Below are 244389 nucleotides of genomic sequence, written 5' to 3'. Positions count from 1 at the left end.
CCTGTATTATACCTGTGTTATACCTGTGTTATACCTGTGTTATACTTGTGTTATACCTGTATTATACCTGTATTATACCTGTATTATACCCATGTTATACCCGTATTATACCTGTGTTATACCTGTGTTATACCTGTGTTATACTTGTGTTATACTTGTGTTATACCTGTATTATACCTGTATTATACCTGTATTATACCTGTATTATACCTGTGTTATACTTGTATTATACTTGTATTATACCTGTATTATACCTGTATTATACCTGTGTTATACTTGTATTATACTTGTATTATACCTGTATTATACCTGTATTATACCTGTATTATACCTGTGTTATACCTGTGTTATACTTGTATTATACCTGTATTATACCTGTATTATACCTGTATTATACCCGTGTTGTACTTGTATTATACCTGTGTTATACCTGTGTTATACCTGTATTATACCTGTGTTATACCTGTGTTATACCTGTGTTATACTTGTGTTATACCTGTATTATACCTGTATTATACCTGTATTATACCCATGCTATACCTGTATTATACCTGTGTTATACCTGTGTTATACTTGTGTTATACTTGTGTTATACCTGTATTATACCTGTATTATACCTGTATTATACCTGTGTTATACCTGTGTTATACCTGTGTTATACTTGTGTTATACTTGTGTTATACCTGTATTATACCTGTATTATACCTGTGTTATACCTGTATTATACCTGTATTATACCTGTGTTATACCTGTGTTATACTTGTGTTATACTTGTGTTATACCTGTATTATACCTGTGTTATACCTGTATTATACCTGTATTATACCTGTGTTATACCTGTATTATACCTGTATTATACCTGTGTTATACCTGTGTTATACCTGTGTTATACTTATGTTATACTTGTATTATACCTGTATTATACCTGTATTATACCTGTATTATACCTGTGTTATACTTGTATTATACTTGTATTATACCTGTATTATACCTGTATTATACCTGTATTATACCTGTGTTATACCTGTGTTATACTTGTATTATACCTGTATTATACCTGTATTATACCCGTGTTGTACTTGTATTATACCTGTGTTATACCTGTGTTATACCTGTGTTATACTTGTGTTATACCTGTATTATACCTGTATTATACCTGTATTATACCCATGTTATACCTGTATTATACCTGTGTTATACCTGTGTTATACTTGTGTTATACTTGTGTTATACCTGTATTATACCTGTATTATACCTGTATTATACCTGTGTTATACCTGTGTTATACCTGTGTTATACTTGTGTTATACTTGTGTTATACCTGTATTATACCTGTATTATACCTGTGTTATACCTGTATTATACCTGTATTATACCTGTGTTATACCCGTGTTATACCTGTGTTATACTTGTGTTATACTTGTATTATACCTGTGTTATACCTGTGTTATACTTGTGTTATACTTGTGTTATACCTGTATTATACCTGTATTATACCTGTATTATACCTGTGTTATACTTGTGTTATACCTGTATTATACCTGTATTATACCTGTATTATACCCATGTTATACCCATGTTATACCCGTGTTATACCCGTGTTATACCTGTGTTATACCTGTGTTATACTTGTGTTATACCTGTATTATACCCATGTTATACCCATGTTATACCCGTGTTATACCCGTGTTATACCCGTGTTATACTTGTGTTATACTTGTGTTATACCTGTATTATACCCATGTTATACCCATGTTATACCCATGTTATACCCGTGTTATACCTGTGTTATACCTGTGTTATACTTGTGTTATACCTGTGTTATACCTGTATTATACCTGTGTTATACCTGTATTATACCTGTATTATACCTGTGTTATACCTGTATTATACCTGTATTATACCCATGTTATACCCGTGTTATACCCGTGTTATACCTGTGTTATACCTGTGTTATACCTGTGTTATACTTGTGTTATACCTGTATTATACCTGTGTTATACCTGTATTATACCTGTGTTACTTTATTTGTAAAGCAGCTTTAATATAGAGCGTTCTTCACATTACATGAAAACATTTAAGGCCATTCAGGAGACAAACACAAAGAAATAAAATAAAACTCAGTAAAATGATAAATTTCAGTGAAAATATGAAATAATATTAATGAAAGTGAGAAGCTGAAACCTGCTTTCATGCAAACAACAAACTGAAAAGTTTAGTCAGGATCATTTAAACCTTTATTTGTGTTTTACTGTTAAACTGCTGCAGTTTCAGAGTTAATGATGATGAAAAGAATCAAATCTGACAAATGAACACAAACATGTTTGTTGTTACTTCACTGTAACATGAACATGACGTGTTTGTTTCCACACAACATTCACAGACTGTAACTGACAACGTCCTCAGTCTGTCTCACACTGACTAAAGTTCATATACATGAAAAGTATAACTTCATGGTTTTTGTCCAGAATGTCTCTATGGCGACTGATTCATGCTGACAGGATTAATGCACATGTATACAAACATCACTCTCTGAAGGACAGCTGCAAGTTAGTGTATGTGTGTGTGTGTGTGTGTGTGTGTGTGTGTGTGTGTGTGGGGGGGGGGGGGGGGGGGGGGTAGGGGGGTAGGAGTTTTCCTGGTTTCCCACAGAGCGTGACACAGGTGAACTTCCTGTTGTGTTTACTGAACATGTCAGAATAAAAGCAGAAAGATGACAGTCAACAAGCAGCAGAAAGAAACCAAAAACAGGAGATTAACACACACACACACACACACACACACACACACACACACACCGTGGGAAACACACACATGCTGTTTAGAGGATTTTGAGGTAAACACAGCTGTGGACAATCAGCTTCTGAAACGTTATTTTTAGACTTTTGATGAAAAGATGAGAATATTAATTTATTGTGCTCATTAGTTTATCTACATTTTAACATCAGTGTTCGCTCAGCAGATCATCTGCAACTCTTTGTTCTGACAATCAGACAATTAAACACTTTAAACAAGTGAGAAGTAATCAATAAAAACATAGATTTTAAATATTGTGTAAGCAGCTCAGTGACCAGACAGTCACCATCCATCGTCTGAAACTATGAGATCACAACAGTCTCAGTAGTTTCATAACTCCTAAAACACAATGAACTGTAAATCTGTATCTGTGCGTCTCATTTAACACTCGTATGTCATCGTTTGTACATCAACAGTTTTTAAATGGAAATATGTTTCAATCTATTTGTGTGGATTCTTTTGAGAGCATGTGACTCGTAAAATGTCACATGACTCGTATCTCGTAAAACACAATGCACTGATGAATGCAGAGTGATTGTATCTGTAAAACATCATTTGAATAAATGTAAACTAACTTGAAAATATGCATCAACAGTCATAAATACCTGCCTCTAATTTATAACTCATATATCAACATTTGTACAAATACGTTGTCATATTCCATAAAAATGTGCTTTTAGTCGTGCTGCTGGTTTAATGTGGTCAGGTGATGGCGTTCAGGTCCCAGTCAGGACCAATCTGATCCAACCTTTCTGTCTCGATGCAGGCGGTTTGATCTGCTTTCAGAAATCCCAGTATGTTCATATCATATTTCTGTCTCACCACAAAAGGTGAAAGGTCACTCAAACGTCACAACCAGCCCCCCCGGAGCAGCGCCGGGCTGTAATGACAACATCATGTGATGCTAAAAGACTTTTTCCCCACAGACTCACACTGTGACAGAGACGTCTGTGAATCAGTGGATACAACTCAAAATGACTCGTTTCATCATCAGAATTTGATGCATTTGGTCCGATAACATTTGGAGAATCTAAAAGAGCCGCACGGTTGAATCGTTTTATCCCCGTTCGAGTTAGACGGAGGGCTAACTGGAAGTTAGCGGTCTCGGCTGGCAGAAGTCTCTAGTGAGCATGCTCCATGGGTGCAGTGGCGTATCCGGGGGGGCCATGACATAACGAACCTTAATGAACGGCAGGTGATCAAAATGTGTAAATACAGATGTTCAACGCATCACATTGCTTCAACTTAAACATCGATAAATCATAACAGGTGTTAGCATCCATCGTTTTTACATGATGATACAACATTAAACTAAAAGTGTCATGATGAGCAGCCACAACTAAAGATGTCATTACAGTTTACAACAGCAACATGCAGCCACCGTTCAGTTTTCTGTTCCCTGTACATTAGCTCTTCCATTTCCACCAATCACAGTCTCAGGGAAGCTTGTGCTCACTGTGACCTGACGGCCGGCGCATACTTTGGATTTAGAAACCTGCTTTTTTTCTGACTCATGGTCAAAAGTTGGCTGACTGGAGATCAGCTGACCATCACTACAGTGGTTGGAAATGGTAAACTGGCCGTTTATATATCAGCTGATCAGCTGTCATCATTGATTGACTTGTGTTTGTCCCACCTTACTGTGTTGATGAACTTGACCAATGACTGATCAGAACTGGGGTGGCCAATGACATTTCACCACCTCCCTAAAACCGCCACTGACAGCGTGCTCGGTGTGGTTTCGTCCGGGTCATTTTTCACAATGAGAAGTGATTTTTTTTGCTTCATTCGCCTCCAACGCTGTTTCCGGTTCTCTTGATACATCCGTGGTCACGACTCCTGAACTCAGTCGGCCATCGACTGAGAGTTCAGGAGTTCTCTGGTGGAAACTTCCTGTCTGTGCGAGTTGACGAGGAACCCGTCAGCGACACTGAAGTATCTTTGTTCTTCAGGATGAAATCTGTAAATTTCAATGAGAATGATTAAATGATCCATGATGGAAAAGTAAAACATGTAGATGAGGCTCTATAAGGCTGCATGTTGTATCTGTTAGTTCAGTTTATTTCTACAGAAAGGCTCTGAGTGACTTTTCATAATAAATAAAGTGTGAATTAAAAAAACACATCTTCATGATAAAAATGACATCAGAACAGTAGCAGCTCCCATTCAGAACTCCCATTCCGAATTAGAGCTGCAACGATTAATCAATTAAATCGATTAGTTGAGTGATAGAAGTTAGACAGAAGATAGTGCTGCTCATGGGGGAATTGTTGGGTCTCTGTATATTAAAGAGTACGGTCTTGACCTGCTCTATGTGAAAAGTGCCTTGAGATGACTTCTGTTGTGATATGGCGCTATATAAATAAAAACTGATTGATTGATTGATAGAATATGAATCTGCAGCTAATATTCTCTGCTTACAGCTTCTTCATGTGAGTATTTTCTGGTTTCTTTCGTCTCTACGACAGTAAACTGAAGATCTTTGAGTTGTGGACAAAACAAGACATTTGATGACGTCGTCTTTGGGAAACATTGATCCACATTTTTCACCATTTTCTGTCATTTTATGAACCAAACAACTAATCAATTAATCAAGAAGATAATCATTAGTTGCAGCTTTTATATGTGTCACATATCACAGATTCAGTCACAGACGCTTCAACGTTCATGTTCTTATGAATCAGACAAACGAGTGAAGTTTCATCCAAACGTGTCTCAAGTTTTAACCAAATTTCCAGAAAACGTTCAGTATGAAACGTCCTGAATGTTTGTTTACATCCTGTTGTTGTTGTTGTTGTTGTGTGAATATCAGCAGATAAACAGTCACTGCTGTTAAACCATCGCAGGAGAAGAAGAAACAACGAGCTCAAACGATGGAAAACATGATGGAAATATGACGTTTCTGTTAGTTTCATGTATTGATGTGAGGAAGGTTACAGCCTCCTCATCATCGCTCCTCTTCAGTCACATGATTCATGACGTCATCGTTTATTCACTCGGTCTGTTTATTTACACCTCAGACAGGAAACAGTTGTTTCTGATGATCAACACTGAGTCACATGATCAAACTCTTTTCTCTCAGCAGATACTGCAATTTAATGATGTCATGAGAAAATACTGCAACACACACACACACACACACACACACGTAGTTACACGTAAACATACCTGCACACACACAAGTTAAGCTGTGGGTGTTTTAGATAATTATTGTTGTGCTGACAGGTTAATTAATCACACATAGTTATAAAAGCAGCAGATGGTGCGTTTCTGTGTTTCTGTGTTTCTGTCTCTGCGCTGGACGAGTCAACACACTGACGAGGTATGAACACACACACACACGCACACACACATTGACAAATGAAAGAAAACACTTTAAAGGTCCACTTACTGACTTCTTCATGTGCTTTCAGCAGAGATGAATTGCACCTGTTGTGATAGTTGCAGAACTTTGAGTTTTACAATTTGGATCAAACTAAATCAATAATCTGAGGACGGATCAATCATTTTATCAACCAAACGATTCATCAGTGATTAAAACATTTGTTCGTTACTTTCAACTGTATCACATGGTCTTCATCCGCAGAGTTTGTTCAGCTGTGATCAGACCTCCTGCTGCTACACAAAAACTTCATTAATGATCCCACAATGCATTGCTCCACATCTGATAGATGATGATGATGACACATGACGATGATGATGACACATGACGATGATGATGATGATGATGATGATGATGAGTCTGAAGAGGAGCTTGTTTTTCAGTTTCTTTCTTTGTTGACATATTTAAACAATTACATGTTGTTCTGCCAAAAGATGATCATAAACACAACATTCAATAAAGTAAAAAACAAACAGACTGAGAGTTACAGCTCATAACAAGACTTTTAATAGTTTTACCACCTTTGGATTAAAGGAAAACCAAGAAGTTTGGTTTTTTACCTTTAAATGTGCTTTTATGAATATAAAATTTAGCCAATAAAGTTACATGTAAATGAACTGAACAGGGAGTGATGTCACCAACGTTTGTGGAAAGATCTTTTTAAAAATGTCTTTATAATGAGGCTTAATGATGTATCGATGAGAATATACATACACATGAAAGGCAGACTGTTAAAAAACTAATAATTATAAAAATATAATAATCTTTATAAAATCAAATTTAAAGCCCTTTTAAAATCTGCTGTAAAGGACTTTAAATAACAGTTCCCAGTGTTCCCAGTGTTAAACCAGCAGTCAGGTGTCTGTAATCATTCCTCCTGTTCATACTGGATATTAAAGATCCTTCAAATGTGCTTTCAATGGAAGTGATGGAGGATAAAATCCACAGTGTGTCCACACAGTCATTTAAAGTCTGTGTGAAGCTTCTATTCAGCTTCATCAGTCTGAGTTAGTCATATCAAGTGGATATCTGACACATTTACAGTCTTTTTAGCATCAAATTCCCTCTTTGTGTTTCCTCGGACAGTGTTTCCCTGTTGAGCTGCAGGTGGAAGTATAGTAACAAAAAGAGGAACTTTGGCACTAAAAAGACTGTAACGTTGAAAGATATCTACTTGATTTGACTCATTTGGACGCTGAAGCTTCATATTAGCTTCAGACTGTGGATTTTGTCCTCCATCACTTCCATTGTAAGGTCATTATGAAGGGATCTTCTAATGGTCAGTATGAACAGGAGGAATGATTACAGCAAGAAACACACGTGAAAAACTGTGAACTCGTCCTTTAACGCAGCAGGAGACAGAAGAGTGATGATGCTGACAGGTGAGTTTCAGCATCATCATCACACAGGTGATGATGATGCTGATGCTGAGGATGACGATCAGTGACATCATCAGTCTGTGTGCAGCACTGTGTGTGTGTACTGCCAGGAGGCGGGGCTAACCTTGACTGACAGTTTGGTTGCCATGGTGACCTTCAGCTGATCAGGTTTCTGTAACAGAGAGAGAGTTAGACCTTTTCTCCAGTCTGTCCTCCAACTCCTGTTCTGCCCCCCCCCTCCCTTCTCTCCTCTTTTCTTCTCCTCTTTCTTCCTGTTACCCCCCCTGCACCCCACCACCACCCCACCCCCTCCTGTTCTCTGTGCTGGTTCAGTCTTTGCATTATAATTCCTCTCTTTCAGTGCTGCGAGGACGCTGAGGTAGGCTCCAACTCTCTTCCTGTTTCACACACACACACACACACACACACACACACACACACACACACACACACACACACACACACACACTCTCGCTCTCTCACAGATCAGCTGTTTCCTGCAGAGTCCATGTCAACACTGAGCAGCTAAATCTGAAGAAGCATCATTTCTCTGGTTTATATGTAAATATCACATGATTCTGCAAAATCTGTGTAAATGTCTGAACTGAAACATGTTGGTTAGAGTTACATGTTGGTTAGTTACATGTTGGTTAGAGTTACATGTTGGTTAGTTACATGTTGGTTAGTTACATGTTGGTTAGAGTTACATGTTGGTTAGTTACATGTTGGTTAGAGTTACATGTTGGTTAGTTACATGTTGGTTAGAGTTACATGTTGGTTAGAGTTACATGTTGGTTGGTTACATGTTGGTTAGAGTTACATGTTGGTTAGTTACATGTTGGTTAGTTACATGTTGGTTAGTTACATGCTGGTTAGAGTTACATGTTGGTTAGTTACATGTTGGTTAGTTACATGTTGATTAGTTACATGTTGGTTAGTTACATGTTGGTTAGTTACATGTTGGTTAGTTACATGTTGGTTAGTTACATGCTGGTTAGAGTTACATGTTGGTTAGTTACATGTTGGTTAGTTACATGTTGATTAGTTACATGTTGGTTAGTTACATGTTGGTTAGTTACATGTTGGTTAGTTACATGTTGATTAGTTACATGTTGGTTAGTTACATGTTGGTTAGTTACATGTTGGTTAGTTACATGCTGGTTAGAGTTACATGTTGGTTAGTTACATGTTGGTTAGTTACATGCTGGTTAGAGTTACATGTTGGTTAGTTACATGTTGGTTAGTTACATGTTGGTTAGTTACATGTTGATTAGTTACATGTTGGTTAGTTACATGTTGGTTAGTTACATGTTGGTTAGTTACATGTTGGTTAGTTACATGCTGGTTAGAGTTACATGTTGGTTGGTTACATGTTGGTTAGAGTTACATGTTGGTTAGTTACATGTTGGTTAGTTACATGTTGGTTAGTTACATGCTGGTTAGAGTTACATGTTGGTTAGTTACATGTTGGTTAGAGTTACATGTTGGTTAGTTACATGTTGGTTAGTTACATGTTGGTTAGAGTTACATGTTGGTTAGTTACATGTTGGTTAGAGTTACATGTTGGTTAGTTACATGTTGGTTAGAGTTACATGTTGGTTAGAGTTACATGTTGGTTGGTTACATGTTGGTTAGAGTTACATGTTGGTTAGTTACATGTTGGTTAGTTACATGTTGGTTAGTTACATGCTGGTTAGAGTTACATGTTGGTTAGTTACATGTTGGTTAGAGTTACATGTTGGTTAGTTACATGTTGGTTAGTTACATGTTGGTTAGTTACATGTTGATTAGTTACATGTTGGTTAGTTACATGTTGGTTAGTTACATGTTGGTTAGTTACATGTTGGTTAGTTACATGCTGGTTAGAGTTACATGTTGGTTAGTTACATGTTGGTTAGTTACATGCTGGTTAGAGTTACATGTTGGTTAGTTACATGTTGGTTAGAGTTACATGTTGGTTAGTTACATGTTGGTTAGTTACATGTTGGTTAGTTACATGTTGGTTAGTTACATGCTGGTTAGAGTTACATGTTGGTTAGTTACATGCTGGTTAGAGTTACATGTTGGTTAGTTACATGTTGGTTAGTTACATGCTGGTTAGAGTTACATGTTGGTTAGTTACATGTTGGTTAATTACATGCTGGTTAGAGTTAGATGTTGGTTAGTTACATGTTGATTAGTTACATGTTGGTTAGTTACATGTTGGTTAGTTACATGTTGGTTAGTTACATGCTGGTTAGAGTTAGATGTTGGTTAGTTACATGTTGGTTAGTTACATGCTGGTTAGAGTTACATGTTGGTTGGTTGCATGTTGGTTAGTTACATGTTGGTTAGTTACATGTTGGTTAGTTACATGCTGGTTAGAGTTACATGTTGGTTGGTTACATGTTGGTTAGTTACATGTTGGTTAGTTACATATTGGTTAGAGTTACATGTTGGTTGGTTACATGTTGGCTAGTTACATGTTTGTCAGAGTTACATGTTGGTTGGTTACATGTTTGTCAGAGTTACATGTTGGTTGGTTACATGTTGGTTAGTTACATGTTTGTTAAAGTTACATGTTGGTTAGTTACATGTTTGTTAGAGACAGGTATAGGTTGTGTTAAGAGTGAGGTTGTAGGTCTGTAATGGGACATGAACTGCAGTCCCCAGATGTAGATCTAAACGTTGACATCCATCATGACGTTTGTGCAGAGTCTCTGTAGAACATCTCATCGCTCAGTGTCATCTGTCACCACGGTGGTTCATGTTACATGTTGGTTAGTTACATGTTGATTAGTTACATGCTGGTTAGAGTTACATGCTGGTTAGAGTTACATGTTGGTTAGTTACATGTTGGTTAGTTACATGTTGGTTAGTTACATGTTGGTTAGAGTTACATGTTGGTTAGTTACATGCTGGTTAATTACATGCTGGTTAGAGTTAGATGTTGGTTAGTTACATGTTGATTAGTTACATGTTGGTTAGTTACATGTTGGTTAGTTACATGCTGGTTAGTTACATGCTGGTTAGAGTTAGATGTTGGTTAGTTACATGTTGGTTAGTTACATGCTGGTTAGAGTTACATGTTGGTTAGTTACATGTTGGTTAGTTACATGTTGATTAGTTACATGTTGGTTAGAGTTACATGTTGGTTAGAGTTACATGTTGGTTGGTTACATGTTGGTTAGAGTTACATGTTGGTTAGTTACATGTTGGTTAGTTACATGTTGGTTAGTTACATGCTGGTTAGAGTTACATGTTGGTTAGTTACATGTTGGTTAGTTACATGTTGATTAGTTACATGTTGGTTAGTTACATGTTGGTTAGTTACATGTTGGTTAGTTACATGTTGGTTAGTTACATGCTGGTTAGAGTTACATGTTGGTTAGTTACATGTTGGTTAGTTACATGTTGATTAGTTACATGTTGGTTAGTTACATGTTGGTTAGTTACATGTTGGTTAGTTACATGTTGATTAGTTACATGTTGGTTAGTTACATGTTGGTTAGTTACATGTTGGTTAGTTACATGCTGGTTAGAGTTACATGTTGGTTAGTTACATGTTGGTTAGTTACATGCTGGTTAGAGTTACATGTTGGTTAGTTACATGTTGGTTAGTTACATGTTGGTTAGTTACATGTTGATTAGTTACATGTTGGTTAGTTACATGTTGGTTAGTTACATGTTGGTTAGTTACATGTTGGTTAGTTACATGCTGGTTAGAGTTACATGTTGGTTGGTTACATGTTGGTTAGAGTTACATGTTGGTTAGTTACATGTTGGTTAGTTACATGTTGGTTAGTTACATGCTGGTTAGAGTTACATGTTGGTTAGTTACATGTTGGTTAGAGTTACATGTTGGTTAGTTACATGTTGGTTAGTTACATGTTGGTTAGAGTTACATGTTGGTTAGTTACATGTTGGTTAGAGTTACATGTTGGTTAGTTACATGTTGGTTAGAGTTACATGTTGGTTAGAGTTACATGTTGGTTGGTTACATGTTGGTTAGAGTTACATGTTGGTTAGTTACATGTTGGTTAGTTACATGTTGGTTAGTTACATGCTGGTTAGAGTTACATGTTGGTTAGTTACATGTTGGTTAGAGTTACATGTTGGTTAGTTACATGTTGGTTAGTTACATGTTGGTTAGTTACATGTTGATTAGTTACATGTTGGTTAGTTACATGTTGGTTAGTTACATGTTGGTTAGTTACATGTTGGTTAGTTACATGCTGGTTAGAGTTACATGTTGGTTAGTTACATGTTGGTTAGTTACATGCTGGTTAGAGTTACATGTTGGTTAGTTACATGTTGGTTAGAGTTACATGTTGGTTAGTTACATGTTGGTTAGTTACATGTTGGTTAGTTACATGTTGGTTAGTTACATGCTGGTTAGAGTTACATGTTGGTTAGTTACATGCTGGTTAGAGTTACATGTTGGTTAGTTACATGTTGGTTAGTTACATGCTGGTTAGAGTTACATGTTGGTTAGTTACATGTTGGTTAATTACATGCTGGTTAGAGTTAGATGTTGGTTAGTTACATGTTGATTAGTTACATGTTGGTTAGTTACATGTTGGTTAGTTACATGTTGGTTAGTTACATGCTGGTTAGAGTTAGATGTTGGTTAGTTACATGTTGGTTAGTTACATGCTGGTTAGAGTTACATGTTGGTTGGTTGCATGTTGGTTAGTTACATGTTGGTTAGTTACATGTTGGTTAGTTACATGCTGGTTAGAGTTACATGTTGGTTGGTTACATGTTGGTTAGTTACATGTTGGTTAGTTACATATTGGTTAGAGTTACATGTTGGTTGGTTACATGTTGGCTAGTTACATGTTTGTCAGAGTTACATGTTGGTTGGTTACATGTTTGTCAGAGTTACATGTTGGTTGGTTACATGTTGGTTAGTTACATGTTTGTTAAAGTTACATGTTGGTTAGTTACATGTTTGTTAGAGACAGGTATAGGTTGTGTTAAGAGTGAGGTTGTAGGTCTGTAATGGGACATGAACTGCAGTCCCCAGATGTAGATCTAAACGTTGACATCCATCATGACGTTTGTGCAGAGTCTCTGTAGAACATCTCATCGCTCAGTGTCATCTGTCACCACGGTGGTTCATGTTACATGTTGGTTAGTTACATGTTGATTAGTTACATGCTGGTTAGAGTTACATGCTGGTTAGAGTTACATGTTGGTTAGTTACATGTTGGTTAGTTACATGTTGGTTAGTTACATGTTGGTTAGAGTTACATGTTGGTTAGTTACATGCTGGTTAATTACATGCTGGTTAGAGTTAGATGTTGGTTAGTTACATGTTGATTAGTTACATGTTGGTTAGTTACATGTTGGTTAGTTACATGCTGGTTAGTTACATGCTGGTTAGAGTTAGATGTTGGTTAGTTACATGTTGGTTAGTTACATGCTGGTTAGAGTTACATGTTGGTTGGTTGCATGTTGGTTAGTTACATGTTGGTTAGTTACATGTTGGTTAGAGTTACATGTTGGTTGGTTACATGTTGGTTAGTTACATGTTGGTTAGTTACATATTGGTTAGAGTTACATGTTGGTTGGTTACATGTTGGTTAGTTACATGTTGGTTAGAGTTACATGTTGGTTAGTTACATGCTGGTTAGAGTTACATGTTGGTTAGTTACATGCTGGTTAGAGTTAGATGTTGGTTAGTTACATGCTGGTTAGAGTTAGATGTTGGTTAGAGTTAGATGTTGGTTAGTTACATGTTGGTTAGTTACATGTTGGTTAGTTACATGTTGGTTAGAGTTACATGTTGGTTAGTTACATGCTGGTTAATTACATGCTGGTTAGAGTTACATGTTGGTTAGTTACATGTTGGTTAGTTACATGCTGGTTAGAGTTACATGTTGGTTAGTTACATGTTGGTTAGTTACATGTTGGTTAGAGTTACATGTTGGTTAGTTACATGCTGGTTAATTACATGCTGGTTAGAGTTAGATGTTGGTTAGTTACATGTTGATTAGTTACATGTTGGTTAGTTACATGTTGGTTAGTTACATGTTGGTTAGTTACATGCTGGTTAGAGTTAGATGTTGGTTAGTTACATGTTGGTTAGTTACATGCTGGTTAGAGTTACATGTTGGTTGGTTGCATGTTGGTTAGTTACATGTTGGTTAGTTACATGTTGGTTAGTTACATGCTGGTTAGAGTTACATGTTGGTTGGTTACATGTTGGTTAGTTACATGTTGGTTAGTTACATATTGGTTAGAGTTACATGTTGGTTGGTTACATGTTGGCTAGTTACATGTTTGTCAGAGTTACATGTTGGTTGGTTACATGTTTGTCAGAGTTACATGTTGGTTGGTTACATGTTGGTTAGTTACATGTTTGTTAAAGTTACATGTTGGTTAGTTACATGTTTGTTAGAGACAGGTATAGGTTGTGTTAAGAGTGAGGTTGTAGGTTTGTAATGGGACATGAACTGCAGTCCCCAGATGTAGATCTAAACGTTGACATCCATCATGACGTTTGTGCAGAGTCTCTGTAGAACATCTCATCGCTCAGTGTCATCTGTCACCACGGTGGTTCAGACTGAAATATCTTGTCATGTCCTGACTCTTCACCTGGTCATACTGTTTTCTGTTTTCCTGCAAAACTTTTGTGTTTAGCATGAAGTAGCATGTTAGCATGCTAACATGCTAAACTAATGTGGTGAACACATAGATGTATTAGTGATTTGATACAACACTGCTGCTCAGTCTTACTGCCAGTTTCACCCAGTCTTTGCCTGACTGTCTCTCTCTCTGTCTCTCTACCTGTCTCTCTCTCTCTGTCTGTCTCTCTCTCCCTATAAATAACTCTTCTCCCTCAGTATTGCAGACACCTTATGTGCTGACTCACCTGTCTCTCTCTCTGTCTCTCTCACTGTCTCTGTCTGTCTCTCTCTCTGTCTTTGTCTGTCTCTCTCTCTGTCTCTGTCTGTCTCTCTCTCTGTCTTTGTCTCTCTCTCTCTCTCTGTCTCTGTCTGTCTCTCTCTCTGTCTCTGTCTGTCTCTCTCTCTGTCTCTGTCTGTCTCTCTCTCTCTATAAATAACTCTTCTCTCTCAGTATTACAGACACCTTATGTGCTGACTCAGCTGTCTCATTCTGATCTGCTGACTCACTGTCCTCTGCCTCCACTGTGTGATATGAGCTGTCAGTGTGACCTTTGACCTATTAGTGTTCATGGACAGACACTGACACCTGTCTACCTTTATCTCTGTTTTTAAATGAGTTGTTAACCTCTTACCTCTGGGAGGTCTTTCAGTTTTTATACAATCATGTATGTTGACCTTTGACCTGCAGTGTTTCTTCCTCAGGCTCTGCTGCTGAAACTCCACCTGCTGAACATCCTCTGACCTCTGACCTGTGACTTCTGGAGGAGCTATGAGCCGTCACCAGAGAGATGCTGTCGGTGTGTCTGCAGTGAGTCTGAACATTCTTATTTTAACATCATTCCCTGTCTGCAGACGTCATGTTACCTCCCAGTGAACCAGGTGAGCACAGTCAGACTGCTGTTACCATGGTAACACAGGGCTGTGATGTCATCACTATATCCAGCACCGAGCTGCTCGAGTCCTCTCAGCTGTCTGTGATCTCACAGGCACAGAAATAAAAACAGCTTCCACCTTCATCACATCTGAGCTCCAGAAGTCCGCAGACTGAACAGTTTCAAGTTTAAAGTCAGAAGGAGCCAGGAGCACCTGGCTGCAGCAACATGGCGGAGGACAACAACAATGGTCATCCCTAGACAGGAAGTCATGTGACAACGTCTCAGCATTTCAAAACAAGAGCAGAATTTCACCTCACAAACTTAAATTAAATAACATATGAAGTACAAGTACTTTTACTGCATCGCTGTCATTTATCATTTTAAATCTTAAAATAACATTTAGGATTTACTTAAAATTATTAAACATTAGTTTACTAATAATAGTTTTACATCAGCATTCTACTATACATGAAGATATACTGTAGGACTTGTAGAACTACAATATGAATGGCTATAACTCAAAGTAACAGTATTCCTGTTTACCAGCTGAAGCTCTGAATACCCCACCTGGCCAAAAGTATGTGGACAGCGGAACATATGTGATGGTAATAAGTAATTGTGATAGCATGGACATTAATCTGCTGCTGTAGCAGCCTTCACTTCTCTGGTTTCAGAAACTACAACATGCATGCAACAGTTCCTGTTGTCCTTTTGAGTTCATGTACCTCTGAATCCTGTCACATGACTTCCTGTGTACGGATGACTGTTGTGGTCGTGCTCCCATGTGATTGCTGCCATGTTGCTGCAGCCAGGTTCAGCTTTTAGATTCCTGCCATGTGTTTACTTAAAATTCACACGTAGGGATAAGTGCGTCTTAATAATATGTGAATGTCTTTGTGTACATATCAAATCATACATTAAAATAAAAATGGTATTTTTTAATGTGAAAACAAACAAACAAGCAAACAAACACAATCCAGGTTTCAGTTTAATCAGCTTTTAGAAGCCTGTGAACTGTAATTTAAAGGTTAAAGTTCGAGTAACTTTAATTTATCTCTTCTTCTCTCCTTCAGTCTCTGACTCCACCTCCTCCACGTTGCCATAGTGATGAAGAAGAGGAAGAGGACCTGAACAAGGTGTTTGATGTTCCATGTTTTCAGCAGATCCTTCGCCCTGCAGCTTGCAGCCCACCAGAGAAACACAGAGTCTACAATGAGCAGGACTTTGAAGGTGAGTCAGAACTCACCTGGTCGCAGGATGTCTGAAAGGTTTCCTCGGCTCCTCCAGGAGTCTTTGTCCCAGCACCTGATGGAGGTCGTAGAGGTCCTGCTCGTGGTTCCAGGGCTTCTGGATTTTATATCTGTGATATTTATTGTAATATTTAAAACATAAACTTATATTTTTTGTTGCAGAACATCGTCACTTGTCTCGCCACGTCCATCATCCTCTGTCCAAACCTGCTGCTGACAGCAGGAGGAAAAGGACCAATGAGGGGAGACGAGGCTCTGCCCCCAGCGCCGCAACCACCATAGAAGAAGACCAAGAGGGAGAAGAGGGCAAGGAGGAGTCCTACAGTCAGACTGATGGCGAGGAGGGACGAACAGCCACACCCACCAGGTGAGTTACACACCTTTAAGTGTCTCCGCCCACCCAGGCTCAGCTCCACACTGACAAACACACTGAAACACACCGACGAACACACTAAAACACACTAAAACACACCAACAAACACACTAAAACACACTAAAACATACTACAGCACACTGACAAACACACTAAAACACACTGACAAACACACTGAAACACACCAACAAACACACTAAAACACACTAAAACACACCAACAAACACACTGAAACACACTTAAACACACTGACAAACACACTAAAACACACCAACAAACACACTAAAACACACTAAAACACACTGACAAACACACTAAAACACACTGACAAACACACTAAAACACACTAAAACACACTGACAAACACACTGAAACACACTAAAACACACTGACAAACACACTAAAACACACCAACAAACACACTAAAACACACTAAAACACACTGACAAACACACTGAAACACACTAAAACACACTAAAACACACTAAAACACACTGACAAACACACTAAAACACACTGACAAACACACTAAAACACACTAAAACACACTGACAAACACACTGAAACACACCAACAAACACACTAAAACACACTAAAACACACTGACAAACACACTAAAACACACCAACAAACACACTAAAACACACTAAAACACACTGACAAACACACTAAAACACACTGACAAACACACTAAAACACACTAAAACACACTGACAAACACACTGAAACACACCAACAAACACACTAAAACACACTAAAACACACTGACAAACACACTAAAACACACCAACAAACACACTAAAACACACTAAAACACACTGACAAACACACTAAAACACACTGACAAACACACTAAAACACACTAAAACACACTAAAACACACTGACAAACACACTACAACACACCAACAAACACACTAAAACACACTTAAACACACTGACAAACACACTACAACACACTAAAACACACTAAAACACACTGACAAACACACTAAAACACACCAACAAACACACTAAAACACACTAAAACACACTGACAAACACACTAAAACACACCAACAAACACACTAAAACACACTAAAACACACTGACAAACACACTAAAACACACCAACAAACACACTAAAACACACTAAAACACACCAACAAACACACTAAAACACACTGACAAACACACTAAAACACACCAACAAACACACTAAAACACACTGACAAACACACTAAAACATACTAAAACACACTGACACACAATGACGAACACACTGACACACAATGACGAACACACTAAAACACAATGACGAACACAGTAAAACACAATGACGAACACAGTAAAACACAATGACGAACACACTAAAACACAATGACGAACACAGTAAAACACAATGACGAACACACTGACACACAATGACGAACACACTTACACACAATGACGAACACACTGACACACAATGACGAACACACTAAAACACAATGACGAACACAGTAAAACACAATGACGAACACACTGACACACAATGACGAACACACTTACACACAATGACGAACACACTGACACACAATGACGAACACACTGAAACACAATGACGAACGCACTGAAACACAATGACGAACACACTTAAACACAATGACGAACACACTGACACACAATGACGAACACACTTACACACAATGACGAACGCACTGAAACACAATGACGAACACACTGACACACAATGACGAACACACTAAAACACAATGACGAACACACTGAAACACAATGACGAACACACTAAAACACAATGACGAACACACTAAAACACAATGACGAACACACTAAAACACAATGACGAACACACTAAAACACAATGACGAACACACTAAAACACAATGACGAACACACTAAAACACAATGACGAACACACTAAAACACAATGACGAACACACTAAAACACAATGACGAACACACTGAAACACAATGACGAACACACTGAAACACAATGACGAACACACTAAAACACAATGACGAACACACTAAAACACAATGACGAACACACTAAAACACAATGACGAACACACTAAAACACAATGACGAACACACTAAAACACAATGACGAACACACTGAAACACAATGACGAACACACTAAAACACAATGACGAACGCACTGAAACACAATGACGAACACACTAAAACACAATGACGAACACACTGAAACACAATGACGAACACACTAAAACACAATGACGAACGCACTGAAACACAATGACGAACACACTGAAACACAATGACGAACGCACTGAAACACAATGACGAACACACTGAAACACAATGACGAACACACTAACACACAATGACGAACACACTGAAACACAATGACGAACACACTAAAACACAATGACGAACGCACTGAAACACAATGACGAACACACTGAAACACAATGACGAACACACTAAAACACAATGACGAACGCACTGAAACACAATGACGAACACACTGAAACACAATGACAAACACACTTAAACACAATGACGAACACACTAAAACACAATGACGAACACACTGAAACACAATGACGAACGCACTGACACACAATGACGAACACACTAAAACACAATGACGAACGCACTGAAACACAATGACGAACACACTAAAACACAATGACGAACGCACTGAAACACAATGACGAACACACTAAAACACAATGACGAACGCACTGAAACACAATGACGAACACACTGAAACACAATGACGAACACACTAAAACACAATGACGAACACACTAAAACACAATGACGAACACACTAAAACACAATGACGAACACACTAACACACACCAACGAACACACTAAAACACAATGACGAACACACTGACACACACCAACGAACACACTAAAACACAATGACGAACACACTAACACACACCAACGAACACACTAAAACACAATGACGAACACACTAACACACACCAACGAACACACTAAAACACAATGACGAACACACTGAAACACAATGACGAACACACTGAAACACAATGACGAACACACTAAAACACAATGACGAACGCACTGAAACACAATGACGAACACACTGAAACACAATGACAAACACACTTAAACACAATGACGAACACACTAAAACACAATGACGAACACACTGAAACACAATGACGAACGCACTGACACACAATGACGAACACACTAAAACACAATGACGAACGCACTGAAACACAATGACGAACACACTAAAACACAATGACGAACGCACTGAAACACAATGACGAACACACTAAAACACAATGACGAACGCACTGAAACACAATGACGAACACACTGAAACACAATGACGAACACACTAACACACAATGACGAACACACTGAAACACAATGACGAACACACTAAAACACAATGACGAACGCACTGAAACACAATGACGAACACACTGAAACACAATGACGAACACACTGAAACACAATGACGAACGCACTGAAACACAATGACGAACACACTGAAACACAATGACAAACACACTTAAACACAATGACGAACACACTAAAACACAATGACGAACACACTGAAACACAATGACGAACACACTAAAACACAATGACGAACGCACTGAAACACAATGACGAACACACTGAAACACAATGACAAACACACTGAAACACAATGACGAACACACTAAAACACACCAACGAACACACTAAAACACACCAACGAACACACTAAAACACAATGACGAACACACTAAAACACAATGACGAACGCACTGACACACAATGACGAACGCACTGAAACACAATGACGAACGCACTGAAACACAATGACGAACACACTGAAACACACCGACGAACTCACTAAAACACAATGACGAACACACTGAAACACAATGACGAACACACTAAAACACAATGACGAACACACTAAAACACAATGACGAACACACTGAAACACACCGACGAACACACTGAAACACACCGACGAACACACTGAAACACACCGACGAACACACTAAAACACAATGACGAACACACTAAAACACAATGACGAACACACTAAAACACAATGACGAACACACTGAAACACAATGACGAACACACTAAAACACAATGACGAACACACTAAAACACAATGACGAACACACTGAAACACACCGACGAACACACTGAAACACACCGACGAACACACTAAAACACAATGACGAACACACTAAAACACAATGACGAACACACTAAAACACAATGACGAACACACTAAAACACAATGACGAACACACTAAAACACAATGACGAACACACTGAAACACACCGACGAACACACTGAAACACACCGACGAACACACTAAAACACAATGACGAACACACTGAAACACACCGACGAACACACTAAAACACAATGACGAACGCACTGAAACACAATGACGAACACACTAAAACACAATGACGAACACACTGAAACACAATGACGAACACACTAAAACACAATGACGAACACACTGAAACACAATGACAAACACACTTAAACACAATGACGAACACACTAAAACACAATGACGAACACACTGAAACACACCGACGAACACACTAAAACACACCGACGAACACACTGAAACACACCGACGAACACACTAAAACACACCGACGAACACACTAAAACACAATGACGAACACACTGAAACACACCGACGAACACACTAAAACACACCGACGAACACACTAAAACACAATGACGAACACACTGAAACACACCGACGAACACACTAAAACACAATGACGAACACACTGAAACACACCGACGAACACACTAAAACACACCAACGAACACACTGAAACACACCGACGAACACACTAAAACACACCGACGAACACACTAAAACACAATGACGAACACACTGAAACACACCGACGAACACACTAAAACACACCAACGAACACACTAAAACACAATGACGAACACACTAAAACACAATGACGAACACACTGAAACACACCGACGAACACACTGAAACACAATGACAAACACACTGAAACACACCGACGAACACACTAAAACACACCAACGAACACACTAAAACACAATGACGAACACACTAAAACACAATGACGAACACACTGAAACACACCGACGAACACACTAAAACACAATGACGAACACACTGAAACACACCGACGAACACACTAAAACACAATGACGAACACACTAAAACACAATGACGAACACACTAAAACACAATGACGAACACACTAAAACACAATGACGAACGCACTGACACACACCGACGAACACACTAAAACACACCAACGAACACACTAAAACACAATGACGAACACACTGACACACACCGACGAACACACTAAAACACACCAACGAACACACTAAAACACAATGACGAACACAATGACGAACGCACTGACACACACCGACGAACACACTAAAACACAATGACGAACACACTGACACACACCGACGAACACACTAAAACACACCAACGAACACACTAAAACACAATGACGAACACACTGAAACACACCGACGAACACACTAAAACACACCAACGAACACACTAAAACACAATGACGAACACACTAAAACACAATGACGAACACACTGAAACACAATGACGAACACACTGACACACAATGACGAACACACTGAAACACAATGACGAACACACTTAAACACAATGACGAACACACTAAAACACAATGACGAACGCACTAAAACACAATGACGAACACACTGAAACACAATGACGAACACACTAAAACACAATGACGAACACACTGAAACACAATGACGAACACACTAAAACACAATGACGAACGCACTGAAACACAATGACGAACACACTAAAACACAATGACGAACACACTGAAACACAATGACGAACACACTAAAACACAATGACGAACACACTGAAACACAATGACGAACACACTAAAACACAATGACGAACACACTAACACACAATGACGAACACACTGAAACACAATGACGAACACACTAAAACACAATGACGAACACACTGAAACACAATGACGAACGCACTGAAACACAATGACGAACGCACTGAAACACAATGACGAACACACTAAAACACAATGACGAACGCACTGAAACACAATGACGAACACACTGAAACACAATGACGAACACACTAAAACACAATGACGAACGCACTGAAACACAATGACGAACACACTGAAACACAATGACGAACACACTGAAACACAATGACGAACGCACTGAAACACAATGACGAACACACTAAAACACAATGACGAACGCACTGAAACACAATGACGAACACACTGAAACACAATGACGAACGCACTGAAACACAATGACGAACACACTGAAACACAATGACGAACGCACTGAAACACAATGACGAACGCACTGAAACACAATGACGAACACACTGAAACACAATGACGAACGCACTGAAACACAATGACGAACGCACTGAAACACAATGACGAACACACTAAAACACAATGACGAACGCACTGAAACACAATGACGAACACACTGAAACACAATGACGAACGCACTGAAACACAATGACGAACACACTAAAACACAATGACGAACGCACTGAAACACAATGACGAACACACTGAAACACAATGACGAACGCACTGAAACACAATGACGAACACACTGAAACACAATGACGAACGCACTGAAACACAATGACGAACGCACTGAAACACAATGACGAACACACTAAAACACAATGACGAACACACTGAAACACAATGACGAACACACTAAAACACAATGACGAACGCACTGAAACACAATGACGAACACACTGAAACACAATGACGAACACACTAAAACACAATGACGAACGCACTGAAACACAATGACGAACACACTGAAACACAATGACAAACACACTTAAACACAATGACGAACACACTAAAACACAATGACGAACACACTGAAACACAATGACGAACACACTAAAACACAATGACGAACGCACTGAAACACAATGACGAACACACTGAAACACAATGACAAACACACTGAAACACAATGACGAACACACTAAAACACAATGACGAACACACTGAAACACAATGACGAACACACTAAAACACAATGACGAACGCACTGAAACACAATGACGAACACACTGAAACACAATGACAAACACACTTAAACACAATGACGAACACACTAAAACACAATGACGAACACACTAAAACACAATGACGAACACACTAACACACACCAACGAACACACTAAAACACAATGACGAACACACTAAAACACAATGACGAACGCACTGAAACACAATGACGAACACACTGACACACAATGACGAACGCACTGAAACACAATGACGAACACACTGAAACACAATGACAAACACACTTAAACACAATGACGAACACACTAAAACACAATGACGAACACACTAAAACACAATGACGAACACACTAAAACACAATGACGAACACACTAAAACACAATGACGAACACACTGAAACACACCGACGAACACACTGAAACACACCGACGAACACACTAAAACACAATGACGAACACACTGAAACACACCGACGAACACACTAAAACACAATGACGAACGCACTGAAACACAATGACGAACACACTGAAACACAATGACAAACACACTTAAACACAATGACGAACACACTAAAACACAATGACGAACACACTGAAACACACCGACGAACACACTGAAACACAATGACAAACACACTTAAACACAATGACGAACACACTAAAACACAATGACGAACGCACTGAAACACAATGACGAACACACTAAAACACAATGACGAACACACTGAAACACACCGACGAACACACTGAAACACAATGACAAACACACTTAAACACAATGACAAACACACTTAAACACAATGACGAACACACTAAAACACAATGACGAACACACTAAAACACACCGACGAACACACTGAAACACACCGACGAACACACTAAAACACACCGACGAACACACTAAAACACAATGACGAACACACTGAAACACACCGACGAACACACTAAAACACACCGACGAACACACTAAAACACAATGACGAACACACTGAAACACACCGACGAACACACTAAAACACAATGACGAACACACTGAAACACACCGACGAACACACTAAAACACACCAACGAACACACTGAAACACACCGACGAACACACTAAAACACACCGACGAACACACTAAAACACAATGACGAACACACTGAAACACACCGACGAACACACTAAAACACACCAACGAACACACTAAAACACAATGACGAACACACTAAAACACAATGACGAACACACTGAAACACACCGACGAACACACGAAAACACGACGAACACACTGAAACACACCGACGAACACACTAAAACACACCAACGAACACACTAAAACACAATGACGAACACACTAAAACACAATGACGAACACACTGAAACACACCGACGAACACACTAAAACACAATGACGAACACACTGAAACACACCGACGAACACACTAAAACACAATGACGAACACACTAAAACACAATGACGAACACACTAAAACACAATGACGAACACACTAAAACACAATGACGAACGCACTGACACACACCGACGAACACACTAAAACACACCAACGAACACACTAAAACACAATGACGAACACACTGACACACACCGACGAACACACTAAAACACACCAACGAACACACTAAAACACAATGACGAACACAATGACACACACCGACGAACACACTAAAACACACCAACGAACACACTAAAACACAATGACGAACGCACTGACACACACCGACGAACACACTAAAACACACCAACGAACACACTAAAACACAATGACGAACACACTGACACACACCGACGAACACACTAAAACACACCAACGAACACACTAAAACACAATGACGAACACACTGAAACACACCGACGAACACACTAAAACACACCAACGAACACACTAAAACACAATGACGAACACACTAAAACACAATGACGAACACACTGAAACACACCGACGAACACACTAAAACACAATGACGAACACACTGAAACACACCGACGAACACACTAAAACACAATGACGAACACACTAAAACACAATGACGAACACACTAAAACACAATGACGAACACACTGACACACACCGACGAACACACTAAAACACACCAACGAACACACTAAAACACAATGACGAACACAGTAAAACACAATGACGAACACACTTAAACACAATGACGAACGCACTGAAACACACCGACGAACACACTAAAACACAATGACGAACGCACTGAAACACAATGACGAACACACTGAAACACAATGACGAACACACTGAAACACAATGACGAACACACTGAAACACAATGACGAACACACTGACACACAATGACGAACACACTAAAACACAATGACGAACACACTGACACACAATGACGAACACACTGAAACACAATGACGAACACACTGAAACACAATGACGAACACACTAAAACACAATGACGAACGCACTGAAACACAATGACGAACGCACTGAAACACAATGACGAACACACTGACACACACTGACGAACGCACTGAAACACAATGACGAACACACTGACACACAATGACGAACGCACTGAAACACAATGACGAACACACTGAAACACAATGACAAACACACTTAAACACAATGACGAACACACTAAAACACAATGACGAACACACTAAAACACAATGACGAACACACTAAAACACAATGACGAACACACTGAAACACACCGACGAACACACTGAAACACACCGACGAACACACTAAAACACAATGACGAACACACTGAAACACACCGACGAACACACTAAAACACAATGACGAACGCACTGAAACACAATGACGAACACACTGAAACACAATGACAAACACACTTAAACACAATGACGAACACACTAAAACACAATGACGAACACACTGAAACACACCGACGAACACACTGAAACACAATGACAAACACACTTAAACACAATGACGAACACACTAAAACACAATGACGAACGCACTGAAACACAATGACGAACACACTAAAACACAATGACGAACACACTGAAACACACCGACGAACACACTGAAACACAATGACAAACACACTTAAACACAATGACAAACACACTTAAACACAATGACGAACACACTAAAACACAATGACGAACACACTAAAACACACCGACGAACACACTGAAACACACCGACGAACACACTAAAACACACCGACGAACACACTAAAACACAATGACGAACACACTGAAACACACCGACGAACACACTAAAACACACCGACGAACACACTAAAACACAATGACGAACACACTGAAACACACCGACGAACACACTAAAACACAATGACGAACACACTGAAACACACCGACGAACACACTAAAACACACCAACGAACACACTGAAACACACCGACGAACACACTAAAACACACCGACGAACACACTAAAACACAATGACGAACACACTGAAACACACCGACGAACACACTAAAACACACCAACGAACACACTAAAACACAATGACGAACACACTAAAACACAATGACGAACACACTGAAACACACCGACGAACACACGAAAACACGACGAACACACTGAAACACACCGACGAACACACTAAAACACACCAACGAACACACTAAAACACAATGACGAACACACTAAAACACAATGACGAACACACTGAAACACACCGACGAACACACTAAAACACAATGACGAACACACTGAAACACACCGACGAACACACTAAAACACAATGACGAACACACTAAAACACAATGACGAACACACTAAAACACAATGACGAACACACTAAAACACAATGACGAACGCACTGACACACACCGACGAACACACTAAAACACACCAACGAACACACTAAAACACAATGACGAACACACTGACACACACCGACGAACACACTAAAACACACCAACGAACACACTAAAACACAATGACGAACACAATGACACACACCGACGAACACACTAAAACACACCAACGAACACACTAAAACACAATGACGAACGCACTGACACACACCGACGAACACACTAAAACACACCAACGAACACACTAAAACACAATGACGAACACACTGACACACACCGACGAACACACTAAAACACACCAACGAACACACTAAAACACAATGACGAACACACTGAAACACACCGACGAACACACTAAAACACACCAACGAACACACTAAAACACAATGACGAACACACTAAAACACAATGACGAACACACTGAAACACACCGACGAACACACTAAAACACAATGACGAACACACTGAAACACACCGACGAACACACTAAAACACAATGACGAACACACTAAAACACAATGACGAACACACTAAAACACAATGACGAACACACTGACACACACCGACGAACACACTAAAACACACCAACGAACACACTAAAACACAATGACGAACACAGTAAAACACAATGACGAACACACTTAAACACAATGACGAACGCACTGAAACACACCGACGAACACACTAAAACACAATGACGAACGCACTGAAACACAATGACGAACACACTGAAACACAATGACGAACACACTGAAACACAATGACGAACACACTGAAACACAATGACGAACACACTGACACACAATGACGAACACACTAAAACACAATGACGAACACACTGACACACAATGACGAACACACTGAAACACAATGACGAACACACTGAAACACAATGACGAACACACTAAAACACAATGACGAACGCACTGAAACACAATGACGAACGCACTGAAACACAATGACGAACACACTGACACACACTGACGAACACACTAAAACACACCAACGAACACACTAAAACACAATGACGAACACACTAAAACACAATGACGAACACACTTACACACACCGAAGAACTCACTAAAACACAATGACGAACACACTGACACACACCGACGAACACACTAAAACACACCAACGAACACACTAAAACACAATGACGAACACACTGACACACACCGAAGAACTCACTAAAACACAATGACGAACACACTGACACACACTGAAGAACTCACTAAAACACAATGACGAACACACTGAAACACACCGAAGAACTCACTAAAACACAATGACGAACACAGTAAAACACAATGACGAACGCACTGAAACACAATGACGAACACACTAACACACACCGAAGAACTCACTAAAACACAATGACGAACACACTGACACACACCGACGAACACACTAAAACACAATGACGAACACACTAAAACACACTGAAGAACTCACTAAAACACAATGACAAACACACTGACACACACCGACGAACACACTGACACACACCAACGAACACACTAAAACACAATGACGAACACACTGACACACACCGACGAACACACTGACACACACCAACGAACACACTAAAACACAATGACGAACACACTGAAACACAATGACGAACACACTGACACACACCGAAGAACTCACTAAAACACAATGACGAACACAGTAAAACACAATGACGAACACACTAAAACACAATGACGAACGCACTGAAACACAATGACGAACACACTAAAACACAATGACGAACGCACTGAAACACAATGACGAACACACTGACACACACCGAAGAACTCACTAAAACACAATGACGAACACAGTAAAACACAATGACGAACACACTAAAACACAATGACGAACGCACTGAAACACAATGACGAACACACTAAAACACAATGACGAACGCACTGAAACACAATGACGAACACACTGAAACACAATGACGAACACACTTAAACACAATGACAAACACACTAAAACACACCAACGAACACACTAAAACACAATGACGAACACACTGAAACACAATGACGAACACACTGACACACACCGAAGAACTCACTAAAACACAATGACGAACACACTAAAACACAATGACGAACGCACTGAAACACAATGACGAACGCACTGAAACACAATGACGAACACACTAAAACACAATGACGAACACACTGAAACACACCGACGAACACACTAAAACACAATGACAAACACACTAAAACACAATGACGAACGCACTGAAACACAATGACGAACGCACTGAAACACAATGACGAACACACTAAAACACAATGACGAACACACTAAAACACAATGACGAACACACTGAAACACAATGACGAACACACTAAAACACAATGACGAACACACTGAAACACAATGACGAACACACTGAAACACAATGACGAACACACTAAAACACACCGACGAACACACTAAAACACAATGACGAACACACTAAAACACAATGACGAACACACTAAAACACAATGACGAACACACTGAAACACACCAACGAACACACTAAAACACACCAACGAACACACTGAAACACACCGACGAACACACTGACACACACCAACGAACACACTAAAACACAATGACGAACACACTGACACACACCGACGAACACACTGACACACACCGACGAACACACTGACACACACCAACGAACACACTAAAACACAATGACGAACACACTGAAACACAATGACGAACACACTGACACACACCGAAGAACTCACTAAAACACAATGACGAACACAGTAAAACACAATGACGAACACACTAAAACACAATGACGAACGCACTGAAACACAATGACGAACACACTAAAACACAATGACGAACGCACTGAAACACAATGACGAACACACTGAAACACAATGACGAACACACTTAAACACAATGACAAACACACTAAAACACACCAACGAACACACTAAAACACAATGACGAACACACTGAAACACAATGACGAACACACTGACACACACCGAAGAACTCACTAAAACACAATGACGAACACACTAAAACACAATGACGAACGCACTGAAACACAATGACGAACGCACTGAAACACAATGACGAACACACTAAAACACAATGACGAACACACTGAAACACACCGACGAACACACTAAAACACAATGACAAACACACTAAAACACAATGACGAACGCACTGAAACACAATGACGAACGCACTGAAACACAATGACGAACACACTAAAACACAATGACGAACACACTAAAACACAATGACGAACACACTGAAACACAATGACGAACACACTAAAACACAATGACGAACACACTGAAACACAATGACGAACACACTAAAACACACCGACGAACACACTAAAACACAATGACGAACACACTAAAACACAATGACGAACACACTAAAACACAATGACGAACACACTGAAACACACCAACGAACACACTAAAACACAATGACGAACACACTAAAACACAATGACGAACACACTAAAACACAATGACGAACACACTGAAACACAATGACGAACACACTAAAACACAATGACGAACACACTGAAACACAATGACGAACACACTGAAACACACCGACGAACACACTGAAACACAATGACGAACACACTAAAACACAATGACGAACACACTGAAACACACCGACGAACACACTGAAACACAATGACGAACACACTAAAACACAATGACGAACACACTGAAACACACCGACGAACACACTAAAACACAATGACGAACACACTGAAACACACCGACGAACACACTAAAACACAATGACGAACACACTGAAACACAATGACGAACACACTAAAACACAATGACGAACACACTGAAACACAATGACGAACACACTAAAACACAATGACGAACACACTAAAACACAATGACGAACACACTAAAACACAATGACGAACACACTGAAACACAATGACGAACACACTGAAACACAATGACGAACACACTAAAACACAATGACGAACACACTGAAACACACCGACGAACACACTAAAACACAATGACGAACACAGTAAAACACAATGACGAACACACTAAAACACAATGACGAACGCACTGAAACACAATGACGAACACACTGACACACAATGACGAACACACTGAAACACAATGACGAACACACTAAAACACACCAACGAACACACTAAAACACGCTCACACTGACAAACTGATAAGAGGAAGTAAAGTACAGACGTGTGTGACTCCTCCCCTTCACAGTGACCCGCCCACCAGTTCCACCAATAACAACGGCCTGTCGCCTGGTTGCATCATGACGAGCGTTGCCGCTGATGATGAGGCTGAAACACTGGCGTCTGTCGACCTGGACGGCATCAAGAGTCAGTAATACTACTTCAAAATACACACTTTACATATAGATACACACGTTACATATAGATACACAGTTTACATATAGCTACACACTTAATATATAGATACACACTTAATATATAGATACACACTTTACATATAGATACACACTTAATATATAGATACACACTTTACATATAGATACACACTTTACATATAGATACACACTTTACATATAGATACACACGTTACATATAGATACACAGTTTACATATAGCTACACACTTAATATATAGATACACACTTTACATATACACACTTAATATATAGATACACACTTCACATATAGATACACACTTAATATATAGATACACACTGAGCATATAGATACACACTTTATATATAGATACACACTTTACATATAGATACACACTTAATATATAGATACACACTTTACATATAGATACACACTGAGCGTATAGATACACACTTTATATATAGATACACACTGAGCGTATAGATACACACTTTACATATAGATACACACTTTATATATAGATACACACTTTACATATAGATACACACTTAATATATAGATACACACTTTACATATAGATACACACTTTACATATAGATACACACTTAATATATAGATACACACTTAATATATAGATACACACTGAGCATATAGATACACACGTTACATATAGATACACACGTTACATATAGATACACAGTTTACATATAGCTACACACTTAATATATAGATACACACTTAATATATAGATACACACTTTACATATAGATACACACTTAATATATAGATACACACTTTACATATAGATACACACTTTACATATAGATACACACTTTACATATAGATACACACTTAATATATAGATACACACGTTACATATAGATACACAGTTTACATATAGCTACACACTTAATATATAGATACACACTTAATATATAGATACACTTTACATATAGATACACACTTAATATATAGATACACACTTTACATATAGATACACACTTAATATATAGATACACACTTTACATATAGATACACACTTAATATATAGATACACACTTTACATATAGATACACACTTAATATATAGATACACACTTTACATATAGATACACACTTTACATATAGATACACACTTAATATATAGATACACACTTAATGTAATGGCAATTTTCATTTTTTGATGTCCTTTCTTTTCCTGTTTTTCCAGTTTGCCATTACTACACAGGTAGGTTAAGTTAGGAGTGATCTTACGCAGATTCAAGAACAGATTTTCCAGTCCGTTGGCTGCCGTTTAGTTTGTTGTTTTATTGAAGTCTTTGTACATGACATGAACATACCGGGTTTCTATCCTGCCAGCTGTAGTGTGCGTCTGTTCCCGATCTGTGAAGAACTGTATGTGCCCCACCTGCCTGTGCCTTCCGTTTCCTGTCACCTATGCCCCTAAATATACAACCCTGTGCATCTCATGACCGCCACCCAGTGTCCAAAATAATACTGCAAGTTATAACTAAACAAATGACATGCCAACAATCAACATAAATGGCTCCTACATACCGGCCCCTAATTGTTTTAAGTATATAACAAAACAATTACCAATAAATAATAAAAAAGGTGCCATATCCATTATACATTACATATACAATTTTTCAAAAAATGCATGTACTATGTGTTGGCATTTCTTCTTTACTGATTCTTCAATCTTCTTTTTTTTTTTTCTTTTTTTCTTGCCGTTTAGGTCTCGGCTTCTTGGAGCAGACATATCTTTGTTATTGGTCTTTCCAAGATGCTGCTCTTAGTCTGGAGTCGAACTGTGCGCACAAGTCCTTGTGCATCTGGTTTAGTTTCCAGTATTCTGCCCATTAGCCATGAGCCTCGTGGTGCAGTAGAATCAACCACCACAACAATGTCACCTGGAGCAAAGCTTCTTTTTACCTTTGACCACCGTTGTCGTTCTTGGATAAGAGGTAAGTATTCCTGTGTCCACCGTTTCCAAAAGAGATCTGCCATGTATTGCACTTGTCTCCATCTGCGTTTGATGTACAAGTCTTCTTTTACAAAGAGTCCAGGTGGTAGTATTGGCTTAGGCTTCAACAGAAGAAGATGGTTTGGTGTGAGTGCTTCCAGATCCATTGGATCATTAGCAGAGATTGCAGATTCCAAGTGAGGTTTTCGCCATTCTCTGTCTGGCTTACAGAGAAAATCTGGTCCCTGGATCCATCTTTTGTAGCTCAAGAAGCGGTCTGCTGTTAGTCCTCTTGAGGCTTCATCTGCAGGATTTTCCTTTGTGTTAACATATCTCCATTGTGATACATCAGTAGCATCCCTTATAAAAGAGGTCCTGTTTGCTACAAATGTTTGGAAATGCTGGGTTTCGTTGTTGATGTATTTAAGCACCGTTGTGCTATCGGTCCAGAAGATGGATTTGTCCAGTTGAAGCTGTAATTCCTTTCGCAGCATTGTGTCAACTTTGACAGCTAGGACTGCAGCTGTGAGCTCCATTCGGGGAATCGTTATTTGTTTCAATGGTGCCACTCTGGATTTTCCTATTATGAATGCAACATGCGCTTCTCTGTTATAGTTTTCCAGTCTTATATATGAGGCAGCACCATAGCCACTTTCACTGGCGTCTGAAAAGTGGTGTAGCTGTGCAAATCTGATTTGACCAAAGTTTGTGGGCTTCATGCATCGGTTTACTTTAAACTCTGCCATCTTGTTAAGGTCTGCTAGCCATCCTGTCCACCGATGCAAGAAGGTTTGGGGTATGTTTTCATCCCATCCAAGTTTTCTCTTACAGAGCTCCTGCATAATCAGTTTGGCTGGCAGAGTAAATGGTGCTACAAATCCTAAAGGATCGTATATAGAGCCGACTACGGACAAGATGCCACGCCTGGTGTATGGTCGTTCCTGTGCAGCAATTTTGAACTTGAAGACATCTGTTTCAACATACCAGTGCAATCCCAGGGCTCTTTCCATTGGCAGATTGTCTTTGTCCAAGTCCAACTCCTTAGTCTCTTTGGTTCGGTTTTCTTGGGGAATGGATGCCAATACAGCACGGCTGTTGCTGATCCACTTTGACAGCATGAATCCTCCCATTTTGCAGAGAGCAGTCAGGTCTCTTACCATTTGAACTGCTTCCTGTTCCGAAGGCAGGGATTTCAAACAATCATCTACATAGAAGTTGTTCTTTATTGTGTTTGTTACCTCTGATGGAAAGTGACCTTTGTTGTCATCAGCAGTCTTCCTTAATGCAAAGTTTGCACAACTTGGTGACGACACGGCTCCAAAGAGATGTACTTTCATCCGGTATTCAACAAGATCTTGCTGCACATCACCATCGGGCCACCACAGGAATCGCAGATAGTCAACATGCTTTTCTGATACTCTGACTTGATGAAACATTGCTTTGATGTCAGCCATCAAAGCAACCGGCTCTTGTCTGAATCTGATGAGAACTCCAATGAGTGAGTTGGTAAGGTCTGGACCCTGCAGCAATTGGCAGTTAAGTGATGTTCCTTTAAAGACTGCACCACAGTCAAACACTACCCTTAAGGTTCCTTTCTTTGAGTGATACACTCCGTGATGTGGGATGTACCAGAGTTCTCCATCGCTTCGATTCAGCTGGTCGACTGGTACCACCTCAGCATAACCATTGACAATCATTTCTGTGAGGAAAGATGTATATTCATCATGAAATTTCTTATTCTTGGCAAACTTGCGTTTCAGGCTTTGGATGCGCTGCACTGCAATGCAACGGTTATTTGGCATGCTGGGCTTTTCTTGTGTGAAAGGTAAGTCTAGGCAGTAGTGCCCATCTGTCACTTTTGCTGAGCGATTCACAATGTCCAAGAATTTTACATCTTCCCTAGACATTTCCTCTGTTTCCTTGCTGGTTCCTTCACTGAAGTCATGATTGTACTGTTTGACCAGTAGCTCCTCCAAGTTTACAATGGATATTCGATTGACAGCAGCAGCAGGGCAGCCACTTTCATCCCTTATGCTTTTGTCTCCTCTCAGGGGACCATAGATGACCCACCCCAGTAGGGTCCTCACAGCATATGGTCCATCCCCTTGGCTGTTGACCAGCTCCCAAGGTTCCAATACCTTTGAAGCATTTGTCCCGATGAGTAGGTCAATGCCAGAGTCTATTTCATGAATCTTGATATGCTTCAAGTAAGGCCATTGTGTCAGATCTTCTTGTCTGGGAATGTTGAGCTGGGAAACAGGCATGGTTTTATGTGTGAACACATCAGATATTTGAATGAAATAGTCTTTGTCCAGACTAGATATTTCCAAACCTGAGATATGATGACTGGTCACAGGCTTCACTTGGTTCATGGTACGTAAAAGAATATTGGTCCTTTGCCCTGTTATGTTCAGCCTTCTCATCAAGCTTTCTGTGCAAAAGGTAGATGTACTTCCATGGTCCAAAAATGCATATGTTTGCAACACTGTGTCCCCCTTTTGGCTCTTTACTTGTACTGGTACAATGGAAAAGGTACAGTTTTCATCACCGGCCCCAATATGCCCACATGTATGAGGTGAGAGAACAGCATTACTCCCAGTTGCTTTTTCACTCTGTTCTGTATGTTCTGTTTTTTTTCCTTTGTCCTTTTGTTCAATGTGAAGTATTTCAGGATGATTTTGGTTGCACACATCACAAGTCAAACGACTCTTGCAGTCTTTGCTCATGTGTCCTATTTTTAAACATCCAAAACAGACTCCCTTCTCCTTTAAGAAGTCTATTTTTTCTCTGTGCATCTTCTTCCTGATCTGTGGACACCGCCCCAATGTGTGACCACTCTTGTTGCAGAACAAACAAGAACTTTGAGAATTGGTAGTAGGTACATTTCCTTTCATTCTATGTATTGTCAAATTTTCTTGTACTGATGTTTTTACCGGTGTTACAGCTGTTGCAAAACTGCTTCCTCTAGGTCTTGACTTTTCTCTTGTTTTAGTAGAGCTTTTGACAGTTGCAGCTGGCTTAGCATCCTGAATGTTTCCAAAAAGTGGATCTGATAGTATCTTCACTTGTCTCTCTATGAAGTCTACCAGGTCAGGAAATCTAGCTCGATGTCCACGCTGCTCCTGTAACTGACATGCTCTACTTCTCCACTTGTCTCTGAGCCTGTAAGGCAGTTTCAGAAGGATTGTCTTCATATTGGAAGCAACATTCATTTCCTCCATATAGGTGAGATGTTCCATTGCAGTGCAACAACCTCTCAGGAACAGTGAGAATGCTTGCAGTGCTTCCACATCCTCTGATTTGATCACTGACCAGGCAAATGCTTTGTCCATATATGCAGTGGCAATCTTATGTTCATTACCAAAATGTTCTTTGAGCAGATCTTTTGCTCTTTGATAGCCCTGGGCTGGGGGCAGATGTTGACAGCTGCGGACTAAGTCTTTTGGATGCCCTCTTGTATATTGCTCTAGGAAATGCAAGCAGTCACTGTAGTCATCACACTTTTTTTCAACTCCTCTCTCAAATGTCCTGCGGAAAACTTCGTACTGTAAAGGATCACCATCATAAACAGGAATGACTCTTGGTGGTAAAGTAGAAGAGAGACTTTGTTGAGCCAGGAGAGCAGTGATGTCATTTTGCCTCTGTATTAGGTTACACATATCAACTTGACTGCCATCGTTCAATACAGGGGGTGTAGTGCGAACATACCCCTGCATACGACTCTGTACATTTTGCCTTTGAGGAGAATACTGTATTAGATGGGTTGTATCATGAGGTCGAACAGATGGTCCGTGAGCTGTTTCTTTTGGTCTAACAACCTGTTGCTGGGAAGAAGAGTTAGTTTCAATCAACACATTCTGTCTTTGCTGCACTTGATCTGGTAAATATTCATTTGTGTGTGGATTTAATTTAGCTGATGTTTCATTTTGAGCAGTTCCTTTTCTCAAATAAGAGTTCATCCCATCAGAAACTCTAGAGCTGCTTCTTGATCCCAAGGCCTCAAGTATGTTGATTTTTGCATTGGTTGCTGCCAGTTCAGTTTCTAGTTCCAGTTGCTCTTTCTTTCTTTTCAATTGTTCTTCTTGTGCCTCAAGCTCATGTTTTTTCTTCAGGGCAGCAACACGTTCCATGAGAGCAGCCTTTTCTGCCTGAGCTTTAATGCGAGCAGAGGATGTTGAAGATGCACGTGATGAAGAACTGGATTTGTGCTTTGATTTAGGTTTTGAGGCATTTGAAACGCTGTCATCAGGTCCAATGTCATCTGAATTTACTACACTTTGTAGTATGACACTTTCAGCAATGGAGTGTGCAATTTGCTGTCCAGCCTCAGGTAACCACACCTTTACATTTTGTATACACCCTTTAAAGATTTCCATTTTTCGTTGAAACCACTGATTTTGCTTTTCAAGTTCATCTTCAGGCAGTGGTAAATTCACCAGTGATTCATGGTTTTCCTTGGCTTCATCACAGAGCTTGATTAATTGAAACAAATTAGATTGTACTTCTCTTGCATTTTCCTTTGATTTCATGAGCTCTTTCAGCATTTCCATCAACTTGTTAGCTTGTTTACATTTCCTGTTTCGTGTCTTTTGACAATTTGCAATGAACAATTCCAAGCCTTTGGCAGTGTGTTTGATAACTCTTTTTTCCTTTTCAACATCGTCATCTTGTGACTGAGCATCAGACATATTTGTTCACTGTCCCTTTAAGACTTGTTGACGAAAGCAGTATGCTGCCGGCACAATGTTTCAAACAGCTGATCGATGTGCGATCGTAGCTTTCAGTCTTCAGTCCACCAACTCCATTATAATAGCCGTCTTCCAATACGGCTTCGCATATAGCTTCTCCAATAAAGCTTAATGCGTGCATGTACTCACTCAGTTTGCGGTTTTCAATCACCGTCAGGTAAGCGCAGGTGACGAAGATGTCCACCTGGTTTGGTAATGGCGGCGTCCTCTTTGTTGTTCCGCGAGACAATGCTCAGTCCGTCTGAATGACTCACGAGCTCCAATTTCACTCGAAGAGCGAGTTCTTACTTAGGTGTAATGGCAATTTTCATTTTTTGATGTCCTTTCTTTTCCTGTTTTTCCAGTTTGCCATTACTACACAGGTAGGTTAAGTTAGGAGTGATCTTACGCAGATTCAAGAACAGATTTTCCAGTCCGTTGGCTGCCGTTTAGTTTGTTGTTTTATTGAAGTCTTTGTACATGACATGAACATACCGGGTTTCTATCCTGCCAGCTGTAGTGTGCGTCTGTTCCCGATCTGTGAAGAACTGTATGTGCCCCACCTGCCTGTGCCTTCCGTTTCCTGTCACCTATGCCCCTAAATATACAACCCTGTGCATCTCATGACCGCCACCCAGTGTCCAAAATAATACTGCAAGTTATAACTAAACAAATGACATGCCAACAATCAACATAAATGGCTCCTACACTTAATATATAGATACACACTGAGCATATAGATACACACTTTATATATAGATACACACTGAGCATATAGATACACACTTTATATATAGATACACACTGAGCATATAGATACACACTTTATATATAGATACACACTGAGCGTATAGATACACACTTAATATGTAGATACACACTGAGCATATAGATACACACTTTACATATAGATACACACTTAATATATAGATACACACTTTACATATAGATACACACTTAATATATAGATACACACTTTACATATAATTACACACTTAATATATAGATACACACTTTACATATAGATACACACTTTACATATAGATACACACTTAATATATAGATACACACTGAGCATATAGATACACACTGAGCATATAGATACACACTTTATATATAGATACACACTTTATATATAGATACACACTTTATATATAGATACACACTGAGCGTATAGATACACACTCTACATATAGATGCACACTTTATATATAGATACACACTTTATATATAGATACACACTTTATATATAGATACACACTTTACATATAGATACACACTGAGCGTATAGATACACACTTTACATATAGATACACACTTAATATATAGATACACACTTTACATATAGATACACACTGAGCATATAGATACACACTTTATATATAGATACACACTTTATATATAGATACACACTTTACATATAGATACACACTTTATATATAGATACACACTTTACATATAGATACACACTGAGCATATAGATACACACTTTATATATAGATACACACTTTACATATAGATACACACTTTATATATAGATACACACTTTACATATAGATACACACTGAGCATATAGATACACACTTTATATATAGATACACACTGAGCATATAGATACACACTTTATATATAGATACACACTGAGCATATAGATACACACTTTACATATAGATACACACTTTATATATAGATACACACTGAGCATATAGATACACACTTTATATATAGATACACACTGAGCATATAGATACACACTTTACATATAGATACACACTTTATATATAGATACACACTGAGCATATAGATACATACTTTACATATAGATACACACTTTATATATAGATACACACTTTACATATAGATACACACTTTATATATAGATACACACTGAGCATATAGATACACACTTTATATATAGATACACACTGAGCATATAGATACACACTTTATATATAGATACACACTGAGCATATAGATACACACTTTATATATAGATACACACTGAGCATATAGATACACACTTTACATATAGATACACACTTAATATATAGATACACACTGAGCATATAGATACACACTTTATATATAGATACACACTGAGCATATAGATACACACTTTATATATAGATACACACTGAGCATATAGATACACACTTTATATATAGATACACACTGAGCATATAGATACACACTTTACATATAGATACACACTTTATATATAGATACACACTGAGCATATAGATACACACTTTATATATAGATACACACTTTATATATAGATACACACTGAGCATATAGATACACACTTTATATATAGATACACACTGAGCATATAGATACACACTTTATATATAGATACACACTGAGCATATAGATACACACTTTATATATAGATACACACTGAGCATATAGATACACACTTTACATATAGATACACACTTAATATATAGATACACACTTTATATATAGATACACACTGAGCATATAGATACACACTTTATATATAGATACACACTTTATATATAGATACACACTGAGCATATAGATACACACTTTATATATAGATACACACTGAGCATATAGATACACACTTTATATATAGATACACACTGAGCATATAGATACACACTTTATATATAGATACACACTGAGCATATAGATACACACTTTACATATAGATACACACTTTATATATAGATACACACTGAGCATATAGATACACACTTTATATATAGATACACACTTTATATATAGATACACACTGAGCATATAGATACACACTTTATATATAGATACACACTGAGCATATAGATACACACTTTACATATAGATACACACTTTATATATAGATACACACTGAGCATATAGATACATACTTTACATATAGATACACACTTTATATATAGATACACACTTTACATATAGATACACACTTTATATATAGATACACACTTTATATATAGATACACACTGAGCATATAGATACACACTTTATATATAGATACACACTTTATATATAGATACACACTGAGCATATAGATACACACTTTATATATAGATACACACTGAGCATATAGATACACACTTTATATATAGATACACACTGAGCATATAGATACACACTTTATATATAGATACACACTGAGCATATAGATACACACTTTACATATAGATACACACTTTATATATAGATACACACTGAGCATATAGATACACACTTTATATATAGATACACACTTTATATATAGATACACACTGAGCATATAGATACACACTTTATATATAGATACACACTGAGCATATAGATACACACTTTACATATAGATACACACTTTATATATAGATACACACTGAGCATATAGATACATACTTTACATATAGATACACACTTTATATATAGATACACACTTTACATATAGATACACACTTTATATATAGATACACACTTTATATATAGATACACACTGAGCATATAGATACACACTTTATATATAGATACACACTGAGCATATAGATACACACTTTATATATAGATACACACTTTACATATAGATACACACTTTATATATAGATACACACTTTACATATAGATACATGCATAAATGTGCACGTCGTATTATATATAATAACATATAAATAATATTCTATTACTGTGTTGCCTGTTTCTGTTTTCACAAACATGTTTTAATGAACTGTTAAGCTGTAATATGATCAAGTTTGTGATGCAGCTGCCATGTTGAAAACAGACAAGAGGGACTCAAATGCACTAACATGCACGCTCACACACTCTAACGTGCACGCTCACACACTCTAACGTGCACACTCACACACTCTAACATGCACGCTCACATGCTCTGACATGCACGCTCACATGTGCTAACATGCACGCTCACACGCTCTGACATTCACGCTCACACGCACTAACATGCACGCTCACACACTCTAACATGCATGCTCACACACTCTGACATGCACGCTCACATGTGCTAACATGCACGCTCACACGCACTAACATGCACGCTCACACACTCTAACATGCATGCTCACACACTCTGACATGCACGCTCACATGTGCTAACATGCACGCTCACACGCTCTGACATGCACGCTCACATGTGCTAACATGCACGCTCACACGCTCTGACATTCACGCTCACACGCACTAACATGCACGCTCACACACTCTAACATGCATGCTCACACGCTCTGACATGCACGCTCACATGTGCTAACATGCACGCTCACACGCACTAACATGCACGCTCACACGCTCTGACATGCACGCTCACACGCACTAACATGCACGCTCACACGCTCTGACATGCACGCTCACATGTGCTAACATGCATGCTCACATGTGCTAACATGCATGCTCACATGTGCTAACATGCAAGCTCACGTGCACTAACATGCATGCACGGGCAGGTCAGTTACCAAAACACAGAACAGAGAAGCTCAGTTAACACACACAGAGGAAGTGTGACTTCATTCTCTGCTCAGGACGCCATCAGTCAACTATACAGTTTTTATAGAGCAAATAGTTGTTTACTGACATCTAGTGAGGCTGAGTATCGTTTATTACTTTACAAGTAACTGTACATATAATTCACACTTTAGATTTAAATTACAGTACAACTATAATAAAACAGAGAAAAACTGTTTTCCTCTTTTAAACATCATACGATCAAATTAGAAAACCAAAAAACATTAAAACAACATTCATATATCACCAATATAGGGTTTAATGGCACAGATGAAGACTGATCAGAGTCTGAAACATGTTGCAGCTTTGATGATGATGATGATGATGCTGTGGCCTTCAGGAGATCCTTCATCAGAGTTTTGTTTGCGATGACGGCAGCGTCTCCCAGCATGCACTGGGTGAAAGGCCAGGAATCACACAAACACTGTCCGTCTTCAGGTTTCAGCGACGTGTTTTCAGAACAAACTGAAGGAATTTTCTCCAACATGAAAGAGTTTTCTGTCACTTCTGATCTTCATCATGTGACCTGAAGCTGCTGCTGACCTGAACACAATGTTGTCGTCCTACACACGGAGCCCACTGCCTCATTATCTATTGTTAGTGTGTGTGTGTGTCTGTGTGTGTGTGTGTGTGTGTGTGTGTGTGTGTGTGTGTGTGTGTGTGTGTGTGTCTGTGTGTGTGTGTGTGTGTGTGTGTGTGTGTGTGTGTGTGTGTGTGTGTCTGTGTTCGTCTGTGTGTGTGTGTGTGTGTGTGTGTGTGTGTGTGTGTGTGTGTGTGTGTGTGTCTGTGTGTGTGTGTGTGTTTGTCTGTGTGTGTGTGTGTGTGTGTGTGTGTGTGTGTGTGTGTGTGTGTGTGTGTGTCTGTGTGTGTGTGTGTGTTTGTCTGTGTGTGTGTGTGTGTGTGTGTGTGTGTGTGTGTGTGTGTGTGTGTGTGTGTGTGTGGGGTTCTGGTTCAGATGAACATGAAGTCATTCTCTGCTCTGGTTGGCTGTTTGTTTGACAGACTGAAGGCTGATCTCAGTGAGTATCACATGTTTCTACTCAGTAAAAGATTAAAAGCTGCAACGATTAGTTTATTAATTGATCGACAGAGAATTAACTGTTTTGTTAATTGATTGATGTGTATGAAGTCATTTTTCAGGCTCCTCAGAAGTGAATGTTTTAAGTTTTTCAGTAATGTTTGAACTGTTGATTGTCATTTGAAGACGTCATTGATTATACATTTTATAATTTTATGGTTTTATTATTATATATTATTACATATATAGTTATTATTTATTTTATCATCTTATCATTTATCTTTTATTATCTTAACTACCCATCATTTATTGTTGTCTCACTCAATTAACTCTTTTACTTGTTAATTATTTTGGTGAGCATTAGTCTCCAAATCCATATTTACCATCCTGCATGTTTGTCCGTCACTTGTAAAGCACTTTGAATTGCATTTGATTTGTTTGGAAGGTGCCTTATAAATAAAGATTGATCGATCGATTAAATGACAAGATAGTCGACAAATCAATCAACAAGGAAAATAATATTTTCAGCTGCTTCTTTAGATTTGAGACCTGAAAGTAGAAACTTGATAAAACCTCCGGAGCAGCCTCCACACAGCTCTGAAGGTTATTGATACATTAATATTGATAAATGATTGATTAGATGAGTTTGTCAGTGTTGTTTGTCAGTCACTCAGAGGAGGGCGCCGCTCAGCTGACTGTTTGTGCCGATTGTTTCCTGGAAAAGAAGAAATCATGTGAAAACGTAGTGTTTCACAGAAAATCTCATTTTCTATTTGCTCTTTGCAGCAACCTGAAACTCTGCTCACCTGCTGATCCCTGCAGAGTGAACACACCTGTGTGTGTGTGTGTGTGTGTGTGTGTGTGTGTGTGTGTGTGTGTTTACGCTGATTGGTTTAAAAGCTTCAGTCTGAGTTCACATCTCGTCTTACTGATTCTACACTGAAGTTCAATCGAGCCTGAAACCCTGTTAGACGGTTCCCATGAGAACATTGTGTGTGTGTGTGTGTGTGTGTGTGTGTGTGTGTGTGTGTGTGTGTGTGTGTGTGTGTGTGTACTTGTATTATTCACATTGTACGTAAATCAAAGTCAGGACAGACCTTCAATGTAAAGGGACACATTACTTTTGCCACCAGTTGTTTACGTGCTGAAATGTCCGTGTGGCTCGATGCGGGAAAGATAAAACCACAAGTGAAAGTTTGGAGGCGTCAGCACAGACACACAATGAGTGTTGCTGCATGGACTGAATGAAGAGCTGGACAAGTTCAGTTTAACTGTTTTTATTTAGCTTTGGTTCAATTTGGTGGAAATGAAACTGGAATTTGATTTGTTGTTTGTTCTTAGATTGTTCTTGGATTGATTTGTTTTGATTTAACCACAAGATGGCGCCACAATGTGTAAAGAAAACACAGTTAACAATAGACCGATGGCCTGATGACTGGATGATGTGATTCTGTATAAAAGGTGATTTTCAACCCTGTTTGGCTCCTGATGAAGGTGAAAGCTGAAACATCTGTGCTCTTCCTCACTGCAGATTCACTGTGAATGAAAAGTGCAAAACAAATTAAATGCATTAGTACATTATTACAGCAGCAAACATTTGATAAGGTTGAAGCGCTTCTTCATTGAACACAAAGTCCCGATAATGTCAATCATTAGATTTTAAGGTTTAAGGTTGAAGTGAGTCAATGTAAAGTAGAAGTGATGGAAACATGTCTGTGTGTGGTCTGTTCAAGGTGAGGAAGGTGAGAACAAAAGAAGTCAGGACTGTGTTGTTGGTAGGAACACAGGTTTTAACCTCTGACCCCGTGTCCTGGCCCCACCCGCCTCAGGTCACCGATTGGACGACGTTCCAGCCGTGCGGCGTCACCTGGTGAGACGGAGCTCCAGAGGGCCGATCGTCCACATCACCAAAGATCAGAAAGAGACGCCGAGCAGCCGGACGCAACAACACCTTCAACACCTTCAACACCTTCAACACCTTCAACCGGACCGCACGCCTCATGAGGTCAGGGGGCGGGGCTTATTTACTTAATTATTCTATAATCACAGGCCTTGAATAACTCGTCTCATTCATCTCATTTCATTCAATCAGACTCAACGTTTACTGTGTTTTACATGCAAACTGATGACGACTCAAAACAGCAGATTTTCCAATGGAAGTTCTGAACTGAGTTTTTTGATAAACAAAACGAGCTAGGCTAGCAGTTTCCCCCTACTGCCAGTCTTTGTGCTAAGCTAGGCTAACACATCCTGGACCCTTCTGTGTGTGGGACACACTGAGATGAAACTGATCCATCTGAAACACCTGACTGGAGAAGACAGAGAACAAGATTGTTTACAAAAGTGTTGAAATATTAATTGAATAAAATTTTCCAGATGATTTAAATAGATTTTGACATGTTTCAGCTGCTGGTGGTCTTCTGGTTCAGGTCTGGTTTGATGTGATGTGATTCTTTGCTGAAACTCGACAAAAAAAACTGGAACGTTCAAAATGAAGCTGACAGGAGGGACGAAAGACGAGCCGGGAGTCTGTGCAGGTTAATCCAGGTGGTATTATCACCTGGAGTCTGTCGTAATGAGAGAGAGTCAGACAGGTGGAGTCAGACAGGTGGAGTCAGGTGGAGGGAGGTAAACTCAGAGTTCAGTCTCTCTCTACATTCAGTTTGTTTTCATCTTCAGGATGGTCGGTTTGGACCTGAAGAGTCGACAGCGTAAGGTACAGTCTGATTTGTCCTGGGTCAGGCTGGTTTGGTCTGGCTTGTTTATCCCGGTTAACCCGAGTCAGCCTGAAATCTATTTTCCACCAGATTTAGAGATGTTTGGCTTAATTTACTTAGTCCAGTTTGTTTTGTTTTTACCTGGTTTAACTTATTTGGTCCACATTAGTCAGTGAGACGAGAGTGATATCAGGTTGGGTCTTGTTGGGTCTTGTTGGGTCTCGGGTCAATATGTCCAAGAACCTGGTGGACCCCAGTAGCTCTATCCATGTGGTCCATTGCAATCACTTGAAGGTTCAGTCTTGATCTTAGAAACAGGAGCAGTTTATCAAGTAAATTCTTATCATAAGGTCCACCTTTTTCAGAGCTTTCAGCCACATCTCATGGCCTTCATCAGCAGATGGAGTTCACTAAATTGTCATTTTTGTGTTTCCTGATGAGGGCTGAAAGCAACATCTTATAAGTGGACCTGTGATAAGAGTTCTGCTAAAGTAGAACCAAATCCGACCATTTATGACCCTAAATTTAACCTGAAAACTCGTTTAGCTTGAGTTGGTTTGATTTGGCTGCAGAAGACGAGATAATATGTAATTTCACTGGTTTTTATCTGATTCATATTGATGTTATTTGTTTCTTGTTTAGTTAACTCGGCTGGTTTAGTCTTGTTTAATAATTTAAAACCTAATTGTGGTTGAATTTGTGATTTTGGAAACTGTTCTGGAGCTTTTGATCATATCACATGATGTTCATCGGTAGATGGATTTGTTTAGCTGGAAATATGTAAGTTTAGCCTGGTGTGTGTTTGGTATTGATCTGACCCAGTCTCACCCAGTGGTGTACAAATAACATGAGTCAATATGTGCAATGTGTACGCCACATTTTAACCTTCTCGCCTGTCATTTAACGCTGTTGGTTAGGTTTAGGCACAAAAACCACTCGGTTAGGGTTCAGAGAAAGATCATGGTTTGGGTTAAAACAATAAAATGTGGTAAAAATGACAAAAATGCCCGGCATTACTTCACAAATCTCTGTTAAAATGCCTGCATGTGATGGTAAAAATGTCCGGCTGGTAGTCTCAAACAGGACTCCAGCTGGTTATCTAACCATCCACCCAACACGCCGTCTCCTAATAAGGCAAAAATCACCTTATAAAATAAAAGAAAGCCGCATTATATGACTTCAATTCTCTGGGAAGGATTGGTGATGTGATGATGAAGTCATGTTATTTGTACGCAGATTGAAGAGAACAGTTATGGTTATGGTTATGGCGAGGGTCAGTCTCCAGGAAATGAGTGTAAGTCAAAGAAAAAGCCTCATAATTGAGAGAAACAAGTCTTTGTGTGTTCAGGTGTTTGTGGAGCTGAACGAGCTGGTGATCGACAGGAACCAAGAGCTGCAGTGGAGGGAGACGGCTCGATGGATCAAGTTTGAGGAGGAGGTGGAGGAGGAGACGGAGCGCTGGGGGAGACCGCACATCGCCTCACTGTCCTTCCGCTCCCTGCTGGAGCTCCGAAAAACCATCTCCCACGGTGAGGAGTCCCTCTGCTGACCCCAGTGACAACACAATACTTAATTACTCCTTAATTCACCCCTGAAAACAGCAAACACATTCATGAAAAATGACCCTGTAAATATTGATGGCTGATTTCTCATCATGCAGACAAACTGGACACAGTATAATGAGCTGAATGTGTCATGTTGTGCTGATGTAATAAAAAATAAATTAATAATCAATAAGGTGTATCAGGTCAATCCTGAAACACATTGAGAGCTAGTGCAAAGACACTGAAACATTTGTGATGTAAAACTGAGTGTCATCAGCATACACTAACAACAGATGTCAGGTTTATGGATGATATGCTTCAGGGGGAAGTATGTGTATGGAAAATACTGTGAATTTAGCCTCAAAACTGACCCTTGAGGTACAACATAGTTATTCTGTCAGTGTGTGATGACGTCAATGTGTGATGATGTCAGTGTGTGATGTCATGGCTTTGTGTTTTCAGGGGCGGTGCTCCTGGATCTGAAGCAGAGGACTCTGCCGGGGATCGCTCAGCAGGTGGTGGAGCAGATGGTGATCTCAGATCAGATCAGAGCTGAAGACCGAGCCAACGTCCTGAGAGCTCTGCTGCTCCGACACAGGTTCAGAATACATCATCTGTCCGTCTCCTGTAGACTCATCCTCAGGTGTTGTTTCCACCTGCTGGTACAGTTTGATGTCATCAGAGACGCTGTTGCTCTGCAGAGGAACAAATATGTTTCTTACATTAATATACTTTTGCTAAATATGTGAGCATGACATGAATGGGATTGTTTTTGTCTCGTCAGTCACCCAAGTGATGAGAAAGATCACAGTCTGTTCAGCAAGAACATCTCTGCAGCCAACATGGCCGCCCAGATGGACAGACACAAAAGCCAATCAGAGCCCTCCATTCCTCTGACGAATCACAAAGAGGCTGACGGAGAGAAGAACAAGGTAAAGATAGAGACGAACAGGCAGCCACTCACTTTCCTCTGTACAAAGCCTCCACTTTATTATTAAAATATGTTTTCTACATGACAGACCTGAGAGGTTCTCCATACAGATGCTCTCCCTCTCAATCTGAGTGTCCAGTTAGTATTTTTAAAAACTCACTGGATAATAAAAGTGAGTTGCACTACGCTAAGTGTAGCTTACAGGCCAGCAGATTCATTCAGTCTTCCATGCTTTCTGTTTACTGTGTTTTGTGGAAAAACACCTGGAACCTGCTAAAAAGACATAAAAACAGTACGCTGCCCTTCCAGTTAGGTCCCCGAGACTTTATCAATACATGATATTTCACAGTCATTTAAAAGCTTGTAGCCTGTAGTAAAAAGTCTTTACTTTAGTCAGTATGTGCACAGCAGGTCTGTTCTACAGAAAGGACATCCATGTGCTGCAGGCATCCACTGATGCGTAGGTTCCGGATTTATTATTTTCTATGTGGCACCTGATATAGCTGTACACGCTGAAGACTGACGCTCCATCCCCATGCTGATGTCAGACAAGCTGAGCCACAGCAGAGTTAATGTTGTTTCTTTTATACAAACACCAAATTAAGAATGGAGAAACGTACATAAAGAGGCTTTAATGTGAAATATAAAAGGTTCCTCCAGGAATTTGATCCCCACGTTGTTTGTAAGAGCTTCCAGCTTCACTTACAGCCCAATCTGCAAAAAATCTCACTGTTACATTTGTGATTGTTTGTGTTGTGTGTCTCTTATTCAGCTTATTTCATTTGTACTTGTATGTATTTTTAATTAATTAATTCATGTTTTTATACTACTCATACTACTAATTTGAGGTAAGTCCACTGTTGACCTCTCCACTCTGTTCTGTTAACTGTCTCTTTTTGTAGTTGTGCAAAATAAAAACTTAAAATTAATTTTTAAAATGTCATATTTGAAGAAAGCTTCCACACACAGGAGTCCAGCCTAGAGGATTAGGAGTTATAATATTACAGCGACTAAACTCATCGTTTTGTTTCGTTTTATAGTTTTGGTAATATAAAGGTAATGATTATCCACAGACTGGACTCACTTTCCAGATATTTTAGTCCGCGTCTGGATGGATATTCACAACTGTGTTTAACTTGAGTGTTTAGGTCTGAATCAAACCTTCCTGGCACAAAACATCAGTACAGTCTAAACAGTAGTGATCAGTGTACACATAGGAAACCACTCAGAACGCTTGTGCTGCTCATGATGCTTAACTTAGGAAAACAAAATGATATTGAAGGTGACTGATACAAAGACATGATAGAAAGAAGAAATGATCTTGCAACAGTACAGCCCAGTGGTCCTGCATGTTAATGTTAATGTGTGACTCACATCACAAGTCCCCACAACATCAGTCATTCAAGTTTAGGCTTTTTATGTGTGTATGTTTCCAGAAAGAAGCCCCGCCCCTCTGTCACTCAAGATCTAAACATGAAGTAAAACTGATGGAGAAGATCCCCGAGAGAGCCGAGGCCACCGTCGTCCTCGTGGGTACGCATCACACACACATCAGGTTCTATGGGTCAATGTTCCCCTCGCTTAGTTTCTGCAGGAAGGTTCAGTGGGTTCACTACTTCCCTCTGCTATGTCTGCAGGCAGCGTGGGTTTCCTGGACCAGCCCTCCATGGCGTTCGTGCGGCTGCAGGAGGCGGTCCTGCTGGAGTCCGTGCTGGAGGTTCCCATCCCTGTGAGGTTCCTCTTCCTCTTGCTGGGCCCGCCCACCGCCAACATGGACTACCATCAGATTGGACGCTCCATCTCCACACTGATGTCAGACAAGGTGAAACACAGCAGAGTTAATGTTGTCTGCCACAGCGTCTTTCTTTTATACAATCACACGAGTAAGATTGGAGAAATTCTACATAAAGAAGCTTTAATGTAAAACATAAAAGGTTCCTCCAGGAATTTGAGCCCCATGTTCTTTGCAAGAGCTTCCAGCCTCACTTACAGACGAATCTTCACAAGTTTTCTGCAAAAAATGTTGCTTTGTCATGTGTGATTGACAGCTGATCAATTTATTTTGTGTGTCTCTTAGTCACCTTATTTCATTTGTATTTGTATGTATTTTATTTCATTAATTAAGGTTTTTATACTTATCTATAATACTAATTTTAAGGGAAGTCCACTATTACAGCTTCTTGATCTCTGCAGTATTTTTTTTTTTAACTTTCTTATTGTAGTTGTGCAAAATAGAAACTTAATTTTTTTTAAATGTCAAATTGGAAGAAAGCTGTGTCTGGTTGCATGTCCTGTTGATGTATCAGTGTCCTGAACCTGCTGAGCCCCCTTGAATCTACGTCTGTCTGTCCGTCTACCTCCTCAGAACTTCCACGAGGCGGCGTACCAGGCCGACGACCGCCAGGACCTGCTGACGGCCATCAATCGTTTCCTGGACTGCAGCATCGTCCTCCCTCCCTCGGAGGTTGGTGGCGACGAGCTGCTTCACTCTGTCGCTCGCTTCCAACGAGAAATGCTCAGAAAGAGGGAGGAGGAGCAGAACGGCAAACTGCAGGAGAAACAGACCAGCAGTCAGCAGGATGAAGGTCAGTTCTCAGAGGAAGGCATCGTCTTATGTCAATGAGTATGTTTTGTCCGCAAGTCCCCCGGGTGGACTTGACTGGAGGACGTTGCAAGTGCACAGTTAAGTGTTTTAAACCATGAAACCATGAGAATTGCCCAAAATATTTGTTTTCAGTTTTCCAGAAATCTCTGCAATATTTGCAAGAACTTACAGTTGTGCTAAATTACTGCAACTTTTCCACATGAAATGTCCAAATCAACAGACAGCTTGTGATTTGGACCAATTGTCGTATTTTGTGTTGTGGTAACTTATGTCATCACAGTATAAAGTATTTTCTTTTTTATATAACTTAAAAAAAATATAAAATTAACAAATAAAAAATCTATTAAAAATTAGCACTGAAATATAGTTGTTTCTGTGAAATGCAGTATGCTTTTTATCCAAAGAAGTCATTACATACGACTCTTAATTGGTAGTGGTTAAAAAATTCACATTATTTTCCTTTGGGTTTCCGAATTAACTTCTTCTGTGGACATGCAAGCTGGTGAAATTAAGGTTTGATTGAGCTTGTACTTGATGCCATTCTCTTGAGCGAATGTGCAACAGACATCAGAATAAATCACAAATAGTTTGGGGTCTAAAAGAGGAACCCGAAGTCTGCTTTCTTTGCAAGGTAAATGATCATGTCATCAGCATAACGGTAAATATCTCGTCCATACTGTTTGAAGATATCACACCAAAGGACAGCTTGTAGAAGCCTGATTGACGTGGTGTGAGATCAGTTTTCTTCTCTTTCAGATTCCTTTGTTCCCTCCAAACCCGGCGACGAGCCCCTGAAGCGTTCAGGCCGTTTGTTTGGAGGGCTGATTAAAGACGTGACGCGGCGCTACCCTCAGTACCTCAGTGACATTCGAGATGCTCTCAACCCTCAGTGCATGGCCGCCATCATCTTCATCTACTTTGCTGCACTGTCGCCCGCCATCACCTTCGGTGGACTCCTGGGTAAGTCTGGACTGCAGACACACAGTGACTGGTTTAGCTCCTCTCAAATTAGTGGTGTCTGGATGCTCCTCAAATCAGTATACTAAATGTAGTTTCCAAAGATTTTTAAATGTTAAGGTGTTGCAGCGATCAGTGAATTCACTCACAGGATGAAGTAAATCTGCAAAAAATTTTCATGTGAATATTTCAAGTTCAATTTAGGTGAATTTTGACCGAATAGCAAACCATCTTCACAGAGCTGACCTCGGAGAGAATGGAGAGTCTATAGGCTATAGGAGCTTATTAGCTGTGTTGCTCCATTCACTGTTATTGATGCTTCTCTGTCAGAGTATAAACTGGATTGTAGTGTTTAGTTTTCATGTTGAATGTCTTTGTGTTTCTTTGTCTTTTAACATCTTGGGACAATGTTGGAAATAAGTGTTTTCACTTTAAAATGTTATCCCTGGGAGTTTTGTTTTTGAGTCTGTAATCTATAAATCACATCACATCATAAACTATTCCACAACAGAGCAAAGTGTTTGCAGACAGTTATGAAATAAGAATCAGTGGTACAAATACATCTTAATAATAATAATAATAATAATAATAATTTATATAGCAACTTAAGCAGTGCTTTCCAGATTAAAAAATCAAAATAATTAAACATTAATGACAAACCCATGTGAATTAGGAACATCAGAGCACATATAGCACATACATCAAGCAGCACTGAGCTCATATATACATCAGATGAAAGTTCAAAGTGAAGGAAATATGTTTATATATAAATGTGTAAAATGGAAATAAAGGAAATGAGCTCATATGAAGCAGAAAAAAATTAAGTGAAAGAAATAACCAGATATAAACAAATAAGTCAGTAGTGATAAGTTGCGCTGTGATTGGGCCTCTACAGTGTCGTGGCTGTGTTCTCTGTCCTGGGTCACAGGTGAGAAAACGGAGGGTCTGATTGGTGTGTCTGAGCTGATAGTTGCCACGGCGATGCAGGGCGTGGTGTTCAGCGTGCTGGGCGCTCAGCCTCTGCTGGTGATCGGCTTCTCTGGACCGCTGCTGGTGTTTGAAGAGGCCTTCTACACTGTGAGCTCACCTGACAGAGTTTACACACCTGCATCTAAATACTACATCTGAAAAACAGCAACAGTCACTGTCAGAAATCCACAGAACACACAAGAACTTTTTCTCTCTGTTCTACATTCCTCTACAGTCTCTATCTTCTAGTATTCTCTGAATGGACATTTTTCTCAGCGGTCTCTGAGGATTTAATCACTGTTCTCTCTGTTTGACTCCCCCTCAAACCTGCCTGCTGCTTGTTTGCGTGTAGTTCTGTAAAGACAATGGCATCGAGTACCTGACGGGACGCGTGTGGATCGGTTTCTGGCTAGTGCTCATCGTTCTCCTCACTGTGGCCTTCGAGGGAAGCATCCTGGTCCGCTTCGTCTCCCGTTTCACTCAGGAGATCTTTTCCTTCCTCATCTCCCTAATTTTCATCTACGAGACCTTCGCAAAACTGATCAAGGTGAGGTCAGAAGTCACAGGTGAGAGACTGAGGGACAAGCTGAGCTGGAGCCTGATGAATGAGTTCTTGGATTTATACATAAATGTAATCTCAGAATAATTTTCTGTTTGATTTGTAAAAAAAGAATGTGTAAGATTGTTTTGACAGGTGTCTTTCATCTCGATCATGTGACGTTTGAATGTCAAAATTATTTAAATATGTAGAGATGATCAATTAATTGATTGACAGAAAATTAATCAGCATTGATAATCATTTCATATTTTCAGTCCTTTTTCCAACAAAAAAGCCAAAATTTCACAGATTCCAGCTTCTCAAATTTCATGTGTTTGTATGTCACATATGATAATAAACATGATATAGGTTTTGGGAAATTGCAATGGGCATTATCTTTACTTTCTGTAAAGATGTAATGAATACAAGACTCTCAGAGAAATACACAGTGCAGTGAATGTTCATTTATGTTTCAGGAACCTGCAGCATGCATCATCACCAGTTTCTGTAAACACCATCAAAATATGTGAAGGCTGTTTGTGTTGGTATTCTCTAGATCTTTCAGGAGCATCCTCTCCAAAATTGTTACCATGGAAACAACACAGTATCTCCGTCTTTATGCAACTACACCATGGCCACCGGTAGTTCTGGGAAGGTTGTTGGAGAGCCTAACACAGCGCTGCTGTCTTTCGTGCTCATGGCGGGAACATACTTCATCGCTTTCTACCTGCGCAAGTTCAAGAACAGCTCCTTCTTCCCCGGCAGGGTCAGTAGACACAAGTACAGGTATACAAGTATAGGTACACACAAGTACAGGTACACACAAGTATAGGTACACACAAGTACAGGTACACACGAGTACAGGGAGACACAAGTACAGGTAGACACAAGTACAGGTACACACGAGTACAGGTATACACGAGTACAGGTAAATACGAGTACAGGTAGACACAAGTACAGGTAGACACAAGTACAGGTAGACACAAGTACAGGTACACAAGTACAGGTAGACACAAGTACAGGTACACACAAGTACAGGTAGACACAAGTACAGGTAGACACAAGTACAGGTACACACAAGTACAGGTAGACACGAGTACAGGTACACACGAGTACAGGTACACACGAGTACAGGTAGACACAAGTACAGGTACATACAAGTACAGGCACACACAAGTACAGGTACACACAAGTATAGGTAGACACAAGTACAGGTAGACACAAGTACAGGTACACACAAGTATAGGTAGACACGAGTACAGGTACACACAAGTACAGGTACATACAAGTACAGGTAGACACAAGTACAGGTACACACAAGTACAGGTAGACACAAGTACAGGTAGACACAAGTATAGGTACACACAAGTATAAGTAGACACGAGTACAGGTACACACAAGTACAGGTACATACAAGTACAGGTAGACACAAGTACAGGTACACACAAGTACAGGTAGACACAAGTACAGGTAGACACAAGTACAGGTACACACAAGTACAGGTAGACACGAGTACAGGTACACACGAGTACAGGTACACACGAGTACAGGTAGACACAAGTACAGGTACATACAAGTACAGGCACACACAAGTACAGGTACACACAAGTATAGGTAGACACAAGTACAGGTAGACACAAGTACAGGTACACACAAGTATAGGTAGACACGAGTACAGGTACACACAAGTACAGGTACATACAAGTACAGGTAGACACAAGTACAGGTACACACAAGTACAGGTAGACACAAGTACAGGTAGACACAAGTATAGGTAGACACAAGTACAGGTAGACACAAGTACAGGTAGACACAAGTACAGGTAGACACAAGTTCAGGTACACACAAGTACAGGTACATACAAGTACAGGTAGACACAAGTACAGGTACATACAAGTACAGGTACATACAAGTACAGGTAGACACAAGTACAGGTACACACAAGTACAGGAACACACAAGTACAGGTAGACACAAGTACAGGTACACACAAGTACAGCTACATACAAGTACAGGTAGACACAAGTACAGGTACATACAAGTACAGGTACACACAAGTACAGGTACACACAAGTACAGGTACACACAAGTATAGTTAGACACAAGTACAGGTACACACAAGTACAGGTACATACAAGTACAGGTAGACACAAGTACAGGTACACACAAGTACAGGTACACATGAGTACAGGTATACACGAGTACAGGTAAATACGAGTACAGGTAGACACAAGTACAGGTAGACACAAGTACAGGTACACACAAGTACAGGTACATACAAGTACAGGTAGACACAAGTACAGATACACACAAGTACAGGTACACACAAGTACAGGTAGACTCAAGTACAGGTACACACAAGTATAGGTAGACACAAGTACAGGTACATACAAGTATAGGTAGACACAAGTACAGGTAGACACAAGTACAGGTAGACACAAGTACAGGTAGACAAGTACAGGTAGACACAAGTACAGGTACACACAAGTACAGGTAGACACAAGTACAGGTAGACACAAGTACAGGTACACACAAGTACAGGTAGACACAAGTACAGGTACACACGAGTACAGGTACATACAAGTACAGGCACACACAAGTACAGGTACACACAAGTATAGGTAAAAATAAGTACAGGTAGACACAAGTACAGGTACACACAAGTATAGGTAGACACAAGTACAGGTACACACAAGTACAGGTACATACAAGTACAGGTAGACACAAGTACAGGTACATACAAGTACAGGTACATACAAGTACAGGTAGACACAAGTACAGGTAGACACAAGTACAGGTACACACAAGTACAGGTACATACAAGTACAGGGAGACACAAGTACAGGTACATACAAGTACAGGTACATACAAGTACAGGTAGACACAAGTACAGGTACACACAAGTACAGGTACACACAAGTACAGGTAGACACAAGTACAGGTACATACAAGTACAGGTAGACACAAGTACAGGTACATACAAGTACAGGTACACACAAGTACAGGTACACACAAGTACAGGTACACACAAGTATAGGTAGACACAAGTACAGGTAGACACAAGTACAGGTACACACAAGTACAGGTAGACACAAGTACAGGTAGACACAAGTACAGGCACACACAAGTACAGGTACACACAAGTATAGGTAGACACAAGTACAGGCACACACAAGTACAGGTACATACAAGTACAGGTAGACACAAGTACAGGTAGACACAAGTACAGGTACACACGAGTACAGGTATACACGAGTACAGGTAAATACGAGTACAGGTAGACACAAGTACAGGTAGACACAAGTACAGGTACACACAAGTACAGGTACATACAAGTACAGGTAGACACAAGTACAGGTACACACAAGTACAGGTACACACAAGTACAGGTAGACTCAAGTACAGGTACACACAAGTATAGGTAGACACAAGTACAGGTAGACACAAGTACAGGTACACACAAGTACAGGTAGACACAAGTACAGGTAGACACAAGTACAGGTACACACGAGTACAGGTACATACAAGTACAGGCACACACAAGTACAGGTACACACAAGTACAGATGTGTACAGGTAGACACAAGTACAGGTACACACAAGTATAGGTATACACAAGTACAGGTACACTCAAGTACAGGTACACACAAGTACAGATGTGTACAGGTAGACACAAGTACAAGTAGACGCAAGTACAGGTAGACACAAGTACAGGTGTGTACAGGTAGACACAAGTACAGGTAGACGCAAGTACAGGTACACACAAGTACAGGTACACACAAGTGCAGGTGTGTACAGGTAGATGCAAGTACAAGTAGACGCAAGTACAGATGTGTACAGGTAAACACAAGTACAGGTACACTCAAGTACAGATGTGTACAGGTAGACACAAGTACAGGTACACACAAGTATAGGTACACACAAGTACAGGTACACACAAGTGCAGGTGTGTACAGGTAGATGCAAGTACAAGTAGACGCAAGTACAGGTGTGTACAGGTAGACACAAGTACTGGTACACACAAGTATATGTGCACACAAGTACAGGTACACACAAGTACAGGTGTGTACAGTTAGATGCAAGTACAAGTAGACACAAGTACAGGTAGACACAAGTACAGGTGTGTACACGTAGACACAAGTACAGGTAAACACAAGTACAGATAGACACAAGTACAGGTACACATAAGTACAGGTGTGTACAGGTAGACACAAGTACAAGTAGACGCAAGTACAGGTAGACACAAGTACAGGTGTGTACAGGTAGACACAAGTACAGGTAGACGCAAGTACAGGTACACACAAGTACAGGTACACACAAGTGCAGGTGTGTACAGGTAGATGCAAGTACAAGTAGACGCAAGTACAGATGTGTACAGGTAAACACAAGTACAGGTACACTCAAGTACAGATGTGTACAGGTAGACACAAGTACAGGTACACACAAGTATAGGTACACACAAGTACAGGTACACACAAGTGCAGGTGTGTACAGGTAGATGCAAGTACAAGTAGACGCAAGTACAGGTGTGTACAGGTAGACACAAGTACAGGTACACACAAGTACAGTTGAGTACAGGTAGACACAAGTACTGGTACACACAAGTATATGTGCACACAAGTACAGGTACACACAAGTACAGGTGTGTACAGTTAGATGCAAGTACAAGTAGACACAAGTACAGGTAGACACAAGTACAGGTGTGTACACGTAGACACAAGTACAGGTAAACACAAGTACAGATAGACACAAGTACAGGTACACATAAGTACAGGTGTGTACAGGTAGACACAAGTACAGGTACACACAAGTGCAGGTGTGTACAGGTAGACGCAAGTACAAGTAGATGCAAGTACAGATAGACACAAGTACAGGTACAGAGACAGGTATATGTTTCCAGGTATACAGGTACCCTCACGGTGGGTTTCTACGTGACAATCATTCTTTTGTTATGTACAAAGAAATATATATAAAAACAATAACAACAACAAATACAGCTCCCATGATCCTTAGCTCTAACACCCTGTCAGAGCATCGCTGGAATCAACATTTTGTATCAAAATGTAGCTTCACCTTTATGGATATTTTCCATCCTTGTGTGTGCAGTTTCAAACCAGATTACCGATCAATAATCGGGTGTTTTGTGTATTTCAGCTTCGTAGAATCATCGGAGACTTCGGGGTCCCGATCGCCATCCTCATCATGGTGCTGGTGGACTACAGTGTGAAGGACACCTACACCCAGGTCAGACCGCTTGTACAGAGACTCTCACACAAATAAAAGATTCTGCTTCTGATGTTTGACTGACCCTCTCTTCCTATTGGCTGATAGAAACTGAGCGTGCCCAGTGGCTTCTCGGTATCAACTCCAGAGAAGCGTGGTTGGTTAATTTCCCCCCTGGGGTCAGACGGACAGTTTCCTGTTTGGATGATGGCTGCCAGCATCCTGCCGGCCATCCTCGTCTTCATCCTCATCTTCATGGAGTCCCAGATCACAGCGTACAACTCTTTATTAATAAAAATAAATAATAAAATAATTAACCACGGAATTAAAGTATCCAAGCTCTGTATACATGCAGAGGTGGAAAGTAACGAAGTACTTAAGTACTGCACGTTAGTACAGTTAGAGGTACTTGTACTTTACTTGAGTATTTCCATGTGATGCTACTTTCTATATTTCAGAGGGAAATATTGTACTTTCTACTCCACTACATTTATTTGACAGCTTTAGTTACTTTTCAGATGAAGATTTGACACAATGGATAATATAACAAGCTTTTAAAATACAACACATTGTTAAAGATGAAACCAGTGGTTTCCAACCTTTTTGGCTTTTGACGTCTTACAAAAAGCAGTGTGTAGTCGGGGTCACATTTCACATGTCTATGAGTTGTTAACAGCTCCACCAAATAGTGATTTTTCCCTCTAAACTTCTCACATGCTTTCATTTCAATAAATGTTCAAATGATCCAATATTTCAGCAAAAATCAAAGATTAGAGAAAAAGTCCAAAAACTGAAAACAGATTTGTGTATCAGAACTTTGTTTTTTCTTCTTTCCTCTCCCATTAATCATCTCACCACCCCTCAGATTTATCTGCTGACCCTTTGGAGGGGCCCGACCCCTAGGTTGGGAACCACTGGACTAAACTAGCTAACTGTATATAAAGTAGTGTAAACTAGCTCCACCTCCAGCAGCTACAACAGTAACATGCTGCTCTAACACTGATGCTTCACTATTAATAATCTAATGATGTCATATATAATAATATATCAGTCAGAGGGACCAAACCACTACTTTTACTGCAATACTTTAACTACATCAAGCTCATAATACTTATGTACTTTTACTGCAATACTTTAACTACATCAAGCTCATAATACTTATGTACTTTTACTGCAGTACTTTAACTACATCAAGCTCATAATACTTATGTACTTTTACTGCAATACTTTAACTACATCAAGCTCATAATACTTATGTACTTTTACTGCAGTACTTTAACTACATCAAGCTCATAATACTTATGTACTTTTACTGCAATAGGTTTTTCATGCAGGACTTTTACTTGTAATGCAGTATTTTTACACTGCTGTATTGGTACTTTTACTGCAGTAAAGTATCTGTGTTGTGGTTCGTCAGGCTGATCGTCAGTAAGAAGGAGAGGATGCTGGTGAAGGGAACTGGTTTTCACCTGGACCTCCTCATCATTGTGGTGGTGGGCGGAGTCTCGGCGTTGTTTGGTTTGCCCTGGTTATCGGCCGCCACAGTTCGCTCCGTCACCCACACCAACGCCCTCACTGTCATGAGCAAAGCGGTCGCCCCCGGAGACAAGCCTCGCATCCAGGAGGTCAAGGAGCAGAGGGTGACGGGCTTCCTGGTGGCTGTTTTAGTGGGTATGACTGACAGTGCAGAGTACTACTACTACTACTACTACTACTACTACTACTACTTATACTAGCAGCTATCAGCTAACCCTGCTGTCTGCAGGTCTGTCCATGGTGATCGGGGAGGTTCTGCGTCAGATCCCTCTGGCGGTGCTGTTTGGGATCTTCCTTTACATGGGAGTGATGTCACTGAACGGGATCCAGCTGACTGAACGGCTCATCCTGCTGCTGATGCCCCCGAAGTACCACCCTGACCACACCTACGTCCGCAAGGTTAGCCCCGCCCACTCCCCTGTGTCTCACCTGTCTGTCTGCGTCTCACCTGTCTGTCTGTGTCTCTCCTGTCTGTCTGTGTCTCACCTGTCTCACCTGTCTGTCTGCGTCTCACCTGTCTCTCCTGTCTGTCTGCGTCTCTCCTGTCTGTCTGCGTCTCACCTGTCTGTCTGCGTCTCTCCTGTCTGTCTGCGTCTCTCCTGTCTGTCTGCGTCTCACCTGTCTCACCTGTCTGCTTGCGTCTCACCGGTCTGTCTGTGTCTCACCTGTCTCACCTGTCTGTCTGCGTCTCTCCTGTCTGTATGCGTCTCACCTGTCTGTCTGTGTCTCACCTGTCTCACCTGTCTGTCTGCGTCTCTCCTGTCTGTCTGCGTCTCACCTGTCTGCCTGCGTCTCACCTGTCTCACCTGTCTGCCTGCGTCTCACCTGTCTGCCTGCGTCTCACCTGTCTCACCTGTCTGCCTGCGTCTCTCCTGTCTGCCTGCGTCTCACCTGTCTGTCTGCGTCTCACCTGTCTCACCTGTCTGTATGCGTCTCACCTGTCTGTCTGTGTCTCACCTGTCTCACCTGTCTGTCTGCGTCTCTCCTGTCTGTCTGCGTCTCACCTGTCTGCCTGCGTCTCACCTGTCTCACCTGTCTGCCTGCGTCTCACCTGTCTGCCTGCGTCTCACCTGTCTCACCTGTCCGCCTGTGTCTCACCTGTCTGCCTGCGTCTCACCTGTCTGTCTGCGTCTCACCTGTCTGCCTGCGTCTCACCTGTCTCACCTGTCTCACCTGTCTGCCTGCGTCTCACCTGTCTGTCTGTGTCTCACCTGTCCGCCTGTGTCTCACCTGTCTGCCTGCGTCTCACCTGTCTGCCTGCGTCTCACCTGTCTCACCTGTCTGTCTGTGTCTCACCTGTCTCTCCTGTCTGCCTGTGTCTCACCTGTCTCACCTGTCTGTCTGTGTCTCACCTGTCCGCCTGTGTCTCACCTGTCTCACCTGTCTGTCTGTGTCTCACCTGTCTGTCTGTGTCTCACCGGTCTGTCTGCATCTCTCCTGTCTCACCTGTCCGCCTGTGTCTCACCTGTCTGTCTGCGTCTCACCTGTCTGTCTGCGTCTCACCTGTCTGTCTGCGTCTCACCTGTCTCTCCTGTCTCACAGGTGCGGACTTTAAGGATGCACCTTTTCACGCTCGTCCAGCTGACCTGTCTGTCTCTCCTGTGGGTTGTCATGGCGACGGCAGCGGCGCTGGCATTTCCCTTCATGCTGCTGCTGACCATCCCTGTGAGGAAGCTGCTGCTGCCGCGTCTGTTCACCTGGAGAGAGCTGCAGAGTGTGAGTCACCACATTTACACTGATATTCACTCATTCATTCATTATACAGAGTCGCTCCCTCCAGGACGTCACGATTATTACCACCAGAATGTCACAGAGATTGCGATAAAATTTGCAATGTTTTATTTGCTCTTTTTGTGGTAAAATTGCAGGAACTGGGAAAATAATGTGATTTATTTAAACTGGTACCAGTGAAGAGTCGTATGTAACGACTTCCTGCAGATCACAGAAACAACTATATTTCAGCTGAACATGAGAACCATGAGGACTCAACGTTCTATAAACAGAAAATACTGTACTTGAGTTCCATTTATAACCTTTATTAAATAAACTTTCAGCTCAACATCAGCAGCAAATAAAATCATCAATAATGTTATTAAAATAAATCTAGTTGGATGTTTGAGGCAGATTATGTCTCCTGACTCACTGAATCAAACCTCATCTGGGAACATTTGGGAACATTTAGGAACATTTGGGAACATCTGGGAACATCTGGGAACATTTGGGAACATCTGGGAACATTTAGGAACATTTAGGAACATTTGGGAACATTTGGGAACATCTGGGAACATCTGGGAACATTTAGGAACATTTGGGAACATCTGGGAACATCTGGGAACATTTGGGAACATTTAGGAACATTTGGGAACATCTGGGAACATTTGGGAACATTTGGGAACATTTAGGAACATTTGGGAACATCTGGGAACATCTGGGAACATTTGGGAACATCTGGGAACATTTGGGAACATCTGGGAACATCTGGGAACATTTAGGAACATTTGGGAACATTTAGGAACATTTGGGAACATCTGGGAACATCTGGGAACATTTGGGAACATTTAGGAACATTTGGGAACATCTGGGAACATTTGGGAACATTTGGGAACATTTGGGAACATTTGGGAACATTTAGGAACATTTGGGAACATTTGGGAACATCTGGGAACATTTGGGAACATTTGGGAACATTTAGGAACATCTGGGAACATTTGGGAACATTCGGGAACGTTTGGGAACATTTGGGAATGGTTTTGCTCGTCTATGGCATCGTGTTTGTTGGCAGGTGAGATTTGTCGTCAGTTGCCGCCACACCAAACGCCACGATTGGTCCAAACCACAAGCAGCTGCTGATTCAGACGTTTATGCAGGAAAGTTGCTGTAATTTAACTAAACTGCAGCTCATAAATATTGTGGAGATTTCTTGGATTTGCGTTAATTGGTGCGATCACAAACTATTCTCGCAGCTATTATGTTCCATCTTAAGAAGCTGTGCAGCAGCTGTGATATCAGACCTTATGCTGGTTGACTGTACTAGTCCATGAATGAATGAATCACTTCATTTCCATGTCTGACCATTTACATGACCCCTCCCTCATGGGATTATTCAGACACATTAATCAACAAAAAAACTAAAAATCAGATTATATATACACCCATCATTAGCGTCCCAGTAGATTTCCAGCAATGAGATTTAAATAAATACAAACACAGCCGCACAAAAACAAAGATATGAGCACAATACACAAATATATAAACATCATCCAAACTTAAAGGATCATTCTGCTGATTTTCTATCTTTGTCTTCATGTTTGGATCCAAACCAACAATGAATTGATCTACTAACAAGTGTTGTGTGTGTATCAAAGCTGATATATCTGATTAAAAACACGTTAGTGAGTCACACCGCTGCACATTTTCAGTCTCCAGAGAGTAGTTCTGTGTAAGGCAGATCTTTGAAGTTTTTTCACAAATGTACTACATAGTAAATTTCTCAAAGAACTTCAGTATAAAGTCCAGAGGTTGTGATACATGTCAGACATTATAAATTTACCAAAGAGCTTCAGTCCAAGCAGCAGCAGCAGCAGCAGGCGTCTGTCTGCCGTACACAGAACTACTCTCTGGAGACTGAAAACGTGATGCTGTTATTAGTCTTTGGAGCCGTTTCTAAACAAACTAACGTGACCAAACTCTTCATGATGAAGGATCATGTGACCCAGAGCAGCGGTGTGACTCACTGGCGTGTTTTTAATCAGATATATCAGCTTTGATACACACACAGTACTGGTTAGTAGATCAATTCATTGTTGGTTTGGAAGACAAATATAGAAAATCAGCAGACTGATCCTTTAAAGAAAACGACAGCAGTTCATGTCAAACACATTGACCTCTGACCTCCCCGCAGCTGGATGCTGACGACGCGGAGCCTCACCTGGAGGAGAAGGAGGGGCAGGACGAGTACTCCCAGCTGCAGATGCCCGTGTGACCCAGCCCAGTGTTGTGATTGGCTGAGCCGGTCCACTTCCTCCTCCTTCATTAGCAGATCTGACACGTATCCTGTAGCAGCGCTGGGCGGAGACTGCAAACGCTTCTGGAATCATGTTTTTATAAATCTGTGCTTGTGTGTTGTGTTTTTGGGGAGCGGGTTTGTTTCTGTGTGATGAATGAATGAACTCCGGCTGTCGAGTCCGTCTGTATGAAGCAGTTTGTTTTAAAGATCACACTAACTGAAAAATATCTTTTCTGTGTCGCTACATCTTGACTGTATGTTTGTCTGTCTATCATTAAATGCAAATTATATCTTTAACTTTATCTTATTTTTTCACTGACATATCTTGCACTCATAAAACTTTAATACAAAAACGTATTTGGGCGACAAAACTGAAGAGTTTGATAACAGCGACAGCGATGCTCAAACCTTTAAATCATCTGAAGAACTTCTGAGAGCTGCCTGGTTCCTGTACTGTGTGTGTAAAAGCTAACTGTCTAACAACAACGTGCTTTTATTTAACTTTAACAGCGGGGTAGCACCTGCATGATAAGAAGGCTAACTTCAACGTCCCCTACGCACCTGAGTGTATAATGTACTAACTGAACTGCCAACTTTCACTGGTGGGAAAAGTGTTAAAAAGTGAAATTTATAGCAAACCAGCGTGTGCTCATGTGGCAGCACTGAACTCTCTTTTATCTTGTGTGATGAATGAGGTGAACACTGTCACCATTTATTCTGGTAACAGCAGAGGGGTGTTATGGTGTCATGGTAACAAGCTGCAGAAAAAACACAAACGGAAACGATTGAACTCGCTGCTGGTTAGCAAGCTACACCTGCAGGAGGATTACCAAGCAGAAACCTCCAGAAGCCAACAGGAAGTGCCAAAAACTGCAGTTCCTCCAACGACCACTTGAGGCTCCAAAAGCGAGTCAATCCCCATAGACCTCCATGTTAAAATATCAACTTTACAGCAGAAATAAACATGTTTACAGTCTGGTACAAACAACGGTTTTGGTCTCTGTAGCTAATTTCCTCTTTCATGACAACTGTACGGGGTGAATGTTTTTATAACTCAACCGTTTAAATGTTATTAAGCTGTAAAGTTCTGCATAATGAAGGACATGGCTGCTTTGAGTGACAGGTCCGCCAGCCGCTAGGTGGCTTCTTTCAGCCATTAGGCCCCGCCTCTTTGCCCATTTTTGATTGGCTGGGAGTTAGGCAGAGTCACGCGCTGCCAAGATGGTGACGGCCGGAGCGGCTCGCTCTGAGCTTCAAAACCGCTCTTCAGAAACCAACGAGTGACGTCACGGCAACTACGTCCATATTTTATACAGTCCATGAGGATCACCCACAACGCTAAAACTGAGCTAGCAAAGCTACAGATAACGTGATGCTCTTAACACATTACAACCAGCCATGTTGTCATCTCAACATACAAAGTACAAACATCAACTTTTACATATAAAAACACAGTAACGTAAAGGCAGAATCAGCAGAAAACAACATATAGACTCAAACAGAAATAATCCGTCATCACCTAGTGTGCAGGTGTGAGGACGGGTTACCATGGAGACAGCACACAGCTGACTGGTGGACAGCAGAGGGCACTCATGTTACACACACACACACACACACACACACATAGTAACACACACACACACACACACATAGTAACACACACACACGGTAACACACACACAGACACACACACACACACAGACACACACACACACACACACACACACAGACACACACACACACACACACACACACACATAGTAACACACACACACACGGTAACACACACACAGACACACACACACACACACAGACACACACACACACACACACACACACACACACACACAGACACACACACACACACACACACACAGTAAATAAAGTGGATGTGTGTTGCGATTGTGATGGATTCAGATCTGCAGCTTCGACCTTTAAACAAACAGACTGTCGACTCGTTTCAGGTTTTTGTTGCTGCGGTTCAGAAACACTGAAGAGGAAACGAGTCAGTTTGTCTCCTGAATCTGAATCTATTTATATGTTCAGGTTCGTACGGAGGCTCCGATGATTTAGACTTATTTTGGTCCTTCAGTTATTTTCAGATCTAGATCTCACATGTAGAACTGATGATGTCATTTATCGTTTTTATATTTGTAATTAATTCAGATCCTTGTGATTGAATCTGACTCTAATGTCCTCGCTCGTCTTCCTCCGCAAACAGCTGCCTCATTAAGAAACATTCACTTCCTCGTTTCAGTGACTCATTAGAGCCTCGCCGTCACATCTCCCAGCATCCTCTGGGAGCCGCTCGCATCATCAACACATGACGAAGTGGAGCTGAAGTAGCATCACACGGAAATACTCGAGTAAAGTACAAGTACCTCAAAACTGTACTGAAGTACAGTAAAGGAGTAAATGTACTTAGTTACTTTCCTCCGCTGCTAATCCGCATGTTTCCATCATAGAACGTTACAGGAATGTTGTGGCAGCGCTGTGGGAACGTTCTGTCAACAACGTTCTGTCAACAACGTTCTGTCAACAACGTTCTGTCAACAACGTTCTGTCAACAACGTCTTCATGATAAAAGAACATTTTAGAAGTTTGTCCAAAAAACGTCACAAGAACAACGTGAGCAAAGGAACAAAAGAATCAACAAAATTAAGCCCCGCCCCTTAGTTACTGTTGCTATGCCTGTCAATCATTCTCACACAGCACAAATAGTTTCATTGTAATTTATGAAACAATCAGCGTTCACATGCAGCACGTCTGTTTAAAGGCTTTAAACAACAACGTCACTTCATCTACACAAAGAAATGAAAGATTGATTTGATTTGTTTGTCGGGTGAAACAATAAAACAACAACAAAACAACAACAGAAACATTTTCTCAATAAAAGAAAACTGCATTTGGCAGAAAGAGGAAACGTGTTAAACAGGTTTCACAGAATTCTGATAAAAGATCAATTCTAGACGTTGTGTTTTTTCTCCCTGCCTGGTCTGATAACTGTCTTCATATATTTATATAATTACATATGTTTGTCTGAGCTCAATGTTGATGTCTGGAACATCATTAAATAATATTGATTATAGAAATATTGATCTTACCTTATTGTCTACCATCATTGTTTAACTTCTTCAAATTTAATTCTCATATTGATTCATTTAAAACTCGACGGGTTGATCGTCTTCGTCTTCCAAACATGGCGGCAGATATAACGCTGTGGGACGCCAGAACGCACGTCATCGACAGCTCGTTATCTTTACACGACTTTAAAAGGTTTAAACGTATCATCATGATGTAATTGTTGATTGCACAGTGTGATGGCTGTAGAGTAATGACATCATCAGCGTTTAGAGCCTCGCTGTCACCATGACGTTCAGTCTGCCGGGAAAATAAAGGCGTGATTTACGACACAAAGGAAGCGCGTCAACCAAGAGAGGAAGAGGATGGCGCATTTCTCCCCCGTTGCTATCGGTAGCTATATCTCATAATAACTCGTTAGGTGGCCAACGTCTTCCTGTTGCTTTATGATAAATGTAGAATGTTGCACAACCTGAAGACTCGCTGCAGTGACTAAACTACCTGAATAAACCCGTCGTTAGAGTTCTGGAGGCCTTTCTTCCTGTTAGCTATGGTTGCTACGGTAGCAAATGGGAGCTAATGGGAGCTAACGGGAGCCGAGTCGGCTACTTCCGGTTTAGCCCTTTGGCTAATTTGAACGGGGATAAAACAATTCAATCATGCGGCTCTTCGAGGCTTTTAAATGTGATCGGACCGAACGGATTTAATTCTGATAGTGAGACGAGTCATTTCGCGGGTTGTGATGCTCAGAAAAATGTATCTGCTGATTTACAGACGTCTCTTTCACAATGTAAGTCTGTAGGAAAAAGTCTTTTTGACGTGACGTTGTAACTACACAGCCTGACGCTCTTCCTGTATCCAGTTCTCCTTATACATCCATGGAGCTAACGGGAGCTAACGGGAGCTAACGGGAGCTAACAGGAGCTAACGGGAGCTAACGGGAGCTAACAGGAGCTAACGGGAAGAAAGGCTTAGCTAGCAGCCCTACAGCCACAGAGCGCTGGATCAGGATCCAGTCAGGCTGATCTATATGTTTATATGTTTATATTTTTATATGTTTATATGTTTATATGTTTATGTTTATATGAAAAACAACAGACAGAAAATTTGTCATCAGCGTCTCTGTTGTGTCTTTCATTTAGTAAAAACATAAACATGCTACCAACCCCGTTCACTTTTCCCAACACTTACTAAAGAATTTCTCTGCATGTCTCCATTAAAGACTGAATGGCATCCCTGCCCCCCCACACCAACCCCCAACACCAACCCCCCCCCACACCAACCCCTGCTGCAGTAACTCAAACTCTGTTATGACTCTGTAATGTTCATCTTATCAGCTTTTATCTGTTTCCCAAATTCAGTATAAAATTGTGACGTTCAGCTCTGCAATGAAAACGCTTCTTTCTTCTTCTTCTCTGATCAAACTGGTGTTGATCATTTCTTCATGGATCAAAGCTCTGAGAACAGGAAGTGATCCGGTCGAGGGTTGTTCTTCTTCACTTGTTCTTCTTCACGTCTCTCAGTTTTTATTATCTGGATCTTATGTGTGTGCAAATAAAATAAAATAAAAATAAATAAATGTTTTCTGCATAATTCATGTTGGTTTTAGTGGTTTTGGAGTTTGAGCAGCAGGGGATCAGATGTGTTGTGGTTCATGCAGCTGACGATGAAGATGAAGACGAGTGTGAAGCTTTTCTTCTTCTTCTTCTGTGTCTGTTTATTGAAAACTCAGTGAAACAAACGTCTGGAGACGAGTCTCCGGTCTGCAGACGTCCTGCTGAGTGTTTTCTCTCCTGCAGCAGATGAAGGTCACGGTTGAGCTGAGAAAGGTCACATCATCATCATCATCGTCACCTTCAGCATCACGGAGGCCAGCTGCTGTCTGTTCGGATTCTCAGCTGCTCGACAAAAGTAAAACATCGACTTTAAACACTGAGATGAATCTAAAAACATTTTGTTTCTCATGGCGTTCATTTTCTCCTGGATGATGATGATGATGATGATGATGATGATGATGATGATGGTGATTTTCTCCCACCTTCCTCTCTGGACAGTGTTAAACAGTCACAGACACGATGACAGACGACTGAATGAATGTTTGTAGACATTAATATTAATACATAATAAATATGAAGGTCAGGATATGTGAAGGGAACATTTTGCTCTCCAGGTTTTAACCTGCTGGAGGAAATGAACAAAGACTTTATTTCACTTCATGAAAAACCTTCGTTCTGTGTTTCCTGACAGACTGATATTCAGTGACTCTTATGAAAACATTGAAGGGAGCAGCTGAACTGATGATGAAGAACATTTAATGGGTAAAAATACTCACACTGAGTTATAATCAGGTGCAGGTACGGAAGCCCGACTGGGACACGCTGTGAAAAACGTATTAAGTCTTTGTTCAACTGTTTGTTTTACATTTAAAAGCCCGTCATCCCAGTTTCAAAATGCATAGAAGAAGAAGAAGAAGAAGAAGAAGAAGAAGAAGACGAAGAAGACGAAGAAGAAGAAGAAGAAGAAGAAGACGAAGAAGAAGACGAAGACGAAGACGAAGAAGAAGAAGACGAAGACGAAGAAGAAGACGAAGAAGAAGACGAAGAAGAAGAAGAAGAAGAAGAGTAGCAGATGAGCTAATAAGAATGATCAGTAATCAATACTTTATTAGTTTCAGGAAACCTGATTTGTGGCCAAACTCAGCGAACTGAAAGGAGGACGGAGCGATCATGTGTCAGTTTTAAACATCAATCTTAGTCTCACATTTATATTAATAAAATAAAATAAAGTGTAAATATCTGTTTACAGAGAAAAGATGTGACATCAGCTGATATTTATTCAATAAAGTCAACTTTACTGTCCTGAAGCTGCACCTCACTGACTGACTGACTGACTGACTGACTGACTGACTGACTGACTGACTGACTGACTGCTGTCACACACAGAGACGCCTGGAGTCTGTACTCTCTCTCTATATATATATATATATATTAATATATTTTATTGAACGTTATCTGCAACATTTAAACTGTGTTCTGTGTGTTTCTCTGTTCATACTGTCTATATGTTTATTCCCCCCCCCCCCCCCCCCCCCCCCCCCCACACACACACACACACATATAAAGCGCGGACTCTCTGCTGGACTGTCTCTATGTGACTGAAGACACTGAGCAGCAAACTGATCAGGTAAGAAATGAATCTTTTTAAATATTAATTTATATTCAAACACGTAAAGTAACATCAGGATCTGAAATCATCATTTTATATAAATAAATATAATAAATAAGACAGTTTAACTGTTAAACATCAGTAAATATATTTTATATTTATGTAAAGTAAATATAATCAAACATAATAATATTATATATAATATTATATGAACCAAGTGTTACATATGATAATATAATAAAAACAATAATACAGGTTTTATTAAGACTTTTCTACCTGATCAGTTCAATCAGTTCAATCAGTAAAATGAGACAAAAAGTTATGAAAACAGATAAATTGTGACTTTTATTTATTATCTTTTACTTATTGTTTTAAAATACTGTATTGTTTTTAAATATATATATATATATATATATATATATATATATATATATATATATATATATATATATATATATAACCTCATAGAAACCGATGTGATGTTCATTAGATAATTAATATAATATTAATATAACATAAAGCTGAATGAAAAATGTTTGTATTAAAAATAATAACAACAATAAATAATAACTACCAACGTCGTCTGTTTGATATTTTCTATAGTAAAATAATGAAGATACATTAAAAACTGTAATTTTTTACAGATTATTAGTTTTTCATTCAATACATGAAAAAATACAAAAATCAGTTTATGCGTCTAATGTAAAATAACATTAAATATAGATTAATGTACAACATTTTACATGAGATTATGTAATAAATTCAATTTATAACAGTATATTTCTGTGATTATTTGTATTATAGCAGCACATTTTATAGGAAATGTGTTATTGTTTTGTTTTATAGGTGGAAATATCCTTATTTATCATTAAAAAGCCAAAAAATAGAGCTAAAAAAGCTTTAAACTGTATTTTAATCATTGCTGTATTTTTATGAGCTGAATTGTATTTTATTTTGTTATTTTACAGTATTTCATTGGTGCCAGAATATTACAGTTTTTTTACATATTGTAGAACACGTGTAAGAAGTGTTTCTATATATCATATTTATATTCATATACATTAAATAATGATCATATTTAATCTAGTAGAAGATGCTGATTTATTAGTTTTCTAGCAGTTTATCTCTTTATGTTGTGGACAAAACAACTAATCAATGAATCTAGATAATAATTGACAGATTAATGGATCATGATAATAGTTGTTAGTTGCAGCTCTGGTTCCCAGTGGAAGACGATCGCTCCCCAGTGACACCAGTTAATCAACCAGTCTGCTCAGACCACAACATCAAATAATAACTTTCATTGTACAGAATTTGACTACTGTTTAATTTAATTAAATATTACAAATGACAGAATAATAAAAATATTTTCATCACATACGGAAGTTCGATCAGGACTCCATGACGTCACATTTAAACAGCACTGCGAAGCCCTTTAATGTCATTTTTCAACGTGCTGTACCGTAACAAATCATTTAAAGAACAATAATAGGCGGTGGTTGAGGTCTGGTTAGTGTTCAGGAGATCATAGTTTGGGTTAAACCCGTTAAACGGGACTAAAATGCCCGACGTGATGGTAAAAAATGTCCAGTTAGTGGTCTAAAAGAGGTCCGGTGTGGTGTGGAAGTCTGTTTCCCCTCCTGTTAAAACTATCGGCACATAAAACCAGTCCGGACCAGCAGCCTGTGGACCACCGGGACAGAATCTGGTTCCGTATCAGTACTCAGGACGTTTTTGCACCGGTTCCAACCCGCCTGCGCCAAATATGGAGACTTATCAGCTGATATAGACGTCATCGGTCTCATGGCGTTTATTTCAGATGTTGTGGGAGTTCTATAGAAGGAGTCCTGACCTGTCGACTGACTGATGTATTGATCATTATTAATAGAAGAGTTCAGGGTCTGTTGATGTGAAGCTTCACCAGCTTGTTGTGCTTCAACTTTGTACGACATTATAAATTTACCAAAGAGCTTCAGTCCAAGCAGCAGCAGCAGCAGCAGCAGCAGGCGTCTGTCTGCCGAACACAGAACTACTCTCCTGAGACTGAACACGTGATGCTGTTATTAGTCTGTGGAGCCGTTTCTAAACAAACTAACGTGACCAAACTCTTCATGATGAAGGATCATGTGACCCAGTGCAGCGGTGAGACTCACTGACATGTTTTTAATCAGATATACACGGTACTTGTTAAGAATAAGAATATATCATATTTTCTCAAATAAAAGACGTTAGTTAAAGCTGTGGGTGTAAATAATGAAGATATAATGTTCATGCCAGGTAAGAATAATGTACATTTCCACTACTTTAATTTAATAAATTCAACAATATAATTATGTTGAATTTATTAAATTATAATGTAATCAACACTTTGTTGTTCTGGATTATTGTCCTGTTTCAGTCACTGTGGGCGTTAATGTCTCAGTCAGCTGTAGTGATGTTAAAGGGCCACTAGATGGCAGCAGCTACATGGGAAGTAACAAAGATTTAACAGAGCAAGTGGATCAAAAAACAAGGAGGCTTCCTAAAATATGAGTAAATATACTTAACAAACAGAGAGAATTATAAATAAAGGCCTCTCTCCAGTAGAAGCCTGCTCCCATTAAAGGCTGCTGAGGCAAATAAAGGCTATTAGAGGAAATACGGTAATATAGAAAATCACCAGAATGATCCATTCAACAGACTTTTGTTTTAATTAGTGTTTAATCACCTGTTCAGTTGGTTGTAATCTGCAGTCTCACCACTAGATGTCACTAAATCCTACAAACTGGTCCTTTAGAGACTTCCTGTGGTCTCGTTGAGATAAATAAACTGTTTTAAAGCTTCTTCTTCTTCTTCTTGTTTTCATCAGACTGTCCGGCGCTGGAGATGAAGCTGAATGTGTTGTTGTGGTTCGTGGCTCTGCTCGCTGTCTTCCTCCCTCGCTCTGCTGACAGTCGGCCCGCCGGCGCCCCCACCGGCCGCCTCCTCCTCCCCCGACGAGGTGGATCCTCCTCCTCCTCTGCTGCTGCTGCTCCTGAGCTCCTCTCCTCCTCTTCATGCTCCATCTCCTCCTCTTCCTCGACTCTGCTGCGGCTCACGCAGCGCCTCCTGCGGGAGAAGGAGAAGCGGTCCGACGAGCCTCCCATCTCTCTGGATCTGACGTTCCACCTGCTGCGGGAGGTTCTGGAGATGGCCCGAGCCGAGCAGGTCGCCCAGCAGGCCGACAGCAACCGCAAGATGATGGACAGCTTCGGAAAATGACGAATCCAGACGATTAAAACCCAAAAAAACTTTTCACATCCTGTCGAGTGTTTTTATCATTAACGTTTGATCCTCCAAACATTCAATTCAATCTGATTGAATCTTAAATGACGAGCAGCTACAGAGGAAGAAACACCAGTCATTCATCAATCAATCAATTAAAAATATATTAGTAACTGCATAGAGACAAATAATGTAATATTTTAAATAGTAAAACTGATAAGTAGAAGTTGTAATCAATACATAAATAGATAATCATGTGCATAATTAAATGAATGAAAGTTGGTAAATATATAAATATGCCTTTAATTTATTTCTACTTTATTATTTATTCATGTGTTTCTGTTTTAAAGATGAATCACCAACGTTTCTTTATTAATAAAAACATTCAGACTGTGGAACAAACAAACCAACTGACAGCAGATTTATTTCATTAACATTCACACATATTATGGTTTGTTTTTGTGTTTTTGTGTTTTTGTGTTTTTGTCGTCTGCAGCGTCTGAAGACTGAAATATAAAATAAGAAGCAATGAGTCGGACTGACGGACAGTTTGATGGATCCGTCTAATATCTGAACTCTGTGTTGGTAATAAAACCATCTGAGCATGTGCAGAACCGCCTGAACATTTTATACTTCCAATAAAACTATTTAAAGCTGCTGTTGACACAAATTATTGATCAGCTGCAGAGTGAATGCAGTTGATTTAGACTCACTGGTGAAACACTTGTTGTGAAGTAGAGAATTAAAACCACCAGACTTTAAATCTGGTGTCAGTTTGGTGTTTGAGAGAAACAGAAGTCGACTCAATCAAACCTGATCAATAATAAAACAAACATTTATTTGGCACTTTATAAGAATATGTTTCCACTGATGGCGCCCCCTAGTGTTACATTATTTTCTGCTTACGTATCTGGAGTCCTTCTTTCTAGTAATATAAAACTATTAACAGCACATTGGAACAACATGTAACACGTGTTTGCAGAGAAGGACGATCACATGACTTCAGCTGGACTTTAATGTTGTTGGTTTCAGTTCTGAGACGTCAGACTGACGGAGGAAGAAAAGTCATCTTTAGCATTTTTTAAACGACGACACTCTGCATTTCATGGTTTTGGCCTAAAAAAACATACGAGAATGTAAAAAGTCCTGCAGTTCTATAAAAAGAGCAGAGAAGAAGAAATGTGTCACTTCTGGTTGAGCCAGCTGAAGGAGAAGACGTGTTTGGGTCCGTCTTTGTCCTCCGAGTCGTTCTGTGGATCAGACTGAACCTGCAGAAGAAGAAGATTCTCAGTCACATGATGCAAGTTACTGATGCTTCACTATTAATAATCTAATGATGTCATATATAATAATATATCAGTCAGAGGGACCAAACCACTACTTTTACTGCAATACTTTAACTACATCAAGCTCATAATACTTATGTACTTTTACTGCAATACTTTAACTACATCAAGCTCATAATACTTATGTACTTTTACTGCAATACTTTAACTACATCAAGCTCATAATACTTATGTACTTTTACTGCAATACTTTAACTACATCAAGCTCATAATACTTATGTACTTTTACTGCAATACTTTAACTACATCAAGCTCATAATACTTATGTACTTTTACTGCAATACTTTAACTACATCAAGCTCATAATACTTATGTACTTTTACTGCAATACTTTAACTACATCAAGCTCATAATACTTATGTACTTTTACTGCAGTACTTTAACTACATCAAGCTCATAATACTTATGTACTTTTACTGCAATACTTTAACTACATCAAGCTCATAATACTTATGTACTTTTACCGTAGTAGGAGTCTTCATGCAGGACTTTTAAAGTATTTTTACATTGCTGTATTAGTACTTTTACTGCAGTAAAGGATCTGAGTACTTTTTCAACTGCTGGTCGCAGGTGCCAGTTTTCCAAACAGCTCCTGAATGCAGCGTGAGACGTCATACCTGAGGGGTGGAGCTGGCGGTCGGGAGGGGCAGAGGGGGAGGGGCTTGGTTGGCTGAGGGGGTGGGGCTTTTCGTCTGTGTGGGCGGGGCCTCTGCAGGTCTCTGAGGGGGAGGAGTCTGAGGCGGGACAGACGGAGGACGCTGCTGATTGGCTGAGGGTCCTTCAGCTCCTCCTGCTGTCATCCCTCTGACCTCATCGTTGTTGTCATCATCATCATCGTCGTCGTCGTCGTCATCAACTGAGGGTCAAATAACATGAAGGAAAGAGTAAGGAGTTAGCATGCTAATACTCTAGCATGTTGTTCTTTCCATTTAGTACAAAGCTAAAATGTTAGCATACACTATGCAAAATGGTAGTGGCTCCATGCTCCATGCAAGTAGGTCCATGTAGAAATGGGATCCACATAACACTATTTGTTAGCATGCTAACAGATCAGCATACACTAAGCTGAATGCTACTTACTCTGTGTTAGCATGCTACTAAAACTTGAACATACACTGTGGTCAAAAATAGTAGTTTAACACTAACATGTTAACAAGAATTATATTGAATAATACTAATTTCATGCTAAGACAATAGCATGCTAACATGTTAGCATACTCATTTACAGTGGTTAAACACTATAATACTTCAGTATACTGTTGTTAGCCTCCATGCTAACACTTTCGCACACAAGTATCTTCGTCAGCATAAAACGACCTTAATACATTAAACATAGAGCATGGTAACATGTTAGCGTATGTGTGACTCAGGTGTCTCGTCTCTGATTGGACGGTCAACTGAAGACTTCCTGTGTTTCTTACGTTTGATGAAGTCGACACTGGCCAACGCTCTCCTCTGGCGCTCAAAGTTAGCTGTGAAGTGCTCCATATTCTCGTAGCCAGGCTGAACTTTTTCCAGCCGAGATGTGTCGGTTCCCTCCGCCAGCCTGGAGGACAGGAGGACATGAAGACATGAAGACACGACAAGAAAACAAAATGTCTGACAGATAAAAAAAAAACTCCAGAGATTAAAGATCAGAAACTCACTTCTGCAGCAGCGGTTTGGCCGTCTGTGGGAACAAGAGATGAAATGTTACGTGTTTGTAGATATGAATGTAAAATAAGAATTCAAATTTCAAAGAAGTCGGAAATACAGCTGAGAAACATCCTGAAAGCTCTGAAACAAACAAACAAACACACAAACAAACAAACAGATGTCTGCTGTGATGAAACCTGAATGTGATCATTACTTTAACTGATGATCAGCAGCTCAGAGAGATATCATGACGGACTAGCGTTGGCATGTTACCTGCTGGCTAGCATGTTACCCATCAGCTCAGCTGCTACAGTAAAGCACCAACAGCTGCTTATTTCATGAGGATAAGCGCTTTGGGTCTAATTGATTATTGATGATTTTCCTGGAGATGGTGTTATAGCAACAAGTATACAGTTTATGTATTGATATATTATTAGATAAGAACATAGAATTAGTGTAATTCAATGACTATAGCTGTATGCTTACACTATAGCATACACTATAGTTAGTGATGGTGTTACATTAGCATGTTGAATGATAGCTGCCTCTATCCTAACACTTACAACTACACTACATTTAATGCTTGTAGCTCTGTGCTATCATATTAGCATGCTAATACTGTAGCATACACTATATTTAGTGATGGTAGCACATTAGCATGTTGAATATAAGCCGCCTCGATGCTAACACACATATTAGCATGCTAACACTGACTGATGTGAAGTGTTTTCATGCTAACATAATAGCATGCTAACAATTAGCACACACTGTGCTGAATGACTGTGGCTCACAGCCTGTTGTCATGGTGACATATCTGTGACATGGCTCTCGGCCAATCCTATGACAGCTGTTCCTTGTCGCGGTGCGTTCAGGTTCACCTGTAGGAACACGGCCATCTCGGACTCGTCCATGGTCTGGATGGCGGTCTCCAGCAGCTTGGCGGCGTCCTCCAGGTGCTGGCTGTACTTGCGGCTCAGACCTCGGATGTAGTCCAGCTTCTCCTGCTGCTCAGCGTTGATCTGCAGCGTCAGCTCACCTTTCCTCTCCTCCAGGAGCGCGAACAGGTGGTCAAACCTCTCGCACACCTTTGACTTCTGTCTGCGACCGTTCTCCTGAAAACACAGAGAAGCACATTTACTCTGTACGTCACATAAACCACCAGACACCAGAACAGTTTCTTCCTCCTCGCTGTTACCCTGATGAACAGTTCATTCAGGCACTGTGCAGTAACCCTGTAACACTACAATACCCACCTATAAATTACACATATTTATTTCAGTTTTAAGCATACACATCATTCATTCCTGTATATTTGAGCAGCTCGTATATGAACCATTTATATCCAGTTTACAGGAACAGTTTTCACTTGTATAATCTGGAGACATTGTATGTTGTTGTCCACTTGTTGTATGAATCTACATACATCTACATAATAGTGATATGTTTATGTTTCATTATCTTTGTCCGGCTTGTTGTCTTTGTGTATTTTTCTGAACATTGTGGTGTGTAAGTAAACTGTCCAATCCACCATATGTAAGAGTCTGAGGTACTTGTACTTTAATGAGTATTTCCATTCATGCTATTTTATATTTTTACTCCACTACATTATCTGGCTGCTGAAATTACTTTAGAAAATAATATTTATACATGATGAGTTTATAAAAATATGAATGAATGGTTATAGATCGCTATTGTTGTGTTTTTAAAACATCCTCTTCTCCTTCATGTAAAACTCCAGAATCTGTGAATTTTGTTGATTTAGTTTTCCTGCTGGACACCAGATGTTTCCTCCTTCACTGTAAAGTTCATCCTCACTGTTTGTTCACTGGAGGCTTCAAGCTTCCACATCACACGTGTGTCAGCTGCATACCGGACCACGACTGTCTCCAAACTACTTGTGATGTCATAAATCCTGCTGCAGGTACGTGATCATGACAGCAGCTGTGAGTATGAATGTGTTGGAAATCACATAATAACATACGATTCATACTAAGTATGATGTCAAATTGAGAATGTTGTGCGCTCCGACTGCATAGTATGTGGATTTTGTGTATGCGAGAAATGCTTGGATGTAAACTAGATTAGCAAGAATTTCTGAGTATGTGGCGTGAGCTTACCATAGCCTGTAGAAAATAATGGACCGTGTTTGTGGACTCCTGTTTTGAAGCCTCAGGTTTGGCATTTTGACCTTTGCCATTGTGATATTTTGTAGCCAGCAGTGACCATATTTGGACAAGAGGGTGGAGCTAACCCTAGCGCTAGCTGCTATCTTGGTTAGCATGGTGCATTTACAGTCTGTGGTTAACTGTCATAATGATAATGCAAAGTTTTTCAGCGAAAAATAGGCTTAAAACCATTAAAACAAAATGTAACATGTACTGTAAGTACTGGAGAAACTGAACTGCTGACTCCTTAGAGGGTCTTTAGTGCAAACAAACGCTGAACAAGACTTTTTTAGGACCAAAATGTTACGATGAACTTTTATGAGTTGAAACACTGAAATAGCAACGGCTACGGCTATAAGCTGTGAATCTGGGGTCACACCATGGTTACGTTACCTAACCAACATTCTGCCATGGTAGCGACTTGTTAATCACATTATAGCCCCGCCCTAAAGCATACGCTGCTTTATCGTCTATTTTACTCTTAATGGGACCATAAACTCATCAGGAAAGTGTTTACTGAGGTAATAAATCAAGTGAGAAGTAGGGTCATTTTCTCATAGACTTCCATACAATCAGACCTCTTCTAGAGCCAGTGGAGTCGCCCCCTGCTGGCCGTTAGAGAGAATGCAGGTTTCAGTCACTTCCACACTGGCTTCACTTTTCAGACCTGGAATGTGATCAGATGACTGTCTTGCTTGAGTATATTTCTCTTTCAATGGGGCTGAACTGTCTGCTGGTGGTGGCTTACTTAATGGTTAATTTAGTAGGCGGTACGTTAGTGTGCGATTTTGAACACAGCCTATGAATGTGATGCTTCTTCTTCTTTTGTGGGTGAATAAACTCACATCAACGGCTCTGCAGGTTTCCTCCAGCTGACTGATGATGGCCTGAATCCTCTCATTGTTCCCGACCAGCATGGAGATGCAGTCCGTCAACTCCGTCTGTCCAATCAGAACGCAGGATCAGTCTGAGATGAATTTCATAAGTTACACAGATTCACTCAAAATAAAGACCTGACCAAAGAACCACGTTTCCATGTTAAAAATCAGTGTCACCTGCTGACCAGTGTTTCCATAGTGATGAGCAGCACCAAATGACCAAAAACAGGAAAACACGGCTGATGTTTTGTGGTTTGTTAGCAAGTTGTGGAGTTTTTGAAGAGTTATGAGGCTCAAGTTGTAGATCTATGTGCATATTTACAGATCTATATACTCATGTATCTCAAATCTCTTTTCACTTGAAAATCTGAATACACATTTGGAGATTCTTTCACACATTTACACATCTGATTGTGCACACACGGTGGTGCAGTGTTTGGCACTGTCACCTCACAGTAAGAGGGTTCTGGGTTCAAACCCACCGGCCGGCTGGGGCCTTTCTGTGTGGAGTCTGCATGTTCTCGCTGTGCCTAACTGGTGACTCTAAATTGCCAATAGGTGTGAATGTAAGTGTGAGTGTGAGTGGTTGTCTGTTTCTATGCTATACGTTAGCCCTGTGATTGACTGTCCAGGTGAACTCCACCTCTCGTCCAGTGTCAACTGGGATTAGCTCCAGCTCCCCCGCCACCCTCTAGAGGATTAGTGGTAAAGAAAATGGATGGATGGATTATGCACACACAGATTTACAGTAGATACAGTTACAGAACTGCATCTATCACACAGAGAGTGACCTGGTCTTACCTGTTATGTGTCTGACTGTTTGCACTGATTGGCTGCTTAACATTGTTATTATTAATTGCTTCCATTATACATAATTTGCATGTTGTTTGCCTCACTTTGTTTTTTTTACGGAAGCCCAAAGGAGACTTAACTAAAATGATAATATAAACTTGAAAATGAAAATGTAATTCAGCAAGATGCATTATAATTTTCCACCTCTTTGTATTATTTTAGTAAAACTGAAAATGAAAATGCTTTTTAATTTCCACATACTTTTATGACAATATTAAAATGAAAACAGAAAAGCAGTTTGACATTTAGTTTTTAAAGTCATACCCAGCTGTACAGTGGACAATTAAAATGCAATATCAACAATGTTGCCTAATTTTCCATTTGTGCAAGCAATATTTAAGTCACAATTAAAATTAATATGCAATTTTCTAACAATTTGGAAATGAAAATGAAAACAGCATATGACATTTGATTTTCTTCCCCTGCTGCATTTACATTTACATGTCACCATCCTATGGAGTCATAAAAAAGAATAAGGATAAAAAAATAAATTTGGAAAGATAAAGAAATATAAAGAACATTAAAGAATAAGTAAGTAAATTTAAAAAATAGATTTTCAACCAAATATTTACAACCTCTGCAGTCACATTTGGAAAGTCTAGAAGAGCCGCACGATTGAATCATTTTATCTCCATACAAGTTAGCCAGAAGGCTAAACCGGAAGTCGCTAGTGAGCATGCTCCATGTGCGCATTGGGCCCGTAGAGCGCCACTGAGTGACTTTCATAGGAATGAATGGGGCCCCGCCTAATGACACTGTATCTACTTCTCTATGTATCCATGCAATGGACCCTATTCACGTCACGCTCAGGGTGGGAGGCTGTCAAGTAAAGTTTGTGTGAGAATGACGAGATGGTCGCTTGAACTTCATGTCTTATATGTGAAAGTGAACTGAGAAGCGTTACACTGACCTACAGTTGTAGTGTTCCTAATAATACTGATGTACTTTTACTGCAGTAACGGATCTGAGTTACACTGCTGCTTTGTTCACCTTCTGTTTGTTGAAGACACTGTCCAGCGGAGCGACCTCGCAGTCTTTGTGAGCTCCGAACACCTTACAGAGAGAACAGGTGGGAATGCTGTGGGTGACGCAGTAGATGTTGATCTTCTCGTCTTCATGCTCCTCACACATCGGCTCCACCTTCACCTCCGGAGGCGCTTTAGTGCTGAGAGACAGACAGGTGGATGTTTAACGTTCTGCATTAACTGAAACTGTGACAGTTATAACATCCGACTCTCTGGAGGGTATGGAAGACCAAAATGTCCAATATTAAATAAAAAAATATAATAACACAACATTAAAAATCATATGACAAAATAGAATAAAATATAGAAATAAAACAACAAATTGTAAAATAATCCAACATCTTGTTAAACTCGACTTTACTGTTTCACATTATCCACATTATTAAATTTAACTGGAATTCATTTTATTTATTATTATTTAATTGTTTTTTCTTGGCATTTTCATACTGAAAGTTTTATTTCATAATGTGAGTTTTTATCAATAAATTATACATTTGACTTTTGAAAAAGACACGTTGAAATAAAATAATATAATAAAAATGAATTCCAAAAAAACTATGACATAATAGTTCATACTGATCACTAATCATTGAGTATTTATATACACATATGTCAGAGGATTAACAGGACCTAGAAGTTACAAAGAATAAAATAATGTTTTTTAATCTTTTATCCAGATTTTAAAAATGCTCCCTAAGAATAGAATAAAACAATGTTTTTGTCTTAAATAATAATGTCACAGTATCAGTTGTTTATAATTCACACTGAATAATGATCATTACATGTGAGCACTGACGGACTGAACAAACGGTCTGATTTTTATACTTTACATTCATAAATCTGTTTTATTCATGTGATTATTTAATATTGAACATTTTCTTCTCCCATACTGAGCAGAAACGTGACAGCTGACGTGTCCAGGGTCCCACAAACACCATTTAAAACATGTGTTTAGAGTTTGAGCTGCTTTACTGACCCACTAATAAAAATAGACTCAGTCTGTTACACCTGTTAAAGCTGTCGCCTGTCGTCATGAAGATCACTGTAAACATCCGGTTGAACTAGAGACCAGACATGGTTAGCTGAGCTTAGCATAAACACTGGAAGCAGTGGGAAACTAAGCTAACTGGAACTAGAGGCTAACTCTAAGCTAACTAGTCCTAGAGACCAACTCTAAGCTAACTGGAACTAGAGGCTAACTCTAAGCTAACTAGTCCTAGAGACCAACTCTAAGCTAACTGAAACTAGAGGCTAACTCTAAGCTAACTGGAACTAGAAGCTAAATCTAAGCTAACTGGACCTAGAGGCTAAAGCTAGGCTAACTGGACCTAGAGGCTAAAGCTAGGCTAACTGGACCTAGAGGCTAACTAAGAGTGTTTCTGCTAAACCATGCAAACAGTTTAAAGCTGGAGTACAGGACTTTAGTTTCTCCAGTGAGAGTGCAGTGAGGGTAAAGGGGGGTGACTGGCTGTGATTGCCTGAGTACAAAGACGTTACCAGGATGAGGGGAGGACATTTTTCTTCATTTGATAACGTTAAACGTTAAGTTAGACTTTTCTGTCTGCTTCCTGATTCATTTTAAAAAAGATGAGAGAAAAAGAGAGAGAGCAGCTGTAGTCGAGTGAGCTAGAGAGTGAATGAAGAGAGGGAGCGCTGGTGGAGCTGGTGAATCAGATCAATAAAACATTATTTTATGATTGTTTCACAGTGGTTACGTTCTAGAGTACAAACACGCCCGAACACCTCTGCTCAACCCTGCAGCAACACCTGATCTGGTCTGAAAACAGCCTGACAGGAACACAGAGAGGACCGCTCAAACCAGGCCAACCGTCCCAAAAATGTATTTTTTGATGATCCACTGGGATTTGTCCCAGTATGCCTGATGGCCAGTGCATACTGGCTATAACCTACTGTTGCAGCTGTAAAACGGTGAATAAACCCCCACAAGACGACTCGACACAAGACGGCCAGTGCAGGAATGTGGTGCCTGACATGAGATTTCAACACTCTGTGAAGAACAGAGAGGTTTGCCTGCTGGTGATCAGCTTGTTTGGCTTGAATGTAACGGACATTCATTTATATGTCAAAGTTCCAGACTGCAGGTTTAATTTAGCATGCAGCTAGCTGACAGCTATGCACTTTGACATAGAGGTACAGTTAGCACTCTAAGCTAACATGTTACAGGACAATGATAACCTTTAATTAACCAGTTAACAGGACAATGCTAACCTTTAATTAACCAGTTAACAGGACAATGCTAACCTTTAGTTAACCAGTTAACAGGACAATGATAACCTTTAATTAACCAGTTAACAGGACAATGATAACCTTTAATTAACCAGTTAACAGGACAATGATAACCTTTAATTAACCAGTTAACAGTAACTGCGGTAAATAAAGGATCATATTTTGAAAGGATTATAGTGTCACAGGGCTCTTAATTTGTAATCTTCCTGTCAACTATGATGTCATTCTGTGAATGAAACATAAAACCAGTGAGAACATGTTGTTGTTGTTGTTGTTGTTGTTGTTGTTTGTACAGGTGTGTTACCTGGTGGAGCCCTGTTTGTACATGTCGATGATGTTCTCCACCAGCAGGTTTCTCTGCAGTCCGTAGACGCCGTGGCGATCCAGAACCACCTCATGGCGGCAGGACGGGCAGCGGAAACGACCGCCGGACGTCACTGTGGAGCCGCTCCTGGTCGTCAGGTAGGGGTTGGCCGCCTGCAGGGGGGAGGGGCATCAGACAGGTAGACGGCTTTAAAAAATGATGAACCAATCACATGATGAGATATAAAATAAACCAGTGATCTATAATTAATAATCAGATTAGATAGTGTGTATATTAAATAAATAATGTTTTCATGTCATCATATTAATCTGATAAACGTTTTGACTAAAGAACTAAAGAATCTTCAGATTAAAGTTTTCATTCCTTGAGCTCTTTATTCATTCGTTCCTTTTAGTTTTTGATCAGATTCATGTAAACGCATGTTTATGTTTTGTTGTTCATGTCTCCTGTGCAGAATATATGGAAGCTCAAAAAGGACAATATTAAATAAATAGTTATTAAATAAATAAATAGTTTTTCTTCTTTAATGAATAATATAAAATATCAATAAACTGGAAAATAAATAAACACATTTGAAGTTCTTGAACTTTACTTGAATATTTACAGTTTTTCCTGCAGCACATTTATCTGAACAGCTGCAGTTATTTATTACTTCAGATTCCAAAACATCTTCTGAGTTTATTAAATAGGATTTTTTTTTTTTAATTTTTACTTCTGAAAGATGAAACATTCAGTCTATCAGCTGTGCTGCAGCATCAGTAATAATAATAATAATAATAATAATAATAATAATATTACATATTTAATAGTATCTTAGAGGAGCCAGTCTGCATAATGAGTACTGTCATTTTTGATTATATGCTTTTGTTTTTAGGTGAAATCCTCAAAGTGCCTCAAATAGTTAAATGACAACTGCCAATGAAGACCATGTGATATGGTTGAAAGCACCAGAACAAGCGGGTAACTTTAATCGTTAAACCTGAGAATCATCTTAAAATGTCGTGTTTGACTTTTTATTTGTGTTTTTGTTTTGTTTCTTTATGATTTATTTTGTGTGTGAAACTAATAAATGATTATTGTCGTTATTATCATAAAGTGTGACTGTGTGATGGTGCGTTCAGGGACCGCTGAACAGCATCACACTGACCACTTCTGTTGTTTTTAAATCAAGAGAAGTTTTGAAAAGATTCATGTGAATTTATTGATATTTTTCAGCGACAGCGTTGATGTTACTGATCTGCAGATAATAAATCAATACAAACATGCTTTAGTTATAAATGTGTTATATCAGGATAAAACCCTTTGAGATGTTGGTCCCAAACAAACACTCACAAAACAAACAGTAAAAAACACAATAACACGAACACAACAATGACAAAACAAACAAACAACAAAGTAACAAAAACAGAACAGTTGCAACTTTAGACTAAACAAAAATAATCAATCTATAAAGGAACAGTGATCATATGACTGAAAACAGGTCATTAGTTTGAAGTAATTAGTTGTGAAAGATATTTACAGGCTGAAACATAAAAGAAAACCATGAAGAGCATCTGATCACAGCGTCTTAGTGAATCATTTCACATATAAGGAACAAAAAATAGTTTTAAACAATAAGAAAAGTTCAAGTTAATGCATTTAAAAATAAATTGGTATCAGTGAAACTGTCGTCTCATATCAAGAAGGATCCAGTGTGTCTGTTAGATAAACACTGAAGGGACTGAGATCAGTTTTAGTTTTCTATGAAACTCTTCAGAAGCAGATAAATAAACAGATTTACATCAGAAACTATCTGATCACACAAGAAATCAATAAGATCATCAATCAGAGCCTTTTGACACATTTCAGCCTGAGTGTCAACATGCAGCCCAAACACCCCTGTGTCAGAGTTCAGATATCGGAGTGTCCTTGAACACAACAACAAGGAGACTTTTCAAACAGCCTTAAAACACGACGTCACTGCAGCTCGTTTAACTGGAACCAACAAACCTCCAGAATCCCCAAACCTTCAAGAAACCTCCCTGAAACGTTTCCCAAACCCTCCCCAAACCTTCCCTAAACCTTCCTGAAACCTTCCTGAGACTCTCAGCACAAACAGAGTAAAGAAGCTGGTGTCTTTCAGGCGGGGACGGACGCGGCGTCCTCACCTGGAGGACGTCCTCACCTGGAAGACGTCGTTGGCACACTTGCGGCAGAGGTTGTGCTGGCAGGGCAGGATGACCACCGGCTTGGTGAACACCTCCAGACAGATGGGACAGATGAGCTGCTTCTCCAGGCTCTCCATGGTGCTGAATGACGGCGAGGACACGGGGGGAGACGCCGTCACCCGGACAGGATGGGGGGGCAGCGGGGGGAGGTGTGGGGGGGGGGGGGGTATTCCAGAGATGAAAGAAACAAATAAAATAAAGAAGAAGAAGAAGAAGAAGAAGAAGAGGTAGTGTTAGGGGCCTGAGGGCAGCAGAGTGAGAGCACTCAGGCTGTTTTTAGACAGACAGACGTCAGCCGTTGCCGTGCCGACATGTCCTTATATGTCAAAGGTCACGAGGAGACATGACAGAGCAGAGGAGAGGGGGTTGGGGGGGGGTGGGTTGGGGGGTGAGTAAGCAGGTCACAGTTTGTTAAAGGGACAGTCCACAGCATGAACATGAGCATGAACTGAATGCAGGAAAACATATTTTTATATATTTTGTTGTTTGTGACCATAAACTAGTTTCACTGCATATAAACAATAATGTACAAAAAACCTGCTGCCAGGAATCTGCAGATAAACTCAGACTGTAAGTTTCTGACTGTGTACAACATGTAGCTATAATGTGTTTAATGAGTATATGAGATAGCTGGTAATAATGATCAGTATCAGACCAGACGTCATGTGACTTCAGATCAATTTTCCTTCCTGTGAGAAGTTTGAGTTTCCCGAGAAAAGTCAAACTCAGACGCTCTGCAGATCCAGCAGCTTTAGGAACTCTTAACATGGTAAAACAGCCACTGTAGAGAGGCTCTAATGAAAGACGCCATCCAGGTGCATTATGGGAAATGTAGGATTCATCTCCACGTCCGCTGCTCACGTTTCATCACAGACACTGAATCACTGGAGGATTTAAAGTAGCCGAGGAGAAAATAAACCAAAGAGATTTCAACTTTTTAAAATTAATTTATGAATTTTAGATTAAATTATGGAAGCTCATTTCTGCCACGCAAGGACAAATATAGATGAATAGAAAATAATGTTGTAATAATAAGTCAAAAGTGTGACTTTTTAATGAAAACCTACAAGACAGTAAAGCTAAACACTGATTTATCTCATAATTTTGACATGTCATGAATATATTTTTTAATGTCTAATAAGATGAAAGAAATTTATTTATAGTGTTTTAAATTGATTCATAAATTTAAAGTTTTTCCTTCAGAAGATCAAAAGTATGGAAGCTAAATTCTGCCACACAAAGAAAAAATATAGATTAAATTACAAATAATAATTTTACATTATTATTATTATTATTATTATTATTATTATTATTATTATTATTATTATTATTATTATTATTATTATAAATGATAATAATAATGGTGATGAAATAGCAAGTAAAGCAAAATTATGATTTATTATTTTTATTTATTTTGTTTGTCTGTTTATATTGTCTGTAAGTATTTACAATATAAGGATAATAATGACTTTTTATTATAAATTTAATTCCTATTATTGCAGAAATCTAAAAAAAAAAAGTTCAAAATTCTAATTTATGAATAAAAACTTCCTTTGACATATTTTTGTGTACATTTATTTTAAAACAAAACATTTGAGGGAACATTAGATTTGTTGTACAGATAATCCAATCAGTGAAGAGAACAGCTGTGTTTGGATGAACGTCTCCTTATCAATGATTAATTAATGCTAATCTGAAAAAAAAAACAGGTGTGTGGAATGACATCATCACATCACATGATCACAGGTGTCATCTGCTCATCTCAGGCTTTAGTTCACACTCTGCACGCGCTTCATACACAAATAAATATCAACAACATTATTTACATCGACAGAACAATCAGCTGATCCTGCTGGTTTAAGCTCCGCCTCTCCTTCATCGCTCTGCGTCAACATCCAACAACCAATCAGAGCGTCACTGTAATCAGATATTTGAATTTAAAGGCTCTGGATGGATGCTGCACTGTAATTATAATTTCATCAAAGGAACAGTCTGATATCTGGTGAAATCTATGAAATCTACGGAGCTCCAAAGAATCTTCTGTACACAAGATACAGACATTTATCATTGTTTGTTTTTGTGGATATTAGTCTTGTTAACACCGGTTATTAAACCAGATATTAGTCTTGTTAACACCGGTTATTAAACCAGATATTAGTCTTGTTAACATCAGTTATTAAACCAGATATTAGTCTTGTTAACATCAGTTATTAAACCAGATATTAGTCTTGTTAACACCGGTTATTAAACCAGATATTAGTCTTGTTAACATCAGTTATTAAACCAGATATTAGTCTTGTTAACATCAGTTATTAAACCAGATATTAGTCTTGTTAATGCCAGTTATTAAACCAGATATTAGTCTTGTTAATGCCAGTTATTAAACCAGATATTAGTCTTGTTAACACCGGTTATTAAACCAGATATTAGTCTTGTTAACACCAGTTATTAAACCAGATATTAGTCTTGTTAACATCAGTTATTAAACCAGATATTAGTCTTGTTAACACCGGTTATTAAACCAGATATTAGTCTTGTTAACATCAGTTATTAAACCAGATATTAGTCTTGTTAACATCAGTTATTAAACCAGATATTAGTCTTGTTAACAGCGGTTATTAAACCAGATATTAGTCTTGTTAACATCAGTTATTAAACCAGATATTAGTCTTGTTAACAGCGGTTATTAAACCAGATATTAGTCTTGTTAATGCCAGTTATTAAACCAGATATTAGTCTTGTTAACACCGGTTATTAAACCAGATATTAGTCTTGTTAACACCGGTTATTAAACCAGATATTAGTCTTGTTAACATCAGTTATTAAACCAGATATTAGTCTTGTTAACACCGGTTATTAAACCAGATATTAGTCTTGTTAATGCCAGTTATTAAACCAGATATTAGTCTTGTTAACATCGGTTATTAAACCAGATATTAGTCTTGTTAACATCAGTTATTAAACCAGATATTAGTCTTGTTAACATCAGTTATTAAACCAGATATTAGTCTTGTTAACACCGGTTATTAAACCAGATATTAGTCTTGTTAATGCCAGTTATTAAACCAGATATTAGTCTTGTTAACATCGGTTATTAAACCAGATATTAGTCTTGTTAACATCAGTTATTAAACCAGATATTAGTCTTGTTAACATCAGTTATTAAACCAGATATTAGTCTTGTTAACACCGGTTATTAAACCAGATATTAGTCTTGTTAACACCGGTTATTAAACCAGATATTAGTCTTGTTAACATCAGTTATTAAACCAGATATTAGTCTTGTTAACATCAGTTATTAAACCAGATATTAGTCTTGTTAACATCAGTTATTAAACCAGATATTAGTCTTGTTAATGCCAGTTATTAAACCAGATATTAGTCTTGTTAACACCAGTTATTAAACCAGATATTAGTCTTGTTAACACCGGTTATTAAACCAGATATTAGTCTTGTTAACATCAGTTATTAAACCAGATATTAGTCTTGTTAACACCGGTTATTAAACCAGATATTAGTCTTGTTAACATCAGTTATTAAACCAGATATTAGTCTTGTTAACACCGGTTATTAAACCAGATATTAGTCTTGTTAACATCAGTTATTAAACCAGATATTAGTCTTGTTAACACCGGTTATTAAACCAGATATTAGTCTTGTTAATGCCAGTTATTAAACCAGATATTAGTCTTGTTAACATCAGTTATTAAACCAGATATTAGTCTTGTTAACATCAGTTATTAAACCAGATATTAGTCTTGTTAACACCGGTTATTAAACCAGATATTAGTCTTGTTAACACCGGTTATTAAACCAGATATTAGTCTTGTTAACATCAGTTATTAAACCAGATATTAGTCTTGTTAACACCAGTTATTAAACCAGATATTAGTCTTGTTAACATCGGTTATTAAACCAGATATTAGTCTTGTTAACATCAGTTATTAAACCAGATATTAGTCTTGTTAACATCAGTTATTAAACCAGATATTAGTCTTGTTAACACCGGTTATTAAACCAGATATTAGTCTTGTTAACACCGGTTATTAAACCAGATATTAGTCTTGTTAACATCAGTTATTAAACCAGATATTAGTCTTGTTAACACCGGTTATTAAACCAGATATTAGTCTTGTTAACTCCAGTTATTAAACCAGATATTAGTCTTGTTAACACCGGTTATTAAACCAGATATTAGTCTTGTTAACACCGGTTATTAAACCAGATATTAGTCTTGTTAACACCGGTTATTAAACCAGATATTAGTCTTGTTAATGCCAGTTATTAAACCAGATATTAGTCTTGTTAACATCAGTCATTAAACCAGATATTAGTCTTGTTAACACCGGTTATTAAACCAGATATTAGTCTTGTTAACATCAGTTATTAAACCAGATATTAGTCTTGTTAACACCGGTTATTAAACCAGATATTAGTCTTGTTAACATCAGTTATTAAACCAGATATTAGTCTTGTTAACACCAGTTATTAAACCAGATATTAGTCTTGTTAACATCAGTTATTAAACCAGATATTAGTCTTGTTAACACCAGTTATTAAACCAGATATTAGTCTTGTTAACATCAGTTATTAAACCAGATATTAGTCTTGTTAACACCAGTTATTAAACCAGATATTAGTCTTGTTAACACCAGTTATTAAACCAGATATTAGTCTTGTTAACACCGGTTATTAAACCAGATATTAGTCTTGTTAACACCAGTTATTAAACCAGATATTAGTCTTGTTAACACCAGTTATTAAACCAGATATTAGTCTTGTTAACATCAGTTATTAAACCAGATATTAGTCTTGTTAACACCGGTTATTAAACCAGATATTAGTCTTGTTAACACCAGTTATTAAACCAGATATTAGTCTTGTTAATGCCAGTTATTAAACCAGATATTAGTCTTGTTAACATCAGTCATTAAACCAGATATTAGTCTTGTTAACATCAGTTATTAAACCAGATATTAGTCTTGTTAACACCAGTTATTAAACCAGATATTAGTCTTGTTAACATCAGTTATTAAACCAGATATTAGTCTTGTTAACATCAGTTATTAAACCAGATATTAGTCTTGTTAACATCAGTTATTAAACCAGATATTAGTCTTGTTAACACCAGTTATTAAACCAGATATTAGTCTTGTTAACACCAGTTATTAAACCAGATATTAGTCTTGTTAACATCAGTTATTAAACCAGATATTAGTCTTGTTAACATCAGTTATTAAACCAGATATTAGTCTTGTTAACACCGGTTATTAAACCAGATATTAGTCTTGTTAACATCAGTTATTAAACCAGATATTAGTCTTGTTAACATCAGTTATTAAACCAGATATTAGTCTTGTTAACACCAGTTATTAAACCAGATATTAGTCTTGTTAACATCAGTTATTAAACCCGATATTAGTCTTGTTAACACCGGTTATTAAACCAGATATTAGTCTTGTTAACACCGGTTATTAAACCAGATATTAGTCTTGTTAACATCAGTTATTAAACCAGATATTAGTCTTGTTAACACCGGTTATTAAACCAGATATTAGTCTTGTTAACATCAGTTATTAAACCAGATATTAGTCTTGTTAACATCAGTTATTAAACCAGATATTAGTCTTGTTAACGCCAGTTATTAAACCAGATATTAGTCTTGTTAACATCAGTTATTAAACCAGATATTAGTCTTGTTAACATCAGTTATTAAACCAGATATTAGTCTTGTTAACATCAGTTATTAAACCAGATATTAGTCTTGTTAACACCGGTTATTAAACCAGATATTAGTCTTGTTAACATCAGTTATTAAACCAGATATTAGTCTTGTTAACATCAGTTATTAAACCAGATATTAGTCTTGTTAACACCAGTTATTAAACCAGATATTAGTCTTGTTAACACCGGTTATTAAACCAGATATTAGTCTTGTTAACATCAGTTATTAAACCAGATATTAGTCTTGTTAACATCAGTTATTAAACCAGATATTAGTCTTGTTAACATCAGTTATTAAACCAGATATTAGTCTTGTTAACACCGGTTATTAAACCAGATATTAGTCTTGTTAACACCGGTTATTAAACCAGATATTTATATTGTTTGCATAAGATACTATATTTTTTCTGTCCATCTTCTTATCAGACTCTGGAGAAAACAAAGAACAGGAATTCACTAAATTTCAAACTGTTTCAAGAAGAATTGACTCAAATTCAGTTTTGAAATGAAACTTTAATATTATTTATATTCATAACACTTTTAAAACAGTCGTAGTGATTCTGGTGCAGAGCTGTTTGTTGGTGTCAGGTTCAGGACTCAGCTGATAGATGTTGTTTCTGGGTTGAATGACTGATGGACAATTGAAGCAGTGATGCGTTTCCTGTCAGCTTCATGTGTAGGTGTCTCCGTATCTGCGGTTGCCGTCAGTGATCAGCTGAGTTTTCTCGCTGGCGTTGGTCGGCTGGTGAACGATCGGAGCTTCAACGTCTGCGGGACAACAAGCAGAAATACATTTCTGAGGACAAAGTCCACCATCGATCTTCAGACGTAAATGATTTTACTCTTTTCAGTTATGTCTTGTGTAGATGTTTACAGGCCTTGTTCTGTTTCAGTGATCACTTGATTGACTTGGGGGGGGGGGGGGGGGGGGGTGAGGTAAATCCACACAAATCTTTTGGTGAACTTTGACCTCCAAATTGACCAATAGCAAGCCATCCTGTCAGAGCGACCTTGGAGGGGACAGAGAGCCCAGGAGAGTCCAAAGTGGAGGAAGTTATCGTAGCTTATTAGCTGTGTTGCTAAGATCCCATTTTATTTATTAACTAGTCACTCCCTCAAGGAAACTGTGATTTTTCGATCGCAATAATTACACAAATTCAACAAATCAAAATCAAGAAATATTTATGAGAGCTGCAGTTTAGTTAAATTACAGCAACTTTTCTGCATGAAACGTCCAAACCAGCAGCTGCTTGTGGTTTGGACCAATCGCGACGTTTGGTGTGGTAGTAACTGACATCATTCAGGTGGAAGATGGACGAATCTCACCTGCCAACAAACACGATGCCATAGACGAGCAAAACAAAACAGGAAGCTTTTTATCCAATGAACTGATTACATATGACTCTTCATTGGTAGTAGTTTTTAAAAAATTATTATTTTCCTTTGCTTGGAGTTTCTCCTAATTCACGCAATTTCACCGCAAAAAGACACATAAAACATTGCAAACTGTATCACAATTTTTGAGAGAAGCTGCTGCAAAATCAAACATTTTGGCCTCAATAATCACAAAGAAACTCTGTGAAATCCTGGAGACACACCAGCAATACAATAATGAGTTTGCAACAAACTGGGTCCCGTCAGCTAATTAGTTTTCTAAATGACAGTTTTTCTCTTCTTTAGTGACTCTTTATGGAAATAATGATGAACAATCCTGAGAACAAACTGTCGGGCGATACTTTCACCAGTCGGAACATTTCAACAATCTATAAATGGACGATCTGATATTTTGTGTATCTTACAACAGATATACGTTACTTAACAACATTTCCTCAGTGTGTTTATAGAAGGCGTAACCATGGAGACCTTACGTTTTCTTCATGATGTTGCAAAGTAGTTGTATATAAACCTAATTTCTGGGCTGTTGTGAGTCTGAGAGGAAGTTGTGTGAGTTTGAGGTGACGAGTCGAAGAGAAACTGTGTTTGTATGTTTTCAGTTACGTCCTGCTGACGGACAGCCGGAGGAACAACAGACTGTCAAAATGAAAGCTTCCTTCTCACCATCATCGGGGTCATTGCGTATCTCTTCTTCCAGGTCGTCGGGGGAGACGTAGTCTGGCTCCGCCCCCTCGCCGGTGGGCGACGGCTTGAGTTTCCCACAGCAGCAGTTACAGCAGCAGCAGAGACAGCAGCAGCAGTAACATCCAGTCAGGATCCCACAGACCGCAAACAGACCCTGAGACACAAAGACAGACACCACATCACTTCCCGTCACCTGACGACAGAGGCACAGGTTCACAGGCATTGTAAGCCCCGCCCACCTTGGCCCACCATGTGGACAGCATGAAATATGTGTTGACGTTGTCCTCTCCGAACTGCTGGGCGACGTAGAGTCCCAGCGAGCCGTACGAGTCGTAGATGTTCCTCTTGGTGAGGTCGGACAGGACGGCGTGAGCACTGTTCAGCTCCTTAAACTTCTCCGCCGCCTCCGGGTTGTCCGGGTTCTTGTCAGGATGGTAGCGCAACGCCAGCTTCCTGACAACACACACGTTCTCTGTTAGTATAATCAGATGTGCAGGTCAGTGGGCGGGGCTCCGGTCGTCTTACCTGTAGGACTTCTTGATGTTGTCATGGCTGCAGCCTTTCTCTAGACCCAGCACCTGATACAGAGACTCTCCAGAGGTGGACAAAGTTCGCTGCCTCCCTTCAGACATCCTGCCAGCATTACCTGCCGCAGGTGGACAAACGTCAAAGGGACAAATGTCAGAGGGACAAACATCAGACGGACAAACTCTGAGGGACAAATGTCAGAGAGACAAACTCAGAGAGACAAACGTCAGAGGGACAAACATCAGAGGGACAAACTTCAGAGAGACAAACTCAGAGAGACAAACGTCAGAGGGACAAACATCAGAGGGACAAACTCAGAGGGACAAACTCAGAGGGACAAACTCAGAGAGACAAACTCAGAGGGACAAACACAGAGGGACAAACATCAGAGGGACAAACTTCAGAGAGACAAACTCAGAGAGACAAACGTCAGAGGGACAAACATCAGAGGGACAAACTCTGAGGGACAAATGTCAGAGAGACAAACGTCAGAGGGACAAACATCAGAGGGACAAACTCTGAGGGACAAATGTCAGAGAGACAAACGTCAGAGGGACAAACATCAGAGAGACAAACATCAGAGGGACAAACTCTGAGGGACAAATGTCAAAGAGACAAACGTCAGAGGGACAAACATCAGAGAGACAAACATCAGAGGGACAAACTCAGAGAGACAAACTCTGAGGGACAAATGTCAGAGGGACAAACTCAGAGGGACAAACTCAGAGGGACAAACATCAGAGGGACAAACTTCAGAGGGACAAACTCAGAGGGACAAACATCAGAGGGACAAACTCAGAGGGACAAACTCAGAGGGACAAACATCAGAGGGACAAACTTCAGAGGGACAAACTTCAGAGGGACAAACTCTGAGGGACAAACGTCAGAGAGACAAACTCTGAGGGACAAATGTCAGAGGGACAAACTCAGAGGGACAAACTCAGAGGGACAAACATCAGAGGGACAAACTTCAGAGGGACAAACTTCAGAGGGACAAACTCAGAGGGACAAACTTCAGAGGGACAAACTCTGAGGGACAAACTCAGAGAGACAAACTCTGAGGGACAAATGTCAGAGGGACAAACTCAGAGGGACAAATGTCAGAGGGACAAACTCAGAGAGACAAACTCTGAGGGACAAATGTCAGAGGGACAAACTCAGAGGGACAAATGTCAGAGGGACAAACTCAGAGGGACAAATGTCAGAGGGACAAACTTTGAGGGACAAACGTCAGAGGGACAAACGTCAGAGGGACAAACTCAGAGGGACAAACTTCAGAGAGACAAACATCAGAGGGACAAACGTCAGAGGGACAAACTCAGAGGGACAAACGTCAGAGGGACAAACTCAGAGGGACAAACTCAGAGGGACAAACGTCAGAGGGACAAACTCAGAGGGACAAACTCAGAGGGACAAACGTCAGAGGGACAAACTTCAGAGGGACAAACTCAGAGGGACAAACGTCAGAGGGACAAACTCTGAGGGACAAACTCAGAGGGACAAACGTCAGAGGGACAAACGTCAGAGGGACAAACTCAGAGGGACAAATGTCAGAGGGACAAACTCAGAGGGACAAACTCAGAGGGACAAACGTCAGAGGGACAAACTTCAGAGGGACAAACTCAGAGGGACAAACGTCAGAGGGACAAACTCTGAGGGACAAACTCAGAGGGACAAACGTCAGAGGGACAAACGTCAGAGGGACAAACATCAGAGGGACAAACTTCAGAGGGACAAACTCAGAGGGACAAACGTCAGAGGGACAAACTCAGAGGGACAAAGTCTGAGGGACAAATGTCAGAGGGACAAACGTCAGAGGGACAAACTCAGAGAGACAAACTCTGAGGGACAAATGTCAGAGGGACAAACGTCAGAGGGACAAACTCAGAGGGACAAACGTCAGAGGGACAAACTCAGAGGGACAAACATCAGAGGGACAAACTTCAGAGGGACAAACTCAGAGAGACAAACATCAACACAGACAAACTCTTCACTGTAAAAAAAAATGACTTTAATATTCAGCAGCTGGACGTCATTAAAATACTGTAAAATAAATAAACATCTAAAAAATACAGTTTATAGCTTTAATTTACATGAAATCTTGTGTATTTTTTTGGCTTTTTAGTGCTAAATGAGGGTATTTCTACCTATAAAACAATTACAATTCCTATAAAACTGTACTGACACTATTATAATACAAATAATACAAATAATACAAATAATACAAATAATCAGGCTTCAAATCGGCGAAAAAATTGAGTTTAATTACATAATTTTATGTTAAATCTTCTATATGAATCCATATTTAATGTAATAAACTGATATACCAATAAAACATTTGAATTACCTTTTTTTAAAAAAAATCATGATACTGTTGTAAAACAGGTAAATTAGTTCATAATTTAAGATCACATTAAGTTATGTTATGTTCATGTTATTTTACATCACACATGTAAATTCATGGTTTATTTTTTCAGTTATATTGACCTTTTCATATATTTTTGAAATACAGGAAAATTCTGTAAAAATACAGATTTTTTTACAGAAACACGTTCTGTAATTTTATAATAATAAAGTCTAACATGGATCATCAGATAATTTATTGTGTAGCATGAGTTATGTCCTCCCAGAAAAATACATCAATATAGAAATATAACGAAGTAACAGAAGAAGAAAGTTACACACAAACTGCTCACATATACAAGTATGAAGAGCAAAATCTACCGTAAGTATCAAAGTAAATGTTCTTATAATGGAGAACAGCACCTGCCAATCTTACATATACTAATAATAATAATAATAATAATAATAATAATAATAATAAATGATTAAGACAGAGCAGCGCTATAAGAAATAAAACAGGCAATAAAAACAAGTATGTACACACATGGATACATACACATATACATATATATATCATCATCACACAAACAACAACAGTCTGTTTTAAACTCAGAGTTTGGGACTCTGTCAGTAAAAGATCACTAAACTTGACCACTAATATTTAATAAACATTTCATATGTTTGATCAGTAAAATCTAAATGTGCAGTTTACACAATAACTCCGTCTGTCAGAGAAACTACAGTTCAGTTTGTTTCCACCATCTTTGATCCAATGATGCAGCAGACATGTTGAATATTTCCATCTGATGGAATGATGTTTTAAATATTTCACTCAGCGGATACAATATTTCTGTTAAGTTTATATTTTTAGATAAATTGTGAGTGAAATCCTTTAAAAACCTCCAGGAACACAAAATAGCTTCTCTTAGATCCTAAAGAGTAAACACTTTGGAGATAGACGGTTTTCATTTGACAGAGGTGAGATACAGGACACCTGTGATGACATCACACAGGTCGGACAGATATTTCTCTACTTATAAAGAAGCTTAAAGGTAAATGTCAGACTGTGATACCTGTGTGTAGAAGCCTGAGAGCGTCCCGGCCTGATGATGCGTCTACCTGTTCAGGTGCTTGTCTCTGAGCGTCTACCTGTTCAGGTGCTTGTCTCTGAGCGTCTACCTGTTCAGGTGCTTGTCTCTGAGCGTCTACCTGTTCAGGTGCTTGTGGTCGGACTGGGACAGCGACAGCCTCCATCAAACATTCAGCAGCTGCTCGGCTCAGGTGACCACGAGCCGCCACACCTGCTCAGGTTTCACTGAGATGCTGCAATGGACGCATTGTGAAAGGGAGGGGAGATCGCCATGACAACCAGGTGAGTCAGGGAGGAGCTCAGAGCTGTCAATCACAGACACAGACAGACAGATTCCTGAAAACAAACTGGATTCATGAGGAAATGAAACAAACATCATCACAAAGAACCCAGTGTTCAGTTTAACCTGCATGTTTTTATTCATCACAACATTATTTCATACTCAAATACAAAGAAACTGTCGAGGCATCAAGAACCAAGAAGAACTTAAATGAAATGATTTTTAAAGTCTGCTGGCTGACAAACAGTATCGCTGCTTTAACCAGAAACAAGCTGCTTGCTCATTAAAAACATTAAATGAATGTTAGCTGCAACATGACGGGCTCAAAGTTCATTTCATTAGAATTGTTTGGTGGTTATTGATGCCTCCATACTTTCTACTTTCTTTGTTTAAATTTAAGATTATTATTAATCAGGAAGGGATTCTTCTCATTTGCAGTTAATATACACTTTAACACAGAAATTTACTGTATTATTTGACAGATTTTTTTTTTCTACATTAAGTGTAAATGCCATAAAAACACAGTAAATTATTTTTATTAAAAATATTCACCATAAAATAAAGGCTGTAATCTGTAAATTAATATAATGGAATATTATAGTTTTTTTAACAGGATTTTTCAATTACTTAATGGTCCTGAATGTTACGTTACATTGAATTCTATGTAAAAATACAAATAATACACATCCTATTACTGAATGTAAAATTAAGGCAACTTTCTGTTTTTTTACTTTAAATTTAAACATTATTTGAAAGTAATTACAAGCAACTATCTATAGACTTTTCCAATTAATGTATGAGATTAACTGTATATAAATAGTATTTGACAGTAATTACAAGCAACTATCCAACATATCCGTCTTCACTCTTCTTCAGAGGGATATTTCTTATATATTATGTGAACACTGCCGTCATTCTTCAGAACCTGCCACTTATAGGGTGCCTGAGGCTGAAGAGAGCTCTTGTATTTAGGTCTTGATGCACAACATATTGGTGTTGGAGCTACATATCAAATCAAATGGTGATAAAAATGTATGTTTGTTCCATCCTAATGCTGAGGAAAGCCTCGGGCTGAAACCCTTTTTTGCTGCTGTGCATCATTAAAAAAGTGATTTACACTTATTTGTGAGGTCTGACAACTTTGTTTGTTTTTTTTGTGAGATGCTGCCATGATGGTGTTTTTTGTTATCATACATATTAACATGTGCAACACATTTCATTTCAAATTCTGAAGGTAGCTATAATAAAGGCTGTAAATCCACCTTAAAAATATTGGAAGCTGTGTCCCAATACGTTATGTTAGACCACAACGTGAAACTGCATATGTAGCATCCATGTGTTTTTCCTTGTGAAGGTGTCATTTGTAGATCTAGTTTTTCTTCTCTAAACATTAAGACCCAAAGTGAGTCACAGTCAGTCCTACTGCTCCCTCTAATCATTAGGTCACTCAGACATTTCTACAGGTCAAAGGGAACGAAGATCAAAAAGCAGAGATAATATAAGGTGAGTAAAGAGGGACCTCAGTATGAGTAAAGCTTTACAATGGTTTACTTTTTTTTTTTTTAGTAATAGGTGAGAGATGTGTGAAAGACTGGGATTTGATGTTAGGACTCAACAGTTCAAGCGAAGCTTGAGCTTTGATAATATGGATGAAGGGATGTAAGACCTTAAAATAGTTGAAAAAACATATAAATGTAAACAAATTTGAGGACTTGTGACTTGGTTGACTAACACTGATAAGACTGGACTTGACTTTGACTTGAGGCCAATGACTCGAAAAGACTTAACAGTTCTTATTTAGCTGAATCACCTGTTTGCATTATTGTAGATATTGAACATGAACAGTTAATGTTTTGAGACATGAAAGGGTGGCTTCTAGTGAACTGTGTGTAACCCAGGCTTTAAAAACATAGAAAACAGTGCAAGACAGGATTGAGCTCAGCGCTTGTTGAAAGCATTTTCTCATACCTGCACTGATTTTCTCTCAAGCTTAATATTATCAGACCATTTCTGATTCAGACCAGACAGCTTATGAATTGACAGCTTTTCATGACAGAGCTTCACTGTTCTGTTCACAGTCCTTCACTAGTTCAAAGTCAATGTAACTCAACCACAGCAGAATGGTCTCTTTCTCTTTAATCAACCATGTGACAAATGTAATCCTTCAAGATCAGGCAAACAAGATGGTATTTTCCCTTGATGATGTTTGAATGATTTCAGTGTTCTAAATGAACGGATGTATTAATCTACACAATCCACAGCAGAAAACACTAATCATCACATAGAATACTAGGTAGAATGCAGGTAGATTTTCCATTTGGTGAGTAAATATACCAAAGTAGTCATGTGTTGCAGACAGACACTCAGGCTGTAGTATAACTTGCAGTTTCTTTTATCTGCACACTTTACAACCACAACAAAGCAGAATGTGTAGCTTACAGTCCATCAGCATATTTTTGCTGATGTTAAAACCCACTAGCTTTGTGCTAACTACTGCAACCGGAGGAAGTTCCTCTTCTTCTACTACTTCTGCTTCAAAACTCTCACCTTACTCAAAGACACAACCTGGTGGCAGAACAGCAGAAGTCATACAACATATCCACACACATTAATACTGCATAAAATACAACATTATGAACCCTCAATCCTGGAAAACATGTTAGATCAGATTATTTATTTTGGTTCAAATAGTTAATTAATGTGAAGTTAATTTAAAAAGTTAATCAACCTGAATGATGTTCTTTAGTTTTATGTTGACATTCAAAATTGTAGTTGATTTAATCCCCCCCCCCCCCCCCCCCAAAAAAAACCCAACAACAACAACAAACAAGGTATGAACTGAACCATAAATAGTTGTATGTATGAATCCTAACCATAGTCATCCCTAGTTGTAGAGACTAACTAATGTGCAGTTTTCTCATGACATGGTTTGCCATTGTAACCTTTTCTCTCGTGTTTTAAGTGCTTCTTTCATGGTGACTGACTTGTGACTTAATTAACTTTTCTTGCTTGACGTTTAGCAGTGACTTGACTCGGCTTACTTGAGTCTAAGTCACAGTGATTTAAGACTTGTTTGAGCCTTTAAGGTTCAGACTTGAGACTTGCTTGTGACTTGCACATGTGTAACTTACTCTCACTTCTGATATTTGTGAACATGAACTACTTTCTCCCAAAGACACAAACCAGAGATGTAAGACTCAAATTTGTGATGCCATAAAGTCTGGAGCTGCTTCATATACAATGAATGTGAAACTAATTCTATAGTAAACTTTCATATCTGAAACATAAAATGTACCTGTATACTAGGCTCTGGCAGTGTCTACAGAATTACTTTGTAAAACAAGCAGTAAAAAGTAATTTTATGATATATTCTGGTTATTAAACATCTTGAAATCTCATACATCTCAAATGGGGATCTGTATTGAATGGATTGCACAATATTGTAAAATGTCAGTAGAAAAATGTACATATTTATTCAGTGTCAAAGTTGATATAAAGGTACTTTTACATTGACCTTCTGGTTTTTGTACATTCAGAACTCCATATATGAATGTGAAATGTCTGTAGATATATCGGGGAGTTGCTTGTAATTACTGTTAAATAATGTTTATATAAAGTAATGATTATTAAAATTATGTTTTTATAAACTATTATAACATGATCTTATTTTTGTACAGTATAAAACCAACATTTACCAGGAATTTACTGTAAATAAACTGGATAATCACATAAAATAAAAGCCTAAAGCTCTCAAGATACAGTTAATGGGTGCTATAGGAGGGTAATTTAAATGTAATTTTACATAATTTTTCTGTGTTTTACATCCAGAAATCTGTACTTTGATGGAGAGTTCTTGTGGATGGATTGGATAATCCTATGAATTTAACAAAGATTACTGTATGAAAACAACAGTCTTCATTTAAATTAGCTAATTTGAAGGTAGTTCTGCAATCATTTAAATTTTTGTGCAGATTAACACATTTGTTTAACATTCTAGTGATGTTTTATAATGATATTTTCTTTTTATTTTATAATGGTTGGACTGTAAAAATGCAGACAATGTCCAAAGTAAATATCCATATTTTTAAAATAAATCTCTTATTTGACAGAAGTGTTTGGCAACTTTTGCTGCTTTTTTACGATGTTTTTTACAGTGTAGTTTAAGAGCCGCTTTGGATGAATGCAGTAAAAACGCTGATTAACTGGTTGTAAAAGTCGAAGTGAAGCTATTTATATTTATATATATATATATATATATTTACAGCAGACTGAACTGACTGTAATGACTGAACGGATGTTTTAAGTCATATGAGACGAGTTATGAATGTTTGTTGCTAAAATATTAAAATGTATCACTGAGTTTCCAGCTGAATTACCTCCAGACAGTGATGCCTGTTATCACAGATCATCAAGGTTTCTGCTTTAGTTTAGTTGCTTTTGGCCTTTTGTCATCGACAACCACGTCACAACGTCACCAAAGATGGCGGCGTCTGACTGGTGAAAAAGTGAAACACATTTTAGTTTTCCAGCAAATCCAAGTGAAGTTCAGGTTCAACCAACCACACTCATAATGTTCACTTCATCTCTGCTTTAAAGTGGTGAAACGTGAACCTTCCAATATCTTTATAGTATTTATAATTGCTGGTAACATATTGTAAGATATGAACAGATGATCTGCCTGGTTTAGAAGATCAAAGGGTAAAAAGGTTTTACCTTCAAAGAATATTACATTTTTTAATTTTTTTATCAACATTTTTATTCCAAAATCATTTTTATTAAAACAAATAAGCTTCTACAGACAGAAATCTGTTGTTATAAAATTACAGTTATCTATTTTCACAGATATGAAACAGATGTTATTAAATATGTTGGATTGTATTTAGAGAACAGTTCCAAAAACAGACAAATTAAAAAGAGAAAGGAAAAAATAAAAGAAAGAAATAATTCAGTTGAATAAAAATTGATAAAGAAAATAAAAGTCTGGTCTGATCTAGCCGTCAGATGACGTCTGTAAACTTTTATCAAAGCTGCAAATGAATGATCTTCAGTAAATTATCGGGATTTCAAAGTAAAGCGTTCAGGGGTGAGTTTGAGCTTTACTTTGAAACGGACAGCCGGAAGTCTTGTTGCTGACTTTAAAGTCTGATCTTCTTCTCTCGGCGAGGATTCCTCTTCATCTTCATCACAGGCGACAGGATGGCCGGACGGGACCGAGTGGTTCACCTGCTCAGGCAGCTCGAGCGCGCGGCGTAAGTTTGACTCACGTGCATCAAAAATGTGATTTTAAACAGGAAAAAGTTAGAGTTGAGTAAACAAACTGCGGTGACGTTTCAGCTCCGTCGGTTGTTTTTGTCCTTCAGGCGGAGACGCAGCGACCAGAAGTCCGTCCACAAACCGACAGTTTGAACATCTTTACGGCAGAAACGCAGCTGCTGCCGCCGCACAGCTCAGATAGAAAACAGCTTCACGACCAACAGAGTGTCTTTAAACTATCGGCTCACTATTAGACACCAGGACGCGTTTATGTTTTATTTAATAATTGTTTTCTCTCAGATCTGCTGTCAGTCTGCAGAAATAAACCACTAAAGATGAGCAGATATGGACTTTATATATCTAATATAAAGCCTGGAAGTGATCTTTAAATCTGTTTATAGATTGGTGAAAATCTGAACACAGAATTAGTAACTACACAGTTACTAATTACACAGTTTTTCTCTGTGTAGCTCATGAAACCTGAACTGATTTGTTGCACAATCGTGTGAGAAGCAGCACGTGCAAAAAAAATACCTGGCAGGTGATTGGTTGAACCATCTGCAAATATCCGTCTAGTTTCTCTGAACTTCTCTCTGTTGGTGAATCAGAAGCCTTTTGTGTCAAATCTTCCTTTTAAAACAATGTTTTTACAGACTTTAGGCTCCGAGTGGTGATCAGCAGTAACTCAGGGTCCCGTCTTATTAAAAAGAACAAAAGCACAAGTTGTAGTTTATAATGTTTTATGTTGAGTTTGTTTGTGTGTGAACAGATGCAGATGTCCTGCTCACTCCAACACCTTCCATCAAGGTCAGTCTCCTTCATAAAGCTGCATTTACACCAACAAACACGTGACGCAGCGTTTTATGGTTCGGACAATATTCAACTTCTGCTTGTCAATCAGTATTGGTGATTTATTGGCTGATAGCTTCCAGTCAGGCCATTATGGGGGGGAGGGGGTCACTCATCAGAAATTAAAACTCTGAATATTCCAGATCAATATGATCGATTGATTATCCACACACACATGTTGTCTGTGTTTTTCCTGAAGGTGCTGGAGCTGCAGCCTGCACCGTCCGAAAAACCGACTACGCCTTCGAGGTAACAGCAGCTCATGTGGATCATCGTCAACTCTGACAAACTCAGAAAGATTCAAGTCAAAATTCTCAGAAAAAATCTCACAATATTTTGCACAGTTGACATTATTTAGTATCTTTACATAATCAGAGCTGTTTTATTGTGGAGCTGCTTTAACTTCAGCACAAAAACTCTGTTTTTCATTTGATCTCAGATACGTCCAGTTTCATGGGATTGTAAGTCCACACTGCAAAAAAAAGCAAAAACATTTAGACATTTAGACATCGGCTCATAGACGTGTTTATTTAAAAGTTTTCATTAAAAGACAAAAATGTAAAAACATTTTTCAATATCATTTTTTATTTTTCTAATCAGGAAACCGTTCAGTTCTTATTATATATTCAGATTATAAATTTATAAAATCAAAACATGAGAGTTTGTTTTATATTCATGTATTGATTTATTTTTCTGGCAGAGTCGAGCCTCCGTACTCGGATCAGTTTGCAGTCAGACTGTAATTTGTTGTTTGTTGTTTGTTTCTGACAGATGGCGAGTTCCAACATCAGATATGGAGAAGGAGTCAGCAGAGAGATCGGCATGGTAACCAAACATCATCATCAGCATCATCATCATCATCACATATCGAACCACATTTGCACGTAGTGATTGATTTAATACACGTTTGACCGTGTTTACACATGTTTGACTTTAATTATAAAGTCCTCATGGAATTAATCAGGAGTTTTAATACGATACAGAAATGAACTAAAATAAAATATAGAACTAAAACAAAGTTAAAGCTAAACTAATATTCTGTTCTTGCATCATCAGCATTTATAACAATAAAGCATCTCATCTGTCAGACGTCATAATTACAGCCTGAAGACGTTTTCTGCTGTCGAGATCACATGACGAGTTTTTATCAAACCTGTTTAATTCAGATAAAGATTAAAAGCTGAACTGATTCTGATTTATATTCACTTTCTCTGGGAAATTGTTATTTTTCATATTCAAGAATCTGTGTTATTTGCGAGAGCTGCAACTTTTCTACATGAAACGTCCAAACCAGCAGCCGCTTGTGGTTTGGACCAATCGTGGCATTTGTTGTCATGGTAACTGATAGGGGTGGAGCCAAATCCAAATACAGGAAGTGGAAAAGCACAAATAGTTGTTTTTTACAACTATGTATTTCGTAGAAATATTTTTAAATTGATTTATTTTGGGGAAGAAAAGAAGCGACACATCAGACAGCAGCGTGCAGGTCGGTGACGTCGGTGTCGCTCTGTTAGTCTGAAACGTTTGTTGTTGTTCTCCGGTTCTCCTGCAGGACCTGCAGAACCTCGGAGCTCGAAACGTCTGTCTGATGACGGACAAGAACCTGTCCCGCCTCCCGCCGGTGAAGGCCGTCCTGGAGTCTCTGGCCACGAACGGAGTCAAGTACAAAGTTTACGACAACGTGCGAGTGGAGCCGACCGACAGCAGGTGAGTCACAGCGGAAAAATCCTGCTCTCTGATTGGCTGTCAGGTGTCTCATTTATTTCTTATATCAAAGCACATTGGAGTTGACTTTACACTCCCTCCAGGATGTCGCTGAGGTTTTTTTTGTGATTATTGCAGCTAAAAATGATTTTGCTGCTTTTCTCAAAAATTGTGACACAATCTGCAACATGTGAAATACATCAGCTTGTATTCCTCTGACTCACTGAATCAAAGCTCATTTGGGAACATCTGGGGATAGTTTTGCTCGTCTATGGCATCGTGTTTGTTGGCAGGTGAGATTTGTTCATCTTCCACCTGAATGACGTCAGTTGCCGCCACACCAAACGCCACGATTGGTCCAAACCACAAGCAGCTGCTGGTTTGGCAAAATTGCAGCTCTTGGAAACATTGCAGAGATTTCTTGAATTTGCGTTATTCCTGTAGGGAGTGATTTCATATGTCTGCACCTGGCTGATGGGTCATGTTGACACACATCTGTCTCCACACTGATTTTAGGGGTTAGACTTAGTTTTTAGGTTAAAGGACGAGTTCACAGTTTTTCAGGTATCTTAAACCAACAGTCAGGAGCCCAAATGAACATTAAAGCTGTTTTTCTTGCTGTAATCATTCCTCCTGTTCATACTGACCATTAGAAGATCCCTTCATAATGACCTTACAATGGAAGTGATGGGGGACAAAATCCACAGTCCTCCTTCTGTGCAAAAATGTATTTAAAGTTTATCTGAAGCTAATATGAAGCTTCCATTAAATGGTTTCATGACTCTCAGGTGGAAGTGAGGCAGTAGTTTCCACAGTCAAGTGCTCTTAGTGTCCCAAAAGGGTCTATACTTGGTTCTCTTTTATTCACCATATGCATAAATAAGATCATCTCTGTCACCCCAAATTGTAATGTACATTTTTATGCAGATGATACTATTCTATATGTCACTGCTCTTCTCTTAAAGGACAAGTTGACAATTTCTCAAATGTGTCTTAAACCAACAGTCAGTGTGTTTCTTGCTGTAATCATTCCTCCTGTTCATACTGACCATTAGAAGATCCTTCATAATGACCTTACAATGGAAGTGATGGAGGACAAAATCCACAGTCTGAAGCTAATATGAAGCTTCAGCGTCCAAATGAGTCAAATCAAGTAGATATCTTTCAACGTTACAGTCTTTTTAGTGCCAAAGTTCCTCTTTTTGTTACTATACTTCCACCTGCAGCTCAACAGGGAAACACTGTCCGAGGAAACACAAAGAGGGAATTTGATGCTAAAAAGACTGTAAATGTGTCAGATATCCACTTGATATGACTAACTCAGACTGCTGAAGCTGAATAGAAGCTTCACACAGACTTTTAAATGACTGTGTGGACACACTGTGGACTCCTGACTGCTGGTTTAGACTTTAAGATCAGTTGCAGGCGTGAAGTTCTGATGGAAAACATGTTTTTAAAAGTCTGAAAGCTCTTCAGTATAGTTAACGCTGTTTTTACATATTAAACTTTATTTTGGAACAACTAGAAATGCTTTTTATGATATATATTTACCAGTCAGATATTTCAACCTTTTGTTTGGAGCAGCAGTGTTTCTCATATCCATGTTTGTGTTGTTCAGGTTCAGATGTTTTAAATGAAATTACGAGTGGAGTGATGTCATCGACGTTTGTGTGTTTGTTTAGTTTTAAAGAAGCCATCGCCTTCGCTAAGAACGAGTTGTTCGACGTGTTCGTGGCGGTGGGCGGGGGCTCTGTGATTGACACCTGTAAGGCAGCCAATCTGTACGCGTGTCACCCCGACGCAGACTTCCTGGACTTCGTCAACGCTCCGATCGGCAAAGGAAAGCCGATCACCGGCGCTCTGAAGCCGCTCATCGCAGGTAACGAGTCACAATCACTTCTGATCACAGATCATTATCAGTAATCATTACATCACTCTGTTTGTTATGAATTACATTTTAATTAACTTTGTTAATTGATTGAATTAATCACATTCAATTAATTATTATTATTTCTATTATTTATTATTATATTATTCTTGCCAAGCTTTTTAATATAATTATATATGTATTTATATGTATATACTATTATACTATTATATTTAAACTTGATCTAATTAATAAAATTGAATTCCTGCTTAATAAAATTCATAATGTGTTCAACATAAACTAATAAATAAATAAAATAATATTCATAAAACTGAGATTGAAATATAAATGAATTAAAATTTTCTTTTTATTTTAAAGTGGGAACTTTTCCTTCAGCTGCAGGTGTCCGTGTGGTCATGTGACCTGCTGGCTTTTACACCTGTTGACTTGTTTTTTCTTGTTTTTAATCTGTTCTTGTCTGTAAAACGTGTCGAAGCTTCAACAGTAACAAACGTGAACTTTGTACTTTACGCTTCAGTTCCTACGACTGCAGGAACCGGCAGCGAGACCACCGGAGTCGCCATCTTTGACTACGAACCTCTGAAGGCCAAAACAGGTGCAGATGTTTCCAGATGTTTCCAGACGCTCGAATCTGTGTTTTTACATTTCAGACGTCAAACTTTAACCAAATTTATGATCATTTAATAATAATTTCAATGATAATTTAAGAAAACTTGTAACACATTTAACCTTTCCATTATTATTGAAGTCTGTTATTATTATAATTAATATTATTATTATTATTATTATTATGTTTATGTTTATGTTTATGTTTATGTGAGTTTATAATGTGGGGTTTAACAGCGTGTTATTGAAGGAAACATCCTAAATAAATCAAATGAGTTGTAGTATTTATAGTGGTTACCATGGAAACGCAGGTATTATCTGATTATAAATATTATCTGATTGTATTATCCTTCAGTGATTTATTTAATAAAGAAGCTAAAGTCTGTTATGCTGAGCTGTGATTGGTTCTCTGTGTTCAGGCATCGCCAGCAGAGCCATCAGACCGACGCTGGGCATCGTGGATCCTGTTCACACAATGAGCATGCCCGCCAGAGTCGCCGCCAACAGCGGCTTCGACGTGCTGTGGTCAGTCTGTCTGTCAACATCTGTCTGTCTGTCTGTCAACATCTGTCTGTCTGTCAACATCAGTCTGTCTGTCAACATCTGTCTGTCTGTCTGTCAACATCTGTCTGTCTGTCCATAAAGAATCAGCTGCCGTCTGTAAACATGATTTTCAGCTGAGTTTCGTTACAGTTTTTAAATCGTCGGCTGAAGTTTTTGGAAACGTGTCTGAGTTTCAGTTTTTTTATCAGCAGAGTTTTTTTGCACTGAGTTTGAAACAAGACGAGTTTAAAACTAGAGAGAAACCAACAGAAGAAAACAAATCTTCAGACCTTAACTGTCCAAACCAGACACTCAATAATATTTCATGGAAAATTAACTCTTTTAAAAATTTAGAATTTGTACAATAAAAATAGAAATTTTTTCCTCCTGAAGATTTTTATATATGTGAACCTAAAAAAAACTGAAGATTTGTGTCTTCTAGATGAGATGTATCATCAGACTCAGAATAAAAGCTTAAAGCTTTAATAAAGATTTCAATAGAAATGATTCCTGGAGATGGAAATATGTGAAACAGTCGTCAACTCCTCTGACGGTACAAACATCTGAAACTTTATTCATTTTCCTCAAACACAGTAAAATAAAAATCAACATTAACATAAAATAGAAATATATAATATATATATAATATAACCAGACAGCAGCTGACTGTTCCTGCTGCAGGAAACACACAGAGAGCCTGTAAGTGACCTCTGACCTCTGACCTCTGACCCTGCTGAACTTTAACACACTGAGTTAAAAAAACATCTTCAGGTTAGTTAATGTTTGTATGAGACAAAGAGAAGGACAACAGTCAGAGTCCAGCAGGTGTTCAGGGACATTTACTCTTTACATTCTTGTTTTTAGGCCTGTTGTTATTATTATTATTATTATTGTGACGTTTATTATTATTATTATTATTATTATTATTATTATTATGACGTTTATTATTATTATTATTATTATTATTATTATTATTATGACGTTTATTTGAGTTTATAACGTGGAGTTTAACGGCGTCCCTGGTCGCAGCATCTCAAGATGTTTTCTTAGTGAATAAATGTTGAGCGTGTCCTAAATAAATCAAATTAGTTGTAGTACTTATGGTAGTTACCATGGAAACACAGGTATGATCTGACACAGCCTGCAGGTAGAAAGTCATATTTTCTGTCTGCCGTGTGTCTTTTTTGCAGCCACGCTCTGGAGTCGTACACCGCTCTGCCCTACCACCAGCGCAGCCCCTGCCCCCCCAACCCCATCAACCGCCCCGCCTACCAGGGCAGCAACCCCATCAGTGACGTCTGGTCCCGCCACGCCCTCAACGTGGTCGCCAAGTACATGAAACGGTAAAACAAGTTTCCCTGGAGAACCACAGAGGACCCAAACGGGTTCCCTGAGGAACTCCGCCAGAGATCTCAGCAGAAACAGAGCTGAAGGAGTGGATTCCTGATGTTTGTTGTTGAACTGCAGCAGAAACACAGATAATATTATCATTAATAGTGCTCTTAAAAATTATTTTCAAAATAAAACCCTGCACACTTTTGATATCTTGTAAAGAACATTTCAAAATGTTGTTGCATGTAAAGCAAAGAAAGTGAAATAACATTTTTAACAAATATAGAATAATACTATAATTTAATAAATAAATAAAAAAACAGTGACCTAAAATAAATAAATTGAAATAAAAAATGAATAAGATTAAAAATGTCGTCTATTAGTTATTATGTTTCTGTCTGTTTACACCGAAGCTGAAACTCTGTTTGTATATAGAACAACAATCATGTACATCCAGACACACATCAGCCAATGAGGAACCTACAAAGATGGGTCGGGTATGTGGTGATGTGGCATCAGGCCAGATATCAGGACAGATATTTAAGAACAACTTCAAGTTTATCTCCTGGAGATAAACTCCTGAGGTCGACGTAAACTTAATGATCCCAGATGGAGAAAAACACGAGGTTAAAGAGCAGAAGTACAAAAACAGTCATAAATACACACACACACACACACACACACACACACACACACACACACACACACACTCACACACACACACACACTCACACACACACACACAGCAGTACTCGTGTTTCTGGAGTTTCGACCTCTTCAGACTTTTTTCTTCTTGCTTGTTGGAAGTCGGTGAAGTTCAGACAGAAACTCTTTAAAGAAACGTCTCAGTAGTCTGAACTACTTAAAAAAAGTTATGAAACTTTGTTTTTGTTTTGTTGTTGATGAGTTGTTTGTTTGTTTGTTTGTTTGTATGTTTACAGAGCGGTGCGGGACCCTGAGGATCTGGAGGCTCGGTCCAGCATGCATCTGGCCAGCGTGTTCGCCGGCATCGGCTTCGGAAACGCCGGCGTTCATCTCTGGTGAGAAACGATAAGTTCTCCAGTATTTTATTGATGAAGTTATTTAATATTTAGTATAAAACCATAACAGAGAAACATGCACATCACAGTTCTGTCTTTTGATTTCATAATTCATTAAAACTACTCAGTTATTACAATTATAATATATTTTTTAAATTTGGTCAAATCATTGAAGTGAAGCAGCACTCAGACGTCACCTTTATACTGAAACAACCTTTAAAACATCCTGAAATAAAACATTGAAATCCAGCTGTGTGGCTGCTGTTAAAACACCTTCATTCACTAATGAAATAGATTTTAATTTCCACATTAACTTAATATTTGACAAATCCATGAATGATGAGTTTTAGGTTTATATCACTAGTTAATAATATTTTATGGGATTTAACTCCAGTATTCAGATATTAAACATTAAATTGGGACAAATTAATGGATTTGAATATATTAAAGTCTTTTAAAGTATTTTCTGCATTGATTAATAGAACAAACTCCTTAAAATAGAAATCACCTTACATGATTAAATGTTTTAAACCAACATAAACAGTACAGGTCATTTGTACCTTAAATGAACCTTCATTTTTCCTGTTAAGGTGTAAATTCAGGGCTTCACCCCTAATTGTTGTTAATTAATGTATTTAAGGTTTTTAAGGGGTTAAAAACAAACATGGGCCTAATATGCCCGTGATGAACGTTATTATGAGATAAATTCATGTAATTTTAATGTGTTTTTATCTTGTTTCTTCGTCTGTCAGTCATGGGATGTCTTACCCGATCGCCGGTAACGTGAAGACTCACACAGCGAAGGGTTACAGCGTGGAGCACGCTCTGGTGGTGAGTGAATGAACTGCAGACATAATCTGCCTCAAACATCCAACTAGATTTATTTTAATATCATTATTGACGATTTTATTTGCTGCTGATGTTGAGCTGAAAGTTTATTTAATAAAAGTTATAAATGGAACTCAAGTACAGTATTTTCTGTTTATAGAACATTGAGTCCTCATGGTTCTCATGTTCAGCTGAAATATAGTTGTTTCTGTGATCTTCACTGGCACTGGTTTATTTCAAACATAATAAAACACAACCCTGTGTGCGTGCGTGTGTGTGTGTGTGTGCGTGTGCGTGTGCGTGTGTGCGTGTGCGTGTGTGTGTGTGTGTGTGTGTGCGTGTGCGTGTGCGTGTGCGTGTGTGTGTGTGTGTGCGTGTCCTCAGCCTCATGGCCTCTCCGTCGTTCTCACCTCGCCGGCCGTCTTTAACTTCACGGCTCCGATGTGTCCGGAGCGTCACCTGGACGCTGCAGAGATCCTCGGTACTTGTTCACACAAAACAAAATAATTATTGTTTGTTGTTTTATTTTATGTTTGTTTATGTCATCAAACCAAATTAATTTCCTTATTTGAATAATAAAGTTTGAATTTGATTCTACGTGGAGACGATAACGGACTCTGTGTTGCGTTCAGGTGCAGACATCCGGGGAGTGAAGAGGGAGGACGCCGGTGCCGTCCTGGCCGACACGCTGCGTCACTTCCTGTTTGACCTGCAGGTGGAGGATGGACTGGGAGCTGTGGGTTACAGCAAAGACGACATACCAGCACTGGTCAAAGGAACCATTCCTCAGGTCTGTCAGCTCCTTTCATTTTATTCCTTAAAATACCGTTAATTTACCCGTTACTTACATGTTACTTACACGTTAACTTACATGTTAATTTACATGTTAATTTACACGTTACTTACACATTAATTTACATGTTAATTTACACGTTACTTACACGTTAATTTACATGTTAATTTACACGTTACTTAAACGTTAATTTACATGTTAATTTACACGTTACTTACACGTTAATTTACATGTTAATTTACACGTTACTTACACGTAAATTTACATGTTAATTCACACGTTACTTACATGTTAATTTACACGTTACTTACACGTTACTTACACGTTACTTACCCGTTACTTACACGTTACTTACACGTTACTTACACGTTACTTACACGTAAATTTACACGTTACTTACCCGTTACTTACACGTTACTTACCCGTTACTTACCCGTTACTTACACGTTACTTACACGTTACTTACGTTACTTATACGTTACTTACACGTAAATTTACATGTTAATTTACACGTTACTTACACGTTACTTACCCGTTACTTACACGTTACTTACCCGTTACTTACACGTTACTTACACGTTAATTTGCATGTTAATTTACCCGTGAATTTACACATTAATTTACATGTTAATTTACACGTTAATTTACACATGAATTTACCCGTTACTTATACGTTACTTATACGTTACTTACACGTTTATTTGCACGTTAATTTACACTTTAATTACATGTTAATTTACATGTGAATTTACACGTTAATTACACGTTAATTTATCTATGAATTTACACGTTAATTACACGTTAATTTATCTATGAATTTACACGTGAATTTACATGTTAATTACATGTTAATTTACACGTTAATTTTCCCGTTAATTTACCCGTGAATTTTCCCGTTAATGATGATGTAACGAAGGCATTTTAACGGGATTCTCAAGGATCATTAATGTGAACATTCACAGAGTTCAGGGTGGTAAAATGCTCAGAATAACATTACAGTTTAACCCTTAATGTGTTACTGAAAAGATCCTTTTCTTGATTAGGGTGCAGATTCACAGCTTAATTAACGGATAAATGATGCGTCTGATGATCTATCAATGCATCACTGTTGAAGATGGAAAACCTAAATAACATGAATCACTTAATTTATACCTTCAGTGAACCTTAATATTAAGATTAATATGAAAGCTGTTTCTTGTTTACAATCATAAAACCAATAAAAATCCCTCAATATATTCGTCCATGAATGTTTCCATTAATTTGTCCGAAATCTGTAAACCTGTAAAATATCTGAATATAAATCTCTTTAATTAGCAGGTGAGAATATTTCAGTCTTAATATAAACCAAAACCCGTTAAGCTTAATAACACCTGAGACTCATCATTAATGGATTTATCATGAAACCCTTCAGATCTACTTCGTCTGTTATCTCGAAGTTACAATAATGTGTTTTTAAGGGTTTAGAGTTTCCAGTTGAAAGACAGTTGAAAGGCTCTCTGGTTCAGATGAAGGTGTTTGTTGTGTTTTTTGGGGTAAATTAAGTGGATTTGAAGAGATTCTTGTTTGAACTTGTGTTTTTATTTTCAGGAGCGAGTGACCAAACTGTCTCCAAGAGAACACAGCGAGGAGGACCTGGCCCAGCTGTTCGAAGCCTCCATGAAGCTCTACTGAAGAAACTAAAACACTCTGATCATCAGGATTTAATATGAAACTAAAACACTCTGATCATCAGGATTTAATATGAAACTAAACACTCTGATCATCAGGATTTAATATGAAACTAAAACACTTGAATGTTTTTAATGCAGCTGAACTGATCTCAGGTCCGTCCTGTGTTGAGCTGCAGTTCCTCTAACAGCCACTAGATGGTGCTGCTTCTCTTCCTGACTCCTCACCTCATTGATCACGTCCTCACTTTGTGATTTTTTATATTTTCATACAAACATGAAATAAAAATCATGTTTACATGATGGTGTCGTCTGCTGTTTATTGAGTCTCAGCTCTGTTAAACTTCTTGTGAAGGTTCTTTATAGTTCAGATCTTTATTGTCCCACAAACACATGAAAAATAAACACAACATAAACACAACGAGGCAGCTGAAGATGTTACAGTTCCTGTTAACTTTCTCACAGTTCAGATAAATAAAGATGTTAAAGTGTTGATTCTCACGTTTTTCACACAGAAGAAATTTCCCATATTATTAGATGCTGTCTTGAGTAGAATAAACATTATGAATGAAAACTTGAACCTGGTGTGTCTCTGAGCAGAAGACAGACGTCCTTAAAGACGTCCAACATGTTGTCTTCATAAATATTCTCTTTGGGGTTTTTTGGAACAGATGAGAACATGTCAGGAGACCAACGTACAATTATAATGAGATTAAACCAGCAGTCAGGTGTCTGTAATCATTCCTCCTGTTCATACTGGATATTAAAAGATCCTTCAAATGTGCTTTCAATGGAAGTGATGGAGGATAAAATCCACAGTGTGTCCACACAGTCATTTAAAAGTCTGTGTGAAGCTTCTATTCAGCTTCATCAGTCTGAGTTAGTCATATCAAGTGGATATCTGACACATTTACAGTCTTTTTAGCATCAAATTCCCTCTTTGTGTTTCCTCGGACAGTGTTTCCCTGTTGAGCTGCAGGTGGAAGTATAGTAACAAAAAGAGGGACTTTGGCACTAAAAAGACTGTAACGTTGAAAGATATCTACTTGATTTGACTCATTTGGACGCTGAAGCTTCATATTAGCTTCAGACTGTGGATTTTGTCCTCCATCACTTCCATTGTAAGGTCATTATGAAGGGATCTTCTAGTGGTCAGTATGAACAGGAGGAATGATTACAGCAAGAAACACAGCTTTAATGTTCATTTGATGACTGACTGTTGGTTTAAGACACATTTAAGAAATTGTCAACTTGTCCTTTAAGAGAAGAGCAGTGACATATAGAATAGTATCATCTGCATAAAAATGTACATTACAATTTGGGGTGACAGAGATGATCTTATTTATGCATATGGTGAATAAAAGAGAACCAAGTATAGACCCTTGTGGGACACTAAGAGCACTTGACTGTGGAAACTACTGCCTCACTTCCACCTGAGAGTCATGAAACCATTTAATGGAAGCTTCATATTAGCTTCAGATGAACTTTAAATACATTTTTGCACAGAAGGAGGACTGTGGATTTTGTCCCCCATCACTTCCATTGTAAGGTCATTATGAAGGGATCTTCTAATGGTCAGTATGAACAGGAAGAATGATTACAGCAAGAAAAACAGCTTTAATGTTCATCTGAAGACTGACTGTTGGTTTAAGACAGATTAGAAGAACAGTGAACTCGTCCTTTAAGCATTACAAGACACCTGGATGACTATTTATTGTGTTTTTGTGACTGATTGAATGTACAAATCAGATTCTGCTGCTGTAAAGCTGTAAAAACAGAAGAGACAGAAACAAACTTCTTCCTCTTGACTCGTTTCAGTGACTCATCATCTTTTCCTGTTTTATATCTATATAACTCTCCAACACCTGAAAAGTGACGATAATAAATTATAATTCACAAGGAAGAACAGCAAAGATCAGAGGAAACAACCTACATGATCAAAATAAATGTGATTCTCCTCGTTTCAGTCAATCAGCTGTTAATGATTTTATTATAAAAACACGTTTAAATAAGAAAACATCACGTCTGTTTCTTAACTCAATCTCAGTAGCAACAAATGTTTTGAGAAAACTTATATTTTAAATTATTTTAAAATAAATAAAGTCCAGATTCACGTCACTGATGCAGTGAAGTAAAACAAACGTAAAGACTTTCACAGGCAGCTGTTTCAGTTCACTGATGGACACTTATAAAAGACTGTATAACTAAGAGACTTCTACGTTAAGTGTTTTTGACTGTTAAGAATAAAGCCAGCACAATTAAATAGAAACCTGATCCTTGTAGGTAGAATGAGTAGTCCTGTTTAAGAAGGATTGTTAAACAAGTTTATTATATTTCCTTTACTTATTGTCTGTAACCTCTGGTGTACTGTTTCTGTGTTGTGTATGTGTGCTGTGTTGGGTCTGTTTTTTTTTGTTTTGTTTTTGTCCTGTTTACTGACGCAGACTTTGTGTTTTCTGCTAATCGAGCGCTACAGCGGAGCAGAGGAGAGACGCTGAGGTAGCGATGTAACCGACCTGCACGCTGCTGTTTTTTCTTCCCAAAAACAAATAATTTTTAAAATATTTGTATGAAACAAATATTTGTGAAAAACCCCACTATTTGTGCTTTGCTGAATAACATATTTGTATGCAGGCAAACCGCTAGTAAGTGATTTAATGTTCCTGTTTTCTCTAAGTGTTTATTACAAGTACCAAATATTCTAATAGAAGCATATTTGTCTCATTAATATTAATTGATGTTTTTTTTTTTTTTTTATTAATTCATTATTCAAGTGAAACAAGAGAGAACTGGATTTCAGAAAACTTGTTTTATAAGCTTTAAGGACTCAGTTTCAAAACAAAAAAGGCGTTATAAAAGATTTCTGCAGTGCGAGAGCATCTATCCAATCAGAAGCCTCCCAGGACGTGTGTGTGTGTGTGTGTGTGTGCGTGTGCGTGTGCACGTGTGTTTCTGAGAAGAGCTTCTCGTTGTTTTAATCCGGTTTAATCTGATCCAGAAACAGCTGTTATATAAACCTGATCTGACCGTGTTTAACTGGTTTAACCCAGAGAGCAGCAAACGAGCTAAACACAGAAGGACCCTGAACGCACCGCAGCTCACAGAGCCACACACCTGAGCTCACCTGTTCACCTGCTCCATACACGAGTTCAATATGTCACAAACAAACTGAATAGAGACACATTAAAAACTGAACATTTTTGTTAAATTCAGTCATTAAGTTTGATTAAACTGTGACACCTGAACTAAAGTTCACTGATTTAGTTTATTGTGTTTTTGTCAATGAGGCAAAAAAACCCCAAAAGATGTGAAAACAAACAGTCACCTTGTTGTTTTAAACACTTATTCAGTATAAACTGTAGATAACTCATCTGTTATTATGTTATATGTCACTTAAGTTTGACATTAAGTATGTTGAAGATTTGTGGTTTAAGTCTGTTTTTAACATGAACTGTACGGTGAACTCTGATTTATTTAGTAGTTGTTTTGTTTCCTGTTGATCAGTGTGCGTATCTGTCAACTAATAAAAAGCTGCAGGTTATTATTCTGACCTCTCATTCAGTTCAATATGTTTGAGCTCAAAAGTCTTCTGATTCCTCGCATGTTTTAAATGGAGAATAGAAACTTCTGTCCTCTAACAGGTGATGTAGAGTCAGTTTGTCCTGCTGCTCACTGAGATCTGAATCCAGAGGAAATGATGTGCGTGATTCTTATGTTAGTTTGACTGTTTAATCTCTTAAACTGAACCGCCCACTGAGTCAAAATGAATTTCAGTGTAAGTGGACAACAAAGTTGCATCGCATCTCTTCATATCGTATCGTACAGTACCGTATCGCATCGTATTGCATCGCATCGCATCTCTTCATATCGTATCGTACAGTACCGTATCGCATCGTATTGCATCGCATCGTAACGTAACATATCGTATCGTACCGTATCGCATCACATCGCGTCACATCGCATCGTATCGCATCGTAACATAACATACCATATCACATCGCATCATATCATATCATAACGTAACGTAACGTAACTTAACGTAACGTACCGTATGGCATCACATTGCATTGCATCGTAACGTAACATATCGTATTGCATCGTATCATATCGTACCGTACCGTATCACATCGCATCATATCATATCATAACGTAACGTAACGTAACGTAACGTAACTTAACGTAACGTACAGTATCGCATCACATCGCGTCACATCGCATCGTATTGCATCGCATCGTAACATAACATATCGTATCGCATCATAACGTAACGTATTATATCATATCGTACCGTAACGTAACGTATCGCATCGTAACATATCGTATCGCATCGTATGGTATCGTATCATATTGCATCGCATCGCAACGCATCGCAACACATCGCATCGCAATGCATTGCAGTGCATCGCAGCGCATCGCATCACAACGTAACGTTTCGCATCGCATTGCAATGTGTCGTATCGTATCATATCGCAATGTTTCGTAACGTATCATATCGTAACGTATCGTATCATGTTGTAACGTAACGTAACGTATCATATCGTAACGTATCGTATCATGTTGTAACGTAACGTAACGTATCATATCGTAACGTATCGTATCATGTTGTAACGTAACGTAACGTATCATATCGTAACGTATCGTATCATGTCGCATTGCAACGTATCATATCGTATCATATCGTATCGTAACGTATCGTATCGTATCATATCGTATCGTAACGTATCGTAACGTATCGTATCGTAACGTATCATATCATATCGTATCGTATTGTAACGTATCGTATCGTATCGTATCATATTGTATCGTAACGTATCGTATCGTATCATATCGTATCGTAACGTATCGTAACGTATCGTATCGTAACGTATCGTATCATATCGTATCGTATTGTAACGTATCGTATCGTATCGTATCATATTGTATCGTAACGTATCATATCGTATCGTAACGTATCGTATCGTATCATATTGTATCGTAACGTATCGTGCATCTCCATCACTGAGGCTGATGCAATACACATCTTGATGCATTGCCAATGATCCAATACATTAAAAATACATATGGAACAACTACGAATGCGATACGATTCACCGCTATTGCAATGCAGTGTGATTTGACAGTTTGATTCAACGTGATACGACACGATTTGACACGGTGCAAAAGAGTGATGCTATATGCAATTAAAGAGAGTTTGATTTTATTTCTTAAGCATACAGCAAATCATAAATTACTAAAATTCATAAATTTTCATAAAATCATAAATTAAAAAATTACTTTACGTACCAGTTTCTTTAGAACTGCAGTCAGCATCTCATTTCTGCTTCTTTTTTATCTCTAAAAAGCACTTGGACCTTTCACAAACAGCCTTTTCACATGTCCTTTATGGTGTAATGTTCTCTGTCTCCAGTTTACATGCATATGCTCCGTGACCCAAACATATACTGTCAGAATAGTTTAATAATCCACCAACACGCAGAATAATAATGCTAAAACACAAGTTCCACCCAGAATGTTTTGGCAGTGCACCACTTAGCTGTAGCATGCTAGCACGCTTCAGAAACAGTTTAGAGAGGAAGAATCAGTCTAAATATCAAATTATTGGTCACATTTCTAAATAATAAAGACATAGGGCCTCTACTATTAATTATATATAAATAAACCAGATTTTACTGATGCAAAGATGTTAAAAATGATGCATTATAGGTTCATCCCAAATCGTATCCTGTGCACTTTTTTATTCAGGGCAATCGCATCGTGAATATTTACTCTGGTGCACTAATGCGAACCGGTGAATCTTCCCTATGTTGCATTTTATTGTTTCATATTGTATCATATCATATTGTTTCGTATCACATTGCATTGCCACAATACGGAGCGATGTGATGGCTACAGCAACCTGTCAAAATCACCTTCAGTAGTGCTTTTAATGAGTCATTAATGTCCTGCAATAACTTGTATTTTCAGTTTTGTTTTCTTTATTTTAGTTTATGATTGTTTTTAACTGAAGTGAGGTGTCTGAGCATGTAAGAGCTGCAGACATATTATTATATCCTCCTGCTCAGAAACACCTGATGTCCTCAATGTGTGTGTGTGTGTGTGTGTGTGTGTGTGTGTGTGTGTGTGTGTTACAGAGACACACCTGCCGGTCAGGATTAGTGACAGCAGGTATTTAAGAGCAGAGTGTGTGTGTGTGTGTTACAGAGCAGCATGCAGCAGATCTACAGACAGAGCGATGAACATTTTGAGGTTTATACCACCGTCCTCTCCCCGCAAGGTGGGTCAACACACACACACACACACACACACACACACACAGGATGTATCTGCAATCTATAATCTATCTAAATATTGATGATCAGATCAGTGGTTTCAGCTCCTCTGAACCGTCAACCCTCCTGTGTCGATGTTCAGACTGTGTTTCTGTTGTTACTTCAGTGTGCAGGTCGAGGACGAGGACGCGACCTGCAGAGGCAGAAAAGGTAAAGTGAGAATCTGAAACTTCAAATTTTTCATCCACATGAATCTGAAAACCCTGATGTGCAAAACCTGATTAAATCTACAAAATTAAGGTTTTTTCAGGGTTTAAAATGCTTTAGAATAGCACAATACATATCATCATTCAGATAGTTAACAGGTTTAACTGCATTTGGGATAAATGAAGGGAAACATTAATGAACGGAGATATATTTTTAGGGGGTAAAAATCCTTTACAATCACTTCATCACAAATTTCTTCATCTTAAAAAGTGAAGAAGGAAATGTTGAATTAACAGTGGAAAAGAAGCCATTTAAATTTTCTGCTGCTCTGATTTGCCTCTCTGACTGGCTTCTTCTCCATGGCAACAGCAGCTGAGGCTCATGGGAATGGTAGTATTTAGAGCCATTTACCAAAATTACATACAAAACACTAAACTAAACTCTAAAGAACTAGACTCTAAAGAAAGTGATGCACCTTAAAGAAAGTGACGCATCTTGTGGAGACTATAAAGAAAGTGACGCATCTTGTGGAGACTATAAAGAAAGTGACGCGCCCTGTGGGGACTCTAAAGAAAGTGAAGCACCTTAAAGAAAATGACGCACCTTGTGGAGAATCTAAAGAAAGTAACACACCCTGTGAGGACTCTAAAGAAAGTAATGTGCCTTGCAGGGACTCTAAAGAAGGTGACGCACCTTAAAGAAAGTGACGCACCTTGTGGAGACTGTTAAGAAAGTGACACACCTTGTGGGGACTCTATAGAAAGTGACGCACCTTGCTGGGACTCTATAGAAAGTAACGCGCCTTGTGGGGACTCTATAGAAAGTAACGCGCCTTGTGGGGACTCTAAAGAAAGTGACGCACCTTAAAGAAAGTGACGCACCTTGTGGAGACTCTATAGAAAGTAACACGCCTTGTGGGGACTCTAAAGAAAGTGACGCACCTTAAAGAAAGTAACGCGCCTTGTGGGGACTCTATAGAAAGTAACGTGCCTTGTGGGGACTCTAAAGAAAGTGATGCACCTTAAAGAAAGTAACGCGCCTTGTGGGGACTCTAAAGAAAGTGACGCACCTTAAAGAAAGTGACGCGCCTTGTGGGGACTCTATAGAAAGTAACGCGCCTTGTGGGGACTCTAGAGAAAGTGACGCACCTTAAAGAAAGTGACACACCTTGTGGGGACTCTATAGAAAGTAACGCGCCTTGTGGGGACTCTAAAGAAAGTGACGCACCTTAAAGAAAGTAACGTGCCTTGTGGGGACTCTAAAGAAAGTGACGCACCTTAAAGAAAGTGACACACCTTGTGGGGACTCTATAGAAAGTAACGCGCCTTGTGGGGACTCTAAAGAAAGTGACGCACCTTAAAGAAAGTAACGCGCCTTGTGGGGACTCTAAAGAAAGTGACGCACCTTAAAGAAAGTGACACACCTTGTGGGGACTCTAAAGAAAGTGACGCACCTTAAAGAAAGTAACACACCTTGTGGGGACTCTAAAGAAAGTAACGCGCCTTGTGGGGACTCTAAAGAAAGTGACGCACCTTAAAGAAAGTAACACACCTTGTGGGGACTCTATAGAAAGTAACGCGCCTTGTGGGGACTCTAAAGAAAGTGACGCACCTTAAAGAAAGTGACACACCTTGTGGGGACTCTATAGAAAGTAACGCGCCTTGTGGGGACTCTAAAGAAAGTGACGCACCTTAAAGAAAGTAACGTGCCTTGTGGGGACTCTAAAGAAAGTGACGCACCTTAAAGAAAGTAACGCGCCTTGTGGAGACTCTAATGAAAGTAACGTGCCTTGCAGGGACTCTAAAGAAAGCGACATACCTTAAAGAAAGTGATGCACCTTGTGGGGACTCTAAAGAGCATGACATACCTTAAAGAAAGTGACGGACCTTGTGGGGACTCTAAAGAGTGTGACATACCTTAAAGAAAGTGACGGACCTTGTGGGGACTCTAAAGAAAGTGACGCACCTTAAAGAAAGTGACGCACCTTGTAGAGACTCTAAAGAGTGTGACATACCTTAAAGAAAGTGACGGACCTTGTGGGGACTCTAAAGAAAGTGACGCACCTTAAAGAAAGTGACGCACCTTGTAGAGACTCTAAAGAAAGTGACGCACCTTAAAGAAGGTGACGCACCTTGTAGAGACTCTAAAGAGTGTGACATACCTTAAAGAAAGTGACGGACCTTGTGGGGACTCTAAAGAAAGTAACGCGCCCTGTGGGGACTCTAAAGAAAGTGACGCACCTTAAAGAAAGTGACGCACCTTGTAGAGACTCTAAAGAGTGTGACATACCTTAAAGAAAGTGACGGACCTTGTGGGGACTCTAAAGAAAGTGACGCACCTTAAAGAAAGTGACGCACCTTGTGGGGACTCTAAAGAAAGTGACGCATCTTAAAGAAAGTGACGCACCTTGTAGAGACTCTAAAGAAAGTGACGCACCTTAAAGAAGGTGACGCACCTTGTAGAGACTCTAAAGAAAGTAACGCGCCCTGTGGGGACTCTAAAGAGTGTGACATACCTTAAAGAAAGTGACGCACCTTGTGGGGACTCTAAAGAAAGTGACGCACCTTGTAGAGACTCTAAAGAAAGTAACGCGCCCTGTGGGGACTCTAAAGAAAGTGAAGCACCTTAAAGAAAATGACGCACCTTGTGGAGAATCTAAAGAAAGTAACACACCCTGTGAGGACTCTAAAGAAAGTAATGTGCCTTGCAGGGACTCTAAAGAAGGTGACACACCTTAAAGAAAGCGACGCACCTTGTGGAGACTGTTAAGAAAGTGACACACCTTGTGGGGACTCTATAGAAAGTGACACACCTTGCTGGGACTCTATAGAAAGTAACGCGCCTTGTGGGGACTCTAAAGGAAGTGACACACCTTAAAGAAAGTGACACACCTTGTGGAGACTAATGAAAGTAATGTGCCTTACGGGGACTCTAAAGAAAGTGATCCGCCTTGTGGGGACTCTAAAGTAAGTGACACACCTTGTGGGGACTCTAAAGAAAGTGACGCACCTTAAAGAAAGTGACGCACCTTGTGGAGACTCTAATGAAAGTAATGTGCCTTGCAGGGACTCTAAAGTAAGTGACACACCTTGTGGGGACTCTAAAGAAAGTGACGCACCTTGTGGAGACTCTAATGAAAGTAATGTGCCTTGCAGGGACTCTAAAGTAAGTGACACACCTTGTGGGGACTCTAAAGAAAGTGACGCACCTTGTGGAGACTCTAATGAAAGTAACGTGCCTTATGGGGACTAAAGGAAGTGATCTGCCTTGTGGGGACTCTAAAGAAAGTGTTCCGCCTTGCAGGGACTCTAAAGAAAGCGACATACCTTAAAGAAAGTGACGCACCTTAAAGAGAGTGACGCACCTAAAAGAAAGTGACGCACCTTCTGGGGACTGTAAAGAAAATAACCCTTGTCCAATCAACCCCCAAGAACAGTACCGTCTGACATGGTGGTCACACTGTGTAATTACAACCACCCAAAAAGCATTTTATACCATAGACTGTAAAAAATATGGACGTAGTCACTGTGATGTCACCCATTGGTGGACTGCAGTTTTGAGTTTAGTGATTTGACCATCGCCATGTTTGATTTTTGGAGCCAGAAGTCACCATATTTTGATGAGAGGGTGGAGCTGACCATAGCGCTAGCTGCTAGCTTGGTTAGCACAGTGCAGTTAATAATCTGTGGTTAACAGTGATAATGCTAATGCTAATGCTAATTTCCACTAGTGAAAAACAGACCTAAAACCATTAAAACAAAATTTTCTCATTGGAAAAACTGAACAGCCGACTCCTTAGAGGATCTTTTATCACAACCAAACACTAAACGAGACTTTTTTAGCTGAACAAAATGTTACAATTAAATTCCATGAACTGAAAACACACTGAAATAGCAGCAACTACGCCTGTACTCTGTGAATCTGGTTACACAGTGGTTATGTTATGTAGTTGACGTTGTAGTGGTAGACACTTACCAGTCACAATGTAGCCAAGCCCTAAAGCATACCCTGCTCTATCATCTATTTTACTCTAAATGGGACTATAATTTACAAAATGGTCATCATGATATATTGGAGAAAACTTGAAACAAACGATTGAGACCATAAACTCGTTAGAAAAGTGTTTACTGAGGTAATAAATCAAGTGAGCAGTAGGGTAATTTTCTCATAGACTTCAATACAATCAGACTTCTTTTTGCAGCCAGTGGAGTCGCCCCCTGCTGGCCGTTAGAGAGAATGCAAGTTTAAGGCACTTCCGCCTTGGCTTCACTTTTCAGACCCAGAACTTCCTGCTTGTTTTATACACATTCATTGCAAAATGAGCAGCTGTAAAACGAGGAATAAACGAGTGAAACAACTCATTTTATTATTGGAATTTGATCCATTCGGTCCGATAACATTTGGAAAGTCTAAAAGAGACACTTGATTACATTATTTTATCAACATTTAAATGAGTGGAGAGCCAACAGGAAGTCAGTAGAAGTCTCTACTGAGCACGCTCAATGGGCCCAAAAATCAGGAAGCATGATATGTATCTAGTCTCCTAAATACATCCATGAGTCCAATAACAGAACAGCTGAAAGGAACGATGATGTAACTAATAACTGTACAGACTGAACCTTTAATTTAGTTTATTCATTGTGTGTGTGTGTGTGTGTGAGTGTGTGAGTGTGTGCAGTAATCAGTGTTACGTCAGTGTGACCTCTGACCTCTGTGAGCTGAACAGCAGCTATTTAAAACAGATTAAAGGTGACATGACACACTAATGAATGAAGCGCACACACACATGCATGCACACACACACACACACACACACACACACACAATCTTTGCAGCGTCCAGGTGACGCTCTGGTAAAGTTGGGCGACTGAGAGACCATGAGGCTGAGGACACACACACATTTCAGTTTTATTTACAACAATTTAAACAGAAAACAACCAGAGAATCTCTAATTAAATTGTTTTTTCTTTATTAATTATCATAATATTTCTTTCTTTTTTTTAACTTTATGGATTATCTGCGTGGTTTTGGAAGTTTTAAAGGATTCAAAATTCTTTTTTCTTTCAAATGAAAGAAATGCCTGGAAAGCTTTAATGTTATTTAGGTAGTTTTAAGGTTTTTCTATAACCCCTTAAAAAGCCCTTAAACCATGCAGATAATCTATTAAATCACTTTTTCCTGATTGCTATTTGGTGTTTTACTATTTTAAGAAATGTTTACTCCTTAAATACATTTCACTAACAAACATCCAATCGCATTTATCCATTAATCAACCCCTGAATTTGCACTTTAATTGATTTAAATGTATGTAGTTCAAGCTACAAGTTAAGGCTAACCTGTAATGTTATTTTTTAAGTGTTTTTACACAATAAAAAGCCCTTAATATATTCCAGTCTATTGATGTGTTAATGAGTTAATTATTGCATCATATGTTACAGCTCTGACATATTTTCAGCTGCTAATCAATGAGATTTGAAGGGATTTCTATTCAGTATTCAGATATTTAGGTAGAGCGGGTCGTCCACTAATCGGAAGATCGGCGGTTCGATTCCCGGCTCGTCCAGTCCACATGTCGATGTGTCCTTGGGCAAGACACTGAACCCCGAATTGCTCCTGATGGCTGAACCATCAGTGTGTGAATGATTAGATTTCCACTGATGGGCAGGTTGGGACCTTGCATGGTAGCATCTGTACCATTCAGCGTATGAATGTGTGTGAACGGGTGAATGTGATTCATAGTGTAAAAAGCGCTTTGAGTGGTTGGAAGACTAGAAAGGCGCTATACAAGTACAGTCCATTTACCATTTACAAATGAAAGGACTGGAATATATTAAGAGCTTTTTAATAGGTAAAACCCCTTAAAATACAAAATAACATTACTTGTTACCCTTCATTTGTAGCTTCAAAATACACAAAATTTTCAATTAGGTACAAATTGAGGGGTTGATTAATCGATTAATGTGATTGGATGTTTGTAAGTGAAATAAGTTTAAGGAGTAAAAATTTCTTAAAATAGCAAAACACCAAACAGCAATCAGAATATTTTTACCTTCATAAAAAATGTAGTTTTTTAATCAATTATCTGCATAGTTTAAGGACTTTTTATGGGATAAATGAAAAACGTTTAAACTACCTAAATAATGATATAATAAAAGTTTTCGAGGTATTTGAAACCATGCAGATAATCCATTAAAAACACTTAAAATATAAATATAATTAATTAACAACACATTTAAGGTGAACCACTGACTTTCATTAAAAATTAAGGTTTAAGAAATGAGGTACCTGTAATGATAATTTGCACATTTTCAAGTTTTTACCCCTTAAAAAGACAGAAAACCAAATAACCCAAATCTGAGTAAACCTGTTAAATATCTGAACACTGAATCAATCAATCAATCAATCAATCAATCAATCAAATCTCATTATTAGCAGCTGAAAATATTTCAGCCCTGATGTGACCTTAATAACACTTAATAACACTCATGAACTCATTTGATTATTCTTGACGTATTAACTAAGGGTATTTTTAAGGGTTTTTCATCGTTAGTGTTGGTAATATCAGCAGCTCTGGACTCTGATTGGCAGGTGATGGTAGCGGCGGTGATCCCTTACCGGTCCCGCTGGCCGAAGGAGCTGGACCTGAACCAGGGAGACCTGATCCAGGTCCTGTTTAAGGAGGACGAGGCCTGGTGGTTCGGACGCTTGATGAACGGAAACAAGGGTTACTTCCCTGCAGCCTGCGTGGAGCCGGTCCAGGTAACAACGCTCACCTGGTTTACTGAGAGACTGGTACCAGGATTTAACCCAAACACAGCAAATCACATCATTAGTACATTAATTAAAAAAACTAAAACCCTCAAACACCTTAATTTCATCCAATCACCTTAAAGCCCTTAATTAACAAATGAAATAGACATGAAGGGTTTCATGACTTTTCTTAATTTCCACATTAACTGTAAACATTTGATGTTTTAACAGATTTATCTGGGACAAATGAATAGATTAATATGCTGAAATATATTAAAGGCTTTTTAAAGGGTCTTCTATGTGAATTAAGGGGTTTTCAAAGGGTATAAAACTATAAATATAACTACAAACATAAAAAGTAACCTGTAATTTATACTGTAAAACAGACATATATTTGTAATTTGGATGGAAATTCAGTCCAAATCTGTGGTTAATTGATGGTTTTCATGTTTTGGGGTCATTTTTAAGGGATTTTTATCCCTTGAACCTTTTAGATAATCCATTCAGATAATCAATTATATTTTTAGCATCATATTTTAATTACTGATATTTTAAGGTTAAGGTGTTTTTACTGCTTTATTTGGGACACATTAATGGAAACATTAATAAATTGGAATATATTAAAGGCTTTTTTATGGATCTTCTTCATGTGTAACACCTTGAAATTTCCTTAAAATGTACAAAACCACTGTACAATTTTTACCCGAAATGAATATAGATTTATTAAATTAAGGTGAAAATTCAGGGTTCACCTCAGGTTTGGAGTTCATGAAGTGATACATTAATGGACTGGATTAAGTTAAGGGTTTAAATGGATTATCTGCATGGATTAAAGGCTTTTTTGGGGAGTAGAAACCCGTTCAAATGTAAGTCATCATGTAATTTGTACCTTAAAACAGCCTCAATTGTTCCAAATAAAGAGTTAACAGGTTAACAGGTTAAAGTGAGTACTTCTGTCACTGCTGGTTAAACATTGTAAAGTCACGAAACTGTTAAACTGTTTCAGTAGAGTTGAGAGTGAAGTGTCTCTTTAATTCAAACGTTTAGTGATGTTTGATAGTTTAACAAGAGGAAAGTAATTGAAGGTTTTTATTGTACTATCAGCTGTTTCTCTTCTTCTTCTCTGGTCGCACTGAAGGTTGTTTTTGTTTGTGCTGAAAATAGCTGAACAGAAATAAACTCAGCAGCTGATTGGCTGGCAGCCAGCATTGATGTAACGCTGTCTTTGTGCTGCAGGGCGGTGATTCGTCCAGAGCCACGCCCACGCTGATGAGGAGGGGCTCCGTCCCAGTCGCCGTGACGACAGCAGCCTCCCCATGTGGCTGCACCAGGTAACTACAGCAACAACACTCCAATATTAAAACCAAAAAAATAATCAATGTGAAGCTACTTTATTCTTCCACTCCACTACATTTCAGAGTGAAATATTGTACTTTCTACTCCACTACATTTATTTGACAGCTTTAGTTACTTTTCAGATGAAGATTTGACGCAATGGATAATATAACAAGCTTTTAAAATACAACACATTGTTAAAGATGAAACCAGTGGTTTCCAACCTTTTTGTCTTTTGACGTCTTACAAAAAGCAGTGTGTAGTCGGGGTCACATTTCACATGTCTATGAGTTGTTAACAGCTCCACCAAATAGTGATTTTTCCCTCTAAACTTCTCACATGCTTTCATTTCAATAAATGTTCAAATGATCCAATATTTCAGCAAAAATCAAAGATTAGAGAAAAAGTCCAAAAACTGAAAACAGATTTGTGTATCAGAACTTTGTTTTTTCTTCTTTCCTCTCCCATTAATCATCTCACGACCCCTCAGATTTATCTGCTGACCCTTTGGAGGGCCCCGACCCCTAGGTTGGGAACCACTGGACTAAACTAGCTAACTGTATATAAAGTAGTGTAAACTAGCTCCACCTCCAGCAGCTACAACAGTAACATGCTGCTCTAACACTGATGCTTCACTATTAATAATCTAATGATGTCATAACCAACTAATGACTTACAGCAGTTTGACACAATTTACCAACATGAATGACACGATGCATTCTTATTATCTTATTATCATGTTGTCTTTTAATCAACCTAAAATCATGACTTGACTAAACCTGCAGACAAACTGAGTTGAGGCGGTTTAACCTCCACTAATCCCTGGTTAGCAGGATGATGGCGCCCTCTGCTGTCCTGCTTCAGTTTTCAGATTTCAGTTGTTGACCTGCTGTGATTTTCACTGCAGGAAGAAAACTGACACAATATCTGTGGTTTCATGTTTGTCAGGACTCAACAAAATCTTTATCAACTAAATGTTTGTTAAAGCAACAAGTGATAGAAAACTCTGCTCTTTCCTCTGTGACAAAGCTGCTTTAGTGAAGAAAGCTGAAAGTTCAGAGACTGACTGACAAACGTTTGTCTGCTCTGAACATGAACTCTGGACTTTGTGGTGTTTCAGGAGGAAAACTGCCTCAAATAAACTCTCATTTTAGTTTCACATTTTCTCCAGAAGCTTTGAATGAGATCCTGAGATGAAGACAGAAGAAAATACTTTGCTCACTGTTGAAAAAACATCTTTATTGATTATGTAAAGCTTCAGATTGTTCACACATCCAATCAGTGAAGTCTGTTAAATGACTCTTGTTCAATGATTTCATGTTCAGATTCACTTCATCCACACAATCAGTTAGTTTAACCCAGAATGTCAGCTATGTACAAGGACATAATGAATGATTATTATATATGTGCACAGATTGGATTACTGTGAATTAAAACTGTGTTTCCTCGTTTACGGTGAAGTCTCAGTTAAAACCTGCTCACCTTTTTAAAACGTTTTTGTATTTAGCTGTAAAATACTTGTTGGCAGGTCAGAGTTTGGTGATGGCTCCATATTTCTCTAACTCTTCCTTAAAATCAGATCAATTTCTATTAATTGGTTATAAAACTGACTGACAACAGGAAGTTGTTACACTAAAGTGTGATAAAATAGTTTAATGACTGCATTATAATTTTCTCACATATTTAATAAACTTCCTTGAGGCATTTTTGACAACAACATTGTCATTCCTTACATGTCTGGAGTATCTGAAAAACTGAGGAGGATTCCCAACAAACACCACATCCCTGTGTTTTTCAAACCCAGCAACACACTAAGACAGAGACTTGTTTACCCTAAAGACTGCACACCCAAACACAAGAAAGGCAATCTAGTGTATGTGTCCAATGCAGTGAGAAGCACAGACTTAGAAACTAAACAACCATTAATCAAACACATGGCTCAACACAGGAGGGCTGATTCCTCTGGTCAAGACTCAGCAGTATACACCTGAAAGATAAGAGACACTCTTTTGAGGAAAACAACGTGCATATTCTGGAGAGGACAGATGGTTTGAAAGAGAAATGACGGAGGCATCGACGTCAAAGTAGGGAAACCATCTCTCAACAGCAGAGGAGGTCTACAACACCACCTCTCCCCCACCTACAATGCTGTTCCTTCATCCCTTCCAAGGAGACTTAACAACCATTCACACCTGGCCCCATGACAACTCCAACGACTGTTGTTTACACCTGACCTGAGGAGACTCCAACACCTCTATTGACTGTCGTTACAACAGCCAGGAGCACTAACGAACCACGTGGTAATATAAGTTTCTGCAGTGAATGCAGCCTGACAGCTCTTATACTACATTACATATTGGTTACACCCATCTTCTATCTGTAGATCTGAAGGGGAGGGAACAATGAAATGCACAGATTGGATCTTGTTGTGTTTGAAAGAACAGGGATGGTTGTCAGGTTTGGCCACATTCCAGGATGAGGAGCAGTACTGTGAATTAAAATTGTGTTTCCTCGTTTACGGTGAAGTCTCAGTTAAAACCTGCTCACCATTTTAAAACGTTTTTGTATTTAACTGTAAAATACTTGTTGGCAGGTCAGAGTTTGGTGATGGCTCCATATTTCTCTAACTCTTCCTTAAAATCAGATCAATTTGTAATTTTTGGTTAAAGAACTGACTGAAAACAGGAAGTTACAATCATTCACATTTGGCCTCATGTGACAACTGCAACGACTGTTGTTTACACCTGGCCTCAGGTCACTCCAACAACTCAAATGACTGTTGTTACAACAGCCAGGAGCACTAATGAACCAAGTGGTATCGATTGACCCTGATAACGATGCCACAGAGGTTAAATAGCTGGGACTCCCCGTCAGTCAGTTAGATATACAACACCATCTGAAAAAAAAGAAAAACAAAGCAGTGGGGGAAGACAATGTTGATACCATATAAATAAAACAAGCACCAGTCGCTTACCTTCAGCACCTTGCACAGTTCTTCTCCACCCTCCTCGTGACTGGTCATTTGCCCTCACCATAGAAGGCTGCAGTTGTTACTACGATCCACGAACCAGACCTGCACAATGCCACAAGCTACCGCCCCATTAGCCTTCTCAGTCACATAGAAAAACTGTTTGAAAGAGTTTATTTTTTGATAAACAAATTAATTCTGTTGTCGAAGGTTGTTATTTCCACCTACGAAGCATTGCCAAATTGAAACCACTCCTCTCATTCAACGACTTGAAGACTGTCACAACCGCTCTGATTTCCTCCCGTCTGGACTACTGCGATGCCCTTTATCTGGCTGTTAGCCGGTCATCCCTGTCTCGCTTGCAACTAGTGCAGAATGCTGCTGCTCGGCTAATGCCTGGCTCAGGGAAGAGAGACAGCATCACACCTACACTGGCCTCCCTGCACTGGTTACCAGTCAAGTATAGGACTGAGTTTAAGGTACTTTTATTTGTTTTTAAGGCTCTACATGGCATGGCGCCCCAGTACATCTTGGAGCTCATCTGCCCCCTTCACAACACCAGATCTCTGAGATCCTCTGGTCAACTGTTGCTCGCTGTCCCTCGATCGCGGCTGAGGGATGACCGTGCATTTCATGTAGCTGCCCCAAAACTTTGGAACAGCTGACCTCTTGGAATTAAGTGTTCCCCTTCCCGAGACACTTTTAAGGCCAAACTAAAGACTCACTTGTTCGCTAAAACCCAGTGTTCTACTATTACTTGTTTTCTATTTGTTCTTGTTTCTTGTTTGCTGTTACCCTGTCGTGTTGTTTTAATTTATTCTTGATATCTTATTGTACAGCACTTTGGTCAACTGTGGTTGTTTTTAAATGTGCTTTATAAATAAATTTGATTTGATTTGATTTGATTTGAAGAGTGCTCATCTCATGCCTCACCAACCACAGAGAATCAATGGGAATTCACCAAACTGGTTTCAGGAAAGGGAGAGTCACCACAGACAACATCCTTCAATTATCAGACGATAGTCATAGAAACTTCAACAAAAAAGAAATAAAACTGGCAGTGTTCTTTTACATCGAAAAAGCTTTTGACAAGATATTCAACTACTTTATATACAGTTAGCTAGTTTAGTCCAGTGGTTCCCAACCTAGGGGTCGGGCCCCTCCAAAGGGTCAGCAGATAAATCTGAGGGGTGGTGAGATGATTAATGGGAGAGGAAAGAAGAAAAAACAAAGTTCTGATACACAAATCTGTTTTCAGTTTTTGGACTTTTTCTCTAATCTTTGATTTTTGCTGAAATATTGGATCATTTGAACATTTATTGAAATGAAAGCATGTGAGAAGTTTAGAGGGAAAAATCACTATTTGGTGGAGCTGTTAACAACTCATAGACATGTGAAATGTGACCCCGACTACACACTGCTTTTTGTAAGACGTCAAAAGACAAAAAGGTTGGAAACCACTGGTTTCATCTTTAACAATGTGTTGTATTTTAAAAGCTTGTTATATTATCCATTGTGTCAAATCTTCATCTGAAAAGTAACTAAAGCTGTCAAATAAATGTAGTGGAGTAGAAAGTACAATATTTCCCTCTGAGATGTAGAAAGTAGCATCACATGGAAATACTCAAGTAAAGTACAAGTACCTCAAAACTGTACTTAAACACAGAACTTGAGTTTCTTTTGTCTTTGACTATGTGGAGGAGTGGGTTATGGTGTTCTATGTAGGTTGTTTGAGAACAGAACCAGAAATCAATGTAATTGTTTACTTAAGTGTGTGTTTCTTCCTCCAGTGGTCGCAGCACTCCGAAGCTGCTGAGGAAAAACAGCATCCGGCGACCACTGGGACTCGATGGCCCCTCGGTGGCAGCGGCTCCTCCTCACGGCTCCCCCAGCCTCCTCCACCGAGTCCTGACCAAGTCCAGGAGGAAGAGCTGCCCCCACCTTCCCCACCCTCCACCGGACAACGGCTCCGTCAACACGGCCTTCCAGCCAGACTAAACAACAGTAAAACTCTCTTTCCAAGATACCTGCAAAATAATTTAGCTTCTTATTAATTTTTATTAGTTTAATTCAATCACCGAACTCGAAAAAACTGAAAACGTAGACAATAAGACAAACCACGTTGTGGTGGAGAATTTGACCAAGTCATCTTCAAGTCACTGAGGCCACATCCAAGTCAACAAGGTCAAGTCCGAGCAGTCGAGGTACCATGCGAGTCGTCAGGAGGTCACGTTTGAGTGGAGAGGTTGCTGAGGTCATGTCCAAGTCAATGAAGTTATGTTTGAGTCACCTCCGTCATGTCCAAGTCTTTGTTCTAGTCACTGAGGTCAAGCTGAGTTTGACGAGGAGTCAGATTAGTCATACAGACGTTTCCTTCTTGTATTTGATGTGAGAGCAGTAAAGTTTCAGTCTTCATGTTTCTGGATTCAACAGGAAGACGCTGATGACGTTCTGAGAGACACCATCTGGGTTTTGAATTGTGATGAGAAGGAAGCAGCTTTAAACTGAAGCCTCCTGATGAAACGGTGGAATCGTCCTTTATCCTGAATCACTTTAAGCTGATCTGAGACGTTTGGACCTTTTTGGTCACAAAATTGGACATTAAATGTATTAAAATGTGAGTCTAAATGACGCCTGTTAGTACTTCAATAATACTCAACAATCCACAGTCATGTTCAGTCTTTTATTGCACATCACACCTGACATCACAAAATGTAAAACAAGATGAGAACCACAGTGTTTGTTAAAGAATCCTCTAAAACATCTGAATAAAGTGCTGCAATCAGGTTTTTGTGCAGTTTCTTTGTGTCAATTCACAAGTTTTCAGTGCAAAACAATTGAAATAAAACAGTAAATATAAGTGTTTTGTTCCAAACATTCACTGCATATGAAGCTTCATCAAACAGAAAACAATAAAATAATCTCAGTATTGATCAGGCGTCTGATACCTGTCAGGTTTACTCTGAATTTAAAAGGTTCAGCAGACGTTCAGTTTGGATCCAAAGTGCAAAAACTAGTTTGAAAAGTGTCGTTGTGTCAAAAACAGGAAGTGATCAATCACATCGAGCAGTCAGAATCAGGAAATCAATCAATCAATAAATACATTCATACACAAATGTTTAAACAGACATACAGTTCGTTTAAAAATATAAAATCTACCAGATAAATCTGACTTCTTCAGTAAAACCACAACAAACATTAAAAAGTTTGTGTTCAATTATAAAAAGAGTTTTTGTTAAAATACAGTTTTAATCAAATAAAATCATTAAAATGTGCGTGAAGATGTTTCCTGTTAACTGCTCAATAAATTAATAAAACATCTGTTACAGTTACCAGCTGTGCGGAATAAATCAATAAACTGCTGACTCATGATTGTCAGGTCGACTCAGCAGAATGAAACTGAAGCTGCTTCTGTTTCTGTTCCTGTTGGAATAAAACACAACAATCAATCATCAATTCATCGACTAACTGCAGCTTTTATTCACATTATTGTCATTTCCTGATTGATTTCTGTATTGATTTATCTGCAGTGATTTGTTCTGTTTGTTCCCTTTTAGAGTCAATAAGCAAAGAATCAGCTGAGTCAATATTAGCATCAGAGTTCATTCACATCAACCAGCTGGACTCTATAATCAATGAGGGGCTGATCAATCTGCAGCAGCTGAGAGGAAATATTGATAGAGATAATATCCATGTTTTAATACCGAGTCGTTCTTTCTTTTAAAGGAAACTGGATTCAGTTCTTTTTAAAAGGATCATTCTGCTGATTTTCTATATTTGTCTTCATGTTTGGATCCAAACCAGCACTGAACTGATCTACTAACATGTTCATGTATTAACAGCTCAACAAACATCTGTAATTTACTGGAGACAGAAACAGTTCAGAGTGTTTTGATTCATGCAACAACCTGAAGCTCTGACCTGAAAACGTGACTTCAGATGTGAAGACCAGAGGTTGTGATGGCTCATCTCCGCCTCCACAGGCTGATTCAGGCAGGAAACCCAGAAGGTCAGATATCAGTTATATATATATATATATATATATATATACAGTCAAGTCTGAAATTATTCATACCCCTGGCAAATTTTGACTTAAAGTTACTTTTAGTACAAGAGGCATCATTGTGGAAATAAATATTTCTCAGCTTTTATTTACATTTGAACAAAAAGTGGCATGTCCAAAATTATTCATACCCTTCTCAATAATCAATAGAAAAGCCTTTATTGGCTATTACAGCAATCAAACGCGTCCTATAATTGCTGAGCAGCTTTTTGCATGTCTCCACTGGTATTTTGGCCCATTCATGTTTAGCGATGAGCTCCAACTCTTTCAGGTTGGAGGGTCTCCTTGCCATCAATCTGATCTTTAGCTCCCTCCACAGATTCTCAAGTCTGGGCCACTGCAAAACGTTAATGTTTTTGTCCGCCAACCATTTCTTCACCACTTTTGGGTCGCTGTCATGCTGAAATGTCCACTGGTGCCCAAGGCCAAGTTTCTCTGCAGACTGCCTGACGTTGTTGTTGAGAATCTTGATGCATTGCTCTTTTTTCATGGTGCCGTTTACTGTGATTAGGTTCCCTGGTCCACTGGCTGAAAAACACCCCCAAAGCATTAGGTTCCCACCACCATGTTTGACGGTGGGGATGGTGTTCTTAGGGTTGAAGGCTTCTCCTTTTTTACGCCAAATGAAGGATACATCATTGTGACCAAACAATTCAAATTCTGTTTCATCTGACCATAAAACAGAAAACCAGAAAACCAGAAGTCTTCTTCTTTATCCAGATGAGCATCTGCAAAGGCCAAGCAGGCTTTTGTGTGCCTTATCTGGAGAAGTGGCGTCCTCCTTGGCCTGCGTCCCTGGAACCCAGCAGTGTGCAGTGTCCGTTGGACTGTCAGCCTTGAGACGTTGCCACCAGCAGAGCACATATTCACCAGGATGGCCTTGGTGGTGATCCTTGGATTCTTTTTCACGTCTCTCACTGTCCTCCTGGCCAGCACAGGTGTCACTTTTGGCTTCCGACCACGTCCTCTGAGATTTTCCACAGTGCGGAACGTCTTGTATTTTTTGATAATACTTTGCACTGTAGTCACTGGAACTTGAAAACATTTAGATATGGCCTTATAGCACTTTCCTGACTTGTGAGCAGCCACAATGCGCAGTGAGCTCCTTTGTCTTAGCCATGACTGTCCACAAACCAACTTCAGGGAACAGCTGTTTTTCATTAAAACAGCTGTTCCCAATGAATCAGGGTAATTAGGATGCTTTAGAACAGCTTGGACTATTTGGAATGGTCTAGAACTTTGGATTTTCCCATAGACTATGACAGTTTGCAAAGGGTATGAACAATTTTGGACATGCCACTTTTTGTTCAAATGTAAATAAAAGCTGAGAAATATTTTTTTCCACAATGATGCCTCTTGTACGTCGTCTTATTATCTTTTGGGAGAAGCTTGTGTCATTTCCAGTCAAAAAAACCTTGCTGGTTGAATAAAAGTAACTTTAAGTCAAAATTTGCCAGGGGTATGAATCATTTCGGGCTTGACTGTATGTATATATATATTCAGTTATATAACTGAACATATATATATACATATATACACACACACATACATACATACATACATACACACACACACATATATATATATATATATATATATACACACACACATATATAACTGAAATCTGAGCTTCTGTCAGTGTTAACATATGAGCACCAGAGAGAACTTCAGTTATATTGACTGTGAAACCCCTTGATATTAAAACATATCTTTATATCTTCATTTAGCAGAGTAGATAGTTCATCTTTCCCTCCATGAGACCTTAAGTTTACACAGTGAACCTTTGCTTTACATCATGTTCCTGACATCAAGTTCTCTCTGAAGGACAGACAGACATACTGTCCTCTTCCTGACACACAGGAACGGATCCACAGTGGTTTTGTCTTTAATTTCTTTTTTTCAGAACAAAACACTGCCAGCATCACACACAGCGCTTCAGCAGCCATGACTGACAATCTCTAGACCCTCCTCATCGACGACCTATGAACTTGCGCAAGGTTGTGATTGATGATTGGTCGGGGACATGCCTGTAGTCTCCCGACCAAGACACAGCAAGAATTTATGGCACTACGATCGCCTACTCTGACACGGTGACCATCGTGAAGGACAGAGATATGGCGCGGTCTGATGGCGGCGTTAGACTAAGACGTGCAGATACTCACAGCAGCCGGTCAGTCAGGGCTCCGTGTAGAGTCGAGCCTGCTCTGTCAGACTCATCTGGTCGTCTGTTTTCCCAAACATCACCACCTGCAACTCACCGCTCAGCTGTCAACACAGTAACACATGAGGGTATTCATTATACTACTGTACTGTATTTAAAAAGGAAGATAATAAAACAGAAGAGGTTAGCTCCATGGTTTAACTCCCAAATCCACAAATTAAAGCAAACATTGCGAAAATTGGAAAGGATTTGGCGTTCCACCACACTGGAAGAATCTCGCTTAGTCTGGTAAGATAGTGTTAAAACATATAGGAAGGCCCTCTGTAATGCCAGAGCCGCCTATTACTCAGCATTAATAGAAGAGAATAAAAACAGCCCTAGGTTCCTTTTCACAGGTTGTAAACAGGTTGATTGTGTTGTAATCGTGTAACTCGCCTCAGACTGCATCTGGTTTCATGCAGCTACTGTGCTGCATAAAAACTCAAACCGCCACATGAAGGATGTGCTTTGTTACATCATGTTACCTTTTTAATTTGACCTTTTAATCAAATTGTTCTGCTTTCTTTCAAAATAAATGACGTTTAGATCAGTTATTCTGTCTTACAGCTGCTTTTAAACATGTTGTCAGCAGATTGAATTGTGTAATGACTTCATATAGTTTGATGAACAAACCTTCACATGAATCAATACTGCGATGCTTTAAAATCAGGCCGGTCCTTACCTCGAAGGGGTTCAGTCTGAATGCAGGACAATCTGGGGAGGGCTGGTAGCCGCCGGGCTGCTGACACCACCACACCTCCACCTGTCCATCCAACGGGAAGCAGCCAAACTCCTCACAGCCCAGGACCGAGCTGGACTCCCTCTGGACCTCTGAAGTGGAGCTGGACTCCCTCTGGACCTCTGAAGTGGAGCTGGACTCCCTCTGGACCTCTGAAGTGGAGCTGGACTCCCTCTGGACCTCTGAAGTGGAGCTGGACTCCCTCCAGACCTCTGAGGTAGAACTGGACTCTGACTGGGCCTCTGAGGTAGAGCTGGACTCTTCCTGGACCTGCTGGATGGAGCTGGACCCTGTCTGGACCTGCTGGATGGAGTTGGACCCCGTCTGGACCTGCTGGATGGAGCTGGACTCTGTATAGACCTGCTGGATGGAGCTGGACCCTGTCTGGACCTGCTGGATGGAGCTGGACTCTGTCTGGACTTGATGGATGGAGCTGGACCCTGTCTGGACCTGCTGGATGGAGCTGGACTCTTTCTGGACTTGATGGATGGAGCTGGACCCTGTCTGGACCTGCTGGATGGAGCTGGACTCTGTCTGGACTTGATGAATGGAGCTGGACCCTGTCTGGACCTGCTGGATGGAGCTGGACCCTGTCTGGACCTGCTGGATGGAGCTGGACTCTGTCTGGACCTGCTGGATGGAGCTGGACCCTGTCTGGACCTGCTGGATGGAGCTGGACCCTGTCTGGACCTGCTGGATGGAGCTGGACTCAGTCTGGACCTGCTGGATGGAGCTGGACTCAGTCTGGACCTGCTGGATGGAGCTGGACTCAGTCTGGACCTGCTGGATGGAGCTCAGCAGACTCTCACCCTGGACCTGTAGGATAGAAGTCAGCAGCTGCACATGAACAGTGGGGACCAGCTGATGGAGGACTTTCTGGTTCTGAGACATGAGCGTGTTGAGTTTGAGTCTCTGACCTCGGAGCTGCTGCTGGACTGCTGGCTGTCAGGATCAATGCTCCGCTCTTCCCACGTCAGATTCATGATCCTGCTCGAACAAACTGAAACCTGAACCACAAACAGAAACTGGACTGTGCTGAACTGAACTCCTGCTGACACGACAGCAGAAAAAAATCAAAGCCTTTAACAGTTTTGGGACCATCTTTTTCTGCACAGGTGGGATTTAAAATACAAGAAGACTGTCACACTGATCGTCGGCTGATCGTCAGCTGGTTACTGGTGTCTCCTCTCACCTCGTCCTGGCTGCTGCTGTTGTGGATCTTCAGCGGCGTCGGGGTTTGAGGAGCTGACATCCAAAACGCTCTGATCTTCTCTCTGATCTCCGTGGGCGTCCTGAACACAACACTCATCTCAGTTTAAGTGTTTCTAATCAATATATTTATCATTTATTGTCTCAAGTACACACACAGATCAGAGCTGCAACGATTGGTCAGTTAACCCAGTGGTGGGCAAATAGTGGCCCGTGGACCAGATCTGGCCTTGCAGCAAAAAAATTTGTTTTGACTTTCATAGTTTAGTCAAAACTTGTTGAACTGTGGTTGCATCATACTATTGTTTAATATGTGAATTCAACAACTTCAGCCTGTTTTTGTTGTTGCACACTGAAACATTTACATGAATCAGAGTTCATTCCTCCTCAGATCCAAACACAAGTTTGAGTTTACAGACGTAAAACTTTGATCTACTGATGCAGCGTTTTCTATTAGCCTCAGAGAGAAGTAATAAAGAAAGTAAATAAGTTTAGTAAATACTACAGAAATAAGTCAGTGACAGAAAGAGAAGACAGTACTGTAGAATCTATTTGAAGAAGTGTTGTCTGTGTGACCTCTGACCCCTCCTGGACGTACTGTGTGGTGTGTGTGTGGCTGCAGTGCAGACAGCCGTCGTCCTGGTTGCTGTAGATGGAGTGTTTGAGGGAACACACGGGGGTGGAGGTGAGAGTCGGCCGCTGCAGCTTCAGATCCTCGACACCACAGAGACTGAAGAACTGAGGACACACAGAGACATCAGCACTGTTAGTGTCTGGACTCCAAGAGGCAGTTCTAGAGCCAACAGCAGCAGAATCATCTTCACCTCAGAAGGTGAGAGGGTGAAGGCTCCCACCAGGTTGTTTCTGCTCCAGCTGGAGTCCATGAAGGAGGCTCCGTCCTCGCTGCTCATCAGCTGCTCCTTCATACCTGCAACCTTCAGATAACAGCAGCCTGTTTTCACCTGTTCTCTTGTTAATACAGGCAGGAAGTCACACACACAGCTGAGAGCATTAATCTCTCTTCTCATGAAGAGAGACTGAAGACATGAAGCTTTCAAATAAGCACAATTTTTTTTACTCAAGTCAAAACATTTTCAACAGCAATGTGTGTCAATTTGAGGAACAAACCCATGTGGCCCCCTGTGGGTAAGTCCATGCAGGGCCCACAGCGGTTTTGCACTTTTGGGCCCCAGTGAGGGTTTTCTGTGGGCAACCAACTGTGGGCCCACATGAGCCCCCCTGTGGGATATTCCCTAGCATAGTGTGAGTACACTGTGGGCCGGCCCACAGTGTACTCACACTATGCCCCTAAGGGAGCATGCTGCGGGCCCACAATAGCCCCACAATGGCCCACATGGGCCCCACACTATGGGGTCAGCAGTGTCACCGACATAAAGCCAAACTTTACTTTTAATGATAACAAAGAGAAACGTCCTCCCCTCGTCCTAAATTGATACTAGAGTACTTCCTTGTTTTCTGAATCAAGTGGTGCATAAGTTGAAGCAGCCAAAGTGTCTGTGTTTGACCAATCAGAAACAGTCATCCCTGCAAACCCCGCCCCCATATTTCCTGTACTTTTGGAAAATAAACCCCTCCTTATGAAACACAGAAGCACCTGTTTGACCCCTGAAGGTTTCAGCAGGTTTGTGTTTCTGTGAATCAGATGTTTGGACTCTTACGTAGCTCCGGCTCAGATCGATGACAGTCGGGTCGGCGTCCACTCTGTGCAGGCAAGCAGAGAGCGCCACCGGGTGTTTCAGCGATGACGTCATTTCCTTCATGCTGCAGCTCCAGCTGTCTGGATTCTGTGATGGAGGTCAGATTAGTGTGAGAGCAGACGGCCTGAGAGACGACACTGAGGGCTCTAAAAGCTCAGAAAGCAGCAATGAGAAGCTAAAAGTCTCAGCTGTGTCAAAAATACAGAAATATATAAAAGCTGATTTACCTCCTCCATCAGCTCAACCGGCGCCGCCAGCTCGCACACGCTCAGTGAGGAGTCGTAGCCTGATGAGGAGGAGGGGCCACAGATGGAGGACAGGTGGGCGTGGCTATGATGGCGTCCACACACGCTCAGATCACTGGAGGTGCAGCTGGACTCGTCCCTCCCACTGGACAGACTGTCTGCCTGCTGGAGGAAGGATCATCATCATCCTCAGCAGCACCAACATTATTATTATTCATATTATTCTCAAGCATTGATGGATGGATGGATGTATGATGGATAGATGATGGATGGATGGATGGATGTATGATGGATGTATGATGGATGGATGGATGGATGTATGATGGATGTATGATGGATGTATGATGGATGGATGGATGGATGATGATGGATGAATGGATGATAGATGGATGGATGGATGTATGATGGATGTATGATGGATAGATGATGGATGGATGGATGGATGGATGGATGTATGATGGATGTATGATGGATAGATGATGGATGGATGGATGGATGTATGATGGATGGATGGATGGATGGATGTATGATGGATGTATGATGGATGGATGGATGTATGATGGATGTATGATGGATAGATGATGGATGGATGGATGGATGGATGGATGGATGTATGATGGATGTATGATGGATGTATGATGGATGGATGGATGGATGGATGGATGGATGTATGATGGATGTATGATGGATAGATGATGGATGGATGGATGGATGTATGATGGATGGATGGATGGATGGATGTATGATGGATGTATGATGGATGGATGGATGTATGATGGATGTATGATGGATGGATGGATGTATGATGGATGTATGATGGATGTATGATGGATGTATGATGGATGGATGGATGGATGGATGTATGATGGATGTATGATGGATGGATGGATGGATGGATGTATGATGGATGTATGATGGATGTATGATGGATGTATGATGGATGGATGGATGGATGGATGTATGATGGATAGATGATGGATGGATGGATGGATGATGATGGATGAATGGATGATAGATGGATGGATGGATGTATGATGGATAGATGTATGGATGATGGATGGATAATGGATGGATGGATGGATGGATGGATGGATGGATGGATGGATGGATGTATGGATGATGATGGATGGATAATGGATGGATGTATGGATGATGGATGGATGGATGATGGATGTATGGATGATGGATGGATGGATAATGGATGATGGATGATGGATGATGGATGATGGATGGATGATGACCTTGGCAGGGATGTTAGCTGTGCTAGGGGGGCTGCAGGTCTTGGATGCTGGTCTGATGGAGGAGGATTTGGAGGAGTTAGAGGAGGAGTTGAATGAGGAGGTGATGGAGGAGTTGGGGGCGTGTAGGACCTGCAGATACCCCTCCTTCTCCACCTTCCTCTTCAGGGTTGAGTTCCAGTGGTTTTTGATGGAGTTATCTGTCCTGAGAACAGAACACAGATGCTGCTTCAGACAGAGTAGAGATCATGTGATCATCTCACGCCAGCATGAAGCCACCATATGCTGCGTTCAGGTCCGGCTGGGTTACTGTAATGCTGGTTCTGACTTGTAAATACAGTTCAGTATCAGTATCTGAGTCCTAATTACAGCTGGGAAACTACAGGAAAGTAAAGGAAAATCAGGTTTCTTTTTAAACACATTTTACATGTCAGAAAATAATTGACTGTGAACTATGTGGTACTGGATTCTGGAGTTAGACCGCTTTTCACCATTTCTGTGTTCAGGATTTTTTGGGCAGGCCTGAAATGGTGGATCTGTGATGTAGAAGGGTGACTAGCATGACTCCCCTTCTAACACTACATAAGAACTAGAGTGCCTTAGTGTCCGTACATTGGCGAGGAAAATGCTGGGTAGGGATAGTTAGCCTTAGCTTAGCCATTAGCGCTCCTCCCGTTTGTCCTTAAGAGGCCACCGTACAGTTGATACCAACCTTTCCTCTGACAGACAGGTGACTGAGCAGCCGGCCTACGTACCTGCCAGGCAGCAGCTTGGAGATGTCGGCCCAGCGGTTTCCCAGCAGTCTGTGCGCCTGACAGATGATGCGGTCCTCCTCCAGCGTCCAGCCACTCTTCTTCACCGTCGGGTTCAGGTGGTTGTGCCAGCGCTCGCGGCACTGCTTCCCGTTTCTGCTGTGCAGGTGTTTGGCGATGAGTGACCAGCGCTTCATGCCGAACTTGCGAACCAGCTCGATGACCTGCAGGACATCATTACATCACAACACATCATCAGGTTAGAAAAAGTTCTGACCAACAGCTGATTCCTGCCAGAGACACGTGATCACCATTGCACTACAACTGACTAATCAATTAATCCAGAAAATAATCGACAGATTAATCATTAATGAAAATAATTGTTAGTTGGGCCCAAGTCAAGGTCAAATAGTACCAAGGTTAAGACCAACAGTCCTGGGAGGAAGGATCATCTGTTTGCTGATCAGCTGACCGGCGGCCATGTTGACCTACAGAGAGTCTTTACCTTCTCATCCTCGTCCTGAGTCCAGGGACCTTTGACCAGCTCGGGATTCTTTACCTGCTGCCACCTGCGCTGACACTCCACATCTGACCTTTGACCCTGAGGCAGAGCAGGAACAGAGTCAGTCTGCCTGTGCTGCGTTCATTCCACGTCAGATTTGAACGTAAATACGAGCTCCCTCTCACCTGCTGCTTCTGACTACATGTTAAACTTTTTCACCACAGTTCATTACAATCAGCTGCATCTGCTGTAGTTTGTGTCCGGAGTGATTTATCGAGTTAAAACACAGAAATGTTTCTGAGTGGAAACAGGAAGTCGTCTGTTCTGCGATGTAAAATAAAACGACTCACTTTGAAGTGAAGAGAAACTGAAGACCAGCTGTTTGATCCAAACTCCTTCACTAGTCTGTGCAGCTTCTCATCCTGAGGAGGAAGATCACCATCATCATCATCATCATCATCAGACTGAGCTGCACTAACATACACTGATGTGGGACAGTAAAAATCCTGGTTACTCAGGATTTACACTCCTTACAATATCCGATATATCTGTCCATATCCTGCACGTCACTTCTGTCTTTTCCTTTGATTTATCTTTATTTTCTGACATCGTGATGTAAAAACATCAACACTTACAGTAATAACATTTAATAAAGTTAATTCAGTAAGAATGAGTCTAACAAAATACACACACACACACACACACACACACACACACACACACACACACACACACACATATATATAAAAAAATTAGAGATGCACCGATCAATCGGCCACTGATCAAAATCGTCCGGTTTTCAGCTGTTCAGCCGCTGTTGAACAAGCAGAACAGAAGTTACATACGATGTCTTTAACTCTCCTCTCATCCACAGCCGCTTCTAAACATGCGTCTGGTGCTGGAGAAACGCTGCAGGTCAGTGGGTTTTACTACCAAGCCAGTTCTAAACTCTCAGTCAGAGATGAATGCTATCACGACGGTGGATATGAACTTCCTCTGTTAACTCAGGCTTTCTGCTTCAGACTCTGTGCGGGTCGCCATAAAAAGGGGCGTTTGGCGTCATTTGACTCTTTTTCCGCACAAAACGACGGAGCGAAGGCGTGCCGCCTGCTTCAGTCAGGAGGAACAGCTCATTATAACGGAGAGCTATGAAGAATATAAATACATCATCACAGCAAAAAGCAACACTGTTACTGCAAATAAAGTGAGAGATGAATGCTGGCAGAGAACTGCTGATCGTCTAAATTTGTTAATTAAAACACTAATTCATTAATTATGTAATTAGTTTATATACTTATTTTACCACTCAGTGCCTCCCACATACCGTCTGACTCTGTCCCATAATGAAGGATCAGTGGAAAACACTTTAGATTAATATTATAGATTTAATAATATCTGTGATAAATACCAATAGACTAATCAATTTTATTATTTTTGTTCAGAGTATTTCATCATTAGTTTTTTGTTTTTTATAGTTTTTTTTATTATTTGAAATACAGTTTGATCTATTGTAACAGAATCCCGCAGTAACCCAAACCTCTTGTACTATTACAAATTTACATTATAACATCAAATCAATAGTAAGTCTGATAAAAGACTAATCAATATTCTTATCGGTGTTCTGATAGCTGTAGTACCAGCAGTGTTAATCAGGTAGTTAGTGAAAGTTCAACGCTTGTTATGTCCAATTTAAGCCGAAACTCAGAACATAACCTGCTCCGGACCAGGTTAAGTTTGCAGCATCAGTTACCACGGCGATGTAGCAGGTTAACAGAGAGTTACCACGGCGATGTAGCAGGTTAACAGAGAGTTACCATGGCGATGTAGCAGGTTAACAGAGAGTTACCACAGCGATGTAGCAGGTTCACTGAGAGTTACCATGGCGATGTAGCAGGTTCACTGAGAGTTACCACGGCGATGTAGCAGGTTAACAGAGAGTTACCACGGCGATGTAGCAGGTTAACAGAGAGTTACCACAGCGATGTAGCAGGTTAACAGAGAGTTACCACGGCGATGTAGCAGGTTCACAGAGAGTTACCATGGCGATGTAGCAGGTTAACAGAGAGTTACCATGGCGATGTAGCAGGTTCACTGAGAGTTACCACGGCGATGTAGCAGGTTCACTGAGAGTTACCACGGCGATGTAGCAGGTTAACAGAGAGTTACCACGGCGATGTAGCAGGTTAACAGAGAGTTACCATGGCGATGTAGCAGGTTCACTGAGAGTTACCACGGCGATGTAGCAGGTTCACTGAGAGTTACCATGGTGATGTAGCAGGTTAACAGAGATTTACCATGGCGATGTAGCAGGTTCACTGAGAGTTACCATGGTGATGTAGCAGGTTAACAGAGAGTTGCCATGGCGATGTAGCAGGTTAACAGAGAGTTACCATGGCGATGTAGCAGGTTAACAGAGAGTTACCATGGCGATGTAGCAGGTTCACTGAGAGTTACCAAGGTGATGTAGCAGGTTAACAGAGAGTTACCATGGCGATGTAGCAGGTTCACTGAGAGTTACCAAGGTGATGTAGCAGGTTCACAGAGAGTTACCATGGCGATGTAGCAGGTTAACAGAGAGTTACCACGGCGATGTAGCAGGTTAAGAGAGAGTTACCACGGCGATGTAGCAGGTTAAGAGGGTTACCACGGCGATGTAGCGGGTTCACAGAGAGTTACCATGGCGATGTAGCAGGTTCACAGAGAGTTACCATGGCGATGTAGCAGGTTAACAGAGAGTTACCACAGTGATGTAACACGTTAACAGAGAGTTACCACGGCGATGTAGCAGGTTCACAGAGAGTTACCATGGCGATGTAGCAGGTTAACAGAGAGTTACCACGGCGATGTAGCAGGTTAACAGAGAGTTACCACGGTGATGTAGCAGGTTATAAGAAAGTTACCACGGCGACTTCGTGACATTGAAAACCCTGCAGGCTTAACATACCTCGCTAACCCCTCTGGTAAGCTGTGTTGTTTTCACTAGCTCTGAACGCGGCGCTGTGAAGCTAGCCCTAACGGGAGAGAGGACTTCCTGTGATTTCTCGTAAAATAAAAACGGTTTTATTCCTGGTAAAAAGCTTAGAAAGGCCTCCTGCACCCCTCGTCTAAACCAAACTCAGGAAGTCCAGCAGGTGAGAACATGTCTGATTGTGTGCTGCATGTGTGAAAGGGAAACTCCAGAAAATGTCTGGACCTGATTCTCCAGCAATGTCCAGAGTTCATATGTGAACTATGTGTGTAATACTTCTGTGTACCTGCAGCTGTTTCACAGTATAAGTCCTCCAGCTGCTCTACATGAAGGACTTTTACTGTGAAGGACCTGATGCAGGAAGTAGCCCTGAATACTAACATGTTACCTCGTCTTTTGTCCATCCGGGCTTCTGTAGAGACACTCTGGAGAATCGTCCATCCAGACCTTTACGTCCCAGACAGCCAGAGCGGCTCTTGGTGCTGAGACACATGACACACGTTATGTTAAAGGACCAATCAGAGCGGTTCGTCATGGTATCAGTTTCTGCATTGATTATTTATATCTTTGTTTATAGAGCTGCAGGTGAAATAAAGACAATATAATGATCAATAATGAACATCAGCTCTCACCAGGACCTGCGACTTCTGCTGCTCATCACTGCTGCTCGTATGAACACTGACACACTGAACACACACACACACACACACACACACACACACACACATATTCAACAGGATCATCTTCAGCAATAAAAACATTTTCATGATTAATCCACCAAACACACAACTATTGTGAACACAAAACATATTTACATTTCAGATTTTAGCAATCACTCATCAAATGAATTGATTAGTTTCCAACTATTTCATTATTTGGACTTCACTGCTTCTCCTTTTAACAAGTTTAAATGGTGCAAAAAGCTGCTAAACATCATTATTTATGTTTCCTTTAACTCTGAATCAGAAGCTAACAGAAAAAGACATTTTGAGGTCTGAAAACTGAGATTAGTCACCAGTTTAACCTTTTGAATGCAACAAGTGAATTTATCATAATTATTCGGGAAATTATTGAAGCCAATTTCTGCTTGTAAAAGAAAACTAAAATCAAAGTTAGTCATGATTTTTAGATGCTAATAATAATGAAATTGCCGCCGTTTTTTTTAAACAGAAAACAGGCTGGTTTGACAGTTAACGTTAAGCTAGCTGGCGTTAGCTGCAGCTAGCTGCCGGAAGGCGGTGAACTGGAGCCGTTAAATTTGAATTTAATTGAATTTAAAGTGATACAAACGGAGATTAAACCGGGAGGCTTTAAGTCCGGTAAACCGCTGTGTTCTCTGCTCCGGTACATTACCAGCTGTGTTGTCGCGTTTAACGGCGGATATCTGTGAACTTACCGGCGGCGGTTAGAGAGGAGAGGCTCGAGATGCTCCAGAGCTCGAGCGCAACAGAACGCAGAGGGGGGCTGACCGCTGATTGGTCAGGACGCGGCGTGACGTCACCGCGCGTCGTTCGATTAACGTGAAAAACAGAAAGTTCAACAGTCAGTTTGATGAGTTTAAAGCGATAAATACCGGAAATACTCAACCAGCCGTTAAACTTTCATGACTGGATTTACAAAGTATTTCCAACTTATTAACTGTAAGAAATGTACTCCAAGATTTTTTTTTACTGAAATCTGATTTTATTGCCTTCCTGTTCTGTTAAGTTTTTTATTTTATCTTTATTTATTTATTTATCTATTATTTAGTCTGTCATGTTGCCATGTTGGATGTATCAACAAACTGAAAGTGAACTCGTGTCCTCTATGTGATCTCTATTGTTTTTCTATTGTCTTAATGTCACACATGTTGTAAGTGACGCTTTTTTTAAAATAAAAAATAAAGTTAAGGTAGAAAAAATGAAACTTTTAATTAGAAAAAAACTGTCATTTTTCTTTTTTTTTCTTGACTTGTGACTTTTGAAACTTTCTAGATATCACTAACAAGCCTTATTGACATGAAAATGATGTTTTTACATGACTTTAGTCCTCATAAAATGAAAATGTGGAAAGATTGTGCATTCATTCTACTACCAAGCCCATCACTTCCTTTAATGTACATCTATATATTTATTGTTAAGTGCTGCTGTGTAATATGTGTTGCTGTGATATTATGACAGACCTGCTCACATGTCAGTGGAAGAACAATCCACTCATCACTTTTATTACTGCCACGTAGTCACTTTTCCTACCTTTAATATATAATTAAAGGTGCAAGCAGCGTTGACCGGGCCCTCGTGCCTCCATGCACATCAGACCACGGCACAGCGCAGCACAGTCGAAGGTCTTCTGTCACGAGCACGTGGATGTCTTCAGACCCTGCCTGTTTTCAGGCAGTGCAAGAAGGAGATAAACATCACTTCCTTTGTCCACTATTTTGCCTGCTGCTGGGGCTGCTTCGCTGAGATTTCGTAGGGGGCGCTATTCAGCCAGTTTGCATCACTGATGGAATATTGTCATGTAGACGTGTTCAGGCCGGGACTCTTATCAAACATGTAAAGTTTGGTGCAGACTGGAGCATTTACAATAAAGTTATAGCAACTTCCTCTGTCATGGTGAAACATCAAATCTCAACGGTGTGAGGATGAGAATTTTGTGCAGGGTGAGACATGTCTGTCTCGCTCACACCTGTGTCATCAAAATTATGCAAGTTTTTGGCCCATTCACTTGAATTTCAATTAGTAAATTGAAAACTCTTGATGAGTTTGTGTGTAAAACAAATTAATTTCCTAATTTTCATCAAGTCTATTTTTAGGAAAGTAAAGACTTTTAACCCACATGACCTGGTGAAAGTGTGATTGACATGTGTACTGTCAGGTGTGTAGAGACAATAAGTAACTGCAGCTGGACACAGAAAAATACTCATATATTTGAATGGAGAGTGTGAGTGAACCCACACCTTTTTGAACATTTACTGCTTCCACATAGTTTTAGATACAAACTTCATTTGAACTTTAAATGAGTCACGAGACTTTGACCTACAAATCTTGAATTTACATGTGTTTTCTATCTTTTATTGTTTTTGAGATATTAGAGTGTGAGTTTTAAAGTCTTTTCTTGCTCCTCCTGTGATTTTATAATGAGTGTGTATTGCAGAATGTTTCACAGCACTGAGGGAGTGACATCACCAGGAGCAGTTGGAGAGGAGGATTTTAGAGTACGCTTCTTGTGAAATCTCCTCATAAATCCCATGACTTTGGCTAAATCTTACATTAAAAATCATATTTTTAGGGCCCGAGCCCAAAGGGCAAAGACTCTCTTGTATCTGTTGTGTTTGTTTCTTCGTTCTTTCTTTATTATTACGCCACTTAAACCCTAAATTTGACTCCCTAAACATGCTCAAAAACTCACCAAAATTTCACACATCAGGTCTGGTGAAAAATTTGATAAAATGGAAAAATTAACCCCAAAAATGCCAAGATGTGTTTGAGAATGCCACCTATGTCACTAAAATGGCCGCCACGGCCCGTAGGAATGTCGTAGAGAGATCAAACCAAAACTCAATTATTCATCTCATCAAGACCTACAAATCATATGCTGACACCCCTGACCTAAATCCAACAGGAAGTCCACAATCAACCTGTCAATTTTGGACCCTGAACAAATGCTATCTTCTCCGAGGGCGTTAATGGTATCGGCTTCTAACGTTAATACATGACTATGACACTGTATTGAACAAAAGTTATTAAAAACTTTGTAATAACTCGGTTTGGATTTTATGAGCAGTGCAACATCACACCTTACAATGTAAACCAATGGGGAGGCAATCTCTGGGCATGGACTTTGTGTCAAACAGAGGCTTCTGACATCTAAACTATAAGTCTGACCACTTTCAAACCTGTATCAATGGATTCATTGATACCATGACTTTGGCCAAATCTTACATTAAAAATCATATTGTAGTAGGAATAGCGAGTAGGAATTTTCATGGCGAATCCATTGATTAGCATGTTTAGGGGGTCAAATTTAGGGTTTAAGTGGCGTAATAATAAAGAAAGAAAGAAACAAACAAACAAACAAACACACGAAAAACAATAGTGTCTTTCGGTCCCTAAATATTTGGTTGAAATAAACAATTAACAAACCTCAGAATTATTAATAAAATATTTTTTCTCTTATCTTTGGAGGAGACACGTAAAATGACGTCTCACTGTCTCACCCTCTATCACTGTCTCACCCTCCCTCACTGTCTCACCCTCTCTCCCTGTCTCACCCTCCCTCACTGTCTCACCCTCCATCACTGTCTCACCCTCTCTCCCTGTCTCACCCTCCCTCACTGTCTCACCCTCTCTCACTGTCTCACCCTCCATCACTGTCTCACCCTCCATCACTGTCTCACCCTCTCTCCCTGTCTCACCCTCCCTCACTGTCTCACCCTCTCTCCCTGTCTCACCCTCCATCACTGTCTCACCCTCTCTCACTGTCTCACCCTCTCTCCCTGTCTCACCCTCCATCACTGTCTCACCCTCTCTCACTGTCTCACCCTCTCTCCCTGTCTCACCCTCCATCACTGTCTCACCCTCTCTCACTGTCTCACCCTCCATCACTGTCTCACCCTCTCTCACTGTCTCACCCTCCATCACTGTCTCACCCTCTCTCCCTGTCTCACCCTCCATCACTGTCTCACCCTCCATCACTGTCTCACCCTCTCTCACTGTCTCACCCTCTCTCCCTGTCTCACCCTCCATCACTGTCTCACCCTCTCTCACTGTCTCACCCTCTCTCACTGTCTCACCCTCTCTCACTGTCTCACCCTCCATCACTGTCTCACCCTCTCTCACTGTCTCACCCTCTCTCACTGTCTCACCCTCTCTCACTGTCTCACCCTCCATCACTGTCTCACCCTCTCTCACTGTCTCACCCTCTCTCACTGTCTCACCCTCCATCACTGTCTCACCCTCCCTCACTGTCTCACCCTCTCTCACTGTCTCACCCTCTCTCCCTGTCTCACCCTCCCTCACTGTCTCACCCTCTCTCCCTGTCTCACCCTCCCTCACTGTCTCACCCTCTCTCACTGTCTCACCCTCCATCACTGTCTCACCCTCTCTCACTGTCTCACCCTCTCTCACTGTCTCACCCCACATCACTGTCTCACCCTCTCTCACTGTCTCACCCTCCATCACTGTCTCACCCTCTCTCACTGTCTCACCCTCTCTCACTGTCTCACCCTCTCTCACTGTCTCACCCTCCATCACTGTCTCACCCTCTCTCACTGTCTCACCCTCCATCACTGTCTCACCCTCCCTCACTGTCTCACCCTCCATCACTGTCTCACCCTCTCTCACTGTCTCACCCTCCATCACTGTCTCACCCTCCCTCACTGTCTCACCCCACATCACTGTCTCACCCTCTCTCACTGTCTCACCCTCCATCACTGTCTCACCCTCTCTCACTGTCTCACCCTCTCTCACTGTCTCACCCTCTCTCACTGTCTCACCCTCCATCACTGTCTCACCCTCCCTCACTGTCTCACCCTCCATCACTGTCTCACCCTCTCTCACTGTCTCACCCCACATCACTGTCTCACCCTCTCTCACTGTCTCACCCTCCATCACTGTCTCACCCTCCCTCACTGTCTCACCCTCCATCACTGTCTCACCCTCTCTCCCTGTCTCACCCTCCCTCACTGTCTCACCCTCTCTCACTGTCTCACCCTCCATCACTGTCTCACCCTCCATCACTGTCTCACCCTCTCTCCCTGTCTCACCCTCCCTCACTGTCTCACCCTCTCTCCCTGTCTCACCCTCCATCACTGTCTCACCCTCTCTCACTGTCTCACCCTCTCTCCCTGTCTCACCCTCCATCACTGTCTCACCCTCTCTCACTGTCTCACCCTCTCTCCCTGTCTCACCCTCCCTCACTGTCTCACCCTCTCTCACTGTCTCACCCTCTCTCACTGTCTCACCCTCCATCACTGTCTCACCCTCTCTCCCTGTCTCACCCTCCATCACTGTCTCACCCTCCATCACTGTCTCACCCTCTCTCACTGTCTCACCCTCTCTCCCTGTCTCACCCTCCATCACTGTCTCACCCTCTCTCACTGTCTCACCCTCCATCACTGTCTCACCCTCCATCACTGTCTCACCCTCTCTCACTGTCTCACCCTCCATCACTGTCTCACCCTCTCTCACTGTCTCACCCTCCATCACTGTCTCACCCTCTCTCACTGTCTCACCCTCCATCACTGTCTCACCCTCCATCACTGTCTCACCCTCTCTCACTGTCTCACCCTCTCTCACTGTCTCACCCTCCATCACTGTCTCACCCTCTCTCACTGTCTCACCCTCTCTCCCTGTCTCACCCTCCATCACTGTCTCACCCTCTCTCACTGTCTCACCCTCCATCACTGTCTCACCCTCTCTCACTGTCTCACCCTCTCTCACTGTCTCACCCTCTCTCACTGTCTCACCCTCCATCACTGTCTCACCCTCTCTCACTGTCTCACCCTCTCTCACTGTCTCACCCTCCATCACTGTCTCACCCTCTCTCACTGTCTCACCCTCTCTCCCTGTCTCACCCTCCCTCACTGTCTCACCCTCTCTCCCTGTCTCACCCTCCCTCACTGTCTCACCCTCTCTCACTGTCTCACCCTCCATCACTGTCTCACCCTCTCTCACTGTCTCACCCTCTCTCACTGTCTCACCCCACATCACTGTCTCACCCTCTCTCACTGTCTCACCCTCCATCACTGTCTCACCCTCTCTCACTGTCTCACCCTCCATCACTGTCTCACCCTCTCTCACTGTCTCACCCTCTCTCACTGTCTCACCCTCTCTCACTGTCTCACCCCACATCACTGTCTCACCCTCTCTCCCTGTCTCACCCTCCATCACTGTCTCACCCTCCATCACTGTCTCACCCTCTCTCACTGTCTCACCCTCTCTCCCTGTCTCACCCTCCATCACTGTCTCACCCTCTCTCACTGTCTCACCCTCTCTCACTGTCTCACCCTCTCTCACTGTCTCACCCTCCATCACTGTCTCACCCTCTCTCACTGTCTCACCCTCCATCACTGTCTCACCCTCCCTCACTGTCTCACCCTCTCTCACTGTCTCACCCTCTCTCCCTGTCTCACCCTCCCTCACTGTCTCACCCTCTCTCCCTGTCTCACCCTCCCTCACTGTCTCACCCTCTCTCACTGTCTCACCCTCCATCACTGTCTCACCCTCTCTCACTGTCTCACCCTCTCTCACTGTCTCACCCCACATCACTGTCTCACCCTCTCTCACTGTCTCACCCTCTATCACTGTCTCACCCTCTCTCACTGTCTCACCCTCCATCACTGTCTCACCCTCTCTCACTGTCTCACCCTCTATCACTGTCTCACCCTCTCTCACTGTCTCACCCTCCATCACTGTCTCACCCTCTCTCACTGTCTCACCCTCTATCACTGTCTCACCCTCTCTCACTGTCTCACCCTCCATCACTGTCTCACCCTCCATCACTGTCTCACCCTCTCTCACTGTCTCACCCTCCATCACTGTCTCACCCTCTCTCACTGTCTCACCCTCTCTCACTGTCTCACTCTCCATCACTGTCTCACCCTCTCTCACTGTCTCACCCTCTCTCCCTGTCTCACCCTCCATCACTGTCTCACCCTCCATCACTGTCTCACTCTCCATCTCTCGTCCAATCAGGGGGATTCTGGCGGCAGTCTGGTGGGGCAGGATGGTCGTCTGTATGGAGTGACTGTTGCTGGTGGTGTACCTGGCACACGGTGGACTGTCTACATGGACGTCTGTGCCTACAGGCAGTGGATTCACACTGTAACTGGCATCTAAACTTGAATGGATTTGTGTTGTGTGTATTAAGAACGTTTAAGAACTCGGTTTCCCAGGATCCTTTGCGCGGTGACTGCGCATTCTCCCGCCCGTTGTGAAAACGTCCCGGCATGCTTTTCTGCAGGGGCCGAGAAGAAGAGGCGTCATGATGGAGTCCGCTTGTGGCTAAAGTGACAAACCTCCTTGAATCTCAGTTGAATAAAGTTTGAGACGCTCATGTTTCTCCAGAGAAAAGCTCTTCGGAAGAATCTAAGCCGCTAATGACAGCAGATAGATAACTGCAGCGGAGATTGTTGGTGAGTTTTGTAGCTGCAGCCGCGCTGTTGTTGCGCTCCCAGCCGCCATTAAAACTCCGGCTAACGTTACCATTCAGAACAAAACACCCGAGAAAACAACAAATACCCGACAAATTACTGGCGATGTATTTAATTAAACATATTATAAAACAGCACATTTAACCTTACTTAGAGAGTAAATATGTTAGTGTGTTTACAGACGGCTCCGGAGGCTAACCGTTAGCTAGCCGTGCTAGAAGCATCCCGATGTTAAAAGACGTTAATATGTAGTAGAATGAGATAACTGCTCCGAAGAAAGGAGGAACAGCCGCAGAGTAACTGCAGTGAAATAATCTCAGTTAAGTGTTTAATTAAAAGTGTCCGTCAGGCTGTGTAAGCCGGCAGAGAGGTAGCGTTAGCTCCCTGTTAGCCGCCTCGTGTTACGGTGAGTTTGGCTTCCTGAGAGCTGGAGGACGATTATATTTACGATTAAACAGGTGTGTGAGGAGACTGAGCGCATCACCTGAAACTCTGTTAACTCAGGTATTATTATTATTATTATCATCATCGTTATTGTTGTTCAGGTATGGAAGGAAACTGGAGATTTTGTGGCCAGTTTGAGGTCTTGTAGCTGCTGTGTTTCAACGTTTAAGTGGAAAGTAACTAACTTGTACGTTATTTTAATATTTCCATTTCATGTTACTTCATATTTGTACTCCACTACATTTATTTGACAGCTTTAGTTACTTTTCAGATGCAGATTTGACACAATGGATAATATAACAAGCTTTGAAAATACAACACATTGTTATAGATTGTTGAGTTATTTAATGTCAAATCTTCATCTGAAAAGTAAGTAAAGCTGTCAAATAAATGTAGTGAAGTGAAAGTATAAAGTAGCATCACATGGAAATACTCAAGTAAAGTACAAATACTTTTAAACCGTGTTTAAGCTCAGTACTTAGTTATTTTCCAGCTCTGCCAGGTTGTTTGTAACAGAAACGTGCATCTTCAGATATTCATGTTTGTCTGTTGTTGACGTTGTTGTTATTTATGTGATACGTCCTCATGTTAAAAACAGGGTTCAGTCTTATGAAGCATCACTAGATGTTTTAACCCCTGATGCATTTGAAATAAACTGCTCGGTATCAGATGATGCTGTTAAACTAATGAATCTGTAACTCAGAGTTCATACAGATAGACGTGTGTGAAACAGGCTGCAGCTCTTAAATATTAATTCATCTGCTTATTGTTTTGGTCTTTGACAAATGACTGAAATGGGTAATTGATTATTAAAGTCCTTGTCTGATGGACTAATCTGTTACTGGAATAATTGTTTCAGCTTGAAGTCAACATGCTGTGTTGTAAATATACTGTAGATATAGAGGAGAGTCTGGCTTTACAGCAACTAATGATTATTGAATGTTTTCAATGCGATAACACTGTGCAGTATTGTGATGTTGATACAACCTGCGATAAATAAACTAATATTGATGTGTAGCTCTACATCTATGTCTTCTGCTTTAACTGCTAACAGAGACCCTAAACAATCAAAGAAATGAAAGAAATGATGTCAAACATGCTTTTATTGAACAAATTGCACATGAAAACCCAACATTAATTTAAATAAGGCATAATAACGATAAGAGTTTAAAGTTGAATTTCTGCTGCTACCTTTACTCAGCAAAAACATCTTTTATCATACGGTGTTGAAATACAAAATCTGACAACAACTTAAATAATTCAATAAATATAAAGTAAACACAGCAGTTTAAAATGGCTGTAATGTTCCAGTCATCAAGGCCCTCGACTCCCAACACAGAGCAGAGATATTTAGAACGAGGAGTGACGTCACTAAGTCAAGAGGAGATTAAGGCAGGTTTCATATCACAAATATTAGGGATGCATGATATTATCGGCACGTCATCGATATCGGCCGATAACAGCTCTAAAATGAAATATCGGTATGGGCTATGTCTGCTAATTATGAGAGGCTGATATGTCGCCTGACTGTGTTTCCCTCCACGGACTGTTTCACCCTGATGGTCACGGTGTTTCCACCCCTGAATAACAAACCGGGGCTAACGTTAGCTGGGAGGCTAGCAGAGGCTAGCTGGCTGTGCTTCCCTCCCGTCATGCTGCGGCTGACGCTCTGCTAGCCTCTCAGCTAACGTTAGCCTCAGCTCTCCATGTGGATCCAACTGGAGCACCGAGGCCCGGTTTGTTATTCAGGTTAAAGTGGGAAGAAGCAGCTGAGTGAAGTGCAGCCTGCGGAGGAAACACCGGGACCGTCAGGGTGAAACAGTCTGTGGAGGAGCTGCTGAGTTCAGCTGCACAGATAGGAAACACCTCGGCTGACAGGATGTACTGCTCTGTTTGGGGGGGAAAAACTTTTTGGTTTATAACGGCGGTTGTCAACCAGCGTATCAGGTGCATTAGCGCCACCTTCTGCTCCGGAGTGTGGACCAGAGATTAAATCCTACACATTAATCCTGTCTGTCTAATAAACTCAATGAAAATTCTACTGCTGCTCCCACTTGGCAGCTTCATTAAAGTTTTACTGCTTCCTAAATTCTTCCTTCATATATTGCGTCAATGCGGCGCCGATCGACTCAATGATCTCTTTGAAAGAAGCGTTTGAACTGTCCATGAGACTTTTCTCTAGATGTAATAACAGACATTAGAGAAGCAGCCACAGGTCAGGATTACTGGTTTAACTGGTTTGAACTCAGTTTGAGTATGATGGAGTCAGTGGGAGCAGCTGAACCAGCGTGTAGAGGCTCGTTGTTGTTGTTAATTAGGCTGTAAGATCATTAATCTGCTGCTTGTTTTCTCCAATAATCATTCAGTTGATTAAATGTTCAATAAATCCTCAGAGCGTTTACTGTCGTCTCACTGCAGCTGTTCAAACTGTAGAAGAAGAAAAGTTAACATTCAAATAAATAGAAAAAAAGTTTAAAATGAACACGAGATGTGCAAATTATATTTAAATGAATATAATGAACAGAAGATGATGATAAATGACTAATCAATGATCCGATCAGATTAACGAGTCTGATGCTGTTTGTTTACATGCTGGAAATTATTTCTGTATTTCAGAGTTGATCCTTTGTTTATTTACTTTATTTTAATAAGTTACATGTTTGTTAGGGCAGATAAACATGTTCATGTTTAGATTTATGTTCATAAACTATATAGTAAAGTTTAAACGCTCTGGTTCTTCAGTCATGTGATAAATATCCATGTTGTGATCTTCTGTTTTTCCCACGTCGTCGAGCTCTGGTGTGAATATTCTCTGCAGATATATAATGTTTATATATGAATATATATATTCAGACACTTCAGGGATTAAACGTCGTTATTAGCAGGATTATAATCAGCTGCAGTTTTTGCTTTGTCTGATATTATTTTATGTAAATTGTGTTAATGAGCAGATTTTCTATAAATTACATCCAGATGTGAACTGAAGTTCATCAGATTCCTTCTTTTGTTTGAACTTTTCCTCCATTTGTTTTCAGAATAATATTAATTATTATATATTATATATAATATATAATATAATATTATATATTATATAATATATAATATAATATATTTCTATCTAACAGCCAGAACAGCAGCGAGAGGAGAAAACGTTCCACAGAAGCAGATGTGTCATTAATTAGTTAAAATGAGTGTCTTCAGTTGTGGGTAACATGTGTAGTACTCTGTAGACCTGGTCTGGATATCAGTTATTGATCAGCATCTGTCTGATCAAACTCTTAACAGAATGAATTGATCAGGGAGAACGAGCCATAAACTGTGTTAAAACCATTTAAATGATATTGTTCATTCATACATAATCAATGACTTTTAAACCTTTATAGTTTTTAACCACCATAGATGTAATTGATCCAAATAAATGATTGATTAGATTGACAGGTTTAAGCAGAGAGCAGCTGTTTAATTGACCAATTAACAAACTTCCTGTGTTTTTCTGGAGCAGCAGGAAGTTGAAAGTGATGTGAACTCTTCCTGACGTCACAGCGTCTAAACACTAGTCCACCTGGTCTCTCTCCCCTCCCCTTCCTGTAGGTTTAGCCGGTCACCATGGCGACGGATATCGGCTCGCCGCAGCGGTTCTTCCACATGCCGCGCTTCCAGCACCAGGCGCCGCGGCAGGTGTTCTACAAGAGGCCGGACTTCGCTCAGCAGCAGGCCATGCAGCAGCTCACCTTCGACGGGAAGCGCATGAGGAAGGCCGTCAACCGCAAAACCATCGACTACAACCCCTCCGTCATCAGATACCTGGAGGTAACGCCTGTCAGTGCTAGAAGGTCACATGATGTTCACTGACGATCCTCCCAATCATCCGCAGAGGTCTCCTCCTCTCCAAGAACTAAATCGTTAAAATACTAATTAAAGCTGTTTCACCTAAAAAAAACAAAAAAACAACGATGTTTGGTGACCAGCGGACTTCCTGTTAGCCGAGCTGCTGCTAACGTTTGTCCAGTTTATTCTCTGATAACTTCCAGACGTCCAATGACTAAAATCCTTCTTCCGGCTAAAAGATATAGTTAAAGTCCATTTATAACAGTTTGTGTGGAACAACCACAACGCTGATGTATTATCTTGTATGTGTGTAAGTTACTCTTTGGTAGACGCCATTGTAGCGGACAAACACAGCGCCGCCGTATGCATCTGGTGCGTGTTTACTCTTTGGTAGAGGAGGTATGACGTCATCGACAGGCGACCAAATGAAACGGTCCGTTACTTTGATTAAATTACAGATTTCTCTGAGTTTGAAAACTGTTGGAAACATTTGGGATAATGTAAGTACACAACTCAACAACATATATAACATCGGTCTAGTTGTTTTTACACATTTTAATGTGGAATAATTACATATTATAGCTTTAACACACGTTCTTACTTATGAAGCATCCAGGTAACATCAGAACTGACCTTCATGTACGACTGAACATGTCGAGCTTCCTCTTCCTCAGTCTGTTTCCACCACAGCAGGAACGTTACCACCACTGCAACAGAAGATGTTAAATCAATATGAAGATTGTTAACTTCATGTTATCTTAAACTAACGTGTATCCAGATTCTTTACAAGTAGACTTTAAACTTTAAACATAACTTAGACCCAAACAGCAACAGATAAAAACTAGAATCATTAGTTAATTATAAAGCACCACAGCTGCGTTAAAATGACGCTGTAGGAGGAAACGCTGTATTGTGCTACAAGATTCAGTATTTTGGTTAAAACAAACGAAGCGACCAGCTACGTTGTCGCTGAACGTTTCTTCTGTTCGGCATCAACGTTTTTACAACTTAAACACGCTCATTAACATTTTCTCATCATGTTGAGAGAAAACGTGATTCAGCAGTTTAGTTGAATATTAATATAGTTTCTAGGAGACAGTGGTCACATTAGAGCAGGTTTATGTTGACAGACGGACCTCGTGCTGCACCTGAAGCAGCTGTTTACTGCTGACATAAACATCTGGCAGCAGGATGATCAGCAGAGAGTCTGTTTATGTTCACTGACAAATGCATCAATTAAAACGACAGTTAATTAATAAATGAAATGTTTAAATCCAGACAAACTTCACCAGTGACCCAGTAGAACCAGTTCATGTCCTTCCATTGGTTGATTCTGCTGCCAGTCAAACCTGTCTGCGCTCCTATTGGCCAGTTTTACTGCCTCTGTTTGCTCGTTCTTCTCTCTCAGCCAATCAGAGCCCAGAAGCCCCGCCCGGCTGCAATGTGACGGTGTTTATATCAAACAGACCCCGCTGAGCAGCTCGCTGTTTGCTTGTTTATTTTTAACGTATTGAGACAGAAATCCACCTCGATCACATGACTGTAAACCATCATCAGCTGTTCAGAGACGTAATCAATCATCAGTTTGTAGCTCCAATCTGAACCGACACGACTAAGGATAAAATAATAATAATAATAATAATAATAATAATAATAATAATAATTACAGCAAAATAAAATGTTCACTTCTATGTAAATTAAAAGTGATAAAATTAAACAAAGTAATGAATAAATGTTAACTTAATTAACGTGCCTTTGATTGGTATTTTACAAAAATCTGCATAAACACCAAAATAAATCAATCACAGTCAGTGCAGCTGATTATCAACATGATCAATGTTTTACTAAAATATTCTGTCGGCTTATATTTCATCACTGAAGAGAACCGCTGGTCTGGAGTCAGCGAGACCAGTTCATTAATACCAGTTTATTAACACCAGTTCATTAATACCAGTTCATTAATACCAGTTCATTACTACCAGTTCATTACTATCAGTTCATTACTACCAGTTCATTACTACCAGTTCATTACTACCAGTTCATTACTACCAGTTCATTAACACCAGTTCATTAACACCAGTTCATTACTACCAGTTCATTACTACCAGTTCATTACTACCAGTTCATTAACACCAGTTCATTAACACCAGTTCATTACTACCAGTTCATTACTACCAGTTCATTACTACCAGTTCATTAACACCAGTTCATTACTACCAGTTCATTAACACCAGTTCATTACTACCAGTTCATTACTACCAGTTCATTAACACCAGTTCATTAACACCAGTTCATTACTACCAGTTCATTACTACCAGTTCATTACTACCAGTTCATTACTACCAGTTCATTACTACCAGTTCATTAACACCAGTTCATTAACACCAGTTCATTAACACCAGTTCATTACTACCAGTTCATTACTATCAGTTCATTACTATCAGTTCATTACTATCAGTTCATTACTACCAGTTCATTACTACCAGTTCATTACTACCAGTTCATTACTACCAGTTCATTACTACCAGTTCATTAACACCAGTTCATTAACACCAGTTCATTACTATCAGTTCATTACTACCAGTTCATTACTACCAGTTCATTACTACCAGTTCATTACTACCAGTTCATTACTACCAGTTCATTAACACCAGTTCATTAACACCAGTTCATTAACACCAGTTCATTACTACCAGTTCATTACTACCAGTTCATTACTACCAGTTCATTAACACCAGTTCATTACTACCAGTTCATTACTACCAGTTCATTACTACCAGTTCATTACTACCAGTTCATTACTATCAGTTCATTACTACCAGTTCATTACTACCAGTTCATTACTACCAGTTCATTAACACCAGTTCATTACTACCAGTTCATTAACACCAGTTCATTAATACCAGTTCATGTACAGGAAACGGCGTGTTGATGGTATTTATGCATCTGTGTCAATAACAATAACAACAACAACAACTGCAGCTTCTGTAGATGAAATAACAGCCTTATTTACTCAGATGATTAATGAACATCAGAGCTGCAACTAACGATTATTAGTTTTTATTTTTAAAATGTGAGAAAATACATAAAAACGCTTGTTTTAGTTCTTGGTGACGTCTGCAGAGAAAATATTCACATTAACAAGCTGCAACCAGAGAATCAAAACATTCAATCAGTGATCAAAATAGTTGGTGATTAATTTTCTGTCGACTACTTTTTAATCTTCTCTGATTGTTCCCAGTGTTCCCAGTGTGTGTTAAACCAGCAGTCAGGTGTCTGTAATCATTCCTCCTGTTCATACTGGATATTAAAAGATCCTTCAAATGTGCTTTCAATGGAAGTGATGGAGGATAAAATCCACAGTGTGTCCACACAGTCATTTAAAGTCTGTGTGAAGCTTCTATTCAGCTTCAGCAGTCTGAGTTAGTCATATCAAGTGGATATCTGACACATTTACAGTCTGTTTAGCATCTAATTCCCTCTTTGTGTTTCCTCGGACAGTGTTTCCCTGTTGAGCTGCAGGTGGAAGTATAGTAACAAAAAGAGGAACTTTGGCACTAAAAAGACTGTAGCGTTGAAAGATATCTACTTGATTTGACTCATTTGGACGCTGAAGCTTCATATTAGCTTCAGACTGTGGATTTTGTCCTCCATCACTTCCATTGTAAGGTCATTATGAAGGGATCTTCTAATGGTCAGTATGAACAGGAGGAATGATTACAGCAAGAAACACAGCTTTAATGTTCATTTGGGCTCCTGACTGTTGGTTTAAAACACATTTAAGAAATTGTCAACTTGTCCTTTAAGAGAAGAACAGTGACATATAGAATAGTATCATCTGCATAAAAATGTACATTACAATTTGGGGTGACAGAGATGATATTATTTATGCATATGGTGAATAAAAGAGAACCAAGTATAGACCCTTGTGGGACACTAAGAGCACTTGACTGTGGAAACTACTGCCTCACTTCCACCTGAGAGTCATGAAACCATTTAATGGAAGCTTCATATTAGCTTCAGATAAACTTTAAATACATTTTTGCACAGAAGGAGGACTGTGGATTTTGTCCCCCATCACTTCCATTGTAAGGTCATTATATTATCTTACAATAAAGCAACTTTTGGACTCAAGACGTGAAAAACCTCTTCTTGGATAAAAGAAATCAACCAACCTCATTAAAAACCCTTAAAACATCTTCTCCTCTTTTATATTTATACATATTTACATATCCAGAATCTGTAAATGTGTCATTATTGTTTAAAGTCACACTTAAAGGCAAGTTTATTTGTATTATAAAGTGCTTTCAACAACAAGGTGGTTCAAAGTGCTTTACATGGAGCATAAAAGGCATCAAGACAGAATATAAAAGCAACACAAGTAAAAAGACAGTTAAATACAATTTAAAAAGTGTTAAATTGGGAAGTAAAAAGAAACTAATAAGAGATAAAACAGAAGAATACAACTTAAAAGTCTGTTCTCAGTTCAGCAACCTGTGAATAAAACAAGTGTCTTTAGTCTGTTTGCTTTGTTTAACGTTGTTTAAAATGTTGACCAGCAGCTTTGTTGTTGTTGTTTTCCTTTGCAGAACCGTCTGTGGCAGCGAGACCATCGAGACTTCAGAGCCATCCAGCCGGACGCAGGATGTTACAACGACGTGAGTAGAGACCCTTGCACTTTAATGACGATAAACTATATGTAAACATGGTTATTATATCAGCTAATAAAACATGATGACATGTTTACTGTCCGAGTCTTTACAGGAAATGTGTTGAAGTTTTTTGCCCTCAGCTGAGTCTGTCAGGCGTCGTCGCAGCCTGACAGACTCAGCTGAGGGCAGAAAACGCCCATAAGATATTAAAATCATCCGACTGCATCACATCTGAAAAACAAAACACATAATCAGCAGTGAGGAAACAAGAGGGTTCAATGATCAGTTGATTGATTAATTAGTGAACAGTTTTGATAATTGTTGAATCTTTTTTACTGTTTCAGCTTCCATCACGTGAATATTTCAGTTTTCATTATAAACTGAATAATTGACGATGATTCTGGGGATTTTTCACCGTTTTGACATTTTAGAAAAAGATGGACAGATTAATTGATGATGATAAATAATCAATAACTGCAGCTCTGAAATGATCCACAGTGATGAGCTGATCAATAGAAAATAATCATTTTATTTGATCCCTGTGATAATAAACAGAATATTCTTTTAGATTTTGGACTCTGGGCTTTGGGAGCATTTTTTACGACTTTCTGACATTTTCTAAACAAACAGTGAAATAAATGAGCATATTGATCAGTAATAAGACGCTGATTGATCAGCTGAATAGCTAATAATCTGTTATCTGTCTGCTGCAGCTCGTTCCTCCGATTGGCATGTTGAACAACCCGATGAACGCCGTCACCACCAAGTTCGTCAGAACGTCCACCAACAAAGTCAAGTGTCCTGTGTTCGTCATCAGGGTAAGCCGCCGCCGCATCACTTCCTGTTTACAGCGTCGACCGACACTGGGAACTCCTTTAAATTCATTTTTAAATACTAGTGAGCAGTTTGTCTCTCTGGTGGATAAACTGTCAGCTTGCAGTTTGTTGTAGACGTTGACGTTTGTCTCCATGTCTCTGCAGTGGACTCCTGAAGGTCGTCGTCTGGTCACTGGAGCCTCCAGTGGAGAGTTCACTCTGTGGAACGGACTCACCTTCAACTTTGAGACCATTTTACAGGTGAACATCATCATCATCATCATTCATACATACAGTCCTCTGGTCTGTCAGTCACACACTGACTCAGTAGCACGTTGATTACTTCTTTTCTTTTCTTTGTAATCCAGTGAACAAATCTAGTTATGTTTTTGACAGCTGGAACTGGAAGTGAGAGGAGAGATTAAAGCCTTCAGTGTCCCAGTTCTCTTTTGATATGTTTATATTCTATATTTCTGTATATTTAAGGAAAGACACTCAATGTCCAATCGACAAAAAAAAATATCTGTGATTCATCAAGAAAGTCACGTTTTTATCAAAAACACTTTTCTCTTTATGTTGATAATAATAAACTGAATATCTCTGAGAATGATGCAGTGAGACACTAACAGCAGATGAGAGGATGATGCAATGAGACACTAGCAGCAGATGAGAGGACGATGCAGTGAGACACTAGCAGCAGATGAGAGGACGATGCAGTGAGACACTAACAGCAGATGAGAGGACGATGCAGTGAGACACTAACAGCAGATGAGAGGATGATGCAGTGAGACACTAACAGCAGATGAGAGGATGATGCAATGAGACACTAGCAGCAGATGAGAGGACGATGCAGTGAGACACTAACAGCAGATGAGAGGACGATGCAGTGAGACACTAACAGCAGTTGAGAGGATGATGCAATGAGACACTAACAGCAGTTGAGAGGATGATGCAGTGAGACACTAAGAGCAGATGAGAGGACGATGCAGTGAGACACTAAGAGCAGATGAGAGGATGATGCAGTGAGACACTAACAGCAGATGAGAGGACGATGCAGTGAGACACTAACAGCAGTTGAGAGGATGATGCAATGAGACACTAACAGCAGTTGAGAGGATGATGCAGTGAGACACTAAGAGCAGATGAGAGGACGATGCAGTGAGACACTAAGAGCAGATGAGAGGATGATGCAGTGAGACACTAACAGCAGATGAGAGGACGATGCAGTGAGACACTAACAGCAGTTGAGAGGATGATGCAATGAGACACTAAGAGCAGTTGAGAGGATGATGCAGTGAGACACTAAGAGCAGATGAGAGGATGATGCAGTGAGACACTAGCAGTAGATGAGAGGATGATGCAGTGAGACACTAACAGCAGATGAGAGGACGATGCAGTGAGACACTAGCAGTAGATGAGAGGATGATGCAGTGAGACACTAACAGCAGTTGAGAGGATGATGCAGTGAGACACTAAGAGCAGATGAGAGGACGATGCAGTGAGACACTAAGAGCAGATGAGAGGATGATGCAGTGAGACACTAACAGTAGATGAGAGGATGATGCAGTGAGACACTAACAGCAGTTGAGAGGATGATGCAGTGAGACACTAAGAGCAGTTGAGAGGACGATGCAGTGAGACACTAAGAGCAGATGAGAGGACGATGCAGTGAGACACTAACAGCAGTTGAGAGGATGATGCAGTGAGACACTAAGAGCAGATGAGAGGACGATGCAGTGAGACACTAAGAGCAGATGAGAGGATGATGCAGTGAGACACTAACAGCAGTTGAGAGGATGATGCAGTGAGACACTAAGAGCAGATGAGAGGACGATGCAGTGAGACACTAAGAGCAGATGAGAGGATGATGCAGTGAGACACTAACAGCAGTTGAGAGGATGATGCAGTGAGACACTAAGAGCAGATGAGAGGATGATGCAGTGAGACACTAAGAGCAGATGAGAGGACGATGCAGTGAGACACTAACAGCAGATGAGAGGATGATGCAGTGAGACACTAGCAGCAGATGAGAGGACGATGCAGTGAGACACTAACAGCAGTTGAGAGGACGATGCAGTGAGACACTAGCAGCAGATGAGAGGACGATGCAGTGAGACACTAACAGCAGTTGAGAGGATGATGCAGTGAGACACTAACAGCAGTTGAGAGGATGATGCAGTTAGCTGCAGCTGATCCTTCTTCTATCTTCTTTAGTCTAAGTGTTGATGCAGCTGGTGAATGAAATAAAGATATGAGAATCAAAGCTAACATCCCTCCTCCTCTTCTTCCTCCTCTTTGCAGGCCCATGACAGTCCGGTGCGGGCTATGACCTGGTCTCATAACGACATGTGGATGCTGACGGCGGACCACGGCGGCTACGTGAAGTACTGGCAGTCCAACATGAACAACGTCAAGATGTTCCAGGCTCACAAGGAGGCCATTAGAGAAGCCAGGTTTATACCCAATCTAAACTTTTCTGTAGTTCACCCCAGTGTCTGCTGGTTACTGTCGGCCACGCGGGGGCGCCGTTTCACGCGTCGCCACATGTTGTTGCTGTGGTCGATTAATGACAGATGTACGTGTGTGCTGTTGCAACACTGCAGTGATCTGTTGTTGATATTCTACCTGATGTGGCTGATGAGCTGTTTATTTCTGTGTACAGAAAACGGTTGATTTTGTTGAATAAAGTGATCAATAATTTATTTTTAAACTGGTTTGGCGAGGCCCAGTGGGGTGGATAATAAGAACCAATGAATCAATAAAGGTCCAGGGTTTGACTTTGAACCAATAAAGTGTTAGCAGGGGATCAATAAAGTGAATAAAGAGAAGCTCCCGCACACAGTCACACGCTCTGAACCTCATCCAACAGGCAGCTGTAGATGTTTAAATAAAGGTTTGAATTCAACACCTGGTCCTGGTCACCTGAAGCAGAGCCGTGATCACCTGACCTAGAAACTACTTCCTGTTAACTCATAAAAACGGACTCACAGGAGACTAAAGACGCTGCAGCCTACATGTCCCATAATGCACCTGGATAGTCTTTCACTAGAGCCTCCCTGCAGGTAAACACACCTGCACCCTGGTAGTAGTCTGATGACATCACTATGACATCACACAGCTGTCTGGTCGTCACATCATGTTTATATTGACGAGTTGTTTCGATCAATCAATCAACAGAAAATTAATCTGTTTTGATAATTGATTGAATTTTGTTTGCAGATGTGAAGATTTGATGCTTCATCAGTAAACTGAATGTTTGAGTTTTAGATTGATGATCAATACGAGATGTTTGGAGACGTGATCGACATATTATCAATATTTCCTACATGTTATAGACGAGATTATTGATCAGCCAGTGGAGCAGATCAATCATTAATGAAACTAATCATCAGAGTTGTTTTACTGACGTCTTTTCCAACAGATTGAAAACATGTTTGCAGCTCAGTGAGATGCAACTAACGATTAGTTTCATTATTAATTAATCTGCTGATAAATAGAATAAATTGATTATCTGGTTGATTTTCTCTCAGATTAATGAACTAATTGATCACTGCAGCTGTAATTTAATCTATCTCACCGTCTGATTCTTCCTCCTTGTTTCGGCCTCAACACACAACTAGAGCTGCATTGATTAGTCAATCAGTTAATTATTGAACATTAATTAAAATAAGAACATTTATTCACAACTGTTTTGATTATTGATTAATCGTTCCCGCTTTTCTTACATATGACAGTAACAATCTGAGAAATTATAACACCTGTTACTATTTTCTGATGATTCATTGATTAATGGCAAAAAACTAATTGGCAGGTAAATTGATGACAATCGTTACAGCAGAGGTGAGGGTCACCTCCTGCGATCAATGCAGCTGATCACACAGAACACCTGCTGTCTTTAATCTGCCTCTATTGATTTTGAATGATGTGTTCTGATAGTTTGTTTTGGATCCGGTTCCTGATTGATTCTTAAGCTGCAAATCTAATGAACCTCTTATCAAAGCTTTAATCTCTCCTCAGTGTTTCCCGGATCAAAGATCAATAGAAACATATTGATAACAGCTGTAGGTGATTAACATTCACACACACATAGTTTGAGAGTGAGGAAGCATCACTCACTGTGTGTTTCTGTAGTTTCTGATCAGATCAATGTGAATCTGATCAGCTTCATAATCGGAACAGATCAGATGTTTTCAGCTCGTCAACCTTCAGAACTGTTGAGTTTCTGTTTCTCAGACAACAAACACTGATCAAACGTCTTAAAGTCGGAGTTATTTTAGTTTAGAAGATAAAACTGAACAGCGTGTTACAGCTCCAGAGACGCTGTCGAACCATCAGCTGATTAATGATTATTAACGAGTTGTGTCTCAATCACTCGTTTGACAAAAGAAAAAAACCTCATGATGAATTCAGCGGCATTAACGAGTGATGACAGCGAGCAGGAGACTGAGGATTAATCAATAGACTTTCTCACTAATTGCTCTTTAATTGAGACAAAGTCAGAAACGTATAAATGCATCAATAAATGCTTTTAACAGAATATTTTATACGGTGAGTTTGATGCTTCAGAGAGAAGAGCTACTCTGAATCAGTCAAACCCAGAATGTTAAGATTAAAGAGCTGCAGCTGTTTGCAGTGTTCCTGTTATTTTGTCCACCATCACATGAAAGTAGTCTGACGTTTGATTATTGATCACAAACTTTGTGCTACTTGTTAAAAAGTGAAGCAGTAAAGCTGGGAAACTGTGGGAAACTGTTAGCCTAGCTTAGCACAAAGACTGGAAGCAAGGGGAAACTGTTAGCCTAGCTTAGCACAAAGACTGGAAGCAGAGGGAAACTGTTAGCCTAGCTTAGCACAAAGACTGGAAGCAGAGGGAAACTGTTAACCTAGCTTAGCACAAAGACTGGAAGCAGAGGGAAACTGTTAACCTAGCTTAGCACAAAGACTGGAAGCAGAGGGAAACTGTTAGCCTAGCTTAGCTTAGCAGGAGGAAACTGTTAGCCTAGCTTAGCACAAAGACTGGAAGCAGAGGGAAACTGTTAGCCTAGCTTAGCACAAAGACTGGAAGCAGAGGGAAACTGTTAACCTAGCTTAGCACAAAGACTGGAAGCAGAGGGAAACTGTAAGCCTAGCTTAGCACAAAGACTGGAAGCAGGGGGAAAACTGTTAGCCTAGCTTAGCACAAAGACTGGAAGCAGGGGGAAACTGTTAGCCTAGCTTAGCACAAAGAGTGGAAGCAGAGGGAAACTGTTAGCCTAGCTTAGCACAAAGACTGGAAGCAGGGGGAAACTGTTAGCCTAGCTTAGCACAAAGAGTGGAAGCAGGGGGAAACTGTAATAAAAGGGAAAACAGTCCAACTCCACAACTGTTTTGGTATATTTTGTGTGTTCTGATAGTAAACATCTGCAGCTGCAGTCAAACCGTGGACGTTGGCGTCATGATGTTTGTGTTTTAACCACTCGGCTGTCGGAGCCTCATTAACATTTGTATCTTTGAATCCGTTTGGTTTTGCGGTGGACTCCTGACGCTGCGTCTGTTTAACATCGTGTGCTTTAGTTTGAGTCTCTGCCTGCTGAGGAACATCCAGCAATTATTTAAGTTTACGTCGCCAGTTTCTTCTTCTGTGAACTTTCACCTAAATTCAAATGTTTAGATGCATTTGAGTCGGAAAATCTGTTGTATGAACATCCAGACAACACAAGTTAAACACAAATCAGTTTACACACATTAACACACCTGTGAACACAGCAGCTGTGTGTGTGTGTGTGTGTGTGTGTGTGTGTATTAGTGGGATTTACAGCAGATGGAAGTAGAAATAATTTAAATAATAAACAGCAATAAGCAGATTAGTAGTTTTTCTTCTTTAGTTAATGAGACGTGTGTGAAAATAACCTGCAGGCCGGAAAGCGGGTTGTGTTACTATGACAACCGGCAAGTGAGTTGTCATGTGACTGCGACCACCTGTATATTAAACATAATATAGTGATCTTAATATTTATTGCTTATTTATTCCGTTTTGATTTGTTTGAAATGGTCGTAACATAAAACATAGTGACTGTAAATGTTTAAAGATAATGAATCTCACGGCTGTTTGACAGCAAACTGAATCTCTTTATTATGGACACAACGAGACGTTTGAGGACTTTAGGAAACTCTGGATGGATCAAACAACTAATCGATCAATCAGATTGATGAATAATGAAAATGATGGTTATTTGCAGCCCTACAGATATGAGATGTTACTGATTTAAGGTTTTAAGTTAGTTTTTCAGTCCTTCACAGCTCATTCTTGACCTGATCAATCTGATCACCTGATCAATTAAAACATTTATTGATGAACCTAAATCACTGATGAATAACATCAGCCTTCGTTTAGAAGGACGCAGCTTTTAATTAATGTGCTGATTATCGTTTGGTCAATAAAACATCAGAAAACAGTGAAAAGTGTTTTTACTGTAAATACTGTGATCAGTTTTTAACCTTTAATATACTGTTCATACAACTAACAATGAATTACTTTATTTTTATTTAATTACTTTAAATTAAACAAGTCACAACATTGTCGGTGCTGGTTGAAGTTCGTCACTCAGGTCGTTTGTTTCCTGTTGGTTCCTCTGACACTTCCTGTCCTGTAAATCTACCCACAATTCATTCTGTTCTAACGTCTAAAACAAAACGTTTTCAATCTGAAATCATAGAAACACTTTAGAGAAACATCAAGACACGTCTGTCAACCAGAGATGGAAAGTAACTACGTACATTTACTCAAGTTCTGTATTTAAGTACCATGTTGAGGTACTTGTACTTTACTTGAGTATTTCCATGTGATGCTACTTTCTACATTTCAGAGGGAAATATTGTACTTTCTACTCCACTACATTTATTTGACAGCTTTAGTTACTTTTCAGATGAAGATTTGACACAATGGATAATATAACAAGCTTTTAAAATACAACACATTGTTAAAGATGAAACCAGTGGTTTCCAACCTTTTTGTCTTTTGACGTCTTACAAAAAGCAGTGTGTAGTCGGGGTCACATTTCACATGTCTATGAGTTGTTAACAGCTCCACCAAATAGTGATTTTTCCCTCTAAACTTCTCACATGCTTTCATTTCAATAAATGTTCAAATGATCCAATATTTCAGCAAAAATCAAAGATTAGAGAAAAAGTCCAAAAACTGAAAACAGATTTGTGTATCAGAACTTTGTTTTTTCTTCTTTCCTCTCCCATTAATCATCTCACCACCCCTCAGATTTATCTGCTGACCCTTTGGAGGGGCCCGACCCCTAGGTTGGGAACCACTGGACTAAACTAGCTAACTGTATATAAAGTAGTGTAAACTAGCTCCACCTCCAGCAGCTACAACAGTAACATGCTGCTCTAACACTGATGCTTCACTATTAATAATCTAATGATGTCATATATAATAATATATCAGTCAGAGGGACCAAACCACTACTTTTACTGCAATACTTTAACTACATCAAGCTCATAATACTTATGTACTTTTACTGCAATACTTTAACTACATCAAGCTCATAATACTTATGTACTTTTACTGCAATACTTTAACTACATCAAGCTCATAATACTTATGTACTTTTACTGCAATACTTTAACTACATCAAGCTCATAATACTTATGTACTTTTACTGCAATACTTTAACTACATCAAGCTCATAATACTTATGTACTTTTACTGCAATACTTTAACTACATCAAGCTCATAATACTTATGTACTTTTACTTTGTTTTTCATGCAGGAGTATTTTTACTGCTGTATTAGTACTTTTAGTATCTGAATACTTGTCAGTTGCAGTCATTGAAGGTTTAAACTCAGACAATAAATCACATTATTAATTAAGGATTATTAACGATGTGAAGCATCGTGTTGTTTTGGCAGAAACGATCAATCAACAGAAAATGAGTTTAGATTTTTCTTCTTTGACAGAAAACTGAATATTTTTATGTTTTGATGGAACAAAAGAAGCAGTTTGAACTTTATAAAATCATGATGTTTATTTTTTTATGGCTCATTGAGAAAATAATTTAGATTATTTATTAAAGAAAATAATCGTTGAGTCTTTCAGACTCTGTTTACAAAGATTTATTGATAAAACATGTTCAGATTTTCACCATTTTACAGCTTCAATATTTAATTGATTGATAGAGAAAATAGTTTCCAGATGAATCATTGAAGTCAAACATCAGATTTAACTGAATGTTATTGATCATCCCAATAACTGATAGTACTTGAACGCAGCATCAGGGTGAGTGGATGGATACACTTAATAAATAGATTAATAGATACTTTATTGATTTCATTTCCATCTTTATTTTTAGCAGAGCAACGTAAACATTAACATTCTTCATTGATTAAAGATTATTTAGTTCAAAGGAATAAAAAGATTTTTGAGATGAAATATTTAATGTTTAAATTGTAAAAAGGAGGAATCATTTCTAGAGATGTTGGGATTTTGTTCCACATTTTAGTTTGTGTTGAGAGAAATAAACCAGCAGTAAAATCCCTTCAACATGTTTCATGTCTGACAGTTAAATTATTGATTATTGTCTTCATTCATCGTTTTGTCCACAAACTGTCAGAAAAACAGTAAAAAATATCCGTTAAAGTTTCATCCTCACATCTGACGAGCTGAAACTGTTTTTACATTTTTGCTTAAAAAAATGAGTGAGATGATTATTCAGTTATCAGAATAGTTGCTGATTAACTTCTGTTGATCGACTGATTGATTAATCAATTAACCCTTGCAGCTCTAGAAAGACTCACTCAGTTTTATTTGAATAACTTTATGAGGCTCGAGGAGGTAAAATACAGGAAAAAAAAAAAAAACAATTTTGTGTTTCAAAAATGTTTTTTTCTGTATCTGATCAGATTGGTTCATCTCGTGACACCTTGTGGGGTCCCGACCCCCCAGGTTGGGAACCACTGGTCTAAACCACAGTTACCATTAAAAGTGTGTTGAGGGTTCAGATGTGGTTCTTGTTCCAGTTACAGAGTGAAGACTGGAGGCTGATAATATATAGATATATATAATATTACTGGTAGAACTTGTTAATGCTGCTGAGCGCTGTGTAATTAATTAGTTAATTAATTAATTAATTATGGTAGTTTTATGTTGTGAAAGTACGACGGTGATGCAGCCGGATACAAACTATCAGAACAAATAAAATATAATAAAGACAAATAATGAAATAGAATAAAATAAAAATAGCATAAAAAATAAAGAAACACAACACAGGAACCTTTTTTATACTTAACATTTAACATTTTTACATTTAATATGTTTTCAGTTTTGTTGTTTGTGACATCATGTTTTCATAAAAGGAAAAAGATCTAAACTGAAGCTGTAAAACAGATAAAAACAGATCAATAATGAAAACATCAGAATAAAAGTTATTTTCTCTGATTTACATGTTTTGTTTTTCTATGTTTAAACAGACGCAGAGTCTTTTATTTTTGGTGTGTTTGTGTTTCCAGTGAACGTCCAGCAGGTGGAGACATTTGAACAGTTTTAACAGCAGCTGATGAGCTTCAGTCTGATGGTATTGATCTGGTATTGATCCAGACTGAACTCTCAAAACAGAAGCTTCATTAGAGTTTAAAGTCTTTCAAATGTCTGAGGTTCAATTTAACTAATATACTTTATGAATGTGTCCAAAAATCAGATTTTTCTTTCATGTTTTGCTGTAATTGTTCTTCAGCTGTGAATCAATCTGCAGTGTTTAGTTTCTGTCTGAGCTGCTCACAGTTCACCTGCCACCTGATCAATAATTATTATTATAATAAAAACAGCAGAGGACAGAAAAGATCCATCTGATCAATATTTCTACCATCAGATTCACGTCTGTTACGTTTCTCAGGTAATTAAACACAATAATACTAATAAACTTTATTAATATAAGAGTGTTACAAAGGAAATATGGTTCAAACAACCACAATCAAATGAGAATAAAATGCCTGAAATACAATAAAATGAGATGAAAAACTAAAACATGTTGAACGTTGTGGAGCTGAAAACATAAAACTTTGATCAATAAACGACATTTGTAGACTTTCAAGAGACTTTAGTGGCGACTTAAAAACCAACATTTACTATAAATTAAAAGATTAAAGTCAAAACAAATACAAAGCAACAAAGTCTGAGAGATCTGAGATGAATAAAGCAGATATTAACAGCAGGTTAAATGAATAAAATGATTCATATTGATTATATATATATATATATTTATATTTATATTGATAAGGAACTCAGTGACTCTGATACCTGACAGTCAGGCTCTGTTACCTTTATTTACTTTTATTTACCTTTATTTACCTTTTTTACCTTTATGTACCTTCAGAGGTGAATAAACAGAGTTGTCATGTCTCAGGTGTTTGAAACCATGTTGACTCTTCTTCTTCTTCTGCAGTTTTTCTCCGACAGATAATAAATTCGCCACCTGCTCAGACGACGGCACCGTCCGGATCTGGGACTTCCTGCGCTGCCACGAGGAGCGGATCCTCAGAGGTCAGTGTGACGTCTCAGTCCCGAGGCTGCATCCATAAAGGACACGTACACTCAAAAACCACCATATACACACACACAAACTGGTATCTATGGACACAGACTGGGAACCAGTCACACTGACGTCAGACCCAGGACCTCACAGCCAATCACTGCGAGCGTTCTTCTATCTAATGCGACTGTTTACAAACTTAATATTGATTAATCACTTTTGTTTGATTAATTTGATCATTATTTTGATTTAGCTGTTAATATTTTTATGTTATCCTTTAAGTGTGTTCAGATATGAGATCTACAAACTGATCATTGATTATCAGCTGATGATGGTTTACAGTCATATGATTGATTGATATGGATAATAAAACAACCATGTCAACACACAGCTTTATAAATCTGACTGAAACAACGCCTGTAGGATTCTGACATGAAGCTGCTGTGTGTATGTGGCCATTCAACATGTCATTAAACATGATGAAGAGCCACTACAGACAGGAAGCTTCATCATTAGGGTTAATATTGAAAAAAAATCTTAAAACTTTATTGTTGTTTATTTAAATGTGTGTGCGTGTGTGTGTGCAGGTCACGGTGCTGATGTAAAGTGTGTCGACTGGCATCCAACTAAAGGTCTGGTCGTGTCCGGCAGCAAAGACAGTCAACAGCCAATCAAATTCTGGGACCCGAAGACCGGACAGAGTCTGGCAACACTGTGAGTTCAACACACACTCATATAACATAACATAATAACAAAACATAATATAATAATGAAACATTAATACAATATAAAGATAATAAAGACATTAAAAGTGTTTCTAGACAGGTGGAAGATGAACTAAGATACTTTACTGCAGTAAAAGTACCAATACAGCCAAGTAAAAATATTCCATTACTAGTTAAAGTCCTGCATGAAAAATCCTCCTATAGTAAAAGTACATAAGTATTATGAGCTTATAATGGAGGTAATTGTGAGTTGCAGCTGTGATCATTTTGATCGTCATCACAAGGTAAAATCGTTCTCTCGTTGCTGCTGTTGGTCATAATGCTTTGACCTTTGACCTTTGTGTTTCAACACGTCAAACTGTCTGATTGGCTGTTTCTGAAATGTCGTCATGTTTGTTAAAAAGTCTTTGTGAATAAAACATGAAATGTCTCTTCTCAGACACGCCCATAAGAACACGGTGATGGAGGTGAAGTGGAACCTGAACGGTAATTGGCTGCTGACGGCGTCACGTGACCACCTGTGTAAACTGTTTGACATCAGGAACCTGAAGGAGGAGCTGCAGGTGTTCAGAGGACACAAGAAGGAGGCCACAGGTGAGTCTGAGCAGCACTTCCTGTCCACAAGTATGAAACTTCACTCTCACCTGGAATCAGTGACCTGTCAGCCATGTGACCTGTCAGTCATGTGACCTGTCAGCACCTGCAGTTCAGCTCTGATCAGGGCATATCTCTGCTCCTCCTACTGGGCATGTGCAGAGGACAGATGAGCGAATCAGCCACATAAAACCAGTGAAGAAGAAACTCTTCTTCTTCTCCTCCTTCTTCTTCTTCTTCTTCTTCTCCTTCTCCTTCTCCTTCTTCTCCTTCTTCTCCTCCTTCTACTCCTTCTTCTCCTTCTTCTTCTTCTTCTCCTCCTCCTCCTTATTCTTCTTCTCCTTCTTCTCCTCCTCCTCCTCCTCCTCCTCCTTCTTCTTCTTCTTCTTCTTCTCCTTCTTCTCCTCCTCCTCCTCCTCCTTCTTCTTCTTCTTCTCCTTCTTCTCCTCCTCCTCCTAATTCCTCTTTGTCTTCTGCATCACGAAACATTTATCTTCCAATCATACTTACATACATACATACTTATCCAATGACATGAATCAAACCAGGAAGTTGATATTGATCCAGTATTGCACATTATGGCAGGATGTTTACATGTTCACCAACCAATAAAGTATCAAACATGCTGATGCTCTGTGATCATCTATAGTTCCACCGACAGCATCTAACTGCTGCTGTTTAACACCGTAACGTCTGAAGGTGAATGTCAGAGGGATCATTCATTATTCTCTGTTCCTCTCTGAGCTCTGACTGTTCATAAATAACCTTCATAGCAGCCTGAACAAGACCAGTGAGTCTGGATTCTGTATTTTACTGATGTTAAGGGTTTATACTCAACATTAGAAGCCATAAAAATATTAGTTTTGGTATCAAAGCTCAGGTATCTGAGTGATATAATAGAATAGGTTCAGGATGAGTTTATTAACAAATGGGAACACAGGTGGAATAAAAACCTGACGAAGGTGTCGGACGGTGGATGTAACCAGATCTTTGTTTCCTGTTTGTGTCGTCAGCGGTGGCGTGGCATCCCGTCCACGAGGGTCTGTTCGCCAGCGGCGGCTCCGATGGTTCTCTGCTCTTCTGGCACACTGGGTAATAATCATGAACTGTGTTAATGAGTCACGATGCTGCCAGTCGCTCATTAACAAGGTTCAAGGCTGCTGTTATTGTCCCTAAAAGAGAGAAATGTACAAAACTTAAAATAAATGTTAATAACAGTAAATGTGTTCATGTAATAATTAGCAGGAGATGTTATACAAATAAAATACTCCTCGTTCATTTTAGTGTTTTCAAGGGATGTTGACTAAAAACACTTGTGTTTTTAAATTAGTTAACTCATTTATGTTATATATGTATATAATATACATTTATTTATGATTATTTACTTGGATCAGTGATTGTTGTTCCTGCAGCTCTCAACTGAAACATCACAGATCTGTTCCAACATGTTTAAAGTGTCACAAACTAAAACCTCAGAATCTGGTGAATCTGAATGCAGCTTCCTGTTGTTGTGAATGTGCTGGTTTGTTTACTGTTGTTGTTGTTTGTGTCAGAGTGGAGAAGGAGGTTGGAGGGATGGAGATGGCTCATGAGGGGATGATCTGGAGTCTGGCCTGGCACCCGCTGGGTCACATCCTCTGCTCCGGCTCAAACGACCACACCAGGTGCCACTCGAACGCATATACAACATTTATACAACATAAATACAACATAAACACAACATATATACAACCTGTATACAACTCATATACAACATATATACAACCTGTATACAACATATACACAACACATATACAACCTGTATACAACTCATATACAACATATGTACAACATATATACAACCTGTATACAACATAAACACAACATATATACAACCTGTGTACAACATATGTACAACATATACACAACCTGTGTACAACTCATATACAACATATATACAACCTGTGTACAACATATATACAACATATATACAACCTGTGTACATACAGTTTGGGGTCAGAGGTCCTGAGCAGTCAGTTCTGTATTAAGTTCTTCTGTGTTTTTATCCTTCAGTAAATTCTGGACCAGGAATCGTCCGGGTGATAAGATGAGGGACCGCTACAACCTGAACCTGCTGCCGGGGATGTCAGAGGACGGCGTGGAGTACGGTGAGCCGCACTGAATATCTGTTCTAGTTTTGGAGTTTTGATCGAACAAGAAAAGACATTACCATCTAATTAACTGACAATAAAGATATTAATTACTACAGCTCTACAGTATACTCTGCAGTTATGGACAAACTGTCCAGAATCTCTATTAAGATTTGTTACTGAAGTGATGCGACACACAGGCTGCTGTTTCCAGGTTTACATGTGAATTAACAGCTGATGCGTGTTTGTGTTTCAGATGACGTGGAGCCCAACAGTCTGGCCTCCATCCCCGGGATGGGGATCCCCGAGCAGCTGAAGGCGGCCATGGAGCAGGAGCAGAACAGTAAGAGTCTTCCTTCAGCTCTCAGGGACCGTCTGCAGGTTTTCCTCCTTGTTTCAAACATTTGTAGAATTTTCTGTTTTTCAACTGAAACAAAAGGAAGGAAAGTCTGGTCTAGGTTATTGATGATTTTATGCTTTATTGGTTTAGGTTATATTTGATGTTGCATGCAGGTCTTTAAAAAGTCTTATAATCTCTCAAATTAAGTGCTGGCACAACCGTTGGGAGCAATTTGGGGTTCACTACGACATGTGGACAGGAGTCTGGGATCAAACTACTGACCTTCTGATTGGTGGACAACCCGCTCTACCCCCTGAGCCACAGCTGCCCCCCCACCCCCGTTTAAATTACGAGTATTAGTATGTATAGAGTGTACAATGGATAAGACTTTATTTTACAGGTCCCTTAATCTTATACTAACTTGCTGGAAATATTCTGAGTAATTTACAGGTATTTATCTGTTCATTTATGGCACATTTTACAGAGAGTTTGGTACAATTTGGTACAAATTATAAGAAAAATTGCAATAAAGTTAAGTAGGGTGAGTTGTAGTTTCATATGTAGGTTTTTTTCAACAATTACCTAAAAGTGGCGGCTGCATTACTGTTCAGTTTTATTTCACTTTTTAAGTTTTTTAGAAAGTGTCTAATATGCCAGTACTTTAAGTATTTTCAGTCATTTCTTAAGGTTTTAAGGTTCTAATTAACAACTGGAACTATGAAGGTGATGCTGATGATACTGTCCTGTATGTCACTGACCTCACTGTGAACCAGAACTACTCGTACCTCTTGACTGAAACCTGATCAAACATCGTGGTGCATTGTTTCATATGGTGGATGTTAATGAGGTCCTACACAGTATGTGACTCAGGTGTGACTGTTGTCTCCAGGTAAAGAGGCGGCTCCTGAGGAGATGTCCATTCCCGGTCTGGATTGGGGCATGGACGAGGTCATGGGTAAAGACGCCAAGAAGGTCCCACAGAAGAAAGTGCCGTACGCCAAACCGATCCCAGCACAGTTCCAGCAGGTAAACGCCGCCACAGCGTGCAAACGAACATTTATCAGACCCTGAAGCTGCCGACTCAACGCGATGGATGTCAACATTGAACCCATTTCTCCTGAAGCTGTAATGATGGTGGTGCTGTATAAACTGTACAAACTGTGCTGTCCAACCTACAGGCCTGGGCGGAGAACAAAGTACCCATGATGCCCCCTGGTGGAGATTTGAAAGACCGGAAGGTGGAGCAGAAAGTGGACATGAAGAAGAAAACTCAGGCGGAGATCGAGCAGGAGATGGCAGCTCTGCAGTACACCAACCCCATGCTGCTGGAGGTGAGTCTTTATAAGATGTTTTATGTGCTCGCAGGGCTCATTGTTGTGATGAGAGACTGTTACTGATAATTCCTCAGAACCTCTTTGTGTTCACCTGTAAGTCACAACCTGTGAATGCAACACATGTAGTTAATGATTTTCACAGTTTTTGGACACATAACTGAAACTACATTTTTTAGGTTCCCTACATGTCAGGCGTGTGCATAATACAGTTGACATACACTTCTTTAGAACATGTGTCATGGCAGTCTTGAGTTTCCAATGATTTCTACAACTCACTTATTTTTCTGTGATGGAATGATGGGAACATACGTCTGTCACGGATCTGAAAAAGCGGATCATTGATTTGAACAAGTCAAGAAAGTCACTTTGAGCCATTTAGGTCCCAAGATCAACTGTGCAAACAATTGTTTGTAAGTATAAAGTTTATGACACAGTTGTGTCACTGCCATAATCAGGAAGAAAATGCAAGCGATCACCTGCTGCTTAGATAAAATTGATCAAGATGGTCATAAATCAGGTCGGCAATGAATTAGAAGCTGCTGGAACACAGACGGCAGGGTCCACAGTGACTGCCATGACACACATGTTCTTTAAAGGTGTATGTAAACCTGTGACCACTGACAGAGCACCCAGTAACCACTTTATCAACTACTCAACAACCTTGTTCAAAGCCTAGGAACACCCTAGCAACACCTGGAACACTAGTAACACTTGGAACGACTAGCAACCACCTAGTACCCCCCATGCAACCAGCTAACACTCCTCAAGCAATGGTCCAACCTAATGTCTTACCATAAAGACCTCTGTAACCACCCAGCAGCCCCCTGTAACCACCCAGCGACCTCCTGTAACCACCCAGCAGCCCCCTTTAACCACCCAGCAGCCCCCTGTAACCACCCAGCAGCCCCCTGTAACCACCCAGCAGCCCCCTGTAACCACTCAGCAGCCCCCTGTAACCACCCAGCAGCCCCCTGTAACCACCCAGCAGCCCCCTGTAACCACCCAGCAGCCCCCTGTAACCACCCAGCAGCCCCCTGTAACCACTCAGCAGCCCCCTGTAACCACTCAGCAGCCCCCTGTAACCACCCAAGCGGCCTCCTGTAACTACCTCGCTGTTCTTATTCACTCTTTTGTATCTTTGCTTCTTCAGCAGATGAAGATGGACAGGATGGGTTCAGACGGGAACATGGGCCCCCCACAGGGACAAGGTCCTATGCCCCCCTTCCCCGGCCCTGGAGGCCCCGGGGGTCCTGGAGGCCCCATGCCCCCTGGCCAGCAGGGTTTTCCCCCAAACATGCCTCCTCAGCAGATGCCCAACAGCATGGGGCCCCCCATGGGCCCTGGAGGCATGCAGCCTCCCTTCATGCCCCCTGGACAGATGGGGCCTCCCTCTGGACCCCAGTCTCACCAGGGGCCCCCTCAGGGCATGATGGGACCACCAGACATGCAGAGACATCCTGGCCCTCCCAGGAACATGGGCCCCCAAGGGCCTCACGGCATGGGTCCTGGACCCAGAGGGATGCAGGGCCCCCCTGGTGGGATGATGGGACCCCCTCCTCGAGGAATGGGCCCCAGGGATCCTCAGGGGCCTCCACCTCAGGGGGGCATGATGCCACCTCAAGGGAACATGATGGGCCCCCAGGGTCCTATGCAGGGTGGGATGATGGGGCCCCCACCCAGGACACATGGCAACATGCCAAATAACTATGGGATGGGCAACATGCAGGGGCCCCCAGGAGGGATGCACGGACCTCCAGGAAACATGCAGGGGCCCCCAGGTAACATGCAAGGACACCCAGGGAACATGCAGGGGCCCCCTGGTAACATGCAAGGACCCCATGGAAACATGCAGGGACCCCATGGAAACATGCAGGGTCCCCATGGAAACATGCAGGGGCCTCCTAGTAACATGCAAGGACCCCATGGAAACATGCAGGGGCCCCAAGGTAACATGCAGGGACCCCCAGGAAACATGCAAGGACCCCATGGAAACATGCAGGGGCCTCAAGGTAACATGCAGGGACCCCCAGGAAACATGCAAGGACCCCATGGAAACATGCAGGGGCCCCCATACCTGCAGCACCAGGTGAGTACAGGTCTCTCTCTACTGCAGCAATGTGAAACTGTCGGGACTTCTGTATAAACCTGATTTGGTCTTTACAGGGCCAGAACTCGGGGCCAATGATGCATGGGATGGGGCCACAGGGGCCCAACAACAAAGGTAAGATGGCTCCGAAGAAACACCCGTAGCCTGAACGTCTCCAGAGTCTGATTATCAGAGCAGATTCAGTTATTATGAGGTGTTCCTGTTTTATTTGTACTTTATTCCACTGGTCTGTTTTTAGTCACGCTGAGATCGATAGATAGATAGATAGATAGATAGATAGATAGATAGATCAATAATGTTAATATGCTATAACACACTGAACAATAGAGCAAGTCAGGTGGAAATTTATGAGACAACAGACAGACATGAAAATAATGTTTTCTGTCGTACCTGTAGGGGCCCCGGGAGATTCCTGAGTTTGGAGAATTTAAACGCCTCTGTTTCCATTTAATAAAATATGTCAAACTGCCCATCGTGTCGTGTAAATGAGTCTCATGTTTTACATGAATATCATCTCAGTACAGAGAATGTTTATCTTGTCTGAGCACAGAGACTGGAAGCTTGTTAATAATAAACTATCTGTGTAGCATCATACAGGAAATGCAGCTCAACATACTCCACAATTGCACAAAAAACAAACAATAAAATACGACAAAATAGTAAAAATAAAATATTTCAGTGAGATTTAATAAAGTACGCAATAAGTGCCTCCTGGTATTTTCTCAAACATTCTCAGCAAATCTTCATCTTACTCTCACAGTTTCCACTCTATATGCACAATTTATACATCACAACGTAGACACATTTGTCCTCCTTCACAAAACGTCACTCCTTAAACAACACATCGTTGGTTTTTGATGTTTCTGCCTAACAGAGAATAAAATAGTCTGAAGTTAGAAGATTGCTCTTGTAGATCAGAAACAATGAACAGTTTCAGTTACCAGCGGCCCTCGTTATCTCTGTTTCTCTAATTATCTCAGGAGACCCTCGGGGGCCGCCGCCCAACCACCACATGGGTCCCCCTGATCGCCAGGGCCCTGGAGGGCCTGGAGGACCAGACCAGGGCTCGGGGCCTTACTGGGGAGACAACCAGCAAGGTCGACGTGGGCCGCAGGATTTTGACGGAGGCCAGGACTTTCACAGCAGAGGAGAGGAGAGCTGGAGACCTGGACCCGGCTACCAGGGGGGAGGAGGAGGGGGCCACAGGGGGGGAGGAGGGCACCGAGGTGGAGGAGGAGGGAACGGAGGGAACTGGGGCCCCGAGGACAGGTTCCCCAGAGACGGAGGAGACTTCAGAGGACGGAGAGACGACAGGTGAGCTGCTGTTCAGCCTGAATGTGAGACCAGGTCCTGAAAGGTCCTGGATCAGATGGGTCTGAATGGGTTTCGTTCGGTGTTTCAGGTTTAGAGGAGGAGGCCCCGGCCGGCCCGGAGGTCGAGGTTACCCTGACGAGTACGGTGGCCAGGAAGAGGGCTTCGACGGCCCAGACGAGATGAGTCGAGGCTGGGACAGCGGAGGTCGAGGGAGGCCGCCACCGCGGGGAGGAGGACCCCCCAGAGGAGGAGGTGAGACCTGACTGTCATCAGTTCAACCAGTCATTTATTTTGTGTTTGTAGAAGCCTGAAGAGGTCACATGATCCAGCAACTCAGCGGGAAACAGCAGTTTGTTTTCTGTCAGATGACAAGTTAAAGAAACCAACATACAGCGTCTCAGTGAGGTGTTGGACCACCAGAACAGCTTCAATACGCCTCGTTATTGATCCTACAGTCTCTGAACATCATTGATCATAAAGATCTTCCTCATGTGGTGTTGTGATGATGGTGGAGAGCGCTTGTCTAACGCGTCAGTCTTAAACCTCCCAGAGGTGCATCTTTATTGAGTTTATTGAATAATGTCTCCATGTCTCTTTTATTCAGGTTTTTCCTTTAATTTGTCACCTGTCTGTACATATTAGATATCATATAACGCTATAATTATGTAATATTTCACTGCAGGAGAAGTGTGAACCAGAATCTTTGTCATCTTATTGTGGCGGTGCCTCTGCTTGTCTTCCTGTCCGTCAGGTCACGACGGTTATCGGGACGTTCAGCAGATGCATGATGGGTCGTCCCCGGCGGGCCGTGAGCGCTCCTCCTCCCTGCAGGGCATGGACATGGCGTCTCTGCCCCCCCGTAAGCGTCCGTGGCAGGACGGTCCGGGAACCGGAGACCCCCGAGAGCGCGAGTCCCCCGGCGCCGACGGAGGTAAAACATCCCGAGGCGTTTACATGATTTTACAGGTTTTAGTGACTCCTGAAGTTATATATATACATATACGGGGGTTAAAGTTCTCCGTTTTAAATTCATATAATACTTATTTCAGTTTATTGTAACGTTTCCTTCTGGACGACTTTCAGTCTCACAGATCTTTCCGCTGTTCGCAGGTCGGCCTCCTCAGAGGGACGACGGCGGTTACGGTCCGTCCGGACGCGGCGGACGGGGCGGCTGGGGTCCCGGAGGAGGACCGGGACCGGGACCCGCCCCCAGGAGAGGAGGACCTGCACCCAGAGGAGCACCGAGGGGGGGCGGCCGGGGCCGGTAGTCCTCACATAAAGAAAAACTCTCACGTCTCGTGTCCTCTGGCGTCCGGCCGCTGGAGACAAAACGGTGCAGAAAGACTTTGGGTCACGTGACACAGTGAGACGAATCAGAATCAGGACTGAAAGAACACCTGAGCCGACAGGAAACGCCTCACTGATCAGGATCAAACATGTTTTAATGTAAAATATTGTAGAGAATCATCCACTGTGTTTGTATCTCCGTCTCCTCCTTTTATTTCCCCGTCAACAGTTTGTCTTCAGGTTGTTGCTTTTTGTCCTTTTTTTGTATAAGATTTCTATGTTTTTGTGTTTTCACCGAATAAAGATTGACACTTCAAACTGCAACGTGTCATCAGCAGCTCAACATGTACGACATTTAAAGGAGCAGTCGAACATTTTAGTTAAAGACTGAAGTTAAACAAACAAGAAAATACGACAAAACTGTAAAAATGCAATAAAATATGTCATTGAGATTCAATAAAATAGGCAAAAACAAAGTTTGAAAAGGTGAGTTTAAGATGTTATGATGGATTTCTTGATGGAACGAAGCTTCCTGTCAGATCAGTGGTGGAAAATAACTAAGTACATTTACTCAAGTACTTGTACTGTAGTACAGTTAGAGGTACTTGTACTTTACTTGAGTATTTCCATGTGATGCTACTTTCTACATCTCAGAGGGAAATATTGTACTTTCTACTCCACTACATTTATTTGACAGCTTTAGTTACTTTTCAGATGAAGATTTGACACAATGGATAATATAACAAGCTTTTAAAATACAACACATTGTTAAAGATGAAACCAGTGGTTTCCAACCTTTTTGGCTTTTGACGTCTTACAAAAAGCAGTGTGTAGTCGGGGTCACATTTCACATGTCTATGAGTTGTTAACAGCTCCACCAAATAGTGATTTTTCCCTCTAAACTTCTCACATGCTTTCATTTCAATAAATGTTCAAATGATCCAATATTTCAGCAAAAATCAAAGATTAGAGAAAAAGTCCAAAAACTGAAAACAGATTTGTGTATCAGAACTTTGTTTTTTCTTCTTTCCTCTCCCATTAATCATCTCACCACCCCTCAGATTTATCTGCTGACCCTTTGGAGGGGCCCCGACCCCTAGGTTGGGAACCACTGGACTAAACTAGCTAACTGTATATAAAGTAGTGTAAACTAGCTCCACCTCCAGCAGCTACAACAGTAACATGCTGCTCTAACACTGATGCTTCACTATTAATAATCTAATGATGTCATATATAATAATATATCAGTCAGAGGGACCAAACCACTACTTTTACTGCAATACTTTAACTACATCAAGCTCATAATACTTATGTACTTTTACTGCAATACTTTAACTACATCAAGCTCATAATACTTATGTACTTTTACTGCAATACTTTAACTACATCAAGCTCATAATACTTATGTACTTTATTGCAATACTTTAACTACATCAAGCTCATAATACTTATGTACTTTATTGCCACCCTCATATAGTCTTTGTTTAGCGAATCTAATACTTTGCTCAGCTCTATGGGTAAGAGGAGAATTCAGAGAGGCTCTTGTAGCCAACATTGCCCTCATATTAACCTCAGATGGATATTTAACATACGTCTTTTCAAGATTGGACAGTTCACCCTCTAATTTCCTTTGGGTTTCCAGATATTTGTGTTTTTTACTCCCTGTATAGGAGATAATTAAGCCCCTCGCATACACTTTACACGTTTCCCACAGTACTGAGGGAGCTACATCTGGAGTTTTATTTATTGAGTAAAAAATTTCAAATTGTGACTTTAAGTATGAGATAAATTTGGGGTCACTGAGTAGGTGTGGGTTAAACCTCCAAGAGTTAGTGAAACTCTGCTTTTCATTAGACAACAATTGTAAAAATACTGGACTATGATCAGAAATAGAAATACTTCCTATTTCACAAGACACCACAGAAGATAACATGAACTTGGGGATAAAGAAGTAATCTATTCTAGAGCTAGTTTTGTGAGCATTGGAAAAAAAAGTGAATTCTGTCGAATCAGGATGCACAGTTTTCCAAATGTCAACAAATCCAAACTCATCACATGTAGCTGCAAATGCTCTTTTTGAAGGGGCCCCAGTTTCTGCAGGCAGTTTATCCATCAATGGATTCAAATGAAACCAATCGCCACCTACTATAGAACATTCAGTTTCAAGTTCAGCAAACTCCAAAAATGCCTTTGTAACAAAATCAGTAGGGTGATTGGGTGGAGCGTATATGTTGAGAATTGAGATATATTTTCCATATAGTAGCCCTTTAATTATAACGTAGCGTCCATTACTGTCTTTAACACAAGATTCAAGTTTAAAGGGTAATTTTTTATTAATTAAAATACAGACTCCTCTACTGTTTGAGGTGTAGGATGAAAAAAATGTATTGCCGACCCAGTCTTGTTTAAGTTTAAGGTGTTCCTGATCCTCCAGATGGGTTTCCTGTAATTATGCAATCTCAACACCTTCTTTTTTAAGAAAGGTGAGAATCTTCTTTCTCTTTACTGGGTGATGAATACCTCGTACATTCCAAGTACAGTTTGATACTAGAAATATTCATAACCAAATTAAATAGACTTTAGCATGTCTGAAGTTGTTGCTAATCCTCACTGTCATACACATTAATACACTAAACAGACTGAGCGCGTTGCAATCTTGTAAAAAAACAGTGTCCAACCCTGAAACAAAACTATTTACAAACACAAACACTAGGTCCTTCACCTCCCATACCAAGACCTTTAAACTTAAGAGCAAACAAAATGTAAGCTCAAACCCTTCTTCAGGGTGAAAGACCCCTCGCCTATCCCTAAATGCAAGCATCCTTCTTATTGAGCTGGCACAGTTAGTTAAATGAAAGTGCCTGATGGCAGGTAAAAAAAATTAAATAAATGAAATAAGATAATAGAGTAAAGGAATAAAATTAAACAGAAATCCCTTAATAAAAAAGGAAAGCAGCTGCTATGTCAAATTGGCTTCAAAGCCTGGAGCTCTTCCTGTGTCCAGTTCTCTTCATACATTCATGGTCCCAAGTTTCTTATTCTGCTCCGAGGAGCGAGGAGGAAACATGAGAGCAGCCTTCACGGAAGTCTTTTACCAGCCGACACGCCCCCTTATTGGATATCAGTTATTGATTGGACGCTGCAGCTGATCAGACTGATCTGATACATCACTGCAGTTTCACACCGAAGTGGAGACAGATTACAGATTCAATTTAAGTGTATCATCCCCAAGTTTTATGTTTTATTTGTTTTCTGATTGATCAAAGTTAAAAATCTGTTAATTGTCGGTCTGATCAACAAAAGAATCATAAACAACTTTCTTCGTTTATAAGAAAGTTTTTTTTCATGTTATTTCCTCCATTAAACTGTTTCTTGCTGACAGAGAGACTCTTCCTGACTTTAATTTGATCCATAATAACAGTTAAACACATTTATATTTTACATCATTTATCGTCATTTACATTCAGTCACATGTGAGGCTGAAAATTCCTGAACATCGGGTTTGATATGAGTTACATCATTTCCATTTGCCCTGAAACATTTAACCAAATACATATTTTCCAGTGTTCAGAAGAAATGATCATATTCTGGGTTATTGAATGATGAATTCACTATCAGGATTATCAAAAAATATAGATACAAATAATCAATAAATAGTATAAACGCATTCTGCCAGTAGAAATGGTTCCTGTGCGTCTGAGCAGGACACAGTATAAATACAGAATGCAGGTTTTTATTGAGGTGTTTGTTAAACTGGTAACAGGCTGCAGAGAGGAAACAGCTGCTCTAGCGGTGATAACTGTGAACCTTTATTGGTGTCAGCACAGTAAACATGTGTACAGACACAAACTCCATCAGAAGTTTCTACAGCCGTTAAAGCTGACTGACAGCTGATCCAGCTGTGATCAGCTGATCCAGCTGTGATCAGCTGTCGCCGTTATCAGAAACGGACGTCGCTTCACGTGACGCTTCAGAGGAGAGGACGTCTCATGTCTCTTAAAACACATTTCCTCGTTTCCTCTCCTCGCTTGGTTTCTTTGCGTCTCTCCTTGCATCCACGGTGGGAGGGACTAAGACGCCAGTGAGGGAAATGTGGATGCAATTTGAGAGACTTGGGATGCAGCCCATATGTCTCTCTCTCTCTCTCTCTCTCTCTCTCTCTCTCTCTATGGTATGTCCTTTTGTTTTTCCTTTGCGAGTTTAGTTTCTCTTCCTTTTCTCGTCGTGTCGCAGCTTCTTTTCTCCGTCTAAAGGTATTTATTGTGACTTTATTGTGTTTGTATTGTGACAGTTTTCACTGTTTGACTCTTGAATGACTCTTTGTTCATCTTGTTAGTTTAGTTCCAGTAGAAACAGCAGAAATCTGTAGTTCAGAACTCTACTAACAGTCAACACAAATCAACATGGTGGAAGTTTTCCTCCATTTTAGTGTCACTGTTCAAAGTGTCCAATAACAGCTGACAGTACTGAGTCAGTGTTCACAGATCAATAACTTCCAACATTTGTCTTCTTTGTGGAGAAAAACAACAAGCTGCTCTGTCTGTATTAGTGACAGCTTCAAGTTCAAATAACTTTATTTGTTATTTACAAGAGGAAGAAACACAGAGAACATGTGGGTCACATGCTGAGTAAAAACAGAGTTACAGTCCATAAAAAGTACAAACATAGAAGTAAAAACAGGTAAAAATATCTTAATCTACAACATAAAGACTGGGTGTGGCAGTGGTGGAGGAAGGGGTTAAATCTGTCCGGAGCTTTCAGACTCTGTGTGATGCTGATAGATGTGTAATGTAGCTCCTTTCCTCTGACTTTAATGAACAGCTGTGGCTGTCACACAGCAGCAGCATCCATACCTGTGTCTCCATACTGGGAGACAGCGGTAACTTCATCAACTATTTAAATCTTCTGATGTGGTGTTGAGATCTTACTAGGTTGATGTTCTCACCAACGTCTCTCTAAACTGTCCTCTGACTGCAACCAGCGAAAGGCTCATCTGAGTCTCCTTCAGTTATTACAGTTCACTCACAGCAAGAAGCTCAGCGAGGCTCTGCACACTGTTCTGCCCTGAGTTTGGCCTGTCAGGCTCCATACAGGCTGCCCTCCTTATTACTGGAGGTTGTTGGGGCTGCAGCCTGAAAGGAAGCCTGCAGACACTACTCAGGGCTGAAAAATGATCCAACTTTCTCTGTGTGACTGTAAAAAAGTATTTTTAATCTATAAGTTTCCTTCAATAAGCTGAATTAGAGCCTCATATCAAATAATTCCCATTGTTTAACAGTCTGACTCCCATCAGCAAAGCTTCTTTGGCAGGTCTCTCGTACTCTGACCGTCACCTGGAAAACACAAAGTATTGATTAGCACAAATACTTAGTGTCATTATATTTAGATGGATTATTAGATCACATGTTGGTTGTATGAAGGGTGGAGGATATTAGAAACAGCTGTGTGTGCTTGTCATGTGACTGAGAACAATGAAGAGAAATAATGTGTTGTTGTGTTTGTGTGGAGGTGTTTCTCTGCTATGGATCAGTGTGAGGACAGAGAGGAGGGAGTCCCTCCCTCTAAAAGCTCTCTGTGTGGGGAACATGACAGCCAGACCAAAGCTCAGAGGTGAGATGAGGATCTCTAACTGTCCATCACTGTTCTCCACCATCATTATTCACACTCACTGTCAACTACTGAATAATAACTCACAATAACTCTAATGAACCACTGACTTTCTGAGTTAACAAAGACCTCAACAACTGATTAGTCAACTAATCAACTGAGATGAAGCATCTTTCATCAGATGACATGTTGATGAACAGGAGAACGTTTCTCATCCACTGTCTTCTTACTGATTTTCATTCAGCTGCTGACAGTCTGGTCAAAATTCATCTTTTTAATCTCTTTGATTTGTTAATTGTTTGTTTGTATCAGGATGCAGCAGCAGAGAGCAGACTCTCCTGAACCCAGCTGTGTGTCCATGAAGAGTGACCGCTCTATGCCTCTTTCTATTAACTTTAATATTGGACAACCTGCTGATGGAAGGTAAGAATCTAAAACTATTTGGTACATTGGCTGTTTGGACTGAATAAACCTCCTGTGTTATGTGGGGTGGAGCAGGTGAACCCAGGTACAGACAGACAGGTTAAAAGGCTTTAATGCTCAAAAACCAACAGACAGGATTACAGGTCATAACAGGAAGGAAGTCAGAATCAAGTGAAAACCAGCAGGAACAGGTAACAAAAGGAACAGGATCAGAATCTAGTTGAGTAAAATGAAAGTGTCCAATGGAGTAACTTTGACAAACTCTCTGGGAATGAATGACTGAGACCAGTATGTGTACTGAAGAGCTGATGAGGGAATTACAGAGTGGAAACAGGTGAGCAGGTGGATGTGGAACTGAAAGCAGTTGTAGGTGGGACCACGCTGGATGTTGACAGAGATGTTCAGGGTAGAGACCTTGAGGGCCGAGGCGTCAACGAAGCCACGTAGAAGGGCAGCCAAGAGGCAGGAGGTCTGACAGGAAGTCAGCAAGACTGGCTGACAGCTCAGAACTAACTGGACGTCTGTGGAGGAGCTGGGCAGTGGAGAAAACCAGGATCTTGGCTGTCCTCAGTTTAGGCTGCTTTTTCCTCCACTAGGCGAAATATCTCTCTCTTCACTTAGATTCTGACATTTCAGCTGGTGGTCAGTCCTGCATTTGTTTGGTGTTAACTTTTTGTCACTGTTTTGTTTGTATCAGGATGCAGCAGCAGAGAGCAGACTCTCCTGAACCCAGCTGTGTGTCCATGAAGAGTGACCGCTCTATGCCTCTTTCTATTAACTTTAATATTGGACAACCTGCTGATGGAAGGTAAGAATCTAAAACCAGTTGGTACATCGACTGTTTGAACTGAATAAGCCTCCTGTGTTATGTGGGGTGGAGCAGATGAACCCAGGTACAGACAGACAGGTTAAAAGGCTTTAATGCTCAAAAACCAACAGACAGGATTACAGGTCATAACAGGAAGTAAGTCAGAATCAGGTGAAAACCAGCAGGAACAGGTAACAAAAGGAACAGGATCAGAATCTAGTTGACTAGAATGAAAGTGTCCAATGGAGTAACTTTGACAAACTCTCTGGGAATGAATGACTGAGACCAGTATGTGTACTGAGGAGCTGATGAGGGAATTACAGAGTGGAAACAGGTGAGCAGGTGGATGTGGAACTGAAAGCAGTTGTAGGTGGGACCACGCTGGATGTTGACAGAGATGTTCAGGGTAGAGACCTTGAGGGCTGAGGCGTCAACGAAGCCACGTAGAAGGGCAGCCAAGAGGCAGGAGGTCTGACAGGAAGTCAGCAAGACTGGCTGACAGCTCAGGAACTGACTAGACGTCTGTGGAGGAGCTGGGCAGTGGAGAAAACCAGGATCTTGGCTGTCCTCAGTTTAGGCTGCTTTTTCCTCCACTAGGCCAAATATCTCTCTCTTCACTTAGATTCTGACATTTCAGCTGGTGGTCAGTCCTGCATTTGTTTGGTGTTAACTTTTTGTCACTGTTTTGTTTGTATCAGGATGCAGCAGCAGAGAGCAGACTCTCCTGAACCCAGCTGTGTGTCCATGAAGAGTGACCGCTCTATGCTTCTTTCTATTAACTTTAATATTGGACAACCTGCTGATGGAAAGTAAGAATGTAAAAGTGAAGTTTGTTATTATCTGACTCTCCTGAGAAGAGGAATCAATATATTGTTTCAGCAGTGACATCACAGTGTCCACCTGTGCAACAGTCACATGTCAAAGAGTTCAGTGTTATAAGACACCAACATGGTCACTATATCAATATGTGTTTAACTATAAAAACATCACATCCAATAATCAGAGCAGCAGCTAACTTGGATGTGTCTGTCTGGAGCTTCAAAGATGGATCCTGCTGAGCAAAGGTCAGAATATTGATCTCAGGATTGATAAACTGAGTGAACAGATTGATAATTGATAGAAATGATTGTTACACACAAGAATGTTTTTCATTTATAGAGGATTGTGAAAATTCTAAAATGTTTCATTAAAGACAAATCAAAGAAAGGAAGAGATACAATGCTCGTTATGTATACGTGTTTCCTTTTCATGTAAGTGTTTACCGTCAAAATTAATGAAAAACCTTTGGTAAAGAGACAATGAAGGTTTCTCAGGCTGCATTAAAATCAAACCAGAACACAGACAACAAAGTGAAAAGGTGTTTTACAGTTCAGTGTTTGTTGTCTTGTCTGTTCTTTCATGCAGCACAATCCATCTCATTAAAACTGCAAACAGTCTCACAAATGGAACTAAACATACAGTCAGTAGTTCTGTCCCTCAGCCCACAGGAAACTGTTTTATTGTGAAAGGCTGTCTGTCATGTTTGACTTCACCTCTGCTGGTGTTGATAAGCTCCGCCCATGGCGCTGCCTCCAAGCTGTGATTGGACGGCTGATTATTTTCAGTTTGACAGGAACATCTTCATCTCAGAAAGACTCAGCTCCCTCCCTCACAGAGCTTCTTATTCAGTGTTGGCAGGTGTTTGCTGCCCTCTGCAGGACAACACTGACATGTAACACACCTCCTCACTTTGTTTCTGCGCTCTGATTTATTGTTTTCTTTTTCACTTTATTTATTTCATCTTGTTCAACTAACCTAACAGACAAAACATTAATATAATTACAATATTAATCCACCTGATCCCTGAACCCTCATGTACTGGCTCCATCAGGCACAGCTTATACCAGTTTAATTTCATACCTTTTTTTCTCCTTCTTCTTCTCTCCTCTCTTCTAAACAAACAAACAACACAAAACAAGAAGGTAAAATGAAGAAAAAGGGATCTTTTCCTTGTTCATCTCACAGATCAAGAGGTCAATATGATAAATGACCCCATTCAAATCAGAAATGCTTTGAAAGTTACTATCAGGATCTGTATGGATCAGATGGGAAATAAACAGGAGATTATTCTCTTAATTTACATTAAATCTTACTCTGCCAAAATTCAAATAGATACTAAACAATGGATGGATGAAGACATTACACAAAAAGAGGAAGCTGATACCATAACATCTCTGAAAACACATAAAGCACCAGGGACAGTTTTTTTTAAAAAGATGTCTGGATCACCTTGTACCTCCTCTAACAGAGTCTGTACAGAGTAAAAGCTGCTTGATGCTGTGTTCATCCATCTGAAGGATGAACTGGGATGTTTATAGTTCAATCTTTAGTTATTGAGGTTGGTACAGATTGTTACTGAGCCATAGAACTCCTGTAGAACATCCTCACTTCCTTCTTCTGTTGACTTAAGACCAAGTCGCCTGCCATCCTCTTTTCATCACCGGAGGAATCTGAATCCCATCAGTCACTCTGTTCTGAAAGATTTATTTTTAACTCCAGGATTCAAATTGATGATTAATCCTTAATTTCTTTGGTTTTAACTGAATGCTTTTATCACTGTTTTATTTGTATCAGGATGCAGCAGCAGAGAACAGACTCTCCTGAACCCAGCTGTGTGTCCATGAAGAGTGACAGGTCTATGGGTCATCCTATTAACTTTAATATTGGACAACCTGCTGATGGAAGGTAAGAATTTGACATCCAGTAATCACAGCAGCATTTACAGGAGTTAATTTTGTCATTATGACAGAACATCTTTAATAAGCTGTTTGCAGATTTGAGTCATTAAATGTCCTTAAACGTGATGTTTTCTCTACAGAGTTCAGCAGCAGAGCTCAGAGGTTCCCAGTGATCAGTCTGCACAGCAGCATCAAACACACCTGGACTCCATATTTATGGTGTGTACATGTACAAATACACCTTTAATATTAACTCCATCAACCACAGATGAAATACTAACGTACCATTCAGGTCCTAACAGTGTCCATGCTGCTCTGTTTAGACCAGCAGGCCTTCAGACTGACAGATGAATCACATGGTTTGTTCTACCAGTTTAAATTAAATGTTCAGTTTATCTTTCTGTTCCAGCTGCTGGAGGAGAACATCGTCACTTTTGTGAAGAATGAGCTGAAGAAAGTCCAGAGGGTTCTGAGTGCAGATTACCCAGAATACTTAGAGAGTCAGGCTGAGGATGAGGAGGTGTTGGACAGTGAGGAGGAAGAACAGAAGAGGAGCAGCAGAGACGCATTTCTGAAGATCACACTGCACTTCCTGAGGAGAATGAAGCAGGAGGAGCTGGCTGACCGTCTGCAGAGCAGTAAGATGATTTAAACAGATTTAACATGATGGAGGCAACATGGGAGAGGTTTATATTTCAAACTCTGCTGTAAATATGCTGCACACATCTGCATCAGATCAGAGGCTGTTTGTCCTCCACTGATGAACTGAATAAAACTGATGGAGGAGGAAAAACTATACAGACACACTTACATGTTCAGATTTCTAGACTTTCTGTAGGATCCACTCACTGATTTCATTTGTTGTTTGTTCATTCAGGACCTACTGCTGCACTGTGCCAACATAAACTCAAGTCTAACCTGAGGAAGAGGTTCCAGTGTGTGTTTGAGGGGATTGCTGAAGCAGGAAACCCAACCCTTCTGAATCAGATCTACACAGAGCTCTACATCACAGAGGGAGGGACTGCAGAGGCCAATCATGAACATGAGGTCAGACAGATTGAAAGAGCATCCAGGAAACCAGACAGACCAGAAACACCAATCAGACAAGAAGACATCTTTAAAGCCTCACCTGGGAGAGATGAACCAATCAGAACAGTGATGACAAAGGGAGTGGCTGGCATTGGGAAAACAGTCTTAACACAGAAGTTCACTCTGGACTGGGCTGAAGACAAAGCCAACCAGGACATACAGTTCATATTTCCATTCACTTTCAGAGAGCTGAATGTGCTGAAAGAGAAAAAGTACAGCTTGGTGGAACTTGTTCATCACTTCTTTACTGAAACCAAAGAAGCTGGAATCTGCAGGTTTGAAGAGTTCCAGGTTGTGTTCATCTTTGATGGTCTGGATGAGTGTCGACTTCCTCTGGACTTCCACAACAATGAGATCCTGACTGATGTTACAGAGTCCACCTCAGTGGATGTGCTGCTGACAAACTTCATCAGGGGGAAACTGCTTCCCTCTGCTCGCCTCTGGATAACCACACGACCTGCAGCAGCCAATCAGATCCCTCCTTGGTGTGTTGACATGGTGACAGAGGTCAGAGGATTCATTGATCTACAGAAGGAGGAGTACTTCAGGAAGAGAATCAGAGATGAGAAGCAGGCCAGCACAATCATCTCCCACATCAAGAGATCTCGAAGCCTCCACATCATGTGCCACATGCCAGTCTTCTGCTGGATCACTGCTACAGTTCTGGAGGATGTGTTGAAAAGCAGAAGGAGAGGAGAGCTACCCAAGACCCTGACTGAGATGTACATCCACTTCCTGGTGGTTCAGTCCAAAGTGAAGAACGTTAAGTATGATAGAGGAGCTGAGACAGATCCACATTGGAGTCCAGAGAGCAAGAAGATGATTGAGTCTCTGGGAAAACTGGCTTTTGAGCAGCTGCAGAAAGGCAACCTGATCTTCTATGAATCAGACCTGACAGAGTGTGGCATCGATATCAGAGCGGCCTCAGTGTACTCAGGAGTGTTCACACAGGTCTTTAAAGAGGAGAGAGGGCTGTACCAGGACAAGGTGTTCTGCTTTGTCCATCTGAGCGTTCAGGAGTTTCTGGCTGCTCTTCATGTCCATCTGACATTCTTCAACTCTGGAGTCAATGTGCTGGCAGAGGAACAAACGACATCCTGGAGGCCTAAACTATTTAAAGACAAACCTGAACCAACACGTTTCTACCAGAGTGCTGTGGACGAGGCCTTAAAGAGTCCAAACGGACACCTGGACTTGTTCCTCCGCTTCCTCCTGGGTCTTTCACTGCAGACCAATCAGACTCTCCTACGAGTTCTGCTGACACAGACAAGAAATAGCCCTCAGACCAATCAGAAAACACTCAAGCACATCAAGAAGAAGATCAGTGAGAGCCTGTGTGCAGAGAGAAGCATCAATCTGTTCCACTGTCTAAATGAACTGAATGATCGTTCTCTGGTGAAGGGGATCCAACAGAACCTGAGATCAGGACCTCTCTCCACAGATGAAGTGTCTCCTGCTCAGTGGTCAGCTCTAGTCTTCATCTTACTGTCATCAGAAACAGATCTGGATGTGTTTGACCTGAGGAAATACTCTGCTTCAGAGGAGGCTCTTCTGAGGCTGCTGCCAGTGGTCAAAACTTCTAACAAAGCTCTGTAAGCACACAGAACTATCCAGATTAACATACTTTAATCTTTGCTCAATGAAGAAAACTAATATTTCTGCTTATCATTTCCAGGCTGAGTGGCTGTAACCTTTCAGAGAGAAGCTGTGCAGCTCTGTCCTCAGTTCTCAGCTCCCAGTCCTCTAGTCTGAGAGAGTTGGATATGAGTAATAATGACCTTCAGGATTCAGGAGTAAAGCTGCTGTCTGTTGGACTGGGGAGTCCACACTGCAAACTGGAATCTCTCAGGTCATTTTTATTACTATGTATTGAACATAATATTTTGGCTTTCTCCCATTTTCTAGTTTGCATGAAGAGTTTTTGCTACCAAAAAGATTTTGTGTACTGTCTGAGCTAAAGTGTTATAATATCAAGTATACAGTAAGTAAGATTCCTTTAATGCCAACATGTGAGTCAGGATATTTGTTTCTGTCATTTAATCTTCAATGAAGACTCAATGTGCATAAAGTAATGAAAATCTAGTATAATGGAAGGAATAACAGAAAATATAAACACAGAATTACTGTCATGTCCTCTACATGCAGGTGAACATACAAAGCAGATCTACTGCTCAGGAAAGGTTGCACATGAATACTACAAATTAACTGTTTAAACACTGAACAAATAAAATCAGAAATATGATGGAAGACACTAAGTTGGCTAATTACTGCAATCACACAGAGAACACTGTTGGAATGAAAAATATGAACTAACATAAAACATCACTAAACTTCTATTAAATCTTACTTTATCTTTAGATATGCTGTCGAACAATATTTAACATTAATGGCATTATTTCTGCCAAAGTAAAAACAGAATGGCATCAGATTAACCCTGATCTTCAGCAATAGCAGCCTCCAGCAGGAACATGTGCTTTCTCTCCTACTACTAAACTAAAATTTATCTGCATGACACCAACATATAACAGGGGGCACTGAGTGTAATGTACACAACAAACATAAAGGCCTGAAGGACAAAATACTGCTTATTTAGCTGAGAATCTTTTTAAGCTCATTAGAGCAACTGTTGTGTGTGTTCAGTCTGGCAGGATGTCTGATCACAGAGGAAGGCTGTGATTCTCTGGCCTCAGCTCTGAGATCCAACCCCTCCCACCTGAGAGAGCTTGACCTGAGCTACAATCATCCAGGAGACTCAGGAGAGAAGCTGCTGTCTGCTGGACTGGAGGATCCACACTGGAGACTGGACACTCTCTGGTAGGGACAGACAGGTGGACACTCTCAGATATTGACAGACAGGTGAACACTCTCTGGTATGGACAGACAGGTGGGCACTCTCAGGTATGGACAGACAGGTGGACACTCTCAGGTATTGACAGACAGGTGGACACTCTCAGGTATGGACAGACAGGTGGACACTCTCAGGTACAGACAGACAGGTGGACACTCTCAGGTGTAGACAGACAGATGGACACTCAGGTACGGACAGGCAGATGGACACTCTCAGGTATAGACAGAAGGTGGACAGTCTCAGGTAATAATATCTTTATTATTACAATATCTTTATATAGCACCTTTAAAAACAGAGTTAACAAAGTGTGTGACAGACAAAGCAAAGACAGTAAAATACAAAGCAAAGAGAAAACACAGAAAGTAATAACAGGTCTGACCTTAAGAAGATGGCAGCAGAAGACAAGGAAAAACAATAGAGAGATGATAAAAAAGATTAAAAGACAATAGAAAGAAGATCGAAAGACAACATTACATAAAAGCAAGTCTGTAGAAATGGGTTTTAAGAAGTGATTTAAAAGAAGTTACTGATTCTGCGAGCCTTATCTCCTCAGGTAGGTCGTTCCAAAGTCGAGGGGCTGTGATGACAAAAGCACGGTCACCTTTAGATTGGCCCAGAAGGGCCCCATCTGAGGATCTAAGGCTGCGGGCTGGCTCGTACGGGGTCAGCATATCAACTTTTTCTAAAACTTTGCTTAAAAAGGGAAATTTAGAAATTGGTCAAAATTATTAAAAACAGAGGGATCAAGGTTAGGTTTCTTTAAAAGAGGTTGCACCACAGCATGTTAAAAAACAGAGAGAAAAAGTCAATTTTCTAGGGAACTGTTGATAATCAATAAAATACTGGGGCCAACTATGTCAATAACTTCTTGGAGAAATTTTGTTGGAATAGCATCAAGGCTGCACGTGGTGGGCTTCATGTGGGCTATGATATCAGATAAAATTGACAGTGATATGGGTTTAAAATTACTAAAACAACAATGAATATCCCTGCTGGTATGTAAAACATGGGCTGTGGGGGTTGTTGCCTTATATCCATGACTTTTTCACTAAAAAAATTTAGAAACTTCTTACACATCTCTTGTAAGGCATTAATAAAATGACAAGGGGAGGGGGTGGTGACTGAGTCTATTATTTTAAATAAAATACTGGGGTTAGAATGATTTGATAAAATTAAACTAGAAAAAAATGATGTTTTAGCCTTTTTTACTGCCTTTTGATAGTTTGTCATTGCGTCTTTCCAGATCTCATAAAATACATGTAAACCTGTTTTTTTTCCATTTGCATTCCTTCCTCCCACAGTCTCTCTTTAATTCTTTGGTGGATTCATTTAGCCAGGGTTGCGGTTCTCTATTTGACTTTTTGTCCTTGTGGGGGTCAACAGAGTCCAGGACAGTCTGAGACCAGCTCCTCTGTATTAAAATGAGGATTAAAGGCAGTTAAAAGTGGTAAAAAGCTCAGAAAACTTGCTAGCAAACATAGAATTAAAAACATGGCGGCGGATGGGTGTACTGTGATTAAAAGGTAATTGGGTTAAAACCACATTGAATAAAACTGCTTTGTGATCAGACACACAGATATCCTTAATCTGAGAGTTGTCGGGGCTGAGACCGCTGTACAGAACTAAGTCAAGAGTCTGACCTTTGGAGTGTGTGGGTTCTTGTATTGCCTGAGTGAGGTTAAAAGATTCTAAAGTGTCCATAAAATCAGTTACAAACGTCCGAGAAGGGCAGCAGATATGGATGTTAAAATCACCTAAAATGAGAATTTTGTTATACTTTGACATGAAGTGGGATAATAACTCAGCAAACTCTTGGATAAAAACATTGTTTGGTTTGGGCGGTCTATAGATTATTAAAATGATTACAGGCTCTTTAGAGTGTACCATAAAACCAAGGTGTTCAAAAGAAGTACGATTATTAATTAAAACAGGGATGCATTTAAATTAATTTCTGTAAATACCAGCAATCCCCCCCTCCCCTGCCTGGTTGTTGTAAGTGTGTAAAATCAGGGGGGGGGTGCTTCAATAAGAGGACTGCAATCTCCCTCAGATAACCACGTCTCTGTGATTATAAAAAAGTCCAGGTTATTAAAAGTAATAAAATCATGACATAAAAAAGACTTGTTATTAAGAGATCTGATATTTAAAAGACCAAAATTTCCAGGTTTAGATTTAAGAGCAGGGGCTAAAAGAGTTTGCTGAGGGACTTGGATTTAATTGTTATGATTTACAGCAGCGGTGCGTGATGATGAGCCTGCTGCAGTGAGTCTATGGTGGGAAATAAATGTCTGTATGGGGAAGGTAACCGGTGAAGATGGTAGTGACAGATGAAGCCTGTGGGGAGAGCTGGTAGGGGGAAAGGTACTGTGAGCTGCTCTTGTTGGAGGAGAAGAAGGCACCGGGGTGGGGTGTGTGTGATGTAAATAGTCATTCAGGTGTGGCAGACTGGACAGCATGCTACATGTTAGCCGCTAGCATTTGGCTAGCCATCCAGTTGGGATGGACTCCATCGGATCTGAACAGGGAGGACAGGTTCCAAAACAAATTCAAATTGTCAATAAAACCTATGTGATGAGCTCTTCAGGCGGACTGAAGCCAGGTGTTGAGGCTGAGGACTCAACATCTGCTCCACTGGCTAGTGTAGGTAGGGGACCACTGATGTAAAAAGACTTACTGCAGTTATTTAAAAGGCTAAAAAGGTCATTAAAATCCCTTTTAGTCAGTTCAGACTACTGACGAGCTGTGTCATTAGACCCCATGTAGACTAATACCCGGTTTATAGAGGATGGTAGTGAATTCAGTAGTCCGGGCAGCCTGTCCAGGATGACCAGGACGGTGGCACCGGGGAAACAGTCAGTGGCAGCATTGAAGAAGCGGGTGTTCCTAATTATGGAATCTCCAACAATCAGTGTGGTTGGAGAGAAGAGGGGACAATGAGATGAAGGCAGAAGATTTCCATGGGAGGAGAGTGCCTGGTCCACACTGTGTTTGGGTGGGTGTCTGTGGTCAGGCGGGGGCATTGGACCTGGGTGAGCGATTCCCCACCAGCTCAGGGTAAGAGAGAACGCCAGAGCACAGCCTTCTTCAGGATCCTGCTCTGAGAAGAAGAGGTTGAGGACCGGGTTGAGGGCCATTTATTTGGCTTTGTGATGGAGTGGCCCGCCACCTGACCACTGTCATTAACCAGCGGAGGGAAAGCTGCGGTGTCGACAGGCACTGTTGTCGGGTCCAGATCTGATTGAGCAGCAGGGGCATCAGCTGGGTGGACCGGAGTGTCATCGGACAAGGTCGTGTAACAGTTGGAGAGGGTCAGGCAGGGGGGAGAGGCAGCCCCACTTGAGTCCCTCTTGCGACCGCGGGCCACCATGTCTGCCCAGGACGACTGGTGTTTGGGTGTGGAGCAGGAGGAGGGCTGCGGACAGGTAGCGGGATCCCATGCAACTGGGTCCTGGAGGGTTGCACTGAGCGAGGCCAGCTGTTTGGACTGCCCGTGTGCCACGTCCATGAAGCTGGACAATAGTGAGTCCTTCTTCAGCAGTTCATCAGAGAGCCGTTGGATATCCTCCTTAAGGTCAGCGATCTTTTTGTTTGCTTTCGTCAGTAGTATGCTGTCCTCACAGGGTAAAGCTGTCATAGGTTGTTTTGGTTAGGAGTTAGGCTCAATGCTAACAATGCTAAAAACTGCCGGCGTCGGCAGTCAGATTTTGTTATTAAAAATCCAAACATGCGATGACTAAAAACCTTATACCAGATTAAAACAAGAATATAAAACGGCAAGACTCTTAAAGTGCGTCATAAAACTTCGGCTTAAAACTGAGTAAAATGTCCTATTTAATGAAAGCTAGTTTACTACTCCAGCAAGTAGGCAGACCCTTGACTTAATTACAGGTGATTACAGGACTTTTATTACAGGTGTCTGTAATGACAGACAGGTAAAGAAAACGGCATCTCTTTTACTCCCAATTTTGATCAGAAACGTAATTAGGTCAAAAAAATAAAGTAAAACTAGATTAATATTAGCAGCATGAATCTCTGATCAGGTGTGACAACGAAAAAGTTTGTCATGGCAGAGTGCAAGAAAAGTGGAATGTTTGCCAAACAATTGACCCATGCAGCACCTGAAATGGCAGAGGGAATGGAGATAAAACAGTTGATCAATGAATTGAAAGACACTATTACAACCGATCAGAGTTCAAATCCTACCAGAACCAGACATCAAGAAAATAATAGAACAAACCACAGAGCTATGACAAAAACAGGAGAGAACAGACAATAGAGTCCATGAACTTGAACACAGGGTTGGAGAAATGCAGGACCAACAAATACTGCGACAGAAAACAAATGAGGATCTGATGATCAGAATGAAAGAGACAGAGACACAAATGGACTACATGGAAAGTAAGTCCAGACAAAATAGTATACGCATGTACAACATCCCAGAGAAAACAGAGGGAAACGATATGACACACTTTCTCAGTAAATTCTTCAATGAGGCACTGGGATTGAGGGGGGATTTTAATATTCACCGGACATATCGCATCTACAGAGAAAATACGCAGCATACCAGACCGATTATAGTAACTTTCCTGAACTATGATGTGAAGAAAAGAATATTACAGACGGCATGGGCAAAGAAAGTGACTTTGAATGGAACGTGTATCTTCTTTGATCATGATTTTACAACAAAAGTTAAACAACAGAGAGCCATGTACAAACCGATGAGACCAGCTGAGAAGAAAAATATTAAATCGTATGTTATCGCCCCAGCAAAGCTGAAAATCATCAATGACAATGGATCGTCTGAAACTTATGACAACCCAGAGATGGCATCCAAGGCTCTAAAAGAACTGGGTATCACATGCGATGGATCAAGTCATCAAACAAGCCCACAAAAGGATGATAGATGGAATGAGCCACCCCGGGACACCGAGAAAAGACTAAATGTAGAGACACGTGAGTGACACGTTTATCCAGGACAGACTGAAACATGAACGGTATGAATAACGGGAGAACTTAGTTCACAGAGGGTAAATGGAGGCGGGGAGGGTCGCTCCTCTTCTTCCTCCCTAATCTATTTGTTTATGCTCTCACCTTTCTCTCTCTTTTTATACTTAATTATTTGGCACTAAATTTTAATTTTAGGAAAGGGAAAGAAAGGAGCTGCCGTCCTTATTTTCTTTTTTTTTCAAAGGACCAAGTGTTCATAAGTAGAACACCGACTACTCATGCAATGAAATATGCATGAAAAAAACAGCTACCCAGGTTTTAAGGTAGCACATCAGGAAGCCAAGTATACTGTTGACTTTATGAGTGTATTGCATATATGTGTCTATTGTTTTATTTTTGTTATATTATGTTTTGTTCTGACTCTTTGGGGCTGAATAACCACATGGAGGATTTGCAACTCTGCCTAAACTTTACTAAAACTGAATATTTAATTCTGCCTGTGTACAACCCTTTTGAAAGTTATGGCTGATCTGAATATTATTTCTCAAAATGTAAATGGTCTCAATAATTGTGTCAAGAGAAAGAAGATTTTACAACAATTGAAAAAAGAAAAAGGGGATATATTATTTCTCCAACAATCACACTTGACACAAGAAGAACATAAGAAGTTGGGCAGAATAGCAAATGCTCAAGTCTTTTCCTCCTCATATAGCTCATCAAGGAGAGGAGGAGCTACTGTTATACAAACTCACATACCATTTCAGAAGATAAATAGTATAGTGGACGAGGAAGGAAGATTCGTTTTAGTGATGGGCAGAATAGAAAATGTAGAAATAACTCTTATAAATATTTATTACCCACCAGATGAGGGTGCTGAATTTATGAACCAAATTATTGATCTAGTGGTAACTAAAGGAAAAGGAACAGTTATTATTGGAGGTGATCTGAATCTTGTCTTAAATCCTGACTTAGACTCAACAACAACACTTAAACATAAATCTGATAAAAACGCAAACATCTGAAGTAAAGCATGTAGAGAGCTGGGAATGATAGATGTGTGGAGAACACTTCAACCAAGAACAAATGATTATACTCACTATTCCAACTAAGACTCTACATATAGTAGATTGGACTTAACATTAACTTAGACATAACAACTATTAAAAATGCACTATTGGAACAATGACTACATCAGATCACACCATGGTCATTCTAACAGTGAAGTTGAACTCAGAGAAAATAAAGTAAATGTGAGTCTATATGTATAGGTAAACAACTGATAGATAATTCTAAAGGAAACCTCAGATTTAAAGATTTAATTTTAAAATATCTAGGAATAATAATCCATAATGATTTAAGTGAAATTTATGAGTTCATTTATCAGAATGTAGAGAAAAAAATTAAACCAGATCTGAACAGGTGGAAAACCATACCTGACTCTATTTTTAATAGAGTAGATACAATTAAAATGATGATCCTCCCCAGTTCCTCTTCCTCTACCGGTTTCACTTCCTTCACAAAGTTCTAAAAGATGGAATGATAACTGATTTTATCTGGAATAACAAAAGAAAAAGGGTCAAACTTAAAACATTAATAAAATCTAAAGGACAGGGTGGATTAGCACTTCCAGATTTACAGAGTTATTTTCATGCCACACAAATAAAGATCATAATGAAACGGACTAATGATAACACAAAAGCTAAGTGGTTTATGATAGAAAAAGAGCAAGCTCCCCTTTCAATAAAGACATTACCATTTATAGATAAGAAAGATAAAACAGATGGACTAATAATACTCTATACAATTGGAAACACATTTGTAAAAAAAATATAAAATAAATAAATAATTTTATCTTAGAGAAATGGCATGGGACCCTCAATTTAAACCAAATAAAATGGATAATGTATTAAAGGTTTGGTCATCAAAAGGACTGCAAATAAACTCACAAATACTAATTAAAAATGGTGTCAGTTCCTTGAAGTTATATCAAATAGATTTGATTTAGCCCAGTCAAATTTTTATCAATATTTACAACTTCAATAACTTTCACAAAAGAGAAGGAAACCAAGAGCAGCACCCTTTAACAAGATTTATGATAAAAAAACTATAATATGGACACCAAGAATACTCTTTCCAAACTATATAAAATACTACAGGATAATACTGAAACACAAGATACAATAAGGACAAAGTGGAACTGAGAACTAGGTGAACAGTTAAAAGAGGAGGATGGGGAAAACGCGTATAAAGCAACACATAAAACAACAAATTCTAGATATTGGAGGAGAACTCATGGAAAATATACACAAGATTATTTATTACACCAAAGTACAATCAAAATTCATTCAATAATTCAATATTTTCTTTTTCTGCCCATCACTAAAAACATTCTGGCAACGTATCATAACATCTATCATGAACATTCTCCAAATTAAACAGCACCTGAACCCAAATATATTATTTTAGGTATATCACCACCTGAACTTACATTAGAAATAGACAGATATCTATATAGGATACTCAGAATTGCAGCTATGAAACAGATAACAAGGAACTGGCTGAAACCTTTATTTAACAACTGGAAGGCAAATGTAAACAGTATGTTAGAAATGGAAAGAATAACTTATAGAATCAGAAATCAGGAACATTTGAAACGGAGACATAAATGGATTAAATATGTGGACCACAATTAAACAATACTGATGCTTTCAGCCCTGAAGAGTTAGAAGAGTTAATGTCTTTTTTTCCTCTTTTCTCTGTGTATGTTTATATTATTGACTTATTTATTTTATTTCCCCCCTTTTTTTCTTTATTATTAATTTTATTTTGCACACTAAAAACATATAAATGTTGTAGGAATGATGTAGATATGAACAATATTATATGTATAACTCTTGCTCCTGCAATAAAGTATAAAAAGGTAAAGACAGACAGATGGACACTGTCACTAACTGAGGGACTCTGGTTGATGTTTAATGGTGGATATGAGGCGAAGGTGTATGAAGCTGATGTGACTTTGTCTCTTCCTCCAGGATGGACCATGGTGGACCACAGAGACTGAAACCTGGTGTGAGGAAGTGTGAGTGTGTTTTCACTTTGATTCATGAGAACTTTGAGAAAAACTGGATGAAATATGTAAAAGAAGTGAACAAAGTTCAAAATGATGGAAAATCAGTTTCAGCCTACACTGACATTTATCTTGAACCGATGAATCCATGAAACATACATTTCCTTCTGTTGGTCACAGTTCAGTTCAAAGAGAAATGTTTTATAAATGGCCACATGGTGGCGCTACCTGCTCCAAAATGTCACTCATGTCTCTCCTGCAGATAAAGTTCATTCATTCATACTGACTTCAGCTGTTTGGACGACAGTTTGAGATGAAAATAACAGACTTGATGTGCAAAGACCTTCATTTTACACCAAACTTTATTGATAAAAACATGAATATTACTGACGTCTTCACTGTCATGTTGACTGTTAATGTTCTAACTGTTGAGTTTACATTTAGACAAACATCAGACGCAGCTGGAACGAAGTTTAACTTTGAATTTGGTAAAAATTCTCACCTAAACGTTCACTTACTCTGTATCTCCAACGCTTTCAGTCACATCTCATGGCCTTCCTCAGTGGATGGAGCGTCTCAGTTGTCATGGAGATGGTTTAAGTTTGAATGGTTTAATTTCAGTAGTTAATAAATCAACAGATGATAAACTGCAGCTGTATTGTGTCTTGTTCTCTCCATCAGATGTCTGTGAACTGGAACTGGACACAAACACAACAAACAGAAACCTCAAACTGTCTGACAACAACAGGAAGGTGACACGTGTGGAGGAGGATCAGTCATATCCTGATCATCCAGACAGATTTGACCACTGTCCTCAGCTGATGTGTAGAAATGATCTGACTGGTCGCTGTTACTGGGAGGTCGAGTGGAGAGGAGACGTTTATATATCAGTGACTTACAGAGGAATCAGCAGGAAAGGAGACTGTGATGACTGTGCGTTTGGAAGAAATGATCAGTCCTGGAGTCTCTACTGCTCTGATCGTGGTCATTACTCTGTCTGGTACAATTACAGAGAAACATTCCTCTCCTCCTCCTCCTCCTCCTCCGTCTCTAACAGAGTAGCAGTGTATGTGGACTGTCCTGCTGGCACTCTGTCCTTCTACAAAATCTCCTCTGACACACTGATCCACCTCCACACCTTCAACACCACATTCACTCAGCCTCTGTATGCTGGGTTTAGGTTCTGGTCTGGTTCAGTGTCTCTGTGTCGGCTGTAGGAGGAAGAGTCTCCTCCTGTTAGAGAAACTCTGCTGACTGAAGATCGGCTGCTGAAATCAAACATCACACACTGATCATCTGTCTCAGACTCAAACAATCAATTATTTTTCCTTCTACATGATTCATTGATTAGTCTCAGCTGACTCTGCTGTTGTTACTGTCAGGATCCAATGAGCAGCTTGCAGCTCTATTCATGTTATAATGAATAACATCTGTCCAGCTGTGGAAGCACAGAGTGTTTTTATGGTTCTCACATGTATTTTATCACATCGTCAATAAAACTATTCATGGTGATATCTTTGACACAATGAATATAACAAGCTTTTAAAATACAACACATTGTTAAAGATACTTTAACTACATCAAGCTCATAATACTTATGTACTTTTACTGCAATACTTTAACTACATCAAGCTCATAATACTTATGTACTTTTACTGCAATACTTTAACTACATCAAACTCATAATACTTATGTACTTTTACTGTAGGAGGATTTTTCATGCAGGACTTTTACTTTAATGGAGTATTTTTACTTTGCTGTATTGGTACTTTTACTGCAGTAAAGTATCTGAGTACTTCTTCCACTACTGGTACTGTGTGTTGTATAATTGAACAGTTTATCAGTGATCAATGGTTTTCTTCAGTCCACCATGTTTGGTAACAGTCGGTATGATTGGATGTTTTGAGGTGAGGTGTCACTCTGTCTGTTCTGATCCATCAGTGACGGGTTGGACTGAAACATCAAAGGCTGCTCCAACGATCATTTTTATTGTTGTCAGTCGCTGATAATAGTCATTGATCATTGATATAAGCTGCTTAAATGAACCTGATTGTGGTGACTGTGTGATGATAAGTTTATTTGTAAAAAGACAGAAAGTGGAGCAGAACCAGAACTTTGCTCCCTGAATGAATAATAGTGAAGCGTTTGCTCCACACACACATTATATATACAGACGCTGACAAATGAAGGAAAACCAACATAAAGTGTGTCAGTGAGGTGTTGGACCACCAGAACAGCTTCAGAGCTCCTCGTTATTGATCCTACAGTCTCTGAACATCATTGATCATAAAGATCTTCCTCATGTGGTGTTGTGATGATGGTGGTGGAGAAGATCAGTAACATCATTGATCATGTGGTGTTGTGATGATGATGGTGGAGAGGATCAATAACATTGTTGATCATGTGGTGTTGTGATGATGATGCTGGGTTGAGATCTGGTGACTGTGAAGGTCGTAACATCTGATTCGCATCATTTAATCCTCATCAAACCATCATCGTCATCCTGGAAGAGACCACTCCCATCAGGATAGACATGTTTCATCACAGGATAAAGCTGATCACTCACAAGTGGACCCAAACCATGCCAGCAAAATGCCCCCCACAGCATAACAGAACCCCCAGACCCTCTCACTGTAGGGGTCCAGCACTCAGACCTGGACCAGGTTTTCCTTTAATCTGTCACCAACTATACTCTCAATGATACTACTCTCAGTAATACTACTCTCAGTACTACTACTCTCAGTACTAATACTGTCAGTACTAATACTGTCAGTGATACTACTCTTAGTACTACTACTCTCAGTACTACAACTCCCAGTACTACCACTCTCAGTACTACTACTCTCAGTGTTAATACTATCTATACTACTACTCCCAGTACTAATACTCTCAGTAATACTACTCTCAGTAGTACTACTCTCAGTACTAATACTCTCAGTACTACTACTCCCTGTACTAATACTCTCAGTAATACTACTCTCAGTAGTACTACTCTCAGTACTAATACTCTCAGTGATACTACTCTTAGTACTACCACGCTCAGTACTACTACTCTCAGTAATAATCCTCATTAGTACTGAGAGTAGTCATTTTCCAAACCATATAAACTTGAATGCTTATTGGAGTTAATTATTTCCAGATGATGTGTATTTGTGTAATGAGTGAGTGTTTGGCCTGAAGTGATTAACAGCTTATATTAAGGTTTGCATTACTATTAGGCAGCTTCATTAGAACAGGGTAAATGGACCAAAAACAGATTTAACTGTCAAAATGCATTTCAGATGGATGCAACACTCTTGAAATAGCTAAACTATTGAGGTGTAACCACCAGACAATCAAACATTCTGTTGTGAATATTCAACAAGGTCGCAGAAAACACATGAAGAAGAACCCGTTATCCTCCAGCGCCACCTTATTCCAGACGTAGCAGGTGTCGATGCTCAGAGACATGGCCGAGGTAAAGAAAGCTGCTGGTAAAGATGCTGAAGCATCAAGATTGGGCCAAGAAATACCTGAAGACAGGTTTTTAGGTTTTATGAATGAAAATGAGATGAAATGAGATGAAATGAGATGGGGGATCGCTCACTTCCAGTCAGGAACCAGTAAGGTGCTGGAGGGGTACTGGGATGGGCTGCTATCATTCCTCCTCCAGGCTGTGAGAACAAATGGACAATAAAGACTAAATCTATCTGATGAGGATTTATACAGTCTGTCAATGTTTGACTTTAGCTGTTCCAGGTTCTTTATTCCAAAGGTCAGCGCTGTGCTGGGATCATATTTCTTTAAAGGTTAAAGATGAATTCAGAGTTGAGACTGTTCGTGAAGCAACTGACATTTGAAATCTTCCTGCTGTGAGTTACATGTTTGTTCTTCCTACGTTTGGTTTCCTGGTTGAAGCTGCTGATTAATTTCACCTTCACTCATCAGCTTGATGAAAATGATTTTCAGCATCTAAAGGTAACGTAAGCAACAGGTTTCATCATGTTTGTGTCAGCGGGGGTTAAAATGATGTGACACCAGTAGAGATGGTGCTAGTAGTGATTTATTATGTTGCTTTGTTGAATACTGGTGGAAGGTTTGAAACCTCGTTAATCCTCTTTGACTCTAATTAGCTTTGCTAACAAGATGCTGTTTAGACAACAGAAACATCAGAGGAAACTCTGGAAAAGCTTCATTAGTCAAAATTCAGCCTGTTGACACACCAAGTGACCAGAAAAATAGAAACACCTGAATAATACAATGAAATACAACAGTGATGCAATAAGTGTTAAGTTTTGTTGAGACGACTTCAGTTGTTTTTGGACCAAAATCTGGTTAATTGGTTCTGTGGTCGTTGTTTTGGACTTAATTACTTTGAAAGATGTTTCCAATATTTAGTCGACCTCATGTTCATATATAGAGGAGAGAAACTTATTACAAACAGCAGGGGGGTGTTCCATCAAGCTGGCTAACTCAGCTGCGTGTCAAAGAATGTCCGACAGACGGAAACAGACTCTCAACAGACGGCTCCATCAAGTGTCTTTTCACTCGCAACTCTTTTATTGAAAAGCTCAGCATTAATAATTTAAGAAATAAAAGTGTGCCAGCGTTATTTTGAAGTTATTTATTTATTCATTCACTGATTTTGTTCAAGCTGTGAAGACAAAAAGAAAATTAAATAAAGTCCAAAAATGACCTTCTGCTGTGTTTAAATGTATACAGAGGTAACTGCTAATAGTGATCACAGTTACAGTGATCAGCTGCTTATATGGATCAAAAAACTCTGGCTTTAAACCACGTAAATCTATTTTTTACTTTACTCCCATGATAAGCGGCTGCTGCTGCGTGAACACTGACATCATGACGGAGACAGAAAGTCATTTTCTCTCAGTGACAAACGTCGTCTCCCCGAAACTTCTGATATTATCCAGTCTAGTGATAATATAACCACAGTCACTGATCTGAACGCTCATTTATTAACAAATAAAGTTAAAACCATGAACAGGGACAAGCACTGCTCTTCACTTTCATCATGCAGACTCATCAAGCCGAATGCAGGGATTGAACCATCAACCCTCTAGTAATAAGTTCACTCCCCTAACCTTTAGACCATCACTGATTTAACGTTGACCAGAAGCAGCTAAGCTGCATTAATGGAACGACTTGAGCCTCAAGTGACAGTTGACGTTAATTCTAGCCAGGCTAGGAACAGCCCTCTGGACAATATAAGACAATCCAGTACAGTTGTTAAACAGCCCAGCAGCACTTGGACCATTCTGCATGTCAGTTAAACTAGCTGCTATAGAACTGTGTCAGCGTGAGTCGCTGCTAACACACAACACCCAACTGAGACCATGTGCTGGCTGAAGAATAGTGACATCACAAACCCAACAAATGACCTTCAATCTACTTGCTTCAACAACTGTTGTATTTGACTGCAGTTGAGTTTCCTCCATCACTGAGTGTATTTCACAGCATCAGAGACAATAATGCAGGTCTTAATGAATGTTACCCCTGTGCCACACATTGTTCCACGTCTGCACTATTTTAACACTAATTCCAACAGTCAACCTTTCACTGTCTGTTGTTACTCTGAAAAATTACCTGCATGTAACATGTAATATGTGCATCAACAATAATAAATTAGACTCAAATAAATACACAGCTGACACTGAGTGTTAAAGGCTCAATGTATGATGCTGCTGCTTTTCATAAATGGATTAAATAGATTATTAATGATATGCTGTTTAGTTGTGTTTAATGTTGAGCAGTAAAAGTAAACCATGTTTTAATAGATGTTCTGCAGTGAATTTATTGTTCATCAAACAGTAAAATGTGCTGCAGTTATATTAGGAACACTGTCACTAGCTAGCAAGTCAACAACAGCTCACCAACCTGACAGATACACATTTTATCAGCTTTCAACACGTCACTAACTGCACTTAAACACAGTCAAGTGATTATGTTCTGACAGTTTGACATCAAATGAACTCAAACGGTTTCAAACAGTCTTGAGTTTGTTTGTGTAAAACATTTTATTCATTGTCAGAGAAGTTTAGTGTCAGTATGAAGGGTCGCCCCATTCAGTCACCTTTAAACTGGTGCATGTTTTAATAACCAGTATCATGCTGGTAGTGAGGGAGACTTTGTTTCACAGGTGGTATGGTTAGTGATTAACAGCTAATAAAAGTCATAAAATAATATCCTCTGAAATCTTTCTAAACTATATCACAGACAAACTGTTGAAAACATCTTTTCATTGATGATATTCAGTATTTTAACCAAGCAAAGAGCTGCAGCAATAGAAACTAAAGTTTATGTTGCTGCCAAACCTTCATTCAGTATCTTTATACTATATCAATATAAAATCATTGTCACATTATATAAAGTACAAAGTGAATCACTGTCATCAAAACACAGTAAACTCTGTTTGTGGAATAATGACAGAGTTTAAACTACAATGTGATGCCTCATCACAGGAAGATCTTTGTTCTGCTGTACAGAACTGCATTTAGTGTTGAGTCAGACAGATTGTTCTCTCTTATTCTGCCTGTTTTAACCTTTACTGTAGATGATGAAGATGATGAAGATGATCAACACGGTGGAAGTTATCCTCCATTTTAGTGTCACTGTTCAAAGTGTCCAATAACAGCTGACAGTACTGAGTCAGTGTTCACAGATCAATAACTTCCAACATTTGTCTTCTTTGTGGAGAAAAACAACAAGCTGCTCTGTCTGTATTAGTGACATCTTCAAGTTCAAATAACTTTATTTGTTATTTACAAGAGGAAGAAACACAGAGAACATGTGGGTCACATGCTGAGTAAAAATAGAGTTACAGTCCATAAAAAGTACAAACATAGAAGTAAAAACAGGTAAAAATATCTTAATCTACAACATACAGAGTGTGTGTGGCAGTGGTGGAGGAAGGGGTTAAATCTGGCCGGAGCTTTCAGACTCTGTGTGACGCTGATAGATGTGTGATGTAACTCCTTTCCTCTGACGTCAATGAACAGCTGTGGCTGTCACACAGCAGCAGCATCCATACCTGTGTCTCCAGACTGGGAGACAGCGGTAACTTCATCAACTATTTAAATCTTCTGATGTGTGTTGAGATCTTACGATAGAATTATTAACTTAAAGGCTTTTCTGTACAGAAAACAGGTGAGCTGTTACACACAGATTACAAGTTTATACAATGAAATCATTGGGAGCAAAGCGGCCGTGCTCAGGATGAGTCCAGCACCATCAAAGCCCCCCCACCTTTACAGTCTCAGGTTGATGTTCTCACCAACATCTCTCTAAACTGTCCTCTGACTGCAACCAGCGAAAGGCTCATCTGAGTCTCCTTCACTTATTACAGTTCACTCACAGCAAGAAGCTCAGCGAGGCCCTGTAGACTGTTCTGCCCTGAGTTTGGCCTGTCAGGCTACAAACAGGCAGCCCTCCTTATTACTGGAGGTTGTTGGGGCTGCAGCCTGAAAGGATGCCTGCAGACACTACTCAGGGCTGAAAATGATCCTTCTTTCTCTGCATGATTGTAAAACAGTATTTTTAATACCAGTTAATGTTCTACTATAAAGCTGCTAGAACAGACTATCAATCATACAGAAAGACAGTAAAGCTCAGTACTCTATGTGCTAAACATGCACATACTTTACCACTAGCTAGTATTACTAGCTATATTATCTTTCATAAAGTATTAGTTTACATTTAAATAGTTAATCCATTAAAATACAGAAGGTCAAATAGTAAATCTATTTTTGTTATGTTACCATTGATATAGAAAGCACAATAATTAATAATTTAACTTACTTGTGTCTGTAACAGTCGTGCTAATATGACAAAGTTGTGTTGTGGATGTAAATAAGTCAGTATAAAGTGCTGGAAGGCTTCAGGTAACTTGAGGTGGTTCTTCTCAGTGTGTAGTGTGTATTAGGGGGTCAGGTGAAGTACTGTGAGTTCAGAGGAGCTGTGAGCTTGGAGTATCTTTCTTCAGACTGAATGTCCTCAGTAATTAGTCTTATTGCAGATGAGAAGAAGCTTGAACTCATTCAGCTGGTGAAACATGCAGGAAGTCCAAGGACTGGAGTGAAAGCTCAGGTTGATGTTGTATAGAGTTCAGAGATCCAACACAGGAAGTGACTCTCTCTCTGTCACACTGAAAGTCTTTTCATGTGTTCATACATTCAAACATTCATCTGCACAAAACTCTCTTCAATCTTTGACAAGTTTCATCATCTGGATGAAAGCAGTTCTGACTGAATCAAGCAGAGCTGGAGACTTGAGACTCGACTTACTGGAGACTTGAAGGTAAAAAGCTGAGGAGACCTGACTTGGTGACCATGAATATTGAAAAATGCTGCACTGAACGTATTGAGCCTTTTGGAGCTGCCAAGCTGTCATGAATAATTTATATATAGAATATTTTCCTCCCTGAATCCATGAAAATATTCTGATACACAAAACATCTATGTAGGCTGTAATTCCTGCTTTAGTTATTAAAAAAGCTCCTTTTGGTTTTTGTAAAATATTTAAGAGTATTATTGATGTTTTCACTTGTCTATTGGACTAATTAGACTTTATAAATAATAATGTAGACAGGCTCATGTGTCTTCACCTCCCGTTTCCTAAAATCTATCAGCTGCTTGGTTTTGCTGACGTTGAGCAGCAGCTTGTTCTCTGAGCAGCAGACGGTCAGATGTTTGGATTTTCTCTCCATATGAAGTCTCCTGGCTGTTTGTAATGGATGATGGTGGTGTCGTCCCTCCTCCAGCTGCCAGTAGAAGGCAGATTTGATGTCTGTAGACTTTGACAGTGAAGTGATGATGAAGTGATGGACTGATAAAGGAGAATCAGCAGCATCTTCTCTCTCTGTGTTTCCTCCACAGCTGAAGCTACAAAGTCTCTGTGACTGGATGTGAATTGAGCAGCTGAGCATCTTCCATGTTGTAGTGACTGAGTGCAGCTCTCCCAGCAGCTGTTTCTCTGCTATGGATCAGTGTGAGGACAGAGAGGAGGGAGTCCCTCCCTCTAAACGCCCTCGTTGTGGGGAACATGACAGCCAGACCAAAGCTCAGAGGTGAGATGAGGATCTCTAACTGTCCATCACTGTTCTCCACCATCATTATTCACACTCACTGTCAACTACTGAATAATAACTCACAATAACTCTAATGAACCACTGACTTTCTGAGTTAACAAAGACCTCAACGACCGATTAGTCAACTAATCAACTAAGATGAAACATCTTTCATCAGATGACATGTTGATGAACAGGAAAACGTTTCTCATCCACTGTCTTCTTACTGATTTTCATTCTGTTGCTAAAACTTCAGCTGCTGACAGTCTGGTCAAAATTCATCTCTTTAATCTCTTTGATTTGTTAATTGTTTGTATCAGGATGCAGCAGCAGAGAGCAGACTCTCCTGAACCCAGCTGTGTGTCCATGAAGAGTGACTGGTCTATGGATCGTCCTATTATGTTTAACATTGGACAACCTGCTGATGGAAGGTAAGAATGTAAAAGTGAAGTTTGTTATTATCTGATTCTCCTGAGAAGAGGAATCAATATATTGTTTCAGCAGTGACATCACAGTGTCCACCTGTGCAACACACATGTCAAAGAGTTCAGTGTTATAAGACACCAACATGGTCACTATATCAATATGTGTGTGTAACTTTGAAAACATCACATCCAATAATCAGAGCAGCAGCTAACTTGGATGTGTCTGTCTGGAGCTTCAAAGATGGATCCTGCTGAGCAAAGGTCAGAATATTGATCTCAGGATTGATAAACTGAGTGAACAGATTGATAATTGACAGAAAGGATTGTTAGACACAAGAATGTTTTATATTTATGGAAGATGAGAGAAATGAGAGAAGAGAGAAAGAAAATGAGATACAATGCACGTTATGTGCACATGTTTCCTTTTCATGTAAGTGTTTACTGTGTCATAATTAACTGAAAAACCTTTGGTAAAGAGACAATGAAGGTTTCTCAGGCCACATTAAAATCAAACCAGAACACAGACAACAAGGTGAAAAGGTGTTTTACAGTTCAGTGTTTGTTGTCTTGTCTGTTCTTTCATGCAGCACAATCCATCTCATTAAAACTGCAAACAGTCTCACAAATGGAACTAAACATACAGTCAGTAGTTCTGTCCCTCAGCCCACAGGAAACTGTTTTATTGTGAAAGGCTGTCTGTCATGTTTGACTTCACCTCTGCTGGTGTTGATAAGCTCCGCCCATGGCGCTGCCTCCAAGCTGTGATTGGACGGCTGATTATTTTCAGTTTGACAGGAACATCTTCATCTCAGAAAGACTCAGCTCCCTCTCTCACAGAGCTTCTTATTCAGTGTTGGCAGGTGTTTGCTGCCCTCTGCAGGACAATACTGACATGTAACACACCTCCTCACTTTGTTTCTGCGCTCTGATTTATTGTTTTCTTTTTCACTTTATTTATTTCATCTTGTTCAACTAACCTAACAGACAAAACATTGATATAATTTAATATTAATCCACCTGATCCCTGAACCCTCATGTACCGGCTCCATCAGGCACAGCTTATACCACTTTAATTTCATACCTTTTTTTCTCCTTTTTCTTCTCTCCTCTCTTCTAAACAAACAAACAACACAAAACAAGAAGGGAAAATTAAGAAAAAAGGATCTTTTCCTTGTTCATCTCACAGATCAAGAGGATAATATGATAAATGACCCCATTCAAATCAGAAATGCTTTGAAAGTTACTATCAGGATCTGTATGGATCAGATGGGAAATAAACAGGAGATTATTCTCTTAATTTACATTAAATCTTACTCTGCCAAAATTCAAATAGATACTAAACAATGGATGGATGAAGACATTACACAAAAAGAGGAAGCTGATGCCATAACATCTCTGAAAACACATAAAGCACCAGGGACAGTTTTTTAAAAAAGATGTCTGGATCACCTTGTACCTCCTCTAACAGAGTCTGTACAGAGTAAAAGCTGCTTGATGCTGTGTTCATCCATCTGAAGGCTGAACTGGGATGTTTATAGTTCCATCTTTAGTTACTGAGGTTGGTACAGATTGTTACTGAGCCATAGAACTCCTGTAGAACATTCTCACTTCCTTCTTCTGTTGACTTAAGACCAAGTCGCCTGCCATCCTCTTTTCATCACCGGAGGAATCTGAACTCCTCAGTCACTCTGTTCTGAAAGATTTATTTTTAACTCCAGGATTTAAACTGATGATTAATCCTTAATTTCTTTGGTTTTAACTGAATGCTTTTATCACTGTTTTATTTGTATCAGGATGCAGCAGCAGAGAACAGACTCTCCTGAACCCAGCTGTGTGTCCATGAAGAGTGACTGGTCTATGGGTCATCCTATTAACTTTAATATTGGACAACCTGTTGATGGAAGGTAAGAATTTGACATCCAGTAATCACAGCAGTCTTTACAAGTTAATTTTGTCATTATGACAGAACATCTTTAATAAGCTGTTTGCAGATTTGAGTCATTAAATGTCCTTAAACGTGATGTTTTCTCCACAGAGTTCAGCAGCAGAGCTCAGAGGTTCCCAGTGATCAGTCTGCACAGCAGCATCAAACACACCTGGACTCCATATTTATGGTGTGTACATGTACAAACCCACCTTTAATATTAACTCCATCAACCACAGATGAAATACTAAAGTACCATTCAGGTCCTAACAGTGTCCATGCTGCTCTGTTTAGACCAGCAGGCCTTCAGACTGACACTGACTCACATATTGTGTTCTACCAGTTTAAATTAAATGTTTAGTTTATCTTCCTGTTCCAGCTGCTGGAGGAGAACATCGTCACTTTTGTGAAGAATGAGCTGAAGAGAGTCCAGAGGGTTCTGAGTACAGATTACCCAGAATGCTTAGAGAGCCAGAGTGAGGGTGAGGAGGTGTTGGACAGTGAGGAGGAAGAGCAGAGGAGGGGGAGCAGAGAGGCATTTCTGAAGATCACAGTGCACTTCCTGAGGAGAATGAAGCAGGAGGAGCTGGCTGACCGTCTGCAGAGCAGTAAGATGATTTAAACAGATTTAACATGATGGAGGCAACATGGGAGAGGTTTATATTTCAAACTCTGCTGTAAATATGCTGCACACATCTGCATCAGATCAGAGGCTGTTTGTCCTCCACTGATGAGCTGAATAAAACTGATGGAGGAGGAAAAACTATACAGACATACTTACATGTTCAGATTTCTAGACGTTCTGTAGGATCCACTCACTGATTTCATTTGTTGTTTGTTCATTCAGGAACTCCTGCTGTAGAGTGTCAATATAAACTCAAGTCTAACCTGAAGGAGAAGTTCCAGTGTGTGTTTGAGGGGATTGCTAAAGCAGGAAACCCGACCCTTCTGAATCAGATCTACACAGAGCTCTACATCACACAGGGAGGAACTGCAGAGGCCAATCATGAACATGAGGTCAGGCAGATTGAAACAGCATCCAGGAAACCAGACAGACCAGAAACACCAATCAGACAAGAAGACATCTTTAAAGCCTCACCTGGAAGAGATGAACCAATCAGAACGGTGATGACAAAGGGAGTGGCTGGCATTGGGAAAACAGTCTTAACACAGAAGTTCACTCTGGACTGGGCTGAAGACAAAGCCAACCAGGACATACACTTCACATTTCCATTCACTTTCAGAGAGCTGAATGTGCTGAAAGAGAAAAAGTACAGCTTGGTGGAACTTGTTCATCACTTCTTTACTGAAACCAAAGAAGCAGGAATCTGCAGGTTTGAAGAGTTCCAGGTTGTGTTCATCTTTGACGGTCTGGATGAGTGTCGACTTCCTCTGGACTTCCACAACAATGAGATCCTGACTGATGTTACAGAGTCCACCTCAGTGGATGTGCTGCTGACAAACCTCATCAGGGGGAAACTGCTTCCCTCAGCTCACCTCTGGATAACCACACGACCTGCAGCAGCCAATCAGATCCCTCCTGAGTGTGTCGGCATAGTGACAGAGGTCAGAGGGTTCACTGACCCACAGAAGGAGGAGTACTTCAGGAAGAGATTCAGAGATGAGAAGCAGGCCAGTACAATCATCTCCCACATCCAGACATCACAAAGCCTCCACATCATGTGCCACATGCCAGTCTTCTGCTGGATCACTGCTACAGTTCTGGAGGATGTGTTGAAAAGCAGAAGGAGAGGAGAGCTGCCCAAGACCCTGACTGAGATGTACATACACTTCCTGGTGGTTCAGTCCAAAGTGAAGAATGTTAAGTATGATGGAGGAGCTGAGACAGATCCACATTGGAGTCCAGAGAGCAAGAAGATGATTGCGTCTCTGGGAAAACTGGCTTTTGAGCAGCTGCAGAAAGGCAACCTGATCTTCTATGAATCAGATCTGACAGAGTGTGGCATCGATATCAGAGCAGCCTCAGTGTACTCAGGAGTGTTCACACAGGTCTTTAAAGAGGAGAGAGGGCTGTACCAGGACAAGGTGTTCTGCTTTGTCCATCTGAGCATTCAGGAGTTTCTGGCTGCTCTTCATGTCCATCTGACATACATCAAGTCTGGAGTCAATCTGCTGGCAGAAGAACAAACAACATCCTGGTTGTCTGAAGTGCTCAGTGGCAAATCAACACGTTTCTACCAGAGTGCTGTGGACAAGGCCTTAAAGAGTCCAAATGGGCACCTGGACTTGTTCCTCCGCTTCTTCCTGGGTCTTTCACTGCAGACCAATCAGAGTCTCCTACACGGCTTGCTGAAAAAGACAGGAAGTAGCTCACAGACCAATCAGGAAACAGTCAATTACATCAAGAAGAAGATCAGTGAGAATCTGTCTGCAGAGAGAAGCATCAATCTGTTCCACTGTCTAAATGAACTGAATAATCATTCTCTGGTGGAGGAGATCCAACAGAACCTGAGATCAGGATGTCTCTCCACAGATAAACTGTCTCCCGCTCAGTGGTCAGCTCTAGTCTTCATCTTGCTGTCATCAGAAACAGATCTTGATGTGTTTGACCTGAGGAAATACTCTGCTTCAGAGGAGACTCTTCTTAGGCTGCTGCCAGTGGTCAAAGCTTCCAACAAAGCTCTGTAAGAACACGGAACTATCCATATTAACATACTTTCATCTTTGCTTAAGGAAGAAAACTAATATTTTTGCTGATTCTTCTTCAGGCTGAGTGGCTGTAACCTCTCAGAGAGAAGCTGTGCAGCTCTGTCCTCAGTTCTCAGCTCCCAGTCCTCTAGTCTGAGAGAGTTGGATATGAGTGACAACAACCTGCATGATTCAGGAGTAAAGCTGCTGTCTGCTGGACTGGAGAGTCCAAACTGTACACTGGAAACTCTCAGGTTATTTTCATTACTATGTATTCAAAGTAATATTTTGGCTTTCTCCCAGTTTCTAGTTTACATGAAGAGTTTTTGCTACCAAAAAGTTTTTGTGTACTGTCTGAGCTGAAGTGTTGTAATATCAAGTATACACTAAGTAAAACTCCTTTTATGCCAACATGTGAATAAGGATATTTGTTTCTGTCATTAATCTTCAATGAAGATTCAATGTGCATAAAGTCATGAAAATCTAGTATAATGGAAATAATAACAGAAAATATGCATCACAGAATTACTGTCATGTCCTCTACATGCAGGTGAACATACAAAGCAGATCTGCTGCTCAGGAAAAGTTGCACATGAACACTAGAATTTAACTGTTTAAACACTGAATGAAATGAAATCAGAAATATGATGGAAGATGCTAAGTTAGCTAATTACTGCAATCACACGGTGAACATCTTTATATAAAATATAAAAAAATATATATATAACATAAAACATCACTAAATTTCTATTAAACCTTACTATCTTTAGATATGCTGTTGAACAATATTTAACATTAAAGGCATTTCTTCTGCCAAAGTAAAAACAGAATGGTATCAGATTAAACCCTGAGCTTCAGCAATTGCAGCCTCCAGGAGGAACATGTGCTTTCTACTACTAACCTAAAATGTATCTGCATGACACCAACATACAACAAGGGGCAAAAAGTGTAACGTACCAAACAATATAAAGGCCTGAAGGACAAAATAGTTTATTGAGTTGAGAACCTTTTTAAGCTCAGTAGAGCAACTGTTGTGTGTCTGCAGCCTGTCAGGATGTCTGATCACAGAGGAAGGCTGTGATTCTCTGGCCTCAGCTCTGAGCTCCAACCCCTCCCATCTGAGAGAGCTTGACCTGAGCTACAATCATCCAGGTGACTCAGGAGAGAAGCTGCTGTCTGCTGGAGTGAGGGATCCACACTGGAGACTGGACACTTTCAGGTATGGACAGACAGGTGGACACTCTCAGGTGTTGGGACGGGCAGGAGTTATTAGCAATAATTAATAATTATCATAGATAATTATAAATTATGAAATCAAAAGATTATTAATATCATCAATAATTCGGGCACCAACTGTTGGATCGGTGAGTAGCACAGTTGGTTATTAACAATAATGAACAATTATCAGTAATAATTAATGAATTATAAATTCATTATCATTAATTATTAATAGAATTATTAATATGCATTAACAAATACAGGGCACCACCCGGAAACTGGGACCAATAACCAAACAAGGTAGTCTCATAAAATGAGTTAGCCTAGAATGTTAATATCTGAGAGATATCAACATTCAAGGGTGAACAAAGAAGGGTGAATTCGAGCTCTGACTCCTTCAATCAGCCACTTTTCACAATATGTTACACACAATAATGACAAAAGAACAGTGTTTATTAAACTTAGCAAAATTAACAAAGTTAACAAATGCTTCATTCAATAAACAACTATTCTAAAATCTATTTCTACCAAACAAAACACAAACAGCTATGTACAGGGTTGAGCACATGCATGGGAATGCATGTGTGTGTGTGTGGTGGGGTGTGTGTGTGCACTCCAAGATGGCGACTTGGCCTGACATGATGACATCGTCGGTCTGCGACGCGGATGTGACTATGGGAGGAAGCCACGTCATGCGAGAACCGTCATGCGGAAGTACGGTGGTGTCTTGGTTAGACAGAAGCAAGATGGCGCCGCCTGGTGGTCGGCATCTTGCACTCAACCAATTCCATGAAAAACACACGTGTCTGATGGCAGATAAGGAAAGACAAAGCAAAGCTTTGTCCGATGTTATCTGACCATCAGATGTGCAAAAAGAGGTCTGTGCGTGTATGTGTGTGTGTTAGTCGCAAGAGAGGGAGAAAACGATCGTGAGAGGGAGAAAAGCAGTTCCTTTGTCCACAGAGAGCGCACGTACGGACGGCAGTCTGTAACGCACGTTGTCTAGTTTCTGATTGACAAAGCAACTTACTTTCTCACTCACAGTGGCACAAATACAGCAGTAGTCCTGAGCAGGACAAAGACAAAATAGTCAAGTGTGGTGAACACAACTAAACAGGCAGCAAACTTAAAATACTCCTAAGAGTAAGCAGGAAAAATGGACTCAGCTGTCCATCAACTCACACAACAAGAAACAATAGCAATAAAGCTAAAAAGCTAAATGCTAAACAATAGCACTGATGCTGAAAAGAACACACAACTAACACTGCCTCTGCCCAGACTTATGCCTCTTACTTGGTCGCTTCAGAAAGCGAGCAGGGTGTGTGTGAAGTCTGTCTTTCTGTCTGGTTCTGTCTGGCTCTGTCCGGCTCTGTCCTTGGCTCGGATGCAGACGGTGGCCGTTCTCACACTGTGGCGAATCTCTGGCAAGCTGGCTCTCAGCGGCGTGGTGGAGAGAACAGCAGAGTCGACTCGGTGAAGAAGAGCAGGGCAGAGAAGTTCCATGTCTTCCTGAAGAAACTCTGTTTCTTCCTTCTCGAGGGAATTTGAGGATGCTGGTTGCAGCAGCGGTCTCTCTCGGATCCTGGAATGTGTTCGGGTGAACACAGGCGAAGTCTTGTCTCTTATTTTATTTCCCCCCTTTTTTTCTTTATTATTAATTTTATTTTGCACACTAAAAACATATAAATGTTGTAGGAATGATGTAGATATGAACAATATTATATGTATAACTCTTGCTCCTGCAATAAAGTATAAAAAGGTAAAGACAGACAGATGGACACTGTCACTAACTGAGGGACTCTGGTCAATGTTTAATGGTGGATATGAGTGAAGGTGTATGAAGCTGATGTGACTTTGTCTCTTCCTCCAGGATGGACCATGGTGGACCACAGAGACTGAGACCTGGTGTGAGGAAGTGTGAGTGTGTTTTCACTTTGATTCATGAAAACTTTGAGAAAAACTGGATGAAATATGTAAAAGAAGTGAACAAAGTTCAAAATGATGGAAAATCAGTTTCAGCCTACACTGACATTTATCTTGAACCGATGAATCCATGAAACATACATTTCCTTCTGTTGGTCACAGTTCAGTTCAAAGAGAAATGTTTTATAAATGGCCACATGGTGGCGCTACCTGCTCCAAAATATCACTCATGTCTCTCCTGCAGATAAAGTTCATTCATTCATACTGACTTCAGCTGTTTGGACGACAGTTTGAGATGAAAATAACAGACTTGATGTGCAAAGACCTTCATTTTACACCAAACTTTATTGATAAAAACATGAATATTACTGACATCCTCACTGTCATGTTGACTGTTAATGTTCTAACTGTTGAGTTTACATTTAGACAAACATCAGACGCAGCTGGAATGAAGTTTAACTTTGAATTTGGTAAAAATTCTCACCTAAACGTTCACTTACTCTGTATCTCCAACGCTTTCAGTCACATCTCATGGCCTTCCTCAGTGGATGGAGTGTCTCAGTTGTCATGGAGATGGTTTAAGTTTGAATGGTTTAATTTCATTAGTTGTCAGTAAAGTTGTTAATAAATCAACAGATGATAAACTGCAGCTGTATTGTGTCTTGTTCTCTCCATCAGATGTCTGTGAACTGAAACTGGACACAAACACAACAAACAGAAACCTCAAACTGTCTGACAACAACAGGAAGGTGACACGTGTGGAGGAGGATCAGTCATATCCTGATCATCCAGACAGATTTGACTACTGGCCTCAGCTGCTGTGTAGAAATGATCTGACTGGTCGCTGTTACTGGGAGGTCGAGTGGAGAGGAGGAGTTAATATATCAGTGACTTACAGAGGAATCAGCAAGAAAGGAGACAGTGAAGACTGTAGGTTTGGATGGAATAATCAGTCCTGGAGTCTCTACTGCTCTGATGTTGTTGGTTACTCTGTCCGTCACAATAACAGAGAAACATCCATCTCTTCCTCCTCCTCCTCCTCCTCCGTCTCTAACAGAGTAGCAGTGTATGTGGACTGTCCTGCTGGCACTCTGTCCTTCTACAGAGTCTCCTCTGACACACTGATCCACCTCCACACCTTCAACACCACATTCACTCAGCCTCTGTATGCTGGGTTTACAGTCTGGTCTGGTTCAGTGTCTCTGTGTGGTCTGGAGGAGGAAGAGTCTCTCCTGTTAGAGAAACTCTGCTGACTGAAGATCAGCTGCTGAAATCAAACATCACACACTGATCATCTGTCTTTCCTTCTACATGATTCATTGATTAGTCTCAGCTGACTCTGCTGTTGTTACTGTCAGGATCCAATGAGCAGCTTGCAGCTCTATTCATTATTCTTATTCTTATAATGAATAACATCTGTCCAGCTGTGGAAGCACAGAGTGTTTTTATGGTTCTCACATGTATTTTATCACATCATCAATAAAACTATTCATGGTGATATTTTTGACACAATGAATATAACAAGCTTTTAAAATACAACACATTGTTAAAGATACTTTAACTACATCAAGCTCATAATACTTATGTACTTTTACTGTAGGAGGATTTTTCATGCAGGACTTTTACTTGCAATGGAGTATTTCTACACTGGTGTATTTGTACTTTTACTGCAGTAAAGGATCTGAACAGTCAGTTGTAAATGTTTGGTTTGTTTCACTTCACTTATTGAACCGTTACCTGATTAGAAATAAGAGTTGATCTCAATTAGTTACAGCAGCTGAACAAGCAAATGTGTCAAATCAGTCTCTATGTTTCTGTAAATTAGCTACCAATAAACCTTAAATTAACCGAAAAAACCCCCAAAAACCATTTCAACAGTTAGTATCTGCTTGGGTTTAGAGAGAATATATATATAAATATGAACTCAACTGGTGTTTCTGGAGTCGTCGTCAAGAGAAAACATCACACTGGGCATCATGTTTAGTTTTTTATTTCCTGTATTAAACTGAACACAAAACTACCTGCTCACCCAATCACAGTCCACCGATTAAAAATACAAAAAAGTTTCACAGTTCATCAGATCAAAGTCTCTTAAACTCTGTTTGGTCCCCAGTTCATCAGTAATCAATAATCAATAATCAGTCTGTTGATATTATTAATATTGTCTCTGTGTGGAGCCACTGCAGCCTGGGGGTCAAACTGGGGCCCCTGGAGGCCCCCGGAACCCTGATAAGTGTCCGACCCGCCAGCTCTCGGTCTCCGGTCAGATCGGCATGGTCTTTCCGGTGACGGTCCGTTTGATGGCGGACGCCGCCATCCCGCCCATGAAGCGGAGCCCGGCGCTGCCTCCGGGCAGCAGCGACACCGCACACCCGACGATGACGGCGACCTGCAGGGCGGCTCCCAGCGCGGTCAGCACGGTGCTGTGGAGGCTCAGTGCCGCGTACAGAGTTCCACCGAGGGCGCACAGGTACACGGCGGCCCCGGGGGAGGTAGGCAGTCCGGCGGCCAGCCTGCTGGGGCCCCGCAGGACCGCTACGGCCGCGATGGCGAACAGTGACCCGAGCGACCAAAGCAGCGCGAACTTGCGCGCATACAGCAGCAGCAGCGGCGCGTACAGCGCGGACAGTCCGAAACACAGCGCGGAAAACGCGCCGCATACCGCGCAGGCGACCAGCCGCTGCCGCCGGCTCATGCCTGGTAGGCAGGGGTCCGGCTCGGACCACCACGGCCAGGAAGAACCGCTGCTTCCGCCGGAGCTCTGGCCGGCCGAGCTGCCTGACCACGGGCTGGACCAGCGCCCGAACCAGCTCCCGGAAACCGGCTCTGGATCATCCAGGTCCACCACGGTGCTCGAGCCGGACTGGGAAACGGTCTTCGCGCCACCTTTGGACTGCAGCAGATATTCCTGCAGCTGCCGGTTCAACTCCGCCATGACGGAGGAGCTAACGAGCTAACTGCTAGCAGGAGGACTTCTTTTTCTTCTTCTGCGGATATTTACCTGCGCTGTCAGCTGCGTCACCGCCTCCTGCCGGCGGACTGCGGATCACAGCGTCACATTAAACTCTGCTGCGCTTTGTTAAAGTGTGAAAACAGCCTGAAAACCGACTAAACTAAACTCAAAACATTACTCTGCTGTCAGCAGCTGACTTCTTCTTCTTCTTCTTCTTCTTCTTCCTGCTGTGAACTTCCTGCTGCTTGACGGCGCCTTACTGACCTCCAGTGGACAGCAGGAGAATTACACCGCTGTGCTGGTCAAACTAATGTTTTACAGGATTTTTTCTTTTTTAATTTATTTTGTATTTTGCACTTTTACAAACAACATAAAGACATTTAAGAGACGTGTGACTGGAGGTGAAGAAGACAAGAAGCTGTCGGCTCACATGAACCTCACTCAAATTAATAAATAAAAAATAGAAACACACACACATACATACATATGTAAACAAAATGAACAAATATGAATCAAATAAAGGATTATTTGTCGTCATTATTTTAAGATGTTGGATGGTCTCAACCCTTCCAAAGGAAAATATGACAGGTAAAGTAGTTAATAAGTTGATGTTTTCGCTACAGCTTTCTGATTAATGTTGAATTTGAATAAGTGTGTCAGTTGATACATGTAACAGATTAAATACACAACATCCCAGAGAAAAATGAGCTCCAGTACCTTTATCATACAATTATCAGTTCAGTTAGTGGGAGACCTGGATGGAGGACTGAAGGTTATCAATTGATTTTGAAGAGTTAATTTGTGAAAGAATGCAGAACTAAAAGTCATTCAATATGGCGCCATGTTCCTATGGCTGGTTTTTAATAAGTTGTAGGGTCGATATCTGACAGCTGAGCAGTTCTGTGATGTTTGTTTGGTTCAGAGTTCTGCTTTTAGTTTCTCAATGTCAACGTATATCAAACAAATAAAATAAATATAAAACAAAGAAAACTCAGTGACACCAACAGAAAGCCACATGAACTGAACAGTAGCTTTAAATGCCGTCTGGTCAAACCAGCGAGCTGATATCAAACTAACAGTTCAGGCTGTTAAAACGATGATCTGTCTCGTCTTTTATTTATATTTTATGGGATCGCAGTTCATTTTACTCTCTTTGTGTTTTAAATGTGTTCAGTTTTTATTGTAAAACTCTTTGTAAGTGTTTTGAAAGGTGCTTTATGCATAAAGTTTATTATTATTATTAGTTTTAGTTAGAATGAGTTTTCTTTAAACTAGTGTGAAAATCTCGTCACTATCAAACATGATCACGATTTTTAAAGACTTTGATTTCAGCCTGTTTGTGTCAGAAATTCAAGTTAAAGATGCTTGAAACCAGATTATTTGTCTCTAGAGTCACTTCAGTTTATGAGTTTATGAGTTGTGGCGTTTTATGAGCTTTAATCAGACTCCGTTCAGGAAGAATATCTTCAGACTCTGATCCTTGAAATAAACAAAGCAAACAGCAGTGTGATAACTGCAGGATCCATTTTTCAGATTCGTTTCTGTCAACTGGAGCTGAAAACAACAGACCAGTAACCTTTGAAACCAGTCTAATAACCAGCAGTGATGCTGATGACACAAGTTTTTGTCTTTGATAAGAAAAAAATAAAGTTTAATCATTCTAAAATATGATATTATAACTTTGTGGGATGTTTGTGCTCGACGATCCTTTAAAATAACAGACTTCCCTGTTTTGGAAGGCTCTGATGTTCTATCACAATAAAGCACTGATGAAGGTTTCAGATGTTATTCATATAGTAATTCTACTAAATATCATATTCAGTACGATATGTAAATGTTTTTTCACATTTTATGAATGACTTTAAATAATATTTTGAGTCCCTGTCTAACTGTCTCATGTCTACATAGGGTTAGGTCTTTGTCATAAACACTCTGTATTTCTGCAGCCTGTTTATATATTTTGGTGTAAGAATCCACGTTTTTCCTTCTCTTACTTTGATCATTTCTTCATCTTTCCACTTGTGTCGTCAGATTGTGTCTGTTCATGTTGTTGTTTATTCCCTGATGTCAACATGTTGTTTGTGAATAAAGAAGGTAAAAGAAACTCTGGTGGACAAACAGTGAATCATTTATCTATTGAGTTCAATTAAAAAGTCATCAAATGTAAATATAATTCATCCAAAAATCAAATGAAATAAACACTTTATAACAGTTATACACTCAGGTTGCTTCTCAACACTATTTTCAATAATAACATAATAATAATAAAATGATGAATAAAGAATATATTAAAGCAGAAATATAGTCCATAAAGGCACACTTGAGATTTTCAAATATATTTTAACATGCAGGTGAGATTCAAGTTTCTCAGCTGCAAATTAAACAAATTAAACATGTAAATAATATAAAGCAGCATCCAGTCACCTGTTCAAACCATGACGGATGTTTCTGAGGGAGACAAGACTCTTATTTATGATCTTTACACAGATAATAATTTAAATTAAATAAAATAAGTAAACTAAATCTCACCTTCCTCAGTTTCTTCAAGTCAGGCATTTCATATATGGGTGTTTAAAGGTTTCTTGCATGGACGGGTCATTTTGAAGAATAGACCAGTGTTTTGATGTTCTTGATGTTGTTAGTTTTAGGGTGAATGTAGTGCAGTAACGGAGGTGCAGCTCAGATTTGGAGGATCTTTTAGCTTGCAGATAAACATCTCTGCTCTTTGTTTTCTACACATACAAGCCAATCGTCTCTTCTTTACTTCTATCATGTTGTTCTGGTCTTAGTAAGATATTTGAATCAGTTTCTCCTGCGTGTGATAGATGTTTATCGCTGAAGGATCAATACACACTCACACTGTCACCTCATCAATACACAACAAACATTCATCGAGACTGTAGTTTGGCAATATTTAGATGCTCTGACGGGACAAAGACCCTTCAGACCCTTCAGACCTTTAGCCCCTTTAGACCCTTTAGACCCTACAGACCCTGCAGACCCTTCAGACCCTTCAGACCCTGCAGACCCTACAGACCCTGCAGACCCTTCAGACCCTACAGACCCTTCAGACCCTGCAGACCCTACAGACCCTGCAGACCCTTCAGACCCTTCAGACCCATTCAGACCCTTTAGACCCTGCAGACCCTTCAGAGCCTTCTGACCCTTTAGACCCTTCAGACCCTTCAGACCCTACAGACCCTTTAGACCCTTCAGACCCTACAGACCCTGCAGACCCTTTAGACCCTTCAGACCCTACAGACCCTGCAGACCCTGCAGACCCTTCAGACCCATTCAGACCCTTTAGACCCTGCAGACCCTTCAGAGCCTTCTGACCCTTTAGACCCTTCAGACCCTTCAGACCCTACAGACCCTTTAGACCCTTCAGACCTTGCAGACCCTTCAGACCCTTCAGACCCTTCAGACCCTTTAGACCCTTCAGACTCTTCAGACCCTGCAGACCCTTCAGGATCTTCATGGTTGCAGTCAAAAGATGAACATTACTAAGCTGGACGTATTTCAGGAGGTTTCTCAGTGAAAAGCTTGAAGCTGGAACAGATTCTGTTTGATGAGACTTAACTGTAACTCTGCTGCCATGTTGTATCTTCATTCTGTTCAAATCCTGCACACTGACTCATATTCTGGCAGTTTTTTGTTTGTTTGTTTGTTTTCTTTTGTTTTGCTGATCTTGCTGTCGACTGGCAGCGTCTGTCTTCTTTCCTGGAGTTTAGTTTAATGGTTTGGATGTTTTATGTGTTCTGTATGTTTTGTTTTTATTGTAAAAAAGTCAGAAATAAAATAATAAAAAAAACAACATGTAAATAATGTAAACAGACGGATATTAAAACATAAATTACAAACACAAAAAAGAAAGTGGATGGATAGAATTGACGACATTTATAAAAAATCTATCACAAAACTATTGAAAATGCAAAAACTAAAATGTTAAACTCACTAATAAACTTTGTAAAATTAAAACTATGACATGTTCAATGAATACAGTGTAACGTCCACTAGAGAACAAACATTTGACATTTAATAAAAGGTAAATCAAATGTTTTATCAGTGGTTTATTTTATTACATTAGATATAGATTAACATAGAAGATTTAATAATCATTTAATTAAACTCAATTTATAACAGTACATTTCTGTGATTGTAAGCCTTATTTGTTGTATTATAGCAGTGTCAGTACATTTTTATAGGAAATTTAATTATTTTTATAAGTGGAAATATCCTTATTTATCATTAAAAAGCCAAAAAATACACAAGATTTCATGTCAAATTAAAGTTATAAACTGTATTTTAATTACAGAACATGACTGTACTTTATGAGACGGTTATTTTCAGTTATTTTACAGTATTTTATTGGGGCCCAGCTGTCAGAATATTAATGTTTTTAAACAGTTTTTTACAGTTTGCTTTATAAAGTCAAAATCTGACTTCTTCATTTAAAAGATGTTTGAATAAAAATGTTGTTGAGTTTATTTCTGTCCTCACTTCTGTTGTCAGTTGGTCCTTTTTTGGTAAAAGTCACATGACCTCAAGACGAGTTTTCAGCTGTCAGGAGACTAAAATTAACCCTCAGACACACACACACACACACACACACACACACACACACACACACACACACACACACACACACACACAGCCTTCTACGGTCTCCTCAGTGCTTCAGTCAGAGCTGCATGTGATTGAAGGAAGAAAAGAACTGAAAACAAAGTGAAAGAACTAATCAGGTAACACACACACACACACACACACACACACACACACACACACACACACACGTACTGTGCTGGTTATAGTACGGTACATTTACTCAAGTTCTGTACTTAAGTACAATTTTGAGGTACTTGTACTTTACTTGAGTATTTCCATTTGATGCTACTTTATAAACCACTACTTTTACTGCAATACTTTAACTACATCAAGCTCATAATACTTATGTACTTTTACTGTAGTAGCATTTTTCATGCAGGATTTTTACTGGTAATGGAGTATTTGTACATTGCTGTATTAGTACTTTTACTGCGGTAAAGTATCTGAGTATCTGGCTGTAACTCACAGTAACATGCAGACAGTGTTTAAAGTGTCTATATTTTATATTCTCAACACTTTCTCAAGACTTTCTCAGTCTGTGTTCTTGTGTTTTTATGAAATATCGTGAGTCTCGTTCTACGTTCTGTTGAGTTTGTTCTTCTGAGAAGAACGACACAACAGGTCATAACGTCAGTCGGCCAAAAGCGACCTATAGTTACGTTTGAGTGACAGCTGCCATCTAGTGGCCGTAGTGATGAAGACCCGGAGTTGTGCTGACGCATGTAACAGGCAACAAACCTCCATGTTCAGAGGTGGCGGTTTGGTTGCTGGATAGACGCTTTAGTTTGACTTTGCTGCAGGAGACGCTGCTCACTTCCTGTTTCCAACCGCAAGTATAAATGCTGTGGCATCAGTTCATGTTTTATACTTTCCCTACAGATAAACTTTAAAACTAAATTATGTGTAGCTGCGTCTTCATGTTTCAGTGAACTGAAGATAAGTTTCCAACCTGGTGGACGATGAAGAGACATTCTCTTCTATTCTATTACATCAAGGCTGAAACTTCTCTGAACAGTAAAGTAAATTTTTACGCATTTCACGTAGGTGCAGGGCTGTTAGAGCAGCATCAATGAAAAAAGCGAAGACCCACACACTGACTCGTCACTCTGACCTGACAAAGATCCAAATGTTCAGATTAAACGTTTGTGGTTTAGCGTCAGTGTGTCGGCGCCACCTGCTGGTCTGTATGTATGTAAGAAGTATGTTAACACCAACATGTGTTTCCTGACAGCTCCGCCTCATGTCGGTGTCCCAGATCACGCCCACGCTGTTCCTGAGTGGCTCCGATGGCCCCCTCAATGCGGCGCTGGTCTCCCAGAAGGGCATCACCCTGATCGTCAACGCCACACTGAGCCACGCCTGCCCCGCCTACCCGGGGGTGGAGTGTGTCCGGGTGCCGGTGGCCGACCTGCCCAGTGCCCGCCTAGGGGACCACTTCGACCGGGTGGCTGAACGCATCCACGCCAACCGTGCAGGAGGCACGCTGGTGCACTGCGCTGCTGGTATGAGCCGCTCACCGGCGCTGGTGATGGCGTACCTGATGCGTTACAGGGCCGTGACGCTCCACCAGGCGCACCGCTGGGTGAAGGAGAGCCGGCCGTACGTCAGGCTGAATGCCGGCTTCTGGGACCAGCTGCTGCAGTACGAGAGACGTCTGTACGGGAAGAACACTGTCAGAGTGGCAGCGCCTGAAGAGACGCCGCCACCGCTGCCGCCGCCACGGACATCGAGGTTGTTGAGGTCAGTTCCACCACAGCAGCAGATGAACTGGTTAACGACAGCACCCAGAACACCACTGATGACATCATCACCACTGATGACACGATCACAACGGATGACATCATCACCACTGATGACACGATCACCACTGATGACATCATTACCACTGATGTCACGATCGCCACTGATGACACGATCACCACTGATGACACAGTCACCACTGATGACATCATCACCACTGATGACACGATCACCACTGATGACACAGTCACCACTGATGACATCATCACCACTGATGACACGGTCGCCACTGATGACATCATCACCACTGATGTCACGATCGAAGCAAATGACATCAGCAAACAAATCAAGAAGAGGAACCAAATCCAGCAGCTTCAACGTCTGAACAACAACAACAACACACACACACACACACACACACAAATCATACATACAAATGTTTTCCTGAAGGCTTCATCTGCTTCAAACACACACCAGCTGCTGTGTTTCTGTCTGTCGTCCACACTGGGAACCGAGTTGGTTTCCATCCAAATGTAACACAAATGAACCACAGTGACGGAGGAGGAGCGCTTGTTTCCATCTGCTGCAGCTCTGTGAATATTTGGCCGTTGGGTAACAGTTGGTTCCACCATCACAAAGGAGGTTTCAGACGATCTGAGAAGCACTTAGTTTGCAGCAGACGGAGACCTTAGGATCCTCCGACTGAAACTGTATTTGTCACATTCACTGATTGATAAACTGAGAACAAGGATGTTCAGCTCAGTTATAATCTTTGTACGAACTGCTTGTCCTTCTGTAGACGGGAGGAAATGTTTACGTTTGCTTTCTTCAGGAAGAACAGAAGATGGCAGCCATCGATCAGCAGCCAAAAACTGTGGATACATCTGTAAAGAAATCTTCATCTACACTAGCATCACAGTCAAGGTCTCAGGTGTCCAACTGTGTGTCTCAAAGCTTGAGACCCTTCTGTAAAACTCTAGATCATCTCCAATGCCAGCATTTTAAAAATGTTCACAACAATCTGGTTAAGGTTAGTAAGGAGGTGAACATTAATTGCAGGTCTATGACAGGACGTGAACTCTGGTCTCCATGAAAGTCAAACATGCTTCAGCCTGACTTCACACTTCATACCTCTCTAAAAGACGCGCTGCTTCTTATGTTGGCACTGGACATAAATATGGAGGTGTGAAATCATCCAGAATGAAAACACATGTCTGCATTTTGAATATAATGACCCGATCACACCAGCATTTAAAACAGTCAGTCCCTCCAGGAAATAGTGATTTTGTGATCGCAATTATCACAATTCCTGCAATTTTTCCTCAAAAAGACATAAAACACTGGAAACTGTATTGCAATTTTCGAGAAAATCTGCTGCAAACATGCAAACATTTTTGGCCACAATAATCACAAAAAAAAAAACTCAGCGAAATCCTGGAGGGACTGATATATGAAACTTAAATCTGCTGCTTCAAGTTCAACTTTGGTGGATTTCCAAATCAGCATGACAGAGAGTCTAAGATGGCAGAAGCTATTGTAGCTTATTAGCTGTGTTGCTAACATCCAGTTTATTGAAGCTCCTCGGTTGGAGTAAAAACAGTTCCACAACAGAGACGGGTTTAAACACAGTTAGGAGACAGGAGGAAATTATACTAATGTGACTTTCAATAAACTGTGGGAAGTTATTGTCCAGCTAATAACCAAGCTAGCTAGCTTGCTAACTGCTCTTGTGACTGATGCTAGCATTTTCCCAGCTGGCTAGTGTGTTAGCAGTTAGCTCCCCAGCTACTGTAGTTCACTGGCTAGCAAGTAGTCACTTTCTGGTGTGACTGAGACTTAAAGTTGAGGCATGATGGAGGTGTTTTCAATTCATTTTTCGATAAAAAAAAGGTTGTCTGGAACATTTCAGTTTCTGGGTCCAAAGTTTCCTGATCATTTAAAGGAGGTTTCAGGGAGAATGACTGTTGCTCAGGATATTAAACATTTGGGACGCTGTTCATTCAAACATCAGGGACTCTAAGTTTATTTTTGATGATGAAGTCTTTTTCAGTTTTTGATTTCTCTACTGATCAGAGGAGCAGATGGAGTTAACACAGGTTCTGGTTTCACAAAGACACTCTGATTCAGTCTCTAACAAACAGACTTCAGACATCTGAGGTTAAATGACTTACACAGTTATTTATTAGTTATTTATTTGGATTAAAGTCTTCTAAATTCTGGGAAAATTAAGTCTCTTTTCAAACTGAAAAACAACAAGCCGCTTGGCTTCGTTCTGTCAAACAGAAAACTCATTTGATGTTTGAGAATATTATGATGTGAAGGTTCAGAGGTGATGAAGTCTGGGTGACAACAAATGCTAGTTTACATCAGTTTGCAATGGTCTAAAGTAAGGTTGTCACGATACCAGAATTTTAAACTTCGATACAATACTAATATAAAAAACAATACTCGATACCTCTTTCAATACCAGAGCAAAAAGAAAAAAGTCCTAGGCACACAAAATAAGATTATTTTTTCTTTTTTATTTAAATTAAATTTGCCATCTTTGTGACTCATCAGTCACATGGTGGGTTTGTTGCTGGACAGAAAGCTGTAACAACAACACAGGTTGAGGACCAGTTGATTTTCTTCCCCGTTGTCTCATCTGTGCTTGGTTGAAAATCTGATTGTAGATCTTTTTTTTTTATAGCTTCAGTACTTTCGGTACAATTGAATGTATAAATAACGGAGATCGTATTGTTTTAAACGTGTAATCGAAAGGGTATCGAAGTATCGATACTTTTGACAGCCTTAGTCTAAAGATGTGTTCCAGTTTAACGCAGAGTATATAAATGTATAATCAATCAGTCCCTCCAGGAAACTGTGATTTTGTGATCACAATAATTGATGCAAACTCAAGAATTTTGCTAAATTACGGCAACTTTTCTGCATGAAATGTCCAAATCAACAGACGGCTTGTTATTTGGACCAATTGTGGCGTTTTGTGTCGTAGTAATTTACATCATTACAGCGTCATTACAAACCAAGACCTCCGAGCCTTTCTGGTTTTCTTGTACCAAATCCAACAACTGAGAGAGAGGAGATGGAGTCTGACTCATTCACACTGAGCTGTAGTTTCATACATGTGCTGTAAACACTGCTGTAGGTGTAAGAAACTGCACTTTGTCTTTCATTTAACCTGCACTTTGCCTTTGGTTTGATTCACTTTGTCAGAAGAATACAAGCTGATGTTGTTCAGCCGGCAAAGATTAATATAATCTACCTCAAACATAAAAATGGGCACTTTGGAAATTAAACTATATTTTTATGTTTATGGATTTATTTTAATAACATTATTGATGATTTTATTTGCTGCTGATGTTGAGCTGAAAGTTTATTTAATAAAGGTTATAAATGGAACTCAAGTACAGTATTTTCTTTTTTATAGAACTTTGAGTCCTCATGGTTCTCATGTTCAGAAAATACATTAAACATTAGAGCTGAAATATAGTTGTTTCTGTGATCTGCTGGATGTTTTTTATCCAGGAAGGAATGCTTTTCCTGATGTTAGACATCCAACCTTCATTGATTCAACTTTCTCAAACATCTACATTTCTAGTAGTAAAATACAATTAAAGAAACACTTATGTGATTAGATTAAACTTTCAGACACATGTTCAAATAGAAATTCAACATGACTCTTACTTCATAATATAAACATTCAATATGACTATTATTTCATAATGAGAAAAGAAAATTTCAACCCGAAATTCTTCAAACATAATACTTTTATATTACTATTGCTTCAGTAACTTCATTCATTCAATACAACTACTTATGTAATTTAACTATTGAAATTTATATATATATAATAAATCATATTATGTATAATATTATATATAATATGATTGTCTATGAGGTTAATAGGTCAAAGGTTAAACACTTACCATTGCATAGTTAACATATAAACATTCTTAACTTAAGAAAATTAAAAATCTTTATCAGTAGAGGGCAGTATTGTCACACGTAGTAAAAATGTAATGAAATTAAGGTTTAATATATACCGACGTTATACCATTCTTTGTGTATTTACATGACAAGTAACGTTATATTACTTGAATAATGATTAGACATTTAATTCACAAGAAATTCAGGATTGGCTCTGATTTGCAGGGAGACTCTATGAATGAGTTACAGTTTATGACTCTTGGTCTGTTTGGATAAGAGAAGGGGGTTTTCTGTTCATTTGTTATCAGTCCTTTTTCCTGGTTCAAATGACCCCAAAGGTCATTTATGTTTTTAGTTCAGGCCATAATTTAGTTATTGGTCAGAAACAGTCTTGCAGGAGGTCTGTTCAGTCTCCATTTTGTCACAGTGTTAAACTTTGGTATCATGTTGTCAGACCCCCACTTGGCAAATAGGTCAGTTCGGGGTCCAGGGGTGAGGCACTCTCCATGTGTCTATGGGAATTACTCACCTCCTCAATTTGAGATTAAAGAAAGGCTGTTTTATCCATGAAAGTAAAGAAAAGGCCGCAAGATGTCCTACACTTGTTCTTCAAAGTGTGAGAGAAGCTAAATCTGTGAACATTTTAAAGACATCTAAAGTCAACTTTACATATTTACATATTGGTGACATCACAGTTCATATTAGAGCTAAAACAATTAGTTTATTAATTGATTTGTCAGAAATTAGACAGGAAATTAATCAGAAACAATTTAATCATCAATGTTATTTTTAAGCAAAAGCCCTCCGACCATCCTCTGGTTCCAGCATCACTAATGTCTCAGATCTTCTGCTTTTCTCTGGTTTCTATCTGCGTAAAATGAATATCTTTGAGTTTTGGACTGTTGGTCGAGTAGAACGAGACATCTGAAGACATCAGCTTGGACTTGGAGATTTTTCACTATTTTCTGATGTTTATAGACCAAAAAATTAAACATTTAGTTGAGAAAATAATTTGTCAGATTAATCAATAATGACAATAATTGTGAGTTGTAGCTGTAGTTTATATGTTTGATAATATTCACTGATCAATAAAATGTATTGTCTGAGGAACCAGAACACTTGATGTAATAATGGATCCTTATAATGAGTGATATTCCTTCAATGGATCTTTGTGTGATGACATCATCATCATCATCATCATCATCGTCGTCGTCTGTGTTGTTGTACAGTTACAGAGACCTTCACTGGTAAAATCCTCAGTGGGAATTCCTTCACAGTGCAAATATATGGAAACAGTGTTTGAGTGAAAGTGTGTGTGAAGGTGTGTATGTGTGTGTTAGTATCAGCATCAGAGAACGACAACTTTCCTCTGTTCCAGTCCAGACTCACTCTGATCCTCTGGAGCTGCTTCTTCACTGGGAGAATTATGTCATGTGATGTGGAAAGTGCTCTGTATACGTGATCAAAGAACCACAGTCTCCATAATCCAGTCCGTAAGTGTCCTTTCCTCTGGTCAGACACTGATAACACACCCAGTTCCCACATGGAATTGTATCCAACCTCGACATCCCAGCTGTGAGTCCCTGAGTCAAAGCCCTCAGAGCCCAGAACAGAGATGTAGTCTCTAATCCTCTCTGGATTATCAGGAAGCTGCTGTTTCTCAACTCGTCTCAGACTGGTCAGATCTTCAGACAGGATGAGTTGTGGATTTGCAGTGTTTGGATCCAGAATGACAGGAGTGTAGGAGACCATCTCCTTCATGTTGTTCCAGATGTTGAAGGTCAGGTTGCCCAGGTGTTTGGCCTGGTCTATCAGAGCTCCTGAGAGCAGCTGTGGATCATCCAGCAGGGGGCAGCGCTGGACTCTTTCCACTGCAGCCTTGTAGTTCTGCAGGAATGAGACGTCTTCAGCTCTCAGCTCCTCCTCTGTGGCTCTGACTGTGTGTGAAAGAGCTGCTATCTCTCTGCTCAGAGCCTCCATCTTCTCCTTCATCATCTGACTCTTCTGCTCCTCTTCCTCCCTCAGAGCAGCCATCCTGGCCTCCTCTTCCTCTTCTAGAAACTGGTGAAGCTTCTTAAACTGCTCCTTAATCTGCCTCTCTGTGTGTCGGGCCTGGACCTTCATGTGTTCTGCTGTTTGATTGAACTTCACTTTAACTTGTTCACAAACCTTTAACTTCTTCTTTAAAAGCTCCAGAGTTTCCTCAAGTTTCTTCTTGTGTTGTCGTGCAGCTTCATCGATGGGTTTGAATCTGTGGTTGGTGTGTTTTTCTGAATCTCTGCAGACGAGACACACTGGCTGCTGATGGTCCAGACAGAAGAGTTTGAGTTTCTCAGAGTGCAGACTGCAGAGAGCCTCAGAGCCTGCTGAAGCTCTCTGATCTCTGTCCTGCAGGAAGCTCTCACACAGGTTCTTTAACGCCAAGTTACAGGGTGGTTCCATCTTTGAAGTTTTTCTCTCACAAACTGGACACTGTTGGATTGGTTTCTCTCTCCACCAGCTCTGCAGACAGACTTTACAGAGGCTGTGGCTACATGACAGGAGGACAGGATGTTTAAAGATGTCATGGCAGACAGGACAGCAGAGATCCTTCTCTGATCTGGAAGCCATTTTGTCTCTGAGTCCAGCTGAAAACAAACCACTCAAACAGCAAGACAGTCACACCTTGTTCCCAGAGAGTTTCTTTCACTCCGAGTCTTTGCTCTTGTGAAACTCTTGTTCAGTGTGTGAAGTCAGTAGCAGGTTGAAGTGGTAGTATTCCAGTATTCCAGTATCCCAGTATCCCAGCTGTTCTCTCGCAGTGGACGTGGTGGTTTTGATCAGAAGGTGAATGTGATTGTCAGTCTCTCAGTGTGTGTGCGTCTCCTCTCAGTGAAGCAGAATAATAACATCTGTTTACTGGTTTGTGTCAGATGAGGGGCGGAGCTGCTTCAGAGCAGGAACACACAGGATTGGACACACTCTTGTGTTTCTACCAGTATAAATCTTCAAATTATACATTCATGTTAGCAGATATTTTACATCACTTTCTTTTGTACTAACTGCTAACTACCATCTTCAGTAAACAGTTTATACTTCATACTGTTAGTACACAACAGTTCTTTCTAACCAGGGTACATGTAGAGGGTAGTTCTGGAAATTATTACTGGGGGAAAAAACTAAAACATATGGGCAGACAGGTCAAAATAATGTTTTAAGCAATAGATAAGTATTTGGATCATTTTTCGCTATGTTAAAAACAGCTCAACAGCTTATTTGTTAATATATTTGTGTAAACTGTTTGTTATTCTGTTTTAATTGTAACATGGTTTTGTACAGGCGCTGAATTGGCTGCCAGAGTTTCAGTTGCTGTTAATAAGTTTGGACACAAGATGGCAGTCTTCAGACAGACGACTGTTTTACTCCTACACGTGGACGAACTGCTCCATGACACGATGAACAGTGTTGTGACTTAGTAATGTAAAACAGCAGGTAAACACTTAGAAACCTGGTTAAAATATTCATGTACAAAAGTAAATATTTTATAAATAAAGTAGTACTTGTAGTAACTACTACAAGTTGTACACATGCTTGTTAAAAAGACACTGCGGTTTCGTCCAACTTGCGGTTAAAGTGGGAGGCAAACAGTGGTCTCCTGCAGCAAAGGCCACTTTTTGCCTTTTTGCCATCCCCTCTACTCCCTCCTTCTAATAAGGAAGTCAGTCATATTGACGTCATCTGAACTGGTTCATAATTAACGTAACAATTAGACGTTTTTGCCAGCCTGAATTTTAGACCTATACTGTCATTTTCCTTGTGAGAACGGGCTGTAAAACCAATTGTAAAAAACACATTTGGATATGTAGTCTGTGGCTGTACGTCAAAAAAAAAGTAGCTATATCATTAGATAATGTGTTTCTAAGGTGTTTAGGGCCAAGCACAATAACTTCAGTTTTATCTGAATTTAGTAGTAGAAAATTGCAGGTCATCCAGGTCTTTATGTCGTTAAGGCATGCTTGGAGATTGTTTAACTGATTGGGTTCATCTGGCTTCATTGATAAATATAATTGGGTATCATCTGCATAACAATGAAAATCTATGTGTTGTGAGTGTTTCCTAATAATATTACCTAAAGGAAGCATATACAAGGTGAATAGAATTGGTCCAAGTACAGAACCTTGTGGAACTCCGTGTCTAACTTTTGCCTTCACGGAGGATTCATCATTAACATGTACAAACTGAAATCGGTCTGATAAATAGGATTTAAACCAGCTTAATGCAGTTCCTTTAATGCCAATTAAATGTTCCAGTCTCTGCAAAAGGATTTGATGGTCAATTGTGTCGAATGCAGCACTAAGATCTAACAGGACAAGTATAGAGACAAATCCTTTGTCCGATGCAGTTAGGAGGTCATTTGTGACTTTCACCAGTGCTGTCTCTGTGCTATGATGCCTCTAAATCCTGACTGAAAATCCTCAAATAAACTATTGTTATGTAGAAAGTCACATAACTGATTAGGTTTAGTTACAGGTTTAATTACAGCTACTTTAAAGGACTGTGGTACATAGCCTGTTACTAAAGACAGATTGATCATATCTAGTAAAGAAGTGCTAACTAAGGGTAAGGCTTCCTTAAGCAGCCTAGTTGGGATGGGATCTAAGAGACAGGTTGATGGTTTAGATGAAGAGATTGATTTAATGTGATGTGTAGTTGGTCCACCACCGCAGAAACTGCAACCTGTAGAGTCTGTGGTCGTGAAGTCGAGTGCAGTGTATTTAATAGAGTTGGCAGATCAGGATGCAAAGATGCCACAAAATTATAAAATCAATATTTTAATAATTTGGATACTTTCAGAATATATTTGTGTAAAAATCATTTGGATGGGGAGGAATGGTGGCATTTTATGCAACTGAATGCTTCCAATCACATGATGGGTATCAAATGAAATACTTTATTGGTATCAGTATCAGTATCACTTTAAGGGTACTGGTGTTGGTACTGGTATTGTAATTTTTTAAATGATACAGCCCTAGTGTGAAGCTCGACGCAGGGATCAAGCATGACTTGCAAGATCTCAACCGGTACTGCCCACCCTGGGAAGATGGATAAAGCCCTTAATTAAAAGTGTGATGGCTACCTTTGTTTTGTGTATTGGTGGAAGCATTGTACATCATCCTCAGGTAAAGCATAGAGGTCCTGGCCAAATTTTTTGCATGACAGAGTTCATTTCAC

General features: G+C 40.0%; 14 protein-coding genes across 29 annotated transcripts; 9 read left to right on the top strand and 5 right to left on the bottom strand.

The window, feature by feature from the left end:
• Window positions 1-14549: 14549 nt before the first annotated feature.
• On the top strand, window positions 14550-65444 carry slc4a2a (solute carrier family 4 member 2a). The gene is made up of 21 exons (XM_044367243.1): window positions 14550-14979; window positions 16120-16276; window positions 16459-16663; window positions 31804-31922; window positions 45953-46128; window positions 48189-48369; window positions 48847-48982; window positions 49169-49316; window positions 50752-50848; window positions 50953-51137; window positions 51681-51900; window positions 52677-52880; window positions 53806-53954; window positions 54199-54393; window positions 54941-55150; window positions 59537-59626; window positions 59714-59880; window positions 61023-61276; window positions 61371-61540; window positions 62684-62857; window positions 65043-65444. Exons 1-21 carry the CDS (start codon window positions 14941-14943, stop codon window positions 65121-65123), a joined length of 3357 nt encoding a protein of 1118 aa, XP_044223178.1. The 5' UTR covers window positions 14550-14940; the 3' UTR covers window positions 65124-65444.
• A 2971-nt stretch (window positions 65445-68415) lies between these two features.
• Window positions 68416-75687, top strand: LOC122993253 (corticoliberin-1-like). The gene is made up of 3 exons (XM_044367247.1): window positions 68416-68621; window positions 71351-71411; window positions 74242-75687. Exon 3 carries the CDS (start codon window positions 74259-74261, stop codon window positions 74631-74633), a length of 375 nt encoding a protein of 124 aa, XP_044223182.1. The 5' UTR covers window positions 68416-68621; window positions 71351-71411; window positions 74242-74258; the 3' UTR covers window positions 74634-75687.
• trim55a (tripartite motif containing 55a) lies at window positions 75454-87498 on the bottom strand. The gene is made up of 9 exons (XM_044367244.1): window positions 87274-87498; window positions 85089-85261; window positions 82503-82677; window positions 80628-80723; window positions 78496-78729; window positions 77629-77651; window positions 77404-77528; window positions 76600-76838; window positions 75454-75904 (listed from the first exon to the last, which is right to left on the bottom strand). Exons 1-9 carry the CDS (start codon window positions 87391-87393, stop codon window positions 75821-75823), a joined length of 1269 nt encoding a protein of 422 aa, XP_044223179.1. The 5' UTR covers window positions 87394-87498; the 3' UTR covers window positions 75454-75820.
• A 5936-nt stretch (window positions 87499-93434) lies between these two features.
• LOC122993252 (dnaJ homolog subfamily C member 5-like) lies at window positions 93435-103953 on the bottom strand. The gene is made up of 6 exons (XM_044367246.1): window positions 103737-103953; window positions 99064-99385; window positions 95645-95765; window positions 95359-95572; window positions 95099-95273; window positions 93435-93808 (listed from the first exon to the last, which is right to left on the bottom strand). The coding sequence occupies exons 2-6, from the start codon at window positions 99242-99244 to the stop codon at window positions 93711-93713; spliced, it is 789 nt and encodes a 262-aa protein (XP_044223181.1). The 5' UTR covers window positions 99245-99385; window positions 103737-103953; the 3' UTR covers window positions 93435-93710.
• A 523-nt stretch (window positions 103954-104476) lies between these two features.
• Window positions 104477-116166, top strand: adhfe1 (alcohol dehydrogenase iron containing 1). The gene is made up of 14 exons (XM_044369024.1): window positions 104477-104609; window positions 105383-105420; window positions 105662-105711; window positions 106234-106287; window positions 107015-107169; window positions 108849-109045; window positions 109572-109649; window positions 110080-110185; window positions 111394-111546; window positions 112477-112575; window positions 113328-113406; window positions 113788-113884; window positions 114036-114193; window positions 115784-116166. Exons 1-14 carry the CDS (start codon window positions 104557-104559, stop codon window positions 115865-115867), a joined length of 1401 nt encoding a protein of 466 aa, XP_044224959.1. The 5' UTR covers window positions 104477-104556; the 3' UTR covers window positions 115868-116166.
• Window positions 116167-121139: 4973 nt separating this feature from the next.
• On the top strand, window positions 121140-136179 carry si:dkey-97a13.12. Its single transcript, XM_044368579.1, has 5 exons — window positions 121140-122137; window positions 122299-122342; window positions 128928-129098; window positions 130326-130420; window positions 135183-136179. Exons 1-5 carry the CDS (start codon window positions 122071-122073, stop codon window positions 135388-135390), a joined length of 585 nt encoding a protein of 194 aa, XP_044224514.1. The 5' UTR covers window positions 121140-122070; the 3' UTR covers window positions 135391-136179.
• LOC122994043 (transcriptional activator Myb-like) lies at window positions 136062-150526 on the bottom strand. 13 transcript variants are annotated; one of them, XR_006406504.1, is made up of 18 exons: window positions 150423-150526; window positions 149659-149712; window positions 149415-149508; window positions 146409-146480; window positions 146062-146157; window positions 145560-145780; window positions 144808-145009; window positions 143549-143731; window positions 143283-143408; window positions 142428-142538; window positions 142202-142341; window positions 141587-141686; window positions 141312-141401; window positions 140725-141231; window positions 140338-140694; window positions 139618-139720; window positions 137314-137376; window positions 136062-136815 (listed from the first exon to the last, which is right to left on the bottom strand). XR_006406504.1 is itself a non-coding variant. In XM_044368577.1 (16 exons), exons 2-15 carry the CDS (start codon window positions 149682-149684, stop codon window positions 139631-139633), a joined length of 2445 nt encoding a protein of 814 aa, XP_044224512.1. In that variant the 5' UTR covers window positions 149685-149712; window positions 150423-150525; the 3' UTR covers window positions 136062-136815; window positions 139618-139630. The 13 variants fall into 13 exon arrangements, 1 of the variants encoding a protein (XP_044224512.1); XR_006406503.1 differs by having other exon boundaries at window positions 140338-140484; window positions 140515-141231; window positions 150423-150525; XR_006406507.1 differs by having other exon boundaries at window positions 140338-140484; window positions 140545-141231; window positions 150423-150525.
• Window positions 150527-156950: 6424 nt separating this feature from the next.
• wdr33 (WD repeat domain 33) lies at window positions 156951-187565 on the top strand. 4 transcript variants are annotated; one of them, XM_044369433.1, is made up of 22 exons: window positions 156951-157142; window positions 161196-161414; window positions 166022-166090; window positions 166798-166902; window positions 167065-167160; window positions 169201-169352; window positions 177331-177428; window positions 178005-178131; window positions 178582-178736; window positions 179750-179828; window positions 180290-180400; window positions 180789-180883; window positions 181122-181208; window positions 182095-182231; window positions 182384-182536; window positions 183690-184485; window positions 184549-184625; window positions 184703-184760; window positions 185627-185960; window positions 186049-186212; window positions 186712-186891; window positions 187071-187565. In XM_044369433.1, the coding sequence occupies exons 2-22, from the start codon at window positions 161211-161213 to the stop codon at window positions 187226-187228; spliced, it is 3435 nt and encodes a 1144-aa protein (XP_044225368.1). In that variant the 5' UTR covers window positions 156951-157142; window positions 161196-161210; the 3' UTR covers window positions 187229-187565. The 4 variants fall into 4 exon arrangements, with proteins under 4 accessions (XP_044225368.1, XP_044225367.1, XP_044225366.1 ...); XM_044369432.1 differs by having other exon boundaries at window positions 183693-184625; XM_044369431.1 differs by having other exon boundaries at window positions 183690-184625.
• On the top strand, window positions 183163-183675 carry LOC122994643 (splicing factor 3A subunit 2-like). The gene has a single exon (XM_044369441.1). The coding sequence runs from the start codon at window positions 183323-183325 to the stop codon at window positions 183641-183643; it is 321 nt and encodes a 106-aa protein (XP_044225376.1). The 5' UTR covers window positions 183163-183322; the 3' UTR covers window positions 183644-183675.
• Window positions 187566-192768: 5203 nt separating the features above from the next.
• Window positions 192769-210311, top strand: LOC122994639 (NLR family CARD domain-containing protein 3-like). The gene is made up of 9 exons (XM_044369436.1): window positions 192769-192857; window positions 196699-196809; window positions 196943-197021; window positions 197212-197440; window positions 197680-199483; window positions 199567-199740; window positions 200532-200705; window positions 208719-208765; window positions 209435-210311. The coding sequence occupies exons 1-9, from the start codon at window positions 192769-192771 to the stop codon at window positions 209968-209970; spliced, it is 3243 nt and encodes a 1080-aa protein (XP_044225371.1). The 3' UTR covers window positions 209971-210311.
• Window positions 210312-219970: 9659 nt separating this feature from the next.
• LOC122994640 (NLR family CARD domain-containing protein 3-like) lies at window positions 219971-227244 on the top strand. Its single transcript, XM_044369437.1, has 8 exons — window positions 219971-220143; window positions 220275-220353; window positions 220543-220771; window positions 221011-222808; window positions 222893-223066; window positions 223858-224031; window positions 225901-225947; window positions 226632-227244. Exons 1-8 carry the CDS (start codon window positions 220034-220036, stop codon window positions 227204-227206), a joined length of 3186 nt encoding a protein of 1061 aa, XP_044225372.1. The 5' UTR covers window positions 219971-220033; the 3' UTR covers window positions 227207-227244.
• A 683-nt stretch (window positions 227245-227927) lies between these two features.
• On the bottom strand, window positions 227928-229599 carry sft2d3 (SFT2 domain containing 3). Its single transcript, XM_044369440.1, has one exon. The coding sequence runs from the start codon at window positions 228886-228888 to the stop codon at window positions 228217-228219; it is 672 nt and encodes a 223-aa protein (XP_044225375.1). The 5' UTR covers window positions 228889-229599; the 3' UTR covers window positions 227928-228216.
• A 3946-nt stretch (window positions 229600-233545) lies between these two features.
• On the top strand, window positions 233546-236609 carry si:ch1073-184j22.2 (dual specificity protein phosphatase 18). Its single transcript, XM_044369438.1, has 2 exons — window positions 233546-233648; window positions 234743-236609. The coding sequence occupies exon 2, from the start codon at window positions 234752-234754 to the stop codon at window positions 235634-235636; it is 885 nt and encodes a 294-aa protein (XP_044225373.1). The 5' UTR covers window positions 233546-233648; window positions 234743-234751; the 3' UTR covers window positions 235637-236609.
• Window positions 236610-240326: 3717 nt separating this feature from the next.
• Window positions 240327-241995, bottom strand: LOC122994231 (zinc-binding protein A33-like). The gene has a single exon (XM_044368809.1). It carries the CDS (start codon window positions 241786-241788, stop codon window positions 240379-240381), a length of 1410 nt encoding a protein of 469 aa, XP_044224744.1. The 5' UTR covers window positions 241789-241995; the 3' UTR covers window positions 240327-240378.
• Window positions 241996-244389: the final 2394 nt, after the last annotated feature.

This window comes from Thunnus albacares, chromosome 12, assembly GCF_914725855.1.
Source record: "Thunnus albacares chromosome 12, fThuAlb1.1, whole genome shotgun sequence".
Taxonomy (NCBI): Eukaryota; Metazoa; Chordata; class Actinopteri; order Scombriformes; family Scombridae; genus Thunnus; species Thunnus albacares.
Note: the sequence above shows the minus strand (reverse complement) of the source record. Positions and strands in the feature narration are given on the sequence as shown.

Excerpts from the sequence above, each read along its gene's own strand:
- trim55a (XM_044367244.1), bottom strand. The coding sequence starts at position 87,393 with ATGGAGAGCCTGGAGAAGCAGCTCATCTGTCCCATCTGTCTGGAGGTG. Across the intron at positions 77,652-78,495 it reads AGATGGCCGTGTTCCTACAG|ACGGCCAAACCGCTGCTGCA; the intron begins GTGAACCTGAAC and ends TTGTTCCCACAG. Across the intron at positions 76,839-77,403 it reads CAGTGTCGACTTCATCAAAC|TTGATGACGACGACGACGAC; the intron begins GTAAGAAACACA and ends TTTGACCCTCAG.
- si:dkey-97a13.12 (XM_044368579.1), top strand. The coding sequence starts at position 122,071 with ATGCAGCAGATCTACAGACAGAGCGATGAACATTTTGAGGTTTATACC. Across the intron at positions 122,138-122,298 it reads CACCGTCCTCTCCCCGCAAG|TGTGCAGGTCGAGGACGAGG; the intron begins GTGGGTCAACAC and ends TTGTTACTTCAG. Across the intron at positions 122,343-128,927 it reads GACCTGCAGAGGCAGAAAAG|GTGATGGTAGCGGCGGTGAT; the intron begins GTAAAGTGAGAA and ends TCTGATTGGCAG.
- wdr33 (XM_044369431.1), top strand. The coding sequence starts at position 161,211 with ATGGCGACGGATATCGGCTCGCCGCAGCGGTTCTTCCACATGCCGCGC. Across the intron at positions 180,884-181,121 it reads AGAGGACGGCGTGGAGTACG|ATGACGTGGAGCCCAACAGT; the intron begins GTGAGCCGCACT and ends TTTGTGTTTCAG. Across the intron at positions 181,209-182,094 it reads CATGGAGCAGGAGCAGAACA|GTAAAGAGGCGGCTCCTGAG; the intron begins GTAAGAGTCTTC and ends TGTTGTCTCCAG.
- LOC122993253 (XM_044367247.1), top strand. The coding sequence starts at position 74,259 with ATGAAGCTGAATGTGTTGTTGTGGTTCGTGGCTCTGCTCGCTGTCTTC.
- LOC122993252 (XM_044367246.1), bottom strand. The coding sequence starts at position 99,244 with ATGGAGGCTGTCGCTGTCCCAGTCCGACCACAAGCACCTGAACAGGTA. Across the intron at positions 95,274-95,358 it reads TGTCCACATGGTGGGCCAAG|GGTCTGTTTGCGGTCTGTGG; the intron begins GTGGGCGGGGCT and ends TTTGTGTCTCAG. Across the intron at positions 93,809-95,098 it reads ACGCAATGACCCCGATGATG|ACGTTGAAGCTCCGATCGTT; the intron begins GTGAGAAGGAAG and ends GTTGTCCCGCAG.
- adhfe1 (XM_044369024.1), top strand. The coding sequence starts at position 104,557 with ATGGCCGGACGGGACCGAGTGGTTCACCTGCTCAGGCAGCTCGAGCGC. Across the intron at positions 109,046-109,571 it reads TCTGAAGCCGCTCATCGCAG|TTCCTACGACTGCAGGAACC; the intron begins GTAACGAGTCAC and ends TTTACGCTTCAG. Across the intron at positions 112,576-113,327 it reads AACGCCGGCGTTCATCTCTG|TCATGGGATGTCTTACCCGA; the intron begins GTGAGAAACGAT and ends TTCGTCTGTCAG.
- slc4a2a (XM_044367243.1), top strand. The coding sequence starts at position 14,941 with ATGAGCCGTCACCAGAGAGATGCTGTCGGTGTGTCTGCA. Across the intron at positions 31,923-45,952 it reads CGACCTGGACGGCATCAAGA|GTCACCGATTGGACGACGTT; the intron begins GTCAGTAATACT and ends CACCCGCCTCAG. Across the intron at positions 59,881-61,022 it reads ATGGAGTCCCAGATCACAGC|GCTGATCGTCAGTAAGAAGG; the intron begins GTACAACTCTTT and ends GTGGTTCGTCAG.
- LOC122994043 (XM_044368577.1), bottom strand. The coding sequence starts at position 149,684 with ATGAGCAGCAGAAGTCGCAGGTCCTG. Across the intron at positions 146,158-146,408 it reads CAGTTTCTCTTCACTTCAAA|GGTCAAAGGTCAGATGTGGA; the intron begins GTGAGTCGTTTT and ends GCTCTGCCTCAG. Across the intron at positions 141,402-141,586 it reads ACAGCAGCAGCCAGGACGAG|GTTTCAGTTTGTTCGAGCAG; the intron begins GTGAGAGGAGAC and ends TTTGTGGTTCAG.
- si:ch1073-184j22.2 (XM_044369438.1), top strand. The coding sequence starts at position 234,752 with ATGTCGGTGTCCCAGATCACGCCCACGCTGTTCCTGAGTGGCTCCGAT.
- LOC122994231 (XM_044368809.1), bottom strand. The coding sequence starts at position 241,788 with ATGGCTTCCAGATCAGAGAAGGATCTCTGCTGTCCTGTCTGCCATGAC.
- sft2d3 (XM_044369440.1), bottom strand. The coding sequence starts at position 228,888 with ATGGCGGAGTTGAACCGGCAGCTGCAGGAATATCTGCTGCAGTCCAAA.
- LOC122994640 (XM_044369437.1), top strand. The coding sequence starts at position 220,034 with ATGCAGCAGCAGAGAACAGACTCTCCTGAACCCAGCTGTGTGTCCATG. Across the intron at positions 222,809-222,892 it reads AAAGCTTCCAACAAAGCTCT|GCTGAGTGGCTGTAACCTCT; the intron begins GTAAGAACACGG and ends ATTCTTCTTCAG. Across the intron at positions 225,948-226,631 it reads GAGACCTGGTGTGAGGAAGT|ATGTCTGTGAACTGAAACTG; the intron begins GTGAGTGTGTTT and ends TCTCTCCATCAG.
- LOC122994639 (XM_044369436.1), top strand. The coding sequence starts at position 192,769 with ATGGATCAGTGTGAGGACAGAGAGGAGGGAGTCCCTCCCTCTAAAAGC. Across the intron at positions 192,858-196,698 it reads AGCCAGACCAAAGCTCAGAG|GATGCAGCAGCAGAGAACAG; the intron begins GTGAGATGAGGA and ends TATTTGTATCAG. Across the intron at positions 196,810-196,942 it reads GGACAACCTGCTGATGGAAG|AGTTCAGCAGCAGAGCTCAG; the intron begins GTAAGAATTTGA and ends TTTTCTCTACAG.
- LOC122994643 (XM_044369441.1), top strand. The coding sequence starts at position 183,323 with ATGTCTTACCATAAAGACCTCTGTAACCACCCAGCAGCCCCCTGTAAC.